Below are 288,358 nucleotides of genomic sequence, written 5' to 3' on the forward strand. Positions count from 1 at the left end.
CATTTTGTAGTATTTTATAAAATGAATAAGTATTATTTGTATTTTCATAGTCTCTCATAATTCTTTTAAGAATGGCACATACATGTATTTAATTGTTTTAACTATGTTTACTGTATAATTAATTTTATAATTGTATCTTGTTTTAATCATGTTGTATGTGGTGAGACTTTAATAAACAATTGAATCTGAATCGAACCAAAATTGGTTTTTGTTTGTTTTGCAATAAAGAATATTTATTTTAATGAAAGCCCTATTTTAAGTTTTTACAAATTTATGTCACGTGATTATATTTATATACGACTTTTTTACACTCCTAAGTAAAATAACTTCACTGGCCAGTTCCTGCTGCGAAACCATGGGATAACGGATGTAAAAAGTAAAAAGTAAGTATGAACTTAAGATTAGATAGCATTTTGTTATCAGTGTGTATAGTCCCTCAGTCTATAGATCAATACACGCATGTATACAATTGATTATAATATAAAGTTGGTTTTTTGTAATTATTTTGAAATAGCCATTACCAGAGTTATTTCTAGGCCTTATCCTGGCATCACAAACGACAATGTGTGAAAATATTGGAATACATATCGACGAAGTTTGAGTGAAAATATCGGAGTACATATCGACCGCGAGCTACTCTTGATTTTTGTTTCATAAAAGATTGTTTCAGAGACCGTTAAAATTTAGAGGATTTTAACAGGGACCAAATCCAAGGGTACACTGGCCTGGGAATAGTATACTAATAATATATTAAGTCCTAGCACTGGCAGAGATTGATTGTTGTCTGCCTTAATGTCCAGTGGCAACTATTTTATACGTATTATTGCATTGAAGTAAGATAAAAATCTTATTGAAATTATATTTAGAATAAAAATATAGGATCATATAGGAATTCTTCATTTTCTTTTTAAGACATAAATGAACATGTGCGTGGTGATGTTATTTGTGTAAAAAATACCCGATACACCCGTTAACTTATGATTAGCCATATTTTTTCTATTGCTCTAAGTGTTGACATAGGGTGTGTTTGGATATACGCCTGAGGCGGCCTATGGTTACCTATGGATAACCATAGGCTGCCTCAGGCGTATATCCAAACACACCCTTAGTCATCGATCCAAAAACAGGCGTGTCAGTAAAGAGTTACCTTTATCCCATAGAATGATAGATATAGATTCCTTGTGCATTAGATTATTACAACGAGACGATACCCGAGTGAGCTTGATTACATTTGAGTTTAAATGGTTATGATCCTGTTCAGATGGCCTCAATGTATAACTTATTTAATTTTCATTAAACTGAAATAAAGCTTCACCTCTTTGGTAGCTGTAATACTTTGGAGTCTTGTGGTAACGCATATAGGTATGACCCAACAGATCAACGATTAAAATATCGCAATTGTTTAATTTTGTCTATCTTTATATGCTCTCTACAATTATTTTTGTAGTCCTACTCAAGGATTTATATAGTGATCATACTATACAAATCCTTGAATTACGTTACATTTTATTGGTTAAATTTTGCATGTCAGGGAAGCTTTGACATTGTATATTATATTGTTAATTCAGTTATGTTGTTAATCGTTCAAATATACGGATGTACTTTTATATGTAGCTCCGTCAGACTTAGATCATTAAGTTGTTGTGTAGGACGTTAAAGGCCAAAAACTACCCCCATAACGTAGGTTTCCTCCGATATATATTACATGAAATTGTGTGACCAGAGCCACTAATGAGTCATATAAGTATCACAGGCAGGAAAGTGGATGGACATTATTGATAAGTCTGGTTTACGTGGGAAGTACAAGAAATGGTGCTATCAGCATTGAATATTACCAAGAATCACATGACCTTTGTTGATGTACGACGTACTTCTGACCAAAGTTGAAAGTCTAGAGAGGATGGTTTTCAACAGACACTTACACAAATGGCTTGCGGTTCCAAAGAGTTTTAGCAACATTGGTTTGTATAGTACCAGTTCAAAACTTCAACTACCACCGTCTTCTATTACAGAGGAGTTTAAAGTCTCCAAAACCAGACAAGTTATGTTGTTAAAGAGACAGTAAAGATGACAAGGTGAGTGAAGCAAATGTTGATGTCAGGACAGGACGGAAATAGATGGCCAAGAGTGCTGTTGAAGATGCGGAGAGTCGATTAAGACATAGAGACATAGTGGGAGTGGTAACATTAGGAGGACTTGGTTTTGGCAACATTCAGCAACCATTATGGCAGTCAGCAGATACAAGACATAGAAGGCAACTTGTTCAGCAAGACGTTCGTCATGGGGAAGAAGAAGATCACAAAGTAAGAGCCGTCAGTATGAAACAACTAGGGCAATATATGAAATGGGAGATGGCAGGGCCAAGAAAGATCAGTTGGCATGAGATGTGGAGAATGGACGGTCAGAAGATAATCTTCCTATTTAGATCAGTAAACGACGTACTACCAACACCACAAACCTTACAATGTGGAAACCGATTGAAGACCCTAGCTGTAAGTTGAGCGGTAAGCCAGCAATGTTTTGTCGTCTTACATGACAGCTCTGAAGGATGGAAGATAAACATGGCGCCATGACCAGGTCCTTCGAGAGATAGCAGCAGTATTGGACACACAGAGGAGAAGAAGACTAAAATAGAGAAGTGGCCATGGTTCATCAACTTCATTAAAGGAGGTGGAGAGTCATCCGTAAACACAAATATCAAAGCCAGTGCTATCCTAGCAACAGCAAATGACTGGGAGATGCAAGCCGACGTTGGGGAGAAAACCACCTTCCTAAGAGAGGTTTTAACGACAACATTGCGACCAGACATCGTGCTGTAGTAAAAAATCAGCAGACAGGTTATTCTTGTAGAGCTAACAGTGCCATGGGAAACAAGACTGGAAGAAGCTCATGTGAGAAAGCTTGTGAAGTACCAGAAATTGGTAACAAACATCCGAGACAAGAATTGGAGGACATGGTATTTTTCAGTGGAGGTAGGCTGTAGAGACTTTGTTTCACAAAATTCTGGAGAGCCTTGGGGTCCCGAGGACTAACTGGACCAGTAAGAAGAAGCCTGGTTAGAAAAGTTGGGTGACAAGCAGAGGAAGCTTCTGGTTGGGTATGGAGGAAGAGAGAAGAGCAGAGAAATCATATTTAGAATAAAAATGTAGGATCATATAGGAATCTTCATTTTCTTTCAGAGACACACATGCACATTTACGAGGTGATGTTATTTGTGTATAAAATACCCGATACACCGGTTAACTGTTAACTGCGACTAACTTATGAAAATCAATAATTTTGCTATTGCTCTAAGTGTTGACCTAGTCATCGATCCAAAACAGTCGCGTCAGTAAATAGTTACCTTTATCCCATAGAATGATTATAGATTCCTTGTGCATTAGATTATTACAACGAGACGATACCCGAGTGAGCTTGGTTACATTGGGTTTAAATGGTTATGATCCTGTTCAGATGGGCTCAATGTATAACTTGTTTTTTTCTCTCATTAAACTGAAAAGTAGGTTCACCTCTTTGGTAGCTGTAATACTTTGGAGTCTTGTGGTAAAGCATATATGACCCAACAGATAAAGGATTAAAATATCGCAATTGTTTAATTTTGTCTATGTTCATATGATCTTTTCAATTATTTTTGTAGTCCTACTCAAGGATTTATATAGTGATCATACTATACAAATCCTTGAATCACGTTACATTTTATTGGTTAAATGTTGCATGTCAGTGAAGCTTTGACATTGTATATTTTATGGTTAATTAAGTTATGTTGTCAATCGTTCAAATATACGGATGAACTTTTATATGTAGCTCCGTCAGACTAAGATCATTAAGTTGTTGTGTAGGACGTTAAAGGCCAAATACTACCCCCATAACGTAGGTTTCCTCCGATATATATTACATGTAATTGTGTGACCAAAGCTATGGAACGCCATAGCTGTCTTATGTGTCTTTTTTATTGCTTTTCTATTATAAGATGGTGCTTTTCTATTATGAGATGGTGGTTTTCTGTTATAAGATGGTGCATTTCTATTATAAGATGGTGCTTTTCTATTATACGAAGGTGCTTTTCTATTATAAGATGGTGGTTTTCTATTATAAGATGGTGGTTTTCTATTATACGAAGGTGGTTTTCTATTATAAGGTGCTTTTTTTTTTATTATAAGGTGCTTTTTATTATAAGGTGCTTTTTTATTATAAGGTGCTTTTCTATTATAAGGTGCTTTTCTATTATAAGGTGCTTTTTTATTATAAGATGCTTTTTTTATTATAAGGTGCTTTTTTATAATGTGATGGTGGTTCCCGTGATTAACCGGAAGTGTGGGGAAACACAAATGACAGGACGATTGCCCGGATAGTGACAGGACGGTTGACCGGACGAGATATAAATAGTCATAACTTTTTTGTTATTCGGTAGATTGGTTTAATATTTGTAGACCATAAAGATATTAAAATGTATTTTATGAAAATCAAACAAATTAAGTGAAAAAAATATTTTTGAGCAAATATATAAAGTTGACCGGACGGGTATTCACACTCGCCGATATACGCTATAAAGATATTCAACCCCTCGACAACAAGTGTTGATATCTCTGTTCTTTTACAATATTTGTCCATGAAATTCAGGAATCTGTGAGAATAATGAATATTGGATACGACAATATAAACTTTATAGTAAAAAAAAAAGTTTGTCTCCCAAAAAAGTTGACCGGACGGTGTTCACATTCGCCGATGTACGCGTTAATCATATTGAACTGATAAAAGTGTGTCAATATCTTATTTGTTTTACAATATTTTTACACGAAACTAAGAAATCTACGAGATCAATAAATACTTGATATGAAAATATCAACTTAATAGTAAATAAAAATGTTTTTCTTAAAAAAAAGTTGACCGGACGGAATTCACATTCGCCGATATATATGCTTTAAATATATCAATGATCGACACAAATGTCAATATCTCTTTTATTTTACCATATTTGTCCATGATATTAAGGAATATTTTAAATTTATAAATATTCTACAAGATTTTTGTTATCTAAAATATCTAAATAAAATTCAGAACTAAAACTATCTTTAAATACTTTGTAATTTACAGCTTTTGGTGATACTTCTAACAGTAAGTGCCAATTCTGTTCAAATTGATCTTTAAGGTTTCTACTAACTGTGAGACGTAACCAATTCAAATTAATAAAAGTTTGTGAATTCCAAATATATGTTAAGACACATTCATTCAAAATATTTTCTATGTTATCTAACCATAAAAATTTATCTCCATTTACAAATGACAATTGAAAACATAAGTTATAGACAACTTTTGACAATTATGACTCCTTTCCAGAAAGAATTTTACCCCAGAATGATATCATTCTATTTTTTATGTCAATTTCTAGAGGATATCCCCACACTTCCGGTTAATCACGGGAACCACCATCATATAATAAAAAAGCACCTTATAATAAAAAAGCACCTTATAATAGAAAAGCACCTTATAATAAAAAAGCACCTTATAATAGAAAACCACCTTATAATAAAAAAGCACCTTATAATAGAAAACCACCATCTTATAATAGAAAACCACCATCTTATAATAGAAAAGCACCATCTTATAATAGAAAACCACCATCTTATAATAGAAAACCATCATCTTATAATAGAAAACCACCATCTTATAATAGAAAAGCACCATCTTATAATAGAAAACCACCATCTTATAATAGAAAACCACCATCTTATAATAGAAAAGCAATAAAAAAGACACATAAGACAGCTATGGCGTTCCATACAAAGCCACTAATGGGTCACATAAGTATCACAGGTAGGAAAGTGGATGGCAAGTCTGGTTTACGTGGGAAGTACAAGGAATGGTGCTATCATCATGGAATATTACCAAGAATCACATGGCTTCTGTTGATGTACGAAGTACTTCTGACCAAAGTTGAAAGTCTAGAGAAGATGTTCAACAGAAACTTACGCAAATGGCTTGCGGTTCCAAAGAGTTTTAGCAGCATTGGTTTGTATCATATTATTAACGTTTAATGTTAGCATCAATATTTCTTTGTTTTCTAGCAATATGCAGTTTACTATCCATATCCGAATACTGAAAAATCCTAGAAAACAAAGAAATATTGATGCCAACGTTAAAAACGTTAATAATGTAATACAAATAGACAGGAAATACGAAAACAGATTTCAAAAACATTGATAAACACAATTTTAACTTTCTAACCGAGTACCTGTGGTTTGATCGTTTGAGACGATCCGCCCCGCCCTTTCTCGACTGATGCCCTGTGCCCTTTTTATGATTTCCTGTATAAATAAGAAAAAGTAAAGAAACAAAGAGGAGTTTGAATGACTTCTTTTGTACTAAATGAGTGTTTTAAAAATATTTGATTCACAATCCTATGCAGAAAATCTTCAAGCGTATTGACGATGTCTTCATGAAACTTGTAAGTGAAAATTAATTTCTTTATGTTAAAATCTGACCAAAATCTGTTGCATTATTTGTTTACGCGATTATGTCATTAATAATAAAAGGGGTTAAGCGGCGTTAGTCAGTTCCCATGTTACGAGACAGTTAACGTGCATTTCATAAATAAATTCCGGAGCTGATCCCATCTTCAATTCTTTAATCGGTATGTATGAGTGAATGATTCTTATAAAAAAAAAACTATATTACGTAGAACACTCGCGTCAGGGGAGTTGAAATCATCAACTGTATAGTTGAATTTAAACCAATTATTATTTACTTAAAATTGAAATAGAAGCAATAAAGATAATGAAGCTAGGTCCATGGATTGTCATGTTAATTATTGCCAGTTATTAACACTCTACAAGGGGATATTAATCTGTTATGATTTTTATTGGAGTTATACCTTTGCACAAATGTATTTGTCTCCACCTTAAGCCGTTGAAAGTGTCGTCCCCCTTGGAAATGTAAAACATGTAAAAATGACTTTCTGCTGGATAAGTCTTTTATCGATATAAAGTTAAAACATCATTACTTCTCACTAGATAAGACTCCTCTCAGGTTTAATTTTTTACATGTGGATGAAAAATAAAAATCACAAAAACAAAATGGATTTGGCATTCCAGCCAAAAAGTGACAGAACAAAGGAAAGCATGCATAACAAAGAAACTCGAACTGGGGTGATCTGGTAGGGGTGATCCGGCTCAGAACAAAGGAGCTGGGATGTAATCATGTGGCATGTGAAAAAATAGTGAATTAAGGATGACTTATTGTACTTAGGTGAGGTTTTGGAATTTGTGTCAAATGTTCGGACTTCTTGGTGTTTTTCCATACAATACAATGTAAAATATTTTGCCTCAAAATACCCATTTATTTTTTCATATACCTGTAAGACTTAATAGCTCATGAACGGTCATTTACCAAAATTTTAGAAGATTCTTAATTTCCTTCTTTTGTTTTGATAACTAATAATACCAATGCAAATATAGAGGTAAAAGTCCGAGTCAGCCTTTCCCGCCATATTTTAAATCTCAAACATCTCGAAAAGGAGGTCCATGACCTCCTGTCAATATTTTTAGCTTATTTTTATCCTTAATTGATGCTCTACCAGTTTATAGTATTAATTTTAACTTAATTTATTGATTTTCACCTAACCTCACCTAAGTACATCCTTAATAGAGTCATGTCAGATATATCTTTTTTATATTTCCCCTGGGTTCCCATTTGTTAATTGATCTATACCTTAACAGTTGTTAAATGATTTGTTGTATGAAATGTGTTCTATAAAAATCAGTTACTGCTAGACATGTTAGATAAATATATATTCTTACATTGGTACCAGTAGATTATCGGATTTATCCAATCGAGATAGTTAAAATTTACTATCCAGATTGGATAAATCCGATAATCCACGAGTAATTATGTAAGAATCTGTTTCTCTAATAAGTGCCAGTCTTTTTAAGAATCAGGCAAATAAGTTAAAAATTAAAACATGATTAGAAAAAACCCACCGGGCTAATCATGCTATTTAATACTTACCATCATCCTGAGTTTAAAATTATTAGTCTTTCGTTTGTGTGTGTCTGGTAATATCAAATAATTTGGTTAGAAAATTGGTTAGAATGATAGCAAATTACAAAGTTATCTCCCCTTATTTGTTAATTTCTAGTACATTTCAACCAAATTGTATCTTTTATTACCAGAACAGAAAATGGAAATGAATGTTATTTTTGTGCATAACTACATATTATGAACTGAAATCAATGTCCAATTGGGTGGGTTTTTTTTGGTCATGTTTTCAACACTGCCTGCCAGGCAGACTGGCACATAATTATCAATTAAATTTTCATTTTTGATAAACAAAAATCCCATCGAGTGCCTTCAACATTCCACAAAGTTGTCAATTTCATTAACACCTTTTAGAACATTTTGATTCATTCAGTGAGCTGATAAAGGTTATGAACCGTAAACTCAGCCAATCATCTTCTGAGATCATCGGCAACCACACGTTGATTAATTTTTTATACAATGGGTCCGGAAAGCGTTAAATTGCCACAGAATGAGAGAAATGTTTACAATTGACAAGTGAGAGTTGAGCGTCTACTAATGAGTATGAATTTCATTAATCGCAGTACATTACCAGCTTTTATAATATTGCATCCAAAAAATATATATGATAATTGTTTTGGCAAATAGCTGTTTAAGCAAACAATTGGTAATTAATGTCATACATATAATCTAAGTTGAACCTGATTGTTGGTTGATTGCTTTTTTGGCGGGTTGATAAAATGTTTGCATTGCATCAAGTGAGTAGTTCTACAATTCATGGGTTGGTTGGTCGCTGGGTGTATTGGTTAATTGATTGGTTGATTGGTCGATGGAATGATTGATCGATTGATTTATTAACAGTTTGCATAACGTTAAGAGACGCATATTTCATATTGACTAATTCATTGATTGGTTGTTTGTGTGACATCCAGTCACCAATATCTAACAAAAGTTCTTAACTCAGATAAGCATGTTAAATGCCTCCTGCCACATTATTTATGTATGTGCCTGTCCCAAGTCAGGAGCCTGTAATTCAGTGGTTGTCGTTTGTTTATGTGTAACATATTAAAATTTTGTTTATCGTTCATTTTTTTTTTTTTTTTTTTTTTTTTACATAAATAAGGCCGTTAGTTTTCTCGTTTGAATTGTTTAACATTGTCTTATCGGGGCCTTTTATAGCTGACTATGCGGTATGGGCTTTGCTCATTGTTGAAGGCCGTACGGTGACCTATAATTGGTAATGTCTGTGTCATTTTGGTCTTTTGTGGATAGTTGTCTCATTGACAATCATACCACATCTTCTTTTTTATAACTTCCCTCCTACAACAGAGAGGAATGCGTTCCCTCCTACAACAGAAAGACAGGACGGGGAGCACTCCTCGATATTCCGAAGCACCTGAATACACCCCTTTTTTTGTGGTGTTTTTGTTACTCAGTCTTTAGTTTTCTATACTGTGTTTTGTATACTGTTGTTTGTTTTATTGTCGTATTTCGTTTTACCATGGCGTAGTCAACTTTTCGTCGACTAAAGAGTTTGAATATCACTTTGGTATCTTCCGCCTCTCTTTTTGAAAACACGCGAATCTCTTGAAACATGCGGAAAAAAAATAAGACGGAATCATAAAATTTACATAGACACGTTAAGGTTTATGTACCCTTCTGTAGCCATTTTTGTACGAACTTTTTATACTTCAATTGTATTAAAACTACAGATAAAATGAATAATAGAGATAGGCCATTTTGTACATATTCCAAGGGGAAATTTGATGCAAAGCATTATTTTTTACTGTACTATTGCATTTAAAAGAAAAAGAGGACTTTGTGGCAAATAAATCAAGATTTTTATAGAAAATCCACAGCCTTTATCCTTGTACTCTCATATTTGGCGATTTGATGACTGATAGATATAGGATTATTGCATGCAGTGCTAGCATTGATTTCCTTAAAACAAGTTTATAAATGTAGTTATTGGTTAAAACAAATATAAATATGGCAAAAATCAAGTACACCTATAAGGGTGCGCTTGACTTTAGTGACTCAGCACGAGGTGTTTTGGAATTTACAGGTTGCTTAGAACTTTTTGTAAAAAATAAACACTAGCACATCATAGAAAATCAAGTGAGTAATTTATGTTTCAAATTTTATAACAATAAACTCTATATTAAAGGTTGTGGATTTTCTATAAAAATCTTGATTTATTTGCCACAAAGTCCTCTTTTTCTATCAAATGCAATGAAACAGTGAAAAATAATGCTTTGTAACATGTTTCCCCTTGGAATATGTACTAAATGTCCTATCTCTATTATTCATTATATCTGTAGTTTTGATAAAATTGAAGTTTGAAAAATTCGTACAAAAATGGCTACAGAAGGGAACATAAACCTTAAAAAACTAAAGCAAATGTTACGGCCAAGATCGGATTCTAATGACAATACACACACAACAAACAAACAAAACATACATTCTGAAGATACCTAGAAAAAAGAAAAAATTATAAAGGAAGATTGACGTATATTTTTGGTAGGGGAAAAGTACAGGTAAAAACATGTAATTTAAGGGGATCTAGGAGGTCCTACTTCTTTTTTTTAGCTTGTTCCTATGAGTCTAACCCCGGGTATTTGTGTTTAAATCGAGAAATTCGTTCCCGACCAGTCTAATTTGGAGGAAGCGGTATTTATCATTCTTCGAGTACATAATGTGCGTTAAATATTTGTCACTTGACGTCACAGTAGCAATCAATGAACGAAACAATCCTTATCGATTACTAGTTTGCGTCTCTTAACATCATGAGACTATCAATCAATCAATAAATCATTCCATCTAACAAACGAACTAATCGAACAATGATCGCGAAATTCGTCTAGTATGACATTATGCAAAATTTCAATCAACCAGTCAATCAATTAACCTACCTAAATTGTACCAATCATTCAAACCAAACAATTCGTGTTGAAGGCCATACCTTGACCTATATATAATGGTTTACTTTTATAAATTGTTATTTGGATGGAGAGTTGTCTCATTGGCACTCATACCACATCTTCCTATATCTATATATGAAGAATATAGCATTGATGTTATTCCAATATTTTATCAACCAACCAATCGTTAAATTATCATGGTTGAAAAGGTGGAAATACTTCACTAATATGTAGTTTTATATTTATTGGAAGTAACATTTAAAAAGCTTTTGGTGTGTCGAGTAAATCAATTATAATTAAATTAATACCTTTGAGACGATCCCTTATTTAAATGTCTCAACTGTAGACTTGCGACTGTCAATTGTACTCATGTTTACAATTTTTTGCCAGATTTTGATGAAACTTATATCATAGGTTTATATAAGCAATGTCTTTGACGAGTTTGAAAATCAGTGCCGATCAATTATTATTAAAAGAGTTCTGCCCATTGGAAACATTAATTATATGGAGAATTGCATCGTTAGCGCTCTCATGTGTACAATTCTTGCCAGATTTTGATGAAACTTATATCATAGGTTTATATTAGCAATGTCTTGGAAAAGTTCGAAAATCAGTACCGATCAATTATTTTTAAAAGAGTTATGCCCCTTGGAAACATTAATTCAATGGAGAATAGACTTTATAAGCATCGTTAGAGCTCTCATGTGTACAATTCTTGCCAGATTTTGATGACAGTTATATCATAGGTTTATATCAGTATATCAGCAATGTCCTTGACACTTTCGAAAATAAGGGATAAAATATTTTACGAGTTATGCCCTTGAAAGAATTAATTATAACAGTAAATTACATTGCATTTGCTCTGAAGCCTTTATTTCACTAAGATATTTATAAATTGTTTTACAGAACAAACAAAAAAGAGTGTGTACCTTGGACAAGAAAAACAGAGGGGACATTGGAACTCTGTTCTTTTATTTACATTATTTCGTCACGGTTTTCTCCACGCACTTGCGCTGTGCGGTGGCCGAAGTTCTAACGAGAGGTCATGTAGTTAAGGTCACTGCATACTGGAAAATATCGGCGAATTAGTGTACGGGAATATTTCAGTTCATTTTTGAAGATTTGTGATCATATAAAGGATTTTCTTTTACAAGAAAGTTCACGTTCACTTGTTTTAAAGTAAAACTTAGCCATTCAAGTATATAAAACATATTCAACTTAAAAAAAAAAGAAGTTTCATATGACTTTAATGTCTTAAAGATATCTCTAACTTTATGATTGTTAGTCAGTTCACGACACAGTACCAAAATTGTGTTATGCCACCGCCGTAGTCAATGGAGGTATCAAGAGTTAACATTGACTGTCCGTCCGTCTTTCCGTCCGTCCCATTTTGTTTCCGCAATCTAACTTAAGTTTACCCAATCCAAATTTTATGAAACTCATACACAATGCTTAGAACCTTAACACGCAGACAGAACTCGAATTTTAGCATTAAGTCACTTACTGTTTGTTCTAGATTTATGCCCCTTTTTAACTTGGAACATTGCAAATTTTTCAGTTTCCGCACTCTATCTTAAGTTTACCTCATGAAATTTTTATGAAACTCATACACAATGCTTAGAACAACAGCACGCAGACAGATTTCGAATTTGAGAATTAAGTCACTTACCGATCTAGAGTTATGCCCCTTTTTTAGCTTGAGCGGTTCATTCGTGTCCTCATACATATTCTTCTTTTATGATTGTATAATTTGTTATCGTCCTTCTGTTTCATTTTTCGAACGAACCGCATTGTATTATAATATAGAAAAATATCACGCAAATAACTTTAGTTTCACGTAAAGACAAGTACGATCTCAATAGAAGTTTCATGGTGTATATATTTAGTCTAAGACGACAATGTTTTAATTTTTTTTTGGTGAATTAGTGCATCATCTTGCATAGATTTAGCATTTCATCGCTTATAATTTTATTTTCTTGTTTACAGAATGGGTGTTACTACAAGCAAAAAAATACAAAAACCTGTCCAGCCGACGCAACCTCCCTACAATGGTATTCCATGTGATTACCAATTCCTTAGAATAGACATTCCTTTTACTATTCAAATGAACTTATCATTCCTTAGTAACCCTAATATGCAAATGGCTACATCAGATCCAAATGCATATATACCGCATCTTATACAGATGTATGACCTTGGATATCGGCTTTTGTCCTTCAAGCTAACGCAGGGATCTATTAGATCATCCGGAGTTATGTCCATGACATCTACAACAACACGTCGTGCACAGGCAATATTCCGAAAGAATGAACCAAAATTCCAACCAGATGAAAGATTTTCGCTGCAAGTAATAAAATCGTCGATTGAATCTGGAACATTTCTTACTGGAGTTCATTCTATGTCCCAATCATCGTCACAAACACAGACGCAAACTCAGCATTTGTTTAAAATGATAAACGACTACGCATATAAAGGGTGTCGTCTGCGCTGTATAGAGATCACTGGATGTTACAGACCTCCAAAGGATCTGAATATGTACGGTCCTCAGACTATGGGAGTAGGAAGTGGTATGGCATACGGACAGGGTCACTTGAATTCGAAGAGCAGGAGTGAGTACAATTAACTTATTGAATATCCTGTAATCATACGGGCCAATTACACGAGTTGTCCTTTGCACTTGAATGCCTATTCGAAGTAAAGGTCAGACGAGTTTATCCAATGTAATACGAATATACCAATATAAAATTGAGAAAGGAAATGGGGAATGTGTCAAAGCGACAACAACCCGACCATAGTGCAGACAACAGCCGAAGGCCACCAATGGGTCTTCAATGTAGCGAGAATTCCCGCACTCGTAGGTGTCCGTCAGCTGGCCCCTAAAATATGTATACTAGTACAGTGATAATGGACGTCATACTAAACTTCGAATTATACACAAGAAACTTAAATTAAAAATCATACAAGACGAACAAAGGCCAGAGGCTCCTGACTTGGGACAGGCGCAAAATTGCGGCGGGGTTAAACATGTTTATGAGATCTCAACCCTCCCCCTATACCTCTAGCAAATGTAGAAAAGTAAACGCATAACAATCCGCACACTAAAATTCAGTTCAAGAGAAGTCCGAGTCCGATGTCAAAAGATGTAACAAAAGAAAATAAATAAAATGACAATAATACATTAATAACAACAGACTACTAGCAGTTAACTGACATGCCAGCTCCAGACCTCAATTAAACTGATTGAAAGATTATGTCTTCATCATATGAATATCAGGCACAATCCTTCCCGTTAGGGGTTTAGTATCATACTATCATAAGATATATGAGAAGAACATAACCCGTGTCATGCCAATAACTGTTTTTTTAAATAAATGTGTTTAGTTCCGATGCAAAGACCCTATAAGTGAATCAATATTAAAGCTAAAATATGCAATCTTTAATGACCTGACAACAGCATCGTAACTATATCCCTTCTTAATAAGTCTGTTTAAAGGTTTTGTAAGCTTTTGAGGTGAATACGGACATTTTTGCATACTTACAAACAGATATATTATATTATGAATGGATAAACTCTTCTGATCCTTGTGTTTCAAACGTATATCTACAGGAAACACCGAAAAGAAACATGATTTCATATAATAATTCGACTCACAAAAAATATTTCTTACAAAGGTAAAACGATTATTTACATATTTTTTTCAAATCTATTACATGAAATCAAACAGATATCCAACTAACGCGGTCATCACGTGACTTTAACGCTCAGTTGTTTATGATTAATGGCCGATCGTTTTATCAATGAAAATGAACTGGCTACATAGATGAAGGCAACAGTAGTATACCACTGTTCAAAAGTCATAAATCGATTGAGAGAAAACAAATCCGGGTTACAAACTAAAACCGAAGGAAACGCATCAACTATAAGAGGAAAACAACGAAACAACAGAAACACTGAAGTGCAACAAAAACATACGACAATGCAACATACATAGAAACGAACTATAAGATAATAACTGCCATATTACCGACTTGGTACAGGACATTTTAAGAAAAAAATGGTGGGTTGAACCTGGTTTTGTGGCTAACAAAACCTCGCGCTTTATGGCAGTGTTAAATATGCCGCTAAAATGACATTACATGACAGAAATACAATACAAATAAATGCAAGAATACTCAGGACAGAAAAATACATAAGTAAATAATATAATAATACATTTAGACCTGTTAACCACAGAATAAAAACGAATACCTAAAATAAATTTAGGACAGTACACAAAAACAGCATAATAGAATTATGAACTCTGTGTCACACGAAGTGTCAACGCCACAAATAGTTATCAAAAGTACCAGGATTATAATTTTATACGCCAGACGCGCGTTTCGTCTACATAAGACTCATCAGTGACGCTCAGATCAAAATAGTTAAAAAGCCAAACAAATACAAAGTTGAAGAGCATTGAGGACCCAAAATTCCAAAAAAGTTTTGCCAAATACGGCTAAGGTAATCTACTCCTGGGGTAAGAAAATCCTTAGTTTTTCGAAAAATTCAAAGTTTTATAAACAGAAAATTTATAACATGACCATATAATTGATATTCATTTCAACACCGAAGTGCTGACTACTGGGCTGGTGATACCCTCGGGGACGAAACGTCCACCAGCAGTGGCATCGACCCAGTGGTGTAAATAGTTATCAAAAGTACCAGGATTATTATTTTATACGCCAGACGCGCGTTTCGTCTACATAAGACTCATCAGTGACGCTCAGATCAAAATAGTTAAAAAGCCAAACAAATACAAAGTTGAAGAGCATTGAGGACCCAAAATTCCAAAAAAGTTTTGCCAAATACGGCTAAGGTAAAAGTGACGTCACGGGTAAATTTCAAAAAATTGAATATAAGTCGAGATAAGGTGTGTAATTATGTTATTTGATGTATTTTATAACAATTACACGAATATCGATATAGAATTGTGTTAGTAAAACTATGTCGGCCTTTCTTGCAAATCAAACTGATTAAACGATCATAACTTTTTTATATTGTGATTATGTATTTTTACTTGCAACTCCGCGTTATAAAGATTTTGTTATTTACAACTAAATATGTTTTAAATTTCAGTTTTGAAATATAATTTCTTGCTTCAAATTAAGTTTGAAAATCGAGGTGCCATTACCACACAGCTTTCGTTATCTTCTTCGTTAACACTCGATAGAATTGCAAAAGGACCTTATAGAATCAATTTTCTCAACTTTTTTAATGTTTAAAGAATAACTTAACCCCTAAAAAAGTCGACAATACATTTAATTCAAAGAAATCGAAAACCAAATCAGTTTAAGTTACATACTTTTTTGCTTCAAAATATGATTGAAAAGTTCAGGTGTAATAACACCAAATCATAGTGCGTCACATCCGTCATCCGGTTTCATACGAAAAAAGGTCATAAAATAGTATTCCCTTGATTTTGACAGTTGAAGGAAATTAACCCTGCATTTAATTGCAGAAAAAAATCTGAGTCATACACATATATCTTGGGTCTATAAAAGGACCATTTTTTTTGTTATTTGCTGTCGGAATCTTCAGATGACATGGTTACTTCATATGTCTGTTCTATGTTCCTTTGGAATTTCGACGAAAGATGAAGAACTGGATCTTCCATCACTGTATTGGATACCTAAACTACATAAGTGTTTTTACAAACAACGGTATATTGCTTACCTAGTTCTCCACGAAACCTCTTTCTAAATTATTAACACCAATTTTATCAACAATCAAAGCCGGGCTTCAAAGTTATAATAAAACTACACATTCTAGAGGTGGCGTAAATCATATGTGGATACTAAAATATTCAAAAGATCTTTTAGAGTACATACAATCTAAGTCTCTTTCATCTTGCAATAGTATTAAAACATTTGAATTTTCTACACTTTACCATGTTTACACAAGTATTCGACAATCCAAACTAAAAGACAAACTGAAAGATTTGGTCCTGCTTTGTTTCATAAAAAAGAATGGCCAAAAGTATCTTGTCTTCAGGAGGGAAAAATCTTACAGGCATAGATTACCTTAGCCGTATTTGGCACAACTTTTTGGAATTTTGGATCCTCGATGCTCTTCAACTTTGTACTTGTTTGGCTTTACAAATATTTTGATATGAGCGTCACTGATGAGTCTTATGTAGACGAAACGCGCGTCTGGCGTACTAAATTATAATCCTGGTACCTTTGATAACTAATTACTTTGTAAAAAATCACTCTGATTCTAACAACAAATTTTCTGAAACTGACATTATCAAGATGCTTGATTTCTTGATTGACAATATTTTTGTTACGTTTGGAGGACGTATTTTTCAACAAACAATCGGCATTCCCATGGGAACAAACTGTACCCCCCTTCTTGCTGACTTGTTCCTTTATTCATATGAGGCTGACTTCATACAGGAACTTCTTAGGAAGAAAGAAAAGAAGTTAACAGTATCCGTTTACTTTACTTTCCGCTTTATAGATGATGTTCTCACACTTAATAATTCAAAATTTGGTGACTATGTTGAACGAATCTATCCCATCGAACTTGAGATAAAGGATACAATACAGTTAAGTCTGCCTCATATCTTGACTTACATCTAGAAATTGACAATAAGGGTCAATTGAAAACAAAACTTTACGACAAAAGAGATGATTTCAGCTTCCCAATTGTGAACTTTCTATTTCTATGTAGCAACATTCCAGCAGCGGAGTATATATCTCCTAGTTGATACGATATTCCAGGGCTTTTATTTCCTATCATGATTACATTGATAGAAGATTGCTGCCCACAAGGAAGCTTAGGTGCTTAGCAACTACCCTTATTTGATAAACAAAAGTACCTAGAAACCATACATGATTTGATTGAGGACTATATAAACTATTACATAGACCTTACCTAAAAGGTCAAGGGGGGATGTCATCACATACACCAAGAGTTCCATGTGGTGAATCTGAAATCATCCCTTCGCAAGTTTTACGGACGCCATCATGAGTTGGTCGACCGTTATGGAAAATCCGTTTCACAGATGATAACGGATATGTTCCTAATGTCATAACTACAATCCCTTACCCTTTTCCCGAATGTGTCCTACCGAATAAGACTATTACCGGGTTTGTGATAAGATGAGCAACACGACGGGTGCCACTTATGGAGCAGGATATGCTTACCCTTCCGGATTATCTGAGATCACCCCGTGATTGGGGTTCGTTTTGCTCAGTCTTTAGTTTTTTATGTTGTGTTTTTGTACTACTGTTTGTCTATTGGTCTTTTTCTTGTTTAACCATGGTATTGTCTGTTTATTTTCGACATACGAGTTTGAATGTCTCTCTGGTATCTTTCGCTCCTCTTTTACTAAAGCTTGTATCGAGAAAAAAGGGGAGAAACATTCAAATTGATTGGTTCACATCTGGTGATGGTTATTATCTTATATGCAATTAAATGTTATGTTAAATTTTCAATGTAGTACTGTACAGGATAAAACTTTACTCAGGTCAAGTATTTCTTTATTTGAAACCAAGATAAATTCTGGACATTTTTTTAAAAGTGCCAATTTAACAAATACTAATAGGGGAAAATCAATGGTAGTATTACTCCTTTACATTTTGGCATTCGATTGCAATATTTTGAAAATGGTGGCCGCTGTCGGGAGGGAGTAAACAACGACAGGACGGGACTATGTATTCATTTAGTTATCAATTTTTAAATTATATTAAAAACATTTTAAGTGTGTCTTATTTTTTTTGAGAATTTACTTATTCCACCTTCATTTTTGTATATAATTTATTAGAAACAGTTTTTCTCACACAAAATAAAGATTTATATGCATCGATCGTGCATTGATTACACTGACATCGTAACTCGACTTGTGAAAAGACATTTTTTACGATGGAAATCAAATAACTTTAGGATGTACACGTTTTCAGCCATTGTCTTACCTTAAAGCAGCATAAATCAAACATTGTTTTACTTTTGGAGAAAGTGGATACATTTTGTTTGTTTTGATTAAATTTAGAAGATACGAAAAAAATGGCGACCAATTCATTTTCAAACATATGCGATCTTCGATATTTGTCCCACCAAATAATTTGATTTAATTTCATTTAAGTGTATTGCAATTAAATTTGACAAGTAGTTGTCATTCTAAAATTACCCTAATCACGGTGAATGTTAACTGGGGTGAAATGTATATATTTTTCAAATTTCAAAAATGAAAATCTATCATCACACGGGTAACCAGTTAAGTATACATAATTATAATTAAACCAGTAACATGCAGAGTTACCTTGACATAATTATGACTGGAATAGTTGCATATGCTAGAAAAATCGTCATAATAGGTTGCATTTATGTAAATATCGACAATGCAATTTCCCACAGGAACTCCTTTTACGGCTTAAACTGTACCACTTTTACTATGAAGTTTTGAAAAAATTATATCCTAGAATGAAAAGTTCATATGCACTACTATTTTTTTCAAAGGTCAAAATATAGGGCAGTGCGGCATATTTCAACGTTAATATGCCCCGAACTTCTAGGAATTTAAACTTACACTAAAATTCTGTACTACCCCTACCTTGACTTTAGGTTTTCCACAGATTTCAATATGACCGCTATGCATATGTATATTTACTGGTAACATTCCCAAGTTATGTCTCTACGAGATGAAACATAGAGATTATATCTGGGAACCAGTACGTAAACAAAATTAATTATCTATGAATATTATATATCTCCCCAAAAGAGGCGTGGTTTGTGAAACAGCTGTGTTTACAAAGTGCAACCTATAGGATTGTACGCGCTTGTCTGAGTATTTATGTTTATATCGGGTCGTATAATCATCGGAATTCTTCGGAGATCATCTCGACGGTTAAGTTGATGGAATATAATCTTAAATATACACGAAATACTGATACATTATAGCGAGTCCATGCATTGTTAATTGCTTCTTTTCGACTTTTTGTCTCGCCTGTGACGAAAGTCGCGGGAGGCGAGACATAGGTATTGCTTTTCCGTTGACGACGTCGTCGTAGTCTTTGGTGTCAACAATTGTTAAGATTTCTGCTTAAGTTAGTTTAATAAGAGCTACTTGTGATAGATCAATGCTATTTTGTATGGAGTTTCAATAATATCAGTACATATCACTATTGTGAGGCACTGCCCCCCTAGATAATGGTCCTGTGACTCTCAGTTGATTAGCAATTTTCAATGTTAAGTTTTCTGCTTAAGTTAGTTTAATAGGAACTACCTGTGATAGATCAATGGTCTGTAAAGTTGCATTACTATAAGTACATATCAGTTTGACGACTATATCGACTCCCTGTATCCGTAGGTCATGGTTCAGTTAATTTGAATTAATAAGAAAATAATACTGCACACCATAGGAGACTACGTTTTTGTCGCTTTTATAGATTAACTATATTTGGAATCTATACTATTAAACGAGAAGACCTCATATTGTGTGTCGCTTCTCTTCCTTCCACGATAAATTAATCATCATGCCTTTGTGTTCTATAGGTAACATGCATAGTCGCATTTGTCATCCATTCTTATGATTTTTCAGATCGAGTTATTTTTGGAGAAAAACGACAAAAAGGAGTCCGGATATTGATTCCGTCATCAGACTGACTTTTAGTCATAGATAGACTTCCGGTTTAAAACATGCACAAGTACAACCAATCGTATGACAGATAACAAAAATGAAAAATAAATAAGCCAATCAGAGTATGCTACTTTAAAATATAGAAACTCTCTGTATTCTGTCGACTGTTTTCTTTGAAATGTTTACTATTTAAGGGGTCATTCCAGTTGCTTATATATTCAAATAAGTAAAACATGTGACACAAGTACAACCAATCGTATGATAGATAACAAAAATGAAAAATAAATAAGCCAATCAGAGCGTTCTCCACATCATGGTGTTTAGATCGCAAGAAACTAAAGAACTATTATACCTCCTTAGAGGGGACAGTTATTTTATTTTTCGCGTTTATCTACATGTACACTACGACGATACTACTTTAATATATAGAAACTCTCTGTATTCTGTTTACTTTTTAAAAAAAATGTTTACTATTTAAGGGGTCATACCAGTTGCATATATATCAAAGTTATTAAAACATGTGGAAACAAGAATGTGTCCATATTACACAGATACCACAACGGCACTACTTTAGTTTCGAGTTGATTGAACTTCAACTTCATCATTGAAAAACTACCTCGACCAAAAACGTCAACCAACCTAAAGCGGGACAGACGGACGGACGAACGCATGGATGCACAGACTAGAAAACACAATGCTCATAAATGGGGCATACAAATTTATTGTTGAAAGTGAAAGTAGTGATTTGGCAAAAATGAAAGTAGGGTAGAGATTAGAGGGAGGCAAGACCTTTTTCGGGACGTCGTGACGGACGTTTTTAAGCTCGGGATTTGGGGATTGATCCTTACGGGATCCGGGAATAAATTTTTCGATTTCGAGATTTCGGGATATGAATTTCATTAAATTCTGCATTTCGGGATTTCATGGTTTTAAGCCCTGGATTTCGGGATCAGGACCCCTCCGACCACACCTTAAATTAGCCTTAGTCGTTCTTAGATTCATATCATACCATTGGCATGTGAATAAGGCTCTCAAAAGAAAAAGCACTGATGGATTGTCCTAGAAGCATATTCTTTTAGACTAATAATGTTCTATATATAAGCAGTTACATTTATTTCATGTTTGAAGCGGTGCAAACTTTTAATTTAATTTGACTTTTACCAAAAGATGCATTGCAGCAAAGGAGAAGAATAATTTTGGTCTGAGGCCAGAAACACGAAAATAATTGAATTTAACAGAAAGGAAACAAATATCGGACTTTGCAAAAAGAGAGAGGGATTTTGATACCTTTTATGAAATTCTCCATACATATTATCTTTTACAAAAATCATCCTACAACAGTTTACACACTGTAGATTCCGGCGATTTCGCGGGTGTGTTCTAGTGATTGTAAAGGGTACATGTCAGTTTGCCAGGTTTCATCTAACCTTGACTTCATTTTCATGGTCCATTGGTCAATGTCAACTTTTTGTGTGTTGGTCTGTTATTCAAGTACTACTAGCAATAGGTCAACTATATTTGGTTTAAGGAATGATTGTAAGGTGTACATGTCTGTCTGGCAGGTATAATATGACCTTGACTCCATTTTCATGGTTCATTGGTCATGTTAAATTTTAATTTTTTATTCTGTTTTTCAATTACCAAAAGCAATGAATAGATAGGCCCTTTTTATTTGTTGTATGAGATAATTGTAAGATGTACATCACGGTTTGACAGGATTTATCTGACCTTGACCTCATTGGGATGGATTAATGTTAAGTTTATGTCATACTCGTAGTAAAACTTTTATCGTAAAGACTTTCAACATAATATCAATGGTCAGTAAAGCAGGCGAGACCTTTTAGCGTGTGCACTCTTGTTTTTATTTTGGGGTACTAACAATGAGTTTATCCACAATCCTTTATATTATAAAACGGCGATTTTGATTTAAATAGAGGTTCAATTGAACCATTGGAAATAGATTTCGACAGAACAACTCTCAATCAATTAATATTGATCAATTTCATCGTAGGAACAGAGGCGAAAAGTACAATCACACGGTTGATCTGCAATCATACAATACACTTAAGAGGGGGGGGGGGCAAGGGGGTGCCAATAACAGCAAAACAGCAAATTGATTTGGCTTATAACAGATAACAAGGAATTAAAATGGACAAAAACAGATAATAGTAAATTAAATTTTGAAATAAGTCCAGTCCTTGAAAAATCCAGTATTTCTTATTACTGGTATACTTTTTTGTAATGTATTCCATTTTCTTTGAACATGGTTTTTATATTTTTGTATCTAGATAATGTATTTTGTATATTCTTGTTCGTCCGTCGTCAACATGTCGGACATTAACTCAAACACTCTTTAACCAATTTAATATCTATTGATATGAGCTCCCTTTCAATTTTTATAAATTTTAGATCTTACGTTTTCGAGTTAAGGGTTTTTTTTAAATCAAAAAGGGGGATTTTCTAGTTTTCGGACATTAACACAAACACGTTTTTAGCAGTTCTCATGAAATTTTGTTGAATTGTGTATATCTATTGTTATAAGCTCTTTTGATTTTTATAAATTTTCGATTTTATGTTATTCAGTTAAGGGGTTTATTCATTAAAAAATTGTATTTTCCAGTTTTCGGACAATAACTCAAATTTTTTTTAAGCAGTACTCATGAAACTTTGATGAATTGTTTATATACATGATATATATTGACTGATTTTGAAGTTATCGAATATTTCTAAAAGGTGACAGGCATATCATGTGCTCATGGCGTAACTGTTTATTTGTTATAGAACACTTTTTAACATTTATTTTTCTACAGTTAAATAGAAACTCACACATGCTTGTAATTTAAATAGTGTGTAATAAAATTAAGAATGGAAACGAGGAATATGTCTAAGAGACAAAAATGATATCTAGTAAAAATCAAGGGAAGTTTTGGTATCAAAGTAGGTCCAATTGACATAGTTCTTGTGTTTGTTGCTACTAAAAAAACTACCTAAAAGAGTTTATATATTAGATTCTGAGGCCAAAGTTGTATATAGGGTACAAAAATCAAAAGCACCGATTATAAGCATGCAATTTATCAAGTGCCTCGAACCAATTTTGACACTCCAAAAGTAATTTATTCCACTATTTTCAAAGGCCTTATTTAAACAATTTTTATCAGGTTTTTGATTGTATTAAGTCTACTAGTAAGTACAATACATAGTTTAATAGGGTAACAATGACATGGAGACTTACTAAATCTTTGTTTGTAATGAGTTATGTGCAGCTTCGGAACCCAGTATATGGTGGGAACTTTCATTGTACAATGTAATTGGTTCTGCTTTGAAAAGAGCTTAGTCTACACATGTACAATATAATATAAAAGGTTAACTGGTTGTAAGGTTGTAAATCCTAGTCCTTCATTGAGATCCTTGTCAGATATTCCTGACCATATGTTTTTCTTTTTGTCTTATTAAAAATTGTTCTAATTTAATATATTCGTACAGGAAACAAGGATCATTATCCTTATACAAAAAAATAAGATAATTCTAAATAAATGTTCCAAAAAAAATGGAATGTATTACAAAGGAAAATCATAAGATATACTGGAATTGTCCTGGACCTCACTTCTGTGATGGGTATATGTTAATGGAATCCTCGGAATACAGGACCAATATATTAGTAGTGGTAGACCCCAATATCCAATGATCTTCATTTTCGACCGAATTTTGGCTGTCAAAAAATGCTAACATTCCAATCTTCAATAACAGTTAACAGCAAATACATTATCACAATAACAGATAACAAAAAAAAATCAAAGCCCAATAACAGCTAACAAAGAATAAGACAATAACAGCTAACATCAAATAGATTTTCAGAATAACAGATAACAAAGAATTAAAATGCCCAATAACAGCATAACAGCTAAACCCCTTGCCCCTCTCACTTAAGTATACATATAATACAATGGTACCGGTATTTTTGAATTCGTTATGTAGAACTACAAGCAAACTTAAAATCTTGCAACAGTATTATCAAGAGACAAATAACAGTTTGCTGAAATCACTGTGGCATAACTTATTTTGAAAATAAAAAAGAGGCTGTCATTAAGATATCAAGTTAACAATCTGAGAAAAAACTGCAATGAAACTGAACAGGATATTGTGTTAAGTTTACGAAATATATATCTTTATTTAATACTTTGGTAATTCAGATAACAGTTAGTGGAGTGTGGAGTAAACTGCTGTAGGAGTTTCGATAACGTTATTTCAATTTAGCATATTTTCTAATGAAATTATTCTTGTTGCTGTTTTCAGTTTATGGCGTCGATTTATTCTTTGAAATACCACAACACCCTTCACCAGAATTGTACCAGTACCAAGCTGTCCCACTGAAATTGACCGCGCAGTTAAATCTTAAGATGGGATTTGGTACCATAAAAGAGAATTGGGGGTTACAATTAGACTGGCAAGAAGTAATGAATCAATATCTAGGAACAGGATGGCGTCTAATAGAAGTGTTTAACGATATGTCAGCTGATACCTCCATAGGTATGACTGGATTTGGTTCAAGCTCAACCACATCGATTTTAAACATAATCTTTATATTTGAGAAATCCCAATCTCATTTGAATGACAACACACCAATGTATGAAGGAACCATGGTTGAATACCAAGCTTCATGGTCAGTATCAGCTGGGATTGGCACATCTACCATGGTGATAGATACTAACTGGGACAATGTTATTGGAAATATGGGAAATCAAGGATGGGAACTTATAACCATACTCCAAACACCAGCAACAACAACTAAAACGCAGTTTATGGGAGCTTTTACAAGGACAAATTTGATGTGGATGTTTTTCCAACGACAAATAGTATCAGCTTCTCTACCACCAATTGGATTTGATCCACCTGCTCCAGTTCTTCCTTACAAGCAATAATGATGCCAAAGGCTTTGAAATGGCATTTTTAATAAATAGTGATTTTAAGGATATGTTTATATGTTGTGACCATGAAACTTAATTTTGATGAAATTGTTTTTACCCTTTTTATGCAGACACAAATAATTGTATTTTATATTTTGTTAATGCTTTCAAAATTCGTTCATTGAATTACTCCCTATTACCACCATTAGTGATTGTCATTTGTCTTATCCAAATGTTTTTTTTTATGTGTGACTGGGGAAGGCAGAATTGATGACATGGCTTAAATATTCCAAAACCATTTTTTTTTTTAACTATTTCTTAAAACGACTTAGAATTTGACATAGTGTAATTGAAATGGCACTTGTTTATTATTGAACATATAGTGTTGACTTCCTTTGTTGTTTTTGGGTTGATGTCTCTTTTGAAGATACCAAATATCTCATTTTGTTAAGATCGACTTATATTTTCTTAATTTTTACAAAAAGGAGAATCTGCAATGTGGTAAAACTTGGGAGCTTGTAGACAAAAGGAGGAAAAAAAAAAAAGAAATGGATAGAATCCAAAGAAATTTTAAGAGGAGAGAATGATGAAAAAACGAAAAAAGGGACTTGGTATGCGAGGGACAGAAATATATACCGTTGTAAACGGATGAGAACATAATGGAAGAACGAAAAAATTGAAAGAAAAAAATTCAATCTATCTCGGTTCATTATAAATACTCCCATTTGTGTTTTCTTGTATTTTGATTTAACAAACATTTTTGATCTTTTTTGTACGTATTTACCTCTAATTATATAATGTTTATTATTTTATTTCTTGTGCTTCACAATTGTTTTTAACTAATTGAATATAAGTTGCTCTCTAAGAAATATTTCACTTTATGACTAGTATCTATTTATTTTACTACAAGCTTCAAAAGTTAAGGGAAAACTCTAATGAAATGTTGAGAGTAAACACAAATCAAATGCTGAAATAACTCATGTATCGGAAAACCCCCCACAAAAACCCACTTCGAAACTGTTACTAGTCGAGTCCTCAAAAAGTTTTGTTGTTCTCTTTTAAAATAGTTATCAAATGTACCAGAACTACAATTTAGTACGTCAGACGCGCGTTTCGTCTACATAAGACTCATCAGTGATGCTCATGTCAAAATATTTATAAAGCCAAACAAGTAAAAAGTTGAAGAGCATTGCGGATCCAAAATTTACTTTGTAATACCAAACAGCACACCATCTACCACAGCATATATATGATGAGGTGAAAACACTAATCAAATGTTGAAAGGAAACACTACTAATCAAAATTTATGTTGCGGGGAAACAGTAATCAAATGTTGAGGGGAATAACCACATTTTCTTATATCTCTTTACATCCCCGTCTTTGGAGCCTGATGAATAACTGTTTACCATACAACATCTCCCTGTTTTTATATTAACTACCGTCATAGGAAAGTATACAAGTAAACACAACAAATCTATTTTTCTGTATATTTTTTTTTACAAATTGTGACTTGGATGGAAAGTTGTCTCATTGGCACTCATACCACATCATCGTATATCAATTCATATCACCGTCATAAGAGTCTGATGGATAAATTTCTTTCATTCAACATCTCCTTGTTTTTATAATGATTACCGCCATAGAGAGCATACAAGAAACCACAACAAATCTATTTTTCTGTATTTTTGTTCTTTAAGAAGGTTTCAAAATGAGAATTAAAAAGTACTGTATTTGACAGGTCATTTGCATAAATATTTGTTAAAAAAGGAAAACACTAGCCGCATTGAATGCACTACATGAAATAAGAATTTAAAGATTACTATCCAGTTCCCTTGAGATGAACCCCATGTTTTGGTGTGGTCCGTGTTGCGTAGTCTCTTTTTTATATGTTGTATTTTGTGTACTTTTGTTTGTCTGTCATTTTCTAGTTAAGCCATGGCGTTGTCAGTTTATTTCCGATTTATGAGTTTGACTACCCCTCGAGTATCTTTCGCTCCTCTTTTATAAAATTATATTTTCATCAATATAATCATTCCACACGTATGTACTAAACTTATGTAGAGAAAATAAACCAAACTAAAATACACTATTTTGCTTGCATTTATTGATAGTTAGAGTTGTAACTACACTTTCCGAATCTTCATGGTAGATTTTTTCAGAGAGGTTTTTTTAAACGATTTATAAATAATACCCTGAGAAGTATTATTTCTATGGGTGTAATGTCCATTTAGAATGGCTTCGTTATGTGACCAACAGCCAGTATACCACCATCCACCTTTGAATAGGGCATGATCAGCACAGTTTAAATCATATTTGTCGTTATCTTGATCATATGTTGTGAACTTCATCCCATTAAAGTAGCTCATTCCGTCACCTGAAAAAGAAAGCATGAAAATTCACGGCCTTTTTAAGTATCATCCTTAACAACGAAATCCAACGAACGAACAACTTTCTTCCAAATAAGTTCTACATAATCTGAACAAATCTACGAAGAAGTAAGTATGATAAAAGCTTGGTGGGGTTCGTGTTGTCTAGTCTGTAGTTTTTATACGACCGCAAAATTTGAAAAATCGTCGTATATTGCTATCACGTTGGCGTCGTCGTCGTCATTGTCCGAATACTTTTAGTTTTCGCACTCTAACTTTAGTAAAAGGAAATAGAAATCTATGAAATTTTAACACAAGGTTTATGACCACAAAAGGAAGGTTGGGATTGATTTTGGGAGTTTTGGTTCAAACAGTTTAGAAATAAGGGGCCAAAAAGAAGTCCAAATAAGCATTTTTCTTGGTTTTTAAGTAAATAGAAATCAATTGGAGTTATCTTTCTTTGTATAGAATAGTAGTTGAATCAACTTTTTTGCATCATAACTTTAGTATTAGTGAGTGGAAATCTATGAAATTTAATAAGAAGGTGTATGACCACAAAAGATAGATTGGTATTGATTTTGGGAGTTTTGGTCCTTACAGTTTAGGAATTAGGGGCCAAAAGGGGGTCCAAATAAGCATTTTTTTTTTGGTTTCCGTACCATAACTTTAGTATAAGTAAATAGAAATCTATGACATTTAAACACAGGGTTTATGACCATAAAAGGAAGGTTGGTATTGATTTTTGGAGTTTTGGTCCTAACAGTTTAGGAATAAGGGGCCCAAAGGGTCCAAACTTAAACTTGGGGTTCTTTGATATGCCGAATCTAACTGTGTATGTAGATTCTTAATTTTTGGTCTCGTTTTCAAATTGGTCTACATTGAGGTCCAAAGGGTCCAAAATTAAACTTAGTTTGATTTTGACAAAAATTAGATCCTTGGGGTTCTTTGATATGCTGAATCTAGAAAAGAACTTAGATTCTTGATTATTGGCCCAGTTTTCAAGTCGGTCCAAATAAGGGTCCAAAATCAAACTTTGTTTGATTTTATCAAAAATTGAATAAATGGGGTTCTTTGATATGCCAAATCTAACTGTATATGTAGATTCTTGATTTTTGGTCCTGTTTTCAAATTGGTCTACATTAAAGTCCAAAGGGTCCAAAATTAAACTTAGTTTGATTTTAACAAAAATTGAATTCTTGGGGTTCTTTGATATGCTGAATCCAAACATGTACTTATATTTTTGATTATGGGCCCAGTTTTCAAGTTGGTTCAAATCAGGATCTAAAATTATTATATTAAGTATTGTGCAATAGCAAGAAATTTTCAATTGCACAGTACTCAGCAATAACAAGAAATTTCCAATTGCACAGTATTGTGCAATAGCAAGAAATCTTCAATTGCACAGTATTGTGCAATAGCAAGTATTTTCAATTGCACAGTATTGCGCAATAGCAAGAAATATCTAATTGCACAATATTGTGCAATAGCAAGAATTTCAATTGGAGTTATCTTTCTTTGACAAGAATAGGTAGTTGAATCAACTAAAATCATTGTTTTTTTTTATACAATATACAATGTATATTCACTTTTACTACCAACTGATACATTAAGACAATCTTTATCATTCAGTGATAACAGGCACATTTTTACATTTTAATATTTTATGATGTATTTAAATGAGTAATTATTGTTGCAAACTCCATTAGAAATTTGAATTGTGATTAGTTTTGGAATAAATGATAGGGGGATGTGAAGAAAAAAAATGGGGGGAGGGAATTCAATTTTTCTCATTTGAAATTTTATCAATAAAAAGAAATTTCTTCAACCATTTTTTTGAGAGGATTAATATTCAACAGCAAAGTGAATTGCTCAAAGGCAAAACAAAAATTTTAAGTTCATTAGACCACATTCATTCTGTGTCAGAAACCTATGCTGTGTCAACTATTTAATCACAATCCAAATTTAGAGCTGTATCCAACTTGAATGTTGTGTCCATACCGTTCAGGGTTCAACCTCTGCGGTCGTATAAAGCTGCACCCTGCGGAGCATCTGGTTTTATGTTGTGTCTGTACTATTATTTGTCTGTTTATAGATATAGGAAGATGTGTTGTGAGTGCCAATGAGACAACTCTCCATCCAAATAACAATTTAAAAATTAAACCATTATAGGTTAAAGTACGGCCTTCAACACGGAGCCTTGGCTCACACCGAACAACAAGCTATAAAGGGCCCCAAAATTACTAGTGTAAAACCATTCAAACGGGAAAACTAACGGTCTAATCTATATAAACAAAACGAGAAACGAGAAACACGTATATATTACATAAACAAACGACAACTACTGTACATCAGATTCCTGACTTAGGACAGGTGCAAACATTTGCAGCGGGATTAAACGTTTTAATGGGCCCAAACCTTCTCCCTTTTTCTGAAACAATAACATAACATCACAACATATAAAAACATACGATAAAATATCAATTAGCAGACTTAACTCAATCAAAAAAACGTATGATTACACAAAGAACGAATAAATTTGATCTGCGATATCTGAATACAAATGCACAGTTAATTAAATATTAGAGACAAACAGTCATGACCAAAAGGCTATCAAATAAATTCAAACACACTGAGAAATATTTAACCAATCAATGTTAACTTTAGAAAAAAACCGGTTTTTTATAATCTTGAAGTTTATACAAATGTTGTAAGAATAAGTGAAAAATTGAAGATATTACAAATAATCAAAGCTGGTATACAGCCAAGATCCATATAAATAAAAAATGACAAAAAAAGCATTATAAACAGTATCAACAGGTCGAATTAACAAGAAAATACGATTTGAGAGTACTCGCAGTTACTGACAGCTAGTTAAAAGCCAAAACCAATTAATAGTAAAAAATCATGCATCAGAGACTAAAATCGACTAAAACACATCACATCACAGGAATTTAGTATTTTAACGTCATTAATAGTCAAAGAAGACATGACTTGTGCAATGCCAAAAATAAACGTATCGACAGGTAGTAGTATAGTGAAGAGCGACTTCTATAGAAATAAAAGTTAACGTGGCTGTGTCCCCTATACATCTCGCCTCAAAAGATAATGAAATTTAGTTAGGTTTTAATTTGCTATGACATCAGAACACACACGGGCAAACCGAACGAGTTGCGATATATAAACACCGTATGATGGAGCCAAAGGCACATCGCCGTCTAAAAAAGGAAAATTAACAATAGGAAATGAAAAATCGTCTCTTTTGTCGTAAATTTTAGTGTGAAGTTTCCCGTTTGAAATTGAAATGTCTAAATCTAGAAAAGGACAACTGCTGCTGTTTATGTTAGATTTAGTTAAAGTAAGTTCGTTTGGGTAAATGTTTGTCTGTTTAAGTTTAGTCAGGGTGTTGTCAGTTTAAATCTTAAATCTATAAGTTTGACTTCTTTCTGGTATCTGTCGTCATTCTCTTATTAAATGTTATCATAAGAATACTCTTTATCTATATATATAGTTATCAAAGGTACCAGGATTATAATTTAGTACGTCAGATGCACGTTTCGTCTACATAAGACTCATCAGTGACGCTCATATCAAAATATGTATAAAGCCAAACAAGTACAAAGTTGAAGAGCATTGAGAATATATATAAGACGGTATTATGTCAACGAATGTTGGATCCTCACGAGTAAAGAAATAAACAATTGAACACTGATGTAATTGTGTGAGACGAGATTTCAATGGATGCATTCATTAACCACGACATGTTATTATCCTGCTAGATATACTTTGTCGTGTTGCTGAGTCTTTAATTATCTATGCCCTGGGTTCTGTTATTTGTCTTTTGGTCGTTTTGTTGTTATTTTTGCTAGTCAGTATGTTTTAGACTAATGGCTTGGTATATCCCTTTGGTATATTTCTCCTCTCAGTATTGTATCGATAGACACGGCTTGAAATGGATAATTCTTAATTTCGTTATTAGTAGTAAAATCAGATAGAAGAAGTCTGTTGAATTTTATCAGCCATTGGAGCGTCAAAAGACCGATTTCAGCTCTTTTAAAAAAATAATTAATTCTTCGGCATAAAAGAAGAACATAAACCAATATTAAATTATATTATAGTACAGTATACTAAAGTGCCCTTTTAAATAAATAAATATTTTTCTCTAGGTATTTTAAAAACGCTTTTATTTTTTCTCTCAATCTTATTAGATTATTCTTACGAGAAAAAGAGATACGGACACTTTTTGTACTTTTGCACTAGAAATCACAATATTCTATAAATATCCAAACCATTTCAGATGTAAAAAAGCAAAGTGTATGATCTGCCAGAATACATGCGTTTTCATTGGTCTAAATTTAAACGAAAACGTTAAAAAATCTGCCAAAATACTTCATTAGCCTAATTAAGTATCTATGATGAGTTTATTTAGATATCGTACCCAACAATTTTGATAGCAAGATTGACCAAATTTGGTCGTCATGTATGACGCGGATTAAATTATTAAATTAAATTATTTTAGCGTATGCTATATTTTAATTCAGCATATGCTAAAAGGCATACGCTAAAATGATTCAAGCATAGTATGCTAAATTTGATGGTCATGACTCTAATTCCGCGTAATAGTCATGTTTATTTATTATCAATTTTATCACAATGTTGATGGGGACTGAACAAATAGGCAATGTTTTATTTTGAAAATAACACGGAAACAATTATTTTTATAAAATAAAACAACCCTTTACCACTCTGTACCTAAAGCAAATTTTAGGACTCATCTCTACCATTTTAAATTAAAGCAATGAGAAAAAAACTGAACGCACACGTACAGCTTTAAAAATTTTTAAATTCGACTGGTTTATGAACATGACAATCTCTATGAAAAAATCTTTAAAACTCTTTAAAAATATGTTGATAGGGCATGTCCATTAAGTAAGTATCGCAAAAAGGCAGATTATGCGTGTGAAAAATCATTCAATTAACATTAACGCAAAAGTCTAAAATGTCAAAAGTTATCAAGGATACAAGGCTGATAATTTAATACGCCAGACGCGCCTTTTATCTACATACACTCATCAGTGACGTTCAGTAATTTTTTTTTTCAAATAATTCATACTTTTACAAACAGTGAATATATAAAAATGACCATATAATTGATATTTATGTCAACACTGAAGTGCTGATTAATGGGCGGTTGTCCCGGAGATGAAACGTCCAACAGAAGTGGCATCGATCTGGTGGTGTAAATAGTTATCAAAGGTCCCAAGCTTATAATTTAATACGTCAGACGCGCCTTTCGTCTACATAAAACTCATCAGTTACGCTCAGATAAAAATTGTTAAAAAGCCATACAAGTATAAAGTTCAAGAGCATTGAGAATCGCAAATCCCAAATCGTTGTGCCAAATATGGCTAAGGTAATCTATTTCTGCAATAAGACCAACCTTAGCATTTCGAATAACTCATACGATTGCAAACAGTTAGTTAATAAAAATTACCAAAATAATTGATGTTCATTTCAGCACCGAAGTGCAGACTATTGGGCTGGTAATAGCCCGCGGACGAAACGTTCACCAGCATTATCATTGACTCAGTGGTGTAAATAGTTATCAAATGTACCAGGCTTATAACTTAATACGCCAGACGCACGTTTCGTCTACATAAGACGCTTAGATCTAAATAGTTAAAAAGCCAAACAAGTGTAAAGTGTGAGAGTATTGAAGATCCAAAATTCCAAAAGGTTGTGTTAAATAGGGCTAAGGTAATCTATTCAATCTTGTCTTGGAAAGAAGACAGATCTTTACCTTTTTAGCATCACAAACTATTTCATTTTATTTACCTGCGTTTCCTGAGTAATTGCTAATGGTCAATTGGTATTTTGTAGATGCGTCGCTTATTGAGAAGTTTCTATAAACTGCAAAACGCTTGTTTCCATTCCAGTCCTCCACGTCTATCTTAAGTTCATGATTTCCCTCGTATGTTAGTTGCGCTATATTCGTGTTGCCTGAAATATGTCTGTATATCAATGGCTATAACAAAACAGAACACAAATATTTTAATTAAAGCTTTGTTATCCACAAGTTGATGAAATGCAAGAGCAAAAATATTTGATACACAGAATATTTTCAAAATATGATGAGGTGTGGCCATTTTTAAAGCATAAATTAACATCTTATGATTTGCTAGGAAGGATTTTAAAACAGATGTACACCTACTGGTAAAAAGTTATATTACAAAAAAATAACCTTATTACACTGGGAGAAAATAAATCTTTGAAATTTCTATAAGTTCTTATTTGATTTACCTAACCAGAACTCCCCATGTATGTCTCCAAATCCATTTTCATAATCCTTCCAATTTCTGTTGAATTCAACACTACCATCATACCGCTTTTGTATAAGCTAACACATTAAAATAGAAAAAAAGTGAATTAAAAACCAATTGTTCAGAGAACAATTGAAGGTCTTTCCACATCAAAGAAATTGTGAAAAGAAGCTAGTTTCTCAAACTGGTGCTATAAATATATGGTTTTGATCTGCTTTAAAATGAACAAAAGGAGATAATATGCTACTCCCGGTTAAGGAAATGTTTCTTCCAATCTCATATGATAGCTTATTTCACTCTGATTCCAAAAATATATAGTTTCTATCTACTTTTATGTAAACAACGACATATAAGTGGCCACTTCCGGTTGATCGAAAGTTATTTTAAGTCTCGAGTGATAAGCTCATGTATCTATATTACAAAATATATGGATTCCGAGTACTTTTACATGAAAAAAGTGCAAAAATATGTACTTCCGGTTTTCTCAAGGTCACTTCCGGTTGTCATTTTTCAAGGTCATATGTCACCTAACTTTTTGTTAAAGGTCAGATGGCTTTTTAATGACTCAAGTTGAAGTTGTATTCAAATAACCTTATAATTGATCATTTCAGGGGCATTAACTCCTATAAGATGTCATTAGATGGTATCAGACCAAATGTAAAATATCTTCATTACTATGACTTTTGACCTTGACCTCATTTTCTAAGTCAGGACCTAGGGATCTCAAAACATTTCAGGGTTATACGGTAAATGGTTTATAAGTTAATAAATTTATTTCGTAAAGGTAGATAACTCCTATAAAATTTCATCGAATCGCTTCAAACCAAATTAGCCAAAAATTCCAGACGATCTAACGAACAATTCCTAAAAAGAATTTTGTCGTTATCTTTTTTTGTTACGAAGGCGATGCACACAGATGATAAACAGTGAAGAGGGAGATAACTCTTACAAAGAAAATGGTTCCGCTTATCAGGGTGAAATGTAAAAGCGTATAAACTATACAATACAATATGAGAAATATATAAGCGACATCTTTCGAAACAAACATTTATCGTAAGAACAAAATTTGGCGGGAAAAAAAAAATAATAATCAGAACAAATACAAAAGGTCTTTCCACAGAAAAGTTTTTTATGGAAAGACCTAATTACCCATATGATTACTTCTTATAACTGTTGTTGTTGTCAAAAGTAAAATCACAAAAATAATAGACTCCGAGGAAAATTCAAATTGGAAAGTCCTTAAACAAATAGCAAAATATAAAACACATCAAACGAATGGAAAACAACTGTCAAATATACAAATTGTATTTCTAAAATCTAGCTTATGAATTGGAATGAACTTTCTTAAAAAAAAACTAGTGAAATAGTTTATGTGGTTATGATATTTAGGAGGAAGCCTTGAGGTCAGGACCCCATACTTACGTTAAATCTCAAATGAATAAATTATAGTTAATCTAATGACTACTTTTTAAGGATTCATAGGAAACATGATAAAAAAAAAGTATGTGTTGCTTAGAATTTAGAATATATACGTTATTGTATGGTTTTACTATTGAATTAGTAATTTTACAGAGTTGTGCTCCGTTTGCCTTCCAACTGAAAAAAGTAAAATGACAAAAAACTTCAATGGAAATTCAAATTATTAAGTCCCACATCGAAAGGCAAAATCAAAACTAAAACACATCAAATGACACTTATATATCATCCTGATGTCATTACAAATAAGAAGATGTAGGATTAGGGTCAATAAGATGCAACTATCCGTTCAAGTCACAATATGCAAAAAGGAAACAGTTATTGGTCAAAGTACAACCTTCAACACGGAACTTTGACTCACATCGAACATCAAGCTAAGGAGGACCTAAAAATGACAAGTGTAAAACACTGAACTTCTAACATAAAAACCATTCTAATTATAAAACGATAAACACTTATGAGTCACCAGCGATCAGTGACCTGAAACAGTGGTGTAGCATTAACACATTACTAGGATGAAAAGTACTTACTAAATCTACTATAAATGACAATAATTAATAGAAAATTAAAAAGTTGAAACATCGATATCTAAGTAGATATAGGAAGATGTGGTGTGAGTGCCAATGAGACAACTCTCCATCCAAATAACAATGTAAAAATTAAACCATTATAGGTTAAAGTACGGCCTTATTGTTTCTTGTTTATTCTTTAACAACTGTTTTGTATCTAGAGCTTTGCGGACGTCCATCTTTAGTTTTACTGTCGTAAATTTAGTAAACCGGGCGACGCATTGCGGAGAGACTTTCGCAAAAAGCTGTTATTTTTGTTTAAACCTAATCTAGGTGACGTCACAGGTACGCCTTCGACGTTCAAACGTAAACACCAGGCGTTTTCTGGTTTCGGAATGTCATTAAATTTGATGATAATCAAACTTAAAGGTGCAGCATGTGAGTTGTTTTGCTTATTATTGCAGAAATAACATTTCAAAATTTACTGCAATTTAAAATGTCGGCTTCCTTAGTTATAGACAGGGATATAGAGTATGTTACGCTTACTGTCATCCAATCAGAATCATTGATATGAAATAATTGCATTAAAATTTCTAATATACTTACAGTCCATCCTCCTTCCTCACATTGCACAGATACATATCTGTGATCGTCAGGGTAAATTGTTTGTAATCCAGGAACTGTGATATCTTTACATTCTTTTGGCAGTGGCCCATGGCCATTGTCTTAATATAACAATACAATATACTATGCTTTATTTTAAAAACACTACGTCACATTCAAATGTAAAACAAGAGGTAAACACAAACATACAATGACATAAAATCATAAAATGAAGAAAAAAAGAAAAAACATTCTTGAAAAATTAAGATTATTTCTATAACTTTGTGTAATATTTTCATCAGAATTTTAATTACCCTTGACCTATTTATGCAAATGGATTTACTTTTTCAAAAAATGCACTTTTTTTCCAATCAGAACTTTAAAAATTTTGGTTATATTTTCTAAGCGATTGAATACTTTGAATTTTATAATTCTTCTATTCAACAAAGTATTATTTTACATATAGATCAAGCTTCAGTTTTGGAAGCACGCGTCCTCGTTATCATACAATATTCTCCGTTTTTACGCAAGTTTAATTTTCTACTTACGTTTTAAATCACTAACAATATTCAGTATTTTGTCAAGTTTTTCTTTGATCGAATCAATTTCTGAATAATAAGATACATGTATCAAACATAAATAAACTAACTGAATCGAAATATAATTACCATTTACCCGTATGTTCAATATTTGAAGATGCAGAATAGTCTGCAAGCATTTGCTATGCGACAATGATTACCTTAACAGTACTATAACAGAAACAAATTAATTTGGTGTGTTATTTTGAGTAAAAGATAATAAATCAAAAGAACTAAAAAAATTAAAAGAACAAATATGCTATATGGAATTCGAATTTCATTTAAGCATTTGAATTTAAATGTGTGCACAACTCTTAGTCTTAATAAGTTGATGTATTTAATACCTGCAGTGACCTTCTGTGTCTCTTTTTCCATCTTCTCGTAGCTCTTTTGACCTTCGCTATACAAACACATACCTAACATAAACAAAAAAACAAAGTTATAATAGTTAAAACTTATGTGATAAGACATGTGGTATGATTGATAATTAGACAATCATTCACCAAAGTTCAAGTGAAGTGGATTCAAGAAATTATAGACCCTCAACAATAAGAAAAAACGATTTCGTTTGATCGGCTACAACAGGTCACGGCATGAAAAATCTAAAAAAAATCAATATAAAAAATATAACAACACAGTTTACTAAAAACAAATACAACAAATATGGACTAACGACAACCACTGAACTATAGGCTCTTGACTTAGAATAGGCACATAAATAATATGGCGGGCTCAAAACATTTAAACATTTTGATAAAAAAAAGAAATAAACAAACCGTTCAGCATATTCTTTATACCAGTGGCAAGTCTTGCTGTATTTTTGGAGTCCTCAGATATGTTTTCAATTGTACCTGTCGAAAAAAAATTATGACATGAGCATCTGTGTTGAAATACCGATGTTTTTAAAAATATACTTTAAATTTCAACATATGAGGATCAAACAAAATCAGAAGAATTTTAACGAGCTTTAATAGTAAGTAATTATTTGAGAGTGTCAGGTTTTTTGTTCAAAATATAAAACTTATTGATTTGGTTCATAGCACAGAAAGGCTAAATGATGACAAGAGAGATCTTTCGTATACTGTGGTCTTGATTCATTTATTTTCGTAGGTACCAATTTTTGTGGATAAATACAAATTTGTATGTTCGCGGATACTTAATTTCACGGCTTTGGCGAGGTTCGCATACAAGTCTATAGAAAATTTGTCACTTGTTGAACGTTTATTTTCGTGGTTAAACTGTACCCACAAAATCTATGAAAATCGGTGTAAAACGATTAATAATGAATCCACAGTATTATATGGGAATCAAATAAGATGTAAATGTCAAATGTCTGAGGGAGTGTGAATTAGACAGTAACTCCAACGAAAAAATTCTAGATGGTTGAAAACAGGCTTCAATAATATGAAAACCAGTACGTAAACATAATTAATTATCTCCACAAAAGAGGCGTGGTTTGAGAAACAGCTGAACCTATAAGCAAATTGTATAAAAACGTATTAAAGATCTTTCTATAATATTTTTACAATCATGAAACTGACCCCACGTTTTTTATTTACGGAGGTAGTCAAAGATAATGTGAGATATCTTTTTAAATCAATAGTGAGGTGGATATGGATATGTTTTGATTTATTTAATCATTCATAAGACACAGAATTGAAGTACTTGTATTCGACGTTATTTAGAATCTATGACAAACGGAGTGCTGAACTTAAGATTAATACGTATCCTGCAGAAACTTGATGTTTTCCTCTAAATTGATCTAGATGGACAACGTCATTTAAAATATATAGCCAACGTTATGATCTCAACTTCCGAATTTTCAACTTTCTATTTCTCAGCATCGTGAAGAATTTACATATCTCATGTAACACGTTACATTTAAGCATGTTCAAACTATACACACTTCATGAGTGTGCTACCTACACAAAGTCGTTAAAGACATGTGTTCACAATCATACCAGTTGTCTGATCAGTCATTTTAAAACTTAGAATGGAAACGGGGAATGTGTCAAAGGGACAAAACCTCGACTAAAGCTAAAGGCCATAATTTGCAACAACGGGTATTCAACACAGTGAGATAGTCCCACCCGGAGTATAATAGTTCAGAAAAAAACCAGACGTTACAAATAACTCCTCAACATATGTATAAATCGACCAAATTAAAAGAAAGAGTGAGATAGTCCCACCCGGAGTATAATAGTTCAGAAAAAAAACCAGACGTTACAAATAACTCCTCAACATATGTATAAATCGACCAAATTAAAAGAAAGACTAGCAAAGGTCAAAGGCGCAACAATACGGCAGGATTAAACATGTTTTGTGTGAACTCAGCTGTTTCGCCTTACCTATTCAATGGAGAATAATTAAACACATGGCAATACGCTGAATTAACCCGTTTTTTTTCTACATTGGTTAGAGGTATAGGGGGAGGGTTGAGAATTCACAAACATGTTTAACCCCGCCGCATTTTTGCGCCTGTCCCAAGTCATGAGCCTCTGGCCTTTGTTAGTCTTGTATTATTTTTATATTAGTTTCTTGTGTACAATTTGGAAATTATTATCACTGAACTAGTATATATTTGTTTAGGGGCCAACTGAAGGACGCCTCCGGGTGCGGGAATTTCTCGCTTCATTGAAGACCTGTTGGTGACCTTCTGCTGTTGTTTTTTATTTGGTCGGGTTGTTGTCTCTTTGACATATTCCCCATTTCCATTCTCAATTTTACTGTTTGTGATACGTTTAATTTGTGTTGGCGTTAATGCATGTTAAAATGGGTTGATTTATCTTTTTCTGATATATTTATAAGGTTTGAACATTGGTAAACAATTTTTGCCTCAATTAGCGTTATGTTCTTCTACCTATGGTCAACGTCTATGCCATGTATTGTCCATGGTATGAATATGGTTTGCATTTGGTTTGAAATAGTGTACCCATGACGATCTCCATTCTTTGTAAATAAATGATAAGTTACTAAGGCTGTAGTATTCAGTTTTGATGAGGATTTGAGTAGGAATAAGACTTTAAAAATGAGGAAATGAATAATTACAACACAGAATTCACAAAGCATAAAAATGATAAGACTTTAATTCAATTTTACAGACGTTTTGCCCAAACTAAATAACATTAATTAGTAATTAATAATACGATGCAATAAAAAGAAGTGAACAAACCGTTAAGCATGTTCTTAATTTCAGTGGCAAGTTTGACTGCTTTGTTGGAGTCTTCAGTAAGGTTTTCCATTGTACCTGTGGGGAAAATAAATCGCGATTTTAACATTTGTAGCGCACAATGCTGGATTTTTTTCAAATCCTTGTTTAAAGATCCTTTAAAAAAACCACCATCCATACTTATTCCGTTCAGTTGCTTATCAAAACTTGAATAATAAAAAACACATACAAGAAAGTCAGTTTCAATATCTTTGTAATAACTAAGTTCTAGTTAACAAGAAAAAATTAAAACACAATGGTATCCTTTCTAGTAAACACACATTTTTATGCTAGCAATTTTGCGTTTTTCTTGTAACCTGATATTGCAGTATTTAGAGTTTTGTAAAAGGTTTACAATTTGATTTATTTCTTGATTTTTGATAGCAAACTTTTAAAACAACTTCTTCCTAGTACTGTGCTGCAACAATTGAAACTGAATTTTAAAATTGGAGATAATGCGGAAATATCTTATTAAATTTATAGTGCGTTAAGTAAAGCAAGCTTTATCATTGCTTTTTTAGCATTCATGTACACAGAACATTGCCACGAAAGCCTGAGATTAGTCCTTAAAATCAAACCTTGTAATACTACAAGAAAACATGAGTAGATCTTGCATTATTTTAAATTTTTAATACACAATTTAACCAATGAATGTATATGTACAAACCGTTCAGCATATTCTTAATTTCAGTGGCAAGCTTGACTGTTTTTCTGGAATTTTCAGTTATGTTTCCCATTGTACCTGTCAAAAGCGAATTCGATGATTTGAACATTTGCAATTAGATTCACTACTGTAACAGGCGAAGCAGCCTGTATAATATTTTTAAAATATAAAATAATTAATTAATTAAATAATTAGATAAGAAATACTAAAATTGCATTAATTTGAAATAGTAATATGTTAGTTATCCATAAATACCACTTTTATAAATTTTCAAGCATTATAAAGAAAGTTACAGCATTTTGAAATTCGGGAATTGGAGGTATAAATTATTTGTATTGGGCTACCTTAAATGACAATATCCTCTATATAGGATTTCATACAGAATATCTCACTTGGCTCCTTAGGGTAGGAGAACTAAAAACCTGCATACATTTCAATAGATATATTTTTAGTAAATCGGTCAAAGATTAATCCTCTAAGGTCTAATAAAAAACTAATAAAAAAAAATTAGACAAATATAAAACAATAGTAAATATTTTTTTGAATTTCTTCAAGAATCCAAAAAACTTAACATAACATCCTATCAAAATATGTTGAACAGTGTGATTCCAATTAAAGATGTTAATTCAGGTTCTTGATTATTTAAAGAAAATATTCATATCCCTTTATAGTGTGTCTCATTCAGCCCCAGACATTCAATTCCCGTTTTTATCTAAAAAAAAATTATTCGAAGGGTTCCAATTCCCCGGTTGCTTTGGAAAAAAGTCAAACGAATGGATAACAACTGTAATATTCTTGACTAAGTATGCATTTTCTTGATATCGCATTAGAAAGTACAAAATTAATAGTTCTTTGAAATTCGAACTTTTTAGAACATAAAAAAGGGCAATTAGAAATGATGAAATGCCTAAATAAAAGAAAGTTGTATATATCTAAAAATACACGTACCTGTGGCAGTTATGCTCCCTTGGATGCGCATTCTTACTTCATTTTCACATAGAATCATATTGATTGCGGAGGCATAAATTAATAATACAAATAAATGTACATTCATTATGAATACTTGGAACAAAATACATGAAGTTTAACGTTGATTCAATTTATACCCAGACTTATTTATGAACAAGGCGCCTAGGTTAGAAAGTTAATTTTTGTTTTTGAGATAATTGACTATTACGACTTTATAATCTGTAAACTTATATATTCCTATCAGTATGTTATAATGAAATTGAAACAAGCATTGATAAAAGGCTATTCATTTACCGTGTACTCATTCCAGAATGATCGCTCCTCAAAACGGTCGCTGAATGGAGTCATCTTATTCTTTAAATGGTTCAGTCTGTTAAGTTACATATGATTTAATTGCATTTTCATTAATCAGAAATGAAATTAGCTGAATGTTTTTTTGTTTTACTTTGCAATCTTTATCTGGCCTTAAAGGGAGCTTCACTTTCATCATTGACGTCTGATTCGTGTGTATTTTTATTTGACATGGCCCATTTCTTTCGTTCCATACACAGAAATGCAAGAAGTGAGATGCTCATAACGACTAGTTTTACAATCTCCGTGTCAGTATCTATCTTCTCGTACCTTTCTTTCCGTATAATGTAAACAATTTAACGAGAAATTAAACAATTTCGAGGCAAGGTTCACTTAATTCGTCATTTTGACATGCATTTTTGCTTATTTCTTCGATTGTAGAAAATATTGCATATCACAATAGAAAATAGTTGTATATGTATATATATTCTTCGATATCATTAAAAATTAAGAAAATAAGGAGAAACCTAGCTTTCTTCTGTCTATTAATGTTCCGTCATTGTGCCGGATGTTAGATACCATCGAGTCCGAACAAATTTTGCCAGTGTGGTTTAGACAAAGTGATTTATTTATCTCGGCATGGTGTTCCTTGTTAAGGGTCCAGGTTGATAAAACAGAAAACAATGGGTTTATATACAGTAAACCGAGTGGGATTAGATTTTAGATTGTTAGATAGTTTTTTTCAAATCGAAATTAGTTTATCGAACTACATTGAGTATTAAATGATGTATGGCTTAAATTGTGTTTCTATCTTGAAATTCATTTAACTTCTTAATATCAAACAGTACAGCATCTACGACAGCATATACACATGTCGACAACTTTTTCTTTTCATTGATGCTTGATTTCAATGAATTTTAACACGTAGAACTGATAAAATAGAACGGGATAAAAATTTAGGCACATCTAAAAAAAGAATCGGAGCTATGCATGAGTGAGAAGCATGCCTTATTTTCTAATGATTCAAAGATGTATTGTTATAGGATTTGGATTTTTTCGATACCTTAAACAATGGCACCATTATCCAATCACTGAACACTTGTACTGAAATAATGCTCGAGATCAACCATTTCGATACTCCGACATACTGAATGTTCACGATAACGAAAGAGTTTTTAGCCATTGCGTTGTCAGTTTGTTTTAGATTTATGAGTTTGACTGTCCCTTTGGTATCTTTCGTCACTCTTGCATAAACAAAGTTTTAAAACATTTGCCTCTGTGAGTAGAAGCCCTACTATTTGGTCATGTTATGTAGTATTCATACATTACCGTCCTTCTCAATAACGGACAGACAAGAATCTTAAAAAGTTCCTTAGGTTCATTCTCGGATATATATAGCACCACAGAGTTCAGTGGCGGCATGCATCGTATATATACCCAATGAACTTGGAGATAAGGGATACTGCCGAAACTAGAAGGATTGCTTGATATCTACTAAAATTTCCTCAATATTTTAATACTGACGACTTCACACCCGAATATATGACAGACGTATTGATGTCACCTTTCTAGTTGTCACATTCCCATTTCTAAGCAGCATTATGCTCTCTGTTCCATCGTATGGCTACTGTATATATAATTTAATAAGTTGTGCGCGTGCATGTTCATACTTGTCAGACTCTCATAAACAGAAAATGTGCTCCTTACTTAAAAACTGCTCTAATTGAGGTGTGAGCGATTACCATAATGAATTTGTTGGCTTTGTCTCAACTCACGAACAGAAGGTTTTCGCATTTTTATATCTTCAAAAAATAGGCGTAAAATATGGACATTCAATCTCATAAGTTGATAAAAAAAAGCCATGGCTAAAAAATTAAAAAGCCAACAGAAAAACAATAGTACACCAGCCAGAGCATAGAAAACAAAAAACTGAGCAACTGGGTCTGGCCTCAATTGGTCCATTAGGGTAAACAGATTCTGCTCCACATGTGATACGAAAACAGTTGTTACCGATTGTGACATTTTGATGGCGTGTGAATATGCATGGCGATTATGCCAGAATTGCTTCTCCTGTAGATGCACTGGTCTCACTCATTTTAGATTTCAGTAACTTAGATTTTGTCTGTTATATTGATGTTCATCTTCTAAATCAATTTTTAAAATAAATTCGCCCTGGAAAAGCCAGAACGCTGAATGGATCTAAAGCGTTATGCTAAGTATAACAGTCAGGTATCTTGTAGCTACCATAGATTTTTGACACTTGTAAAACATATCTATCGACAGTTAGGCAGATAATTTAGATATGACAAATCTGTTTTTACCGTTTTTAATTGTTCTAGATAGACAGGATAGGTGTTTAAGATTGTGATCAAACACTGATCAGAATTATGTTTGATTCTAATGCAATTTGGATGTAACATTTTTTTTTCATTGGCTAAAAGTTGCCGTCAAATCAACAGTTGACTAGGCGTAACTAAGGAGGGACTTGCCATTTTGAATTGATTGAATACAAAAATGTTCGATTACTACTATATACTCAAAAAATTAAAAAAACACCTCCCTCGAATTCGCCGTTTTAATGTAATTTTATCCGAATTTGAAGCGTACAGGTAACGTAATAACCTCCAGTTTAAATTTTTTCATTTGTATAACGTCACGTTTAGCCATGAAGTCTTTGTGCCAAAATCATTCATGAAGTTTTGCGGATTTTTTTCTAGTTGTCAAATTGAGACATTTTTTCAAGTTTTATCGTATTTTTTCTTTTTGTTATGCATTAGAATCGGAATAAAGGTACAGTAGTTGAAGAGTTGCCACCGTGTATTGCTACGCGTTGCCAGTAAAACTACATTTGCGTCCGTCACATCTACAGTTGCAACTCTCCAACTATAGTACTGTTATTCCTTAAATGTTTCGTTGAAATCCCTCTCGGTTTAAAACAAAGTGCATCCATATTAATATCACACTAACATTTTCTCGTTCGAATATACTTGTAATGATTTTTCCTGGCCGACCAATCTATCATCATTAAATATATGTTGGTAAAGCGCAGAACCTTGAACCGATTGACCCATGCAATGGAATGAAAGAAAAAGTTTTGAATTCTTATTTTTGACACTTTGATTTTGTCTGAGAAATATGATCGATTCATTAGATTTATTTATCTCGGACTACCTTTTACAACTGCGAGTACCCATAGATCGGTACTATGTGTTGGTTGACTCAATGTTAGATGCTTTCGTGTTTTTAACCTACTTCCTGAATCAAACTGAGTTAAGGAGGTAGACCTCGGTTGAGGAAATAACTTTTAAAATCATCAGTACGTTTGTGTCAACCATTTTCATTAATATATTCTAAGCTTCAAGGTTACATAGATTATTTCAAATCAGTTTCAGGTAAATGCTTAAAATACATTGATGAAACTTTACTTTTACAAACGTATAACTGACTTAAAGAGTTGTCTCCCTGAACCAAGGTCTACCCCCTTAAGTAGTTTATTTGATATTCAACCATTTGCTAGGCTGAACGCTCATATACAAGTTTTTCGTTTCTTATATTTTACATAGATTTTACCGTTGGTTTTCTTTTTTGAATGCTTTCACACTTGTTTTTTTAAGGCCTTTTATATCTTGATGTTCGATGTGAGCCAAGGCTCTATGTAGGGTCCTGTACTTTGATCTATAATGGTTATTTTTAAAATTGGGACTTGGATGGAGATTGATCTCATTGGCACTTATACCACATCTTCTTATACCTATTTATATCCCAGTCATTGGAGTCTGGTGGATAATTGTCTCTCATGCAACATCTCCCTGTTTTTATATTAACTACCGTACGTAGGAAAGTATACAAATACTTGTAACACAACAATCAATGTATCTTTATTTTTGTTCCTTCAGAATGTTTAGAAATGTACTTCCGAGTTATCATTTTTTTTTAAAGATATCAACCCATTTCAATACGATAGGTGCCGTTCAAACTAAAGTCGCTCATTTTTTTGTATGACGGAATATGAATCATATAACTGAAAGTTGAGTTTAAGAGTAATACTGGCTTCATTGTATTCTTCATACGAAGATACAGTAGAAAGCTTGTAAATAAGAAAAAGAAAAAGAAAACAACAACAAGTAAAGTACCAAAGTAAGTATCCAATGTGAATAGGAAACAACAAGACTGAAACAATAAGATTTTTTCCTTTCCCAACTTACTGACAGGGGAAGCGGTCATTTTGGAAAGGATATTGCAAGCAAACATAAGCTGAAAAAAATCGGTAACACAAAGTGTATGATTCAAAAAAGCTCTTCGGATGTACTATATAAAATTATGTTCCTTGCGTCGTAATTTCTATCCTGTTCCCTTGAGATCACCCCCAATTTTTGGTGGCGTTCGTGTTGCTTGGTCTTTGTTTTTTTTATGTTGTATGTTGTCTACAATATTTTTTGTCCGAATTTTTCTTTTTTTAGTCATGGCATTGTCAGTTTATTGTCGATTTATGAGTTTGACTGTATCTTTCGCTCCTCTTTTATAAAATTAAAGTTTCATCAATATAATCATTTCACACGTATTCAATTAAATTATATAAAGAAAAAATGAACACTAAGAATATATATCATTTGCTTGCATTTATTGATAGTAATACTCGCAATTACAACCTCCGAATCTTCATGGTGGATTTTTTCAGAGAGATTTTTTTAAGCAATTTATAAATAATACCCTGAGAAGTATTATTTCTATGGGTGTAATGTCCATTTAGAATGGCGGCATTATTTGAATTCCAACAGTTATTGAACCACCATCCACCTTTGAAGTAGACATGATCAGCACAGTTGTAACCATATTTGTCGTTATCTTGATCATATGTTGAGAACTTCATCCCATTAAATTGGCTCATTCCGTCACCTGTAAAAGAAAAGAAAGAATGAAACTTCACGGCCTTTTTAAGTATCATCCCCAACAACGATCGAGCACTTTCTTCCAAATAAGTTCTTCATAATCTATACAAATCTACGAAGAAGTAAGTATAATATCAACTTGTGTAATGTTATCATAAGAATACTCTTTGTCTATATATAAGACGGTGTTATGTCAACGAATGCAGGATCATCATGAGTAAGAAAATAAAGTGAACACAGACGGAATTGAATGATACGAGATTTCAATATATGCAATATTAACCACGACATGTTATTTTACAGCTAGATATATACAGTCCATATATTTCGTCGTTTTGCTCAGTCTTGAATTATATATGTTTTGTTCTGGGTTTTGGAAAACGTTGTTTGTTCTTTTGGTCATTATTTTTGATAGTCATTATGTTTTTGTTTTATGGATTAGAAAATTCCATTGCTATATTTCGCCTCTCAGTTGTTTATCAATGAACACGGCCTTAATGGCTTTCTTTCTTTATTCGAGGCAACTTCAGATTGAAGTATTCATGTAATCTTATAATTAAAAGGACCGACCTCAGTTCTCCGTTTGTTTAAAGGTTGACAGAACAAAGCTTTCTATTTTATTTTAATAACTTTTTTAAGCTATTCTGGATTTTCTACCAAACTTTGACAGAAGCTTGTTAATGATCACAAGATAGTATCCAGAAGTTAATTTTGTAAAAAAAAATCCATAAATGAACTTAGTTTTCTGCAAGGAAACATGACATTCACTCTGTTGTAAAAGTTTTTAAAATTTTAATAACTTTCTTAAACTATCCTGGATTTGTTCCAAACTAGGACAAAAGCTTGTTTATGACCAAAAGTTAGTATATAGAAGTAAATTTTGTTAAAATTTTGCACCTGTTTATCCGTATTTTACTTATAAATGATTAACATAACATACAGTCTGCAGTTTAAGTTTTTAAAACATAAAAGATTCATGAAGTATCCTTGATTTTTACCAAACTTGGACAGAAGCTTCTTACAATCAAAAGATAGTATTGAGAGGAATATTTTTATTAATTGTCTTTCTCATATACGTTTAACCTGCAGTTGACATCAAAAGTAGGCGAGACACTGGGTTCCGCGGAACTCTTTCGCATTTTTATTTGATGCAATGATCATAAACCTAACGAACAAATATAGCTTTTAAGCTTAAAACTCTAAGTGTGTATGCACATGACTATCTGTATGACAAAATCTTATAAAAATTAAAAAAAAATAGAGGCTCTAAAGAGCATGAGTCGTTCACCTTGGTCTATGTGCATATTAAATAATGTACAAAGACGGATTCATGACAAAATTGTGTTTTGGTGTTGGTGATGTGTTTGTACTTTACTGAAAAATCTTGCTAAAAAAAATTTTGTTAGAAATTGACTATAAGGGGCAATAACTCCTTTAGTGGTCAATTGACCACTTTGGTTATGTTAACTTATGTGTAGATCTGATTTTAATTTACCTCTGTCTATAATAATATTAAAGATAAAAACCAAAAGCTGCAAAATGTTCTTAAATTACCAATTCAGGGGCAGCAACCCAACAACAAGTTGTCCGATTGGTCTAAAAATATTCAGGGCAGATAGATCTTAACCTAATGTACAATTTATCCGCATCAGATATTCTCTAAATGCTTTGGTTTTAGAGATATGAGCCAAAACTTGCACATTACCTTGTATACTATTTTTAGCCATGTCGGCCATCTTAGTTCACGGGCGGGGTCATCGGACACATTTTTCAAATTAGATACCCTAATGATGATGGTGGACAAGTTTGGTTCGATTTTTTTAAATAGTTTTAGAGGAGAAGATTTTTGTAGAGGATAACAAACATTTACAAAAAATTATCAAGAATTGACTATGTTGACAATAACTCCTTACGGGGTTAACTGATCATTTTGGTTATGTTGACTTATTTGTAGATCTTACTTTGCTGAACATCATTTCTGATTACAATTTACCTCAATCTATATATAATGATATTCAAGATAATAACAAAAAATGGCAAAATTTCCTTAAAATTACCAATTTAAAGGCAGCAACCCTACAACGTGTTCTCCGATTCATCTGAAAATTTTAGGGCAGATAAATATTGACCTGATAAACTTATTTACCCTTATGTCAAATTTGCTCGAAATGATTTGGTTTCAGAGATATTAGCCAAAATCTCCATTTTTACCCCTATGTTCCATTTTTAGCCATTGTGGCCATCTTGGTTGGTTGGCCGGGTAACCACAAACTTTTTTGAAACTAGATACCCCGATGATGATTGTGGTCAAGTTTGGTTTAATTTATTTTGGCCCAGTAGTGTCAGAGGAGAAGATTTTTGCAAAAGTTAACGACGACGGACGACGGACACCAAGTGATGAGAAAAGCTCACTTGGCCCTTTGTGTCAGGTGAGCTAAAATATGTTGATGGTTCTTGTCCATTAAGTAGGAATTACAAAATAGCAGATTCTTCTGGTGAATTATCATCCATAAACAGTAATGTAAATGTGAATATTTTACTTGTTTGGCTTAATAAATATTTTGAAATGAGCGTCACTGATGAGTCTTATGTAGACGAAACGCACGTCAATCCTGGTACCCTCTGATAACTATTTCAAATGCCAATATATGCAATGTTTTCTTGCAAAAGAAGACAGAGCACTCCATCTTTAACACCACAAAATAAGTTCTAATATTTACCGGCGTTTCCTGAGTATTTGCCGATTGTGAGTTGATATTTTGTAGATGCGTCGCCTACTGAAAAGCTTCTATAAACTGCAAAATGCTTGTTTCCATCCCAGTCCTCCACATCTATCCTAAGTTCATGATTTTTTTCAGATGTTAGTTTTGCTATATTCTTATTGCCTGAAATTTATGTATGTATATTAATGACTACAACAAAACACTACATGTTAACTAAAGGTATGTTTTATCCACAAAGTAATGTAATGGAAAAAAGATGATTGGTATACAGAATGTATACATATAGTCTTTTAGCCATAGTTTACATTTACTGGGAAACCATTATATTACGAACAAATATTATAAACCTACTTTGGAATGTATATACAATTTTATCTGTCTTACCTAACCAGAACTTTCCACGTTTGTCTCCAAATCCATTTTCATAATCCTTCCAATTTCTGTTGAATTCAACACTACCATCATACCGCTTTTGAATAACCTAACATGTGCAACAAAAGAAAAGCGTCATTACCCATATGAACAAATCCGATCATTTTTTTCTGTTGTCAACATTTCTTAAATTGTAGATATTATAATTAATTTTTAATGTTACTTATACAGTTGAGTATAATTTCCAACTTAAAGCATTTTTTTTATATACATCTGCACTTAATTTACCACGTATAAAAACTCCTCATTTCTAGTATGTATTTAGACAACAACACAAAATACAGAACAAGTAATTGTAATATAAAAAATATATAGACTTGGACTGAGGAAACTACTCTCAAAGTATATCAGGAGCTCTGATACCAACACAGACAAGCATTCAATAATCGATAGAAATACTAGTTTATATTGATAGGGGTTAATAAAGGAACCAAAAGAGCAAACACATATATGTAGATCAATGTGCTTGCTGTCGAGATATTAGCCATACAAAGTTTGGTTTGAAAATATTCTATCATGACTTTTCATAGCTTTATCATTGTCAAGTTTAAGTTCTCAAGAACTATTTAAAACAAATTATAATCTTATAAGACTTCAACAGATGGCTGATTGTTATACATGTAAAAGACTTATAAAAAACCCAGAAGATTCCGCAAATCTGACAGAAATTCCAAAATATGACAAACAAACATCATTAATTAAGAGAAAAAAGCCTGATGATAGCTGTCAGTTTCTTTGAATAATTCTGAATTGGTGGTCAAATCATACATTCAAATTCTTCCCATGACTGGTTTGTTAATTTGAAAATCACTGCTTGACTTATTTTTTTTGTCATCACTAATACTATCAATTATTGAACAGAACTCCTTTCCGAATGAATGAATAATCCTTATAATAATAAACGTAACGTTTTTTTTTATTAAGGGTGTATAAAGTAATTTAACTTCATTGTTTAGTACACATACAATTCTGTATCACACAGTTAAACATTTCCGCTTTTCAAATCGATCGCTAATTTATGGTATAATTTCCTTTTTCATTACTCGTACAACGCAATTCTTATGATAATTAAAAAACATATTAATATAATAACATAAAACATTCTGATTCTCACAACAAGGAACGTAAGTAAACAATTACAAAATAATACAGCCACCACTACCACTACTGAGTACTACATTTTAGTTTATACTTACAGTCCAACCTCCTATCTCATCTGGATTGCCTATATAAAACATAGAAAATTTCTGAAATGGTCTTCTCTTTAACAGTTAACTTACCTATTATGTCTGTTGAGTTCACACATCGTTGTAAATATAATGGACTTTGATGCGACTGTCATAAGTGAGAGGTTTAGCGCTAAAAAACCACGTTCAATCCCTTTCAGTTTTGAATTTTCCTCGGAGTTCAGTTTTTTTTGTGATTTTAACAAATAGCTTGAAGGTATTATTAGGAGATTTCAAAATATTGTAGCTTTCTAGACGATATTATTGAAATTGGCGTTTTATTTTTATATAAATAATTCAAATAATTGTAATAAAAATCTCATAAATTTAGTTTTGTTTCTGTTGCCATTTCAATATACTTAGCTTCATTTGGTGTCTATGTAATTTTGTGAACTGTGAACAAATTCTATTTATAAAAAAATATTCTGTTTTTTAAACAAAGAGTAGCTAAAGTTACCGAATATATTGGCAAACTGTGTGAACGCTTTACTCACATTGAATGTTACTGACTAAGTTCTGTATTTTGTCAAGTTTTTCTTTGATCACCTCCATGTCTACAAATCAAATGAATACTTCCTGAGTAAAAAAAGAACAACATACAACCCCTTACAATGTTTGATATTTACAAAAAAATATAAACACTTGTAATTAAAAAAAATAAAAAGTTTTTTTTTAATTATTTTATTCGAAATTAGTTACGATGAATAATGTGTGTACACTTGTGTTTTTATATCATTATGTGAAGTGATGTATTTTTGCTGTGGTTAAGGTGTTAACATCATTTCTACAAAGTCAAATGAAGATTTAGATGTTTAATCTAAGATTTGACCTGCAAAATCCTAACAAGATTCCTTTGCACATCTAGTCATGTGATAGTAACCTACTTAGTATCTGGAAAACACACTTTGACACAAGACTAAACCAAGTTCAAGTACATAAAATGAAATACAGAGCAACCTTTTTGGTTGATATTGTCTGACTCTTTAAGATGTCAAACTCGCACAAAATGACTGTATGTAACATTGTACTGGTATTTGGTAAATAATAACTTGACACAGACTTAAAATTAAACCAAATGCATCAGCTATCAGTTGTTGGTATAATGACCTACATACTAAGTCTCAAATATGCATCTGTTCCTTCGAACTTACTTTAAACATTTTAAAACTTTAAATGTTTTAATAATCCTTAAACTATGAATCCAGAGGGTATTTCATATATGACATACATGTAGTTTTATATAATATATATGAAATAGAATTAACACAAAATAAACACTTATGAAATGTTTAAAATCTAGCACTTTCATCTGTCACGTGATTTATCAAAATAAACATATATTGCAGCATATGCACTACTGACATCGTTTTTTAAAATATATAAAGTACCTGTAGAGATATTCTGAACCTTTTTATGAATCTTCTCGTAACTGTTTTGATATTTGCTATACGTACACATTCCTGTAAAACAAAGCATCAATTTTTAAAAAGGTGCAAACATTATCCAATATCTTCTCAATTTTATGTAGTACATAGAACACAAATTTAGGGGGTGAACACATATTCATTTTTATGAAACAATTCTTAGTAATAATGCAAAATACAAACCGTTCAGCATATTCTTAATCTCGGTGGCAAGTTTAACTGTTTTGCTGGTGTCCTTTGCAAAGTTTTTCATTGTACCTGAATAAAAAAAAATAGTCATATCAACAAAATGTGCAGGGTAATATTTAAGTCTATAATTTAAACATTACGTTTCATTAGTTGTTTGATAGATATAAAAAGATGTGGAAGAGTGCCAATGAAACAACTCACCATTCAAATCACTATTTGTAAAAGTAAACTTTTATAGATCTAAGTACGCTCTTCACCACGGAGCAATGACTTACAACGAACAGAAGCTATAAAGGCCCCGAAATGACCAGTGTAATACAATTCCAACGGGAAAATCAACGGTCTAATCTATATAAAAAACGAGAAACGAGAAACACTTATGAACCACACCAACAAACGACAGCCACGGAACATCTGGTTCTTGATTTATGACAAGTGCAACCAATGCAGTGTGTTTACAGATTTTTATAGGAACCAATCTTCACCATAAACCGAAACGATAGTGTTATGTGTTTTTTTTACTGGAAAGTTTATTTTATAAATAAGATAAAAAAAAATGATATACAATCTATGGTCAAGTAATATGAAATTTTTGGCTTTTACATTTTTCTAAATCTTAAAACTTTAATGCTAGGGCCAATGATAAATTAACATTAATTTTCAAATGACTTCAAAAGAAAGACACTACCAAGCAAAATAATCTATACATACCAGTGGCAGTAAGACTTCCCAAGATTTTCATCTTTGCTTCTGTGTCACACCAAATAACTTTGGTTACAAACGTACAGATAAACAATAAATAAACATAAGTATTCATCGTGGAGTTTTTGCAGAAAATGCATGAAATGCCAAATGTGCCATACAGCGTATAGAATATAAAGAGAAAAAAAGCGTGATTTGATTTTGGTATTATTTTCATTTTAATGTGTTTTTACTATAATTAAGGCGTATATATATAATTGTTATTGCGATTGGTAAAACATTTAGAAATAAATAAACTGACGATATCGAACTTGCAATTGCAATATGAACATAGATATTAAAATGTTATTCAATAAAAGAAATCAAAATATGTAAGAACATTTAGCAGTAGACAACATAAAAAAGTGGAATCTAGATATAACCTTAGTATATATAGAAATAAAGATCATTTGATAACATTTAAAGAGACTTAGTAATCACAAAGCTGCATTTTATACTCGTCCGTAAACCAGATTGTGCATATGTCAATGTAGATTTGGTAATGTTTTTAAGTAAACAAATGTGCATGTAAAATTTAACAAGGAAGGGTGAATGCATACAAGGGATGTCAGAAACCTATAAAAAATTACCTGAAAAGTAAATAACAAAAAAAAAACGATCTTCAAGGAAAACAAAAACGGAAAATTCCTTACCAAATGACAAAAAACAAAGCTCAAATATTTCAAACAAATGGAAAAACGACTTTGTACAGGTATTTCCCTATATAGAAAAAGATGAATGAAACCTGATTTTTAAGTAAAAGTTAAACCGCTTACTTATATAACAGTCGTATCACTTCCCATTACTCTGGACGACTAATCTGCTAAGAGTCAAAAGGAAAACGGAGGATGTCTTATTGTTTATGATTTGAAACTGACAAAACTTTATTTGTAATTGTAGAAACAAAATGGTTTATCACCAAGCATAAACATTAGTCTATGTTTGTTAATTTGAATACCCGTAAATTAATTTGAAAAATCATGAAAAATAAAATTTTACTTGTAATTCGTAAGAAGTTACGTTTGAAAATATTTTTTTTTGGAAAACCTAAAAAAAACCTTCATTTGTAAACAATCAAATTATACCTTACGTTTTTTAAAATAGTCATTAGGATTAAGAGAGGCATTCTTTTGAGTTATATGTGACAAATTGCCTTATTTTGTTTAGCGATTTAACTTATATGACTGTTAGTACGATTGCTTTAAATAAAATTTAAATTTGAAAGGGACTTGATTAGATGTAATGTTGTAAAAAAAATGGTCCTAATTTCACAAAACAGAATTTTGTTATTAATACATAGTGAGCGAACGAACGAATTGACGAACAAATGAGAAAAAATACATTTGATTTCTACGGCCTTACAATCTTTAAGATACAAGTTTTATGTTTTATTATATAAAATTTAAAAAAAAAAATCTATAATTAAAACATGACAATTTCACATCCAATTCGAAGAATTTTGAACTTGAAATTTTCAGATGATTTCCTTGTAATGAAAAATAAAAAGAGACGATTATTTGATGAGGTATTTTGACAAAACAGAAATTACATGATATTGTTATCATATGAAATATAACAGCTGTCTATATCATGTTTCAGAAATATTGATCACACTTTTGTAAATTTCTATCAAATATTTAATCTTTATAAAATATATTTCAGGTAAGACTTTTTTTTTAGTTTTTATTCCTGTAAATCAGTGTTGATTTCTGTAAGTCAATGTGAAAAAATATGATATAAAAATTCTTTTATTCTTTGTATGCATTTTCAACCTTAGTTCATAGCTTCCATTTTTCTCTATGACATTCGTTTTGGTATATGTCGCCTTTCATTCTACGAAATACATATAATTATTTTGTTTTGGTGGCTATACCATCTCTTTTTCTATTTTATTATTCTGCATGTCAATATAATACAATATACGTAACAATTTGTATCAAGTCAAGAATATGACATTTGTCATCAAATAGTTCGTGTTTATGTATGTTGGCTTTTGGTTTTGATGCAATTCAGTCTTCTTGTTGTTCTTTTGTTTTCCTCTTATAGATGATGTGTTTTGATGACTTTTGAACACCGACATACTATGGTTGCCTTTATTTCTGTCAAAATACAGATAACTTAAAGGGCGATTTGAAATGGTAATGTTTACTTTTTCATTATATCGATAACGATCAATTAAAAAAGCCCAGAGAATTCAGTGCAAATTACTGCAACTGTCTGCAGAACTGAAAAGTTATTCCGTTACAACTTACGAAATACGTCACCATACATTATGGTGAAAGGAATAGTTCTGATTTAGTAACGAGGTTCCACTCAAATTATAAATGCCCTATTTCAAACGAGGATACATCTTTATAAATTCGTCCATAGAGCTCGAGAGGGGGGGGGGGTCTTCATCAAACACACTCAATATTTTAAATGAAAACCTCTCATAATTATTGGAGTTGTAGTTCAACTAACAAATCAAGTATCAGACTTATTTAAAAATTTCTCTGTATTAGTATCATAATCAAACTGATAGAGATTTAAGCAAATATAGGCCACTGTATAACCTTTAATCACAAGCAAACCCCAAACTGTGTAACCAGATCTCGACATGAAAAAATGAGAATCAATTCATAAGAAAATACACGAACGTTTCGATTTACTACAAAACAGTCAACGAAAACAAACATGAAAGACGGCAACCAACCGCCACTGAACTCCAGACATGGGAAAATGTGGTTTGGATTAAACATGTATGTGAGCCCCGACCCTCTACTATCCTAGCCTGGTACAGTGGTGTAACAGCATATCATAAGAACAAACTGAAAAATTCAGTAAGAAAAGGGGTTCATGATCAGATCAACATGATGCACGAAGTACAACTAACATAACGACAAATAGCAACAAGTACCGATCTAGGTATACATGCAGTTTAGTTTTTCCAAGTTGATTAAATTTATTGTTAGTATTGACCTATCGTGAATAAGTTTGATTTCATAACTTTTTCTAAAAACTCTAAATCTGAAGGGGAGTAAATCAACACATACAACATTGGTTAATGAAATTCATGTACGGTCATGCAAGTTAAATATATGGAACTATGCATATAAAAGATGACTTAAAATCTATTCCCCTCAGTATTTTTAATAAACACATACCAATTATTGTTTTACGTATTTTTTGCCATCGACTATTCCGATTGATAATCAAAATGTAATGTTTCGTGTTTGTTGAAAGATGACTTTTTCGCAAAGAAGTAAGATCTGCAATATTCTTTGATATACTAGGTAATTCAACATTCGGAGCGGATGACTATTGTGTCATAAAATAAGAATTCGCGATAATTTGCCTGAGATAACCCGGAGTTTTTGATGGGGTTCCTAGTGCTAAGTCTCTAGTTCTGTGTACCATTGTTTGTATGATAGTCTTTTATTCTTTTAGCCATGATGTCTACATTTTATTTTCGACTTATGAGTTTGAATCCCTATGATATCTCTCGCCTATCTTTGGCATCATGCTTATTACATAAAACCTTTAATACAAATTGTATATATTATTTTCGCTATTTTAGTGCAAATGTTGCCTTAAATCCTAGGGATTTTTATTTGTTTTTGTTTTTCTTAGTGTCTTACTTCTCCATAGCTTTTATTCAGTGTTTTTCTCTCGTTAACAACTTTCCTTTTTACGATTTTAAGAAGCTTCTCTAATTTTTATGATAAGCTTCATTTATGGTTATTGTGATTAAATAGTATAAATAATTTATTAAAGGACAATGTAGAATAGCAAAAAGTGCAACCTTGGACGTCTCCTTGCGACAATAGTTGGCCGAGTCTTTGATATGCAGATCTTGACAAATTACAACTAAAAAAAATCCAAATTCTAACTATGTATTATCAAAATAACTATAACAATAACAATTTTTGGCTTTAAGGTGATACATAACACTACAGGGAGATAACTCTGTTAAATCAACTAAATGTTTTAATCACGTTCTATAGTTAAGGAAATATTAAGCTTTTTAATGATCAAATTAGTGTTTGTCAAACATCTATATATCCACTGAAGTAATTATGTATATTTCATTTGTGTATGTTGCGTAAAATGAGGTTCGGGTTGATCCAATCTCCCTAATGTTCCTGTTGGTCGATGAAATCTTGAACTGCTTTCCTCTCATCGGTCGCCAAAAGTTGTGTTTATGTTTCGTTTTCCCGAATATGTTGTTAATTTCCGGAACATAACTTCACTGTGCTAATCCTCGTCATAAGGGGAAGTGCTTCAGATAATAAGTGACTATGTTCTGCTTTACTGATGGTATTTTTTCATGCAGGTTTCCCTTTTTTTGTTTTCCATCCAATCTCCATTTCCATATTTGTTGTATTTTTGTGGTACATGGTTTACTGGTCCTGCAATATTTTAACATAATTTTTCATGTTCTTGGGCTGCTGTTTTTTTATATTCCGTTATGAAGATCTTAAGTCAAGCACTATGAAGATAGCTTTCAGATCAATTAAAACCAGCAATTTGATATTGTCATTGTCACTACTGTTTTGTTCCAATCTGTTTTAAATTCTTATCCATTATAGCTTATTTCTAAGGCCTTGTTAAATGTCATTGGTGTTATATAAAAAATGAACGTTGAAGTTACATGAAAATAGCACCACGAACAGATCTGAATATCGATATTTAAGCAAATTTTTAGAGATGATGTCCATACGGACATGTGTTGCCAGTTCATATGCCTAACATAATAAATCTTGTATTCAGTAGTTCGAGCTTTCTTTTCTTACGTCTTTCCATGAGCTCTTAAAAACTTCTCATCACATATCAATCTACTTTTCCGTATCCTTGTTGTTATAACACAGGATATAAGTTGTTGCAACAAGAATCATATTTGGATAAAATTTCCAATTATATCTGTTGTAAGCAAGGACACTTTTCCCTTTGGAGTTAAACTGCCATAATTAATTTTCATTAACTAAGGTCAAGTCTCACTTGAGGACTTATATCTATTTGTAAACTAATTTTTTTCCAAGTATATTTGTTTTTTAGGCTAAAATAATGTTTTGAATACACATCTTTCCCCAAAATGATTCACATGTTGAAATTTTCAGAACGCTGTGTATACACTGACATTTACATGTACGACATATTCAATATAGTCAAAAGACCCTACATTTATAATACGTAATGTAAAGTACAGGGCGTATAGATTACACAATTTTTAAATACATGTACAGCTGTTTCACAAACCACGCCTCTTTTAGGGGAGATATTTGATAATCATATCAATTATGTTTTCTTTTGCTTACCTACAGGTTCCCAATTATGATCTCTATTTTTCAACTCATAGAGACAAAACTTGGGAATTTTAAAAGTATACATACAAATGGATAGCGGCCAAGTTGAATTCAGAGGAAGACCCAAAGTGAGTGAATGGAGAATTGAAGCATGTCTGATTGAGTTTAAACCTCTTAGAAACTAGAGGCATACAAATACTGAAGATATGCCTGCGAAGCCCTATGTTTTGTCCTTTGAAAAAAATAGTAGTGTACATGAACTTGATATTCTAGAACCTATTCTAATTTAGAAACATCATAGTTTAAGCGGCACAGTTTCATCCATAATGTAATTTCTTTGGGATATTGCATCTACAAAACAAAAAATAACTCGGAAGAATGAATAGTATTAGCCTATCCTGGTTCGAGGAATCACGTTCCAGTTACTAGCCAGTTAACACACTGAATATTGCAATCGGTAACAAGTCTCATATTAGCCCAGTTTGAGTTTTAATTCAAGCTTTTTAAAAGAAGAAAGACAACTCTTACCTTCTTATAACTCTTTTAGAAAATGTGAAGTCGTATGTTGACTCTTGTTAATAATACATATGTGTTTTCTATACTGCTGGGCGATTGAATGGCCAATTAATTTTGTTGAAAATAAAACAAAAGTCAGCATGTACAATTCAACCACAGGACCATGGCATTATGTACAATTTGTTAATGCATTTGTCCCCTTAGCATATTGAATTTTATGGATAGACTAAACATAACTTCTTGATTTCTTTTTTTTTTGTTTTGTTAGAAAAACCTCAACCATCAAAAGCTACAAAAAAACATGACGTAACTAGCTATCTATTTAGTTAATTATTTTGTAAGTTTGCTAATACTACATGTCTATAACGAGATCCTCTGATAATTGTTTTTTTTTCTAAATCTAATTACTTAAAATTTATGTTAAAAAGTAAAATCACAAAAATACTTAAATACTTAACACCGATGAAAATTCAAAACGAAAAGTCCCTAACTAAATTTATAGCAAAATCAAAAGCTCAAACATATCAAACGAATGGGTACCAACTGTCATATTCCTGACTTATTACATGTATTTTCTTATGTAGAAAATGGTGGATTAAAACTGGTTTTATATCTATATAAGCCTCTCACTTGTCTGACAGTCGCATCATTTGAGTAAGTGTTATTGCTATGATATAGAAGTGTTTCTCATGAACGTTACATACATGTAAGACATACTAAGTACTTTGCCAAAATTGACACAGGAGGCAAATTGAGATTGGATATTATATACTTGTACAAAGACATATTTTCAGGTCCTTGACTTTTACTACTCCGTGTTGGTCTCATACTTTCATTATACGTGACACTTATTGACTAAGATTTATTTCTCTTGGTGGGTATATTCCAATCCAAAGGCAAACTACTGTCGCTTCTTATTGCATTAGGTTTATAACTTTTAGTTTTTATATTCCAAGTGGAAGATACACTAATGTTGCCTCTTATTGGACCAGATTACACCTCTAAGTGTGTTTATTTAAAACCAAAAGTAAACTGCTGTTGCCTCTTATTGCCTTTTGATGGGTATCTTCTAAGCGGAAAGTAAAGTAATTTCGCCTGTTATTGCCTTTCTTTTGGTGGATATCTTCTTAGTGAGAGATTGACGAATGTAGCCTCTTATCGACTCAGGTTTATTCCTCTTGGTTGGTATATTCTAAGTGAAAGATAAAATACTGTCTCCTCAAATTGGCTCAGATTTATTCCTCTTGGTGGGCATATTCAAAGTGGAAAGTAAACTACTGTCGCTTCTTGTTGCCTCATGTTTCTTCCTCTTGGTTGGTATATTCCAAGTGGAAGATAAACTATTGTCGCCTCTAATTGGCTCAGATTTATTTCTCTGGGTGGGTATATTCAAAGTGAAAAGTGAACTACTGTCGCTTCTTATTGCCTCATGTTTATTCCTCTTGGTGGGTATATTCCAAGTGAAAGATAAACTATTGTCGCCTCTGATTGTCTCACGGTTTATTCCCCTTGGTTGGTATTTTTCAAGTAACTGACGAACTACTGTCGATTCATTATGCCTCAGATTTATTCCTCTTGGTTAGTATATTCCAAGTGGAGGATAAACTTTTGTTGCCTTATAATGCCTACGATTTATTCCATTTGTTGGGTATATTCAAAGTGGAAGGAAAACTACTGTTGCTTCATTTTGCCTCAGATTTATTCTCTTGGTGGGTATATTGCAAGTGGAAAGTAAATTACCATCGCCTCTCATTAAAAAAGGCCTACAATTGTGCAGTGAAGACAGAACATTCTTTCCAGACATATGCAACCATACTATGATATGATAAATCTTAAATATCTTGTCGACCTAGCTTCATTCAATATACAGCTTACAACACAACGGAATACAGGTCGATTCATGATTCCTCCTACGTTCAACAAAAGGCATATTTTCTATCTAGTCATTGTATTAGCTAAAATTCATTGCAATATTAGTACATACATCCTCATTTGAAATCGTAGTTTTAGGGCCTTATCGAAACTACTCCTTTTACACAGAAACTATGTAAAACTGTTCGATGTGGCTGCGTATTTACAATACATCCCACACAGCCAAATAAATGCAAACTCAGTATTTGTCTTCGCTAAAAGTTGAGTTATTACAATACCATTGCCTGGAATTCTGCCTAAACCTTCTCTGTCAAGCAGTGAGCCAGGATACCAGGTTATCGTTACCATAACTATCCTAGGGGCTAAGACTTTTTACACACTAATTAAAGTTGTTTTTTTTTAAAAGAAAAATGTGATTATATAAAAATATTTTAAAATTCAAAGTTATTTTTTTTTAAATAGCAACTGTATAGATATAGATCAAATATAGATATTGGTAGGACAAGTAAGTTTACATGAGTCAACGGAATCGACTGGTCACATGACACTATCCACGCTACCTTAAAATCTTAATGTTTTACACGAGTTAATCAGAACAATCAATATGGCGGTTTTTAAACAAAATGAAGTCACAATGTAATAATTTTGTTGACCTGATTACGTTTCTGATTGAAACATAATATTCTATAATATATAAGATTCGATATTGAAGTAAATTTTAAATATTTTTATGGTTTTGAAGATAATACAATGATTTCTAAGTTATAAATCAATATCTGATGAATTTTAACAATATGCACTATTTTCGTAAGCTATCGTACTACAGTTTGTGGTTGTTCCATTGGCTACAGGCGTTACGCCATATTTACTCGTAATACTGTATATCTCCCTATTACCATGTTGTACGAATTTCTCCTAATAATGTTTTTCGTAGCCTTCCGAGAAAGAATATAGTTCCACGGAGGTACAGGCTCACGAGTATCACCCGTCGGAACGTTCAATCTCACGGGTGATTTGTGTGTCGTTTCTGAACGTTTTGTGCATGATTTGTCCATTCGTTTTGATTTGTTATATAAAGGACTTTTGCTTAATGGAATTTCTATAGATATATTTGGCAATGACACCGGATGATTAATGTCACGAGTCTCTAGCTCGGTATAATTGTCATTTGCACTATCTTCTAGTTTCGTCCGTCTTTTTTCGGCGATTCGTTCTTTAATAAGTTTTCTATCCCTGAAAAGTTAACAAAATATTTTCTTAAATTTGAAATTCAATTGATACGCTGTATCAAAATTATAGTATGCCAACACTTTTATTTTATGTTATTTGTTCCCTTTTTGATATCTGAGTTTTTTAGGGTTGCATTTTGGGTAATATTTTAACGAGCATTACATTGTGCATTACCCTTGTACAGAAGATCATCAGTTGTGGTACAACTTGCCTGAAAAACTAAGGATTTTCTTATCCCAGACATACATGTAAATTACCTTAGCCGCATTCGGCACAACTTTGTCGAAATTTTGGTCCTCAATGCTCTTCGACTCTTTTATTGTTTGGCTTTATAACTGTTTTGATCTGAGCGTCACTGATGAGTCTTATGTAGACGAAACGCCCGTCTGGCGTATTAAATTATAATCCTGGTACCTTTGATAACTTATTAAAACTAGTAAATGCATCTCATTTAATTTTACTTCTTGTGAAATATTTGACTGTATCACATTTTGCGTGATGTTCATCTTTACCAGAACGTAACATATAACAGAATTAAAAAAGGTACTACTAAATGCTGTGCATTTAAAGTATTTTGTATCGTGTACGTGTAACAATGTTGCATGTTTACAGAAACGAGATGATCCTTATTTGCAATTACATTCATTTTTTTCACTTTACTCATTTCCGTCAATTAAGAATAAAATACATTACTTTTTTATGAAATGTTTATTTAAACATGTAGAAAAAAACCGTTTGTGTGTTACTGCACATAGAGTAACAGTGTTCTAATTTCCTTGGCGAGGGCCACGGTGGCCTAGATGTCAAAGTAGTCTAACTATTGTATCTTATTTGACAAGGATTAAGTTTTCATACTAAATGTAGGTGGTTATCACTGGTCGTGGCTTTAAGTTTTTATTGATTGAGAAAGGCGATGTGGCGTCCTCTATCAATAAAATTTGTCTGCCACCAAATAGCACAACAGTGTTGAAAGTGGTGTTAATCACTATTCATTGACTTGTTTCTCTCTCAACTGAATGCACGAACCTCTGTCGAAAGTCAAGAGTCTGTTATTCAGTGGTTGCCGTTTGTTGCTGTGCTACATAGAATCGAATTCATAACAGTGTGGCTGTGGACATTTATTGGCGCACTTTAATATTCCATTGATTGGGACAGATTAGGTGAACGTTCGTCTATAACGCCCATTGCTCACGACGTCCTTAATATAGACATTTAAACCGTGGGGACACCAAAGGTTCTCAACGCCTATATAAAATAATTCGAAATACTAATCAGGAATTTGTGTTTTGATTTATATTGATTAATTAAACGTCCTTTACTTGTGTTTTTGTTATGTTTCGACAATCAATTTTCATAATATGATATCGCAAAGCCATGTTCTTTCAAAAAAAAGAATGAATTACTGGCTTTAAAAGTTGCAATGCATGTATTGATTGATTATCTTTTTCGGATGTCAAAGCGATTTAACAATTGCGATTGTCGAGTTATGTAATCTTTTAACTTTTATCTGGTCTAATTTTATTTTAGAACGAATGCATAATCTACTTTCAAAAGTTGTGCAAATACGAACATAAAGACGAAATATACTTTTTCGTACTTGAAAGTTATTGGATAGTAAGAAAGCTATTTGGATTAAACCTTGTGAAATTTGCATGCATTTACGTTATTGTATTGGCAAAATGTATCATTTGGTGTATATAGGAAACTTGAACTGTTCTGCTATACTGCTACTATACTTGTGAAAAACACTTGGCAACAGAAACGCATTCATCTTATTTATATTAAAATCGACCCAATTTACATAGAAATGGACGTCTTCGTGCATTTTGTGATCGCAAATAAAATATGTTCCGGACCTAATGAGTATTTGGACCATACGCGCATGACCATACCCGTCATACGCGTACGATCGTACCGTACGTGTATGGTTGGACCATATGAGTATACCCGTATGGTCATGATATATGCGTATGGTCCAAACACATACATGATATTCTGTGAGTTGTCGGTCGTCTATTAATTTTTTTATTTTGTTGATGGATTTGACGTCTTTCTGTGAGTGATTATTTGTTCATGACTTAAAACTTACTTGCAAATGATTTAAAACCAAGACTTGATTTATGAAAATGTCCAAACAAACCATGATTTTTTTTTAAACATACATCACATCCATTGCAAAAGGCTAATATTCGCCAGGTCTTTAATTTCAACTAAGTGAGTTGACTAAAGTAATGTTGCGGACCATTTTCCAATTTTCATGCGGTATCCCTATTTTTTTTCTTTCTCGCTCATCTTTTGTGTTTGTTTTTTTCATGCCAAGACCTCTTGGAGCTTTCATTCTAAAAAGATCTGTATTTTGCTAATGGTCGAAGGCCATACGGGGACCTATAGCTTGCTAACGCCTGTTGGTCCCTGGAAAGAATTTGTCTGATTGTCTATCACACTACATATTCTTATTTTAACATGCAGTTATATCTATGATAAGAATGAGAATTAAATTGTCATTGAGACAAAAACCCAACCAAAGAGCAAAAAAAAAAAAAAAAAGCCCAAGGCAACATGTAGATCTTTCGTATCAAGGGAATTGCTATAAATATATTTATATCAGGTTAATAGTATTAGGCCATACTCAAGTTATAAAATAGATCTTGTCGTCAACTTTTGCAACCAGTTTCTATGTTTCTATAATGCACCGTTCATCTTTTTGGGGCTTCGACTTTTCCATTGGACAGACAATTTTGTTTTCGACTATTTTAAAAAGATGCATTTTTTAAGAAAATCATACAAGTAAGGAGTCTCTGGCCTTTGGTAGTGTTGTATGTTAATTAATTTTTGTTTATTTATTTGTTTAGGAGATAAGTATGACGTACATTTTCGCTGAACTAGTACATTTTTTATAATAGTTTTTCGATATCGCTCTGGCAAAAATAATCACGAATATAATGCCTACCCATGTTAAAACTACAATAAAGTATAGTTTGCATCAATTATTTCTTGAACCTACCATTATTTTTTGTCTGTGTTGGATTTGTGTGGCATTAAAAAAAAGAGTATAAACTACACAGTGCAGCTTCCAACAAGAATACAAGATTTATTGATTTTAAAAATGCGACCAAAATTAAAAATTTGCTCGCAGCGGAAAATTCAACAGTTTGATTTTCATTGAAATAAAATAATTGTTTATGATTTACACACCGTTACTTTTCCAATATAAATATTCGAACTATTTTGTTTGTTGTTTCCTTTATAAATTTACATCATTTTTAAAAAGACCACTTTGTGTCTTCGATATTTAGAAGACTATAAAAGCGATGTTCATTATCTTTCTTCTGCTGTAAGTTTAATTTAGTTATTTTGTGTCATAATTGCCATCTCGTATGTTTTTAAATCTGAATAAACAAGAGACAGGTTGTCTTATACGTCTATGATACACACAAAAAAAACGACAACAAATAAAATAAGGTGCAACATTCATTCTTCATGAAAAGAATACATCACATGGATGTAATTTTTGTAAGAAAAATACCAATTTCGTGAGAAGTTGTGTGTTGGACTTGAAGAGCCAAGGCAAACTGACAAATATTTGAATGAACGAATCGATTTATGGTATATAAAAAAAAACAAAGCCCACATGGTTAGCATTGAATAAATAGTAGGCCACTCTTAAATGATCGCAACGTAGAAGTTTTTGTTCGATTAATCAATAATATATTTTCTGAAATAACGCGGTTCCTCATTAACTTAAAAGTTTTTTTTTTTTTTTACCATGAATAATTTTTTTTTTTTTTTTTTTTTTTTTTATTATTTATTGATATCAGCTCTGGATATTAATATTCTGAAAAGTAAAACTGTTGTAAGTGATGGTATAACAATTATTTAAAACAAATTCCTTAAATGATTTGTGAAAAGAAAGTTTCATTTTATGTATCAAAATGTGTAACAAGTGATTATTTAAATCCCCACTTGAAGGCCTCCGATAGACCGAGTGAGCATACAATCATCGCCAACGACAAACAAGTTATAGGTAAATTTTTCAGTACAATTACTAATAAACGTTTTACCGTCGACCACACTGTTATGAATTTCATTCTATTTGTTTTTGCTCATAAATCAGGCTAAGACATTAATGTTTTCGTTTCAAATATTTAACATTAGTCATTTCGGTGCTTTTTACCTAAGATGTTAAAAAAGATCGTATGTATGAAAGTTAACTAAGATTTGCTAAGATAAGCCAGGAATCAGATGTTCATTAGTTTGTTTCTCGTTTCTCGTTTTTATTAATATATAATAAACAGTTAAACAGTGAAACCGGTAGGATACCATGGAGGATATTATAAAGGGTCGCCAGCAACCATATCCTTGAAGATCTCTTCAACAGTGAAACCGGTAGGATACCATGGAGGATATTATAAAGAACATTACAATCATTTTGATATAGTTATAGACAAAATGTAAATATTCATATTGAATATAAATATTTGGTGCATTTTCAGCTTTATTTTCTCTTATTTTGTGCACAGCGTGGACAAAATTTAAAAACTTTTCGATATGTATATATGTATAGATTAGACCGCTGGTTTTCTTGTTTGAATTTGATGCGACTGTCATACAAGTAAGAGGTTTAGCTTGCTATTAAACCAGGTTCAATTAACCATTTCCTACATAAAAAATGTCCGTACCAAGTTAGAAATGTGACAGTTGTTGTCCATTCGTATGATGTGTTTTATCTTTTGATAGGGACTTCCCGTTTTGAATTTTCCTCGGAGTTCAGTATTTTTGTGATTTTACTTTTTTTTTTAACTTACAGAATATCCTAAAATTATACAGGCCCAACACGCGTGCTTGTCCTTTTTGCTTTTATACCTATTCGAACTAAAGGTCAGACAAGTCTATCCAATATACTGCTTAAAAAAGAGAGGCGAAAGATACCAAAGGGACATTCAAAGTTAAAAGTAAGATGACAACGCCATGACTAAAAAAGAAAAAGACAAACAGACAAAAAAACATAGAAAACTAAATTTTGACGGCTACACAAACCAAACCAAAAACTGAGAGTAGTGCAATCTGTGCTTGTTAGCAAAGCTTCGGTAACAAATATCTGTATATTTTCAGATTGAGCATACCGATATATAAGATACTATGATAAATTGAATTTATCTACAATAAGAATGTATTCACAACAATAATGTATTCACAATTAGAATTTATCCACAATAATAATGTACCCACAACGAAAATTTGTCCATAATAAGAATGTATTCACAATAAGAATTTATCGACAATAAGAATGTATCTACAATCAGAATTTACCAACAGTAAGAATTTTTGCTGTATTTTTTTTTTAGTTTATGGCGTCGATTTATTCTTTGAAATACTACAACATCCTTCACCAGAATTGTACCAGTACCAAGCTGTACCACTGAAATTTACCGCGCAGTCAAATGTTAGCATTAGATTTGGTACACCAAATCAGAATTGAGGGTTACAATTAGACTGGCAAGGAGTAATGAATCAATATCTAGGAACAGGATGGCGTCTAATAGAAGTGTTTTACGATATGTCAGCTGATACATCCTCGGGTATGACTGGATTTGGTTCAAGTTCAACCACATCAGTTTTAAACATCGTCTTTATATTTGAGAAATCCCAATCTCATTTGAATGACAACACACCAAGGAACCATGGTTGAATACCAAGCTTCAGGGTCAGTCTCAGCTGGGATTGGCATATCTACAATGGTGATAGATACTAACTGGGACAATGTTATTGGAAATATGGGAAATCAAGGATGGAAACTAATTACCATACTCCAAACACCAGCAACAACAACTAAAATGCAGTTTATGGGAGCTTGTACAATGACAAGTTTGATGTGGATGTTTTTCCAACGACAAATAGTATCAGCTTCTCTACCACCAATTGGATTTGATCCACCTGCTCCAGTTCTTCCTTACAAGCAATAATGATACCGAAGGCTTTGAAATGGCTTTTTTAATAAATAGTGATTTTAAGGATATGTTTATATATGTTTTGATCATGAAACTTAATTTTGATGAAATTGTTTTTACCCTTTTTATGCAGACATAAATAATTGTATTTTATATTTTGTTTATGCTTTCAAAATTCGTTTATTGAATTACTCCCCATTACCACCATTAGTGATTATCATTTGTCTTATCCAAATGTTTTTTATGTGTGACTGGGGAAGGCAGAATTGATGACATGTCTTAAATATTCCAAAACCATGTTTTTTTTAACTATTTCTTAAAACGACTTAGAATTTGACATAGTGTAATTGAAATGGCACTTGTTTATTCTTGAACATATAGTGTTGACTTCCTTTGTTGTTTTTGGGTTGATGTCTCTTTTGAAGATACCAAATATCTCATTTTGTTGAGATCGACTTATATTTTCTTAATTTTTACAAAAAGGAGAATCTGCAATGTGGTAAAACTTTGGAGCTTGTAGACAAAAGGAGGAAAAAAAAAAAAATGGATAGAATCCAAAGAAATTTTAAGAGGAGAGAATGATGAAAAAACGAAAAAAGGGACTTGGTATGCGAGAGACAGAAATATATACCGTTGTAAACGGATGAGAACATAATGGAAGAACGAAAAAATTGAAAGAAAAAAATTCAATCTATCTCGGTTCATTATAAATACTCCCATTTGTGTTTTCTTGTATTTTGATTTAACAAACATTTTTGATCTTTTTTGTACGTATTTACCTCTAATTATATAATGTTTATTATTTTATTTCTTGTGCTTCACAATTGTTTTTAACTAATTGAATATAAGTTGCTCTCTAAGAAATATTTCACTTTATGACTAGTATCTATTTATTTTACTACAAGCATCAAAAGTTAAGGGAAAACTCTAATGAAATGTTGAGAGTAAACACAAATCAAATGCTGAAATAACTCAGGTATCGGAAAACCCCCCACAAAAACCCACTTCGAAACTGTTACTAGTCGAGTCCTCAAAAAGTTTTGTTGTTCTCTTTTAAAATAGTTATCAAATGTACCAGAACTACAATTTAGTACGTCAGACGCGCGTTTCGTCTACATAAGACTCATCAGTGATGCTCATGTCAAAATATTTATAAAGCCAAACAAGTAAAAAGTTGAAGAGCATTGCGGATCCAAAATTTACTTTGTAATACCAAACAGCACACCATCTACCACAGCATATATATGATGAGGTGAAAACACTAATCAAATGTTGAAAGGAAACACTACTAATCAAAATTTATGTTGCGGGGAAACAGTAATCAAATGTTGAGGGGAATAACCACATTTTCTTATATCTCTTTTGGAGCCTGATGAATAACTGTTTACCATACAACATCTCCCTGTTTTTATATTAACTACCGTCATAGGAAAGTATACAAGTAAACACAACAAATCTATTTTTCTGTATATTTTTTTTACAAATTGTGACTTGGATGGAAAGTTGTCTCATTGGCACTCATACCACATCATCGTATATCAATTCATATCACCGTCATAAGAGTCTGATGGATAAATTTCTTTCATTCAACATCTCCTTGTTTTTATAATGATTACCGCCATAGAGAGCATACAAGAAACCACAACAAATCTATTTTTCTGTATTTTTGTTCTTTAAGAAGGTTTCAAAATGAGAATTAAAAAGTACTGTATTTGACAGGTCATTTGCATAAATATTTGTTAAAAAAGGAAAACACTAGCCGCATTGAATGCACTACATGAAATAAGAATTTAAAGATTACTATCCAGTTCCCTTGAGATGAACCCCATGTTTTGGTGTGGTCCGTGTTGCGTAGTCTCTTTTTTATATGTTGTATTTTGTGTACTTTTGTTTGTCTGTCATTTTCTAGTTAAGCCATGGCGTTGTCAGTTTATTTCCGATTTATGAGTTTGACTACCCCTCGAGTATCTTTCGCTCCTCTTTTATAAAATTATATTTTCATCAATATAATCATTCCACACGTATGTACTAAACTTATGTAGAGAAAATAAACCAAACTAAAATACACTATTTTGCTTGCATTTATTGATAGTTAGAGTTGTAACTACACTTTCCGAATCTTCATGGTTGATTTTTTCAGAGAGGTTTTTTTAAACGATTTATAAATAATACCCTGAGAAGTATTATTTCTATGGGTGTAATGTCCATTTAGAATGGCTTCGTTATGTGACCAACAGCCAGTATACCACCATCCACCTTTGAATAGGGCATGATCAGCACAGTTTAAATCATATTTGTCGTTATCTTGATCATATGTTGTGAACTTCATCCCATTAAAGTAGCTCATTCCGTCACCTGAAAAAGAAAGCATGAAAATTCACGGCCTTTTTAAGTATCATCCTTAACAACGAAATCCAACGAACGAACAACTTTCTTCCAAATAAGTTCTACATAATCTGAACAAATCTACGAAGAAGTAAGTATGATAAAAGCTTGGTGGGGTTCGTGTTGTCTAGTCTGTAGTTTTTATACGACCGCAAAATTTGAAAAATCGTCGTATATTGCTATCACGTTGGCGTCGTCGTCGTCATCGTCCGAATACTTTTAGTTTTCGCACTCTAACTTTAGTAAAAGGAAATAGAAATCTATGAAATTTTAACACAAGGTTTATGACCACAAAAGGAAGGTTGGGATTGATTTTGGGAGTTTTGGTTCAAACAGTTTAGAAATAAGGGGCCAAAAAGAAGTCCAAATAAGCATTTTTCTTGGTTTTTAAGTAAATAGAACTCAATTGGAGTTATCTTTCTTTGTATAGAATAGTAGTTGAATCAACTTTTTTGCATCATAACTTTAGTATTAGTGAGTGGAAATCTATGAAATTTAATTAGAAGGTGTATGACCACAAAAGATAGATTGGTATTGATTTTGGGAGTTTTGGTCCTTATAGTTTAGGAATTAGGGGCCAAAAAGGGGTCCAAATAAGCATTTTTTTTTTTGGTTTTCGTACCATAACTTTAGTATAAGTAAATAGAAATCTATGACATTTAAACACAGGGTTTATGACCATAAAAGGAAGGTTGGTATTGATTTTTGGAGTTTTGGTCCTAACAGTTTAGGAATAAGGGGCCCAAAGGGTCCAAAATTAAACTTGGGGTTCTTTGATATGCCGAATCTAACTGTGTATGTAGATTCTTAATTTTTGGTCTCGTTTTCAAATTGGTCTACATTGAGGTCCAAAGGGTCCAAAATTAAACTTAGTTTGATTTTGACAAAAATTAGATCCTTGGGGTTCTTTGATATGCTGAATCTAGAAAAGAACTTAGATTCTTGATTATTGGCCCAGTTTTCAAGTCGGTCCAAATAAGGGTCCAAAATCAAACTTTGTTTGATTTTATCAAAAATTGAATAAATGGGGTTCTTTGATATGCCAAATCTAACTGTATATGTAGATTCTTGATTTTTGGTCCTGTTTTCAAATTGGTCTACATTAAAGTCCAAAGGGTCCAAAATTAAACTTAGTTTGATTTTAACAAAAATTGAATTCTTGGGGTTCTTTGATATGCTGAATCCAAACATGTACTTATATTTTTGATTATGGGCCCAGTTTTCAAGTTGGTTCAAATCAGGATCTAAAATTATTATATTAAGTATTGTGCAATAGCAAGAAATTTTCAATTGCACAGTACTCAGCAATAACAAGAAATTTCCAATTGCACAGTATTGTGCAATAGCAAGAAATCTTCAATTGCACAGTATTGTGCAATAGCAAGTATTTTCAATTGCACAGTATTGCGCAATAGCAAGAAATATCTAATTGCACAATATTGTGCAATAGCAAGAATTTCAATTGGAGTTATCTTTCTTTGTCAAGAATAGGTAGTTGAATCAACTAAAATCATTGTTTTTTTTTTATACAATATACAATGTATATTCATTTTTACTACCAACTGATAAATTAAGACAATCTTTATCATTCAGTGATAACAGGCACATTTTTACATTTTAATATTTTATGATGTATTTAAATGAGTAATTATTGTTGCAAACTCCATTAGAAATTGGAATTGTGATTAGTTTTGGAATAAATGATAGGGGGATGTGAAGAAAAAAAATGGGGGGAGGGAATTCAATTTTTCTCATTTGAAATTTTATCAATAAAAAGAAATTTCTTCAACCATTTTTTGAGAGGATTAATATTCAACAGCAAAGTGAATTGCTCAAAGGCAAAACAAAAATTTTAAGTTCATTAGACCACATTCATTCTGTGTCAGAAACCTATGCTGTGTCAACTATTTAATCACAATCCAAATTTAGAGCTGTATCCAACTTGAATGTTGTGTCCATACTTGCCTCAACCGTTCAGGGTTCAACCTCTGCGGTCGTATAAAGCTGCACCCTGCGGAGCATCTGGTTTTATGTTGTGTCTGTACTATTATTTGTCTGTTTATAGATATAGGAAGATGTGGTGTGAGTGCCAATGAGACAACTCTCCATCCAAATAACAATTTAAAAATTAAACCATTATAGGTTAAAGTACGGCCTTCAACACGGAGCCTTGGCTCACACCGAACAACAAGCTATAAAGGGCCCCAAAATTACTAGTGTAAAACCATTCAAACGGGAAAACTAACGGTCTAATCTATATAAACAAAACGAGAAACGAGAAACACGTATATATTACATAAACAAACGACAACTACTGTACATCAGATTCCTGACTTAGGACAGGTGCAAACATTTGCAGCGGGATTAAACGTTTTAATGGGCCCAAACCTTCTCCCTTTTTCTGAAACAATAACATAACATCACAACATATAAAAACATACGATAAAATATCAATTAGCAGACTTAACTCAATCAAAAAAACGTATGATTACACAAAGAACGAATAAATTTGATCTGCGATATCTGAATACAAATGCACAGTTAATTAAATATTAGAGACAAACAGTCATGACCAAAAGGCTATCAAATAAATTCAAACACACTGAGAAATATTTAACCAATCAATGTTAACTTTAGAAAAAAACCGGTTTTTTATAATCTTGAAGTTTATACAAATGTTGTAAGAATAAGTGAAAAATTGAAGATATTACAAATAATCAAAGCTGGTATACAGCCAAGATCCATATAAATAAAAAATGACAAAAAAGCATTATAAACAGTATCAACAGGTCGAATTAACAAGAAAATACGATTTGAGAGTACTCGCAGTTACTGACAGCTAGTTAAAAGCCAAAACCAATTAATAGTAAAAAATCATGCATCAGAGACTAAAATCGACTAAAACACATCACATCACAGGAATTTAGTATTTTAACGTCATTAATAGTCAAAGAAGACATGACTTGTGCAATGCCAAAAATAAATGTATCGACAGGTAGTAGTATAGTGAAGAGCGACTTCTATAGAAATAAAAGTTAACGTGGCTGTGTCCCCTATACATCTCGCCTCAAAAGATAATGAAATTTAGTTATGTTTTAATTTGCTATGACATCAGAACACACACGGGCAAACCGAACGAGTTGCGATATATAAACACCGTATGATGGAGCCAAAGGCACATCGCCGTCTAAAAAAAGGAAAATTAACAATAGGAAATGAAAAATCGTCTCTTTTGTCGTAAATTTTAGTGTGAAGTTTCCCGTTTGAAATTGAAATGTCTAAATCTAGAAAAGGACAACTGCTGCTGTTTATGTTAGATTTAGTTAAAGTAAGTTCGTTTGGGTAAATGTTTGTCTGTTTAAGTTTAGTCAGGGTGTTGTCAGTTTAAATCTTAAATCTATAAGTTTGACTTCTTTCTGGTATCTGTCGTCATTCTCTTATTAAATGTTATCATAAGAATACTCTTTATCTATATATATAGTTATCAAAGGTACCAGGATTATAATTTAGTACGTCAGATGCACGTTTCGTCTACATAAGACTCATCAGTGACGCTCATATCAAAATATGTATAAAGCCAAACAAGTACAAAGTTGAAGAGCATTGAGAATATATATAAGACGGTATTATGTCAACGAATGTTGGATCCTCACGAGTAAAGAAATAAACAATTGAACACTGATGTAATTGTGTGAGACGAGATTTCAATGGATGCATTCATTAACCACGACATGTTATTATCCTGCTAGATATACTTTGTCGTGTTGCTGAGTCTTTAATTATCTATGTCCTGGGTTCTGTTATTTGTCTTTTGGTCGTTTTGTTGTTATTTTTGCTAGTCAGTATGTTTTAGACTAATGGCTTGGTATATCCCTTTGGTATATTTCTCCTCTCAGTATTGTATCGATAGACACGGCTTGAAATGGATAATTCTTAATTTCGTTATTAGTAGTAAAATCAGATAGAAGAAGTCTGTTGAATTTTATCAGCCATTGGAGCGTCAAAAGACCGATTTCAGCTCTTTTAAAAAAATAATTAATTCTTCGGCATAAAAGAAGAACATAAACCAATATTAAATTATATTATAGTACAGTATACTAAAGTGCCCTTTTAAATAAATAAATATTTTTCTCTAGGTATTTTAAAAACGCTTTTATTTTTTCTCTCAATCTTATTAGATTATTCTTACGAGAAAAAGAGATACGGACACTTTTTGTACTTTTGCACTAGAAATCACAATATTCTATAAATATCCAAACCATTTCAGATGTAAAAAAGCAAAGTGTATGATCTGCCAGAATACATGCGTTTTCATTGGTCTAAATTTAAACGAAAACGTTAAAAAATCTGCCAAAATACTTCATTAGCCTAATTAAGTATCTATGATGAGTTTATTTAGATATCGTACCCAACAATTTTGATAGCAAGATTGACCAAATTTGGTCGTCATGTATGACGCGGATTAAATTATTAAATTAAATTATTTTAGCGTATGCTATATTTTAATTCAGCATATGCTAAAAGGCATACGCTAAAATGATTCAAGCATAGTATGCTAAATTTGATGGTCATGACTCTAATTCCGCGTAATAGTCATGTTTATTTATTATCAATTTTATCACAATGTTGATGGGGACTGAACAAATAGGCAATGTTTTATTTTGAAAATAACACGGAAACAATTATTTTTATAAAATAAAACAACCCTTTACCACTCTGTACCTAAAGCAAATTTTAGGACTCATCTCTACCATTTTAAATTAAAGCAATGAGAAAAAAACTGAACGCACACGTACAGCTTTAAAAATTTTTAAATTCGACTGGTTTATGAACATGACAATCTCTATGAAAAAATCTTTAAAACTCTTTAAAAATATGTTGATAGGGCATGTCCATTAAGTAAGTATCGCAAAAAGGCAGATTATGCGTGTGAAAAATCATTCAATTAACATTAACGCAAAAGTCTAAAATGTCAATAGTTATCAAGGATACAAGGCTGATAATTTAATACGCCAGACGCGCCTTTTATCTACATACACTCATCAGTGACGTTCAGTAATTTTTTTTTTCAAATAATTCATACTTTTACAAACAGTGAATATATAAAAATGACCATATAATTGATATTTATGTCAACACTGAAGTGCTGATTAATGGGCGGTTGTCCCGGAGATGAAACGTCCAACAGAAGTGGCATCGATCTGGTGGTGTAAATAGTTATCAAAGGTCCCAAGCTTATAATTTAATACGTCAGACGCGCCTTTCGTCTACATAAAACTCATCAGTTACGCTCAGATAAAAATTGTTAAAAAGCCATACAAGTATAAAGTTCAAGAGCATTGAGAATCGCAAATCCCAAATCGTTGTGCCAAATATGGCTAAGGTAATCTATTTCTGCAATAAGACCAACCTTAGCATTTCGAATAACTCATACGATTGCAAACAGTTAGTTAATAAAAATTACCAAAATAATTGATGTTCATTTCAGCACCGAAGTGCAGACTATTGGGCTGGTAATAGCCCGCGGACGAAACGTTCACCAGCATTATCATTGACTCAGTGGTGTAAATAGTTATCAAATGTACCAGGCTTATAACTTAATACGCCAGACGCACGTTTCGTCTACATAAGACGCTTAGATCTAAATAGTTAAAAAGCCAAACAAGTGTAAAGTGTGAGAGTATTGAAGATCCAAAATTCCAAAAGGTTGTGTTAAATAGGGCTAAGGTAATCTATTCAATCTTGTCTTGGAAAGAAGACAGATCTTTACCTTTTTAGCATCACAAACTATTTCATTTTATTTACCTGCGTTTCCTGAGTAATTGCTAATGGTCAATTGGTATTTTGTAGATGCGTCGCCTATTGAGAAGTTTCTATAAACTGCAAAACGCTTGTTTCCATTCCAGTCCTCCACGTCTATCTTAAGTTCATGATTTCCCTCGTATGTTAGTTGCGCTATATTCGTGTTGCCTGAAATATGTCTGTATATCAATGGCTATAACAAAACAGAACACAAATATTTTAATTAAAGCTTTGTTATCCACAAGTTGATGAAATGCAAGAGCAAAAATATTTGATACACAGAATATTTTCAAAATATGATGAGGTGTGGCCATTTTTAAAGCATAAATTAACATCTTATGATTTGCTAGGAAGGATTTTAAAACAGATGTACACCTACTGGTAAAAAGTTATATTACAAAAAAATAACCTTATTACACTGGGAGAAAATAAATCTTTGAAATTTCTATAAGTTCTTATTTGATTTACCTAACCAGAACTCCCCATGTATGTCTCCAAATCCATTTTCATAATCCTTCCAATTTCTGTTGAATTCAACACTACCATCATACCGCTTTTGTATAAGCTAACACATTAAAATAGAAATAAAGTGAATTAAAAACCAATTGTTCAGAGAACAATTGAAGGTCTTTCCACATCAAAGAAATTGTGAAAAGAAGCTAGTTTCTCAAACTGGTGCTATAAATATATGGTTTTGATCTGCTTTAAAATGAACAAAAGGAGATAATATGCTACTCCCGGTTAAGGAAATGTTTCTTCCAATCTCATATGATAGCTTATTTCACTCTGATTCCAAAAATATATAGTTTCTATCTACTTTTATGTAAACAACGACATATAAGTGGCCACTTCCGGTTGATCGAAAGTTATTTTAAGTCTCGAGTGATAAGCTCATGTATCTATATTACAAAATATATGGATTCCGAGTACTTTTACATGAAAAAAGTGCAAAAATATGTACTTCCGGTTTTCTCAAGGTCACTTCCGGTTGTCATTTTTCAAGGTCATATGTCACCTAACTTTTTGTTAAAGGTCAGATGGCTTTTTAATGAACCAAGTTGAAGTTGTATTCAAATAACCTTATAATTGATCATTTCAGGGGCATTAACTCCTATAAGATGTCATTAGATGGTATCAGACCAAATGTAAAATATCTTCATTACTATGACTTTTGACCTTGACCTCATTTTCTAAGTCAGGACCTAGGGATCTCAAAACATTTCAGGGTTATACGGTAAATGGTTTATAAGTTAATAAATTTATTTCGTAAAGGTAGATAACTCCTATAAAATTTCATCGAATCGCTTCAAACCAAATTAGCCAAAAATTCCAGACGATCTAACGAACAATTCCTAAAAAGAATTTTGTCGCTATCTTTTTTTGTTACGAAGGCGATGCACACAGATGATAAACAGTGAAGAGGGAGATAACTCTTACAAAGAAAATGGTTCCGCTTATCAGGGTGAAATGTAAAAGCGTATAAACTATACAATACAATATGAGAAATATATAAGCGACATCTTTCGAAACAAACATTTATCGTAAGAACAAAATTTGGCGGGAAAAAAAAAATAATAATCAGAACAAATACAAAAGGTCTTTCCACAGAAAAGTTTTTTATGGAAAGACCTAATTACCCATATGATTACTTCTTATAACTGTTGTTGTTGTCAAAAGTAAAATCACAAAAATAATAGACTCCGAGGAAAATTCAAATTGGAAAGTCCTTAAACAAATAGCAAAATATAAAACACATCAAACGAATGGAAAACAACTGTCAAATATACAAATTGTATTTCTAAAATCTAGCTTATGAATTGGAATGAACTTTCTTAAAAAAAACCTAGTGAAATAGATCATGTGGTTATGATATTTAGGAGGAAGCCTTGAGGTCAGGACCACATACTTACGTTAAATCTCAAATGAATAAATTATAGTTAATCTAATGACTACTTTTTAAGGATTCATAGGAAACATGATAAAAAAAAAGTATGTGTTGCTTAGAATTTAGAATATATACGTTATTGTATGGTTTTACTATTTAATTAGTAATTTTACAGAGTTGTGCTCCGTTTGCCTTCCAACTGAAAAAAGTAAAATGACAAAAAACTTCAATGGAAATTCAAATTATTAAGTCCCACATCGAAAGGCAAAATCAAAACTAAAACACATCAAATGACACTTATATATCATCCTGATGTCATTACAAATAAGAAGATGTAGGATTAGGGTCAATAAGATGCAACTATCCGTTCAAGTCACAATATGCAAAAAGGAAACAGTTATTGGTCAAAGTACAACCTTCAACACGGAACTTTGACTCACATCGAACATCAAGCTAAGGAGGACCTAAAAATGACAAGTGTAAAACACTGAACTTCTAACATAAAAAACCATTCTAATTATAAAACGATAAACACTTATGAGTCACCAGCGATCAGTGACCTGAAACAGTGGTGTAGCATTAACACATTACTAGGATGAAAAGTACTTACTAAATCTACTATAAATGACAATAATTAATAGAAAATTAAAAAGTTGAAACATCGATATCTAAGTAGATATAGGAAGATGTGGTGTGAGTGCCAATGAGACAACTCTCCATCCAAATAACAATGTAAAAATTAAACCATTATAGGTTAAAGTACGGCCTTATTGTTTCTTGTTTATTCTTTAACAACTGTTTTGTATCTAGAGCTTTGCGGACGTCCATCTTTAGTTTTACTGTCGTAAATTTAGTAAACCGGGCGACGCATTGCGGAGAGACTTTCGCAAAAAGCTGTTATTTTTGTTTAAACCTAATCTAGGTGACGTCACAGGTACGCCTTCGACGTTCAAACGTAAACACCGGGCGTTTTCTGGTTTCGGAATGTCATTAAATTTGATGATAATCAAACTTAAAGGTGCAGCATGTGAGTTGTTTTGCTTATTATTGCAGAAATAACATTTCAAAATTTACTGCAATTTAAAATGTCGGCTTCCTTAGTTATAGACAGGGATATAGAGTATGTTACGCTTACTGTCATCCAATCAGAATCATTGATATGAAATAATTGCATTAAAATTTCTAATATACTTACAGTCCATCCTCCTTCCTCACATTGCACAGATACATATCTGTGATCGTCAGGGTAAATTGTTTGTAATCCAGGAACTGTGATATCTTTACATTCTTTTGGCAGTGGCCCATGGCCATTGTCTTAATATAACAATACAATATACTATGCTTTATTTTAAAAACACTACGTCACATTCAAATGTAAAACAAGAGGTAAACACAAACATACAATGACATAAAATCATAAAATGAAGAAAAAAAGAAAAAACATTCTTGAAAAATTAAGATTATTTCTATAACTTTGTGTAATATTTTCATCAGAATTTTAATTACCCTTGACCTATTTATGCAAATGGATTTACTTTTTCAAAAAATGCACTTTTTTTCCAATCAGAACTTTAAAAATTTTTGTTATATTTTCTAAGCGATTGAATACTTTGAATTTTATAATTCTTCTATTCAACAAAGTATTATTTTACATATAGATCAAGCTTCAGTTTTGGAAGCACGCGTCCTCGTTATCATACAATATTCTCCGTTTTTACGCAAGTTTAATTTTCTACTTACGTTTTAAATCACTAACAATATTCAGTATTTTGTCAAGTTTTTCTTTGATCGAATCAATTTCTGAATAATAAGATACATGTATCAAACATAAATAAACTAACTGAATCGAAATATAATTACCATTTACCCGTATGTTCAATATTTGAAGATGCAGAATAGTCTGCAAGCATTTGCTATGCGACAATGATTACCTTAACAGTACTATAACAGAAACAAATTAATTTGGTGTGTTATTTTGAGTAAAAGATAATAAATCAAAAGAACTAAAAAAATTAAAAGAACAAATATGCTATATGGAATTCGAATTTCATTTAAGCATTTGAATTTAAATGTGTGCACAACTCTTAGTCTTAATAAGTTGATGTATTTAATACCTGCAGTGACCTTCTGTGTCTCTTTTTCCATCTTCTCGTAGCTCTTTTGACCTTCGCTATACAAACACATACCTAACATAAACAAAAAAACAAAGTTATAATAGTTAAAACTTATGTGATAAGACATGTGGTATGATTGATAATTAGACAATCATTCACCAAAGTTCAAGTGAAGTGGATTCAAGAAATTATAGACCCTCAACAATAAGAAAAAACGATTTCGTTTGATCGGCTACAACAGGTCACGGCATGAAAAATCTAAAAAAAATCAATATAAAAAATATAACAACACAGTTTACTAAAAACAAATACAACAAATATGGACTAACGACAACCACTGAACTATAGGCTCTTGACTTAGAATAGGCACATAAATAATATGGCGGGCTCAAAACATTTAAACATTTTGATAAAAAAAAGAAATAAACAAACCGTTCAGCATATTCTTTATACCAGTGGCAAGTCTTGCTGTATTTTTGGAGTCCTCAGATATGTTTTCAATTGTACCTGTCGAAAAAAAATTATGACATGAGCATCTGTGTTGAAATACCGATGTTTTTAAAAATATACTTTAAATTTCAACATATGAGGATCAAACAAAATCAGAAGAATTTTAACGAGCTTTAATAGTAAGTAATTATTTGAGAGTGTCAGGTTTTTTGTTCAAAATATAAAACTTATTGATTTGGTTCATAGCACAGAAAGGCTAAATGATGACAAGAGAGATCTTTCGTATACTGTGGTCTTGATTCATTTATTTTCGTAGGTACCAATTTTTGTGGATAAATACAAATTTGTATGTTCGTGGATACTTAATTTCACGGCTTTGGCGAGGTTCGCATACAAGTCTATAGAAAATTTGTCACTTGTTGAACGTTTATTTTCGTGGTTAAACTGTACCCACAAAATCTATGAAAATCGGTGTAAAACGATTAATAATGAATCCACAGTATTATATGGGAATCAAATAAGATGTAAATGTCAAATGTCTGAGGGAGTGTGAATTAGACAGTAACTCCAACGAAAAAATTCTAGATGGTTGAAAACAGGCTTCAATAATATGAAAACCAGTACGTAAACATAATTAATTATCTCCACAAAAGAGGCGTGGTTTGAGAAACAGCTGAACCTATAAGCAAATTGTATAAAAACGTATTAAAGATCTTTCTATAATATTTTTACAATCATGAAACTGACCCCACGTTTTTTTATTTACGGAGGTAGTCAAAGATAATGTGAGATATCTTTTTAAATCAATAGTGAGGTGGATATGGATATGTTTTGATTTATTTAATCATTCATAAGACACAGAATTGAAGTACTTGTATTCGACGTTATTTAGAATCTATGACAAACGGAGTGCTGAACTTAAGATTAATACGTATCCTGCAGAAACTTGATGTTTTCCTCTAAATTGATCTAGATGGACAACGTCATTTAAAATATATAGCCAACGTTATGATCTCAACTTCCGAATTTTCAACTTTCTATTTCTCAGCATCGTGAAGAATTTACATATCTCATGTAACACGTTACATTTAAGCATGTTCAAACTATACACACTTCATGAGTGTGCTACCTACACAAAGTCGTTAAAGACATGTGTTCACAATCATACCAGTTGTCTGATCAGTCATTTTAAAACTCAGAATGGAAACGGGGAATGTGTCAAAGGGACAAAACCTCGACTAAAGCTAAAGGCCATAATTTGCAACAACGGGTATTCAACACAGTGAGATAGTCCCACCCGGAGTATAATAGTTCAGAAAAAAACCAGACGTTACAAATAACTCATCAACATATGTATAAATCGACCAAATTAAAAGAAAGAGTGAGATAGTCCCACCCGGAGTATAATAGTTCAGAAAAAAACCAGACGTTACAAATAACTCCTCAACATATGTATAAATCGACCAAATTAAAAGAAAGACTAGCAAAGGTCAAAGGCGCAACAATACGGCAGGATTAAACATGTTTTGTGTGAACTCAGCTGTTTCGCCTTACCTATTCAATGGAGAATAATTAAACACATGGCAATACGCTGAATTAACCCGTTTTTTTTCTACATTGGTTAGAGGTATAGGGGGAGGGTTGAGAATTCACAAACATGTTTAACCCCGCCGCATTTTTGCGCCTGTCCCAAGTCATGAGCCTCTGGCCTTTGTTAGTCTTGTATTATTTTTATATTAGTTTCTTGTGTACAATTTGGAAATTATTATCACTGAACTAGTATATATTTGTTTAGGGGCCAACTGAAGGACGCCTCCGGGTGCGGGAATTTCTCGCTTCATTGAAGACCTGTTGGTGACCTTCTGCTGTTGTTTTTTATTTGGTCGGGTTGTTGTCTCTTTGACATATTCCCCATTTCCATTCTCAATTTTACTGTTTGTGATACGTTTAATTTGTGTTGGCGTTAATGCATGTTAAAATGGGTTGATTTATCTTTTCCTGATATATTTATAAGGTTTGAACATTGGTAAACAATTTTTGCCTCAATTAGCGTTATGTTCTTCTACCTATGGTCAACGTCTATGCCATGTATTGTCCATGGTATGAATATGGTTTGCATTTGGTTTGAAATAGTGTACCCATGACGATCTCCATTCTTTGTAAATAAATGATAAGTTACTAAGGCTGTAGTATTCAGTTTTGATGAGGATTTGAGTAGGAATAAGACTTTAAAAATGAGGAAATGAATAATTACAACACAGAATTCACAAAGCATAAAAATGATAAGACTTTAATTCAATTTTACAGACGTTTTGCCGAAACTAAATAACATTAATTAGTAATTAATAATACGATGCAATAAAAAGAAGTGAACAAACCGTTAAGCATGTTCTTAATTCCAGTGGCAAGTTTGACTGCTTTGTTGGAGTCTTCAGTAAGGTTTTCCATTGTACCTGTGGGGGAAATAAATCGCGATTTTAACATTTGTAGCGCACAATGCTGGATTTTTTTCAAATCCTTGTTTAAAGATCCTTCAAAAAAAACCACCATCCATACTTATTCCGTTCAGTTGCTTATCAAAACTTGAATAATAAAAAACACATACAAGAAAGTCAGTTTCAATATCTTTGTAATAACTAAGTTCTAGTTAACAAGAAAAAATTAAAACACAATGGTATCCTTTCTAGTAAACACACATTTTTATGCTAGCAATTTTGCGTTTTTCTTGTAACCTGATATTGCAGTATTTAGAGTTTTGTAAAAGGTTTACAATTTGATTTATTTCTTGATTTTTGATAGCAAACTTTTAAAACAACTTCTTCCTAGTACTGTGCTGCAACAATTGAAACTGAATTTTAAAATTGGAGATAATGCGGAAATATCTTATTAAATTTATAGTGCGTTAAGTAAAGCAAGCTTTATCATTGCTTTTTTAGCATTCATGTACACAGAACATTGCCACGAAAGCCTGAGATTAGTCCTTAAAATCAAACCTTGTAATACTACAAGAAAACATGAGTAGATCTTGCATTATTTTAAATTTTTAATACACAATTTAACCAATGAATGTATATGTACAAACCGTTCAGCATATTCTTAATTTCAGTGGCAAGCTTGACTGTTTTTCTGGAATTTTCAGTTATGTTTCCCATTGTACCTGTCAAAAGCGAATTCGATGATTTGAACATTTGCAATTAGATTCACTACTGTAACAGGCGAAGCAGCCTGTATAATATTTTTAAAATATAAAATAATTAATTAATTAAATAATTAGATAAGAAATACTAAAATTGCATTTATTTGAAATAGTAATATGTTAGTTATCCATAAATACCACTTTTATAAATTTTCAAGCATTATAAAGAAAGTTACAGCATTTTGAAATTCGGGAATTGGAGGTATAAATTATTTGTATTGGGCTACCTTAAATGACAATATCCTCTATATAGGATTTCATACAGAATATCTCACTTGGCTCCTTAGGGTAGGAGAACTAAAAACCTGCATACATTTCAATAGATATATTTTTAGTAAATCGGTCAAAGATTAATCCTCTAAGGTCTAATAAAAAACTAATAAAAAAAAATTAGACAAATATAAAACAATAGTAAATATTTTTTTGAATTTCTTCAAGAATCCAAAAAACTTAACATAACATCCTATCAAAATATGTTGAACAGTGTGATTCCAATTAAAGATGTTAATTCAGGTTCTTGATTATTTAAAGAAAATATTCATATCCCTTTATAGTGTGTCTCATTCAGCCCCAGACATTCAATTCCCGTTTTTATCTAAAAAAAAATTATTCGAAGGGTTCCAATTCCCCGGTTGCTTTGGAAAAAAGTCAAACGAATGGATAACAACTGTAATATTCTTGACTAAGTATGCATTTTCTTGATATCGCATTAGAAAATACAAAATTAATAGTTCTTTGAAATTCGAACTTTTTAGAACATAAAAAAGGGCAATTAGAAATGATGAAATGCCTAAATAAAAGAAAGTTGTATATATCTAAAAATACACGTACCTGTGGCAGTTATGCTCCCTTGGATGCGCATTCTTACTTCATTGTCACATAGAATCATATTGATTGCGGAGGCATAAATTAATAATACAAATAAATGTACATTCATTATGAATACTTGGAACAAAATACATGAAGTTTAACGTTGATTCAATTTATACCCAGACTTATTTATGAACAAGGCGCCTAGGTTAGAAAGTTAATTTTTGTTTTTGAGATAATTGACTATTACGACTTTATAATCTGTAAACTTATATATTCCTATCAGTATGTTATAATGAAATTGAAACAAGCATTGATAAAAGGCTATTCATTTACCGTGTACTCATTCCAGAATGATCGCTCCTCAAAACGGTCGCTGAATGGAGTCATCTTATTCTTTAAATGGTTCAGTCTGTTAAGTTACATATGATTTAATTGCATTTTCATTAATCAGAAATGAAATTAGCTGAATGTTTTTTTGTTTTACTTTGCAATCTTTATCTGGCCTAAAAGGGAGCTTCACTTTCATCATTGACGTCTGATTCGTGTGTATTTTTATTTGACATGGCCCATTTCTTTCGTTCCATACACAGAAATGCAAGAAGTGAGATGCTCATAACGACTAGTTTTACAATCTCCGTGTCAGTATCTATCTTCTCGTACCTTTCTTTCCGTACAATGTAAACAATTTAACGAGAAATTAAACAATTTCGAGGCAAGGTTCACTTAATTCGTCATTTTGACATGCATTTTTGCTTATTTCTTCGATTGTAGAAAATATTGCATATCACAATAGAAAATAGTTGTATATGTATATATATTCTTCGATATCATTAAAAATTAAGAAAATAAGGAGAAACCTAGCTTTCTTCTGTCTATTAATGTTCCGTCATTGTGCCGGATGTTAGATACCATCGAGTCCGAACAAATTTTGCCAGTGTGGTTTAGACAAAGTGATTTATTTATCTCGGCATGGTGTTCCTTGTTAAGGGTCCAGGTTGATAAAACAGAAAACAATGGGTTTATATACAGTAAACCGAGTGGGATTAGATTTTAGATTGTTAGATAGTTTTTTTCAAATCGAAATTAGTTTATCGAACTACATTGAGTATTAAATGAGGTATGGCTTAAATTGTGTTTCTATCTTGAAATTCATTTAACTTCTTAATATCAAACAGTACAGCATCTACGACAGCATATACACATGTCGACAACTTTTTCTTTTCATTGATGCTTGATTTCAATGAATTTAAACACGTAGAACTGATAAAATAGAACGGGATAAAAATTTAGGCACATCTAAAAAAAGAATCGGAGCTATGCATGAGTGAGAAGCATGCCTTATTTTCTAATGATTCAAAGATGTATTGTTATAGGATTTGGATTTTTTCGATACCTTAAACAATGGCACCATTATCCAATCACTGAACACTTGTACTGAAATAATGCTCGAGATCAACCATTTCGATACTTCGACATACTAAATGTTCACGATAACGAAAGAGTTTTTAGCCATTGCGTTGTCAGTTTGTTTTAGATTTATGAGTTTGACTGTCCCTTTGGTATCTTTCGTCACTCTTGCATAAACAAAGTTTTAAAACATTTGCCTCTGTGAGTAGAAGCCCTACTATTTGGTCATGTTATGTAGTATTCATACATTACCGTCCTTTTCAATAACGGACAGACAAGAATCTTAAAAAGTTCCTTAGGTTCATTCTCGGATATATATAGCACCACAGAGTTCAGTGGCGGCATGCATCGTATATATACCCAATGAACTTGGAGATAAGGGATACTGCCGAAACTAGAAGGATTGCTTGATATCTACTAAAATTTCCTCAATATTTTAATACTGACGACTTCACACCCGAATATATGACAGACGTATTGATGTCACCTTTCTAGTTGTCACATTCCCATTTCTAAGCAGCATTATGCTCTCTGTTCCATCGTATGGCTACTGTATATATAATTTAATAAGTTGTGCGCGTGCATGTTCATACTTGTCAGACTCTCATAAACAGAAAATGTGCTCCTTACTTAAAAACTGCTCTAATTGAGGTGTGAGCGATTACCATAATGAATTTGTTTGCTTTGTCTCAACTCACGAACAGAAGGTTTTCGCATTTTTATATCTTCAAAAAATAGGCGTAAAATATGGACATTCAATCTCATAAGTTGATAAAAAAAAGCCATGGCTAAAAAATTAAAAAGCCAACAGAAAAACAAAAGTACACCAGCCAGAGCATAGAAAACAAAAAACTGAGCAACTGGGTCTGGCCTCAATTGGTCCATTAGGGTAAACAGATTCTGCTCCACATGTGATACGAAAACAGTTGTTACCGATTGTGACATTTTGATGGCGTGTGAATATGCATGGCGATTATGCCAGAATTGCTTCTCCTGTAGATGCACTGGTCTCACTCATTTTAGATTTCAGTAACTTAGATTTTGTCTGTTATATTGATGTTCATCTTCTAAATCAATTTTTAAAATAAATTCGCCCTGGAAAAGCCAGAACGCTGAATGGATCTACAGCGTTATGCTAAGTATAACAGTCAGGTATCTTGTAGCTACCATAGATTTTTGACACTTGTAAAACATATCTATCGACAGTTAGGCAGATAATTTAGATATGACAAATCTGTTTTTACCGTTTTTAATTGTTCTAGATAGACAGGATAGGTGTTTAAGATTGTGATCAAACACTGATCAGAATTATGTTTGATTCTAATGCAATTTGGATGTAACATTTTTTTTTCATTGGCTAAAAGTTGCCGTCAAATCAACAGTTGACTAGGCGTAACTAAGGAGGGACTTGCCATTTTGAATTGATTGAATACAAAAATGTTCGATTACTACTATATACTCAAAAAATTAAAAAAACACCTCCCTCGAATTCGCCGTTTTAATGTAATTTTATCCGAATTTGAAGCGTACAGGTAACGTAATAACCTCCAGTTTTAAAAATTTTCATTTGTATAACGTCACGTTTAGCCATGAAGTCTTTGTGCCAAAATCATTCATGAAGTTTTGCGGATTTTTTTCTAGTTGTCAAATTGAGACATTTTTTCAAGTTTTATCGTATTTTTTCTTTTTGTTATGCATTAGAATCGGAATAAAGGTACAGTAGTTGAAGAGTTGCCACCGTGTATTGCTACGCGTTGCCAGTAAAACTACATTTGCGTCCGTCACATCTACAGTTGCAACTCTCCAACTATAGTACTGTTATTCCTTAAATGTTTCGTTGAAATCCCTCTCGGTTTAAAACAAAGTGCATCCATATTAATATCACACTAACATTTTCTCGTTCGAATATACTTGTAATGTTTTTTCCTGGCCGACCAATCTATCATCATTAAATATATGTTGGTAAAGCGCAGAACCTTGAACCGATTGACCCATGCAATGAAATGAAAGAAAAAGTTTTGAATTCTTATTTTTGACACTTTGATTTTGTCTGAGAAATATGATCGATTCATTAGATTTATTTATCTCGGACTACCTTTTACAACTGCGAGTACCCATAGATCGGTACTATGTGTTGTTTGACTCAATGTTAGATGCTTTCGTGTTTTTAACCTACTTCCTGAATCAAACTGAGTTAAGGAGGTAGACCTCGGTTGAGGAAATAACTTTTAAAATCATCAGTACGTTTGTGTCAACCATTTTCATTAATATATTCTAAGCTTCAAGGTTACATAGATTATTTCAAATCAGTTTCAGGTAAATGCTTAAAATACATTGATGAAACTTTACTTTTACAAACGTATAACTGACTTAAAGAGTTGTCTCCCTGAACCAAGGTCTACCCCCTTAAGTAGTTTATTTGATATTCAACCATTTGCTAGGCTGAACGCTCATATACAAGTTTTTCGTTTCTTATATTTTACATAGATTTTACCGTTGGTTTTCTTTTTTGAATGCTTTCACACTTGTTTTTTTAAGGCCTTTTATATCTTGATGTTCGATGTGAGCCAAGGCTCCATGTAGGGTCCTGTACTTTGATCTATAACGGTTATTTTTAAAATTGGGACTTGGATGGAGATTGATCTCATTGGCACTTATACCACATCTTCTTATACCTATTTATATCCCAGTCATTGGAGTCTGGTGGATAATTGTCTCTCATGCAACATCTCCCTGTTTTTATATTAACTACCGTACGTAGGAAAGTATACAAATACTTGTAACACAACAATCAATGTATCTTTATTTTTGTTCCTTCAGAATGTTTAGAAATGTACTTCCGAGTTATCATTTTTTTTAAAGATATCAACCCATTTCAATACGATAGGTGCCGTTCAAACTAAAGTCGCTCATTTTTTTGTATGACGGAATATGAATCATATAACTGAAAGTTGAGTTTAAGAGTAATACTGGCTTCATTGTATTCTTCATACGAAGATACAGTAGAAAGCTTGTAAATAAGAAAAAGAAAAAGAAAACAACAACAAGTAAAGTACCAAAGTAAGTATCCAATGTGAATAGGAAACAACAAGACTGAAACAATAAGATTTTTTCCTTTCCCAACTTACTGACAGGGGAAGCGGTCATTTTGGAAAGGATATTGCAAGCAAACATAAGCTGAAAAAAATCGGTAACACAAAGTGTATGATTCAAAAAAGCTCTTCGGATGTACTATATAAAATTATGTTCCTTGCGTCGTAATTTCTATCCTGTTCCCTTGAGATCACCCCCAATTTTTGGTGGCGTTCGTGTTGCTTGGTCTTTGTTTTTTTTATGTTGTATGTTGTCTACAATATTTTTTGTCCGACTTTTTCTTTTTTTAGTCATGGCATTGTCAGTTTATTGTCGATTTATGAGTTTGACTGTATCTTTCGCTCCTCTTTTATAAAATTAAAGTTTCATCAATATAATCATTTCACACGTATTCAATTAAATTATATAAAGAAAAAATGAACACTAAGAATATATATCATTTGCTTGCATTTATTGATAGTAATACTCGCAATTACAACCTCCGAATCTTCATGGTGGATTTTTTCAGAGAGGTTTTTTTAAGCAATTTATAAATAATACCCTGAGAAGTATTATTTCTATGGGTGTAATGTCCATTTAGAATGGCGGCATTATTTGAATTCCAACAGTTATTGAACCACCATCCACCTTTGAAGTAGACATGATCAGCACAGTTGTAACCATATTTGTCGTTATCTTGATCATATGTTGAGAACTTCATCCCATTAAATTGGCTCATTCCGTCACCTGTAAAAGAAAAGAAAGAATGAAACTTCACGGCCTTTTTAAGTATCATCCCCAACAACGATCGAGCACTTTCTTCCAAATAAGTTCTTCATAATCTATACAAATCTACGAAGAAGTAAGTATAATATCAACTTGTGTAATGTTATCATAAGAATACTCTTTGTCTATATATAAGACGGTGTTATGTCAACGAATGCAGGATCATCATGAGTAAGAAAATAAAGTGAACACAGACGGATTTGAATGATACGAGATTTCAATATATGCAATATTAACCACGACATGTTATTTTACAGCTAGATATATACAGTCCATATATTTCGTCGTTTTGCTCAGTCTTGAATTATATATGTTTTGTTCTGGGTTTTGGAAAACGTTGTTTGTTCTTTTGGTCATTATTTTTGATAGTCATTATGTTTTTGTTTTATGGATTAGAAAATTCCATTGCTATATTTCGCCTCTCAGTTGTTTATCAATGAACACGGCCTTAATGGCTTTCTTTCTTTATTCGAGGCAACTTCAGATTGAAGTATTCATGTAATCTTATAATTAAAAGGACCGACCTCAGTTCTCCGTTTGTTTAAAGGTTGACAGAACAAAGCTTTCTATTTTATTTTAATAACTTTTTTAAGCTATTCTGGATTTTCTACCAAACTTTGACAGAAGCTTGTTAATGATCACAAGATAGTATCCAGAAGTTAATTTTGTAAAAAAAAATCCATAAATGAACTTAGTTTTCTGCAAGGAAACATGACATTCACTCTGTTGTAAAAGTTTTTAAAATTTTAATAACTTTCTTAAACTATCCTGGATTTGTTCCAAACTAGGACAAAAGCTTGTTTATGACCAAAAGTTAGTATATAGAAGTAAATTTTGTTAAAATTTTGCACCTGTTTATCCGTATTTTACTTATAAATGATTAACATAACATACAGTCTGCAGTTTAAGTTTTTAAAACATAAAAGATTCATGAAGTATCCTTGATTTTTACCAAACTTGGACAGAAGCTTCTTACAATCAAAAGATAGTATTGAGAGGAATATTTTTATTAATTGTCTTTCTCATATACGTTTAACCTGCAGTTGACATCAAAAGTAGGCGAGACACTGGGTTCCGCGGAACTCTTTCGCATTTTTATTTGATGCAATGATCATAAACCTAACGAACAAATATAGCTTTTAAGCTTAAAACTCTAAGTGTGTATGCACATGACTATCTGTATGACAAAATCTTATAAAAATTAAAAAAAAATAGAGGCTCTAAAGAGCATGAGTCGTTCACCTTGGTCTATGTGCATATTAAATAATGTACAAAGACGGATTCATGACAAAATTGTGTTTTGGTGTTGGTGATGTGTTTGTACTTTACTGAAAAATCTTGCTAAAAAAAAATTTGTTAGAAATTGACTATAAGGGGCAATAACTCCTTTAGTGGTCAATTGACCACTTTGGTTATGTTAACTTATGTGTAGATCTGATTTTAATTTACCTCTGTCTATAATAATATTAAAGATAAAAACCAAAAGCTGCAAAATGTTCTTAAATTACCAATTCAGGGGCAGCAACCCAACAACAAGTTGTCCGATTGGTCTAAAAATATTCAGGGCAGATAGATCTTAACCTAATGTACAATTTATCCGCATCAGATATTCTCTAAATGCTTTGGTTTTAGAGATATGAGCCAAAACTTGCACATTACCTTGTATACTATTTTTAGCCATGTCGGCCATCTTAGTTCACGGGCGGGGTCATCGGACACATTTTTCAAATTAGATACCCTAATGATGATGGTGGACAAGTTTGGTTCGATTTTTTTAAATAGTTTTAGAGGAGAAGATTTTTGTAGAGGATAACAAACATTTACAAAAAATTATCAAGAATTGACTATGTTGACAATAACTCCTTACGGGGTTAACTGATCATTTTGGTTATGTTGACTTATTTGTAGATCTTACTTTGCTGAACATCATTTCTGATTACAATTTACCTCAATCTATATATAATGATATTCAAGATAATAACAAAAAATGGCAAAATTTCCTTAAAATTACCAATTTAAAGGCAGCAACCCTACAACGTGTTCTCCGATTCATCTGAAAATTTTAGGGCAGATAAATATTGACCTGATAAACTTATTTACCCTTATGTCAAATTTGCTCGAAATGATTTGGTTTCAGAGATATTAGCCAAAATCTCCATTTTTACCCCTATGTTCCATTTTTAGCCATTGTGGCCATCTTGGTTGGTTGGCCGGGTAACCACAAACTTTTTTGAAACTAGATACCCCGATGATGATTGTGGTCAAGTTTGGTTTAATTTATTTTGGCCCAGTAGTGTCAGAGGAGAAGATTTTTGCAAAAGTTAACGACGACGGACGACGGACACCAAGTGATGAGAAAAGCTCACTTGGCCCTTTGTGTCAGGTGAGCTAAAATATGTTGATGGTTCTTGTCCATTAAGTAGGAATTACAAAATAGCAGATTCTTCTGGTGAATTATCATCCATAAACAGTAATGTAAATGTGAATATTTTACTTGTTTGGCTTAATAAATATTTTGAAATGAGCGTCACTGATGAGTCTTATGTAGACGAAACGCACGTCAATCCTGGTACCCTCTGATAACTATTTCAAATGCCAATATATGCAATGTTTTCTTGCAAAAGAAGACAGAGCACTCCATCTTTAACACCACAAAATAAGTTCTAATATTTACCGGCGTTTCCTGAGTATTTGCCGATTGTGAGTTGATATTTTGTAGATGCGTCGCCTACTGAAAAGCTTCTATAAACTGCAAAATGCTTGTTTCCATCCCAGTCCTCCACATCTATCCTAAGTTCATGATTTTTTTCAGATGTTAGTTGTGCTATATTCTTATTGCCTGAAATTTATGTGTGTATATTAAGGACTACAACAATACACTACATGTTAACTAAAGGTATGTTTTATTCACAAAGTAATGTAATGGAAAAAAGATGTTTGCTATACAGAGGGTAAACATAGAGTCTTTTAGCCATAGTTTACATTTACTGTGAAAACGTTATATTACGAACAAATTATAAACCTACTTTGAAATGTATATACAATTTTATCTGTCTTACCTAACCAGAACTCTCCACGTTTGTCTCCAAATCCATTTTCATAATCCTTCCAATTTCTGTTGAATTCAACACTACCCTCATACCGCTTTTGAATAACCTAACATAAAACAACAAAAGAAAAGCGTTATTACCCATATGAACAAATCCGATCATTTTTTTCTGTTGTCAACACTTCTTAAATTGTAGATATTATAATGAATCTTTAATGTAACTTATACATTTGAATATAATTTCGTACTTAAAGCATTTTTTTATAGATACATCTGCACTTAATTTACCACGTATAAAAACTCCTCATTTCTAGTATATATTTAGACAACAAAATACAGAACAAGTAATTGTAATATAAAAAAATATAGACTTGGACTGAGGAAAGTACTCTCAAAGTATATCAGGAGCTCTGATACCAACACAGACAAACATTCAATAATCGATAAAAAAAAAACCCACTTGTTGGAATACTTTTGGTGTACAACTAATGGCGTCTTATCTCTTCATTTAAGGGAGATCGCGTCTCAGTTTCAAAATAATAAGCTTTTCAAAACACTAGTTTATATTGATAGGGGGTTAATAAAGGAATCAAAAGAGCAAACAAATATATGTAGGTCAATGTGCTTGCTTTCGAGATATAAGCCATACAAAGTTTGGCTTGGAAATATTCTGTCATGACTTTTCATAGCTTTATCATTGACAAGTTTAAGTTCTCAAGAACTATTTAAACAAATTATAATCCTATCAGACTTTAACAGATGGCTGATTGTTATACATGTAAAAGACGTATAAAAAAAACCCCAGAAGATTCCGCAAATCTGACAGAAATTCCAAAATATGACAAACAAACATCATTAATTAAGAGAAAAAAGCCTGATGATAGCTGTCAGTTTCTTTGAGTTATTCTGAATTGGTGGTCAAATCATACATTCAAATTCTTCCCATGACTGGTTTGTTAATTCGAACATCACTGCTTGACTTATTTTTTTGTCATCACTAATACTATCAAATATTGAACAGAACTCCTTTCTGAATAAATGCATAATCCGTATAATAATAAACTTAACGTTTTTTTTTATTATTAAGGGTGTATAAAGTAATTTGACTTCATTGTTTAGTACACATAAAATTCCGTATCACACAGTTAAAAATTTCCGCTTTTCAAATTTATGGTATAATTCCCTATTTCATTACTCGTACAACGCAATTCTTATGATAATTAAAAAACATATTAATATAATAGCATAAAACATTCTGATTCTCACAACAAGGAACGTAAGTAAACAATTACAAAATAATACAGCCACCACTACCACTACTTAGTACTACATTTTAGTTTATACTTACAGTCCATCCTCCTATCTCATCTGGATTGCCTATATAAAACATAGAAAATTTCTGAAATGGTCTTCTCTTTAACAGTTAACTTACCTATTATGTCTGTTGAGTTTACACATCGTTGTAAATATAATGGACTTTGATGCGACTGTCATAAGTGAGAGGTTTAGCGCTAAAAAACCACGTTCAATCCCTTTCAGTTTTGAATTTTCCTCGGAGTTCAGTTTTTTTTGTGATTTTAACAAATAGCTTGAAGGTATTATTAGGAGATTTCAAAATATTGTAGCTTTCTAGACGATATTATTGAAATTGGCGTTTTATTTTTATATAAATAATTCAAATAATTGTAATAAAAATCTCATAAATTTAGTTTTGTTTCTGTTGCCATTTCAATATAGTTAGCTTCATTTTGGTATCTATTTAATTTTGTGAACTGTGAAGAAATTCTATTTATAAAGAAATATTCTGTTTTTTAAACAAAGAGTAGCTAAAGTTACCAAATATATTGGCAAACTGTGTGAACGCTTTACTCACATTGAATGTTACTGACTAAGTTCTGTATTTTGTCAAGTTTTTCTTTGATCACCTCCATGTCTACAAATCAAATGAATACTTCCTGAGTAAAAAAAGAACAACATACAACCCCTTACAATGTTTGATATTTACAAAAAAATATAAACACTTGTAATTAAAAAAGTTAAAAAGTTTTTTTTTAATTATTTTATTCGAAATTAGTTGAATAATGTGTGTACACTTGTGTTTTTATATCATTATGTGAAGTGATGTATTTTTGCTGTGGTTTAATCTAAGATTTGACCTGCAAAATCCTAACAAGATTCCTTTGCACATCTAGTCATGTGATAGAATCTACTTAGTATCTGGAAAACACACTTTGACACAAGACTAAACCAAGTTCAAGTACATCAAATGAAATACAGAGCAACCTTTTTGGTTGATATTGTCTGACTCTTTAAGATGTCAAACTCGCACAAAATGACTGTATGTAACATTGTATTGGTATTTGGTAAATAATAACTTGACACAGACTTGAAATTAAACCAAATGCATCAGCTATCAGTTGTTGGTATAATGACCTACATACTAAGTCTCAAATATGCATCTGTTCCTTCGAACTTACTTTAAATATTTTAAAACTTAAAATGTTTTAATAATCCTTAAACTATGAATCCAGAGGGTATTTCATATATGACATACATGTAGTTGTATATAATATATATGAAATAGAATTAACACAAAATAAACACTTAGAAATGTTTAAAATCTAGCACTTTCATCTGTCACGTGATTTATCAAAATAAACATATATTGCAGCATATGCACTACTGACATCGTTTTTTTTAAATATATAAAGTACCTGTAGAGATATTCTGAACCTTTTTATGAATCTTCTCGTAACTGTTTTGATATTTGCTATACGTACACATTCCTGTAAAACAAAGCATCAATTTTTAAAAAGGTGCAAACATTATCCAATATCTTCTCAATTTTATGTAGTACATAGAACACAAATTTAGGGGGTGAACACATATTCATTTTTATGAAACAATTCTTAGTAATAATGCAAAATACAAACCGTTCAGCATATTCTTAATCTCGGTGGCAAGTTTAACTGTTTTGCTGGTGTCCTTTGCAAAGTTTTTCATTGTACCTGAATAAAAAAAAATAGTCATATCAACAAAATGTGCAGGGTAATATTTAAGTCTATAATTTAAACATTACTTTTCATTAGTTGTTTACTAGATATATAAAAAGATGTGGAAGAGTGCCAATGAGACAACTCACCATTCAAATCACTATTTGTAAAAGTAAACTTTTATAGATCTAAGTACGCTCTTCACCACGGAGCAATGACTTACAACGAACAGAAGCTATAAAGGCCCCGAAATGACCAGTGTAATACAATTCCAACGGGAAAATCAACGGTCTAATCTATATAAAAAACGAGAAACGAGAAACACTTATGAACCACATCAACAAACGACAGCCACGGAACATCTGGTTCTTGATTTATGACAAGTGCAACCAATGCAGTGTGTTTACAGATTTTTATAGGAACCAATCTTCACCATAAACCGAAACGATAGTGTTATGTGTTTTTTTTACTGGAAAGTTTATTTTATAAATAAGATAAAAAAAAAATAATATACAATCTATGGTCAAGTAATATGAAATTTTTGGCTTTTACATTTTTTTAAATCTTAAAACTTTAATGCTAGGGCCAATGATAAATTAACATTAATTTTCAAATGACTTCAAAAGAAAGACACTACCAAGCAAAATAATCTATACATACCAGTGGCAGTAAGACTTCCCAAGATTTTCATCTTTGCTTCTGTGTCACACCAAATAACTTTGGTTACAAACGTACAGATAAACAATAAATAAACATAAGTATTCATCGTGGATGTTTTGCAGAAAATGCATGAAATGCCAAATGTGCCATACAGCGTATAGAATATAAAGAGAAAAAAAGCGTGATTTGATTTTGGTATTATTTTCATTTTAATGTGTTTTTACTATAATTAAGGCGTATATATATGATTGTTATTGCGATTGGTAAAACATTTAGAAATAAATAAACTGACGATATCGAACTTGCAATTGCAATATGAACATAGATATTAAAATGTTATTCAATAAAAGAAATCAAAATATGTAAGAACATTTAGCAGTAGACAACATAAAAAAGTGGAATCTAGATATAACCTTAGTATATATAGAAATAAAGATCATTTGATAACATTTAAAGAGACTTAGTAATCACAAAGCTGCATTTTATACTCGTCCGTAAACCAGATTGTGCATATGTCAATGTAGATTTGGTAATGTTTTTAAGTAAACAAATGTGCATGTAAAATTTAACAAGGAAGGGTGAATGCATACAAGGGATGTCAGAAACCTATAAAAAATTACCTGAAAAGTAAATTACAAAAAAAACGATCTTCAAGGAAAACAAAAACGGAAAATTCCTTACCAAATGACAAAAAACAAAGCTCAAATATTTCAAACGAATGGAAAAACGACTTTGTACAGGTATTTCCCTATGTAGAAAAAGATGAATGAAACCTGATTTTTAAGTAAAAGTTAAACCGCTTACTTATATAACAGTCGTATCACTTCCCATTACTCTGGACGACTAATCTGCTAAGAGTCAAAAGGAAAACGGAGGATGTCTTATTGTTTATGATTTGAAACTGACAAAACTTTATTTGTAATTGTAGAAACAAAATGGTTTATCACCAAGCATAAACATTAGTCTATGTTTGTTAATTTGAATACCCGTAAATTAATTTGAAAAATCATGAAAAATAAAATTTTACTTGTAATTCGTAAGAAGTTACGTTTGAAAATATTTTTTTTCGGAAAACCTAAAAAAAACCTTCATTTGTAAACAATCAAATTATACCTTACGTTTTTTAAAATAGTCATTAGGATTAAGAGAGGCATTCTTTTGAGTTATATGTGACAAATTGCCTTATTTTGTTTAGCGATTTAACTTATATGACTGTTAGTACGATTGCTTTAAATAAAATTTAAATTTGAAAGGGACTTGATTAGATGTAATGTTGTAAAAAAAATGGTCCTAATTTCACAAAACAGAATTTTGTTATTAATACATAGTGAGCGAACGAACGAATTGACGAACAAATGAGAAAAAATACATTTGATTTCTACGGCCTTACAATCTTTAAGATACAAGTTTTATGTTTTATTACATAAAATTTAAAAAAAAAATCTATAATTAAAACATGACAATTTCACATCCAATTCGAAGAATTTTGAACTTGAAATTTTCAGATGATTTCCTTGTAATGAAAAAATAAAAAGAGACGATTATTTGATGAGGTATTTTGGCAAAACAGAAATTACATGATATTGTTATCATATGAAATATAACAGCTGTCTATATCATGTTTCAGAAATATTGATCACACTTTTGTAAATTTCTATCAAATATTTAATCTTTATAAAATATATTTCAGGTAAGACTTTTTTTTAGTTTTTATTCCTGTAAATCAGTGTTGATTTCTGTAAGTCAATGTGAAAAAATATGATATAAAAATTCTTTTATTCTTTGTATGCATTTTCAACCTTAGTTCATAGCTTCCATTTTTCTCTATGACATTCGTTTTGGTATATGTCGCCTTTCATTCTACGAAATACATATAATTATTTTGTTTTGGTGGCTATACCATCTCTTTTTCTATTTTATTATTCTGCATGTCAATATAATACAATATACGTAAAAATTTGTATCAAGTCAAGAATATGACATTTGTCATCAAATAGTTCGTGTTTATGTATGTTGGCTTTTGGTTTTGATGCAATTCAGTCTTCTTGTTGTTCTTTTGTTTTCCTCTTATAGATGATGTGTTTTGATGACTTTTGAACACCGACATACTATGGTTGCCTTTATTTCTGTCAAAATACAGATAACTTAAAGGGCGATTTGAAATGGTAATGTTTACTTTTTCATTATATCGATAACGATCAATTAAAAAAGCCCAGAGAATTCAGTGCAAATTACTGCAACTGTCTGCAGAACTGAAAAGTTATTCCGTTACAACTTACGAAATACGTCACCATACATTATGGTGAAAGGAATAGTTCTGATTTAGTAACGAGGTTCCACTCAAATTATAAATGCCCTATTTCAAACGAGGATACATCTTTATAAATTCGTCCATAGAGCTCGAGAGGGGGGGGGGGGGGGGGGTCTTCATCAAACACACTCAATATTTTAAATGAAAACCTCTCATAATTATTGGAGTTGTAGTTCAACTAACAAATCAAGTATCAGACTTATTTAAAAATTTCTCTGTATTAGTATCATAATCAAACTGATAGAGATTTAAGCAAATATAGGCCACTGTATAACCTTTAATCACGAGCAAACCCCAAACTGTGTAACCAGATCTCGACATGAAAAAATGAGAAACAATTCATAAGAAAATACACGAACGTTTCGATTTACTACAAAACAGTCAACGAAAACAAACATGAAAGACGGCAACCAACCGCCACTGAACTCCAGACATGGGAAAATGTGGTTTGGATTAAACATGTATGTGAGCCCCGACCCTTTACTATCCTAGCCTGGTAAAGTGGTGTAACAGCATATCATAAGAACAAACTGAAAAATTCAGTAAGAAAAGGGGTTCATGATCAGATCAACATGATGCACGAAGTACAACTAACATAACGACAAATAGCAACAAGTACCGATCTAGGTATACATGCAGTTTAGTTTTTCCAAGTTAATTAAATTTATTGTTAGTATTGACCTATCGTGAATAAGTTTGATTTCATAACTTTTTCTAAAAACTCTAAATCTGAAGGGGAGTAAATCAACACATACAACATTGGTTAATGAAATTCATGTACGGTCATGCAAGTTAAATATATGGAACTATGCATATAAAAGATGACTTAAAATCTATTCCCCTCAGTATTTTTAATAAACACATACCAATTATTGTTTTACGTACTTTTTGCCATCGACTATTCCGATTGATTATCAAAATGTAATGTTTCGTGTTTGTTGAAATGACTTTTTCGCAAAGAAGTAATATCTGCAATATTCTTTGATATACTAGGTAATTCAACATTCGGAGCGGATGACTATTGTGTCATAAAATAAGAATTCGCGATAATTTGCCTGAGATAACCCGGAGTTTTTGATGGGGTTCCTAGTGCTAAGTCTCTAGTTCTGTGTACCATTGTTTGTATGATAGTCTTTTATTCTTTTAGCCATGATGTCTACATTTTATTTTCGACTTATGAGTTTGAATCCCTATGATATCTCTCGCCTATCTTTGGCATCATGCTTATTACATAAAACCTTTAATACAAATTGTATATATTATTTTCGCTATTTTAGTGCAAATGTTGCCTTAAATCCTAGGGATTTTTATTTTTTTTTGTTTTTCTTAGTGTCTTACTTCTCCATAGCTTTTATTCAGTGTTTTTCTCTCGTTAACAACTTTCCTTTTTACGATTTTAAGAAGCTTCTCTAATTTTTATGATAAGCTTCATTTATGGTTATTGTGATTAAATAGTATAAATAATTTATTAAAGGACAATGTAGAATAGCAAAAAGTGCAACCTTGGACGTCTCATTGCGACAATAGTTGGCCGAGTCTTTGATATGCAGATCTTGACAAATTACAACTAAAAAAAATCCAAATTCTAACTATGTATTATCAAAATAACTATAACAATAACAATTTTTGGCTTTAAGGTGATACATAACACTACAGGGAGATAACTCTGTTAAATCAACTAAATGTTTTAATCACGTTCTATAGTTAAGGAAATATTAAGCTTTTTAATGATCAAATTAGTGTTTGTCAAACATCTATATATCTACTGAAGTAATTATGTATATTTAATTTGTGTATGTTGCGTAAAATGAGGTTCGGGTTGATCCAATCTCCCTAATGTTCCTGTTGGTCGATGAAATCTTGAACTGCTTTCTCTCATCGGTCGCCAAAAGTTGTGTTTATGTTTCGTTTTCCCGAATATGTTGTTAATTTCCGGAACATAACTTCACTGTGCTAATCCTCGTCATAAGGGGAAGTGCTTCAGATAATAAGTGACTATGTTCTGCTTTACTGATGGTATTTTTTCATGCAGGTTTCCCTTTTTTTGTTTTCCATCCAATCTCCATTTCCATATTTGTTGTATTTTTGTGGTACATGGTTTACTGGTCCTGCAATATTTTAACATAATTTTTCATGTTCTTGGGCTGCTGTCTTTTTATATTCCGTTATGAAGATCTTAAGTCAAGCACTATGAAGATAGCTTTCAGATCAATTAAAACCAGCAATTTGATATTGTCATTGTCACTACTGTTTTGTTCCAATCTGTTTTAAATTCTTATCCATTATAGCTTATTTCTAAGGCCTTGTTAAATGTCATTGGTGTTATATAAAAAATGAACGTTGAAGTTACATGAAAATAGCACCACGAACAGATCTGAATATCGATATTTAAGCAAATTTTTAGAGATGATGTCCATACGGACATGTGTTGCCAGTTCATATGCCTAACATAATAAATCTTGTATTCAGTAGTTCGAGCTTTCTTTTCTTACGTCTTTCCATGAGCTCTTAAAAACTTCTCATCACATATCAATCTACTTTTCCGTATCCTTGTTGTTATAACACAGGATATAAGTTGTTGCAACAAGAATCATATTTGGCTAAAATTTCCAATTATATCTGTTGTAAGCAAGGACACTTTTCCCTTTGGAGTTAAACTGCCATAATTAATTTTCATTAACTAAGGTCAAGTCTCACTTAAGGACTTATATCTATTTGTAAACTAATTTTTTTCCAAGTATATTTGTTTTTTAGGCTAAAATAATGTTTTGAATACACATCTTTCCCCAAAATGATTCACATGTTGAAATTTTCAGAACGCTGTGTATACACTGACATTTACATGTACGACATATTCAATATAGTCAAAAGACCCTACATTTATAATACGTAATGTAAAGTACAGGGCGTATAGATTACACAATTTTTAAATACATGTACAGCTGTTTCACAAACCACGCCTCTTTTAGGGGAGATATTTGATAATCATATACATTATGTTTTCTTTTGCTTACCTACAGGTTCCCAATTATGATCTCTATTTTTCAACTCATAGAGACAAAACTTGGGAATTTTAAAAGTATACATACAAATGGATAGCGGCCAAGTTGAATTCAGAGGAAGACCCAAAGTGAGTGAATGGAGAATTGAAGCATGTCTGATTGAGTTTAAACCTCTTAGAAACTAGAGGCATACAAATACTGAAGATATGCCTGCGAAGCCCTATGTTTTGTCCTTTGAAAAAAATAGTAGTGTACATGAACTTGATATTCTAGAACCTATTCTAATTTAATTTTGGGAATTTTAAAAGTATACATACAAATGGATAGCGGCCAAGTTGAATTCAGAGGAAGACCCAAAGTGAGTGAATGGAGAATTGAAGCATGTCTGATTGAGTTTAAACCTCTTAGAAACTTTGTATGTCCATTCGTTTTTGATGCGTTTTGTTTTTTGATTTTGCCATGTGATTATGGACTTTCCAAATTGATTTTCCTCTGAGTTCAGTATTTTTGTGATTTTACTTTTTAGAAACATCATAGTTTAAGCGGCACAGTTTCATCCATAATGTAATTTCTTTGGGATATTGCATCTACAAAACAAAAAATAACTCGGAAGAATGAATAGTATTAGCCTATCCTGGTCCGAGGAATCACGTTCCAGTTACTAGCTAGTTAACACACTGAATATTGCAATCGGTAACAAGTCTCATATTAGCCCAGTTTGAGTTTTAATTCAAGCTTTTTAAAAGAAGAAAGACTACTCTTACCTTCTTATAACTCTTTTAGAAAATGTGAAGTCGTATATTGACTCTTGTTAATAATACATATGTGTTTTCTATACTGCTGGGCGATTGAATGGCCAATTAATTTTGTTGAAAATAAAACAAAAGTCAGCATGTACAATTCAACCACAGGACCCATGGCATTATGTACAATTTGTTAATGCATTTGTCCCCTTAGCATATTGAATTTTATGGATAGACTAAACATAACTTCTTGATTTCTGTTTTTTTGTTTTGTTAGAAAAACCTCAACCATCAAAAGCTACAAAAAAAACATGACGTAACTAGCTATCTATTTAGTTAATTATTTTGTAAGTTTGCTTATACTACATGTCTATAACGAGATCCTCTGAAAATTGTTTTTTTTCTAAATCTAATTACTTAAAATTTATGTTAAAAAGTAAAATCACAAAAATACTTAAATACTTAACACCGATGAAAATTCAAAACGAAAAGTCCCTAACTAAATTTATAGCAAATTCAAAAGCTCAAACATATCAAACGAATGGATACCAACTGTCATATTCCTGACTTATTACATGTATTTTCTTATGTAGAAAATGGTGGATTAAAACTGGTTTTATATCTATATAAGCCTCTCACTTGTCTGACAGTCGCATCATTTGAGTAAGTGTTATTGCTATGATATAGAAGTGTTTCTCATGAACGTTACATACATGTAAGACATACTAAGTACTTTGCCAAAATTGACACAGGAGGCAAATTGAGATTGGATATTATATACTTGTACAAAGACATATTTTCAGGTCCTTGACTTTTACTACTCCGTGTTGGTCTCATACTTTCATTATACGTGACAATTATTGACTAAGATTTATTTCTCTTGGTGGGTATATTCCAATCCAAAGGCAAACTACTGTCGCCTCTTATTGCATTAGGTTTATAACTTTTAGTTTTTATATTCCAAGTGGAAGATACACTAATGTTGCCTCTTATTGGACCAGATTACACCTCTAAATGTGTTTATTTAAAGCCAAAAGTAAACTGCTGTTGCCTTTTATTGCCACTTGATGGGTATCTTCTAAGCGGAAAGTAAAGTAATTTCGCCTGATATTGCCTTTCTTTTGGTGGATATCTTCTTAGTGAGAGATTGACGAATGTAGCCTCTTATCGACTCAGGTTTATTCCTCTTGGTTGGTATATTCTAAGTGAAAGATAAAATACTGTCTCCTCAAATTGGCTCAGATTTATTCCTCTTGGTGGGCATATTCAAAGTGGAAAGTAAACTACTGTCGCTTCTTGTTGCCTCATGTTTCTTCCTCTTGGTTGGTATATTCCAAGTGGAAGATAAACTATTGTCGCCTCTAATTGGCTCAGATTTATTTCTCTGGGTGGGTATATTCAAAGTGAAAAGTGAACTACTGTCGCTTCTTATTGCCTCATGTTTATTCCTCTTGGTGGGTATATTCCAAGTGAAAGATAAACTATTGTCGCCGCTGATTGTCTCACGGTTTATTCCCCTTGATTGGTATTTTTCAAGTAACTGACGAACTACTGTCGATTCATTATGCCTCAGATTTATTCCTCTTGGTTAGTATATTCCAAGTGGAGGATAAACTTGTGTTGCCTTATAATGCCTACGATTTATTCCATTTGTTGGGTATATTCAAAGTGGAAGGAAAACTACTGTTGCTTCATTTTGCCTCAGATTTATTCTCTTGGTGGGTATATTGCAAGTGGAAAGTAAATTACCATCGCCTCTCATTAAAAAAGGCCTACAATTGTGCAGTGAAGACAGAACATTCTTTCCAGACATATGCAACCATACTATGATATGATAAATCTTAAATATCTTGTCGACCAAGCTTCATTCAATATACAGCTTACAACACAACGGAATACAGGTCGATTCATGATTCCTCTTACGTTCAACAAAAGGCATATTTTCTATCTAGTCATTGTATTAGCTAAAATTCATTGCAATATTAGTACATACATCCTCATTTGAAATCGTAGTTTTAGGGCCTTATCGAAACTACTCCTTTTACACAGAAACTATGTAAAACTGTTCGATGTGGCTGTGTATTTACAATACATCCCACACAGCCAAATAAATGCAAACTCAGTATTTGTCTTCGCTAAAAGTTGAGTTATTACAATACCATTGCCTGGAATTCTGCCTAAACCTTCTCTGTCGAGCAGTGAGCCAGGATACCAGGCTATCGTTACCATAACTATCCTAGGGGCTAAGACTTTTTACACACTAATTAAAGTTGTTTTTTTTAAAGAAAAATATGATTATATAAAAATATTTTAAAATTTCAAAGTTATTTTTTTTTAAATAGCAACTGTATAGATATAGATCAAATATAGATATTGGTAAGTAATCTGAAATTCAATTGATACGCTGTATCAAAATTATAGTATGCCAACACTTTTATGTTATGTTATTTGTTCCCTTTTTGATATCTGGGTTTTTTAGGGTTGCATTTTGGGTAATATTTTAACGAGCATTACATTGTGCATTACCCTTGCACAAAAGATCATCAGTTGTGGTACAACGTGCCTGAAAAACTAAGGATTTTCTTATCCCAGACATACATGTAAATTACCTTAGCCGCATTCGGCACAACTTTGTTGAAATTTTGGTTCCAATGCTCTTCGACTCTGTTATTGTTTGGCTTTATAACTGTTTTGATCTGAGCGTCACTGATGAGTCTTATATAGACGAAACGCCCGTCTGGCGTATTAAATTATAATCCTGGTACCTTTGATAACTTATTAAAACTAGTAAATGCATCTCATTTAATTTTACTTCTTGTGAAATCTTTGACTGTATCACATTTTGCGTGATGTTTACCAGAACGTAACATATAACAGAATTAAAAAAGTATTTTGTATCGTGTACGTGTAACAATGTTGCATGTTTACAGAAACGAGATGATCCTTATTTGCAATTACATTCATTTTTTTCACTTTACTCATTTCCGTCAAATAAGAATAAAATACATTACTTTTTTATGAAATGTTTATTTAAACATGTAGAAAAAAACCGTTTGTGTGTTACTGCACATAGAGTAACAGTGTTCTAATTTCCTTGGCGAGAGCCTCGGTGGCCTAGATGTCAAAGTAGTCCAACTATTGTATCTTATTTGACAAGGATTAAGTTTTCATACTAAATGTAGGTGGTTATCACTGGTCGTGGCGGTAAGTTTTTATTGATTGAGAAAGGCGATGTGGCGTCCTCTATCAATAAAATTTGTCTGCCACGAAATAGCACAACAGTGTTGAAAGTGGTGTTAAACACTATTCATTGACTTGTTTCTCTCTCAACTGAATGCACGAACCTCTGTCCAAAGTCAAGAGTCTGTTATTCAGTGGTTGCCGTTTGTTGCTGTGCTACATAGAATCGAATTCATAACAATGTGGCTGTGGACATTTATTGGCGCACTTTAATATTCCATTGATTGGGACAGATTAGGTGAACGTTCGTCTATAACGCCCATTGCTCACGACGTCCTTAATATAGACATTTAAACCGTGGGGACACCAAAGGTTCTCAACGCCTATATAAAATAATTCGAAATACTAATCAGGAATTTATGTTTTGATTTATATTGATTAATTAAACGTCCTTTAATTTACTTGTGTTTTTGTTATGTTTCGACAATCAATTTTCAAAATATGATATCGCAAAGCCATGTTCTTTCAAAAAAAAGAATGACTTACTGGCTTTAAAAGTTGCAATGCATGTATTGATTGATTATCTTTTTTCGGATGTCAAAGCGATTTAACAATTGCGATTGTCGAGTTATGTAATCTTTTAACTTTTATCTGGTCTAATTTTATTTTAGAACGAATGCATAATCTACTTTCAAAAGTTGTGCAAATACGAAACATAAAGACGAAATATACTTCTGCCCTGTCTTTTTCGTACTTGAAAGTTATTGGATAGTAAGAAAGCTATTTGGATTAAACCTTGTGAAATTTGCATGCATTTACGTTATTGTATTGGCAAAATGTATCATTTGGTGTATATAGGAAACTTGAACTGTTCTGCTATACTGCTACAATACTTGTGAAAAACACTTGGCAACAGAAACGCATTCATCTTATTTATATTAAAATCGACCCAATTTACATAGAAATGGACGTCTTCGTGCATTTTGTGATCGCAAATAAAATATGTTCCGGACCTTATGAGTATTTGGACCATACGCGCATGACCATACCCGTCATACGCGTACGGTCGGACCGTACGTGTATGTTGGACCATATGAGTATACCCGTATGGTCATGATATATGCGTATGGTCCTAACACATACATGATATTCTGTGAGTTGTCGGTCGTCTATTGATTTTTTTATTTTGTTGATGGATTTAACGTCTTTTTGTGAGTGATTATTCCATTGCAAAAGGCTAATATTCGCCAGGTCTTTAATTTCAACTAAGTGAGTTGACTAAAGTAATGTTGCGGACCATTTTGCAATTTTCATGCGGTATCCCTATTTTTTTTCTTTCTCGCTCATCTTTTGTGTTTGTTTTGTTCATGCCAAGACCTCTTGGAGCTTTCATTCTAAAAAGATCTGTATTTTGCTAATGGTCGAAGGCCATACGGGGACCTATAGCTTGCTAACGCATGTTGGTCCCTGGAAAGAATTTGTCTGATTGTCTATCACACTACATATTCTTATTTTAACATGCAGTTATATCTATGATAAGAATGAGAATTGAATTGTCATTGAGACAAAAACCCAACCAAAGAGCAAAAAAAAAAAAAAAGCCCAAGGCAACATGTAGATCTTTCGTATCAAGGGAATTGCTATAAATATATTTATATCAGGTTAATAGTATTAGGCCATACTCAAGTTATAATAGATCTTGTCGTCAACTTTTGCAACCAGCTTCTATGTTTCTATAATGCACCGTTCATCTTTTTGGGGCTTCGACTTTTCCATTGGACAGACAATTTTGTTTTCGACTATTTTAAAAAGATGCATTTTTTTACAAAATCATACAAGTAAGGAGTCTCTGGCCTTTGGTAGTGTTGTATGTTAATTAATTTTTGTTTATTTATTTGTTTAGGAGATAAGTATTACGTACATTTTCGCTGAACTAGTACATTTTTTATAATAGTTTTTCGATATCGCTCTGGCAAAAATAATCACGAATATAATGCCTACCCATGTTAAAACTACAACAAAGTATAGTTTGCATCAATTATTTCTTGAACCTACCATTATTTTTTGTCTGTCTTGGATTTGTGTGGCATTAAAAAAAGAGTATAAACTACACAGTGCAGCTTTCAACAAGAATACAAGATTTATTGATTTTAAAAATGCGTAAGTTTGATTCAGTTATTTTGTGTCATAATTGCCATCTCGTATGTTTTTAAATTTGAATAAAGAAGAGACAGGTTGTCTTATACGTCTATGATACACACAAAAAAAAACGACAACAAATAAAATAAGGTGCAACATTCATTCTCCATGAAAAGAATACATCACATGGATGCAATTTTTGTAAGAAAAATACCAATTTCGTGAGAAGTTGCGTGTTGGACTTGAAGAGCCAAGGCAAACTGACAAATATTTGAATGAACGAATCGATTTATGGTATATAAAAAAAACAAAGCCCACATGGTTAGCATTGAATAAATAGTAGGCCACTCTTAAATGATCGCAACGTAGAAGTTTTTGTTCTCTTAATCAATAATATATTTTCTGAAATAACGCGGGTCCCCATTAACTTAATTTTTTTTTGTTTTTTTACCATGAATAAACTTTTTTTTTTTTTTTTTTTTTTTTTTTTTTTTATTATTTATTGATATCAGCTCTTGATATTAATATTCTGTAAAGTAAAACTGTTGTAAGTGATGGTATAACAATTATTTAAAACAAATTCCTTAAATGATTTGTGAAAAGAAAGTTTCATTTTATGTATCAAAATGTGTAACAAGTGATTATTTAAATCCCCACTTGAAGGCCTCCGATAGACCGAGTGAGCATACAATCATCGCCAACGACAAACAAGTTATAGGTAAATTTTTCAGTACAATTACTAATAAACGTTTTACTGTTGACCACACTGTTATGAATTTCATTCTATTTGTTTTTGCTCATAAATCAGGCTAAGACATTAATGTTTTCGTTTCAAATATTTAACATTAGTCATTTCGGTGCTTTTTACCTAAGATGTTAAAAAAGATCGTATGTATGAAAGTTAACTAAGATTTGCTAAGATAAGCTAGGAATCAGATGTTCATTAGTTTGTTTCTCGTTTCTCGTTTTTATTGATATATAATATTAAACAGTTAAACAGTGAAACCGGTAGGATACCATGGAGGATATTATAAAGGGTCGCCAGCAACCATATCCTTGAAGATCTCTTCAACAGTGAAACCGGTAGGATACCATGGAGTATATTATAAAGAACATTACAATCATTTTGATATAGTTATAGACAAAATGTAAATATTCATATTGAATATAAATATTTGGTGCATTTTCAGCTTTATTTTCTCTTATTTTGTGCACAGCGTGGACAAAATTTAAAAACTTTTCAATATGTATATATGTATAGATTAGACCGCTGGTTTTCTTGTTTGAGTTTGATGCGACTGTCATACAAGTAAGAGGTTTAGCTTGCTATTAAACCAGGTTCAATTAACCATTTCCTACATAAAAAAATGTCCGAACCAAGTTAGAAATGTGACAGTTGTTGTCCATTCGTATGATGTGTTTTATCTTTTGATTTGGTATTTGATTAGGGACTTCCCGTTTTGAATTTTCCTCGGAGTTCAGTATTTTGTGATTTTACTTTTTTTTTTAACTTACAGAATATCCTAAAATTATACAGGCCCAACACGCGTGCTTGTCCCTTTTGCTTTTATACCTACTATATAGATATAGGAAGATGTGGTGTGAGTGCCAATGAGACAACTCTCCATCCAAATAACAATTTAAAAATTAAACCATTATAGGTTAAAGTACGGCCTTCAACACGGAGCCTTGGCTCACACCGAACAACAAGCTATAAAGGGCCCCAAAATTACTAGTGTAAAACCATTCAAACGGGAAAACCAACGGTCTAATCTATATAAACAAAACGAGAAACGAGAAACACGTATATATTACATAAACAAACGACAACTACTGTACATCAGATTCCTGACTTAGGACAGGTGCAAACATTTGCAGCGGGATTAAACGTTTTAATGGGCCCAAACCTTCTCCCTTTTTCTAAAACAATAGCATAACATCACAACATATAAAAACATACGATAAAATATCAATATACCTACTAGAACACACCCGCGAAATCGCGGGCATTCAGAGCGTATTTGAAAGGATGTAAAGGGTTGTAGGAAGCATTTTGTAAAAGATTCGATGACTTGAGAATGTCAGGAAAAGTATCAAAAGTCATAGGTACTTGTGGACAGGAAAACCCTCCTCCTTTATTTCCAAAATACCCATTTTTTTGTTTTCTATTAATTTCATTATGAACATACATTTTGTGTACATGTATTATGAACATTCCAGTCAGGAGCCTGTAATTCAGTGGTTCAGTGATATTTGTTTTTCTTTCTTTTTTTGTACATAAATAAGGCTGTTAGTTTTCTCATGTGAATTGTTTTATATTGTAATTTCGAGGCCTTTTATATCAGACTATGCAGTATCGGCTTTTGCTTATTGTTGAAGGCCGTAAGGTGACCTTTAAATGTTAATGTCGGTGTCATTTTGGTCTCCTGTGGAGAGCTGTCTCATTGGCATTCATACCACATCTTCTTTATTTTTTGTAAAACTTTTAGTGACTTGAGAATTTCAGAAAAGGTATCAAAAGTCATAGGTAATTTGGGACAGGATAATTGTTTTTCTATCCAGGCTCCTCCTTTTTCCACATAAAAATCCTTTTTTTGTTGGTTCTCTATTATTTTTAATGACACATGAATAATTTTAGCGCTTATCTGTATATTATGAACATTCATCATATATAAAAGGGGGATCGGGGCAGAGGCGGATTTAGGGGGCCCGCCCCCCTTTTCTTGAAAATAATTGGTTGCTTATATAGGGAATCACTGAAGCATGATCGGAGCGGGGCCCTCTTCGGCCGTCCTGTTCCAATATCCCGGGTTTAAAAACATGAAATCCCGAGGTTCTGAATTTATTATACAAATTGAATATCTCAGGCGACATCCCGAAATTCGAAAAAAGAAATCCCGGATCTCGAAATGGTCAATCCTGAAATTTCGATCTTAAAAACACCCGTTGCAGACGTCCCGAAAGTGTATTTTCTTTTTAAAGTCAGTTCTCAGTTTAATAATTGATCTACAGCGGTCATTGATATATTATTCAGACCGTCTCTATTAAAAAACCCTGTGACTGCCGTGGATAGTAAACTTGAAAATGATATCAGACAGAAAAAATATATTCGTAGTATATGTATTTGTTTCAAAGTAAAAAAAAAACGCAAACCGGAGGTCTAATCTGACTTAAATTTCGTCCAATGACGAATATGAGACAGAAAATACACTGTATTCGTAGTATTAATGTATGTTCAAAGTATACAGAAAAAAACGCAAACCGGAAGTCTGATCTGACTTAAAATTTCGCCCAATAACGGAAACATTTCCGGACGTCTTTTTTCTCGTTTTTCACCCAAAATAACTCAATCTGAATAATCATATGAATGCATGACAAATGCGATTATGCACTTTACCCATAGGACACAGATGCATAATGATTACTTTATTGTGGAAAGAAGAGAAGCGACACCAAAAATGAGGTCTTCTCGTTTAATAGTATAGATTCGAACTAAAGGTCAGACAAGTCTATCCAATATACTGCTTACAAAAGAGAGGCGAAAGATACCAAAGGGACATTCAAAGTTAAAAGTAAGATGACAACGCCATGACTAAAAAAGAAAAAGACAAACAGACAAAAAAACATAGAAAACTAAATTTTGACGGCAACACAAACCAAACCAAAAACTGAGAGTAGTGCAATCTGTGCTTGTTAGCAAAGCTTCGGTAACAAATATCTGTATATTTTCAGATTGACCATACCGATATATAAGATACTATGATAAATTGAATTTATCTACAATAAGAATGTATTCACAACAATAATGTATTCACAATTAGAATTTATCCACAATAATAATGTACCCACAATGAAAATTTATCCATAATAAGAATGTATTCACAATAAGAATTTATTGACAATAAGAATGTATCTACAATCAGAATTTACCAACAGTAAGAATTTTTGCTGTATTTTTTTGCGTCGATTTATTCTTTGAAATACTACAACATCCTTCACCAGAATTGTACCAGTACCAAGCTGTACCACTGAAATTTACCGCGCAGTCAAATGTTAGCATGGGATTTGGTACACCAAATCAGAATTGAGGGTTACAATTAGACTGGCAAGGAGTAATGAATTAATATCTAGGAACAGGATGGCGTCTAATAGAAGTGTTTTACGATATGTCAGCTGATACATCCTCGGGTATGACTGGTGGTTCAAGTTCAACCACATCAGTTTTAAACATAATCTTTATATTTGAGAAATCCCAGTCTCGTTTGAATGACAACACACCAATGTATGAAGGAACCATGGTTGAATACCAAGCTCCAGGGTCAGTATCAGCTGGGATTGGCACATCTACCATGGTGATAGATACTAACTGGGACAATGTTATTGGAAATATGGGAAATCAAGGATGGGAACTAATTACCATACTCCAAACACCAGCAACAACAACTAAAATGCAGTTTATGGGAGCTTCAATGACGAGTTTGATGTGGATGTTTTTCCAACGACAAATAGTATCAGCTTCTCTACCACCAATTGGATTTGATCCACCTGCTCCAGTTCTTCCTTACAAGCAATAATGATACCAAAGGCTTTGAAATGGCATTTTTAATAAATAGTGATTTTAAGGATATGTTTATATGTTGTGATCATGAAACTTAATTTTGATGAAATTGTTTTTACCCTTTTTATGCAGACACAAATAATTGTATTTCATATTTTGTTTATGCTTTCAAAATTCGTTTATTGAATTACTCCCCATTACCACCATTAGTGATTATCATTTGTCTTATCCAAATGTTTTTTTTATGTGTGACTGGGGAAGGCAGAATTGATGATATGGCTTAAATATTCCAAAATCATTTTTTTTAACTATTTCTTAAAACGACTTAGAATTTGACATAGTGTAATTGAAATGGCACTTGTTTATTATTGAACATATAGTGTTGACTTCCTTTGTTGTTTTTGGGTTGATGTCTTTTTTGAAGATACCAAATATCTCATTTTGTTGAGATCGACTTATATTTTCTTAATTTTTACAAAAAGGAGAATCTGCAATGTGGTAAAACTTGGGAGCTTGTAGAAAAGGGAAAGAAAAAAAAAGAAATGGATAGAATCAAAAGAAATTTTAAGAGGAGAGAATGATGAAAAAACGAAAAAAAGGGACTTGGTATGCGAGAGACAGAAAAATATACCGTTGTAAACGGATGAGAACATAAGGAAAGAACGAGAAAATTGAAAGAAAAAAAAATCAATCTATCTCGGTTCATTATAAATACTCCCATTTGTGTTTTCTTGTATTTAGATTTAACAAACATTTTTGATCTTTTTTGTACATATTTAGCTCTAATTATATAATGTTTATTATTTTATTTCTTGTGTTTCACAATTTTTTTAACTAATTGAATATAAGTTGCTCCCTAAGAAATATTTCACTTTATGACTAGTATCTATTTATTTTACTACAAGCATCAAAAGTTAAGGGAAAACTCTAATGAAATGTTGAGAGTAAACACAAATCAAATGCTGAAATAACTCATGTTTCGGAAAAAAACACACCCAAAAAAACCACTTCGAAACTTTTACTAGTCGAGTCCTCAAAAAGTTTTGTTGTTCTCTTTTAAAATAGTTATCAAATGTACCAGAATTACAATTTAGTACGTCAGACGCGCGTTTCGTCTACATGTCTACACAAGACTCATCAGTGATGCTCATGTCAAAATATTTATAAAGCCAAACAAGTAAAAAGTTGAAGAGCATTGCGGATCCAAAATTTACTTTGTAATACCAAACAGCACATCATCTACCACAGCATATATATGATGAGATGAAAACACTAATCAAATGTTGAAAGGAAACACTACTAATCAAAATTTATGTTGAGGGGAAACAGTAATCAAATGTTGAGGGGAAACAGTAATCAAATGTTGAGGGGAATTACCACATTTTCTTATATCTCTTTACATCCCCGTCTTTGGAGTCTGATGAATAACTGTCTATCATACAACACCCCCTGTTTTTATATTAACTACCGTCATATGAAAGTTTACAAGTAAACACAACAAATCTATTTCTCTGTATATTTTTTTTTTACAAATTGTGACTTGGATGGAAAGTTGTCTCATTGGCACTCATACCACATCATCGTATATCTATTCATATCACCGTCATTAGAGTTTGATGGATAAATTTCTTTCATTCAACATCTCCTTGTTTTTATAATGATTACCGCCATAGAAAGCATACAAGTAAACACACCAAATCTATTTTGCTGTATTTTTGTTCTTTCAGAAGGTTTCAAAATGAGAATTAAAAAGTACTGTATTTGAAAGGTATTCATTTGCATAAATATTTGTTAAAAAAAGAAAACACTAGCCACATTGAATGCACTACATAAAATAAGAATTTAAAGACTACTATCCAGTTCCCTTGAGATGAACCCCATTTTTTGGTGTGGTCCGTGTTGCGTAGTCTCTTTTTTATATGTTGTATTTTGTGTACTTTTGTTTGTCTGTCATTTTCTAGTTAAGCCATGGCGTTGTCAGTTTATTTCCGATTTATGAGTTTGACTACCCCTCGAGTATCTTTCGCTCCTCTTTTATAAAATTATATTTTCATCAATATAATCATTCCACACGTATGTACTAAACTTATGTAGAGAAAATAAACCAAACTAAAATACAATATTTTGCTTGCATTTATTGATTGTGAGACTTGTAATTACACTTTCCGAATCTTCATGGTAGATTTTTTCAGAGAGGTTTTTTTAAACGATTTATAAATAATACCCTGATAAGTATTATTTCTATGGGTGTAATGTCCATTTAGCATGGCTTCGTTATGTGACCAACAGCCAGTATACCACCATCCACCTTTGAATTGGGGATGATCAGCACAATTGATAACACTATATTTGTCGTTATCTTGATCATATGTTGAGAACTTCATCCCATTAAACTGGCTCAGTCCGTCCCCTGAAAAAGAAAAAAGAAATTACGAAACTTCGCGGCCGTTTAAAGTATTATCTTTAACAACGGAATACAACGAACGAACACTTTCTTTTAAATCAGTTCTACATAATAATACAAATCTACGAAGAAGTAAGTATAATATATTAACTTATTTAATGTAATCAAAAGAATACTCTTTGTCTATATATAAGACAGTGTTATGTCAACGGATGCTGAATCATGAGTGAAGAAAATATACAAGTGAACACTGATGGAATTGTATGAGACGAGATTTCCATGCATGCAAATATTAGCCAAGACATGCTATTTTCCTGCTAGATTTAAACAGTAAATATACCTGTTCGTGTTCCTCAGCCTTTAATTTTCTATGTTCTGTTCTGGGTTCTGTTGTGTTTTTTTTTGTCATTTTGGTGTTATTTTTGCTAGTCGGTATGTTTTGGGGTAATGTTTGCTAGTCGGTATGTTTTGGGGTAATGTTTGCTAGTCGGTATGTTTTGGGGTAATGTTTGCTAGTCGGTATGTTTTGGGGTAATGTTTGCTAGTCTGTATGTTTTGGGGTAATGTTTGCTAGTCTGTATGTTTTGGGGTAATGTTTGCTAGTCGGTATGTTTTGGGGTAATGTTTGCTAGTCTGTATGTTTTGGGGTAATGTTTGCTAGTCTGTATGTTTTGGGGTAATGTTTGCTAGTCGGTATGTTTTGGGGTAATGTTTGCTAGTCGGTATGTTTTGGGGTAATGTTTGCTAGTCTGTATGTTTTGGGGTAATGTTTGCTAGTCAGTATGTTTTGGGGTAATGTTTGCTAGTCGGTATGTTTTGGGGTAATTTTTGCTAGTCGGTATGTTTTGGGGTAATGTTTGCTAGTCGGTATGTTTTCGACTTATTGCTTTGAATATCCCTTTGGTATATTTCAACTCTCATTATTGTATCAATATATCAAAAGATTTATTCTTAATTTGTTTTTGTAGAAACGTCAGATTGAAGGATTCATTTGAATTTTGTTAGCCATGAGAAGCTTTAAAAGACTGATTTCCGCTCTTCGTGTCCAACACATCAAAGTGTATTCAATCCGCATTTTCTGTTTTTTTAATTTGATTCTTCGGCATAAAAGACAATCATTAAATTATATTAAAGTACAGTATACTCAAGTGCCCTTTTAATTGATTTTGAGTTTTTTTCTAGTTATTGTAAAAAACGCTTCAATTGTTTTCTCCATTTTATTAAATTATTCTTTAAAATAATTCTGGAGAACATGAAGTACGGACACTGTTTGTTCTTTTGCACTAGAAATATTTTATAAATATCTAAACCATTTAAGATGTTTAAAAGCAAAGTCTATTGTTTGCCAGAATATACGCGTTTTTCATTGGTCTTAATTTAAATGAAAACGTTAAAAATCTGCCAAAATACTACATACGCCTCATTAAGTATCAATGATGAGTTAATTTAGATATCGTACCCAAAGATGCTGATAGCAAGATTGACCAGAATTCGTCATCATATTACTTTAATAACAATTTTAACGCAATTATGATGGGACTGAACAAATAAGCAATGTTTTGTTTTGAAAATTACACTAAAACATAATTAAAATTAAACCTCTCTTTACCACTCTGTACCTAAAGTTATCAAAATTAATTTTAGGAGTCATCTTTACCATTTATTATTTAATGCAATGCTCATGAAACTAACGCACACATATAACTTTAAAACTTTAAATTTTAATTGTGAATGAACATGACTATCTCTATGACACAATCTTAAAAACACTGAAAAAAATATGTTGATGGGGCATGTCAATTAAGTAGACATGACAAAAAAGCCGATTCTGTATGTGAATTATCATTCCATCGACATTAACGTAAATGTTGGAAATGTCAACATATGCAATGTTTTCTGGGAAAGAAGACATAACACTCCATCCTTAGCACCACTAAATAATTTGTAATACATACCTGCGTTTCCTGAGTAATTACTGATACTTAACCGGTATTTTGTAGATGCGTCGCCTATTGAGAAGTTTATATAAACTGCATAACGCTTGTTTCCGTCCCAGTCCTCCACATCGATCCTAAGTTCATGATTTCCCTCTGAGGTTAGTTCCGCTATATTCTTGTTGCCTAAATTGAATGTGTGTATATTGATACCAAAAATTTAATATATAGCAGATAATTTGAACATTATATAAATAAACAAGTATTATCGTGTATATATAAACATATATTTTGTGGATAGCTGTCTCATTGGCAATCATACCACATCTTCTTTTTATATACAATGTTGATTTCCATTGCTTTATGGTTTTTACATAAATTTTATCTTATATATAGCTTGAGTAGATTAAGTATGAAGTTGCTATTTTTTTAAATAAATTAGTGCTAAACTTTGAGTAAGCTCATAATTATCAGGTAAAAATTTATTTAACACTTGAATGCTCCTGTTTGTAAATTTATTGGGGTGTAAAAGCGTTGACCGAAGTAAATTTGGATGAAGCGCGGAAGCAGTTCTTTCTACAATAGTGCGGACGGTCAACGCTTTTACAACCATATAAAATTACTAAAAGAAGCATTTATTACTTATAATTACATTTTTTCCTAGGATTATGAAAACACGATTTCCATCAATTTTTTCTGTAATTTACCTATGCACTTTATTGTGTTAGCTTGTATCATCACAAATGTTGCATTTCCTAATGAAAAACCTTCAGAATGACATGAGATTGCTGTTAGCCGATCAACATAACGTAATTATAATGAAACATACATTTAATGTCTTATTTATGTTGTTTTTTTATTTTCATTGATTTCATTTTTTTTCAAGATTTATGAAAGTCAACAATTTAAAGGTGATCTCCAATTCATATCATGTAAGCCTTCCATTTATAAATTGAAAAGTTTAATGGTCACATCAACCTGTATTTTACAGCTGTAATTAGGTAAAATATTTTCTGTGTGTATTGATGAGAAGTCCTGATTATTTCCTGTGTGTATTGATGAGAAGTCCTGATTATTTCCTGTGTGTATTGATGAGAAGTCCTGATTATTTCCTGTGTGTATTGATGAGAAGTCCTGATTATTTCCTGTGTGTATTGATGAGAAGTCATAATGTCAAATATTTAGTTCAAATAAACTCTCCTGATTGAGCAAATCCCAATTAAAGTCAAGACAGCAACCCACATATTTGAGCATTGTACACCAATGACCAACTCCAAACACAACTAAACTAAATTTTACATAAGGGATATCTGTGTGTAAACAAAAACATAATATTTGCAAGTCACACTGGCTTAAAGCAGGAGGATATGTTAGAATAATTATTTTATTACATGTTAAAGCAATCAAATCAGTTTTGTCCCTTGAGAAACACTCAGCATACAAAATAAAATTTTGAGTTCCTGCCTGAGCACGTCAGCTTGCAACCTTCAGTGTAAGGAAGAACCTGCCTGCCCGACAATGCGCCAGCCAGGAAGTGGAGTGTCCCCACAAAGAGGATGAGAATAGACATCTCACCTGCAGCCGGGTTGTGCAAGGTCTGCATCAGGGGATAGCCCATGTGGTGCTATTACAAGTAGTAAGTAGCAGGGTCTATCAAACTGGTGGTGGAATAATTTTGATCAAATTTATCCCCGAAATGCTTGGGGATGAATGAAATTTTAGAAATGACCAGTGATAAAATTCCACCAAGGTCCAAGTACTCAGATGGAACAGCTGAGTACCCCCAAGGATTTAGGAGTGTGAACTTATTCACCTTCAATTAAGTCATGAGAAAAAACCCATATAATAATAAAATACACCTGTTGACATATAAAATCATAATACTAAAAATACATGTTGTAATAATAGATCAAATATCATAATGCTATGTGTTAAGAATTACCTAACAAATCTTGTGCATACTTAATTGCACATGATGATATCGGATATGTTCCTTATGTCGTACCTACAATACCCTTCCCTTTTCACGAATGTGACCCACCGAATTAGACTATTTACCGGATTTGTAACAAAATAAGCAACACGACGGGTGCCACATGTGGAGCAGGATCTGCCTACCCTTCCGGAGAACCTGAGATCACCCCCAGTTTGTGGTTGGGTTCGTGTTGATTAGTCTTTATTTTTCTATGTTGTGTCTTCTGTACTATTATTTGTCTGTTTGTCTTTTTATTTTTAGCCATGGCGTTGTCAGTTTATTTTCATTCTATGAGTTTGACTATCCCTCTGGTATCTTTCGTCCCTTCTTTGAAGAACTTTTAGGAATTTTGGTCCTCACTGCTCTTCAACTTCGTACTATTTGGCCTTTTTAACTTTTTTGGATTCGAGCGCCACTGATGAGTCTTTTGTAGACGAAACGCGTGTCTGGCGTAAATACAAAAATTAATCCTGGTATCTATAATGAGTTTATTTAATTGAAGCATATGACACTCTTATATACCTGCAGTAACTATCAGAGGACCAGCATCCTAATACTTTGACCAAATGGTCTTCAATATGTGCTTTACCTGCAGTTGTGGCAGCTCCAATGCGTAGGCAGTACAGTGATCGGGATTGAAGCCTTATAAACTAAGTACATGTGTAATGCAATTAATGAAATAATTTCTTTTTAAGGCTAAAGAATTTTGTGAGATTAAAAATGGATCAGATGGGAGATTAGGGATTAGATTCAGAAAATACCAGAAGTTTGTCGATATTGTCTAGGATTACTAATTTTAATGATTTTTTTTAATTTAGATATAGCTGGTACAGTAGTTAATGTAGAACAGATTTTGTTTATTTCAACTTTAAATGTTTTTTTTATCCAGGTAAATTTAAGCAGCTGTTATTGGCTAGCCACGATAGTGTCATTAATTAAATATTTAATCGTAATGTTAAAGATTTGGAGAAGCTACAGTTTATTGTATATGTAGATTTCAACAAATGACTGCATTGTAAAAAAAGGACACTCATCAGGCACCATGCTTATAATGTTGTGCGTTATACGCGCTTTTTGTCTTCATATCACTCAAATAAAATATGGTAGGATACTAAATCCCTAACGGGAGGGATTGTGCTTGATTTTCATATGATGTAGACATAATCTTTCAATCAGTTTCATTGAGGCCTAGAGCTGACATGTCAGTAACTGCTAGTAGTCCCTTGTTAATTTATGTAGCATTATCATTTTGCTTAGTGTCTTTTGTTACCTTTTCTGATATCGGACTCGGGCTTCGTTTAATCTGAGTTTTACTGTGCGCATTGCTGTGTGTTTGTTTATTTGCCTGAATTGTATGCTTGTATATTGATGAAAACAATTTTACTGATAGCAAATATTTTAAACAAAGCCGGGTTAACAAATAAAATTTAGAGTATATAAACAAATAAAAAGAACTTATAACTACCTATGTAATAGAAATAGAAAGCCCCCTACATGTTTTCTTTAAAAGTGACATCACAGTGTTATGATTGCTTACATTTTCCTATACAATAGACCATTTTCATATTACTGACTTTGGACTCCGGGTTTTACAATTTTTTGACTTGTTACCTATTCTGTGTTAGGACATCCTGGTACTCGGTCAATTACGAGAAATCGAAAGAAGTAAAATCAAATATATAATCGGTGCAATTTGGAGGGAAAGTTAACTGATTTTGTCATGTATAGAAAGCATTAAACAGTTAACTTTCCCTCAAAACTGCACCGATTCAAAACTTGAATTCATTTATTCAAGTTTCTCTTGCTTGACCGAGTACCAGCATGTCCTACCATAGAGAATGTAACCTGTCGAAAAAATATAAATTGCGGGGTCAAAAGTCGGTAATATGAAAATGGACTCTTGATGTATGTTTAATGACAAACGTGTTATATTCCTTGTGTACGAATAATGAAATTAAAAACACAATTCTTGAGATTGTTCATGTTTTACTTAAAATGATAATGTTTTATACTTTAATTACAGCAGCAATGAAGATATATAAGTCAAATTTGTCTTACCCAACCAGAACTCCCCATATATATCTCCAAATCCATTTTCATAATCAGACCAATTTCTGTTGAATTCAACAGCACCATTAAACCGCTTTTGAATGACCTAGAACATATCATTTTATAAATACAAATAAATAAGGGAAGATTATGTGATATTTCTGATGAGATTATGAGGATTTTGGACGCGCAATTTAAAAAAAAAATTCTCTCTATTTTTGGGGAAGCATATCCAATTATATTCTGCCTTGTGCAAAAATTTTCGTTTTCCTTTTATATCAAGCCGGTTATTTATTTGCAAAATTTCCCGAAAAGTGAATAGTCCTACGAATGAGTTCTCAAATGAACCTCTATTATTTTTTTTTTATCTGTAAATCCTTATAATTTAAAATGAAATATACCAAATTGCCACGTATTAAACATCTAGTTTATTGTAATAAAAAAGTAAGAGACCACAAGAAAATAGTGCTTTTTATTTTTGGATTCACCTTAATCACGAGTACTGAAACTTAATCAATGCTGAAAATATCTCACTTTTCGTATAGCTGACATGAAAATTGCACTTAACTTCAGGGCGCCATTCAGTTATGTTACTAAAGAAATAAATAATGGGGGCTTGGATTTATACTCATTTTACCACGGGTGCCTTTTATGCTAAATATTTTACCACGAGCGACAGCAGAGGGTAAAATATCGGCATACATGGCTAACCCGTTGTAAAATCAGTATAAATTCAAGCCCCTATGAATTATTTCTATTCTAATAGGACAAATATGGCAATCCTTTGGATCGAAGCGGACTAGACGAAGGACTTTCCCGAAAATAAACGCACTTTTACATTGAAGTGAAAGAATAGAGCAAACTGAGCTAGTATCATGCTTAGGTAGCAATACACAGTTAGGAGTTTGGTTTCGCATTTTTGCCCCGGATGATTTTTTAAACATGAAAGTTATTGTGCAATACCATTTATTTTTAGATAGCGGAGTACTAATTTAGCCTTCAAAGATGGTTTATAAGATTATCTAGATTATTTTTTATATGTTTTGTGAGCTATTTTCTGTTTGAATCTCTGTAATTTCATAGCTAGATCGGCCATCGGTCCAGAAATAATGTAATGTTTACAAACACTTTTTTCTACACGATGTTTTTGACGCAATTTTACAAAAACATGAGACGAAAGACATGTGATTTTATTGAATTTCTTGATAGGTATATGTAAATAGTTTCAGAAAAGGTATTACATGTACTCTAAGTGAAATTCTACTTCTGGCCAATTTTTGGGGAAATATGTGACATCTTTTCCCCCCTTTTTGCATTGTTTTATAACAAATAAATGCAGATTTTTGCCATGGATACACCAAAAAGAAATGATATTTTACCACTTTAACTACTGGATATACAATCTATATATCTATGGAAGATTCAGATTCCATACATATGCACATATATGACACAAACAGTAAACTTAATTTGCAAGAAAGCAACGAAAAGGGAATAAATATGTTTTTCCTAACTGTTTATTGCTACCTTATGGCATACTTACAAAGCTCAGAATTGTATAATTTAAGACTTTTCATACCACAAATCTATTGATATTTAGATTCTTAATCAACTTATGAGTGGATTAAGTGTTTAAGAATGACAATACATGTAAATTTTATTGTTTACTGTCCCTAGCAAACAAAATTAGACATTTTGACACAAGGCTTATATTTGTACTCTATTGGTTTAACCCCTGCTTTTTAAGGATTGCACTGTATGTAGTAGCCTAAGTATTGAAAGCTTTGTATTTTTTCTTGCAAATATATCAAATTATTATTTTATCAAGATTTCATGTTACATTTTGACATACATTACATGTAAAGTTGATTCAGTTGTAAAAAAATGAATCCCTATTACCATGTTTTTTAATCAAGTCTTTTGGTATGCAATAAACATGAAGATTAGCATTCTCATGCCCGAAATTGCTAAATTTTGTACAATTTTGCATCATCAGAGGTCTCATTAAGATTTTCGACATTGAAAACTGACAAAAAAATAATTTATAAGATTTTACCAAAAATTGAGCTAGAAAGGAGATTTTACACTTTGACTGTGCACCTTTCTTCAAATCAGTTTTTGTGGCGTTTCAGTGTCAACTGATAACCTTCATAATATATTCATTACTCAACAAATTTTCAAAAATAAAAGGCCATTTTACTAGTTTAAGCTAGCAGAACACAGAAAATTAGTTGAATGGGAGAATTTGAAAAAATACACAGTAAGGAGTTTGGTTTCGCATTTTGGCCCCGGTGGATTTTTCCAATATGAAAGTTATTGTGCAATAACATTAATTTGTAGACAGCTGAATACTAATTAAGCTTTCACAGATGGTTAATAAGAGCATCAAGATTTTTTTTTACATATTTTATGGGCTATTTTCTTTTTGAATATCCGTATTTTCATAGCTAGACCGGCCATAGGTCCAGAAATAATGTAATGTTTACAAACACTTTTTTTCTAAACGAAGTTTTTGACGCAATTTTATAAAAAATGATATCAAAGACCTATGATTTTTACTATATTTCTTGATAGATGTATGTAAACAGTTTCAGAAAAGGTATTTCTTTAAGTGATGAAATTCTACTTCTGACCAAATTTTGGGGAATATCTGTTCGCCCCCTTTTTGCAATATTTAATAACAAATAAATGCAGATTGTTGCCATGGATACACCAAAATGAAATGATATTTTTTACGGTTTTAACTACTGGATATAAAATCGATGGAATATTCCGATTACATACATATGCACATATATAACACAAACAGTAAACTTAATTTGCAAGAAAGCAATGCAAAGGGGATGGTAAAATTTATGAGGGTAAATTTAAATTATTTTACCTTTCTGCTTATTGCTACCTTCAACCAATAACAGATATAATTGGTTTGGATAGATTTAAATAATAATTTTACTTATAAGTAACACAAAACGCTTAAAATCCTGGTATCTCTGAAGAAATTATTTAGCAATGTTTGTTTACGATTCCTTCTTGTGATGATCTACGGTTTCACAATCGTGCATTTTCCCGTAAAATACTTATATTCTTACGTCATCGTTCAATGACGACGGGTAGCTCACTTTAAAAAAAAAGCATATGACGTGAGAGTATGATCGGAATAGCCCAAACAATATATTCATATTTTACCACGGGTGTGTTCTCAAAGCGTGTGAAGAACTTCCTTTTGGAATTTGATTTTGAATTCTAGTCTCTTGATGGTGTTATGGAGAGTTGAACAGATATGGGACCATAGTATGAAGACAGCACAAAGTTACCCAAGTATATCCAGTGCGATATGACCCCTCTTATAGTAAGCAGTGGTGTAAGGGCGGTTCCAAAAATATCTAATGAAATCATATCCACTGGCACATCATATGTTTCAAACATTACTTCAACATCTGTTACCAAACTTCATTCTTCGTATGGGCTTAAACTAGAACAAAGGGTTGACCATTGGATCTTACAACCTACTACATAATTTCACGTCACAAATACCAAGGGTTCGAGGAAAAGAATGGATGTGATCACCAAATCAGAATATAACTCATACACATAACACCTCATGTCCTTCTCCTGTAGTACGAGAAGCTTATTTTTCTTTTAAATCTATCTAAGGCCTTACGCCCTACTACATAACGTCATGAACAAATACCAAGATAGCACCTCTCGAACCGAAAGTTGATATTATTATAAGGCATCTGCGCAATGCTAGGTGGGGTTTTAGTAGAATTGAGAAGTAATAATAACAGGTTCCAGTCCCTGTCGGAGAAGACGTAAATAATTGAATATACTCTAACATTTTAAGGCACTTTATATATATATATATATCATTTGATATTGAATGTATAATGATAGGATGATGGTGTGGCAACGCTAAACTAGTTAAAAGAATGGTTACTTTCCCTTAATGAATAATTAAATTCCAACTGACATCACTGAAGTGATTGGAACATAAGCTTATTATGCTACCAAATTGGAACAAGACGCTTGAATTTCACCACATCATGTTAATGGGATTCAGTTTTACGTCTCCCATAAAAGATGGCATGGGAAAATGGCTATAGGAAACCGACAAGGATCTTATGACATGAAAAGGAACAAAGACAATTGTAATTGAATAAAACCTAAATTACAGCACCATTTAAATTGGTGTAGAAACAGAAAACTTTTATAAAGAGATTCTTCAACACAATTTATATTCAGTACGGGTGCTACGAGTGTTCAAAGGAAAACCAAGCTGATAAGTATTTACATTGATAAATTAGTACAACTTGAGCTATGAAAATGTTGTGAACTACCCTCTGATAAAAAAACCCACAATAAGGACTTATACCGCAGTCCCACTAGGCCACGATCGCACTACGATCTGTGAAAAAAAATGCAAATTTTGATGATCGAAGTGCGATCGTGTAGATCGCAGTAAGGACGTATCACGGTCACGGTGAGGTCTTCAAGATCGTGATGAGCGTGGCAAACTTTGAATATGTTCAAAACAATCGTGGTACGGCCGTGGCGAAATCAGGTCTTAGTAGAAGCGTAGTGAGAGCGCACTAAAGTCGTGGTAAGATCGCAAAGGTCTTTGTAATATCATAGCGAGAGCGTAGCGAAAGTGTGATTCTATTCGGAGAGACTACGCTACGATCTCACACTACGACCATCACGTTCTCACCGCGACGCAACTGCGCTTCCACTACGACTATACCACGTTTACACCACGCTGTTCAAGACCATAGTACGATTCAAGCACGCCCATGCCGTCCTTATCACGCTCTTCTAACGACCTGACTTCGTTCATACTACGACCATCATTGTCATTGTCATTTTCACATAGAATATTAAATCTCTCCAAATTTTGTTTGTCTGTATGTAATTAGGACCTTTTGACCATTTTCTCTAACGGCTCAACCATGCTTGACACATCTGTGTTATCTCTCCTATCGTTCACTAAAATATCATCATTTGAGCTTGATGGACCAGCAATAGGTTGTAATTTAGGTTCGACATCTCTGGTGGATCAGGATTCGTTACTATCAGAGTCTCTGCCTTTACATCTACCCCTACCATCACGCCCACGTGTTCTAGTAGATTTTGGTGGCATGACTGTATTGTTTCCGAGAAATCTACGTATTAATTAATCAGTAATAGAAGGAATGGAATAGCATTGATATGGAACACTATATTGACGTTATTGCTGAGAACGTAGTAAGATCGCGGTATGAACATAATATTATCGCAGTAGAAGCGTGGTTAGATCATGTTGCAATCGGATAACTCGTGGTATAGTCGTAGTGAGAACGTGATGAGCGTAGTAAGATCATGATAATCGTAGAAAAGGCGTGGTGATAACGTGGTATAATCGTAGAGGGATCGTGGTAGAAGCGTAATGAGGACGTAGTTTCATCGTGAAAACAACGAAAATCTACATATCCATGCCGCTGATACCGCGACCTCACCACGATCTGAATTTATATTAGATCGCGATGAGCGTGGTGTGATCGTGGTCTAGTGGGACTGGACTTTACATTATTTGATAGAAGACAAATAAATAAATAAATTATTAAAAAAAATAATAACAACAATAACAATACCAACTCAAACAACAACAACAATAATAATAATCATTATTATTATTATTATAATTATTATTATTATTATTATTATTATTAATGATATTTCAAGATTAAAGGGAGATGCACATTGATTTGTACTAATTACTTGGCCCACACACAATTTCTTTTTACTCACAGTCCAATCCCCTTTCTCACACAGCACAGGCAGACTTCTGTTACTATCAAAGTTAACTGTAATAATCTTAGAGTTTCTTTTACTGATACACCAATCGCTGCAATCTTTCGGCATACGAACAAGAAGCTCAATGCCTATATGAAATATAAAAACAGTTTGAAAGCTTTGATTGAAAACTATTCAATCCTATATATTTGACTCATATTTACTCATTCTAATTAACATCAAGTTTTACTTTTGTTTAGCACTTTTTTTGTGTTCGTGAGTCCGTTATCATAACTTGTAGTGGATCCATAAAATTCAGTTTTATATTCGTGTTTACAAAACATAAATCTAAGATTTTTTTTGATGTTATCAAAATAATTGTTATTTTTAAAATCAAAGAGTTTTCTAATTTTGGCTGTCGCTTTAAGTACTTTTTGAATATTTATGTATATAGCTTCCTTTCAGTGTGTGCTTAGTTTTGTTAAACATACATTTATCCGTTTTATTAGAAAAAGTTTAATCTAGTCTTCCTCTTTTTTGCTGATTTCAAAAAGCTATATACATTGTACTTTCAACTTACATTTAATATCACTGTGCATTTTTTCAAGTTTTTCCTCAATTGCATCCATGTCTACAAATTAGATAAATACTTTTTGGAATGAGTAAAGCGAAAGTACACCGAATGAATCAAAATATGATAAATTTCAAATATCGGCATGTTTCAATAATTTATGTTTAAGATGCTTAAAACAGAATTCTGATAATTAAACCACCTTTTGAGTTAAATTTGATAAACTTATTCACGACCAGCAGGCCTCCGATTCACAGAAGACATTGTTGACCTTTAAAAAAGATAGCTGAAAGTGAACGACTAAAAAATAATGTAAATATTTCGTATGTATATATCATACATTTTGTGCACTGCTTCCGGTCCCAGTGTTATTACATATATGTAGTAAATACATGTACCTGTATTGATCTCCTGCACCTCTTTTCCCATTGTACCTGTTAGGACAAATCATGATATTAACATGTTAATATTGCCAGAGTGCTCGAAATATACATTAAAATCAATAGAGTACGTTCTTATCTTTGCGTATAACTGGAAAAACTGACTTATTGGTTACTGTTTAACGTCGCGTTATTACAAAAAAGCTACAACTCGAATTACTTTTATATCAATATTTAAAAAGAAAAAAATGGGGGCTTAACTCCAAGGGACAACGACCCAACGATATCTTGCGGGCAACATACAGTATTCATGGAAGGTGTCAATTATAAAATCATTCTCCAAAATTAAAAATAGTTGTGATTTGATTGATCAGAAAAATCAAATGTCTTCAATTAAAACTATTACCCAAATAACAGAAAGACAACTTCCCAAGATATGGCAAACAACTCACAACTGAAGAATTTGTGGGGTCGGAGGTAAATCAGTTCGTTGTGATCACAACCATCCCTGTTTAAATCTTAATCAGTAGATTAAGAAATCATTTAAAAAAAAGACCATACAGCAAAACCATGCAGTACAGGACAATCACTTCCCTCAAAAAAAAAAAAAAAATGATAACAAAAACCTAAAATAGCTACTAGTAAAACAAATTACTTGGTGTTAAAAAAGTGAAAGACGAAAATTTTTGTTTGTTTATTTTGTGTGCCATGGTATAAACAGTTTTAAGGTGGTATGGGAGTCTAAAATAAAAATGATAGAATTTGTTCATACTTTGTCAAAATGTAGTTTCTATTGATACATGTTCAAAAATGTTATAAAAATGATAGGTCACCGCGCATTTTCTCAAGCTACAGGTTGTGACAAAATGACATATTTTGTATGGATTATACAGGAAAAAGCACCATTTTGTGAATAGAAACTAAACAAAATGATAGAATCGTATAATAAATTAGAAAAAGATAGCTTTCAGACAATGCTTATAGAATATCAAAAGAAAAGATAGGGTCACCGTACGTTTTTTCTGGCTAAAAGACAAAATAGGAAAATTTCATGTAGAGTCCTTCAGAAAATGCACTGTTTTAGAGTTACCTCCCCTTAAAATGCCAATTTGAAAATATTCAAAAAACAACCAAAAATAATCTACACTTGTAAAAATTTAATATTTCTAAGTTATATTCTTATAAATTGGTTCTTTTAAATGAAAATTCACATTAGATATTGCATACCTGCATCAAATTTTGCTAACTTGATAGAAAATATGGACCTTAGATTCTCTGTTTTTCACAATCCAAGATGGCGAAAGACACCCATACCACCTTAAGGAAACGGCGCTAGGAATTGCAGTTTCATGAATGGTTTTCAAACATTCATTTGATGCAGATTCAAAATACCATGTATAACTAAGAAATTAAAAAAAAATGTAATGGTTGAAAATAGCTGACACAAACAAATCATAATTAGGTTAATAGTTTATGTGTACCACATTAAGTCACTTTTTCTATGGTGCAAATCGTACAAATTAGCACAGCTATTTATGTTTTATTAAATAATGTTGGATTGGTTAATATTTTGGAATTTTGGTCCTCAATGCTCTTCAACTCCGTACTTTATTTGGCCTTATTAACTCTGGATTCGAGCGTCACTGATGAGTCTTTTGCGTCTGGGATATGTTTGGATTTTAAACTATTGTAGTCGGGAAATGTTTGGATTTTAAACTATTGTAGTCGGGAAATGTTTGGATTTTAAACTTTTGTAGTCTGCAAGAAAACATACTTTTTTTTAATAAACTAATATTATTTAATTCATTGATTGATTGGTGCATGAGCGCAAAAAGGCTATATTGCAGCGAGAGCAAATTCGAATATTTTACTATTTGAATTTAAAAATATCATTTAATAAACAATGTTACTCAATATAAAAATATACACGAACCGTTCAGCATATTATTAGTTTCGGTGGCAAGTTTTATAGCTTTTTCGGAGTTTACATTTATGTTTTCCATTGTACCTGTCGAAAAAGGACTAGATAATTAAATTATTCGTATTAGGTCCATTATTTGAACAGGAGAAAGTTGACTATGCGGTATTTATTTTAGGTAAACATTTATAAACTTTTAAAAATCTGAAAAATAGAATGATTTTAAAACTGGGGTCTGTTATCATGTATTTTGTTCATGTAAAAGATAGTTAAATCGGAAGTATGTGTTTTGATATACATGTAAATAGAAACGCTTTGATTGAAAACTGTTTAACGTCGTGTCAGCGTATCACGGCTTTATTGCAACAAGAACCATTTAAAATATCAGATTTGAATAAAAGAAGACGTTCAGTAAGATAGCATCAAACGCGAAAAAAAAACAAGAGGCATACAGAGGACAATACCCAGCGATATATAGCTGTTAATAGAAGTTTTTTCATATAATAAGGAAGAAAATAAACCACTACCGGTTAAGTCAAAATAATGTTCGGTATCAAATAAAAGTTTACTAATCAATTCCAAACTATATGGATCTAACGTACTTATGCTTGAAATGAAGGAGAACATTTGCTATTGGCGGTTTACCAAAAATCATTTCCGGTTACAAATGATGGTTTACTGCACACCGATTCCAAAATAAAATGCTTAAAGGTTCTTTCTCACAATTGTTAAATTTCCTTTACATAAGGTCACTTTCGTTTGAACTTTTCAAGGTCATATGCCTTCCAATCCAATTTGAATTACCCAAAAGTTGTATCATATATCAATATGAAGAAAAACATAATTATCCTAGTTCATTCAATTTACCTTTGACCTTGACGTCATAATTAAGTCACATACCAATAACCTCAATTTCAAATAGGTTTTTAAAGTGTTTGTGAACACTATACATCTTATTCCTGACTTTCGGTGGCAAATCTCCTATTTATCCCTTATGCATATTAGGCAGACTTCATACGAGAACTTCTTTTAAAAGAAGAAAGAAAAGAAGTTAACAGTATCTTTTTACTTCACTGTCCGTCATGTAGATGATGTTCTCTCACTAAATGATTCAAAATTTGGTGACTATTTTGAAATCATTATTTTCATCAAACTTGAGATAAAGGATACAACAGATAGTGTTAGGTCTGCCTCATATGTTAACTTACACCTAAAAATTGACAACGAGGGTCGGTTGAAAACAAACTTAACGTCAAAAGAGATCATTTCAGTTTTCAAATTGTGAACTTTCAATTATATAACAGCATTGAAGCAGCGCCTATCCACGGAGTATTATAATATATCACCCAGTTATAACGATATTCCTATCATGAATTTCTTGATAGAGGGCTGCTGCTCACCAGGAAGCCAATAAAGCAAGAGTTCCAAGTTGTGTAGTTGAAATCATCTCTTTATAAATTTTACGGACGCCATCACGAGTTGATTAACTGTTATGAAATCAATCTGTATGTGTCCATATGCTTTAAACGCATAAAACCGAATGAAAGCATGAGATAATCGTAATTGATGCTCTGTCATTTCAAAAATAATTTATTTATATATGGAATCAAAAAATTTGGACAATACTGATTTTTAAAATCAAAAACGTGAGCAACGATTCATAAACAGAAAAAAACATTGAAAAACAAATTGTTAGATTGAAATGTACTTCCATCTATTACTACTGCCTTAGTCATCTAAAGTTATATTGTTTTGATCTGAGCGTCACTGATGAGTCTTATGTAGACGAAACGCGCGTCTGGCGTATTAAATTATAATCCTAGTACCTTTAACTGTTTACACCACTGGGTCGATGCCACTGCTGGTGGACGTTTCGTCCCCGAGGGTATCACCAGCCCAGTAGTCAGCACTTCGGTGTTGACATGAATATCAATTATATGGTCATTTTTATAAATTTTCTGTTTACAAAACTTTGAATTTTTCAAAAACTAAGGATTTTCTTACGCCCAGGAGTAGATTATCTTAGCCGTATTTGGCACAACTTTTCGGAATTTTTGGGTCCTCAATGCTCTTCAACTTTGTATTTGTTTGGCTTTTTAACTGTTTTGATCTGAGCGTCACTGATAAGTCTTATGAGAGGTTTCCAGATTTGCTACCGTACCAACCGTAGTACGAAGTGGGAGCCGTCATTTAACTTTTGAAAATTATTGATGCATACACGTTATATCAACACATAATTTATGAATCATATGCAGAACTGTTTTGAGAATTTTTAGCTGTAATTTGGGACTAGTTTCATGTGTTTTTCTTCTTGTATTCGTAGGAAACAATAGTGTGTGCACTCGATTATGCTTTCAAGCAACCGTTGCAAGTAACCGTTGGTACGAAAGGTTTATAGTTAAGAGTTATTTCCCCATGAAACTACATAGATACAAAGAAGCTAAATTACAAATCAAATTTAAAACTTTATAAATTTTGTTTGTAATAATTTTATGTATCATTGTAAAATGTTAAAGTTTTGTATTTATTTTGGTAAGTTTTTAGAAAACATGATCAAATAAAATGAATTTTAACAAAACAAATTGACCTTAATAACAAAAGAAAAATGACAAAACTAATATAAAACCAAATCGTTGTTCAGTCTGTACGCTTAAGGTCTAAAACCCTTGTCAATGGATATTGAATCAAGATAAAAAATAAAAAAATAAAAAATAAAAAAGTCCAGGGAGACATACTTAATAATAATTAATACTCTGTTACAAAAAACAGAAGGTGTCAAAACGTTTGATTTCTAATTATTGTACTGATTATGCTTATGTCATTATACTTTTAAATAACATTGCCTTGTGATAATTTTGTGTTAAATGTTATAGATCTGTTGTAAATATATGTTGAAGAATTAAATAAAGATTAAAAAAAATCAAACGTCCTGAAAGAAATTATAAAAAATACAAGGTCGTTTACATCTTCAATTTATGTATAGAGATATAGCTGATATCGTATTCACTTGACATCCTCCCTTTTTGGACAATTATCTTTACCGTCAGGCTTAAAGTTTTTCTTTATAAAAAAAACCCTCATAAAATCAATATGCTCTTTTTATTAACACAACTGTTCATATATCCTTTTCGCAGAAAGCCGAGGGAGAAAACTCAGAAAAACTGGAGTTAACTATTTTAAGTAGTATCGTATTCATGATACTAGTACATATAAACATGAACAAATTACATAGAAACATTTACCAACCGATGAAAATGATCCTTAATTTTGAGTCCATAAATCAGTTGTAAATGGTGCACAAGACATTACATAGCAACATCGTATTTTCTGTACAACATTACGAAGAGTTAGAAAGACATATTCATATTACATTAGACTAAGTGTAAATATAGCGTCAAATTATTGCCGTTATCAGTGAACAAAATACGCTGTGTTGTATGAAGTTTTTTTGGCAATGCTGTACGACAAAAGGATTAATGGATTGATATTGGTTTAACATTAACCCTCGTAGATTATATTATACTACTCCCAGGCACGTGTAATACACAATTTTACTCGCGACAATATTTACAAATAGTAATGTAATAACAATATCTAGTGACATAATAATAATAAGCGAACACGATGAAGTAACATCGTGATGATAAATATTTCGACTCAAAAGATGGTTTTCGTTAGTGTCATAAAATTTATATTTATCCTTTAAGTAATTAATATAAACAACAATTTTATTAAAAAGTTCAGTGACAAAATATAAGGAAAAAGATAGATCGATGGTTTTACAATGTGTGTTGCGTTTTATGAAAAAATGTTGCTCCAATGATCGAAAAGATAGCTTAAGGTTTATGTACCCTTCTGTAGCCATTTTTGTACAAATTTTTCAAACTTCAATTGTATCAAAACTACAAATATATTTATTACTAGAGATAGGCCATTTAGTACATATTCCAAGGGGAAACTTGATGCAAAGAATTATTTTTTACTATTTCATTGCATTTGATAGAAAAAGAGGACTTTGTGGCAAATAAATCAAGATTTTTATAGAAAATCCACAGCCTTTAATACAGAGATTTTTGTTCTAAAATTTGAAACATAAATTACTTAGTTGATTTTCTATGATGTGCTAGTTTTTATTTTTTACAAAAAGTTCTCAGCAACCTGTAAATTCCAAAACACCTCGTGCTGAGTCACTTAAGTCGAGCGCACCCTAAAAGGTGTACTTGATTTTGGCCATATTTATATTTGTTTTAACCAATAACTACATTTATAAACTTGTTTTAAGGAAATCAATGCTAGCACTGCATGCAATAATCCTATATCTATCAGTCATCAAATTGCCAAATATGAGAGTACAAGGCTAAAGGCTGTGGATTTTCTATAAAAATCTTGATTTATTTGCCACAAAGTCCTCTTTTTCTATTAAATGCAATGGAACAGTAAAAAATAATGCTTTGCATCAAGTTTCCCCTTGGAATATGTACAAAATGGCCTATCTATATTATTCATCATATCTGTAGTTTTGATACAATTGAAGTTTGAAAAGTTCGTACAAAAATGGCTACAGAAGGGTACATAAACCAAAAAAATATTTTAATGAGAAATCAACACAATTTTGAACTCATTTTTGCCATAAGCACGTGTACTAGTTTAGTGACGCATCCAGAACTTTTCATAAAGGGGGGGGGGGCGCTCCATCCATGCTTCAGTGATTCCCTATATAATCAACCAAATTTGAACCACGAAAAGGGGGAGGGGGCAAGCCCCCTCCCCCTGGATCCGTCTATGTAGTCATGAACGACACCAGTAAGGTACAAGTATTATTAATAAGTAATTTCTAATTATTCCAATTTATATTTGGGTATTAGAAAACATTCTTTATTCTAATCCTTTTCTTAATATATACAGAAAACAAAAACATAGCCATACAGAAACGCAAATCTATTTTTAGAATATAAAGGTCGAGGCAACTCAGTTCCAGTAAGGACTGTTTGATTCATTCTCTTGTGCACAAATTAAATTTTATCGTATAAAATCACGTGCAAGGTTTTCTAGAAGCAGAGAAATCGTAATAAAATAAAAGATTAAGGTTTTTATTACTGATATGCAATTTTGTTTCTTTATTTTCATCATGATACATACAATAATCTCATGCATTAAATGAAGCCTCCCAAACAACACCAACGGTTGTGTTACGTACCAACCGTACCTAATACGTAGCAAATCTGGAAACCTCTATGTAGACGAAACGCGCGTCTGGCGTATTAAATTATAATCCTGGTACCTTTGATAACTGTTTAATATTTCGTTTAAAATAGTGTCTTCGCCAAGATGGTGTTTTTTTTTATCTGTGCAAGATGTTTAGTTATTCTGTTTATTCGGCAAAAGTAAGACAATGTAAAACAAAGACAATTGAAATGTAGTCGGATTACAAACGAGACAGTACACATACCTAACAAAAAAATGTTTAGATTTGAAATATTGTAGTCTACAAGATAGCCTACATTCTGCATAAACTGATGGTATAAAATCAACAATGTAATTCAATGAAATTATATATACAAACCATTCAGCATATTCTTCCTTTCTGTTGCAAGCCTGAGTGCCTCTCCAGAGTCTTCAGCAATGTTTTCCATTTTACCTGTCGAAAAAGAAATCGAACATTTGAACATTCGCATAAAGTTATTTACTTGGACAGTTTGATTTTGCGGTATTATTGTTATGTAAACATTTAAACAAATCAGAAAAAAAAGATTTTGATACCGGGTATTGTAGTATGTATTTTTGTGCACGTATTAAATAGTAAATTTCAGGAGATAGCGTTCTGATCTTTACCTGAAAACAGACATTGTTTGATTACCAAAAGTACATACTTTATGGAAGTTGTTTTTCGTGAAATAAAGGAGAAATAAACTTCTTATTTTGTCAACATAATGTCCGATTTCAAATAATAGCTTTCACAATATTGATTCCCAAAATATATGGTTTGTGTGTACTGATGAATGAAATAAGGAAGATATCTTGCTACCGGCAGTTTACAAAATGTAATTTCTGGTTACAAATGATAGTCTACTGCATACCGCTTCCAAAATTATATGGTTCTAAGTTTTGTCATGCATACAATTGCTACATCCCGTTTACATAAGGCCACTTTTGTTTGACACTTTTTAAGGTCCAACTTAATGTGAAAGACCCTAAAAGGTTATCCTATACCAATATGAAGTTACAACAAAGGTAACATTTTTGTACAATAAATTTATTTTTGACCTTGACTTGATTTTTTAAGGTATCAAACAGAAGATCTCAAAGTGTCTAATGAGTAAGGTGGATGAGTTATAACAATATACGTCACATTTAAGACTTTCCAAGTTGATTAATCCTTTATTAATACTTTATTCATTTGAGGCTAACATCATTCAGAGACTTAAAAATTGTTTTTTACGTTGTGTTCTGTATACTGTTGTTTTTCTGTTGGTCGTTTTCTTTTTTGGCCATTGCGTTGTCAGATTATTTTCGATTTAAGTTTGAATATCTCTTTGGTATATTTCTCCTTTCTTTAAAAGGACTCATTATTTATACCATATTTAAATGTTATACGCCAGACGCGCGTTTCTTCTCAAACTTCATTGTAACCTAAATATTGTCCTTAAAGATATGTTTAAACAAACAATTTTGTTTAATTTTTTTGTTTATATCTTTGAATGTTTCGAAAACATAGCCATCAACAAAGTAAAAAATAGAACATGGCCTTGACTGTGACCTTGACCTCGGTTTTGTTTACCAAGGACCTCAAATGAATGAGACCTCAGGTTTCTACACTTATGGTTCGGGAAAAAATTGCATCTCACTTCTGTTGAATACGTAAAGGGATATAACCCTCATACTGAGTCTCCGAGTTTCTCTGTCAATCTCATTCATAACATCCAGACGATGCAACGAACAGTGATGGAGAAGATTATTTTCAATATCTATTACTATTGCGGAAGAATAGTGATTACAAGAAAAAACCTGGAGGTCACTCTTTAAAAGAATATTGTACATGAAACAGTGTTAGATTGAAAAACGTATAAACTGTTCGATTCGAAAAATCTGAGAGACATCTTGCAAAACAAAAAAGCATCGCAAGAAAAGAATTTTTCCTGAAGAAAATATCAAAAGCGATCAGATTTTTTTTTATTAAAATTTCTTTTAACAAAGAGTAGAATGACCTTATCAGATACCAAGTGTTCAAAGAACAATTCATGGTCTTTTGACTATAATCATATCCACTTTTGATAAGAAAATTTGCATGAAAAAAACAGAGATTTAGTGTCAGAAAAAAACTGATCTCATACTTATTCCATTCAGTAAAAAAGAATGCTACTTCCGGATTACATAAGGTCACTCCTAGTTAAAAATGACAAGGTCATATTTATTCCAACTTAATGTAAAAGACCCCATGGATTATCATGTATCAATATCAATTTATAGCAAAGATCAAAATCTAAAACGTCAAAATTACCTTCAGCCACGACCTCACTTTCAATATCATAATACAAGGACTTAAAATCATTTGATCCTACGCATATACTATGTAAAGTAAATTAGTTATATCACACACAATCATTTTTCATACTTTCTTTATTTATTTGTTTTGGGAGGAAGATGAAAGTTTTTGTTCATATGTAACCAATTACATGCGTTGTATGCACATTATTTTTTTAGCAAAAAATGAAAAATTGCTACTTTCTATTTTGACCCCAGTACAACTGTCTGAAATCAAACTTACATAAATGTAGTACTTTTGAATACATAAATTGTTGGATATTAATAAAACACTTTAATCCTGGTATCTATGGTGAGTTAATTTATGTCAAAGATATTTTTTTTACTATATTTTCAGTTAGAAGTTGTGTTTACTAAAGTTGTTTAGTAGTATAAAGCATATACCAGATATCTTGAGAAGAAAACATACAGTGCAAGAAATAAATTGGGCGAAGAATATAATAATATTCAGAAACAAAAATCAAGCGGTCTTTTCACTGTAAAAATAAAAAGGCATAATAAATTGTGTGTGTTTAAAAAAAAAGAAATTATGTTACACAAGATAAAAATTTGTTGACGCATGAATTAACCGATGCTCATATGTATCTGCATGAAAACAAATATTAACTACTTATATAAACATTGTTAAAATTTATAAGTTAATAAATAATATCCCGTATATACAACATAGGCCGGAATTAGTATGATATATGTTCCATTTCGAACAATTGCTAAATCCTGTTTGAGGTTTTGAAAATATAAAAAGATTGAAGAAACAAAAAGCTGTCGCAATATGACTGAATATGATTTCATGTCGCCGATTTTTAGTCATCGTCGCTAGCCAAGGGTTACGATCCAATCTCCTTCTATCCACCCTTGGCAGATTAAGCTAACATTTGTGATAAAAATTATGGGTTATCTATCGGTTGATAAAAGTCAAGCCCATTCAGAATACATTATTCTTGACCAATGGTAGCACTTAGATTCTCTTCAGTGTGGAGGTGTAAACACGGTAGCGTCTAGAGGTTACAAACTTCGTGAACAGGAACCGAAAAAAAACATTGAAATTCCAATATTTGCACCAGAAACATAACCGGGAACTTCAATTAGTGGGACTTTAAAATTGTCACTTAACATCGTTTTTTGGGTAAAGACGTGTTGCTCAATCAGCACGTGAAATTGTTTATTTACAATTTCTACATTTTCACGTGTCATCTTTTTTGATTGGATGCAGTCAGTTACGACTTCGACCAATGGAAATCATTACCTCGTGTCTCCGGAATTCGAGCTTAATCCGCCAAGGGTGGAGAGGAGGGGATTGGATCGTAACCCTTGGCTAGCGAATATGACGTTTAGTGTATTTGGATATTTGGCAAAAATGCCGTACACATACAGACAAAAATGTCTGAAGCAGGTTAATTTAACCAAGATGATGAATAATTTCGTATGCTATACATGTGTAAAGACCCTACAACATGTAGAATGTCTTTTGTCTGTTTAGCTCTAACTTTGTTCTAATAAACCAAATAACCAACATAACTCCAGAATCCAGGTACAAAAAGTATTTCCAGTGCACATTGATCCCTATATTTCTCAAGTTATTAATATAACAAACATACGAAATTAGGAGAGGTACCTCGAATACATAGGAAAAAATACGCTACAAATTATAATTAATCTATGTTTAATTGTTTATAGATATAAGAAGATATGGTATGAGTGCCAATGAGACAACTCTCCATCCAGGTCATAATATGTAAAAGTAAACCATTAAAGGTCAAAGTACGGTCTTCAACACGGAGCCTTGGATCACATCGAACAGCAGGCTATAAAGAGCCCCAAAAAATGACTAGTTTAAAACCATTCAAACGGGAAAACCAACGGTCTAATCTATATAAAAATGTACATTATATGGCTCGTTTAAACTATAAATGGTACTATTATTAAACATATACATGTAATATAATTTTTGGAAGATAGAAGTATTGAATATGAGAAAATTGAACAACTTCATGCGGCTAGATAACTTTATTGAATGGCCACTCCAATTGATTACTTGGATTTTCTTATCCCAGGCTTAAATTACCTTAGCCGTTTTTGGCACAACTTTTGAAATTTTGGATCCTCGATGCTCTTCAAGTTTATGCTTTGGCTTTCTAACTATTTTGATCTGAGCGTCACTGAGGAGTCTTATGTAGACGAAACGCGCGTCTGGCATATCAAACTATAAACCTGGTACCTTTGATACTTTTTACATCAATGGGTCGATGCCACTGTATAACCAGTCCAGTAGTCAGCACTTCGGTGTTGACATGAATATCATATATATGGTCATTTTTATAAATTAACTTTTGCAAAAAGTATGAATTATCCGAAATAGTGTAACCGAAATGTCCTAAAATTTTGTGATGACGTTATTTAAATCGTACCAAAAATTACTTTTGTTATTATATATTTCTTGTTTAACTATGCTTAAACATTGTTAAGTCTAAAACTATTTTGTTATCTTTGTCGTTATTTTTACATTTAGAACACCTCTAAATTGACGTACAATGACGTTTTACCTATTTCGGTATTAAGCAGTTCCGGTTTTGGCAATTCAAGTATTTTCCTTAATAGTAAATGGTAAACTAAAATGGTAAATGGTAAACCATATCGGTAAATTGGTTTACTAAGTATAAATACGGCGGAGAATAAAACTAATTTTTCAGCACGTTTATACCATGGGTAAGTTGTCAATGTATATTTGTTCCACCTAACAGAAGTTCCAGTGGAAACTTTATTATAAACAATGTCATAATACCTGTACCTGTTGGAACAAATATTCTATACTATTTATTCCGTTAGGAACATCTACTGTAATATTTATTCCTGTGGAAATAATATTCCAGAATAGTTTTACCATTTGGAACTTATATAATGAAGGAACTTCTATTCCGTGACAAAGTAACACTAATTCCAAGCGATTTTAATATAAGTATAACTACTATTTACCAGACCGAGCAGTACGAGGACACTACGTCCGTATAATCTGGGTGTGTTAATTCTTTTACAAGTTACACTTAGAAAACACTTGATAACAAATTTTTTGATATTGAGTTTAACCATTTGACGATTACTTAATTACAATTAGGAAATATTCTGAGTATATTTTTACGTTATCCATTTTCTTTATAATTCACAGAAGAAGGCTGAAAAAAGTCTATTTACGAGAATTGAACACTTACTTAATTCAATATATATATATATATGTATTTTTGATATTTATTGCAAATTAAAGTTAATATAAGTTGTTTTTATTTAACGAGTCTGTTATTCTTACAAACAATGACACAGAGAGTTACCATTCGAACCCACGCTTTCACGGACCAAAAACTATTTCCCAATTTACCCAATTTACCAAACTTACCACGGTTTATGCAGAAAACAAGAGTACCACGCTACCACAAAAAGGTCACCAGTTTATTTCCTATAACTTGTATATTATAACAGAACACATTCGTAAAGCAACGCACTAAGGGTTACACATTAATAGTTTAAAACTAAGGCCTGACCGCTCGTTTTTCGTTACAATACTAAGAATTTTCTTATCCCAGGTATAGATTACCTTAGCCATATTTTGCACAATTTTTTGAAGTTTTGGGTGCTCAATGCTCTTTAACTTTATGCTTGTTTGGATTTCCAACTATTTGATCTGAGCGACCCTGATGAGTCGTTTGTAGACGAGACGGGCGTCTTGTGTATTGAATTATAAGCCTGGTACCTTTGATAACTAATTATCTTGGATTCATTAATATTATAATTCATTTAGATGAAGATTTCTTTTCATGCAAAGTAAATATGTAGATATTTAACTCTGATGCAAAATAACTTTAAACATCTAGAAAACGCTATGAATAATGCAATAATTTAGAATGGAAAAGTCTTATTACGGATGTACTGTGTTCAATGTAAAGTCCAAAGTCCAATCATCTATTTCAAAAGGGAAGTTAGCTACGAACTCGACAAAAAATAAAATACGATTTTTTGTTGCCAAGATTAAGAGAAAACAAATCCGGGTTACAATTTAAAACCCAGGAAACATCAACTTTAAGAGGAAAACATAAGAAACAACAGGAACGTTGAAGTGCAACATAAACAAACACCAACATACATAGAAACGAACTATTCTATAACAACTTAAAGTGGTATTTTGCTATTGGCAGTCAGTTCGGTTAAATTTCGTCAAAATAACCTAAAATTACAACTTGTGTATCAAATACTATTTAAGTAACAATATAAATATATCACTCAATGTCCAAAATGAGAATAAAGGATCGTATCAATAATATTTCAGCACTTGAAAGTTTGATGGTAAGAATACGGTCCCTAGGGTATAAAAGGTAAAATCAAAAAATCAAAAATAAACTAAACAAAAATCAACAGAATGAAATTATCCATTCGTTTGATGTGTTTGTGCTTTTGATTTTGCCATTTGATTAGGGACTTTCCGTTTTGAATTTTTCTCGGAGTTTTTTTATTTTTGAGATTTTACTTTTTAGGTAAAACATGTCAACTTCTTTGTTAGAAAAAATAAGCAATATTAACTATGTTACGTTTTTACGAAATTTCATAAGCTATAAGTACTCGTTCATTTGCATCTAAATATCGAAAAATGTATAAATGTCATTTATACTTCAAGAGATAATTGAACATGAGTATAATAGGTATATAAATGGATAAAATTTAATTAAGAAGTGACGGAAATGCTATTCATTTTGACTTACCACAAACCGTAAAATATGTCACCGTCCAAACTACCACACCAGACAACACTAACAATGTCAGTATTAAAAGAAAAAAAAATAACCATTGCTTCAACGATGGTTTAAATTCATGTTTCGTTTCAATTTGTTTCTTAATAACGTCGTATGTATGATCTTCACGTTTAATGTCCTCATACATTTCAATGGATGCCATATTAACAATACAATATGATATCGAAATTGTAACATTTATATTGAAGGAAAATGTATTTCTATATTTTCATATTTTTATAGTTACAATAAGGAAGTATAACATATAAACAAATAAACACTTTGACCATCATGAGTCAGTAATAATGTTGTATTAGTACACTTGTCATGATACTAAACAAAATAATAACAGTCAATTGTTAATTTTTATCATTTTATGGTACAGCTGTTATATCAAATGAAACTATTAGGTTTTGTTTATGTAGAGAGAAGAGAGTGCAATTGCTCGATTACTTTTTCTTGGAATGTCTCGTTGTTATCAAATAGTTCGTTTTTATGTATGTTGCATTGACGTTTGTTTTTGTTCAATTCAGTGTTTCTCTTATTCCATTGTTTTCCTCTCTTAGTTGATGTGTTTCCCTCGGTTTTGAAGGCACGTATACAATCGTTTTGCAAGTATGTTCATGATGCTACTGTATATAGAGATTAGCAGAAGTGGGGAACTAATCTTAATTCCAGATCAAGTGCGTATGGATACATATTTCAAGAATTCTGTAGCCTTCATTCTCTCCAATCTTCAAAATAGAAAAATAATTCAGTTCTGTTCAGGAAATGCTTTGTCAGGATAACTTAACCAAGTCATCCATTTTTGTTGAAAGAGTGAAAGTATGCTGGAGTGTCTATCTTAAATGGTGGACATTATATATTTATTTGATACTAAAAAGTAAAATAACAAAAATATCGAACTGAAATGAAAATTCAAAACGAAAAGTCCCTGATCAAACGGCAAAATCAAAAGCTCACACACATCAAACGAATAGAAAATATCTGTCAAATTTCTGATTGGTACAGACAATCCATAGTGTAAAAAGGGTGTATAAAACCTGTTTGTATAGCTAGCTAAACCTCTTGCTTGTATGACTGTAAAACTCCATTATATTGACAAGAAAGTGTGTACAAAACAAACAGACATAACAGGTTAACATGTTCAATGGTAATATAGACAGATTAGTTATTTCTATCAGTTTGAAAATTTGTCAGCTGGCTGTAGATAACTTGTTTGTCAACATTTTGCACTCATTATTTAATACTCAAGAATACTAAAGGTAGTCCTGGTTTTACTAAATTCATATGTAAAACATATAAGGTATTACTAAGGAATTTTGGTATGATTGCCAATGCGACATTTATCTACCTCAGTCCAAATGACGTAAATCACAGTGTGGGAACGGAACTGTACGGTTTTCTAATAATTTGGTCATTCGGGAGACTGTCAAGCGGTGCTCCGACATTCGAAAAATAACAAGTTGCTTGATTGAAACTTTGACGAACTCTTATGTTCCTATATAACGTTTCTGCTTCAAGTTTTGATAGCTTAAACATTCTTTAAGTAAATATGAACCAATAAAATAATAAGAAAGATATATGCATCAAAACGTTTTCCTTAGAATGGCGGAGCTCCGTGTAAAACGATCAAAATTGTCACACAACACCGATTAAAAATGTCAAATAAACATCGAAAAATCAATGTTTGCTACCTGGATTTTCACATGTACCTTTCTGATACATAGTCTTACCTGTCTGAAAGTTTCAAAGCCATTGTCCCAGTAGAAATCCAAATATATTCATTTTATCCATGTCGGATATTTTTATTGACTGTACAATCGCTCGCAAGTTGACTGTAATATCACTCGGAGCCTTCCTGTACAATCACTCGGAGCTTTTCTTTTCATCGTTTGGCCAACTAGACTACTCCCAAAGGAGGGTAACCTTCTTAACCTTCTTATGACTTCGCGGTCCAGCTAGCAAGCGAGCTAGTCAATGCATTTTGCTGTAATAGTTTCTAGTGGCATATGACTAATTATAACTCTTAAGTAGATAATGTTAAACTTCTTCAGCCACATTCATGATCAGTTTATGTTTTCCATGATACTTTTGTCATCTAAATATTTATAAAAACTACTGCAATCCATTACAATATATGTCTGGTATGATTTTTCTCTCCCTTTTCTGTTACGATTTTTGGTATTGTTATCGATTTTTGTTTTAACCTAAATTACACACTCAAAAGTGTTAATGATTTTTGAACGTTTTATTTGAATGGCTGCAGCCTGCATTTACGGATCTGGTATGCGGGGAGAGGGAGTTTTTGGTGGTGGAAGCCTATTTTTTTTTTGATTTTTATGATGTTCCGTGGTTTGGATCCCCCTTTGTAGAAAGGTGGGATCCGTGCCAGGTCTGATATCGTCATTGATAGTATGATGATCCGATTATTCATCTGATTTTTATAGTTTGGTCTTGTGCTGTGATAGTTTTGGGGAGAAATGAGCGCACTCAAACAATTTTACCCTTGCCAAATTCTTTATGTACCAGTGCTAAGTCAAGAGCTCGTAGTTCAGTGGTTGTCCTTGGTTCGTGTCTATCATATATGTTTTTCGTAAATTGTTTTATTATGAATTAGGCCGTCAGTTAAATTCGAAAGGTATTGATTCTTACTTTTCTTTTCCGGACCTTTTATAGCCGACTATAATTGCTTAAATCCATTTATTTTTTTTAACTTTGACAATCATATCACATGTCCTTATTTTTATGTTGAAAATATAAATGTGGTTTGATAAAATGTTGTTTTCCCTAAATAAAAACAACTGTTTCGTTCGTTTGTCGGATGCTATAGTTGGGAATATTAAAAAGTTCATAAATCGTGACATTGATATAAAAAAAAGTGTTGAAGAATTTTGTGTTTTCTCTGTCTTTCAGATAACAAGTCCTCTCCCATCCTTGATAAAATTAAATTTTACTGGAGCTTTTTCTACCAGTAGCTACATGTATAGCTTGTAATAAACACACATCTCATTTGTAATTATACCACATCTTCTATTTTAATATCATGTTTATTGACATATACGTGTCTTTTCTTGGGTCAGTGGTTAGCTACCACAATTCCAAATTCGAATTCCTTGTTATACCAAATTAAAAAGTGTTGGGTATGTGTATATACTACACAAGAGAGGCTAAATTTCACGATAAAATTTTGCTTTGAAATTTAGTTCATCCTATGGTGTATCTACACATATAGCCAAAGTCACTTTTTTATTTGGTAAATGACATGTGTCAAAGTTCTCAACTGATATCACAGGAAAGAAAATGTGTTACAATGTAGTTTCTTGCTACAAGTGTGAGGTATCTAACATACACCACATGAACATTTTCAATCTTCGGGTAAACCAATCAGAGGGGCGATATGGAACTGTGGTGTATGTGTCGATTCCCTCACACTTTTTCAAACAAACTATGGTACATATCAAGATACAATATCCCGATCCTGTGCTGGAAAATTCTTTGTTGTATTGTTCAAATATGTATTAATTATTTTTCTAAAATTGCTGGTGAATAATATATTAAGTAAAATTCAAAATATGTCAATTAACTTTCCAGAGAATCTTTTCAGTATATATAAATATTTATTTTGTACGAGGATTATTTTCATTTTTATTTCAGATTATATTCTTAACATATTTTGTACTGTCCTTTTCTTTTTGTCTTGTATACGTATTCAGTGGTTGTTTGTTTATGTGTTACATATTTGTTTTTCGTTCATTTCTTGTACATAAATTAGCCTTTAGTTTTCCGAAGTCGTTTTCCATTGTTATTTCGGGACAATTTAAAGATGACTATGCGGTATGGGCTTTATTCATTGTTGACGACCGTACGGTGACCTATAGTGGGTAATTTCTGTGTCATTTTGGTCTCTTATGGAAAGTTATCTCTTTGGCAATCATACCACATCTTCTTTTTTACGTGTAGTGTACCCGTTTTGTTTTTGTCTCTGATATAGTCACCTTAAAAGGGTTCCTTGATAGAATCTTAATTGTCAAAATGACTGGTTTTGTGCTTATTTTCACTTCAAATACCATAGATGAACAAATATGACAGCAATAAACAACCAATGCAATGCATATGCAATGTATTTAATAAATTTGGCCAAGCAATTTTACAGGAAAGCTCCAAGTGATTTACAGGAAGGCTCCGAGTGATATTACAGTCAACTTGCGAGCGATTGTACAGTCAATAAAAATATCCGACATGGAGAAAATGAATATATTTGGATTTCTACTGGGACAATGGCTTTGAAACTTTCAGACAGGTAAGACTATATATCAGAAAAGGTACATGTGAAAATCCAGGTAGCAAACAATGATTTTTCAATGTTTATTTGACATTTTTGATGGCTGTTGTGTGACAATTTTGATCGTTTTACACGGAGCTCCGCCATTCTAAGGAAAACGTTTTGATGCATATATCTTTCTTATTATTTTATTGGTTCATATTTACATAAAGAATGTTTAAGCTATCAAAACTTGAAGCAGAAACGTTATATAGGAACATGAGAGTTCGTCAAAGTTTCCATCAAGCAACTTGTTATTTTTCGAATGTCGGAGCACCGCTTGACAGTCTCCCGAATTACCAAAATATTAGAAAACCGTACAGTTCCGTTCCCACACTGTGTAAATGCTATCAACAATGGGTCGTCGTACGACATTTAAAAGTAAGAGCACCCAATATATATTTTACAGGCATTTTCTAAATTTAGACATTTTATGAAGACTAATTTCTTAGGCAATTATAAAAAGCCTTTCCTTGCTAGTCACTACATAAAATGATATAAAATACCAAAATTCAACAAATTGCCTTTTCAGTTTCAGGTAATTTGTAGAAAAAAAGATTTTATTGAGATACATCTGACTGTTTTTCAAATACAAGCTCCAAAATAGTTATCAAAGGTACCAGGATTATAATCTAATACGCCAGACGCGCGTTTCGTCTACATAAGACTCATCAGTGACGCTTAGATCAAAATAATTATAAAGCCAAACAAGTACAGAGTTGGAGAGCATTGAATACTCAAAATTTTAAATTTTTGTTACTGGAAATTTATAAGTTTGTATATCTTTAACTAGAGTTTATATTTTAGACAGTAAATTTATGATCTTCTGGTTATGCTTGCAGAAAGACAAATTGTCCCCTAGATCTTTCCTAGACTGTGGTATTAGATTTAATGTACCCAATTAGAAAGACTCTGAATTCATAATACTACATAGTCAAACGGGATCCCATTTTTAGCATTCACGGCAAAAGGTCATTTTGGTTGTGAGTATCACCAACTTTGCTGCCTCAATGAAATTCTTAAATCTAAACAAAATCGTAAATCGAAAGTAGTTCACCGATGTTAAAATCTCAGAAAAAGATGAACAAGGGACAAAACCCAAAGACAAACTGAACAAACCCAGAGGGAATCACTGCCTGATTTCCATAAGAAACGGACCGAATGTTTTGACAGGGTAAGCTTCGACTGCTATGTATTCCTTGTATTTCGTGGGTACAGGTCAACTACGAAGTTAAATGTTCAACGAATAACACATATTTATATGCTTGTATGCAGACTTCGACAAAACCACAAAATTAAACGTCCACCGACATGTAAGTTTTTTTAATCCACGAAAATTGGTACCTACGAAAAAAAACCAGTAATTAACCTTACCATGTTAATGTTACTGTTAGTGTGAAATTGTTGGAAACACATGAAAAGAGAAGATATGCGTGTATGTGCTGATTTCAAAACCATGTTTATCAAAATTTCTTTCTTTTTATCAGAAAAAGTATTGACAAAAGTTAATGTGTTATGGTCAGGATTTCACCAAACTATGTATTTGCTATACAATCAGGACAAAGATGTTACATAAGTTGCCATCCAAAATTATTATAAACAACCAATATTGTCGAGTTCAGTGCTTGTGGAAATTTAAAATATTCAGTAGAACTTATTTTATTTATTAAAACCCTTAAAATTCAAGCGTCTAAATTCAGTAATAATTATGAACAAAACTGCTTTGTTGTTCATTACTTTTATTTTGAAAAAATAATTTTATAACATAATTTCAGGCATGGTGACTGAAAGAAATAATTCATTCATTAAACAGGCATTTTAGAAATGCCTAAAGTTTTCAGGCATTTTACAAAACGCCTAAATTTAAAAAATACATGTAATATATATATCACAGTCTATAAACTCATCATAGATACAAGGATTGAAATTTTGTATTTGCTTCAGACGCGCGTTTTGTCTACAAAAGACTCATCAGTGACGCTCGAATGAAAAAAAAATAAAAAGGCCAAATAAAGCACGAAGTTGAAGAGCACTGGGGACAAAATAATCCTAAAAGTTTTGCCAAATACACCTAACTTAAGGTAATCAATTCATGAGGTAGAAAGGCTTTAGTATTTAAAAAAATCAAAGTTTTGTAAACAGTTAATTTATAGTTGATAGTGTTTATTTCTCCCTCCCTTTCTTGAACTAACTAAGTTATATCAATAAATTATTTTGCATTAGTTTTCCCACGATTCTTTAATTTGATATGACATAAAAATTAAGTGATACTACTTCGCATAAATGAATTCAAACATTTTCCAAAGATTGCCAGTATACTTGACATAGGCTGATTAATTGTCACGATCCAATATCTCTATTTAAAAAGAGATTTGAATGCATATAAATATAATAGAAGAAGTAAAGATTCATTGGTGATGGCCATAGCAAATTGATAAAGCCTGATTTTGAAAGCTACAGGTGTCAGACCACCAATTACTCCCGCCAATGTAGAACGTAATAGTAGCCCTACTCTGACACAAAATAGTGCTTTTGATGCCCTTGTCTACTTAAACTAACCAACAAATTTGCAGAAATGAAACTTTTGGTGAAAGAGAAATATATTTAGACCATTTTGAGCCAAAATTTACTTGTCTATGAGTTTGCATTAAAAATTGAGGATTATTGCGCTCTATAGTATACTAATTTAAGATTTCCAAAAAAAACAGGGGGTATTTTTGGAGTACCTCTGTTCGAAGGTCAGTTTTTTTCTTACATTGTAGGAGGCGTTAATGGTATGTTGAAAATTGACATGTCGAAAGCTGATACATGTACAATTCAGAATATACCTGGTTTCTATGAAGTTTAACTTCAGTTTAATGTCGAAAAGACTACGAAGGCTCTTTACGAAGTGTTAAGACTAGGTCGTCTACATAATCCTTCTATATGTAGTCAGCTAGATTTATTTGATAAAATGGTGAAACCAATATTACTGTACGGTTGTGAAGTATGAGGAATTGGAAATAATGACATAATTGAAAGGGTACATCTAAACATTTGTAAATTATTATTAAGTCTGAAAACATCAACACCCTCTTACATGATTTATGCGGAGCTTGGGCGATATCCTATAGACTTGGACATAAAACTAGATTGATTTCATTTTGGGGAAAATTAAACTCTGGTAAAGAGACAAAATTATCATATATTTTATATAAATTGTGCTATGACATGTCTATTAATGACAATGTAAATTTTTCATGGTTAAACAGCATAAAGACTATCCTAAATGAATGTGGTATCCCAAATGTGAGGGAAACGCAATCTTTTATGCAAGGGGTTAGTTTCATTCATCAAACTCAGACTTAAGGGTCAGTTTGTACAAGTCTTGCATTTTTTACTTGAAAACTCACCAAAAGCTTTTAATTACAAACTCTATAAAGACTTTTTTGGTAAAGAAGGTTATTTTGAAATTCTGGGGAACAAAATGTCTTTTGATTGGTGTAGATTAAGGACCACAAATCACAAGCTCTCCTTATTGAACAGGGTAAATGGAATAACACAGTTAGAAATACTAGACTGTCTTCTATGTAATAAAAATGATATTGGTGATGAAATGCATTACATATTAGAATGTAAATACTTTGAAGAAAACAGGAAACATTGTATATCACATTATTATTTAAAAAATGCAAATATTGTCAAATACAAGCAGATTATGTCTTCAAAAAACAAATCAGAATTGATTAAAATGTGTAAATTTATAAAGATTATTCACACAGGTATATGTGCTCCTGGCTAAAATGTACTTCATATATTGTCTTTGCAACTGTTTTGTTTGTTCTGTCTTATTGTAAATATTGTACATAATTGTCTTCTCTATACCTATGTATATGCTTTATTGAGAAAAAAAAGATATATATCTAAGGTAAAATATTTAGAAAGCTGTGAAAATTGTAAAATTTGGTTGAACAGATAGGGATTTTTAATTGGTGGTCCGACACTTACATAGACGCTGTTTTCCGTATCCGTACCCGATTTAGATTGTTACTTCGCTTTATTGGAACAAACACCATATACAAAAGAAAAGGGGGATGACAATCCATTGGGAATTTAAAAATCTAAAGGGACCCGATTTGTTGAAGATTTATATCAGATATTTTCAAATCCTCTGAGATCATGAACGAATACTTTTTTTGTCTGATAATTTCTACTGATAAATGAAATACGCTGGGTTTTAGTATCTTTCATCACTGATGGCAATGGATAAAAGTATCTTTAGTTTATATCAAAAATAGAGACAAAAAGTTCCTGTTTAAAGGAAAAAAGAACACTTGATAAAAACGTCCCACTTCTCTTTATATGAAAACGAGATGGAAAGTTTTTGATAAAAGTGCAAAACACTTGTCGTCAGTGGACACGGGGGATAACTTTTATTCCTGAAACCTAAATCAGAAGCTGACTTCTTTTATAAAACGTTAATCTAGCAATAATTGGAATACATTGAACATATTTTAATAAAATTAAAAAATAACATGGGGATACGTCAATGAGACATTGAACAGGTTTAATATAAAGAAACTAGAGGCTCCAAGAGCCTGTGTCGCTCACCTTGGTCTATGTGAATATTAAACAAAGGAAGCAGATGGATTCATGACAAAATTGTGTTTTGGTGAGGTGATGTGTTTGTAAATCTTACTTTACTAGTCTTGCTGCTTACATTTATCTCTATCTATAATGAACTTGGCCCAGTAGTTTCAGTGGAAAATGTTAATAAAAATTTACAAATTTTATGAAAATTGTTAAAAATTGACTATAAAGGACAATAACTCCTTAGGGGGTCAATTGACAATTTCGGTCATGTTGACTTATTTGTAAATCTTACTTTGCTGAACATAATTGCTGTTTACAGTTTATCTCTACCTATAATAAAATTTAAGATAATAACCAAAAACAGCAAAATTTCCTTACAATTACCGATTCAGGGGCAGCAACCCAACAATGGGTTGTCAGATTCATCTGAAAATTATAGGGCAGATAGATCTTGATCTGATTAATAATTTTACCCCGTGTTGGATTTGCTCTAAATGCTTTGGTTTTTGAGTTATAAGCCAAAAACTGCATTTTACCCCTATGTTCTATTTTTAGCTGTGGCGGCCATCTTGATTTGATAGTCGGGTCACCGGACACATTTTTAAAACAAGATACCCCAAAGATGATGATTGCCAAGTCTGGATTAATTTGGCATAGTAGTTTCAGAGGAGAAGATTTTTGTAAAAGATAACTAAGATTTACGAAAAATGGTTAAACATTGACTATAAAGGGCAATAACTCCTAAACGGGTCAACTGACCATTTCGGTCATGTTGACTTATTTGTAAATCCTACTTTACTAAACATTATTGCTGTTTACAGTTTATCTCTATCTATATTAATATTCAAGATAATAACCAAAAACTGCAAAATTTCCACAAAATTTCCAATTCAGGGGCAGCAACCCAACAACAGGTTGACCGATTCATCTGAAAATTTCAGGGCAGATAGATCTTGACCTGATAAACATTTTTACCCCATGTCAGATTTCCTCTAAATGCTTTGGTTTTTGAGTTATAAGCCAAAAACTGCATTTTACCCCTATGTTCTATTTTTTGCTGTGGCGGCCATCTTGGTTGGATGACCAGGTCACGCCACACATTTTATAAACTAGATACCCCAATGATGATTGTGGCCAAGTTTGGTTCAATTTGGCCCAGTAGTTTCAGAGGAGAAGATTTTTGTAAAAGATAACTAAGATTTACGAAAAATGGTTAAAAATTGAATATAAAGGGCAATAACTCCTAAACGGGTCAACTGACCATTTCGGTCATGTTGACTTATTTGTAAATCCTACTTTACTAAACATTATTGCTGTTTACAGTTTATCTCTATCTATAATAATATTCAAGATATTAACCAAAAACTGCAAAATTTCCACAAAATTACCAATTCAAGGGCAGCAACCCAACAACGGGTTGACCGATTCATCTGAAAATTTCAGGGCAGATAGATCTTGACCTGATAAACATTTAAACCCCATGTCAGATTTCCTCTAAATGCTTTTGTTTTTGAGTTATAAGCCAAAAACTGCAGTTTACCCCTATGTTCTATTTTTAGCCGTGGCGGCCATCTTGGTTGGTTGACCGGGTCACGTCACACATTTTTTAAACTAGATACCCCAATGATGATTGTGGCCAAGTTTGCTTCAATTTGGCCCGGTAATTTCAGAGAAGATTTTTGTAAAAGATAACTAAGATTTACGAAAAATGGTTAAAAATTGACTATAAAGGGCAATAACTCCTAAACGGGTCAACTGACCATTTCGGTCATGTTGACTTATTTGTAAATCCTACTTTACTAAACATTATTGCTGTTTACAGTTTATCTCTATCTATAATAATATTCAAGATAATAACCAAAAACTGCAAAATTTCCACAAAATTACCAATTCAGGGGCAGCAACCCAACAACGGGTTGACCAATTCATCTGAAAATTTCAGGGCAGATAGATCTTGACCTGATAAACATTTTTACCCCCATGTCAGATTTCCTCTAAATGCTTTGGTTTTTGAGTTATAAGGCAAAAACTGCATTTTACCCCTATGTTCTATTTTTAGCCGTGGCGGCCATCTTGGTTGGTTGAACGGGTCACGCCACACATTTTTTAAACTAGATACCCCAATGATGATTGTGGCCAAGTTTGGTTCAATTTGGCCCAGTAGTTTCAGAGGAGAAGATTTTTGCAAAAGTTAACAACGACGACGGACGGCGGACGACGGACGACGGACGCCGGACGCAAAGTGATGGGAAAAGCTCACTTGGCCCTTCGGGCCAGGTGAGCTAAAAAGGATATTTGGTTAATAATGTATAAAATAGGCTTGTAGTTACCCAAAACACTGGTTTCTTTTTTTTTACATAAGATTTTGTCGTGGCAACAAAGCCACATTAAGACATGTCTACTAAGAAATAAAATCATAATTGTAATCATGCTTTGGGCGATGTGGTGTCATATTAAAGATAAATATATGTTTTCACTTGTAAGTTAAAAAGAAAAAAATCCACACAGAGACATAAGGAAGGTCAATTTAAGGGAAATAAAAGAAGAAAACAAATCGTCATAGAGACATAAGAATTGTCAATTTAAGGGAAATACAGAAAGAAAAAATCCTCACAGAGACATAAGGAATGTCAATTGAAGGGAAATACAGAAAGAAAAAATTCTCACAGAGACATAAGGAATGTTAATTTAAGGAAAATACAGAAAGAAAAAAAAATCTTCACAAAGACATAAGGAATGTCAATTTCGGGGAAATAAAGAAAGAAAAAAATCTCACAGAAACCTTAGAAATGTCAATTTCGGGGAAATACAGAAAGAAAAAAATCATCCCAGAGATATGAGGAATGTCAATTTCGGGGAAATACAGAAAGAAAGAAAAAAATCCTCACCGAGATATAAGGGGAATATCAATGATAACTCAAGTCAACACAGACGTGCTGACTACTGGGCTGGTAGTTACCTCGGGGATATAAATCTCCCCCAGCAGTGGCATCGACCCAGTGGTTGAAAATAAACTCATCACAGATACCAGGATTGAAATTTTATATTAACGCATGGCCAGACGCGTTTCGTCTACAAAAGACTCATCAGTGACGCTCAAATCAAAAAATATTAAAAAGGCCAAATAAAGTACGAAGTTGAAGATCATGGAGGACCAAAAATTCCTAAAAAGTTTTGCCAAATACAGCTAAGGTAATCTATTCCTGAGGTAGAAAAGCCTTAGTATTTCCAAAATTCAAAGTTTTGTTAACAGTTAATTTATAATAATGAACATATCAATGATAACTCAAGTCAACACAGAAGTGCTGACTACTGGGCTGGTGATACCCTCGGGAAAATAAATCTCCATCAGCAGTGGCATCGACCAAGTGGTTGAAAATAAACTTATCATAGATATCAGGTTTGAAATTTTATATTTACACCAGACGCGCGTTTCGTCTACAAAAGACTCATTAGTGACGCTCAAATAAAATAATATTAAAAAGGCCAAATAAAGTACGAAGTTGAAGAGCATTGAGGACCAGAAATTCCTAAAAGTTTTGCCAAATACTGAATATACTGTAATCTATTCCTGAGGTAGAAAAGCCTTAGTATTTCCAAAATTCAAAGTTTTGTTAACAGTTAATTTATAATTATGAACATATCAATGATAACCCAAGTCATCACAGAAGTGCTGACTACTGATCTGGTGATACCCTCGGGGAAATAAATCTCCTCCAGCAGTGGCATCGACCCAGTGGTTGAAAAAAACTCATCATAACTACCAGCATTGAAATTTTTCATTTACTGCCAGACGCGCGTTTCGTCTACAAAAGACTCATCAGTGACGCTCAAATAAAAAAATATTAAAAAGTCCAAATAAAGTACGAAGTTGAAGAGCATTGAGGACCAAAAATTCCTAAAAGTTTGGCCAAATACAGCTAAGGTAATCTATTTCTGAGGTAGAAAAGCCTTAGTATTTCGAAAATTCAAAGTTTTGTTAACAGTTTATTTATAATTATGAACATATCAATGATATCTCAAGTCAACACAGAAGTGCTGACTACTGGGCTGGTGATAACCTCGGGGAAATAAATCTCCACCAGCAGTGGCATCGACCCAGTGGTTGATGCCACTGCTGGTGGAGATTTATTTCAGGTAATCTATTCCTATGGTAGAAAAGCCTTAGTATTTCCAAAATTCAAAGTTTTGTTAACAGTTAATTCATAATTATGAACATATCAATGGTAACTCAAGTCATCACAGATGTGCTGACGAAAGGGCTGGTAATACCCTCGGGGAAATAAATCTCCACCAGCAGTGGCATCGACCCAGTGGTTGAAAATAAACTCATCATAGATACCAGGATTGAAATTTTATATTCACGCCAGACGCGCGTTCCGTCTACAAAAGACTCATTAGTGACTCTAAAATAAAAAAAATATTAAAAAGGCCAAATAAAGTACGAAGTTGAAGAGTATTGAGGACCAAAAATTCCTGAAAGTTTGGCCAAATATTGCTAAGGTAATCTATTCCTGAGGTAGAGAAGCCTTAGTATTTTCAAAATTCAAAGTTTTGATAACAGTTAATTTATAATTATGAACATATCAATGATATCTCAAGCTAACACAGAAGTGCTGACTACTGGGCTGGTGATACACTCGGGGAAAAAAATCTCCACCAGCAGTGGCATCGACCCAGTGGTTAAAAATTAACTCATCATAGATACCAGGATTGAAATTTTATATTTACGCCAGAAGCGCGTTTCGTCTACAAAAGACTCATTAGTGACGCTCAAATAAAAAATATTAGATAGGACAAATAAAGTACGAAGTTGAAGAGCGTTGAGGACCAAAAATTCCTAAAAGTTTTGCCAAATACTGATAAGGTAATCTATTTTTGAGGTAGAAAAGCCTTAGTATTTCGAAAATTTAAACTTTTGTCAACAGTTAATTTATAATTATGAACATATCAATGATAACTCAAGTCAACACAGAAGTGCTGACTACTGGGCTGGTTAAACTTTCGGGGAAATAAATCTCCACCAGCAGTTGCATCGACCCAGTGGTTGAAAAAAAAACTCAGGATAGATACCAGACCTGAAATTTTATATTTACGCCAGACGCGCTTTTCGTCTACAAAAGACTCATTAGTGACGCTCGAATAAAAAAATATTAGAAAGGCCAAATAAAGTACGAAGTTGAAGAGCATTGAGGACCAAAAATTTCTAAAAGTTTTGCCAAATACAGCTAACTAAAGGTAATTTATTTCTGAGGTAGAAAAGCATTAGTATATTTAAAGATCAAAGTTTTGTTAACAGTTAATTTATAATTATGAACATATCAATGATATCTCAAGTCAACACAGAAGTGCTGACTACTAGGCTGGTGATACCCTCGGGGAAATAAATCTCCACCAGCAGTGGCATCGACCCAGTGGTTGAAAATAAACTCATCATAGATACCAAAATTGAAATTTTATATTTAAGCCAGACGCGCGTTTCGTCTACAAAAGACTCATCAGTGACGCTCAAATCAAAAAATATTAAAAAGGCCAAATAAAGTACGAAGTTGTAGAGCATTGAGGACCAAAAATTTCTAAAAGTTTGGCCAAATACAGCTAAGGTAAATTATTCCTGAGGTAGAAAAGCCTTAGTATTTGCAAAAATCAAAGTTTTGTTAACAGTTAATTTATAATTATGAACATATCAATGATATCCCAAGTCAACACAGAAGTGCTGACTACTAGGCTGGTGATACCCTCGGGGAAATAAATCTCCACCAGCAGTGGCATCGACCCAGTGGTTGAAAATAAACTCATCATAGATACCAGAATTGAAATTTTATATTTAAGCCAGACGCGCTTTTCGTCTACGAAGACTCATCAGTGACGCTCAAATCAAAAAATATTAAAAAGGCCAAATAAAGTACGAAGTTGTAGAGCATTGAGGACCAAAAATGACTAAAAGTTTTGCCAAATACAGCTAAGGTAATCTATTCCTGAGGTAGAAAAGCTTTAGTTTTTCCAAAATTCAAAGTTTTGTTAACAGTGAATTTAAAATTATGAACACATCAAGGGTAACTCAAATCAACACAGACATGCTGACTACTGGGCTGGTGATACCCTCGGGGAAATAAATCTCCACCAGCAGTGGCATCGACCCAGTGGTTGAAAATAAACTCATCATAGATACCAGGATTGAAATTTTATATTTACGCCATACGCGCGTTTCGTCTACAAAAGACTCATCAGTGAAGCTCAAATCAAAAAATATTAAAAAGGCCAAATAAAGTACGAAGTTATAGAGCATTGAAGACCAAAAATGCCTAAAAGTTTTGCCAAATACAGCTAAGGTAATCTATTCCTGAGGTAGAAAAGCTTTAGTTTTTCCAAAATTCAAAGTTTTGTTAACAGTGAATTTATAATTATGAACACATCAAGGGTAAATCAAATCAACACAGACGTGCTGACTACTGGGCTGGTGATATCCTCGGGGAAATAAATCTCCACCAGCATTGGCATCGACCCAGTGGTTAAAAATAAACTCATCATAGATACCAGAATTGAAATTTTATATTAAAGCCAGACGCGCGTTACGTCTACAAAAGACTCATCAGTGACGCTCAAATCAAAAAATATTAAAAAGGCAAAATTAAGTACGAAGTTGTAGAGCATTGATGACCAAAAATTTCTAAAAGTTTTGCCAAATACAGCTAACTAAAGGTAATTTATTTCTGAGGTAGAAAAGCATTAGTATATTTAAAGATCAAAGTTTTGTTAACAGTTAATTTATAATTATGAACATATCAATGATATCTCAAGTCAACACAGAAGTGCTGACTACTAGGCTGGTGATACCCTCGGGGAAATAAATCTCCACCAGCAGTGGCATCGACCCAGTGGTTGAAAATAAACTCATCATAGATACCAAAATTGAAATTTTATATTTAAGCCAGACGCGCGTTTCGTCTACAAAAGACTCATCAGTGACGCTCAAATCAAAAAATATTAAAAAGGCCAAATAAAGTACGAAGTTGTAGAGCATTGAGGACCAAAAATTTCTAAAAGTTTGGCCAAATACAGCTAAGGTAAATTATTCCTGAGGTAGAAAAGCCTTAGTATTTGCAAAAATCAAAGTTTTGTTAACAGTTAATTTATAATTATGAACATATCAATGATATCCCAAGTCAACACAGAAGTGCTGACTACTAGGCTGGTGATACCCTCGGGGAAATAAATCTCCACCAGCAGTGGCATCGACCCAGTGGTTGAAAATAAACTCATCATAGATACCAGAATTGAAATTTTATATTTAAGCCAGACGCGCTTTTCGTCTACGAAGACTCATCAGTGACGCTCAAATCAAAAAATATTAAAAAGGCCAAATAAAGTACGAAGTTGTAGAGCATTGAGGACCAAAAATGCCTAAAAGTTTTGCCAAATACAGCTAAGGTAATCTATTCCTGAGGTAGAAAAGCTTTAGTTTTTCCAAAATTCAAAGTTTTGTTAACAGTGAATTTAAAATTATGAACACATCAAGGGTAACTCAAATCAACACAGACATGCTGACTACTGGGCTGGTGATACCCTCGGGGAAATAAATCTCCACCAGCAGTGGCATCGACCCAGTGGTTGAAAATAAACTCATCATAGATACCAGGATTGAAATTTTATATTTACGCCATACGCGCGTTTCGTCTACAAAAGACTCATCAGTGAAGCTCAAATCAAAAAATATTAAAAAGGCCAAATAAAGTACGAAGTTATAGAGCATTGAAGACCAAAAATGCCTAAAAGTTTTGCCAAATACAGCTAAGGTAATCTATTCCTGAGGTAGAAAAGCTTTAGTTTTTCCAAAATTCAAAGTTTTGTTAACAGTGAATTTATAATTATGAACACATCAAGGGTAAATCAAATCAACACAGACGTGCTGACTACTGGGCTGGTGATATCCTCGGGGAAATAAATCTCCACCAGCATTGGCATCGACCCAGTGGTTAAAAATAAACTCATCATAGATACCAGAATTGAAATTTTATATTAAAGCCAGACGCGCGTTACGTCTACAAAAGACTCATCAGTGACGCTCAAATCAAAAAATATTAAAAAGGCAAAATTAAGTACGAAGTTGTAGAGCATTGATGACCAAAAATGCCTAAAAGTTTTGCCAAATACAGCTAAGGTAATCTATTCCTGAGGTAGAAAAGCTTTAGTTTTTTCAAAATTCAAAGTTTTGTTAACAGTGAATTTATAATTATGAACACATCAAGGGTAACTCAAATCAACACAGACGTGCTGAATACTGGACTGGTGATACCCTCGGGGAAATAAATCTCCACCAGCAGTGGCATCGACCCAGTGGTTGAAAATAAACTCATCATAGATACCATCATTGAATTTTTTTATTTACGCCAGACGCGCGTTTCGTCAACAAAAGACTCATCAGTGACGCTCAAATAAAAAAATATTAAAAAGGCCAAATAAAGTACGAAGTTGACGAGCATTGAGGACCAAAAATTTCTAAAAGTTTGGCCAAATACAGCTAAGGTAATCTATTCCTGAGGTAGAAAAGCCTTAGTATTTGCAAAAATCAAAGTTTTGTTAACAGCTAATTTATAAATATGAACATATCAATGATATCTCAAGTCAACACAGAAGTGCTGACTACTAGGCTGGTGATACCCTCGGGGAAATAAATCTCCACCAGCAGTGGCATCGACCCAGTGGTTGAAAATAAACTCATCATAGATACAAGAATTGAAATTTTATATTTAAGCCAGACGCGCGTTTCGTCTACAGAAGACTCATCAGTGACGCTCAAATAAAAAAATATTAAAAAGGCCAAATAAAGTACGAAGTTGTAGAGCATTGAAGACCAAAAATGCCTAAAAGTTTTGCCAAATACAGCTAAGGTAATATATTCCTGAGTTAGAAAAGCTTTAGTTTTTTCAAAATTCAAAGTTTTGTTAACAGTGAATTTATAATTATGAACACATCAAGGGTAACTCAAATCAACACACACGTGCTGACTACTGGGCTGGTGATACCCTCGGGGAAATAAATCTCCACCAGCAGTGGCATCGACCCAGTGGTTGAAAATAAACTCATCATAGATACTAGCATTGAATTTTTTTATTTACGCCCGACGCGCGTTTCGTCTACAAAAGACTCATCAGTGACGCTCAAATAAAAAAATATTAAAAAGGCAAAATAAAGTACGAAGTTGAAGAGTATTGAGGACCAAAAATTCCTGAAAGTTTGGCCAAATATAGCTAAGGTAATCTATTCCTGAGGTAGAAAAGCTTTATTTTTTCCAAAATTCAAAGTTTTGTTAACAGTAAATTTATAATTATGAACACATCAAGGGTAACTCAAATCAACACAGACGTGCTGACTACTGGGCTGGTGATACCCTCGGGTAAATAAATCTCCATCAGCAGTGGCATCGACCCAGTGGTTGAAAATAAACTCATCATAGATACCAGGATTGAAATTTTATATTTACGCCATACGCGCGTTTCGTCTACAAAAGACTCATCAGTGACGCTCAAGTTAAAAAATATTGAAAAGGCCAAATAAAGTATAAAGTTGAAGAGCATTTAGGACCAAAAATTTCTAAAAGTTTGGCCAAGTACAGCTAACTTAAAGGTAATTAATTCCTGAGGTAGAAAAGCCTTAGTATTTCCAAAATTCAAAGTTTTGTTAACAGTTAATTTACAATTATGAACATATCAATGATATCTCAAGTCAACACAGAAGTGCTAACTACTGGGCTGGTGATACCCTCGGGGAAATAAATCTCCACCAGCAGTGGCATCTACCCAGTGGTTGAAAATAAACTCATCATAGATACAAGGATTGAAATTTTATATGTACGCCAGACGCACGTTTCGTCTACAAAAACTCATCAGTGACGCTCAAATAAAAAAATATTAAATAGGCCAAATAAAGTACGAAGTTGTAGAGCATTGAGGACCAAAAACTCCTAAACGTTTTGCCAAATCCAGCTTAGGTAATATATTCCTGAGGTAGGAAAGCCTCAGTAATTCCCAAATTCAAAGTTTTGTTAACAATTCATTTATAATTATGAACATATCAATGATAACTTAAGTCATGACAGAAGGGCTGACTACTGGGCTGATGATACCCTCGGATAAATTAATCTCCACCAGCAGTGGCATCGACCCAATGGTTGACAATAAACTCATCATAGATACCAGCATTTAAATTTTATATTTACGCCAGACGCGCGTTCCGTATACAAAAGACTCATCAGGGATGCTCAAATCAAAAATTATTAAAAAGTCCAAATAAAGTACGAAGTTGAAGAGCATTGAGGACCGAAAATTCCTATAAGTTTTGCCAAAAACATCTAAGGTAATCTATTCCTGAGGTAGAAAAGCCTTAGTTTTTCCAAAATTTAAAGTTTTGTTAACAGTTAATTTATAATTATGAACAGATCAATGATAACTCAAATCAACACAGAAGTGCTTACTACTGGGCTGGTGATACCCTCGGGGAAATAAATCTCCTCAAGCAGTGGCATCGACCCAGTGGTTGAAAATAAACTCATCATAGATACCAGGATTGAAATTTTCTATTTACGCCATATGCGCGTTTCGTCTACAAAAGACTCATCAGTGACGCTCAAGTTAAAAAATATTAAAAAGGCCAAATAAAGTAAGAAGTTGAAGAGCATTTAGGACCAAACATTTCTAAAAGTTTTGCCAAATACAGCTAAGGTAATTTATTCCTGAGGTAGAAAGCCTTAGTATTTCCAAAATTCAAAGTTTTGTTAACAGTTAATTTATAATTATGAACATATCAATGATATCTCAAGTCAACACAGAAGTGCTGACTACTGGGCTGGTGATACCCTCGGGGAAATAAATCTCCACCAGCAGTGGCATCGACCCAGTGGTTGAAAAAAAATCATTATAGATACCAGGATTGAAATTTTATATTTACGCCAGACGCGCGTTTCCTCTACAAAAGACTCATAAGTGACGCTCAAATAAAAAAAAATATTAAAAAGGCCAAATAAAGTACGAAGTTGTAGAGCATTGAGGACCAAAAATGCCTAAAAGTTTTGCCAAAAACAGCTAAGGAATTCTATTCCTGAGGTTAAAAGGTTAAAGTATTTCAAAAATTCAAAGTTTTGTTAACAGTGAATTCATAATTACGAACATATCAATGATAACCCAAGTCATCACAGAAGTGCTGACTACTGGGTGGGTGATACCCTCAGGGAAATAAATCTCCACCAGCAGTGGCATCGACCCAGTGGTTGAAAATAAACTCATCATAGATACCAGGATTGAAATTTTATATGTACGCCAGACGCGCGTTTCGTCTAATAAAAACTCATCAGTAACGCTCAAATCAAAAATTATTAAAAAGGCCAAATAAAGTACGAAGTTGTAGAGCATTGAGGACCAAAAATTCCTATAAGTTTTGCCAAATACAGCTAAGGTAATCTATTCCTGAGGGAGAAAAGCCTTATTTTTTTCCAAAATTAAAAGTTTTGTTAACAGTTAATTTATAATTATGAACACATCAATGATAACTCAAATCAACACATAAGTGCTGACTACTGGGCTGGTTCTGCTTTACAGGATAATTTCCTGCTTTGGTAAATCCAATTACTCAAGGCTAATCACTTTTCAGCATTTAAGGGAGAAGTTATTTATACCCGGCAGCCAAACTCTGAGAGTGACTTGAGGGAGAAATAATGTTTAGCCAAATGCAGTCTATGTATTAAATTCCCCATTATTTATACATGTACCTTCTTGTTAGTTTAAGTAGCCAAGTATATGACAATAGTTGTTGTTTTATTTATTCTTTACCTTGTGTTCTGAATGAATTAATGAAAGAATTGAATAATGCGTTGATCGCAATTTTGCTGCATATCAAAGCTTTTTCAAATGAGTCTGCTCAGATTTTCCCCATCCTCACAAAAAAAAATATATTAGAAAAACAGCCATATATATCTGATGCGGATTTTCCTATAGAGATTCAATCTGTCCACACAAAGTCCTCTTAAAAAGTATTAAAGTAACTGGAATATGTGAAATTATTTTTCTTGCGGTGATCTTGCAGAATGTATTATCATAATTCAATGCTTTTTTACTGAAAAAGCATTTAACCTTTTAACAAGGTTTAACATACTCAAATTGTGCTTTTTTGTATTCACAATGCTTTTTTCGTAAAAACGTTGGCTCAATGCAGTCTCTAGTCGTACAATCTATTTTATGTGATGTTGATTATGTGCTTCCTTAGAGATTTATCTAGGACAATGTGACAAATTAACAAGTATAGAACGCACTTCAAATTCAAAATCATTGATATTTATGAGTTATAGAGAGAACAACCATAAAATTGAGAATGAAAATGGGGAATTTGTCAAAGAGACAACAACCCGCCAAAAAGTAGATATTAGCCGGAGGCCACCAATGGGTCCTCAATGCAGGGAGTAAATACCGCATCCGGAGGCGGGTCTCAGCTGACCCCTACATAAAATGTGTCATAAAAATACATTGTGTTTGGTTTTTTATTGGCCAAACCTTGCAATTCTTTCTGTTTCTAAGCCTTGTATCGAATTAGTTTTGAAGGATGAATTTACTTTGTTTTTTGGTATTCCTTGCTTGATTCTAGCGTAACTGATGAGTCATTTGTAGACAAAACACGTGTCTGGCGGACAAAATTTCAATCCAGGTATCAATAATGGGTTTATTCAATAGGATGTAGATGATGGCACTTTGTGTAAAAGTCATCGAATTATGCAATAAAAGGGGCATCAATTATAACACTTAATATTATATTCAAGAAACATGCTATCCTCCATTAAAAATTAGTTGTAAGAAGTCCGGATAGAATAAGAAAAAAAACAACAACAAGAGGAACATAGTTGGTCTGGTATCTATACTACTAAAATAAGTGACCGATTTCAAGTAGCCGTAACTCCTCTGAAACCATACAAAGTCTGAAATATGTGTGATATGACGTATAAATGAAGTGTTTTGTACTTCCTAAATTGGTCTTTGACAAAAAGAAATCCACAAAAAAACCCAATTTTAGAGAAATTATCCAATTTCGGAGACTATTATCAGTTCGTGTCTTATACGCTCTCAAGCATGCGCAGTCGACAAATACAGATTGTTTATTTTCAATGTATTTAAATGGATTTTTTTTATTGCCAATATGATTCTGCAACTTGAGACTGGCAACAGATTTGGAATATTGTCAACGGTTTCTGATTCCCGATAAAGTGTTAAAGATTTTATTTTTCATCCGATTTAGACGTAGCTCATAAAGTTATTCAATTAAAAGATTAAAAAACCACTGAGAATCATATTTTGCTACACTTTGCTTAGTTTTTAGGGTATTTAATATTCTTATTTTTCAACTGTGATGAATTGGGTCTTTTGCCTTATGTTCCTCATTTTCATCTCTTTAAAGAAATAAAATTTTATGCATTAACAGTGTCCAAAACCTTACTGTGTTCTGCTTATTACGATCTATTACGGTGTCCATACTGTTTGTTTCAACACTTGCCTCTTTAACCGCGATTTCACAGGCATATTCTTGTCTAATGTAAATTAGAAACAATTTGATCAAACCAACTAACGCTCAGGACGGTTGCTATTTCAATATTGTTTTGTCTGTTTCCTAGGTTTACGAATACGGATATTGGTCATTTAGGATAGACAATTGATATTGCAAAAGCGATAGAAACTGAATCAATCAATAATATGAACTATAAGATTAAATTCATTATGAATTTGATATTTTAAAATGACGCAATCTGATTTTAACAATTAAAAGAAAAAAACAATGTTCTTAAATATTTTTTTATGTAATTTATTGCATTCAGTCATGTTTTTCAGCTTAACAATTTCCCAACAGAATACCCCCTCATTAGTTGGGCTGTAATTTTAAGGTCTAATTTAGTTACTAGTGATCAGTAATTACGAGTAAGTCATGTATTTATACAACTTTTGCTTCAAATATTGGATTTTGAGCATTCTTGATAAATGTAAAAAGAAAAATGTTACTGACATACGAAACTTATGAATTGTAATATTTTCACCATATTCCTTATATCACACACATAACCGATACTGTAACTACATAATTAAAAGAAAACCAGCTTATAGCTTTCATTTATTGATAGTAAGACTTGTAACTACGCTTTCCGAATCTTCATAGTGGATTTTTTCAAAGAGTTTTTTTTTAAACGATTTATAAATATAGTATTATTTCTATGGGTATAATGCCCATTTAGCATAGCGTCATTAAAGGGATTCCAACAGCCATGGTACCACCATACAAAAGAAAAAGAAAGCATGAAACTTCTCGGTTGTTGTAAGTATTACCTCTCAACAACAGATAACAATGAATAGATATTTTCTTTGTAGTTAGTTCGACTTAAACTACACGAGTCTACAAAAAGGTAAGTATAAAATTAGTTTTTTTTAAAGTAATCATAAGAATACTCTTTGTCTATATATAAGACGGTATTATGTCAATGAATGCAGGATCCTCATAAGTGAAGACAAATATAATTGAAAACTGATGGAATTGTGCGAGACGAAATTTCAATGCATGCAATATTAACCACGACATGTTATTTTCCTGTTAGATTTAAACAGTACGTATACTTGTTCGTGTTGCTCAGTTTTCACTTCTCTATGTTCTGTTTTATTTGTGAACTGTTCTTTATCTTTTGGTAATTTTGTTTTTATAGTCGGTATATTTTCGAATAATGGGTTTGAAAATCCCATTAGTATATTTCACCTCTCAGTTTTGTATCCATGAACATGGTCTTAAATAGTTAATTCTTAATTTCGTTATTCGTAGTAATGTGAGATTGAAGTAGTCATTTGAATTCGGTAAGCCATGAGAAGCGTTTAAAGACCGATTTCCGCTCCTCGTGCCTAAAACATTAAAGTGTATTTAGCTCCACATTTTCGGTTGAATGATTTTTTTTTAAATTTGAATCATAGAGATCGGAACAACCCAAACCAAAATTAAATTATACAAAGGTATATCAAAATTATACTCAAGTGCCTTTTAAATTTATTTTCCCTAGTAATTAAAAAAAACCGCTTTAATTTTTTTCTCACTTTTATTAAATTATTCTTACGAGAAAATGAAAGCCCTTTTTGTACTTCTGCACTAAAAATCACCATATTTTATGAATATCTAAACCATTTAAGATGTTTAAAAACAAAGTCTACTGATAGCAAGAATATTTTTCATTTGTCTTCATTTAACGAAAACGTTAAATATCTACCAAACTACTTAGCCTCATTAAGTATCTATGATGAATTTGTTTAGATATCGTACCCAAATATTCTGATAGCAAGATTGACCAGAATTTGTCATCATATTCATATATTATCATCTATAACGCAATTCTGATGGGACTGAACAAATATTTTGTTTTGAAAATTACACTGTAACATAATTATTCTTATAGAATTAAACCATTTTTACCACTCTGTACCTAAAGTTATTCTTTACCATTTATTATTTAATGCAATGCTCATGAAACTAACGCACACATATAACTTTAAAACTTTAAATTCTAATTGTGAATGCACATGACTATCTATATGACACAATCTTAAAAACAGTAAAAAAAATATGTTGATGGGGCATGTAAATTAAGTAGACATGACAAAAAAGCAGATTCGTAAACCTTAACATAAATGTTTGAAATGTCAACATATGCAATGTTATCTGGAGAAAGAAGACAGAGCACCCACTCTTTAGCCCCACAAAATATTTTTTATATCTACCTGCGTTTCCTGAGTAATTGCTGATGTTTAATCGGTATTTTGTAGATGCGTTTCCTATTGAGAAGCTTCTATAAACTGCATAACGCTTGTTTCTATCCCAGTCCTCCACATTGATTCTAAGTTCATGATTTCCTTCTGATGTTAGCTGTGCTATATTCTTGTTGCCTAAATTGTATATGTGTATATTGATGACAACAATTTATCATATAGCAGTTATTTTGAACGAAATTTAATCCTGGTATCTATGTGGTATTTATCGTTGTCTATGATGAGTTTATCTATCCAATATACCAAAATCTATAAATATACAATGTTCATTTCCGATGCTTTGTGGATCTTATATAATTTTTATTTTATACATAGCTTTAGTAAATTAAGTATGAAGTTGCTGTTCCCTTTAATAAAGAGGTGCTAAACTTTGAGAAAGCTCATAATTATCAGGTTAACATTTATTTAATAATTGAAGGCTCCTTTTTGTAAATTTATTGGGGGTGTAATAGTTATCAAAGGTACCAGGATTATAATTAAGTACGCCAGACGCGCGTTTCGTCTACATAAGACTCATCAGTGACGCTCATATCAAAATATTTATTAAGCCAAACAAGTAAAAAGTCGAAGAGCATGGAGAATAAAAGCATTGACCTAAGTATATTTGGATGAAGCGAGGAAGCGACTCAAAGTTATCAGATTGTTTTCCTCAAATAATCAGGTTCAATCTGATTGTTTCATCAATGCGCCAAGAACTAATGGCCCGGAACTAATGACCTATCATTTTACTATGTTCATATTCCTATTTATGACTTAGAAAGGAAAAGACCAGAAGTTTGTCGATATTGTCTAGGATTACTGATTTTTTTAATTCAAAATGAGCTGTGGTTAATGTAGAACAGATGTTGTTTGTTTTAACTTCATAATGTTTATCCAGGGACATTTTTGCAGCTGCTATCAGCTAGCCACGATAGTGTCATTTATACAATATTAAATCGTAATGTTAAAGATTTGGAGGAGCTTCAGTTTATTGTAAATGCATGGATTTCCAAAATGACTGCATTGTAAATAAAACATAAAATTCGGAAAGGGTTTGTCAAGTACAGCCAATATGATCTAATATTCCACTCTAGTCACAATGTTTCGTTCCGGATACACACCAGAAATCATCAGAACATAAAATTACTAGAGGAATACCCTAGGCGGACAATTTTGATTTTATTGTGCGATATACGAAGAAAATGTTTGTTTATGTATATCTCATAGTTTATATTAAACTGTGGCTAGTGGTGTTGGCCATCTTGAATTTGGATTGTCTAGAAACTAAAAATTTGTATTAAGCAATCTTAAGGGCAGGGTGAACTTATACATTGTAGGAGCATAAACTATAATTGTATAGTGTTTCTAGAAAATGTTCACATGCGCATAGACTCAAATGGTTTTATTAAAATTATTTAAAAGATATTTTTTTTCAAATATAATCTTACTTTTAAATTGATAAATTCAATTGCTTGTTTCATGATAATAGATTTCTACGAGAGATAAAAGGAAATATGAAGCCTGAAAATATAACATCATGACTTTAGTATTTATTGCATAATCAATTATGCTTAAACATATGTTTTTGTGAAGATATATCTGATGAATCCTGAAGGAAAGTGTAAATGAAAATAGGAGTATATATTTCATGATGGTATGATACTAAATCCCTAACGGGAGGTATTGTGCTTGATTTTCATATGATCTTTCAATCAGTTTCATTGAGGTCGGAAGCTGACATGTCACTGCTAGTAGTCCTTTTTTTTTTTATATGTATCATTATCATTTTGCTTAGTTTCTTTTGTTTCCTATTCTTAAATCGGACTCGGGCTTCTTTTAAACTGAGTTTCACTGTGCGTATTGTTGAACCTTTGTTCTTTTGTCTGAATTATATGCGCGTATATTGATGCCAACAATTTAACATATAAAAAATATTGTAAACAAGCTGATTTATCCACTAAAAATGTAAAACATTTAAATGAATAAAAACAACGTATAACTACACAATAGAATGCACCCTGCTATCTTTAACATTGACATCAAAATGTTGAGATTGGCTTACATTGTCCTTTCCAATAGATGTATGTTTGATGACAAAGCGTGTTATATTCTTTGTGTACAAAAATTGAAATTAAAAAAAAAATCTTGAGATTGTACAGGTTTAACATTAAATGACAATATTTTATACTTTAATTCCAGCAGCAGTCTAGGTATGTCAGTCAAATTTGTCTTACCTAACCAAAACTCCCCATGTAAGTCTCCAAATCCATTTTCATAATCTTTCCAATTTCTGTGGAATTCAACAGCACCATTAAACCGCTTTTGTATGACCTAGAACATATTCATTTACAAATGCAAATATATAAGGGAATATTATTTGATATTCTGGATGAGATTATGAGGATTTTGGACGCGTGATTTAAAATATGAATTCTCTCTTTTTTTTGTGAAGCATATCCTATTATATTCTGCCTTGTGGAAAATGCTTCGTTTTCCTTTGATATCAAAGCCGGTTATTCATTTGCAACAATCCCCAAAAGTTGAATAGTCCTACGAATGAGTTTTCAAATGAACCTATCTTATTTGTTTTTATCTGTTAAAAATGAAATTTACCAAATTTCCACGTATTAAACGCATCCAATTATAGATTATCGTTGATCATCCCGGGGCTGCATAAGCGAGAACAGCAATCGAGTTGATATGACCAATGATAATTTGTTTATCGCTTTTTTAACTATGACGACGTTGTCAATTTCATGTCAATTTCGTTTGCAACGCCACGTGCCTGCTTAGTTACTAGCGATAATTTCCCATCTCAAGCTAGTAGCATGATATGAAAAATTATCACAAAAACAGATCAAAGGAAAAATGCACAAAATAGAGATAATCTAGTTTATTGTAAAAATAAAATTAAATCGAGACTAAGAGAAAATATTGCTTTATATATAAAGTGAACTCGAGCCCATTTTAAGATTCACCTTAATCTTGAGCGCTAAAACTCGAGAAAAAAATAATATTTGAAAGCCAATTATGTATGAATATTGAATAACGGTGCTATATAGCCATTACTCTTGACATTTATTCTCCCTCCAGAAGAATGGCATGATCTCATTTTCCATCCTGGCAAATTTGGGATCATTCTTTCTCCTCGGATAGTTGGCTATATGTACACCTACAGCTACTTTCCCCTATCACCATATCCCTCACAACATTGCATTGCCATTTGAAGAATATATTTTCTGTATTTTCTTTAGAAATAATTGATCTCTGGTATGATAAATTATTTTTTTCCCGGCTTGCAATGAAGAGAAGAAATGTTTGGTACAGAAGGTCTTCGTTTTGCCGACACTCATCTTACTTAAAAATATACGGTCAAGGAGTGGATTTGAGGCACCTATATGCATTTTGTTACAGGGTTGAAAATATCCCAATATTTGTATAGCTGACATAAAATTGCACTTATCTTTCATGCTGCAATTCAGTTATGTTACTTAAGAAATAATTTAAGGTGGCTTGAAGTTATACTAATTTTACCACCGGTTGGCCCTTCATGCTTAATTTTTTACCACGAGCGACAGCAAGGGGTAAAATATCGGCATAAAATTTTTGAAACAAGTGTACAAGCGACTTTTTTTAAAGAATTATGACACTTTCAGCGCCATTAAGTTAGTGAAATTGAAGTGGTCCAAATAGGCACACCTGTGTGGTTTATTAGATATTGATAAATACTGATTATTGCATGCAGTATTGTATTGTACTCGCCAAAAGTTTCGATTTTCTCTGCGGCGAGATGTTAAGAAAGACAGTTACATGCGTTCTGAATTCGGAGTGGGGTGGGTTGAGGAATGAGGGTCTGGAATAAAATTAATAATTTACAAAAAAGGAGATGTTTGTGGTATGAATCCTTAGGAGACAACGATTAACTAATTACCAAAGGACGACAAGGGTATACACAAACATACCTGGTTAATCCCACAACTGTCTTCGAAAAAATGCCTTTTCTTTGTCGGAAATTCGCCAGTTTAATCATATTTTTTTCAAGGATACAATAAAACCAGTTCTCTAAATAGTCCTACATATGACTGGCTGAACTAATTTTTGTAATTAATTGAAACCTTTCAGTAATATTTAAATTGGTGTAGAAACAGAAACATTTTTTTAAAGAGATTCTACTTGAACTGGTGGTCATTACACTCGATAAGTTCTTAATCAGGTATTGAATGAGGAGTTAACAAAATTTTATAGAACAATTTCTGAAAAAAATGTATATTCAGTACGGGTGCTACGCGTGTTCAAAGTAAGCTGTCAAAATGTTTGCCCTGAAAATCGACCCAAAGTTGTGATTTACCCTCTGATAAAAGACAACAAGAAACGAAACAAAGCACAACACAATGAAAAACTTCTCATCACAAACAAATAAACAATAAGTACATACATTATTTTTAAGAAGACAAATAAGAAGATAAAAAGACAAAAAGAAAACAACAACAACAACAACAACAACAACACCACCAACAACAACAACAACAATAGTAATAATAATTATTGATTATTTAATATAAATGATATTTCAAGATTAAAAGGAGATACACATTAGTTTGTATAAATTGTTCGGCACAAAAACAATTTCGTTTTACTCACAGTCCAACCCCCTTTCTCACAAAGCACAGCCACATTTCTGTAACTATCAAAGTAAACTGTAATAAACTCAGAGGTTTTTTTACTGATACACCAATCACTGCAATCTTTCGGCATAAGCCCAAGAAGCCCAATGCCTGTACGAAATATAAAAATAGTTTGAAAGCTTTAATTGAAGACTTTTCAATCATATAATAATAGACTCATATTTACTCATTCTAACATCAAGTTTAAGTTTGTTAAGTGCTTTTTTGTGTTTATGAGTTCGTTATCATAACTTTTAGTGGATCCATAAAATAAAGTTAATTCGTGTTTACAAAACATTTTTGAAAGAATTTTTTTTGAGGATATCAAAATAATAATTATTGTTGTTTTGAAAATCAAACAGTTTTCTAATTTTGACCATCGCTTTGAGTTCTTTTTGAATGTTCATATCTATAGCTTATTTTCAGAGTTTGCTCAGTTTTGTTAAACATACAGATATCCGTTTTATTAGAAAAACAAATTATGTTTTTCCCTCTTGTTTTGCTGATTTCAAAAAGTTATATACACTGTACTTTCCACTTACATTTAATATCATTGTGCATTTTTTCAAGTTTTTCCTCAATTGCATCCATGTCTAAAAATAAAAAAAATATCTTTTGGAATTAGTAAAGTACTCCGACTGAATCAATTTATGATTCAAAATCTAATATCCACATGTTTCAAAAATTCATGTTTTAAATGCGTAAAACAGAATTACAAAATCAACTTTTGAGTTATATTTGATTAACTTATTAACGACCAGTGAGCCTTTGAAATCCAGAAGACAATGATCTTTAAAAATATTAAAGCTTAAGTGAACGATACAAACACATATGGATCATGCATGGTTATACTGCTTCCGGTCCAAGATCTAGAGTAATACATACAATAGTAATTACCTGTATTGATCTCCTGCACCTGTATTTCCATTGTACCTGTTGTGACAAATCATGATATTAACATGTTAATATTGCCAAACAATTAATTAAACATTAACATTGGTAGAGTACGTTCTAATCTTTACATATTAACTGGAACGGTCGCTTTATCACATTAAGGTTATGATGCGTATTACTTTTATATTATTATTTAAAAATGAAAATAAAAAAAGTGGTCTTTACGTCAAGAGAAAACGATCAAGTTATATTTTGTGGGCAACATAGTTTTCAAAGAAGATGTCAATTATATAGTTCGTTTTCATTCTCCAAGTTTATAAAAGCTGTGATTTGATTGATCAGAAAAATCAAATGTCGTCCATCAAAATTATTTCTATTAACGAAAAGACACCTTCTCAAGATATGGGAAACAACTGACAACTAAAGAATTTGTGGGGTCGGAGGTAAATTAGTTCTTTATGATCACAACTATCCCTGTTTAAAACTTGTTCAGTCGAAGATTAACAAATCAATAAATGGCCAAATAAAAAAACCATGCAGTGGAGGACAATCACTTCCATAAAAAATATATAAAAAAAACCTAAAATAGCTACCATTAAAACAAATTACTTGGTATTAAAAAGGTGAAAGACGAAAATGTGGGTTTGTTTGTTTTGTGTGTCATGGTATAAGCAGTTTTTAAGAAACTGCAGTATGAAATGCAGTTTTTAATGGTTTATAAACATCCATTTGATGCAGATTCAAAATACCATGTGTAACTACGAAATAAACAAGATGTAATGGTTGAAAATAGATGAATCAAACAAATCATTAAAAGGCTAATTTTAGTTCTATTGTGCAAATGGGGCACAGCTATTTATGTTTTATTTAATAATGTTGATTATTTTTAAACATTTTGTATACAATGAAGTATTCGGCAAGAAAAGTTGTAGATGTTGTACAAGATGTTCAGTTATACTGTTAATTAGATGAGAGGTAAGACAGTGTCAGAAAAAGAAATGCTGTAATGCATTCTGATTCTCAAGAAGACAATACATCTACCTAACAACTCAGAAGTGTTTGGATTTTGAACTTTGTAGTCTGCAAGAAAACATAGTTTCTGAATAAAGTAATAATACTTAATAATCTATTATCAATATATATACAAACCGTTCAGCATATTCTTAATGTCGGTGGCAATCTTTAGCGCATCATTTTACATTTATATTTTCCAAAGGAAACGAAAATTCAATAATTCGCATAAGGTTCAGACAGGACAACGTTGATTATGCAGTATTTATTATAGTTAAACATTTATGATTATTTCAGTTAAAAATTTATGATTATTTAGAGATGATTTCAGCTTTCCAATTGTGAACTTTCCTTTTCTAAGTAGCAACATTCCAGCAGCACCTGCATACGGTGTATATATCTCCCAATTGATAGGATATTCCCGTGCTTGTATTTCCTATCATTATTTTCTTGATAGAGGAGTGTTGCTCACAGGGAAGCTATTAAATCAAGAGTTCCTAATTGTGAAGTTGAAATCATCTCTTCGTAAATTTTACGGACGCCATCACGAGTTGGTTGACCTTTATGGAATAACCGTTTCACAAATGATATCGGATATGTTCCTTTCGTCGTAACTACAATCCCCTTCCCTTTCATAAATGTGACATACCGAATTAGACAATTTACCGGATTTGTTATCTCATAAGCAACACGATGGGTGCCACATTAGGAGCAGGATCTGCTTACCCATCCGGAGCACCTGAGATCACCCCTGGTTTTTGGTGGGGTTCGTTTTGATTATTCTTTAGTTTTCTGTGTTGTGTCGTGTGTGCTATTGTTTGACTGTTTGTCCTTTTCTTTTTTTGTCATGGCGTTGTCAGTTTGTTTTCGATTTATGAGTTTTACTGTCCCTCTCGTGTCTTTCCTTCTTTCTTTTTTTTTAATAAACTTTAAAAAATCTGAAAAATAGAATTATTTTAAGACTGGGGGGATATTATCATGTTTTTTTATGCATGTCAAAGATTAAGAAATCGGAAGTAGGCGTTCTGATAAAAAGAAATTCTTTGATTAAAAACTATTCAACGTCGTGTTAGACTATCACGGCTTAATTAACTTTTAGGAATTTTGGTACTGAATGCTCTTCTATTCGTACTTTATTTGGCATTTTTAACTTTTTTTGGATTCGAGCATCACTGATGAGTCTTATGTATACGATACACGCGTCTGGCGTAAATACAAAATTTAGTACTGATATCTATGATGAGTTTATTTATTGCAACAAGAACCTCGAACAATATCATATTTGAATAAAAGTAGATGTAGGTCATGTTTCAATAAGATAGCAACAATCGACTAAACAAACAAGAGACATATAGAGGACAATACACAGCAATATATAGCTGTTGATTGATTTTTTTGTATGAAATTAGGAAGATAATAAAACACTGCAGATAAGGCCAAAATAATTTCAAAAATAATTTCCGTTATCAAATAAAATTTTACTCAAGAATTCCAAATTATATGGTCCGAATGTACTTATGCTAGATATACAGGAGTACATTTGCTACTGACGGTTTATCAAATATCCCTTATAACTATAATCCTGGTACCTTTGATAACTTTTAACACCACTTGGCCGATGTCACTGCTGGTGGACGTTTCGTCACCAAGGGTATCACCAGCCGAGTAGTCATCACTTCGGTGTTGACATGAATATCAATAATGTGGTCATTTTAATAAATTTCCTGTTCATAAAACTTTGAATTGTTCGATTTTTTTTTATCCCAGGCATAGATTACTTTAGCCGTATTTGGCACAATTTTTTGGAATTTTGGATCATTAATGCTCTTCCACTTTGTACTTGTTTGATTTTATAGATATTGTGGTTTGAGCGTCACTGATGAGTCCTATGTAGACGAAACGCGCGTCTTGCGTACTAGATTATAATCCTGGTACATTTGATAATTATTTGTGAAGACCACACATCTTATTGTAGACTTTCAGTGGAACATCGCCTATTTATCACTGGTTCATATTAGGCAGACTTTATACAGGAACTTCTTTTAAAAAAAGAAAGGAAAGTAGTAAGTAGTATCTGTTTACTTCACTGTCCGTCTTGTATATGATATTCTCTCACTAAATGGAATTGGAGCAATTAGGCCCTTATTTGGCCCAAAAATTACTGCAAATTTAAAAGTTATCATACATATTCTTTAATTTCTTAAAAATTGACTATGGTACAAGGTATTCAGAAAAACGAAAAAAAAAATGACATTGAACAAGTTACCATGGCACCAAATCATGATTTAATTTGAATATTTTCTTTAAAAAAAATGAATTTCCTCGTTTTTCATCTATGTTTTTGAACATTTTAGATTGAAAAAGTATGTTCACAGCCAAGAAACAACTTTTATTATGTTAATAGTTATAATAAAGCTTCTGTTAAACTATGAGGTTGTTTCTCGGCTGCAACAATATTTCCACAATGAAAATACAGATAGAAAGCTGCATAAATTCTGTATTTTTCATCGATTTTGTGAAAACAATACATTATATGACGTAATTGTGACGTCATCAGAAAAAAAATCTTGATGTGTTTCATTTATATTTCTAAACCATATGCATTTCTTCACATTGTGTGCCAATTGAAATAGTTATCAAACATGTTATTTTCTTGAGCCAAAACCAGGCCTTAATGCCCCTGTGACTATGTTAAAATTATTATTTCCATCAAACTTGAGATAAAGGATACAACATATACAGTAAGGTCTGCCTCATAAGTTGACTTACATCTAAAAATTGACAATGAGGGTCGGTTGAAATCAAATTTGGCGTAAAAAGAAATCATTCCAGTTTCTAAAATTTGAACTTTCAATTATGTAACATCAATGAAGCAGCGCCGCCTATTCCCAGAGTATATCTGCAAGTTAATACCACATACAAGGGCTTGCATTTTCTATCAGGACTTCCTTGATAAAGGGTTGCTGCTCTCGAGGAAAAAAAAAGCAAGAGTTCGAAATTTTGTAGTTAAAATCATCTCTATGTTAATTTTACGGACGCCATCACGAGTTGATTAATCATTATGAAATCAATCCGTATTTTTTCATATGTTTAAAACACACGAAACAGAATGAAAGCCTGAGTTAACTGTAGATGCTTTATAAATTCAAAACTAATTTATTTCTATATGGACAAAACCCATTATGACAATACTGATTATTATTTAAATAACAAATGTGAGCAACGCTGCATAAACAGAAAAAAACCCATCGAAAAACATATTTTTAAATTAAAATGTGCTTTCATCTATGCCTAAGTCCTTTAAAATTTTATTGTGAAATACATTACAGTTATTCATGTGTTTTATAAGATATGGCTAAATACTGGTTTGTATTTCGTTTAAGATAGTGTCTTCGCCAAATTGTTTTTTTCCTGTGTTTAGTTGTTCTGTTAATTCGGTAAATGTAAGGCAATTCAAAACGAAGAAAATAAAAATTTAGTCAGATTACAAATGAGACAGTACACATACCTAACAAAACAAATATTTTAGATTTGAAATATTGTAGTCTATAAGATAACAGACATCTTGTTACCGGTAGTTTACAAAATGTAATTTCCGGTTACAAACGAAAGTTAATTCTGCATACCGCTTCCTAAATTATATGGTTCTAAGTTTTGTTATACAATTGCTACATCATTAACAAAGTAAATAATAGAACATGGCCTTGATTGTGACCTTGACCTAATTTCTCTGTCAAAATAATTCATGATATCACGACGCAGCAACGAACAATAACATAACAGTTATCAAAAGTATGTGGATTATGATTTAATACGCCAGACACACGTTCGTCTTCATAAGATTCATCAGTGAAGCTCATATTAAAATATTTTTAAAGCCAAACGAGTACAAAGATGAAGAGCATTGAGATCCAAAATTCCCAAAAGTTGTGCCAAATACGTTTAATGTATTCTATGCCTGGGATAAGAAAATCCTTAGTTTTTCCAAAAAATCAAAGTTTTGTAAACAGAAAATTTAACTCATTTGATCCTACGCATATACTATGTAAAGTGAATGAGTTGTATATCACACAACATCATTTTTTTATACTTTCTTTCTTTAGTTTTGTTTTGGGAGGGAGATACAAAACCATATGCAAAAACATGTAAAAATTGATACTTTCAATTTTGACCCCAGTATTACTGTGTGAAATTAAACTAGCAATTAAAAGTTACATTGTTAGTTGAATATTAATAAAACACTAAATTAAAAGATAAATCTGTATGTTTTTACTTGATTTTCAGTTAGAAATTGTTTTACTAAAGTTGTTTATTAGTACAAATCATATATCAGATATCTTGAGAAGACAAAATACAGGGCGAATGATATCATAATATTCAGAAAAAAAGGTTATGTAACCAAAGATAAAAATTTGATGAAGCAAGAATAAACCATTAATATGCATCTGAGTAAGAAAAAAAATTACTTACTTATATAAACATTGTTCAATTTTAAGTTAATAAAAAATATCCCGTATATGCTCTATTATGCAACATAGATCGGAATTAGTATGATATATGTTCCATTTCGAGCAATTACTAAATCTTATTTGAGGTTTTGCTTATATTAAAAAGATCAAAAAGCAAGAGACACTGTTCCAGTATGGCTGATTATTGATTTCATGTCACTCAACGTCATAACTGAGACTAAGGGATCGTATTCAATAATATTGGAGCACTTGAAAGTTTGATGGAAGGAATACGGTCCCTGTGCAAAAAAGGAAAAACAAGAAATATAAAAAAAAACCAAATCAACAGAATGAAATCATCTATTCCTTTGATGTGTTTGTGCTTTTAGTTTTTCGATTTGATTGGTGACCCGTTTTGAATTTTGAATTTTCCACGGAGTTTGTGATTTTACTTTTAAGGTAAAACCTGTGAACTTCTTTGTAAGAAAAAAAAAGAACATTAACTATGTCACGTTTTTACGAAATTTCATAAGCTATAAGTACTTGTTCATCTGCAAAAAATATAAATGGCTAAATATCATTTATAAATCAAGAGTTATTGAAAATACGTGAAATAGCAAACAAATGGATATAAAAGACATGACGGAAATGTAATGCTATTTATTTTGACTTACCACGAACCGTAAAATATGTCACCGTCCAAACTACAACACCAGACAACACTAGCAAAGTTAATATTAAAATAAATAAAAATAACCATTGCTTCAACGATGGTTTAAATTCATGTTTTGTTTCAATTTGTTTCTTTATAACGTCGTATGTGTGATCTTCACGTTTAATATCCTCATACGCAGACATTTCAATGGATGCCATATTAACAATACAATATGTTATCGAAATTATAACATGTAAAGTGAAGGAAACTGTATTTCCAGCTTCCTATATATTTATAGTTACAATAAGGAAGAATAACATATAAACTAATAAAAACATTTCACGTTTGAAGTAATAATGTGAAGTTCGTCTCGTCATGATACTAAAATTTTTAATTATACCTCAGTATGTTTTTTCTATATAAAATATAATGAAATAGTTGTGCTATTTCATTCCACAGAGTATTTGTCAGTCAATAGTTCCAAGGACTATTACCCTGGTTAATAGTTTTATAATCATCTTTCCTGTACTTTTTCATGCTTATTTTTCAATGGACAATAATGATGTCATTGACTGTTCTGCTTGGACTTGTGTGCTTGACCACGTCAAACTCTTATATCGAAAACGGTACAATCTGTTTGTGTCGATTGTAATTAACACACAAAAAGCAATCATAACAGAGAAAGAAAATCTTCGCGCGCATTTTTTTAAAGAATATAGAACTATTACCTTTTTATAATACGGGTTGATCGTCATATTCTAAAACTGTATTTGCGTTTAGTGTACTTAAGCTAGAATTTATTACAGGCACAGAAAGTTTATTTCTAGTCTTGATTGCAGTTAATGAAATATTTACAAATACAACACGAACTATAAAAAAAAAACCAGTATAGCTCATCTTGTGCATGTCAAATTATGTGACATTTTTATTTTCTTTTAGATGATATATGTACACTTTTAGAAAATTAGTTAATTTGGTATATAAAAACATTTAATGACTGTTATTCAGTATAATAAAACACCTAATGACTGGTAGTACGGGTAAAAGTACTCCCTTCGCTTACCAACAATTGCTCTCGGTTTTGCCTCGAGCAATAGTTGGTATCTCAGGGAAAACACACTTGCTATTACCCTCACACCCAGTCAATATGTGAATAATATTTACCGTAAAAAATGTTAATAGATGGTACAGCTTTTAAAAGAAACGCATTGCCAGGATAACTAAACAAAGTCATCCATTATTTTTGAAATAGTTAAATCATGGTGAAATGTCTATCTTAAATGGTGGGCATTACATATTAATTTGATGCTAAAGATTAAAATACAAAAATATCTAACTGAAGGAATAATTGAAAACGAAAAGTCCCTTATCCAACGGCAAAATCAAAAGCTCATACACATCAAACGAATGGAAAACATCTGTCAAGTTTCTGATTGGTAAATCATTTATTTAAAAAAGAGTGTATAAAACCTGATTGTATAGCTAGCTAAACCTCTTACTTATATGACCGTAAAACACCATTATATTGACAAAAATGTGTTAATAAAATAAACAGACCTAACAGGTAAACATGTTCAGTGGTAATAAAGGCGTATTAATTACTTCTATCAGTTTGAACATTTGTCAGCTGGCTGTAGATTATTTGTTTGTCAAAATTTTGCTCTGATATTCAAGAATATTACAGGCAGTCCTGGTTTTACTTAATTCATATTTAAAGAAGATTTGGTATGATTGCCAATGCGACAATTATCTTCCACAGTCTAAATGACGTAGATTCTAGCAACGATGGGTCGTAGTACGGCCTTTATAAGTAAGAGCACCTAGTCTACATGTTACAAGCATTTTCTTAAAAGCCTTATTTTGCTAGTCACTACATAAAATGACTAAAAATTCCAAAATTCAACAAATTGCCTTTTCAGCTCAAGGTAATTTGTAGAAAAAAGATATCATTGAGATACATCTGTCTGAAATTTTCAAGCAGAATTCAACGAATTGCCTGTTCAGTTAACGTGATTTGTATAAAAGGAATATCATTGAGATACATATTACCAAAACACAACATGTTGGAAAAAATAACTAATGGTTCAGTAAAGTTAAGTTTGTTTTTAAATACCAGCTCCAAAAGTGTGAATGTCTACAACTAGAGTTGATGTGCTTCGCTATGAACTCACTCTGTATTTCAGACAGTGAATTTTTGATCTTCTGGTTATGCTTGCAGAAAGAAAAATTGACCCCTCAATCTTCCTCATATGTGGTATCATATTTAATGTACCCAATTAGAAAAACGGGATCCTTTCTTTAGCATTCACGGCAAAAGGTCATTTTGGTTGTGAGTATTACAAACTCTGCTGCCACAATGAAATTCTGCACAAACTAAATCGTAAATCGAAAGTAGTTCACCGGTGTTAATATCTGAGAAACCGATTAACAAGGGACAAAAGCAAAAGACAAACTGAACAAACCCTAAGGCAATCGCTGCCTGATTTCCATACGAAACGAGACCGAATGTTTTGGCAGGGTCGGTTCGACTGCTATGTATCCCTTATTATGCATAATGTAGAATGCTCTGATAAGTCAAAAGATAATATACTGTGGATTCATAATCGTTAAATACCAATTGTTCGTGGATTTCATGGGTACAGTCAAGTACAAAATTTTCAACGATTAACACCATTTTGTAGGCATGCATGCAGACTTCGACAACACCACAAAATTAAAGGTCCACCAATATGTACGTTTTTTTAATCTACGAAAATTGGTACCCACGAAATCATTCCCCAGTAATCAACCTAACCATATTAATGATAATGTTACTATAATTTTTATGAGAACACATGAAAAAGAAGATATGCATGTATGTGCTGATTGCAAAACACCATGTTTTAGAAGTTCCATTTTTTTATCAGAAAAAGTATTAACAAAAATTCATGTGTAATGGTCCGGATTTCACCAAACTATGTATTTGCAATACAATCAGGACAAAGATGTAAAAAACAGTTGTTGGCATGACACGGGTTATGTTCTTCTCATATATTTTATGATAGTATGATACTAAGCCCCTAACGGGAGGGATTGTACCTGATATTCATATGATGAAGACATGATCTTTCAATCAGTTTAATTGAGGTCTGGAGCTGGCATGTCAGTTAACTGCTAGTAGTCTGTTGTTATTTATGTATTATTGTCATTTTATTTATTTTCTTTTTTTGATGTTACATCTTTTGACATCGGACTCGGACTTCTCTTGAACTGAATTTTAATGTGCGTATTGTTATTCCTTTACTTTTCTACATTGGCTAGAGGTATAGGGGGAGGGTTGAGATCTCATAAACATGTTTAACCCCGCCGCAATTTTGCGCCTGTCCCAAGTCAGGAGCCTCTGGCCTTTGTTAGTCTTGCATGATTTTAAATTTTAGTTTCTTGTGTTTAGTATGACGTCCATTATCACTGTACTATTATGCATATTTTAGGGGCCAGCTGAAGGACACCTACGGGTGCGGGAATTCTCGCTACATTGAAGACCCATTGGTTGCCTTTGGCTGTTGTTTGCTCTATGGTCGGGTGGTTGTCGCTTTGACATATTCACCATTTCCTTTCTCAATTTTAACATAAGTTACCATCCAACTTTGTTTTTTTATAAACAACCAATATTGTCGAGTGCTTGTGGAAGTTTAACATATTCAGAAGCCTTTATATCAATGACTTATTTTGCATTAGTTCTCCCACGGTTCTTGAATGTGGTATGACATAAGAATTAAATGATACTAATTCCACATAAATGAATACATATATTTTCTTGAGATAACACATATTATATAGTTGACATTGGCTGCGTAATTACCACGACACAATATTATCTATTACAAAAGAGATTTGAATGCATATAAATAAAATAGGAGTATCATAGAATCATGTGGGATGACCATGGCAAATTGGAAAACCTTATTTTGAAAGCTACATAGACGTTGTTTTACGTATCCTTACCCGGATTAGATCGTTACTTGGCTTTATTAGATCAAACATTATACACAAAAGAAAAGGGATAACAACCAATAGTAAATTTAAAAAAAGGAGGACCCGATTTGTTTTTGATGATTTATTTCCGCTGAGATCATGAACGAATATTTTTTTTCTGATAAATTTTACTGATAAATGAAGTACGCTGGATTTTACTATCTGTCATCACTGATGGCAATGGATATCAGTATCTTTAATTTCTATCAAAAATAGAGAGAAAAACTTCCTGTTTAAAGGAAAAAAAACACTTAGTGAAAACTTCCCCTCTTTCTGTTTATATTAACACGAGATGGATAAAAATACAAAACACTTGTCGTCAGAGGACACGGAAGCCAACCTTAAGTCCTGAAACCTTAGTCATGAAACCTAACCCAGAAGCTGACTTTTTTTTTCTTAAACGTTAATCTAGAAATTGAAATGCATTAAACATAAAATGCTAATTATAAAAAATAGCACGGGGATTGAACAGGTTTAATATCAAGAACAAAAGGACGCAGTTTTTGTAACTTAATTCGTCATTGGCGAACAAAGACACATAAAGACATGTCTTCCACGAATTAAAAACTTATTTGTATCATGTTTTGGGAGATGTGGTATTATATTTGAAGATAAATATATGTTTTCACTTGTAATTCATTAAACTTTCATTTGTTGTATTGGTATGGAAATCAGTCAGCTTAATATATCTTATGAATTGAGTATCATTTAGATACGACGCTAACCTATTTCCGAATAAACCGAATACATTTATATTATCCGGAGTAATCCATGTCTTTCCCTTCAATGTATAGGTTTGTTCAAGATCTGTATCCTGGATAGTGCAAGCAAGGAAGTATCTCCTAAGCAATTGTGTATGACTTTCGTTTGAATTGGTATCCCAAATGGGTAATTTGATAAACTATTTGATACTAACAAAAAGATTAAGTAATTGTGCAACAGTTTTTCTAAATATCAATATTTATTTACTTTCAGGTAAAAAGAACATATAACTGGAAATAAATGATGCAATCAGTGATGGGGATCAGGATAGAGAAAAGATGTTCCTTTAAGCTTATAAAGGACATATAAAACAATATATTTGAGAATTAAATCATGAAACGAGGCATGAAGGCAAATAAAATTTTATCCCATGACTAACTGGCATGGAGAAATGTAGAAACATAAAATTTCTCTAAACAGTAATTTTGAAAAATGTGAAATGGTCATTTAAATGTATTTACCATCATATCTCATACAATGTAGAAAGAAGTATGTAATTTCGTAGATATTTCTCCTATTAAATGTATATAAAAAATGAAATTTCTCCTACAAACATCAATCATATTTTCAAAAACATTGATATTTTGAAACACGAATATTTAGTTTTTCTAAAAAATTGTTAGAGAACTTCTAATACATTCTTTTAAAATCATAAACAGAGAAATCAGAAAGCCAATGTTGTAGAAATACAGAAAGAATCTGCACAGAAATATAAGGAGTGTCAATTTCGGGGAAATATCGAAAATAAAATCCTTACAAAGACCTAAGGAATATAAATTTTGGGGAAATACATACAGAAAATTAAAAAAATTTTGAAGAGACAGAAGGATAGTCAATTTCGGGGAAAGGAAATACATAAAGAAACAATACATAACAGAGACCTAAGGAATGTCAAAGTTTTTACAGAAGCCCCTTTAACCAAGTGACCTGTAAAAATATCGAATTTATCCACGACACAAGTAGGAATATAATATATTTATTAGAGAATGTAGGCATATATATATTATTTTCTCTAAACATGTTAAAGAAATATAAACTAGAGGCTCTAAAGAGCCTGTGTCGCTCATCTTGGTCTATGTGAATATTAAACAAAGGAAGCAGATGGATTCATGACAAAATTGTGTTTTGGTGATGGTGATGTGGTTGTACATCTTACTTTACTAAACAGTCTTGCTGCTTACAATTATCTCTATCTAAATGAACTTGGCCCAGTAGTTTCAGTGGAAAATGTTAATAAAAATTTACAAATTTTATGAAAATTGTTAAAAATTGACTATAAAGGACAATAACTCCTAAGGGGGTCAATTGACCATTTCGGTCATTTGACTTATTTGTCAATCTTACTTTGCTGAACATTATTGCTGTTAACAGTTTATCTCTATCTATAATAATATTCAAGATAATAACCAAAAACAGCAAAATTTCCTTTAAATTACCGATTGAGGGGCAGCAACACAACAACGGGTTGTCCGATTCATCTGAAAATTTCAGGGCCAGGTGAGCTAAAAATGTATTCCACATTCTCTATTCTTGTCAGAGGCACATGTAAACAAAACGTTTTTGGATTTTGATGGTTTATTAAATTATGATGTATACAATTTTCTGTTTGAAGGATAAATCCTCTAACCTATAACTCAGGGGTCAGCAGTGCAGACTTCAGCATTTAAGAAAGAAGTAATGTATACCTGGTAGCCAAACTGAGGAAAGTGAAGACCCCCAGCAAAGCTTTTTTAAATGAGTGTACTAAGATTTGCCCTCACCCCACTGAAAAAGTATTTTCGAAAAGTAGTTTAGAGGAATGTCATCCCCATATATATCTGATATATATCTGAAATTCAATTCGTCCACACATATTCCTTTAGAAAAGTAATAAAGTAACTGAAACATTTGATATTATTTTACTTGCAGTTATCATGCATAAATTTATTTTTATAATTTAATATCTTTGGTGCTTAAATTTCACCATTTATTTCGTTTGTTGTTTATTTAGTTTATGTAGTGATAATGATATTTATTTCTGTTCAGGGACAACAAAGAACTCCTCTGAAACCATACAAAGTCAGAAATATGTGTGGTGTGAAGTATAAATGAAAATTTATGAGAAAATATCCAATTTCGGAGACTGTTATCGGTGAGTGTCATATACTCTCTCGACCATACTCAGTCGACGACTGGGAGTAGTGTCAACGGTTTCTGATTCCTAATGAAGTGTTTAAACACTTATTTTTGATCTAATTAAGATCGAATAGTTTCCATTGTTATATTCATTTTGATCTCTTTCGTTAATGTCAACGGTGTTTACGTAGTGCATACAGTTATTGAGTTAAAACAATTAAATACCATTGAAAATTACATTTCGCTACATTTTACTTCGTTCTTCCCAACTGTGGTGGTAGGGGTCTTTTGCATTATGCTCTTCATGTTCATCTCTTTAAAGAAATATAATTTTATGCATTAACTGTGTTCAAATCCTCGTTGTTTCCAAAAACCAAAACACTTGCCTTCTTGTACGGCGATTTCCTAGTTTTTTCTTGTCTTATGAAAATTAGAAATAATTTGAGCAAACCAAATGACACTCTGAATGGTTGCTATTTAAAAAAAAAATTCTTTCTGTTTCCTAGAATTGCGGACAAGGAAAGTGGTAATTCAGGATATACAAATAATATTTCATAAGCGACAGAAACTGAACCAATCAATAATATGAGCAATAAGATTAAATTCATTACAAATTTGGTGTTTCAAAATGACGTAATTTAATTTTTTTTTAAATTTAAAAGAAATGTATGATTTTATGCATTTTAATGTTGTATTCAGTCAAATGTGATGTCAACTTTTCCAACTTTACAGTTTCCCAACCGAATACCACCTCATTATTTGGGTTGATATTTATATGTCCAATTAAGTTAATTAGCTCCTTACGAATACTTGTATTTACACAATTTTTGATTTCAAATGGTTTTTTTTCTAGCATTCTTGATGAAGCCAGAAAAGTGTTACTGAAACACAAAACTTATGAATTGTAATATTTTCACTATCTGCCTTATATCACACACATTACAGATATTATTTAATTAAATAATAAATAGAAAAACAGCTTATAGCTTTCATTTATTGAGAGTAAGACTTGTAACTACACTTTCCGAATCTTCATAGTGGATTTTTTCAGAGAGGTTTTTTTAAACGATTTATAAATTATACCCTGCAGAGTATTATTTCTATGGGTGTAATGCCCATTTAGCATGGCCTCTCTACCTGTCCAACATTGATTGTACCACCATCCACCTTTAAAACTAATATTGAAAGCACAATTCGTATAACTAAATTCGTCGTTATCTTGATCATATGTTGAGAACTTCTTCCCATTAAAATAGTTCATTCCGTCACCTGAAAAAGGACACGAAAGCATGAAAATTCTCGGTCGTTTAAAGAATTATCTCTCAACAACGGATGAATAGTTTCTTCGTAGTAAGTTTGACATAACACATACAAATTTTCCAAAAAGTAAGTATTAACTTAAATGTACTAGTAATCCTAAGAATACTCTTTGTTTATATATAAGACGATGTTATGTCAACGAATGCTAGATCATCATGAAAATATATAAATAAACACAAATGGAATTGTGTGAGACGAGATTTCAATGTTATTTTCCTACTAGATTTAAACAGTACATACCTTGTTCGTGATGTTCAGTCTTTATGTTTCTATGTTTTGTTTTGGTTACTTTTATTTGTCTTTTGGTCCTTCTTTGTTTTGCTTTGGCTAAAGCAGTATGTTTTCGACTTATGAGTTTGAATATCCCTCTTGTATATTTTGTCTCTCAGTTTTGTATCAATGGACGCTGCCTTAAATGACTCATTCTTAATTTCGTTATTGGAAGTAACGTCAGATTGAAGTATTCATTTGAATTTGGGTAGACATGAGAAGCGTTAAAAACCAAAACTAAAACCTCAAAGTGTATTCAACTCCGCATTTTCTGTTAAATGATTTTTTTTAAATTTGATTCTTCGGCATAAAAGAACAACCCAAACCAAGATTAAATTATATTAAAGTACAGTATGTCAAGTGCCCTTTTAATAATTTTTGAGTTTTCTCTAGTTATTATAAAAAACGCTTCAATTTTTTTTCTCAATTTTGTTAAATTATTCTTACGAGTATGAAGTACGGACACATTTTGTACACTTCTGCACTAGAAATCACAATATTTTATAAATATCTAAACCATTTAAGATAATTAAAAACAAAGTCTATTATTTGCCAGAATATATGCGTTTTTCATTTGTCGTCATTTAACGAAAACGTTAAAAATCTGCCAAAATACTACATTAGCCTCATTTAGTATCTATGATGGATTTATTTAGATATTGTACCCAAAGATTCTGATAGCAAGATTGAACAGAATTGGTCATCATATTCATGTATTATCAATATTGATGGGACTGAACAAATAATTATTCTTATAAAATTAGACCACACTTTACCACTCTTTGACTGAAGTAATCACAATCAATTTCAGGAGTCATCTTTACCATTTATTATTTGATGCAACGACAAAGAACCTTCAGCACACATAAAGCTTTAAAACTTTAAATTCCAATGGTGTATGCACGTCACTATCTCTTTGACAAAATCTTTAAAACTGTAAAACTATGTTGATGGGGCATGTCCATTAAGTAGGCATCACAAAAAAGCAGATTCCTAAACCTTCATGTAAATGTTTGAAATGTCAACATATGCAATGTTTTCTGGGGAAAGAATACAAAGCACCCACTCTTTAGCACCACAAAATAATTTGGTATATCTACCTGCGTTTCCTGAGTAATTACTGATACTTAACCGGTATTTTGTAGATGCGTCGCCTATTGAGAAGCTTCTATAAACTGCATAACGCTTGTTGCGATCCCAGTCCTCCACATCGATCCTAAGTTCATGAATTTCCCTCTGATGTTAGCTGTGCTATATTCTTGTTGCCTAAATTGTATATGTGTATATTGATGACAACAATTTATCATATAGCAGTTATTTTGAACAAAGCTGGTTTAAATTTAATCCTGGTAACTATATTTTATCTATGATGAGTTTATTTATCCACTTAAAATGTAAACATATAAACAAACAAGTGTTATCGTGTATATATATATTAGCCGTATTTGGCACAACTTTTTGGAATTTTGGATCCTCAATGCTCTTCAACTTTGTATAAATTGTTTGGCTTTATAAATATTTTGATATGAGCGTCACTGATGAGTCTTATGTAGACGAAACGCGTGTCTGGCGTACTAAATTATAATCCTGGTAGCTTTGATAACTATTTACACCACTGGGTCGATGCCACTGCTGGTGGACGTTTCGTCCCCGAGGGTATCACCAGTCCAGTAGTCAACACTTCGTTGTTGACATGAATATCAATAATGTGGTCATTTTAATAAATTTCCTGTTACAAATCTTTGATTTTTTCTAAAAACTAAGGATTTTCTTATCCCAGGCATAGATAACCTTAGCCGTATTTGTCACAACTTTTTGGAATTTTGGATCCTCAGTGCTCTTCAACTTTGTATAAATTGTTTGGCTATATAAATATTTTGATATGAGCGTCACTGACGAGTCTTATGTAGACGAAACGCGCGTCTGGCGTACTAAATTATAATCCTGGTAGCTTTGATAACTATATATAATTATACAATGTTGATTTCCGATGCTTTGTGGATCTTATATAATTTTTATTTTAAACATAGCTTTAGTAAATAAAGTATGAAGTTGCTGTTTCGTTAAAACAGTAGTGCTAAACTTTGAGAAAGCTCATAATTATCAGGTTAACATTTATTTAATAATTGAATGCTCCTTTTTGTAAATTTATTGGGGTGTAAAAGCGTTGACCGAAGTTCATTTGGATGAAGCGGGAACTAATGGCCCATCATTTTACTATGTTCATATTCATATTTATGATTTAGAAAGGAAAAGACCAGAAATGTGCAAGTTTGTCGATATTGTCTAGGATTACTGATTTTTTTTAATTTAAAATGAGCTGTAGTTAATGTAGAACAGATTTTGTCTGTTTCAACTTCATATGTTTTTTTTTATCCAGGGAAATTTTAGCAGCTGCTATTGGCTAGCCACGATAGTGTCATTTATACAATATTTAATCGTAATGTGAAAGATTTGGAGAAGCTACAGTTTATTGTATATGCATGTATTTCCAAAATGACTGCATTGTAAAACAAAACAAAACTCATTAGGCACAATGCTTATAATTTTGTGCATCTACACATTACTTAAATAAAAAAGTAATGTGTCAAATAAATTACCGAGCTGAAGAGCACTGAGGGCTTTTACTTCGGAAAGGTTTTGTCAAGTACAGCCAAGGTGAACTACTATTCCACTCTAGTGACAATGTTTCGTTTCAGATACACACCAGAAATCACCAGAAATCACCAGAACATAAAATTAGTAGAGGAACACCCTAGGCGGTCAATTTTGATGTTATTGTGCGATATACAAGGAAAAGCTTTGTTTAGGTATTTCTCATAGTTTATGTTAAACTGTGTCTAGTGGTGTTGGTCATCTTGAATTTGGATTGTCTAGAAACTAAAAATTTGTATTAAGCTATCTTTAGGGCAAGGTGAACTGATAAATTGTAGAAGCATAAACTATAATTTTATTGGGTTTCTAGAAAATGTTCACATGCGCATAGACTCCCATGGTTTTGTTGAAATTATTTAAAAGATTTTTTTTCAAATATAATTTTACTTTTAAATTGATAAATTCAATTGATTGTTTCATGATTATAGATGTCTACGAGAGAGAAAAGGAAATATGAAGCATGGTATAATACTAAATCCCTAACGGGAGGGATTGTGCTTGATTTTCATTTGATCCTTCAATCAGTTTCATTGAGGTCTGGAGCTGACATGTCAGTAACTGCTAGTAGTCCTTTGTTAATATATATGTATCATTATCATTTTGCTTAGTTTCTTTTGTTACCTATTCTGACATCGGACTCGGGCTTCTTTTAAACTGAGTTTTACTGTGCGTATTGCTGTACCTTTGTTTATATGTCTGAATTGTATGCGTGTATATTGATGCCAACAATTGATATTTTAAACAAAGCTTATTTATCCACTAAAAATGTAAAACATATAAATAAATAAAAACAACTTATAACTTAACAATTGAATGCACCAGGTATCTTTAAAAGTGACATCAAAATGTTGCGATTGGCTAACATTGTCCTCTACAATAGATGTATGTTTAATGACAAAGCGTGTTATATTCCTTGTGTACGAATAGTGAAATTTAAAAAAAAATCTTGAGATTGTACATGTTTAACTTTAAATATCAATATTTGTTACTTTAATTCCAGCAGCAGTCTGGGTATGTCAGTCAAATTTGTCTTACCCAACCAGAACTCCCCATGTAACTCTCCAAATCCATTTTCATAATCAGTCCAATTTCTATTGAATTCAACAGCACCATTAAACCGCTTTTGAATGACCTAGAACATACCATTTTATAAATACAAATATATAAGGGAAGATTATTTCATATTCCGGATGAGATTATGAGGATTTTGGACGCGTGATTTAAAAAATAAATTCTCTCTTCTTTTGGGGAAGCATATCCAATTACATTCTGCCTTGTGGATAATTTTTGGTTTTACTTTTATATCTAGCCGGTTATTCATTTGCAACATTTCCCAAAAGTTGAATAGTCCTACGAATGAGTTGTCAAATGAACCTATCTTATTTGTTTTTATCTGTAAATCCTTTTTAAAATGAAATATCCCAAATTGCCACGTATTAAACGCATCCCATCTAGTTTATTGTAATAAAAAAAAATAAACCGAGACCAAGAGAAAATAGTGCTTTATATATTTAGTGAATTCGAAGCACATTTTTGGATTCATCTTAATCATGAGCGCTAAAACTTGAGAAAAAAAATGGAAGCCAAGTATGTATTAATACTGAATAACGGTGCTATATAGCCTCCCCCCTTGACATTTTTTCTCCCTGCAATGAAGAGAAGGTCTTTGTTTTGTCAACACTCATCTTACTTAAAAATCTACGGTCAAGGAGTGGATTTGAGGCACCTATATGCATTTTGTTACAGGGGTGAAAGTATCCCAATTTTTGTAAAGCTGACATACAATTGCACTTATCTTTCATGTTGCAATTCAGTTATGTTACTTAAGAAATAATTCATGGGGGCTTGAATTAATACTAATTTTACCACGGGTTGGCCCTTTATGCTAAATATTTTACCACGAGCGACAGCAAGGGGTAAAATATCGGCATAAAAGTTTTGACAAAAATGTACAAGTGATTTTTTTTAAAGAATTATGACCCTTTCAACGCCATTAAGTTAGTGAAATTGAAGTGGTCCAAATATGCACACTTGTGTGATTTTTTAGATATTGATAAATACTGATGAGTACTGCATGCAGTAGTGTATTGTACTCGCCAAAAGTTTCGATTTTCTGCGGCGAGATGTTTAGATAGACAGTTACGTACGGTCTGAATTCGGAGTGGGGTGGGTTGGGTAATGAGGGGCTGGGATAAAATTAATAATTTTTAAAAAAAGGAGATGTATGTGGTATAAATCCCAAGTAGACAACGATCAACTAATTACCAAAGGACGACAAGGTTATAAACAAACATACATGTACACGTGTTAGAGTATATAAATATACTCTTTTGGCGTACAACTCTTCTCATTTCGAGTGAAAAACCTGGTTAAACCCACAACTGTCTTCGAAAAAATGCCTTTTCTATGTCGGAAATTCGCCAGTTTAATATCGTCCAGGACAGAGAGGTTAAAATTTTTTTGATAAAAAGACCAAAATATCGTTCTCCTTCTAAAATAGATTGGAAAGAGTGTCGGTAAGTCACCAAAGATGCTCTTTCCTCGTTTTGTAAAAAGTGGTTTAAACGGGGAAAATCTGATAAAAAATCTCTTGATTCTTATTTAAATAAATGTATGAGTACATAATACACCTATTTCCAGAATAAGAAATAAACTTCAAGAACTTTCAAAGCGGTTTGTGTTTGTACCGGCCGACAAAGCAGCCAACAATGTGGTGGTGGTATGTCGTAAATACTACACGGACGTTCTTAAGAATGAAATTTTAAATTCATCTACATTCAAGTCCATTCGCTCCACAGAGAGTCATATAGTCAACAAACATATCACTACCACATCAAAGCTTAAGGCTTCTTCTGAATATTTGAAGGTCCCTACTATGTATTGGCTACCTAAACTACACGAAAAAACATTTAAATATCGTTTCATCTCGGCCTCTAGATAGTGTTCTACAACTAATATTCCAGTGATCTTAACAAGTTCATTAACTACTATTAAAGAACTTATCATAAATTATTGTAATAAAATATATGAACATAGTGGTATAAACCATTTTTGGAGTGTAAAAAAATCTTTGGATGTTTTAGATAAATTACGTGCTTTTGATGGTCCTTTTGATTCTGTTGACAGTTTTGATTTTTCTACTCTCTACACTACACTTCCACACTATCTTATTAAACAAAAAATTTCCTATTTATTTAATGGTCGTTTGGTAAAGCTGAATGCAAATATATTTGCTGCAACTTATTTAAAGCCTTCTTCTCTAATGAGAAAGGTAAATATGCTAGATATACTTACTGGAGGTGTGCTGAGATGATTGAAGTTGTTAATTTTCATTGATAATATTTATGTACGTTTCGGCAACAAAGTTTATCGACAGGTTGTAGGTATCCCCATGGGCACTAATTGTGCCCCTTTAATAGCAGACTTGTTTTTTTACTGTTACGAATCACAGTTTATGACTAAACTCAGTAAAGACCCGTCGAAATTGCATTTAATTGATAAATTCAACAACACTTACCGTCATCTTGATGATATTTTTTCATTAAATAATCAAAAAATTTCTCTAATATACTGCTGAAATTTACTCCAAGGAACTTACTTTAAATAAATCAAATTTATTCGGTAATAACTGTTCTTTCCTGGATTTAGATATTTCGGTTTGAAACGTGAAACTCCACACTAAAATTTACGACAAAAGGGACGATTGTTCGACCCCTTTTGCTAGTTTTCCATTTTTAGATGGTGATGTTCCTTTGGCACCATCTTACGGTGTTTATATTTCACAGCTCGTTCGCTATGCCCGTGTCTGTTGTGACGTTTTTGATTTTAACGAACGTAATCTATGTTTTACTGGTAAATTATTAAACCAGGGATATCGTTACCATATATTACTTAAAACCTTTCCTAAATTTTTCCATAGATATAAAGATTTGGTTTTGAAGTTTGGTTGTACTTGTAGAAAACTTATTTCAAACGGGATAGCACATCCTCATTTTTACGGAACTGTTGTTAACCGTGCTCGGAAATTTCGAAATGATCCATGTAAACTTATCGCTCCTTTAAAAAAACTTATTCTAAAAGGTTACCAATTAAACACTGTAATAAGATCATTGAATTTTGTTTTTTATTGGTATAAATATTGATTTTGTTATCAGTAAATTAAAAGCAAACTAAATAGTACTGGTATGTTTTATACATATACACATTCATGGATCTACAATCTGTCGATACCTGTAACTTGGCATTGCACAAGGTCACATATTTTTCTTTAGCTGTTTATGACGTCTTTACACTAAAATCCATTGGATGTTGGATCGATGTGTACGGATTGATAGTTTAGTCTTAGATGCATGATTTGTTTTTTTAGTTGTAAGTTGCTTTGAACTAGCAGTCAGATAACTGCGAGTACTCTCAGATCTGTTCCTAGTGTCTTTTTTTGTCGGGATGTACAAGTACCCGACCACGTTCACTTGTATTTTTGTCCATCAGATGAGTTAAGCCTTTTTCAACTGATTTTTATAGTTCGTTCTTATGTTGTACTGTTATACCACTGTCCCCGGTTATTGGGAGGGTTGGGATCCCGCTAACATGTTTAACCCCGCCCCATTGTTTAAGTATGTGCCTGTCCTAAGTCAGGAGACTGTAATTCAGTGGTTGTCGTTTGTTTATGTTTTACATATTTGTTTTTCGTTCATTTTTTATATAAATAAGGCCGTAAGTTTTCTCGTTTGAATTGTTTTACATTGTCTTATCGGGGGCCCTTATAGCTGACTATGCGGTATGGGCTTTGCTCATTTTTGAAGGCCGTACGGTGACCTATAGTTGTTAATGTCTGTGTCATTTTGGTCTCTTGTGGACAGTTGTTTATTGCCAATCATACCACATCTTCTTTTTTTTTTTATATAATCATATTTTTTTCAAGGATACAATAAAACCAGTTCTCTAAATAGTCCATTATATGACTGGCTGAACTCATTTTTGTAATTAATTGAAACTTTAATTACAGTAACATTTAAATTCGTGTAGAAACAGAAACATTTTTTAAAGACATTCTACTTGAACTAGTGGTCATTACACTCGATAAGTTCGTAATCAGAGGTATTGAATGAGGAGTTAACAAAATTTTATAGAACAATTTATGAAAAAAATGTATATTCAGATCGGGTGCTACGCGAGTTCAAAGTAACCAAGCTGATTTTGACACTGATAGATCAGTACCACTTAAGCTGTCAAAATGTTTGCCCTGAAAATCGACTCAAAGTTGTGATTTACCCTCTGATAAAAGACAACAAGAAACGAAACAAACCACAACACAACGAAAAACTTCTCATCACAAACAAATAAACAATAAGTACATACATTATTTGATAGAAGATAAAATAGAAGAAAAAAAAAAGAAAAAAAAAAGAAAACAACAACAACAACACCACCACCAACAAAAACAATAGTAATAATAATTATCATTATAAATGATATTTCAAGATTAAAGGGAGATACACATTAGTTTGGATAAATTTCTTGGCACAAAAACAATTTCATTTTACTCACAGTCCAACCCCCTTTCTCACAAAGCACAGGCACATTTCTGTAACTATCAAAGTAAACTGTAATCAACCCAGAGTTTGTTTTACTGATACACCAATCACTGCAATCTTTCGGCAGAAACTCAATACCTATATGAAATATAAAAAATAGTTTGAAAGCTTTGATTGAAGACTTTTCAATCATATAATGATATACTCATATTTACTCATTCTAACATCAAGTTTAAATGTGTTTAGTGCTTTTTTTGTGTTTGTCAGTCCGTTATCATAACTTTTAGTGAATCCATAAAATAAAGTTTATTCATGTTTACAAAACATATTAACGTTTCGTCCCCGAGGGTATCAGCAGCCCAGTAGTCAGCACTTCGGTGTTGACATGAATATCAATCATATGGTAATTTTTATAATTTTTACTGTTTAAAAAACTTAGAATTTTTCGAAAAACTAAGGACTTTCTTACCCCAGGAGTAGATTACCTTAGCGGTATTTGGCACAACTTTTTGGAATTTTAGGTCCTCAATGCTCTTCAACTTTGTATTTGTTTGGCTTTTTAACTATTTTGATATGAGCGTCACTAATGAGTCTTATGTAGACGAAACGCGCGTCTGGTACTAGTGATAACCATTAAAGATTTTTTATGAAGATATCAAAATAGTAATTATTGTTGTTTTGAAAAACAAACAGTTTTGTAATTTTGGCTTGAAAATCAAACACTTTTCTAATTTTAGCTATCGCTTTGATGTTTTTTTTTAATATTCATGACTATAGCTTATTTTCAGAGTGTGCTCAGTTTTGTTAAACATACAGCTATCCGTTTAATTAGAAAAAAATGATTCTGTTTTTCCCTCTTTTTTTGCTGATTTCAAAAAAGTTATATACCCGGTACTTTCTACTTACATTTAATATCATTGTGTATTTTTTCAAGTTTTTCCTCAATTGCATCCATGTCTAAAAATAAAAAAAAACTTTTGGAAAGGGTAAAATACACCGACTGAATCAATTTATGATTCAAAATCAAATATCCACATGTTTCAAAAATTTATATTTTAAATGGTTGATAAAGGCAACAGTAGTATACCGCTGTTCAAAACTCATAAATCCATGGACAAAAAACAAAATCGGGGTAACAAACTAAAACCGAGGGCAACGCATTAAATATAAGAGGACAACAATGACACAACACTGAAATGTAACACACACAGAAACAGACCAAGCATCAGACAAAATCCCACGAGAATTACAAATATAACACCAAAACCAAATACATGAATTTGGGATAGACAAGTACCGTGACACGTGTTATCGCAATGTGAATTTACACACAAAAATAAGCGAAAACAAACGACGCAACAATAAAATGTAACACACACAGAAACGAACAATAATATAACAATGGCCATCTTCCTGACTTGGTACAGGACATTTTTAAAGGAAAAAATGGTGGGTTGAACCTGGTTTTGTGACATGCCAAACCTCGCACCTTAATGGCAATGTTAAATATAACATTGAAATGACAACATAATATAACAGGAATACAATACAAATAAATAGGAGAACATATTTGACAAAGAAACACATGATCAAAAGATAACAAAAAGCATCAGGTTTAAAATTGAATACGCCAAAAACGCGCCTCGTCCACACAAGACTCACCAGTGACGCCCAGATATAAAAGATCGAAAGTGAAAAAAGTACAAAGTTGTACAGCACTGAAGATCAAAAGTTGAAAAAGGTTGTGTCAAATACGGCTATGTTTTTATGCTTGGGGTAAGAACATCCTTATTATTTAGAACAATTTAAGCTATTGCAAACAGTAAATTTTATCGAATGAATAATAAACAGATATACATAATGAAACTGAAGTATAAACTAATTACAGAAAACTAAACCCGAATACATAATGCTAAGACCAACACAGAATAGACGCACCCGATTATGTCCAGGCCTCAACGCAATAAATCATAAAAATGACGTCACATACGATAGCGAAAAGGCACAAAAAATACGTCACATTTGAATTTATGAAATATTTGAAAAAGCACAAATATGACGTCACATATGAAAATCTATAATTCAAAAGTAAGATGGAATTAGGATAGATTGAAGATTATATTAGAATTAAATACTGATATACAACACAATGCGTATGGCAATACTTATTAATAGCAATTAACTATAGTATATATATGTCCAGTTTGTTATGAATCCAACTTCAAACGTAAATTATCGTACAGATTACGTTGAACAAAATTAAATATTATAAATGAAGCGGTGATTAATTTTTCTTTCCATAACACATCAATATAATAAAAACGACGTCAACACATTTGACAATATCCGATGAGAATTACAAATATAACATTAAACATTTAAACTTAATACATGAATTTGGGATAGACAAGTACCGTAACACGTCTTATAGTAATGCGAATTCACATTCAGCAAAACAGTCATGATTGGGAATAAGTCACGTTTGGTAATGAAAAGATTAGACGACAAAATGACAAACCACAATCTACCATGTGGTAAAAATGTCCTTGGCTAGTTTGACAAAAGACACATCGTATGGATCCACCAATTCGTGATGGTGTCCATAAAATTTACGGAGTGTCAATTTTAATCTGTCCTCCTCATAACTTTGTTGGAGCAGTTTCTGCGTAAGGAGCACACTCCTGTATATGAAGTCCGTATAGTGTGAACAAGCACGTAAAACAGAATTGAATAAACACCTTTTAAGTTATATTAGATTAACTTATTCAGGACCAGTGAGCCTTCGAAATCCAGAAGACAATGATCTTTAAAAATATTTAAGCTTAAGTGAACGATACAAACAAATATGGATATTACGTATGTATGTATCATAATTTGTGGACATTGTTTCTGTTACAAGATCTAGAGTAATACATATAATAGTAATTACCTGTATTGATCTCCTGCACCTCTATTCCCGTTGTACCTGTTGTGACAAACTATGATATTAACATGTTAATATTGCCAAACCACTTTAACACTGTGTCTAAACCACACCGGCAAAATTTGCTCGGACTCGATGCTATCTAACATCCGGCACAATGACGGAACACCAATAGACAAAAGAAAGGTAGGTTTCTCCTTATTGTTTTATTCTTTTTATGATATCGAAGAATATATATACATATACAACTATTTTCTATTGTGAGATGCAATATTTTCTACAACCGTTCTCTATTAACGGAGAAATAAGTCAAAATGCATGTCAAAATGACGAATTGAGTGAACCTTGCCTCGAAATTGTTTAATTTCTCGTTAAATTGTTCACATTGTACGGAAAGAAAGGTACGGGAAGATAGATATTGACACGGAGATTGCAAATTAAGTTATTATGAGCATCTCAATAATTGAAACTCTGTGTATGGAACGAAAGAAATGGGTCATGTCAAAATCGAACTTGCCGGTTTCGTCAATGTATACAACCCGGTTTCGTCATAGATTTCAAAATGCATAACCCGGTTTGGTCAAATAAAAAAAATCATAATCCCATTACATTAGAATTTATTATTTAACTTCAGCGTTCAAAAGGAGTTTTGTGGGTCGTTCGAAAACAAGTTCGTTCACCGGACAGCGGCTTATTATTTATATGAGTCTCAGATTCAAATATATAATAAGCAAATTCTTATTCTTATAGCCGACACATATATTTTGATTTTACTTTGCATTCCGAAATTTTTTAACAGCATATTTAGATTAAAGCTCTCTAAATTTGTTTTTTCTATATGAGTTATGGGAAAATATGTTGAACATTTTTAAACTTGAAATTAAAGTTTACGGTCTTAGAAATCGAAACACACAATTGATATGTGATTTTCTCGCACAAAAGAATTGACACCTTTATAAGTACTCTAATCATTCCATGTATGTAATCTTTTCTACCATCGTTAAAAATAAATAAAATTTATTTATCACTATACTGCTATGTACAAATTAGTATAATAGTCTCAGGTCATCGATACAATTCAATAATAATTATTTTGTTAACATTATTAAAAAAACGAGTCTGCACTGTCGCCATTGTGTTATGATGATCGTACACTGATGTTGGTCAATATATTTTGACACTATATACGGACAGACGAATTCAGTTTATTTCAAAGTGGGCGTATTTCGAACAACTTTTACATACCGCCGAGCGTAGCGAGTCGAACAATATTTTGATTATTTTTTGCTTTAAAAAATCTTCAAATACAGGAATCAATAAAGTTTTGGCAACCAAAGGTGGGGTCGGGGCGTGCAACATTTACGTCATCTAGATTCGCCACTTACCTTATAAAGTGTATACCGAATTTAAATATTGCAAGAAATAAGAAAACAGGGACACCCGGGTAATCGGATTATGTCAGTTGGATTATGTTTCTCGTAATAAATGCCGAATATCAAGTTCTTTTTATCGATTTCTATACATTTTTTTCAAATAAATATAAAAGTTATATATGAAAATGATAAGGCAGACAAATATACAAATAAATCGACTTGGCCGATATCCTAATAAAAATTATTGACCTTTAATTACGATTTTTTTCTCCATTTCTTCGCGTTTTTACACGCCCGTCCCAGTTTTGACAGGCCGTATTATTGTATACACCCGTCTAACCGTCCGTCCTTCCATCCGTCCGTTCCTCCATCTATCAGTCATTCTGTCCGTCCGTCCGTCTATCTATCTTTCTGTCCACCATAAACATGTCGCACCGTAACTTCAGGACAGCTTATCTTATTTTCTTAAAATTTAACATGATCTGTAAACCTTTTAGTGAAAATCAAATTAAATCTTTTTGAGTTACAGAACATGTAAGTGAAACAGGAATGCGTGTTTTTTTAACATGTCGCGCCATATCTCAAAAAACGAAGTATTATAACTGCATCAAACTTTATACACTTCTTAGTTATATAAATACTATAAACTTTTGTTTACTTTTTGGTGATGTTTACAATTTTGGTTTAGAGGGATTGAATTTTTTTTGGTAAACAAAAACAAAAAGGGGGGGGGGGGCATTTAAACATGAAAAATTCATACAAATTTCAAGCGACAACAATCCGACCATAGAGCAGAAAACAGCCGAAGGCCACAATGGGTCTTCAATGAAGCGAGAAACATCCGGTGGTGTCCTTTAGCTGGCCCCTTAATAAATATGTATACTAATTCAGTGATAGTGGATTTCATAGTAAACTGCGAATACATGTATATTTATCATATTTAATGGATAATTTTAACTATGATACAAGTTTTGGCACAAATCGCGAATTTACTATAAGGCTCTGCCATAGGACGAGTTAAGGTTTATTCATCATTTTTTATTATTTGTACTTTTGTTGTACTGTTTGTGTCAGCGACAACACTTTGACTCAGTCCATTTCCCGAGTCACAGGCTTGTAATTCCATGGTTGTCTTTGGTTGCTTTGTACCATATGTGTTTTGAACATAACATAGGCAGGTAGTTTTTTTGTTTGAATTGTTTTACATTTATAATTTAGGGCCCTGTTATAGCTTGCTTTCATACGGTTTGTGTGTTTTTCTCATTGTTTAAGGCATACGGTGACCTAAACTTGATTAATTCAACATCATTTTTGTGTCTTAAAGAAAAATGTCTCATTGTCAATGTGTATGGGATAAGTGGTTACCGTCACTTCTTCTAAATAAGACCTAGATATAAATGACGGTCATGTTTTGCAAACCAACTTTTATTCACATTGAAAATACAATACTGTCAGATATTGTTTTCGAAAGTTATCTTGAAGTTTCAATTGAATTCGAACTGTAAAAAAGATGAATTTGAAATGTAAAAAAAAAAATGAATTTGAACTGTAAAAATAATGTGAAAAACATGCCTATAGGAAAATAAATGTGCCTACCAGAAACGGGGAGAAAGTTACAAATATCATTGATATGTTATGAATGCTTAAGTGCGCAAGGAACACAGTATATATAGTACCAGAAAATCTGGCAGGACTGCATGCATGATCAACTTGTGCAGAGCAGTAAAAACTATAGTCGGTTTGGGACTGTTCGTCAATGATTGAATGCATAGTGTATATAATTTAGTATAGTAAATCAAAATTATGGCACAATCAAAACACATACTTTTATTTTTCATCTTTACATACTACTATTATAAACGAAGAAAATATAATAATGTTACAAATAGTTAGATACCAGTGTTTGCTATTGAGTATTTATATTCCATTTAAAATAAGTTTGAAGTTAAGTGAAATAAGGGATACGCCTTTCATTAGAAAATGTGTATTATCATAATTAACTATGTCCAAAAGTGCCTGTTTTAAATAGATTTTAACACGCCAAGTTTACCTTACAATAAATATATATTTAAATTCTCGAAATACAATGTTCAGATCCGTGCCAAAGTTGCTTTTCATAAATTGTTTGTTAAAAAAACCAACCAAACCGGGTGATATATATAGACGAAACCGGGTGATTGTGTAGTAACAACATTGACGAAACCGGTTTAATTTAATTTGACATGACCCATTTCTTTCGTTCCATACACAGAGATACAAATAATGAGATGCTCATAATAACTTAATTTGCAATCTCCGTGTCAATATCTATCTTCCCGTACCTTTCTTTCCGTACAATGTGAACAATTTAACGAGAAATTAAACAATTTCGAGGCAAGGTTCACTCAATTCGTCATTTTGACATGCATTTTGACTTATTTCTCCGTTAATAGAGAACGGTTGTAGAAAATATTGCATCTCACAATAGAAAATAGTTGTATATGTATATATATTCTTCGATATCATAAAAAGAATAAAACAATAAGGAGAAACCTACCTTTCTTTTGTCTATTGGTGTTCCGTCATTGTGCCGGATGTTAGATAGCATCGAGTCCGAGCAAATTTTGCCGGTGTGGTTTAGACACAGTGTTTAATAAAACATCAACATTGGTAGAGTACGTTCTAATCTTTACATATTAACTGAAACGGTCGCTTTCACATAAAGGTTATGACGCGTATTACTTTTATATTATTATTTAAAATGAAAATAAAAATGTGGGCTTTACGTCAAGAGAAAACGATCAAACAATATTTTGTGGGCAAAATAGTGTTCAGAGAAGATGTCAATTATATAGTTCATTTTCATTCTCCAAGTTTATAAAAGTTGTGATTTGATTGATCGGAATAATCAAAGGTCGTCCGTCAAAATTATTCCCTATTCTAATATGACGTCCTTATTACGATTTAAAAAAAAAAGCCGTGTTCTAATGAGCATGAAAAATATATTTGACACATGCGCACAAACTAAACGTTATTTCCATCGTTATTCTTAACAATGTATACATTTAAGTAGCTAGCATAAACTTTTATTATATATTTCTATAAAACAACATATATTTACCCTGCTCGTAGTTTTTAAACTTATCAGATATGAAATGTATTGCACAGACTCCTCGGTGAGGAAACGGGGAAAGCCAAACAATTTTACGGTATTTTCGTACGCTTCGACCTATAAAAATACTATATTTGTCCTATTAGAATCGAAATAATTCCTCCATGTAATGCTCTATGCTCATTTTAACATGGGTAGGTATTATATTTGACCATATTTTACACCTCGCTAACGCTCAGTGTAAAATATCGACAAATATAATGCCTACCCATGTTAAAATGAGCATACAGCATGACATGAAGGAATTATTTCTTAATTAACGAAAAGACACCTTCCCAAGATATGGGAGACAACTGACAACTAAAGAATTGGTGGGGTCGGAGGTAAATTAGTTCGTTATGATCACAATCATCCCTGTTTAAATCTTGTTCAGTCGAAGATTAACAAATCAATAAAAGACCAAATACAAAACCATGCAGTGGAGGACAATTACTTCCATAAAAAATATATAACAAAAACCTAAAATAGCTACCAGTAAAACAAATTACTTGGTATTAAAAAAGTGAACGACGAAAAAGTGGGTTTGTTTGTTTTGATTGCACTATGAAATGCAGTTTTTAATGGTTTATAAACATCCGTTTGATGCAGATTCAAAATACCATGTGTAACTACGAAATAAAAAAAGATGTAATGCTTGAAAGTAGATAAATCTAACAAATCATTAAAAGTCTAATTTTAGTTCTACTGTGCAAATGGGGCACACATATTTATGTTTTATTTAATAATGTTGACTATTGTTTAACGTTTTGTATACACTAAAGTATTCGGCAAGAAAAGCTGTAGATGTTGTACAAGATGTTCAGTTATATTGTTAAGAAGATGAGAGGTAAGACAGTGTAAGAAAAAGAAATGTTGTAATGCATTCTGATTCTCAAGAGGACATTACATCTACCTAACAACTAAGAAATGTTTGGATTTTAAACTTTGTAGTCTGCAAGAACACATAGTTTTTGAATAAAGTAATAATACTTAATAAACTGTGTAATCAATATATATACAAACCGTTCAGCATATTCTTAATTTCGGTGACAAGCTTTAGCACTTGTTCGGAGTCTACATTTATGTTTTCCATTGTACCTGTCGAAAAAGGGATCGAAAATTCAATAATTCGCATAAGGTTCATTACTTGGACAGGACAACGTTGATTATGCAGTATTTATTATAGTTAAACATTAATGATTATTTCAGTTAAACATTTATGATTATTTAGAGATGATTTCAACTTTCCAGTTGTGAATTTTCCTTTTCTAAGTGGCAACATTCCAGCAGCACCTGCATACGGTGTATATATCTCCCAATTGATACGATATTCCCGTGCTTGCATTTCCTATCATTATTTTCTTGATAGAGCATTGTTGCTCACAGGGAAGCTATTAAATCAAGAGTTTCAAATGGTGAAGTTGAAATCAACGCGTCGTAAATTTTACGGACGCCATCACGAGTTGGTTGACCTTTATGGAATAACCGTTTCACAAATGATATCTGATATGTTCCTTTCGTCGTAACTACAATCCCCTTCCCTTTCATAAATGTGACCTACCGAATTAGACAATTTACCGGATTTGTTATTTCATAAACAACACGACGGGTCCCACATGAGGAGCAGGATCTGCTTACCCTTCCGGAGCACCTGAGATCACCCCTGGTTTTTGGTGGGGTCAGTGTTGATTATTCTTTAGTTTACTGTGTTGTGTCGTGTGTCCTATTGTTTGTTTGTTTGTCCTTTTCTTTTTTGTCATGGCGTTGTCAGTTTGTTTTCGATTTATGAGTTTTACTGTCCCTCTGGTGTCTTTCGTCTTTTTTTTTAATAAACTTTTAAAAAATCTGAAAAATAAAATTATTTTTATACGGGGGGATATTATCATGTTTTTTTTTTTATGCATGTCAAAGATTCAGAAATTGGAAGTTTGCGTTCTGATAAATGGAAATTATTTGATTAAAAACTATTCTACGTCGTGTTAGACTATCACGGCCTTATTAACTTTTAGGAATTTTGGTCCTGAATACTTTTCAGATTCGTACTTTATTTGGCATTTTTACTTTTTTTGGATTCGAGCGTCAGTGATGAGTCTTTTGTAGACGAAACGCGCGTCTGGCGTATATACAAAATTTAGTCCTGATATCTATGATGAGTTTATTTATTGCAACAAGAACCTCGAACAATATCATATTTGAATAAAAGTAGATGTAGGTCATGTTTCAATAAGATAGCAACAATCGACTAAACAAACAAGAGACATATAGAGGACAATACACAGCAATATATAGCTGTTGATTGATTTTTTGCATGACTTTTAAATGTCATATGTCTTTCAACACAATGAGATATACCAAAAAAATATATGATATATCAATCAAAAAACATAAAAAAATATCATAGTTTAGCAAATTTAATTTCAACCTTGACGTCATTTTAATAGTCACAAACCAGTGACCTCAATTTCAAATATTATAAGTCTTTATTATGTTTCGTCCCCGAGGGTATCACCAGCCCAGTAGTCAACACTTCGGTGTTGGCATGAATATCCATAATGTGGTCATTTTAATAAATTTCCTGTTCACAAAACTTTGAATTTTTCGAAATACTAAGGATTTCTTATCCCAGGCATAGATTACCTTAGCCGTATTAGGCACAATTTTTTGGGGAATTTTGGATCCTCAATGCTCTTTTGATTTTATAAATATTTTGATTTGAGGGTCACTGATGAATTTTATGTAGACGAAACGCGCGTCTGGCGCACTAAATTATAATCCTGGTACCTTTGATAACTGTTAACTTGGTCGATGCCACTGCTGGTGGACGTTTCGTTCCCGAGGGTATCACCAGCCCAGTAGTCAACACTTCGGTGTTGACATGAATATCAATAATGTGCTCATTTTTATCAATTTCCTGTTCACAAAACTTCTTAGGATTTTTTTTTATCCAAGGCATACATTACCTTAAACGTATTTGACACAATTTTGTGGAATTTTGGATCCTCAATGCTCTTCATCTTTGTACTTGTTTGGCTTTATAAAAATTTTGATCTGAGCGTCACTGATGAGTCTTATTAAGACGAAACGCAAGTCTGGCGTACTAAATTATAATCCTGGTACATTTGATAACTATTTGTGAACACCATAACTTATTATAGACGTTCAGTGGAAAATCGTCTATTTTTCCCTTTTTCATATTAGGCAGACTTTATACAGGAACTTCTTTTCAAAGAAGAAAGAAAAGAAGCAAGCAGTATCTTTTTACTTCACTGTCCGTCTTGAATATGATATTCTCTCACTTTATGGAGTAGGGGCAATAATGCCCTTATTGGCCCAATAATTACTGCAAATTTAAAAGTTATCATACATATTCTTTAATTGCTGAAAACTTGACTATGATACAAGGTATTCAGAAAAAAAATTGACATTGAACAAGCTACCATGGCAACAAAGAATGACTTAATTTTCATATTTTCTAAAAAAAAATAATGAATTTCCTCATTTTTTCTCATTTTTTTTGAATATTTTAGATTGAAAAAGTATGTGCACACCCAAGAAACAACTTTATACTTGGTGAGATTATGTTAATAGTTATAATACAGCTTCTGTAAAATTATTTGGTTGTTTCTCGGCTGCGAACAATATTTCCACAATGGAAATAAATATAGAAAGCTGCATAAACTCTGTATTTTTCGTCGATTTTGTGAAAACAATACATATTAAGACGTTATTGTGACGTCATCAGAAAAAAAATCTTGATGTGTTTCATTAATATTTCTAAACACTATGCATTTCTAAAAATAATGTGCCAATTTGAAATAGTTATCAAACGTTTTATTTTCTTGGGCCAAACCAGGCCTTAATGCTCGCTATGACTATGTTAAAATCTTTATTTCCATCAAATTTGAGATAAAGGATACAACATATACAGTTCTGCCTCATATGTTGACTTACATCTAAAAATTGACAAGGGTCGGTTGAAAACTAACTTGGCGTAAAAAGAAATCATTCCAGTTTCTAAATTTTGAACTTTCAATTATGTTACATCAATGAAGCAGCGCCGCCTATTCCCGGAGTATATCTGCAAGTTGATCCGATATTCCAGGGCTTGCATTTCGTATCCTGACTTCCTTGATAAAGGGTTGCTGGTCACGAGGAAACAAAAGCAAGAGTTCGAAATTTTGTAGTTGAAATCATCTCTTCGTTAATTTTACGGACGCCATCACGAGTTGATTATTAATCATTACCGTTTTTTTTTAAATGCGTGTTTGTTTACATTATCAACAAATGTGATTAACATTCTAGGTCGAGTTGTCGTTCATAGCGATCCAAAGTGTATATAGTTTGTTCCAAACCATTAGTTATTTCTAGTACAGGATGGCAGTTCTTTATCCACAATAAAGTTATTACAACTAAAACGCATGTTATCTTCAGTGTGTGAATGTGTTTTCGTTCTTTTTTTCTTATAAGTAATTGTTTATAAAAACAAAATGTTTAAAATACATTTGGAAGACTTTGGATTGTCATGTAATTATTGTTTCTCTTGTTTAAAAATAGGAATTGAGTGTTTCTATATTTAACGATTTACATACCACTTTTCAGTACATATTTGATAAATTGAATAGATAATTCTGTATTAAATTTGTTATTAAAGATTATTATTTATGTTTTAAAGATCAATATTTGCAGCGTTGCTTTTCATTTATAACCTTTGTTGAAAGAATTAATCATTTTATATAACTCGTTTGGAAGAATATAGTTGATTCAAAGTACTCTATTGTGCTATACAGGGCTGCCTACGCGAAAGCTGTTTATGGTTGTTGACATCTTTATCTAATTAAGATGTTTGAGGACTGACGTTTAATCCCACCATGGGTAGCAGTGTACTGCTGGATGCGTCCTTAATTGTTACAGTCATTCAAAGCAACATTTCTTTACTTTTGGTCTACATAATAAAAAATGTACTATTGATTGAATTATATTTTGTTTTTAATTTTTTTTTAAATTTAGAAAGCGCTATTACATATGTCTCCATATTTATCAGTTGTCAAATTAGACCAATCTGGGGTCTGCATTCCCTCCATAATTGATCCGTTTACGTATACATACATGTCAGACCCGCTCCCTTTTTTCTTTAAGGGCTTTTAGTTATTTGGTGGACAGGTGGAATTGATTCCCAGTTCCCTCCCAAAACTCCTGCTTCACTACATTTTCTTTTCCTCTGTACGCCTATTTTTTCATCAACATGCATTATCCTTGTTTCAACAACACTTTTCTCACGATTAAAAACATCGTGTCTCAAAGCTTTCATCCATCAAATTCTCATTTCTAGTCTCATTCTATAGTTCCCACGATTCTGTCTACTCCCTTATCAGTGTCACAATGACTCTCACCCATTAACAACCCATCAAATTATATTATACTACCCGATTTTTTCCTATATACAAAAATTACGAGTCAGTTTGTTTGCTTTGAAATAATTGCCATTTTTTCACACATCTGGTTTTAACTTCCATGCGTATTTTTTTTACTATCAATTATATGGCCTCAACGCACACTATCTGATCACAAAACCCCAAATATTACATAGCAAATACATATTCAGGGTTTCTACTTAAGTTTACTTTGCGAGCCCAAAGTGAGGAATTAAATATAAAACAGGGTTAAGCAAAATAAATATCCAGAAGATGTTTTAAAAATAGACTATAGTTGATGAGCTATCCCTTCGTGTAACAAATTTATCTCTCCGGGGATTTAAATACATTGATATTAAGATTGAATTGTCTCCCTTTCATAACAGTCAGTACCAAAGCACGATTATTTGTTTGATGATTTTTTTTTATTGATTAACAATAGTTTAATAAAGGAAAAGGATAATACCTACAATTTTGTGGTCTCACAAAGGCTTTTTCACCTATAAATATAATTTTACATTAAAAACCCAAATGCTTGTGTATATGCTAAAACAAGTACAAATTTGAAGAGCATTGAGGATCCAAAATTCCAAAAAGTTATAACAGTGTTCGATTGAAAAACGTATAAACTGTTGGGTTCGAAATACCTGAGCGACATCTTGCAAAATAAAAAAAATAGCAACACAAAGACTTAATATAAAAAAGATGTGGTGTGATTGCCAATGAGACAACTATCCACAAAAGACCAAAATGACACAAACATTTAAAAGAACTATAATTCATTTGATCCTACGCATATACTATGTAAAGTAAATGAGTTCACTGTTGTATATCACACAACATCATTTTTTTATACTTTCTTTCTTTATTTTGTTTTGGGAGGTAGATGCAAAACAATATGCCAAAAAATGATACTTTCAATTTTGACCCCAGTATAACTGTGTGAAATTATACTAACAATTAAAAGTTACATTGTTGGTTGAATATTATAAAACACTTATTTAAAAGATAAATCGATATTTTTTTACTATATTTTCAGTTAAAAATTGTTTTACTAAAGTGGTTTATTAGTACAAATGATATATCAGATATCTTGAGACGACAAAATACAGGGCGAATGATATAATAATATTCAGAAAAAAAAGTTATTTTTACCAAAGATGAAAATTTGATGAAGCAAGAATAAACCAATGCTCATATGCATCTGAGTGAGAATTTTTTTTTAACTACTTATATAAACATTGTTAGATTTTAAGTTAATAAAAAATATCCCGTATATACTCTATAATGCAACATAGATAGGAATTAGTTTAAATTATGTTCCATTTCGAGCAATTGCTAAATCCTATTTGAGGTTTTGCTCATATGAAAAAGATCAAAGAGACTGTCGCAATAAGGATGATTATTGATTTTATGTCACTCAATGTCATAACTGAGAATAAGGGATCATATTCAAAAATATTGGAGCACTTGAAAGTTTGATGGAAGGAATATGGTCCCTGTGTATAAAAGGTAAAAGAAAAAACCAAAACAAAAGAAATCAACAGAATGATATTATCTATTAGTATTAGTTTGATGTGTTTGTGCTTTTAGTTTTTCCATTTGATTGGTGATACGTTTTGAATTTAGAATTTTCCTCGGAGTTTGTGATATTACTTTTCAGATAAAACCTTTGAACACTTCATTGTAACAAAAAATAAAGCAACATTAACTATGTTACGTTTTTACGAAGTTTCATAATCCATGATTTCTCGTTCATCTGCATCTAAATATAAAAAAAATATAAATGGCTAAATATCATTTATACATCAAGAGTCATCGAAAATGAGTGAAATAGCAAACAAATGGATAAAATTCATGTAACACATGACGGAAATATAATGCTATTTATTTTGACTTACCACGAATCGTAAAATATGTCATCGTCCAAACTACAGCACCAGACAACACTAACAATGTCAGTATTGAAAGAATTAAAAATAACCATTGCTTTAATGATGGTTTAAATTCATGTTTTGTTGCAATTTGATTCTTTATAACGTCGTATGTATGGTCTTCACGTTTAATGTCCTCATACATTTCAATGGATGCCATATTCACAATACAAATATTGAAATTATAACAAGTATAGTGAAGGGAAATGTATTTACAGCTTCCTATATATTTATAGTTACAATAAGGAAGTATAACATATAAAACAATTAACACTTTGACCATCATAAGTCACTTATGAATTAATACAGTACAGTCGTTGTGATATTAAGTACTTAACAAATTAGTTTTCGTCTACTGTTGAGTTTTATCCGTTGGAGGTTCAGCTCTTTTATCAAACAAAACTTTATATCAAACTAAACTTAAACTATATAAGTTTTGTTTATATTCATAAGATGTCTGACAACATACATGACAGTAACAAAATTAAATCTACCACCATTGTTTACATGACAACGTTTGCAGTAATATCAAAGAGAGTACAATTACTCGTTAAATATTTTGACCCGTTTTGTATGCACGAATACAATCGTTCTACAAATATTTTCATTTCGACTTGAAAACATCTTTCAAATTTCAGATTTGTACAGACACTTCCCTGTGTTAAATATGGTCTTTAAAACCTGGTTGTATAGCTGGCTAAACCTCTTGCTTGTATGACAGTAAAACTCCATTATCTGTTATTATAGTCGAGAAAGAGTGTACAAAACAAACATACATAACAGGTAAAATTGTTCAAAGATCATATACTTGAAAATACTTTTATCAGTTTGAAAATGTGTCGGGTGGATGCACATAATTTGTTTGTCAACATTTTGCACCTATTATTTAATATTCAAGAATACTACAGGCAGTCCTGGTTTTACTAAATTCATTTGTAAAGAATATAATTATTTCTTAGGATTTTTTGGTATGATTGCCAATGCGACAAATATCTCCCACAGTCCAAATGGCGTAAATTCTAGCAACGATTGGTTGTAGTAAGGCAGGCCTTAAATAGTAAGCCCCATCTAAATTCTGCAGGCATTTTCTTAACTTAGGAATTTCCTAAAAAAAAAAGCCTGATCTTGCTAGTCACTACATAAAATGACTGAAAATTCCAAAATTCAACAAATTGCCTTTTCAGCTTCAGACAATTTGTAGAGAAAATATATCATTGAGATACATCTGACTAAAATTTTAACGTAAAGTTCAACAAATTCCCTGTTCAGTTAACATGGATTGTATAAAAGGGATATCATTGAGAAACATATTACCAAAACACAACATGTTGGAAAATGATAACTAATGGTTCAGTAAAGTTAAGTCTGTTTTTAAATACCAGCTCTAAAAGTGTGCATTTCTATAACTAAAGTTTATGTGGTTCGCTATGCACTCACTCTGTATTTCAGACATTGAATTGATGATCTTCTGGTTATGCTTACAGAAAAAAGAATTGTCCCCTCAATCTTTCCTAGTATGTGGTATTATTTGTAATATACCCAATTAGAAAAAACGGAATCCTTCTTTTAGCATTCATGGAAAAAGGTCATTTTGGTTGTGATTATCACAATCTTTCCTGTCGCAATGAAATTCTTAAATCTGCACAACCTTAATCGTGAATTTAAAGTAGTTCTCCGATTTGAAAATCTCATAAACAGATCAAAAAGGGACAAATCCCAAAGACAAACTGAAGAAACACTTAGGGAATGGCTGCCTGAAATCCATAAGAAACGAGACCGATTGTTTCAACAGGATAAGTTCTCCTGCTATGTATCCCTTATTATGTATTATGTAGAATGCTTTTTTAGTCAAAAGATAACATACTGTGGATTCATATTCGTTAAATACCAATTGTTCGTGGATTTCGTGGGTACAGTCAACTACAAAATTTTCAAGGAATAACACCATTTAATAGTCTTGTATGCAGACTTCAATAATACCACAAAACTAAAGGTCCACCGACATGTACATTTCTTTAATCTACGAAAATTGGTACCCACGAAATCATTCCACAGTAATCAACCTTACCATGTTAAATTCGGATATTACTGTAATTTTAATTGGAACACATGACATAGGAGTTATGTATGTATGTGTTGTTTACAAAACACCATTTTCAGAAGTTTAATTTTTTTATCAGAAAAAGTATTGACAAAAGTAAATATGTAATGGTCCGGATTTCACCAAACTATGTATTTGCAATACAATCAGGACAAAGATGTTACATAAGTTGCCATTCATTTTTTTTTTATAAACAACCATTATTGTCGAGTGCTTGTGGAAGTTTACAATATTCAGAAGCCTTTATTTCAATTATATATTTTTTTTAAAGTTCAATCGGAAAATTCAGTAGTTATAATAAATAGAACTGCTTTGGTGTTCGTTACTTTTGTTTTGAAAAAATAATGCTATAACAAAATTTCAAGCTTTTTTGAAAAATGTTTTCAATTTTTCTGAAAGAAACAATCCATTCAATTACAAGGCATTTTAGAAAGGCCTAAAATTTCAGGCATTTTACAAAACGCCTAAATTCAGAAAAAAACCCGTGTATCATTTATACTTGAATAACAGTCTATTAACTCATCATAAATACAAGGGTTGAAATTTTATATTTGCGCTAGATGCCCGTTTTATCTACAAAAGACTAAAAAAAAAAGTTAAACGGCCAAAAAGTACGAATTTGGAGAGCATTGAGGATAAACAAATTCTTAAAGTTTTTCCCAATACAGATAAGGTAATCTATTCATTCCTAAGTAGAAAGGCGTTAGTATTTTAAAATTCAAAGTTTTGTATATAGTGAATTTATTATTTATAGTGTGTATTTCCCCTCTCTTTCTTGAACATAGAGTTATATCAATAATTAGGTCTTTCCACTTATCCGTGGAAAGACCTATTGGATTTCTTCTGATTATTATTTTTTTTTTTTCTTCTTCCGCCTAATTTTTTTCCTTCGCTGTTTTTTTGTTTCACAAGATGTCGCTTAGATTTTTGGAATATGATATCAAACAGTTTATACGCTTTTGAAACCAACTCTGCTTAACCGAATACTTTCCCAAATAAGAGTTATCTCCCCGAACACTGTTTTTCTTGTTATCTCTAATGCTTTGCAACCGTATAAGAAACCGACAAATTTATTTTTCCAAATTGCTCGTTATATCCTCAGGATGTTCTGTTTTATTTTGACCGAAGCCGTATGTAGATTCCATATGAGAGTTATCCCCCCTTTTATGTTTGATACAAGAATATGCATTTCTAACTGGTAAACCATAAGTGATAGAGACCTAGGGTCTTTTGATTTGAGATCCTTGGTCCAAAAAAATGAAAATAAGGTCAAGGTCAAAGGTCAAGGTCATATTATAAATTTTGATTTTGGTTTATTTTCACTTATTTTCGAAAGCCGTATAACTTATCGACAAATTATTTTTACTAAATTGTTAGTTGCAACATGTCGTAACACAGAAATTTTAGTCGAAAGAGTGCGTAGACATTTGATGCCAGTTTTGCCCCCTTTTATATCTAATATTAGTTGTAAGGTAATACAACTCATTAACAATATATAGTAGAGGCCTAGAGTCTTTTGATTTGATGCCCTTTGTTGATGACCTCGGAATTGAGCTCAAGGTCATAGGTAAATGTAACGTACTAGATTTTGACCTTTGCTTTTACCTCATATGTACACATGATCAAGACATGGGACTTTTTAAATTAGGTTGAAAGCAATGTGATCTAGAAAAAGACAACCGGAAGTGACCTTTTGTAAACCGGAAGTGACCTTTTGTAAACCGGAAGTAGCTATATTTTGTACTTAATTAATGAAAAAGTAAATAGAACCATATATTTTTGGAATCAGTGTCAAGTAAACAATAAAAAATTACCGGAAGTAAATAATGATTTCCCTTATTTATATCTTTTTGTATAGAAACCATATGTTTTTGGAATAAGCGTTCAATAAGCTGTCATTTGACGCTAAAATTGACATTTAAAACCAAATTTTAATATTTTCATATAAAAAAAATGTCTTAACTGGTGGAAAGACCATCAATGGTTCTCTGAACAATTGGTTTTTAATTTATTTTGCATTAGTTCTCCCGCCGTTCTTGCATTTGGTATGACATAAGAATTGAATGATACTACTTCACATAGATGAATACAAACATTTTCTAGAGAAATATAATATAATATAGGTGCCCTTCCACGAAATATTTAATTAGATTTTTTTAAAATGATGATGAATTTTCGAAAATTCCACCTGACAACTGATCAGAAAATAGTTTTAAGTTGAATCAATGCAGACAAGATTATTAACTGATGCTCATTAGATAGTTGATACCTTTGGTTTTTTTTCAAATACAACTGACATATAAGGATCGTAAGGGTGCAATGTGGGTAAATTTATCGGTTTCCAAGAGCAAAATTGGTAACGCGTCATCCCTACAATGGCTTCCATTTCTACGATTATGAAAATGAACTGGCGTAATGGGGAGATAATTCTGACGAAGTAGAATCCTGACTGAAAGTATCTTTAGTTTATATCAAACATAGAGAGAAAAACTTCCTGATTGAAAAAAAGAACACTTGTTAAAAACTTCCCCTTTCTTCTGATTTTATTAAACAGAGATGGATTGTTACTAATAAAAGTGCAAACACTTCTCGTCAGAGGACACGGAAGATTACCCTTAGTCCTGAAACTCAACTCAGAAGCTGACTTCATTTTTCAAAACGTTAATCTAAAAATAATTGGAATACATTTAACATATTATAATAAGAATAAAAGAAAACACGAGGATACGTCAATGAGACATTGAACAGGTTTAACATCAAGAATAAAAGAACCCGTTTTTGTTTGCATAAGATTCTCCAGTTGAGAACAAAGACATATAAAGACATTTGTATTAGTGTCATTTTGCTTATTTTCCTTTGTTACATATTCTGACATCGGACTCGGATTTCTTTTAAGCTGAGTTTTACTGTGCGTATGCTGTGCGTTTGTTTTTCTACATTAGCTAAAGGTATAGGGGAGGGTTGAGAAATCAAAAAACATGTTTAACCCTGCTGTATGTTTGCGCCTGTACTAAGTCAGGAGCTTTTGGCCTTTGTAAGTCTTGTACAATTTTCAATTTGAGTTTCTTGTGTATAATTCGGAGTTTAGTATGACGTCCAGTAGCACTGAACTAGTATACATATTTGTTTGGGGGCTAGCTGAAGAACGCCGCCGGCTGCGGGAGTTTCCCGTTCCCGCTGCATTGAAGACCCATTGTGGCCTTTGGCTGTTGTCTGGTCAATGGTCGTGTTGTTGTCTCTTTGACACATTACCCATTTTCATTTTCATATTTATGTCTACCACGAATCAGAAAAAATATTTTTTATCATGTTTTGGGTGATGTGGGGTTATATTTCAAGATAGATATATGTTTTCTCTTGTAATTTCTTAAACTTTCATGTGTTGAATTGAGTTGGAAATCAATCTACTTAACCTCTTTTGAATTAGGTAGTAAATAATGATTTCCCTTATTTATATCTTTTTGTATAGAAACCATATGTTTTTGGAATAAGCGTTCAATAAGCTATCATTTGACGCTAAAATTGACATTTAAAACCAAATTTTAATATTTTCATATAAAAAAATGTCTTAACTGGTGGAAAGACCATCAATGGTTCTCTGAACAATTGGTTTTTAATTTATTTTGCATTAGTTCTCCCGCCGTTCTTGCATTTGGTATGACATAAGAATTGAATGATACTACTTCACATAGATGAATACAAACATTTTCTAGAGAAATATAATATAATATAGGTGCCCTTCCACGAAATATTTAATTAGAATTTTTTAAAATGATGATGAATTTTCGAAAATTCCACCTGACAACTGATCAGACAATAGTTTTAAGTTGAATCAATGCAGACAAGATTATTAACTGATGCTCATTAGACAGTTGATACCTTTGGGTTTTTTCAAATACAACTGACATATAAGGATCGTAAGGGTGCAATGTGGGTAAATTTATCGGTTTCCAAGAGCAAAATTGGTAACGCGTCATCCCTACAATGGCTTCCATTTCTACGATTATGAAAATGAACTGGCGTAATGGGGAGATAATTCTGACGAAGTAGAATCCTGACTGAAAGTATCTTTAGTTTATATCAAACATAGAGAGAAAAACTTCCTGATTGAAAAAAAGAACACTTGATAAAAACTTCCCCTTTCTTCTGATTTTATTAAACAGAGATGGATTGTTACTAATAAAAGTGCAAACACTTCTCGTCAGAGGACACGGAAGATTACCCTTAGTCCTGAAACTCAACTCAGAAGCTGACTTCATTTTTCAAAACGTTAATCTAAAAATAATTGGAATACATTTAACATATTATAATAAGAATAAAACAAAACACGAGGATACGTCAATGAGACATTGAACAGGTTTAACATCAAGAATAAAAGAACCCGTTTTTGTTTGCATAAGATTCTCCAGTTGCGAACAAAGACATATAAAGACATATGTATTAGTGTCATTTTGCTTATTTTCCTTTGTTACATATTCTGACATCGGACTCGGATTTCTTTTAAGCTGAGTTTTACTGTGCGTATGCTGTGCGTTTGTTTTTCTACATTAGCTAAAGGTATAGGGGAGGGTTGAGAAATCAAAAAACATGTTTAACCCTGCTGTATGTTTGCGCCTGTACTAAGTCAGGAGCTTTTGGCCTTTGTAAGTCTTGTACAATTTTCAATTTGAGTTTCTTGTGTATAATTCGGAGTTTAGTATGACGTCCAGTAGCACTGAACTAGTATACATATTTGTTTGGGGGCTAGCTGAAGAACGCCGCCGTCTGCGGGAGTTTCCCGTTCCCGCTGCATTGAAGACCCATTGTGGCCTTTGGATGTTGTCTGGTCAATGGTCGTGTTGTTGTCTCTTTGACACATCACCCATTTTCATTTTCATATTTATGTCTACCACGAATCAGAAAAAATATTTTTTATCATGTTTTGGGTGATGTGGGGTTATATTTCAAGATAGATATATGTTTTCTCTTGTAATTTCTTAAACTTTCATGTGTTGTATTGAGTTGGAAATCAATCTCCTGAACCTCTTTTGAATTAGGTACTTATTTACAAACAATACTTACCTATTTCAGACCCCCCCCCCCCCCCCAATTATGTCCAATCACTCCAATGTATGATCAGAGTTATTTCCCTGTAGTGTTATATACTGCCACTAAATGAAGTCACCGCAATATCCCTATAATGTTATAAGAAGTATATTATTCCATAGAAGGTTTCTCCTATCAAAAGTATCTAACAATACAATTTATCTTACAGACAAACAGAGACATAAAGCATCATTCCTATTTCTACAAACATAAAACTGAGAATGGAAATGGGTAATGAGTCAAAGAGACAACAACCCGACAGTAGAGCAGACAACAACCGAAGGCCACCAATTGGTCTTCAATGCAGCGAAAATTTCCCGCACCCTGAGGCGTCCTTTAGGTGGCCCATTAACAATTAGGCAGACTAGTTCAGTGATATTGGACATCAAACAAAACTCCGAATCATACTCTGATGAGTCTTATTTAGATGAAACGCACGTATGGCGTATTGAATTATAATCCTGGTACCTTTGATAACTATTTTACACCACTGGGTCGATGCCACTGCTGGCGGACGTTTCGTCCCCTAGGGTATCACCAGCCCATTAGTCAGCACTCTGGTGTTGACATGAATATCAATTATGTGGTAATTTTTATAAATTTTCTTTTTACAAAACTTTGAATTTTTCGAAAAACTAAGAGTTTTAGATTACCCTAGCTGTATATGGCACAACTTCTTGGAATTTTGGGTTCTCAATGCTCTTCAACTTTGTACTTGTTTAGCTTTTTAACTGTTTTGATATGAGCGTCACTGATAAATCTTATGTAGACGAAACGCGCGTCTGGCGTATTAAATTATAATCCTGGTACCTATTATTACTATTATACACAAGAAACTAAAATTGAAAATCATAAAAGACCAACAAAGGCCACAGCCTTCTGACTTGGGACAGGCGAAAAAGTACAGCCGGGTTAAACATGTTGTTTTAGATCTCAAAAATCTCCCTATACCTCTAGCTAATGTAGAAAAAAGCAAACACACAACAATACTCACAGTAAAACTCAGCTTAAGAGAAGTCCAAGTCCGATCTCAGAAGGGGAAACAAAAGAATATTAACAAAATGATAATAATACATATAACAGACAACTAGCAGTTACTGACATGCAAGCTCCACACCTGAATTAAACTGATTGAAAGATTATGTCTTCATCATGAAAATATCAGGCACAATCCCTCTCGTTAGAGGTTTAGTATTATTCCACCATAAAATATGTGAGAAGAACATAACGCGTGTCATGTCAACAACTGGTTTTAAAATAAATGTGTTTAATTCCGATGCAAAGACCCTATAAGTGAATCAATATTAAAACAAAAAAATATGCAATCTTTAATGACCTGACAACAGTATCGTAACTATATCCCTTCTTAATAAGTCTGTTTGAAGGTTTTAATAGCTTTTGAGGTGAATACTGACATTTCGGTGCTTTGTTGAGAATCTAACCATATAACATCACCAATATATGCACGCAATTTTTCAAATACTTCTAACGATTTTTTGACACTCAAAAAGTAATTGACTCCACTATTTTCAAAGGCCTTATTTGAAAATTTATTATCAGATTTTTGATTGTACCAAGTGTAGAATAGACAATTTAAAAGTGGAACAATGGCTTGAAGACGTAATAAATCTATATATGTGTAAGGTGTTTAGTGTAGCATCGGAAGCCAGTGCATAGTTGGGACTTTCATTATATTTGGTTCTTTTTGTAAAGAGGTAGCTAAAAGTTTATGTTTGTTACATATGTCGTTTTCTGAAAATTGAGTCAGTTGGAATTTTGGTGAATTGGTGATTTCTTTTTGCAGAACCTCAATGTAAAATTTACGTAAAACAATAATGATATGATTAGCAGCTTTATCAGCCGGGACAAAACAAATACCTTGGCTTGTTCTTTTAATTTATGTTTGATACGAGAAATAGGGTTTTTATGGTTATTGTTAAGAGTAAAATGTTCTTTAAAATTTTGTATATGTTGTTGTATATGTATATCAACTATGTTCATTACTGAATTAAAAAAAAGAGTCCCAAGATTTTTGTCAGCTTTTTCCCGTTTAATCCATTTCAAACACGGAGTACGGAGTGAGTCGTAGATAATATTACGACAGTCATTTCAATAAATATCTGACAGGGGACGATATTTAGGTCCTTTCCTGAGGAATGATTTTAACTCTCGATCGCAAACGATGTTAAGGTCTCCTGTTCTAACATGGGAAATGGGTTCTTAAATATATTCGGAATTGATGCAATGACATGACGTAGGTGTATTTTCACTGATATTTACATTTTTACACACCTGGCTATAATTAAACACATATTTCCTGGTAGATTTCTTGACAAATGAGAGGGAGTTCTGTAGTATCAAAATATCCAGGAATTTGTTTTTTAACAGAATGGTCGTTAAAAATACCGGCAATATTTACAAATCAAAACCTTTATTGACATACTTTATTTTGATCAAATGTTTTTATGATCTTCAGGGCGATCAATTTTGGGAAATAGTTTAGAATAACAATATGATTTTAACGATTTATACTTAGGACTGCAATATGAAATTGTGTTGCAATGGTCTAAAATTTTATTTAATTTATATACAGGTAAAGAACAGAGCTTTGTTAAGACGCAACGTTAGATATTGCTACTACCACGAAAAATAGCGCTAAAGAAATATTTGATAAGGAAATTTTCTTAAAAATGCTGAAATAGATATTTCAAATTATATATGAAAATAAAGATTGCGTCTTAAATTTTCACATTATGATAGAGAAAGAATAGAAATATAATATTCATAGGCTTCGGAAGACACAGATTATCAGCAAAAACATTTACTTAGCGTTGTCATATGTAACAAACTCGAAACATAAAACTCGAACAATTCGCGAAATGTTCACGCAACTCTTCGAAATTTTGCTGTTTGTTCTATGACGTGATATATTTCAGTATTGGTTTACATGGCCGTCTCCATATACAATTTGAATAGATATTTTGAAAAAGAATGAGAATAAATGACTGTCCCAGGGGAAATTTAGTTTGGAAACTTGAAACTTTTCAGTTAAAAAAAATAAGTTTTGACATATTATTTATAAAATTGTAAGCACGATCGTTTTGTACTAAGTGTGAGCTCTAAAAATGCAAATTAATAAATAAATTGAGCTACATATTCAATTCAAAACAATAGGTTTGCAATGTCTTGCGGAAATGTCCGAGTTCAATTTACATGCCTTCACAAAACTTTTACCGCCAAAAAACAGAGATTTGATTTCGTGAAGATTATATTTTGGCTTTGATTACTATATCAATCAAAAGTACTTTAAAAGTTGAAGATGTTACATCGAATTGTATTAAAATTACAGGGATATCTATAAAAAATAAGGATTAATGAAAATGTCTTGCAAGGATGTCCGTTAACATTATTTGACGTCGCCACAAGCGTAATATGGGACGACATGAACTGCATTCGTGGGTTCCTTCCTCCACTTAATGTATTAAAATGTCCTATTTTCAACAAAACGAAATGATGTACATATTACAAACATACACATCTATAGGACGATAAAAAAATTTAAGAAAACTTCAGTGTCATAACTATAAGCCATTTAATTGTCTCTTGTCCCACTGCTCGAATAAAATCATAAGCGGGTTGTTTATATAATGCAGCAATATTCCCCCAAAAAACACATAGAGTAAAATTGAATATCCTATGTAAATTATAAAATCATATTGGATTGGAATCACTCGGCATTTCTACTTGTGTGTTATACTTTGCATTTACCCAAAAAGGAAAGCAGGAAAACTTGATAGTGCGCATTTGTAATTTAACGTTATTTTTCTGTTACACTAAATGGTAGCAATTATATCTGACGTTGCGTCTAACAGATTATGTCTGCCGTTGTTTTTTGTAATATAAATTAAGTCCGATATATTTGTATGATTGGTCCGAAATTTTCTTTGATTGCGATTTTTTCTACGTCCATGAGAACGTTTTTTTACGAACAGTTTTAGAAACTATATCCAAAATGTTAACAGAATCGGTTCTTGATATATTACCAATTTCCATGATATTGTCATTAAAACCGAGAGGGTAGACTGTCATTTTTTTATCCAATTTAATTAAATTATTTTCCATAATCGTACAAACTTTGAATGAGATGCATCATGCTGCTTATTTACTTTTTCTAAAGATTGAACTATTAAATATCTAATAGGATGATGGTGCTTGTTAAGATGTTTATAAATGATGCATTTGAATTTGTTGGGTCTTCTAAACAATACAGGTGTTCTTGCGTACGTTTCGATAAATATCGTCCAGTTTCACCTACGTACTGAATACCGCATCTCGGTTTTTTTCATGTGAGTAAATAAACAACACTGTTTGTTTTTTCAAGTAATATCAGTTTCAAAATTTAGAACATGTGCGACCAGTAAACGTGTACCTAACCGTATTGTTGGTGGAAAGACGAGGACACGAAAGTCATTTTTTTGGCATGACACTTATCGATAAAAGGGTAAGCACGATTTCTATTGCTAAATATTTTAGCGATGGTAGTATTTTTAGATAAGCGATTTTGAAGATTGAGACGGGAAGATACCCTTTATATGACACGACTTTTTACATTGTGACTTTCCCTTACACGAACACACGAGGTCATGAAGAAAATCTGCTGACATGTTTCCTTCAATGTAGACAGGGTGCAATGAATATTTGAATGATTTCCATCCCTATTCCAATAGTGAAGGCAGGGGTGGTTTTGCAAGACAAGAAGCATGCCAAATTTTGGTCTGAAATGAGGCACTAAGGATATGCTGTCGAAGCGCCGCTTCAGAGGATGGCAATCTGACCAGACTTGAATCCTTGCTTGTAGCAAGCTTAACCCGAATTTGTTAGGAGGTCACTGAAATCCAGTACTGCATCTTTCAACACTTTATACACTGACGACTTTTTACCAATTCCAAATAAGAAAGATGTAGTGTCACACCAAGAGAGAGCATGTACGGCATGAAGAACTCTACAAATGATTTCAGGGAGTGAAGAACACAGTTGGTGAATTGACAAAAACCTTCTATCATCTTTTAAAGTACCAACATTTCCCATTTTGGATCCAAAATTCACTCGTGTTGGTCATCTGCATGAAAAAATTAATACAGAGAACAATGACATCTGTATCTGATGTTTTGATAAAGACCCTCTCTTTCTTTCCAATCTCTTTCAATCTTTTGTCTGTATGTAAAGCCTGAAGGATCATGCGGGTGCCTGAGTACTGAACAATTCAGCACATTCACCGACTTCCTAGTCAGAAATAACTTTAGCAATTTCAGGATCTTCTAAGGAACCTGCCATATAATAAGTATGTCCAGGGAGCACTAATAGACGGGATTACTTTTAATGAACTTGACCAGGAAGTCACCAAAAAAATTAATGAGAGCCTGCTTAATTTCTTTAACAGAAAGAAATTCCTTCCAGTCGGGGACATTTCTACCTTCAATTACTTGAAACACATTTGCATGAGCAGTGACTTTGGTACGACGTTCTTTTTCAGCTGACTTAATGGATTGTTTTACATCATACTGATCAAAAACTTCAGCTACGTATATTTTTTGTGCTTTTGTAAAACAACTTGCTAAATAATTGCAATAGGCAAGAGCAAGATCTCCAAAGGTTTTATATTTCTTTCCATCCATGCACTGAACTATAGCCATACCGTCTCTAATGTAAATTGTCAACGAAGGATCAAAATCTGGCAAAGAAAGAACAGGCGAGACTTCATTTTCAAACTGGTTTACTAGATCTGATTTACACGATTTTCTCATTGTTCCATCTTCATGGAACAAAGAAACCGTGATAGGCCCAAGTGGAAGTGAGAGAATTATTTCAATAGTAACATCATCTCTGATGTTAGCTAAAACCTGAGCACGTCTAAAAACATTTTCTGGATTTATATGGCCGGTTATAATTTCGCCAGATTAACACTTAAGGGTTGTCTTACCGTTTATATGTTCAAATGTTTTCAATTTGAACTTGGTAATATGACTATAGAAGCTTCCGGATTGGTCTAAAGAAAGCGCACTCTTAACAAATGTTCTGCACATATTTTCTCCTTCATCTACTACAGAAAGCAAAGAATCCTTAACTTCTCTAGTAGCATGCATGCATGTAGTGAAATTAGTGAGACAAGGAGGGTCGGCATCTATATCAAAGGGTTCAGTCATGGTTTGGTTCAAATGAGTAATTATTGCTTGTACTTGCTCTTCGTCTCGCTTCATATCTGTTTGTTTGGTTTCCTCATGCGAATTGTCATTTTTGCATGTAATACCTGCTCTTTCATTCCTTTCATTACTAAAGGACGCTTATAAATGACGAGTCAGAGTCCATCTTATAAGAGCAGAATTCTGATTTGTAATTCCAACGATACCACCGGAACCCTTTGAATCTTTTTTGATGGCTTTTTCAGTGCCCATATCACTCCAAATGTGCCATTGAATGTGCCTTGCTTTTGTCTGATAGAAAACTCCCTTAGTTTAAAAGCTGATTCGATCTCTGCTGGTAGTTCGAGCATATCAAGAATATATATACAGGCATCCATCTAGAGTAATTTGTACGGTTGGTAATGTAAAAATAGGGCAGCATTTTGAACGAAGACATCAAATCTGCCGACCAATTACCTTGTCGTTCTACTCGTACATTTGACAACATAATTTGAACGGCAACGAGGAACATGTCCCAATATTTGAAAGTAGGTGATGCATCGTGACCCCATTCTTTGAACAGACCAATAAGAGGCTGTACATGATCTTTAAACAACTTTTCCAGTCTAGTTTTAATGTCTGAGTCTTGGTCCGTTTGATCAAATATACTTGTATGGAACTCTAACAACACATTCCAGAACGCAGATGGTATCTGATCGAAGTAATCAAAGGTCCTACACCAGTGTTTAAATGCTGAGATAAAAAGAACTTGTAGGGCTTCAAACACAAGCGTGAACCCTCTTGACAGCCTTGTTAAACTCTTTAGCATTCAACATTAGTTCGGCTGTATTTCCAGCATACACACCAGAATCTACCAACAAATCGCGAAGACCCAAAAGTTTCCCGATAGAGACTAAGAAACACGACAAACAGTGGAAACCACCAAGCCTGAGAATATAGCGATTAAAAATGTCAGGCTTCGGCCATTTGACTTGTTGTGCGATTGCCTAGAGTTTCTGGTCAAATGTTTGAATAGCCTTACCCTGTCCAGCATCATTAGACATGTCAAGACATTTCTTCATGGCAGTATACACTGTGGTCATATCATTCGGTTTAGTCTATAATTGGAGGATATGCTACAACTGTAACATCGGCGCCCTTTTTAGACAAAAGACTATTGTACCTTGGTCAAAAAGGAATCCTTTAAGTAAATATCATCTTTACGCTTACCAGCTGCAGCAAAAAACGCGATTTTCTGTTATGTGTAAATAAAACTACTGTTGCATTACTGCTTTTCTAAGTAATTACACATTTTCCAATATTAAACTTGGTTTCAGCCGCTTTGCAGTACTTGGGCCAAGTTTCAACGGACTTCCCAAGCCTGTTGTGCCATCTTTTTGGGGTTAGGCCAGACCTCAATTTCTAAAAATAACTAAATAATTTATATTCCTCTTAAATAAATCAAACCTAACAAACACAACCTCAAAATTGAACAAACCACAAACAAAAATGTCTAATACCAAAAACTTTGACCAAATACAAGTAATATCAAGTGATAATTGCTATATATAGTAATCGAACATATGGTGCGCTCGAAGTTCAAAATTAATAAGGTTTATAATATCAGATCACCCGTACCTGACACGACTTTCCGGAAATTAAGTAAGATTGTATTTTAATAGTGAATATTTAGAATGCTATTTTACATCTTTTTGTGAAACTTATTATGATAAAAAATTATGTCACTGAAAAGAGTATTTGCTGAATTTTCACGTTGTATAAATTAGTTCATAATTTAAAGATGCATGCGTTCTTGCTAAGTATTGAAATCCGGTGAAGCGACAAAATGTCCAAAGTTTTAGAACTTTGTATCTTCATATTTATTTAACAAAACTATTATCATGTTACTTTTATTGCTTAACGAATAACATATTATATGTGCTATCCAAATCCTATACGGAATACATATATTTGGTAACGATTTAAAAAAAAAATGCCGAAATTACATGCCTTGTAGAGTCCACATTTCATGTCATTTTTGCTAACAAAACGGCAAATTAAAAAAACCTGCACCGTACGACTTTTTGACGACCAGTCTAAAATTAAAGTAAAATCATTTCTCTAGATGTAAATCAAATTTTAGCCGTATACCCCGAAGTGAAATTAAACTCTGTTAATAATCGCCTTTTTACTATTCCGTCACCGTACTATTAAACGAGTTTGGTATTTAATATTTTTCCATTTCTAAGCTTCATATTTTTTTTTTTTTTGAGGATTTTATTAGAAAGCTGAAAGACTGGCGTCAACATATGGACCAGCACAATAAATTCAATTATGTAAAAATGACAAAACTGTTCGGTTTTAGACGTCAAATGCTATCTGTCATAAATTACCTGACAAAATAAAACAAAAGATAGGGTACATCAGGGTAGCGACCGACGTCTGACTAAATTGTAGAATGGGGCTGAATATTGAAATACTACTTTTTGATATAAATGTTTTAAAACAGGAATATCCAGTTTTGTTAGAGAACTTCTAACACATTTCCTTTAGACATACATAGAAAGACATGTGCCTTGATTTGGAAACATAATATTCCTCACAAGTACATATGTCGGCTTGTCATTAACCAACTGTAATTTCGTTTTGAGACATGAGGAAAAATATTCCTCACAGAAACATAAAGAATGTCAGTTTCGGGAAGATACAAAAAGATACACAAAGAAAAATCGTCTCAGAGACGTAAAGATTGTCAACCTCGTGGAAATACATACAGAAAGAAAAATATACTCACACAAATATAAGGAATTTCAATATCGGGGAAATAAATACAGGAAGAAAAAAATCCTCACCGAGATATAAAGGGAATATCAATTTCGGTTAAATACAGCAGTACTTTTTTTTGACAGAAGTTACTTAAACAAAGTGACCTGTAAGAATATGGAATTTCCCGTATGTCGAAATATAAAATATTGTCTAGAGAATGTAGGTATAAATACTTTTTTTCTTAAAATTATGTAGAAAATGTATTCCACGTTCTCTTTTCTTGTCAAAAGCACACGTGAACATAACTATTTTTCCGATTTTGTTGGTTTATTAAATTTTGCTGAGTATAAGGTTTTGTTTTGATGCTAATTTACTTCTTTGGTAAATCCAATTACTCAAGGGAACTCATATTTCAGCTTGAAAGGGATAGGTTATTTATACCCGGCAGCTAAACATGGAGAGGTGAAGACCCACAAGAGTGACGACCCACAAGAGTGACTTTAGAGAGAAATAATGTTAAGCCAAATGCATTATATGTATTGACGTTCCCATATTTATACATGTATCTTCATGTTATTTTAAGTAGCCAAATGTATGACAAAAATTTTGGTTTTACCAAATCTTTACCTTGTGGTCTGAATGAACTGAATAATGCAATATACATTTTGCTGCATATCTAAACTTTTTCGTGAGTGTGCTAAGATTTTCCAAAATCTCACCAAAAAATATTTCAGAGAAACAGTTTACGGGAATGTCATCACCATATATATCTGATGTGAAATTTTCTATAGAGATTCAATCTGTCCAAACCAAATCCTCTTAAAAAGTATTACATTTTTGTAAAGTAACTGGAATATGTGAAATTATTTTTCTTGCGGTGATCTTGTATAATGAATTATCATAATTCAATTCTTTTTTTACTGGAGCCGGTTCTCAGCTGACCCCTACATAAAAATGTGTCATAACAATACATTGTCTTTGGTTTGTAATTGGCCAAACCTTGAAATTACTCCTGTTTCTAACTGGTTTTGAAGGATGAACTTTCCTTGTTTTTTGGTATTCCTTACTTGATTCGAGCGTAACTGATGAGTCATTTATAGACAAAACAGGTGTCTGGCGTTCAAAATTCAATCCAGGTATCAACGATGAGTTTACTCAATACAATAAAGATGATGTGTAAACGTTATCGAATTATGCATTAAAGGGCATCAATTATAAACCTCAATATTATATTCAAGAAACATGCTATCCTCCATTTTTAAATTAGTTGTAAGAAGTCCGTCTAAACGAAAAAGAAAACAACAAGAAAAAAAACATAGTTGGTATGGTATCTATGCTACTAAAATAAGTGACCGATTTGATTGAGCCGTAACTCTGCTGAACCCTTCAAAGTCAGACATATTTGTGATATGACGTATCAATGTAGTGTTTTGTACTTCCTGTCTCTGAAATAATCTTTTTACCGCATAAAACGACAATTTATGAGAACATATTCAATTTCGGAGACATTTATCGGTGCGTGTTATATACGCTTTCGACCATACTCAGTCGACAAATACAGCTTTTTTTTTCAACGTATTTGAATGTAGATTTATTTGTATTGCCAATAAGATTCTGCAACTTGATTATGTCAACAGATTGGGAGAAGGGTCATTGGTCTCTGATTTCTAATGAAGCGTTTAATATTTAATTTTTCATCCGATTTATATCGAATATTTTCCATTGTAATACTCCTTTTGATCCCTTTCGGCAATGTGAACGGATTTTACGTATTTCATACATCTATTGAGTTAAATCAGTTAAAAAAACCACTAAAATAATCTTTCCAAAGAAATAGAATGTTATGTATTAACCGTGTCCAAAATCTTTCTTTCAACACTTGTCTACTTGTACCGCGATTTCCTAGTTTTTTTTCTAGTATAAAATGAATTCGAAATAACTTGATCAAACCAAATAACACTTTGGACGGTTGCTATTTCCTGATTGTTTTTTTCTGTTTCCTAGATTTGCGGACAAGGAAAGTGGTAATTCAGGATATAAAAGTAATATATCAAAAGCGACAGAAACTGAATCAATCAATAATATGAGCAATAAGATTTTTTTTTTTTAAAGTTTGTAAAATTTGTAAGAAATGTATGTTTTTATGTATTTCAATGTTGCATTCAGTCAAATGTGATGTCTTTTTCAACTTCACAGATTCCCAACTGAAGAACACTTCATTAGTTGGGTTGTTATTTTTATGTCTAATTTAGTTCCTTCCGAATGCATGTATATATATATATATATAGACCTTTTGCTTTCAAATGTTTCGGTTTTGAGCATATTTGATAAAGGTAAAGCTAGAGAAGTGTTACTGACACACGAAACTTAATTCACACACATAACACATATTATATAACTTAATAATAAATAGAAAAACAGCTTATAGCTTTCATTTATTGATAGTAAGACTTGTAGTTACACTTTCCGAATCTTCATAGTAGATTTTTTCAGAGAGGTTTTTTTAAACGATTTATAAATAATACCCTGGTAAGGATTATTTCTATGGGTATAATGCCCATTTAGGATGGCGCTATTGCTTGCATTCCAACAGTTATAGTACCACCATCCACCTTTAAAGGTGGAATGATCAGCACAGTTTAGGTTACCATGTTTGTCGTTATCTTGATCATAAGTTGAGAACTTCATACCGTTAAAATAGCTCATTCCATCACCTGAAAAAAAAAAGAAAGCATGAAACTTCGCCGCCGTTTAAAGTATTATCTCTCAATGCATGCAATATTAACCACGATGTATTTTTTCCTGCTAGATTTAAACGGTACACATTGTTCGTGCTGATTAGTCTTTATTTTGCCATGTTCTGTTTTGGATAATGTTGTTTGTTCTTTTGGTCATTATTTTTGATAGTCAGTATATTTTTGATTCATGGGTTAGAAAATCCCATTGCTATATTTCGTCTCTTAGTTGTTACTCAATGGACACGGCCTTAATCGCTTTCTTTCTTTATTCGGGGCAACATCAAATTGAAGTAGTCATTTAATTTTAAAATTAAAAAGACAGACCTCAGCTCTTCGTTTGTTCAAAGATTGATAAAACAAGGCAATGAACGTTTCTCAAGTTTTCTAAAAAAAAAAATGCTAGCGCGAAAATAAGTACGCGTCTGCATTAGATATCACAATATCAAACATGTTTAAAAACAAAGTCAGAATATATGAATAATTCATTTTGTCTTCATGTAACGATTACGTTGAAAACTGCCAAAACACCACATTATCCTTTTTTCTTTTTATCAATGATAAGTTTATTTAGATATCGTATCCAAAGAGTCTAATAACAAGATTGACCATGATTGTTTATTTATTACTAATTCAAACGCAATTTTAATGGGCAATTTTTTGTTTTGAGAATTACACGGAAACATAGTGGTTATTCTTATAAAATTTGACGTCTCTTTACCACTCTTTACCAAAAGTAATCAAACCTAATTTAAGGTGTCATTATTACAATTTACTGTCGAGTCTTCGACTTTTGTCGAAAAAGCGCGACATAGCGATTATTCATTCTGTCGTCGTCGTCGGAGGCGGAGGCGGCGTCTACAAATAGTCACTCTGGTTAAATTTTTTTTATATTTTGATAACTTTCTTAAACTATTCTGAATTTTCTACCGAACTTTCACAGAAGCTTGTTAATGATCACAAGATAGTATCCAGAATTTAATTTTGTAAAATAAATCCATTTTTCCGTATTTTACTTATAAATGGACTTAGTATTTCTGCCAGGAAACATTACATTCACTCTGTGGTAAAAGTTTTAAAAATTTTAAGAACTTTCTTTAACTATCCTGGATTTGTTCTATACTTGAACAAAAGCTTGTTTATGACCAAAAGCTAGTATATAGAAGTAAATTTTGTTAAAATTTTGTACCTGTTTATCCGTATTTTATTTATACATGGACTTAGTTTTTCTTCCAGTTAACATTACATACAGTCTGCAGTTAAAGTTTTTAAAACATTAGTAAGATTCATGAAGTATCCTTGATTTTTACCAAACTTGGACAGAAGCTTCCTACAATCAAAAGATAGTACCGAGAGGAATACTTGTATTTATTGTCTGTCTCATATTTGTTTAACCTGGAGTTGACATCAAAAGTATGCGAGACACTGGGTTCCGCGGCACTCTTACACATTTTTATTTGATACAATGATCATAAAACTAACACACATATATAGCTTTTAAACTTAAAACTCCTAAGTGTGTATGCACATGACAAAATCTTAAAAACATTAAAAACTAGAGGCTCTAAAGAGCATGTGTCGCTCACATTGGTCTATGTGCATATTAAATAAAGGACACAAGGATTCATGACACAATTGTGTTTTGGTGTTGGTGATGTGTTTGTAGATCTTACTTTACTGAACATTCTTGCTGCTTACAATTATCACTATCTATAATGAATTTGGCCCTGAAGTGACAACCGAAAATATTTTGTCAAAATTTACAAAATTTATGAAAATTGTTAGAAATTGACTATAAAGGGCAATAACTCCTAACGGGGTCAACTGACCATTTTGGTAATTTTGCCTTATTTGTAGATCTTACTTTGCTGAACATCATTTCTGATTACAATTTACCTATATCTTTAATAATATTCAAGATAATAACAAAAAATGGCAAAATTTCCTTAAAATTACCAATTTAAAGGCAGCAACCCCAGAACGTGATCTCCGATTCATATGAATATTTCAGGGCAGATAGATATTGACCTGATAAACTATTTTACCCCCATGTCAGATTTGCTCGAAATGCTTTGGTTTCAGGGATATAAGCCAAAATCTCCATTTTTACCTGTATGTTCTATTTTTAGTCTTGGTTGGTTGCCCGGGTCAAAAGAAAGTTTTCTTAAACCCCATGATGATTGTGGCCAAGTTTGGTTCAGTGTGACCCAGTAGTTTCAAAGGAGAAGATTTTAGTAAAAGTTAACGACGTCGGACGACGACGGACGCCAAGTGATGAGAAAAGCTCACTTGGCTCTTAAGACCAGGTGAGCTAAACATATGTTGATGGTTCTTGTCCATTAAGTAGGCATTACAAAATAGCACATTCTGCTTGTGAATTATCATTCCATAAACAGTAATGTAAATGTGACCACTTTACTGGTTTGGCTTAATAAATATTTTGATATGAGCGTCACTGATGAGTCTTATGTAGACGAGACAAACTTCAATCCTGGTATCTTTGATAACTATTTGAAATGCCAATATATGCAATGTTTTCTTGCAAAAGAAGACAGTGCACTCCATCTTTAACACCATAAAATAAGTTGTTATATTTACCGGCGTTTCCTGAGTATTTGCCGATTGTGAGTTGGTATTTTGTTGATGCGTCGCTTATTGAAAAGATTCTATAAAGTGCATAACGCTTGTTTCCATCCCAATCTTCCACATCTATCCTTAGTTCATGATTTCCCCCTGATGTAAGTTGCGCTATTTTCTTGTTGCCTGGAATGTAGGTGTGTATATTAATGAACACAACCAAACAAAACACAATATTTTAACTAAAAGTCTGTATTATTCACAAAGCAATGTAATAAAAGAAAAATGTTTGATACCCAGAATGTTTTCGGAATATGATGAACTCTGTGTGCTATCTTTTAAATCCTGCATTAACAAGATTTCATTGGCTCACAAAGTCTTTAAGGTAACACGATACTGAATGACGTTATCCCACGAGTTATCGTTCCTGACGTTATCAAATAACCAGTATATGTAGCAGGTTATGCAATCACAAAGTAATTAATTAATAAAAAACTTTTATTTTTTGTAACTATAAGACATTTTGATAAATTTGATCCAATACTTAAAGGTTATTTGACATTTATTGCTTTATCATTTCCGCCAATTCTTCTGCACACTCTTAACCTTTAAACATGTATTTCTGTATTTTTTTTTAAATATGCTGTTATTTGATTTTTCGGCATCAGCACGATTTATCTATATATGTTTCTATTCAATTCTGACGGAGTTTTATCAATTTATGTTTGCAATAAATTCGTATTCATAATGCACACCGTATCCCCATGAAATTTTGTTTTGAATGTAGAAATCTAATTATAGAAACTCAAGATGATGTTAAAACAGGGGATGGTACAACTGTGACTTTGTTTTAAAATAGACGTCAAAAACACTGCTCTGTCAAATGGAAAATGAAAAACTATTTGGATGAGAATACGGATAGAATTGGGCGAAAAATCTCAAAACATGCAAACGTTGAAACTCATTCAGAAAATAGTTTCTCAGTATGGAATGTGAAAAAATGGTTTAACTTGCTATATTTTTTAATTACTTTCCCTGTGTCCCAAGTGTAAACAGTTTCCGAAATTCATAGGTCTGTACAAAGTAATTCCGATATAGTTTCGCAAACTTTGTTTTTTAAACAATGCTAGCTTTATAATCGTATAAGCCAAGTCTACACAGGACAGATAGCAGCATCGGAAGGAGGTCTGAGAAAGTTAACGAAGGCTGAGAAATTCATGTACACTTGTAGGCAAAAATAAAGTTAAATACTTCAGATCATCTTACAGTATGATTAAAACAAGCACACAGTTTTCATTGATAGTTGGCGCAGGCTCTTGTCAGACAGGTTCCGTTGCAATTTTTTTCTCTCGAAATTTACAAGAAAACAACTGACTAATTATAATTCAAAATGATGTGCATTTACTGGTAAAACGTTATATTATGTACAAATGATATCACACCGGTTTTGAAATTTTTATGAGATCATTTATGTCTTACCTAACCAGAACTCCCCATCTTTATATCCAAATCCGAGTTCATAATCCTTCCAATTTCTGTGGAATTCAACACTACCGTCATACCGTTTTTGAATAACCTGACATATCAACAACAAAAAATCGTTATTGCCCATGTGAACCAATACTATATTTTTTTCTGTTCAGGAAACAACTTTGAAATATAATCCTGTTACTTTTGATAACTATATAAGGAGTGTTTGGCAACACTTTTCGGAATTTTGGATCTCAATACTCTTCAACTTCGTACTTTATTTGGATTTTTATTTACTTTTTTGGAATCAAGCGTCACTGATGAGTCTTTTGTAGATGAAACGCGCGTCTGGCGTATCGTCGTGTCATATGTTTTCGTATGTCATATGTTTTCGTATCAACCACATTTAGTCGGTTTCGACTGCATACGCGTATATTGTGGCGTGTTTTTCGGTTTCTATATTTAGAACAACAACACCACTACAACTTGACATATTTAAAACATATTCAACATCGCTTTTTAAAGACGTTAGAACAAATTAAATAAAACTGACTCATTAAGCCATTTTTATTTAATGTCAAAAATATGCATCACTAGAATAGTTGTGGAAAAACATTCGGAAGGGTTAAAATAAAGTTCAGATATGTTTTTTGCAAGTCAAACACTGGATCTTCAAGACATATGACTGTCATGTGTTTATTTTGGCCGTTTTAATTACAAACCAACGAGTTAAAATTAGCAGGGTTCTTATATAAAATGGTTGTTCAAAATCTAATTATTCAATTTTTCATTGACACTTTTTTTTATACATCCTTGATACATGAAGATGAAAACAGTCTTAACTTTTTATATTTAATCCTAAATTTTGAAAACTGCACTTTATTTTAGAAAAAATAATGTGTTTTGTACAAACCAGGTGCCAATCTGAAATTAATCAAAATCTAAAAATTTCAGCACACGAAACACCAACCTAAAACTATTTACTAGTAATTTTTAGTACTGATAAGTATTTAATAACTTTTTTTATGATTCAAGCCATCACCAGAACCACGGCTTTAGAAAATATTGGTTTCCGGATTTTGTAGTCATTTCCTGTCTGTGTACTGATCCAATTTTTATTTCATACGAAAACATATGACGCCGTTTTTTTGACATACAAAAATCGCAAAGTAATCGGAAACAGTAAAAAATCGTAGTTAGCATTGAGAAAAAAATAGATACCTAAAATCAATCTACAGGACATGCTTTTTAAATTTGAGTAAACTCCTGAATAAAAACTCAACAGTGAAAACCGTAAGCAGTGAAAATTGTTATTAATACGAAAACACATAACACGATCATATATAGAAATTTTAGTCCTGGTATCTATAATGAGTTTATTGATACCAAACAGACAAACATTCAGTAATAGGTCAAATCTATTGTTGGAATAATTGTTATACATTTGTCTAGCGATACTCATGAGAAAAGTTTGACAACATTCTTCTCAAGATTGGTTCATTTATATGTACACCCATGATTGGTTGAACATAATGTTTTGTCATCACCAAAATACTAATAAACGTATCTAATTGGTTAGTACAAGGTGATAACTCCGTATTACGCATTTTATATTTTCCCTTTCAAAACCGAACTAAATTCATGGTGTAATTCCCTCTAAATATAATAGCATAAAACATTCTTACCCTCACAAAAAAGAACGAAAGAAATAACAAAATAAATTACATAATGATACAGCCCAACACCACCAGCACTACAACTTTTTCTACATTTTAGTATACTACAACGTTGGAACACACACATTAGTCTATACTTACAGTCCATCCTATTTCCTCATGTGGATTGGCTATAAATAAAACATAGAAATTACCCGAAAGGCTCTTTTCTGTATCAGTCAATGTTTTAATTACTTGAACTTTAACTTGGAGGTGTAATTCAAAGATTTCAAAATATTGTAGTTATTTAGACGATTTCTGTAAAATTGGCTTTTTATTTTTATTTAAATATTCAAATGATTTTAATAAAAAAATCTCATCAATTTAGTTTTTTGCAAAAGAAGAGGGGCTCAAGATACTAAACTTATAGACAGACTGTGTGAATTCTTTACTCACCTTTAATGTTACTGACTACGTTCTGTATTTTGTCAAGTTTTTCTTTGATCATTTCCATGTCTATAAATTAAATGAATACTCCCTGTGTAAAATGGAACACCAAACAAGACCGTAAACATGTTTGATACTCATAAAATTATAAAATAGTTAAATGTTTTTTTAGTTATTTCTTTCGAATGATTTAAAATATTTCTTATCCACAACAACACTACAACTACTATTACATTTAAGTCTACTACTACGTTGACACATAGACATTTAGTCTATAGTTACAGTCCATCCTACGTGTATTGGCTATAAATAAAACATAGAAATTGCATGAAAGGTTCTACTCCTTAACAGTCAAATTACTTAAACTTGATGGTATTATTAGAAGATTTCAAAATATTGGAGTTTTCTTGGCAGTACTAATAAAATTGGCGTTTAAATTTTATTTAAATGATTCAAATAAATTTAATCAAAAACCTCATAAATCTAGTTTTATTTCTGTTGTCATTTCAATATGATAAGCTTCCTTTTGGTGTCTTTCTAATTTTGTGAAAGTGAACAAATTCGATTTATAAAAAACATTCTGTTTTGAAAAAGACTAGGGTGAAAAGATACTAAATATATATTGACAAAATGTGTGTGTGCTTTACTCACCTGTTATGTTACTAACTACGTTCTGTAATTTGTCAAGTTTTTCTTTGATCACCTTCATGTCTACAAAATACATGAAAACTCCCTGAGAAAAATAGAACAACATATAACCCCTTTAAAATGTTTCATATTCATAAAAATATAAACTATTTTAATTGAAATAGTTAAATGTTTTTTTTTTAATTTATTTATTTCGAACGATTTAAGATATTTCTTTTCCACTTAGTAACAATAACATTATACTCTATTTAGAAACACCCAGACACATATTTACATGTGCAACAAGAGGCAAAATATCGTGACACCAAATCGCCTGCACTGCAGTCGTCCCGCTAGACCACACGACCACCTGAGCTCTCAAAAAAAGAGCTTTCGGTGGCCATATGTTACCTTTCCACGTCAGTTTTAATCTAGCGGCGTACTACAGTACATGATATATAAGGCATGAAGATGTTATTGTTACAGATCAGCTAAATTATCTATAGTAAAGGATCCTACAAATTAATGTAAGATACAGTCACAGAAAATAATTATATTCATAAGTACGTCTGAGTCAGTGACAACCCTACAACAGATGTATCCATCGGATCGCCATCAATGATGGTGATACATGGCTGTGTACATAATGTATATATAACTCGTCTAAACATCAACCCAACAATGTTTGATCTGTAAATTTGCTTTTGCAAATATTTTGTTCTTCCGTCGCCGGGATTCGAACCCATGCTACTGAGATATGGTGACACCAAATCGCCTGCACTGTAGCCGTCCCGCTAGACAACACGACCACCTGGGCTTCATAAACACTCGTTTTGTTTTTAATGATTATGTAAAGTGATGTATTTTTGCTGTGGTTCAGGTGTTACCATAGTTTATATATATCATTTGAAATGAAGATATAAGTGTTCAATTTAAGATTGGATGCTGAAAAATTCACTTTCATATCAAGTCTCGTGATATTAGGCTACATAGTATCCAGTAAACACACTTGACATTAGCCGAAACCAAGTTCAAGTTCATAAAATGAAAGACAAAGCAACCTATGTGTTGGATGTTGTCTGACTCTATAAGATGTTACACTCACACAAAGAAACTGTATGCAACATTGTAATTGGAAAATTCAAAAAGAATTGCACAATTGCACATTCTTAAAACTGAACAAAATGCGCCAACCATTAGTTGTTGGTCCAATAACCAACATACTAAGTCCAATAGATTTATCTGTTCCTTCGAATTTCCATTGTTATACTTCAAACATTTCAAAACTTAAAAACCTTTATACTTTGAATTAAAAAGTTGTCATATAAAATATATATGATTTCAAATTAACACAAAATAAACACTTAAATTTGTTTAAAACCGAGCACTTTCATATCAAATATATATGAAGTAGAATTAACACAAGATAAACACTCAAATTTGTTAAAAAATTTAGCACTTTCATTCGTCACGTGATTTATTTTCATAACAAGAATTTGGCCATAGTACATGGATGCCCCACTTACACTATCATTTTCTAAGTTATGTAGACCGTGAAATTGGGGCGAAAACTCCAATTTGGCATTAAAATTAGAAAGATCATATCAAAGGAAACATGTGTATTAAGTTTCAAGTTGATTGGAATTCAACTTCAGCAAAAACTACCTTTACCAAAAACTTTAACCTGAAGCGGGACAGACAAACGAACAGACGGAAGGACGGACGAATGAACGTACCAACAGACCAGAAAACATAATGCACATCTACTATCGTAGCGTGGGTAAAAAAATATATATTGCATTATATGCTTTACTCACATCGTTTTTATAATTTTACAAAAAGTACCTGTAGAGATATTCTGGACCTTTTCATCAATCTTCTCGTAACTCTGTTGATGTTTACTATTTGTACACATTCCTAAAAAAATAAAGCAATAATTTTTAAAAGATGCAAACATTCTGTAATGCATAGAAAACAATTTTAGTGGTGATCAAAGATTCATTAATTAACAATTCTAAGTAATAATGCAAAATACTAACCGTTCAGCATATTCTTAATTTCGGTGGCAAGTTTAACTGTTTTGCTGGTGTCCTTTGCAAAGTTTTTCATTGTACCTGTATAAAATATATTGATATTAAAATTGCATGATAATTGTCTATAATTTGAACATTACTTTTCATTAGTTATTTGGTAGATATAAGAAGAAGTGGTATGAGTGTCAATGAGACAACTTGCCATCCAAGTCACAATTTGTAAAAGTGAACGATTATATGTCAAATTACAGTCTTCAACACGAAGCCTTACTCACACCAAACGGCAAGCTATAAAACCCTCAAAATGACTAATGTAAAACTATTCCAAGAAATCCAACAGTCTTATCTATATAAAATACAAGAAACGAGAATCACTTATGAACCACATCAACAAACGACAACCCCTGAACATCAGGTTCTTGACTCAGGACAGGTGCAAACAAACGCAGCGGCTTATATGTTTTACTAGCTATCAATCCTCACCCGTATCTGAACGGTTGTGTTACAATTTTTTACTGGAAAAGTTACTTTTATAGTTAAGATAAAAAAAATATATAATATATGGTCTAGAAAAATGTAACTTTTGGCTTTCACATTTAAAAAAAATCTTATAACTTAAATACCAGAGCCAACAAAATAAAATAAAATTTACAAGTGACTTCAAAAGAAAGATGCTACCAAGCCAAATATTCGATACATACCAGTGGCAGTAATACTTCCCAAAATTTTCATCTTTGATTCTGTGTCACACCAAATGACTTTGGTGACAAACGTAAAGAATAACAATAAACAAATCTTCATCGTTGATGCTTTGCAGAAAATGCATGAAATGTCAGATGTGTCATACGGCGTATAGAATATATAGAGAAAAAAGCGTGATGAATTTGATTTTAATATTATTTTCATTTTAATATGTTAAACTGTCATTAAGGTGTTTATATACAAATGTCAAGGCTTTTGATAAAATCTGGAAGCGCATAAACGGACCAGCTTGTAACATCAGCATACACCTCAAAATGCTTTTAAATAAAAGAAGTTTAAATATGTAAGAAAACATCAAGCAGTTGACGAAATGTAAAAGTGGAATTTAGACATAACCTTAGTATATATAGAAATAAAGATCATTCGGTACCATCCAAAGATATCTAGTAATCACAAAGCTGCATGTTATACTCGTCCGTAAAACAGATTGTGCGAACGTTAAGTGTAGATTTGTTAATGTTTTAATAAACAATTTTGCACGTCATACGGAGTAATGAATGCATACAAAGTATGTCAGAAAGATATGAAAAATTACCTGAAAAGTAAATTACAAACATATCGAACTCTAAGATAAACAGAATATACTTAAACAAATGACAAAATAAAAAGCTCAAACATATCAAACGAATGAAAAACGGCTTTGTACAGGCATTTAGAAAATGGTGGATAAAACATGATTTTGTAGTCCAGCTAAACCTCTAACCTGTTTGACAGTTATATCAATTCCGATAACTCTGGATGACTGATCTGCAAGCAGTCAAAATGAAAAAGGAGGTGTTTTATTGTTTGTGAACAAAATGGTTTATCACCAAGAATATACATTAGTCTATGTTTATTTTTTTGAATACCCGTAAATTCCTTTGAAAAATCATGAAAAATAAAATTTTACTTGTAATTTATAAAAAAAATCTACGTTAGAAAAATAATAAAACATTTTATTTTCGAAAATAAAATAAAACCCTACATTTGTAAACAAACAAATTAAACCTTACGTTTTGTAAAATAGTCATTAGGATTTGGAGGAACATAATTGCTTTGTATGTGAAAAATTGTCTTATTAGTTAAGGGATTAAACTCCTATAACTTAAATCAAAATATAAAAATACTTCATAAGACGTTATTTTGTTAATAAAAAGGTTCTGAATTGATAAATAGAATTTGGTTATTGATACACAGTGTGCGAAAGAACGACTGGACGAACAAACAGGAAAAATACACTTTTTTAATTAATATCTTTTAAATATTATAATTTTATTAGCAATTCGACGACTTTTTTTATAGAGAATTTGGAAACAATAAATTGTTTTTTTCTATAACTCTTTATAATTTCCGTCTTAAAAGTTCAAAGTTTTATCAAGTTAATTTTGCAGTTTGAAGTATTAATACATTTCCTTTGTAAAATATTTTTTTGATAAATAAGTGGTGTTTTATTTTGCAAAACAGAAATTACTTGATATTGTTTTCATATGAAAAATAACAGCTGTCTCTATCATGTTTCAGAAATATTGATTATACTGTTGAAAGTTTTTTTTATCAAGTGTGGATTTTATGTACAATATATATTTCAGGTAATCTATTTTGTGGTTTTTATAATCAAACATTCACTATGAATAAGTTTATTTGTTTCGGTCATTGTGATAAAATATATGATATGAAAAAATGTTATTCCTCCTTGCATGCCTATTCCGCTTTAAATTCTACCTTCCATTTGTTCTCACTGATATTCTTTTTGGTATCTCATCTCTCTCTAAACCATACGCATGATTCCTTGGTAGAAATACACAGTTAGGGTGTGGTTTTGTGTTTTGGCTCCTGAGGACTTTTCCAATATGATATTTATTGCGCTATAAAATTAATCTAAGACAGTTGAGGTACTTATTTAGTCTTTAAAGTTGGTTTACGAGTACATCAAGATATCTTTTTTTACATAATAGAAAATGATGAAATGTGTACAAGCATTCTTTTTTCTACACGCAATTTTTGACAGACAGAAAGACATGGGATTTTATTTGATTCCTGGATAGATACATGTAAACAGTTTAAAAAAAAGTATAAAGGGATTAAAAGTCTACTTTTTAGGGTGAATTATGTGACATCTTCACCAACTTTTTTGCAATATTTTATGGCAAATGAATGCAGATTGTTGCCATGGATACACAAAAAAAGTATATATTTTATCATTTCAACAACTTGATATCAAATCTATGGAAGCTACTGATTGCATACATATATTCAAAAATATAAGACACAAACAGAAAGCTTAATTTGCAAGAAACAAAGAAAAGGGAGATGGTCAAATTTATAAGAGTAATATAGAGAAGTAGGTTCACTAACTAGTGAAAATGACCCCGTCCTAAACAATGTTTCTGTTGTGAATAAATAGTTGTATGTGATGTATGAAGCAAGACATACATGAATTTAACTAATAAATTCATACAGTTGCATTTGGGAGAAATTATGAAAACATAAAATAAAAACAACTGATTCCGGGAAAATAATTTCATTTTTTTAAATATGCAATTTTGATAATTGGTTGTAAGTTGAAATTAACACAAACTAATATTGCTTAGTATTCAGACTTTATTTTTTTACTTATTTGGGAATTTAACTTCATTTTTTTTTGGAAAAATCATAAAAAAACTCGGTTTTCTAAAAAATACTTTTCTTTTGTTAAATATTGACTATCATGAATTTATTTCAAGTGAAGATTATCAAAAAAGGTAACTGCCAAAAAATGAGACGTAGTTTTCATACATGTTGTTGTATTCAACTTTATTTTTGGGGAAAAAAGTTGAAAAAATATTAAAAAATCACTGTTTCTGGAAAATATCTATATGTTTTTATATATTTATTTTGATGATTGGTTGTTATTTAAATTAATACAGACTAAAATGCCTTAGTATTCAGATTCATTTTTTTGTACTTATTTGGGATTCAACCTCATTTTATTGGAAATTGAAATATATCTGTAATTTTTTAATTTTTTTTTAAATGTTATGAATATTATGAATTCATTTCAAGTGAACTTTATCAAAGAACTACATGCCAAAATTGAAACAGAACTTTCATATATATTGTGGTATTTAACTTAATTTTTGGGGAATAGGCTGAAAAACTATTCAAAAATCACTGGTTTCTTGAAAATATCTGTATGTTTTAAAATATTTAATTTTGATAATTATTTTGTAAGGTAAAATTAGTACAAACTAACATGTCTTGTATTCAGATTCAATTTTTAGACTGATTTGGGAATTTAATCTGATTTTTTGGGGGAAAGTGGTAAAAATCATTAAACAAATCACAGAATTCCGGAAAATATTCTTAATTTCTAAAATATTGACTTCTATGAATCCATGTTAAGTGAACATTATCAAAAAGATACATTTTATGTACCTGCTAAAAAATTGAGGCACAATTTTTATTAATATTGTGGTATATAACTTCATTTTGATGAGGGAAAGTTCACATATCACTGATTTCTGGAAAATTACTTTTTTGAATTGATTTTTCTGATTACTGAAAATGTCTGAAAACTAAGGCTTAGTTCCAATTTATTTATTTTTAACCTCTTTTTTTTTGGGGGGGGGGGGGAGGGATCATAGAAAATCACAGATTTTTGGAAAATATTATTTATTTTCACTTTTTCAAATATTGAGTAATTGGATTTAATTTCCGGTTTACAATATCACAAAATAACCGTTTTAAAACTTCAACGTTATTCTCATACATATTCTAGTATTCAACCCGTTTTGGCGAAAAAGCAGAAAAAAATCATACAAACTAACAGATTTCTGGAAAATATTATTGATTAATTTTTTTTTGTCTGAAATGAACCTGAACCAAATCTTTTATCATTTCTAATTCTTTGACGAACCACAGTACTTCATAATTTTGATGTGTTGTAAAATTATTACTGAGCAGAAATATATCTTCCTGAGACAAAATCTAGTTCAGGTAGAACATAATCAAATGTGATGTCTTATGACATGAGCAAACTCAATATCTTGCATACACATCAAATTAATATATACACATGGAAAAAGTATTGCAACACCTTGATTTTTCAAAACTTGAAAAATCTTTTTTTTTTATGAAATATAATGAAATATTTGTTTAATATTATTTAAACATAGTTTATAATAACATTGGCATTGAAACGAACAAAAAATGTTTGAAAAAAAAATAATTTATATAACCACAATTTTAATAACAAAATAAAGTGTTTTTTGAACAAAACAAATGCATTTTACAACTTTGACTGTAGTCTAACTTTTCAATGTCAGACATTTCAAAATTAATCTTCAGATGACTGTTCACATCATGGTTGATCGTTATACGCCAAAGAATTAGTACTTTGTGCGCAGCTTCCATTAAAACGGATAACCGCATCTTATCGTCTTCTGATTCCAGCCAAAAATCGACTAATTTGTTGCTAAGGTAGCAGCAACAATTTCTGATGCAGGGCATTGTTTATTTCATGATGTGTTTGAACAGGGGTGTCCTTTCGCGCATTTTCCATATATGCTCGATATGGTTCAAGTCTGGGCTACAATCCGTCCATGGAAGATGACCCGAATTCCATTGGAACAATGAATCTCGAACAGTTAAAAGGCTCCTGTATGCCCACCACTCTCTTTTTGGGATTGTATTGTATGCAATGGGTTTCCTTCTGACCAACCTTTATTATGCTTGATTTTCCCTAGCAAATGGTATACGGGGTCTTCATCTCAGAAGGTGTTTAACATCGTTTAGTGCCACTTTTTATTCACAAAACGACTTATAGTGGAATGGTGATGACTAACAATTACAATTACAGCGACATCCCTGCTTCTCTCATGCTGATAATTTGTCATCTTGCTGCAGTTAAAAGTTGTCGAGGACCCATTACAAGGTATCAATCACATAACTTTAAAAACTTAGTTATTTAAAGTGTTGAAAACAATGAGGATGAAAACATCTGGTTTGCTGTTTACGGGTACAGTAGCTGCATGTGCAGATAAAAACTTACCGAGTCGATATTTATTGATTAAACTCAGGTGATACTTAAATAATGTTTAAGTAGTTCTATTTAACCAAATTATATCACAAAAAAATATATATTTTTTTTTTATTTCAATTTCAATTTGGTGTTGCAATACTTTTTTCCAAGTGTTTATATATATATTCAACACGGAGCCTTGGTATACATGTATATGACATTATATATTTTGGACACAGTACACGTTAATTCCTCAATCATAGACCCAATACTCTCTTTTCAACTCGAAACTGTCAATAACTCCTTGCGATTTTAAGCGGTACTCAGGTACGTGCTCCAATCTTTTACACCATCTGATGCCTTACCCGAATTCCTAGCACTGCTCAAGTACCATTTGATAGCAGTTACATGGGCACATACACCTACAATACGTGCACCTGCACGACATATGTAGTACTACGAATTAACTTCAGATTCAGAATATTTGTTCCGTACAAAGTACTTCTTTAATGACGCATGACGACTCTGTATTTGTATCCGTAGTAGGTCAGTAGCATCCATATGAAAATTTTGTTTGGAATCTCCATCCATATATTCCTGAATGTATGATGGAGACACTTTGAGTTGATAAACTCCACAAGTTAGTGACATCAGTTGATCATCAGTTAGTTGTAGAAATGCAATGTTACTGTCCTCTAATGGATTCAACTGTGCTGTCCGTCTTTGCAGGTTGTTTGCCTTAACACATGCTTTCAAGGAATTAAACTACAAAAAATGTAATTTCAGTAATGTATATGAATTAAGTTTAAATACTCATTTTGTAATTTGGGTACAAGTAAAACAAAAGGCATATAAGATGTAAGATAAAGGAATTCATGTATGGTTAATGTTTATAAATACTGTCACATGCAAATGCAGTAAAAGTCATTGCTACACCAACTTAATTGAATTAAACTTGCTGCAAGAAGTCATACCGTAAGGAAAATGTCTAGCGCCACTGTATCATATGTATTCAGCATGATGTAAGTCTCTATGCTTGGAACCTTTTTTTCTTGTTGTTTATGTAATTGTTAATTATCCTTTGTTCATATAATCTTTTTACATATATATTGATACTTACAATCATATCCTTGATCACAACGTAACATTGCTGTGATTAAGATACAAATAATTGAACTAATTTGCTTCTGCGGTCAACATCTAGCATAAGTTTCCATGACGAATATAAGCAAATAAACAAAAGACGACTCTGATCCGGTGATGATGAGTTCGAATTTCGTATTTTAAAACAAATAGGATGGTTATAATGAAACGCCTTAGACTTTTCATTCATATTTATAGTTGAGAATTTTCACCACTGACAGCAATTTGAAAGGACCTAAAATTAAATTCACGTATAAATTATATGCAAAGAAGAGTTAGGATTATCAAGACATCGCCATTTTACCATACAATACGGGAATCATTGAGAATCGCTTGCCAGATTAATAAATTTAAAAGATAAAGCACAGAAGTCGACAACCTCGATATTTAGCTGGATTAAATTAATATTATTGAGATTGTGTAGTTTAAAATTCAGAGTTGTAGATGGCTGCGCATAAATCGAGAATATTTGCCGTTTTTGATCATATGTTGATTTGAATTGGGGGTGATTTCTACAGTACATAGGCAAAAAAGCACAAAAAGCTTACAAAATGGTTGGATAGGTCCTAATAAAATACCAGACAGTTTGTGTTTTTAAGGCTGGTTTTTTTTCATGAAAATTTGAGACCGATTTTTATAGTAAGTGAACCTATTCTTTTATTTTTTTCTTCACTGTTCATTGCTACCTTTTGTGTTGGTGACACTACCTATAACGTCTCCTTATCTTCCTTATTATTCTTTATGTTTTGTTATATATATTACACGTAACCATTTAAATATTTCAAAAAATACTTAAAGGAGAGTTTGATATTGCAGTGTTTACTTCTCATTTAAACTATACCGACAAATAATTCCGTTACAAACTACGTCACACTTGATCATGCTCAAAGGAATAGTTCTGCTTTAGTGACGAGGTTTTGCTTAAATTATAAATGCCCACTTGCAAATGAGGATAAATAAAGGCAACAGCAGTATATTGCTGTTCAATAGTCACATTTCGAATAAGCCAACAAAAAAAATCCGGGTAATGAACAAACTAAAACTGAGTGAAACAAATCAATAATAAGAGGAAACAACGGAACAACAGATTTACTGAAATTCAACCAAACAAATTGCCAACATACATAGACATGGACCTTAGATAACAACTGTCATATATCTTGGTACAGGACATTTAAAATAAATCTAAAAAAGTTTGTTTATTCTGTACGTCAGAAGAGCTTTTTTCAGGATAAAGACACTTTTAAAACACTTCAAAATTATAAATGACAGCCTATCAAAGTTCAATTACCCAATCAACTATCTGACTATTACATTTCAGATCCTGTTCCTTTGTTATAATTGGTATGAGTGTCGAAAAACATCTCTCCATCCGACTCAAAATGATAGTAGTCTAGCATAAATTTTACCCTAACCTGAAAGTAATTGCAAGAGAATATTTTTTAGATTTAATTTTTAGCATAATACCCCAAACATACACAGAAAAAAGTCCCAACAAATATTACTTGAGGAAGACTTAAAAAAAATCACCATTTGAAATTTGTCAATGAAAACTGCACAAAAAAAAATTTACTCATAACACTTCGGTTTAGTACATTTCCTGAACAGGAGAAGATTATATAATCTAGTCAAATACTTTCCATAAATTTTAAGAAAATCAACCAAAAACTGATAAAAAAAGACTTATTTTTGCGAAGTTATCTCCCCTTTCAATGTAAATTTCCAAAGGAAATTAAAATACTGATTTTGAGTTATCCTTAAGTTAGATTTTATGGGAAATGCTTAGTATTTATTATCAAAATAACAATAACGATAATCAATGTTGTCTTTGAAGAGAAAAAGTTCGGATAAAATGGTGCATTACTTCATTTTACGCAAGATACACCAATGATAAGCTGGTTATCGACTGACTTCTACACTTTGTTTGAGTGTTGCGTAATACAAGCGATTCCAGTTGACACCCATGAAGCATCTGGATATTACAATGTGTACAGAAAAGCAAAACACTGCTATGGTGTTTTTCTCTCTTGAAGTGGTCCGGAATAAGTCGGAAGCTAAAACATACAGATGTGTATGCCTCAAGTCATCCTTACAATACATAATATATATTTGACATTTTTCGAGTATATTTACAATAAGTATTGGGAAGTATACATAAAATTAAGTTTCACCTTTATAAATGTACCATCAACTACAAAATAATATTTTGAGTCTGTCAGATTTATTTATTTGTTTTTAATCTTGTGCTATTTTTGTCGGAATCTGTGTTGGCTGCAGGATCCCGATTATTGTCAGGTTAACTAATGTTGTCTGTAAGGATTGTCAATATGACTAAACTATAAACATGTGTCAAACAAGTGGCAGGTCGATTAGTGAATTTCGAACCGCGGTATACTACTGATGCGTTTATGCATCTATTATAGCTATAAACACGATTTAACCGCCGTTTTCTTTCGAATACTCTTGTATTTTTTTTTTTTAAAAGTCAGGAATACGATTATTGTTTTCCATTCGTTCATTTGGCTGATAAAGTAGAGCGTTTGATTTTGTTAGTTTAAATGGACTCTCCTCTTTTTGAATTGACCTTGATGTAATTTTGTTAACACTTTTTACAAACACACAAACATTTTTTAACTTTCAAGTTTGTGTATGTTTAATATTTTGCTCTTCAGACTATAGATTGGCAAAGGAACCTTTTTTATAAGTTCCAGTGGTTCCTATCTCCCATATTCATGCTTAATATTTTGCAATTACGGAATCCTTTAGATTATAGATTGGCAAAGGAATCTTTTTTTAAAGGTTCCGGTAGTTCCTATCTCCATAATGTTTCTATTTTGTCGATTAACTTGGAACTGCCTTGATCTGTCGCCAAAAGCTGTGTCAATGATTCGTATAATCAAATCTGTTGTTTCTTCCTTGACCCTAATTTCTCTGTGGTATTCATATTGGAGTGGTGTCCTATTTCACATTCATCACATTCACACACTCTATACAGGTAAAGTGCTTCGTATAATCAGTGAATATGTTTTGATCTCTATTTTATACTTATGTTGTACTCTTATTTTATGGGTCATTTGACGTCCTACAAAATGTTGACATTATGTTTTATCTTCTTGGGCTGCTAGTATTGCCAGGACGCACACATCATCGTGCCTTTGAATGCATCCATGTCCTTTTGTTTATAACATTTGAATGAGAGGGTAAAAGTCTTGATACATCGAATCTCACTACTATAGTGTTGTTTTGTAACTGAGTTAATTATAAACACTCTGACTACTATGAACTATATTTACTTCTGTGATATCATTGTAGAGGTATTCCGATATGAAGATCTAAGGTCAAACACTTTGAAGACAGCTATCGGATTATTTGAATAAAAACAAGCAACCTTTACCCCGTCTTCTGATTTCCAATGAAGGATAAAACTATAATAGTCTCACGTTGTCCACATTGTAATAGAACCTTGTACGTCATTTCTTTTGTTTTGATCATTGCTTAAATTGACAAAATATATTTCATTACGTTGATATTGTAATTGTCACTACTATTTTGTTCAATCTGTTTTAAACCCTTATTCATTAGGACGTATTTTTAATGCCTGGTTTAATGGCATACAATGTAGCCATTGTTGTTATATATAAAAACACGTTGGTGCTTTATGTAAAATAGTACCACAAACAGATCAGAAGATCGATATTTAAGCCTATTTCAAAGTTGATGTCCATACGAACATGTGTTACCACTTACCGGCAAATATGCCGAACATAATAGCTCTTGTTTTCGGTAGTTCAAACTTTCTCGTCTTATGTCTTTCCAGGAGCTCTTAGTCTTCTTTTTTTTCATTAAGCTTCAATATATTTTTCAGTATTCTCCGTTTGAAATAATACTGGATTTAGGTTGTTGCAACAAGATTGCCTATATCTGTTGTAAGCAGGGATTTCTTCCATTTTGGAGTAGAACTGTCATAATTAATCTGTCAACAAAGTATTTGAGGACTAACACCTATTGATCAACATTTTATTTTTCTAATATTCTTGTTTCTTAGTGTAAAGAAATATTTCAAATACACATCATCACTGGGTCGATACCTCTGATGGTGGACTATTAGTCCCCGGGGGTATCACCTGCACAGTAGTCAGTACTTCGGTACTGACATGATTTAACAAACCTTTCTAAAATTGTCCGTTTATAAATTTTTAAATTTATTAAGAAACTAAGGTTTCAACTCCCTCAGGCAAAGTTGACTTTAAATGAAGTTGGCTATTTATTTTAGGAATTTTTGACATATAGCTCTTCAACGGTTTCGGTACTTATACATCCTCGGATTTCAAATGTTTGGCTTTGAGCGTTCCTGATGATGGTACTAGTAAATCCAGAAAAACGCTTCAGACGCATTAAATTATTAAACGTTTGGTTTTCAATTTTCAACCCGATTGATTCACAGGTAAAATATTTCAGAACGCTGTGTTTACACTGACATTTACATGTACAACATATTCAATACTAGTAGTCAAAAGACCATACATAAGTTATACGTAATGTAAAGTACAGGGCGTATAGATTACACAATTTGTAGATACAGCTGTTTCACAAACCACGCCTCTTCTAGGGGAGATAGTTGGTAATCACATATGTTTTGTTTTGCTTACCTACAATATCCCAATTATGATCTCTAAGTTTCAACTCATAGAAACAAAACTTGGGAATTTTACAAGTATAAATACAAATGAATAGCGGCCAAATTAATTTCTGAGGAAGACCCAAAGTGAAGTTAAGGGGAAATTTAAGCATGAGTTTTATCTTTTAGAAATTAGAGGCATACACATATTGAAAATATGCCTGCAAAGCACTATGTTTTGTCTTTTGAAAAAAATAGTAGTGTACATGAACTGTATATTCTAGAATCTATATTGTTTTAGAAACTTCATAGTTTAAGTGGCACAGTTTCAGTCGTAAAGTAATTTCTATGGGATATTGGATTGTCCATATTTACAGAAATGCAATCTACAAAACAAAAAAATAACTCGGAAGAATGAATAATATTAGCATATCCTGGTTCGAGGAATCACGTTCCAATTACTAGTTGATAACACTTTCTAACACGCGCGTCTGGCGTACTAAATTATAATCCTGGTACCTTTGATAACTATCTAACACACTGTATATTGCAATCGGTAACAATTCTCATATTACCCCAGATTGAGTTTTAGTTCAAGCTTTTTAGACGAAGAAAGACAACTCTTATCTCCTTATGCCTCTTTTTGAATAATGTGATGTCGTATGTTGACTCTTTTTAATAATGTATATCATCATATCACATGTGTCTTCTAAACTGCTGGGCGATTGTATGGCCCATAAATTTTGTTGAAAATAAAACATAAGTCAGCATGAACGATTCAATCTCAGGACCCATGGCATTATGTACAATCTGTTAATGCATTCGTCCCCCTAGTACATGACGTTGAATTTTATGGATAGACTCAATACACCTGCTTGATTTCTGTTTATTTTAAGTAACAAAACTACAATCACCAAGAGCTACAAAATAGCATGACGTAACAGGCTGTTGTATATAGCTAATGCGTATGTAAGTTTGTTAATACTACATGTCTATAAAGATATCCCCTAATAATTGCTTTTGGTATTTAATTACATAAAATTTATGTTTAAAAGTCATATCACAAAAATACTGAACTTCGAGGAAAATTCAAAACGGAAATCCCTTATCAAATGGCAAAATAAAAATCTCAAACAACTGTCATATTTTTGACTTGGTATTGGCATTTTCTTATGTCAAAAATGATGGATTAAACCTGGTTTTATTGCTAGCTAAACCTCTCACTTGCATGACAGTCGCATCATTTAAGTTAGTCCTATTGTTTTAATATAAAAGTGTTTCTCATGAACGTTATATAAGATCACAGCCAAAGACATACTTAGTACTTTGCCAAAATTGACACAGGAGGCAAGTTAAGATTGGCAATTATATACTTGTATAAAGACATATTTTCATGTACTTAATTTTAACTTCTCCATGTTAGTCTCATACTTTTATTATACGTGACACTTATTGACTAGATTTATTTCTCTTTATTTAAAGCCAAAGGCAAACTACTGTCGCCTCTTATTGCATCAGGTTTATTACTTTTGGTTGGTTTATTCCAAGTGGAAGATATACTAACGTTGCTTTTATTACACCTCTTAGTGTATATATTATAAACCAAAAGTAAACTCATGTTACCTCTTAATGCCTCTTGATGGGTATCTTCAAATGAAAAGTCAAGTAATTTCGCCTGTTATTGCCTTTCTTTATTGCTCTTGGTGGATATCTTCCAAGTGGGAGATTAACTAATGTAACCTCTTATTGGCTCAGGTGTATTCCTCTTGGTTAGGTATTCCAAGTGGAAGATACACTATTGTCGCCTTTGATTGTCAAAGGTTTATTCCCCTTGGTGGGTATATTCTAAGTGGAAGATAAACTATTGTCGCCTCTGATTGGCTCAGGTTTATTTCCCTTGGTGGGTATATTCCAAGTGGAAGATAAACTACTGTCGCCTTTGATTGTTTCAGGTTTATTCCCCTCGGTTGGTATTTTTCAAGTAACAGACGAACTACTGTCCCTTCGTTATGTCTCAGATTTATTCCTCTTGGTGGGTATATTCCAAGTGGAAGATAAACTATTGTCGCCTCTGATTGCCTCATGTTTATTCCCCTTGGTTGGTATTTTTCAAGTAACAGACGAACTACTGTCCCTTCATTATGCCTCAGATTTATTCCTCTTGGTGGGTATATTGCAAGTGGAAGTTAAACTATTGTCGCCTCTTATTGCCTAATGTTTATTCGTCATATTTGGTATATTCAAAGTGAAAGGAAAACTTCTGTTGCTTCATTTTGACTCAGATTTATTCGTGTTGGTGGTTATATTCCAAGTGGAAGGTAAACTACCGTCGCCTCTCATTAATCAAAGCCAACATTTGTGCAATGAATTCAGAAGATTCTTTTCAGACATGTGCAACCATACTATCAGACTACCAAATTTATGATATGGTATAATATCTTAAATATCTTGTCGGCCAAACTTTATTCAACATACAGCTTACAAAACCAATGAAAAGAGATCGATGCCTGATACTCCCCCTACGTTCACAAATAAACAAAATTTCTATCTAGTCATTGTATTTGCTAAAATTCATTGCAATATTAGTACATACATCCTCATTTGAAATCGTAGTTTTAGGGCCTTATCGAAACTATCCCTTTTACACAGAAACTATGTAAAACTGTCGGATGTGGCTGCGTATTTATAATACATCCCACACAGCCAAATAAACGCAAACTCAGTATTTGTCTTCGCTAAAAGTTGAGTTCTTACAATACCATTGCCTGGTATTCTACCCAAACCTTCTCTGTCGAGCAGTGAGCCAGAATACCAGGCTATCGTTACCATAATTATACTAGGGGCTAAGACTTTCTACACCATAATTAAAGTTGTTGTTTTTTTAAGAAAAATATGATTATATGAAAACATTTTAAAATTTCAAAGCTATTTTTTTTTTAAAAGCAACCATTTCAGTATACTGGTTAGAGGCTTCGTGAATATATATTGGTAAGTAAGTTTACATGAGTCAACGGAATCGACTGGTCTCATGACACTATCCACGCTACCTTAACTGAATATAAGGGTTGTATAAGAGTTCATCAGAACAATCAATATGGCGGTTTCTAGTGAATAAAATGAAGTCACAATGTTATAATTTTGTGGACCTGGTTACATTTCTGATTGCAAAATAATATTCTATAATATAAAATTCGATATTGAAGTAAATTTTAAATATTTTTATGGTTGTGAAGATAACACAATGATTTCTAAGTTATAAAATAATATCTGATGAATTTTCACAATATGCACTATTTTCGTAAGCTATCGTACAGTTTGTGTGTGTTCCATTGGCTACAGGCGTTCCGCCATATTTACTGCATAATACTGTATATCGCCCTATGGCCATGTCGTACGAATTTCTCCTAATAATGTTTTTCGTAGCCTTCCGAGAAGGAATATAGTTCCATGGAGGTACAGGCTCACGAGTATCACCCGTCGGAACGTTTAATCTAACGGGAGATTTTTGTGTCTTTTCTGAACGTTGTGTGCATGATTTGTCCATTCGTTTTGATTTGCTATATGAAGGACTTTGGCTTAATGGAACTTCAATGGATATATTTGGCAATGACACTGGATGGTCCATGTCACGAGTCTCTAGCTCGGTATAATTGTCATATGCACTTTCTTCTAATTTTGTCCGTCTTTTCTCGGCAATTCGTTCTTTAATAAGTTTTCTATCCCTGAAAAGTAAAAATAAGATACTTTGATCTGAAATTCAATTGATACGTCATAATCGTTTGATAATCTTTTTTGTTTTGTTTTCTTTTTTTTTCGAGTTGCATTCTGGGTAATATTTGAATGAGCGTTATATTATTCATTCTCCTTGTACGAATTCAAAGATCATCAACTGTGGTGTAACTTAAAACAAGAACGAATTAAATCATACCTGCCAACTGTCACTATTTGCGTGGGATTTCCCTCACGGAAGCTCTCTAATAGAAATTTTGGTAAGAGCATTTTTGTCTACAATTTTAAACAAAACGGTATTTTGATAATTGCTATAGACTTATAAAAGTGTGAAGAAACCCCCAAAAAACATTAAAATACATTTGAAGGCCCCCTTGAAGGTTTTATATAACTACAAGACCCGTCTTGCACGCAAAACCCACATGGGTCTTTTGAAAAGTTGGCAGCTATGTTGAATGCATCTCATTTAATTTCACAAGTTGTAAAATCTTTGACCGTACCACATTTTGTGTGAAGTTCATCTTTACCAGAACGTAACATATAACAGAATTAAAAAAGGAACTATTAAATGCTGTGTACTTGAAGTAAAAAAATGTATCTTGTATCTTGTGTGTGTAACAATGTTGCATGTATACGGAAACGAGATGTTCCTTTTTGGAAATTACATTCTTTTTTTTTCATTTTTCTCATTTCGGTCGAATAAAAATAACATATATTATTGTTTATGAAATTTTCACTAGAACTTGTTGAAAAGAATCAATCGCGTATTATTGTATAACACACAGAGTGGCGGTGTTCTAATTTATTGGAGACAGTTAATTGACAAAGAATCACATTTTTCTTGCAAATGTCGGTGGTTCTCACTGGTCATGGCTGTCAGTTTTCATTGGTTGAGAAAGCCGCGAAATAGCACAATAGTGTTGAAAGTGGTGCTAAAAACCAATCAAATAATCATTGGCTTGTTTGTCTCTCAACTGAAGACATAAACATTTATGTTGTTTGTGTAATGTTGCAATGAAATGTCATAAGACCGCAACAATAAGAGTGAACTAGTTGGTGTAAAAAATGTATGTAAAATAGCTATGAAATATAAATATATAAGGTAATAAAAAACTGATTATCGAAATATATCATGTACAGAATAAAAAAAAATAATGGCAATACAAACAAATGTAAAAGTAAAATGAGTTTCTTGAGAATTTTACAGAATAATTATTGAGTTCATTATAGATAGAGAAAAATGCATAAGAAATTTAAAGAATTCAGAAATGAAAGACCCGCCATCATGAGCCTCTTGAATTAACGAGGATCACAAACATCATGTTGTTTACCGGTAAGAAGCTGACATGTTTAAATACATTGTATGTATATGTATTTAAGAGAAGATCTATTTATTGATTTGTACTCATTTTGATGTAAATCTGACCTTAAGGAGATCAAAAAGTGAAACTAAGTTCAGAAAATTAGTGATTCTAAAAATAAACATACGCAGTCTTCTTGCACCGGGTATATGATATATTTTAAATTATATTCAACATAATAAATAGTTAGATCAAATTTATCTTGTTGAGGCATTTACGTGGATAATTTTGTCAGAAGGAATTACCATGTAATCGACAACAAGAACTATTAGATATACCCGAACCATTAAAGGCTTTATTTTTCTTTGAAAATAATTGATGTTTATGTTACGAACAGTGGCAAATATCTCATGCGATTATGAAATACAACCAAACGAATCAATTTACAATCTCATTAAAATCCGATGTTCTGATACGCTACCAGAACATCGGATTTTAATGAGATTTAGGAGATAACTGTATTGTATTTTAAGCTCCGACGGCATCAATTGGGGATTTGATGGTCGCAAATTAAGTTTACTGGCGACGCGTTAGCGGAGACAGTAAACGGGTATTTGCGACCATCAAATCCCAAATTGATGCCGTCGGAGCTTAAAATACAATATTGTTATCTCCATTCTAATGAAACTGACAGAAAACAACGTTAAAACATGTATTTTAAATCTGTCATATGGCGACTGCGCTTGCGCGTACGTCCCATAGCATCAATTGTCAATTGATGCCATGTAAGAAAGTGACATTATCCAATCAAATTGAATGTTACAAACGTTGTTGCATTAGAATGATCAATTTACGTTCTCAATCGAATATGCTGTTGCATACATAGATATAGGAAGATGTGGTGTGAGTGCCAATGAGACAACTCTCCATCCAAATAACAATTTAAAATTAAACCATTATAGGTTAAAGTACGGCCTTCAACACGGAGCCTTGGCTCACACCGAACAACAAGCTATAAAGGGCCCCAAAATTACTAGTGTAAAACCATTCAAACGGGAAAACCAACGGTCTAATCTATATAAACAAAACGAGAAACGAGAAACACGTATATATTACATAAACAAACGACAACTACTGTACATCAGATTCCTGACTTAGGACAGGTGCAAACATTTGCAGCGGGATTAAACGTTTTAATGGGCCCAAACCTTCTCCCTTTTTCTGAAACAATAGCATAACATCACAACATAGAAAACATACGATAAAATATCAATTGGCAGACTTAATTCAATCAAAAAACGTATGATTACACAATGAACGAATAACTTAGCAAAAAAAAAAATCTTTTTAAAATAGGAAAAACAAAATGATGATCAGGTACTTCAATTGCTAGTTTGAAATATTACTGTTTTTCATTGTATTTTCCAACCTTTCTTAATTTCCAAAAAATGCTCAACTTTGACATATACTGAGCAATCATTTATTTCGTGCATATTCAAATGTACATTGCACTTGTTTATAGTTAGTTACCTATATATTACGGTGGAACAAATCTAATACTACTTAGTTCGTTTCATTATTTATTAAACATCGTAGTTCAATATATACTATTTTGCGTGGGAGTATTATCCCTTAAGAATTTGGTGTGATTAACAGCAATAATACAGGCCTACTTTCGTAAAAAATAAACCGTACGTTCATTGATTTAGCACGTAAATATTTACCCTATTATTGCTAAAATATTTGCATATTTTTTGTTGTTGTATCTATAACACATCATAATATTTTTGATACTAATAATGAAAAAAACTTACCTGACGGCTTTAATGGCTGATATAATACATGTAAAAACAAAAAGAGCTCCAAAAATGGCACCAAATACGATTCCTGTTACATTCACATCGCTTGCCATGTCTGTTGCAATTCCCTGCCGCTTTACTTCAACATCTGAAAGCACAGAAACGAAAACGACTTTCTGATATGTAATTAAACTTAGGGCAAATGAAAGTCACTCTCCGACATGTTCAATTTCACATATTCTGCTCTAATTAATTAATTTCTGAAATGAACAATACTTCACGTGAATTAGATCAGAATAAAACCATTCATCCTTTATCATCGAAATTAAGAATAATGTGCTGTATGATGCATTAATTGTCTTGTATTTGACCATATAGTACTTTAATTCCCAATAGACGGCCATGTTATGTTTAAAATGTGACTTCAATGCGGTTTAAGTGAATTACTTCACGAAAAGCTGATAAATTAGCATGAACTCGACATTTTGAACTATTACTAAAATGGCAACATAAATGTTATTTTGGGAATAAAGAAGTATTCAAAATAATTTTAATAAAATGTTAAATTTCTTGTTTTCTAGTTAGGAAAACAGATGTTTTTCTTTTCCTTCCCTGTTGATGCCGATTTTCAAACATTTTAAAGTGGTAAATACATGTTCTATTTAGTTTGTTTTTATTTTCCTGCTAAATAAACATACAGCATTTGATCAGACCTCTAAACTTTAAATGTTTTATCCCACTGCAAGGGTAAAATATTTCAAGAAGTAAACTACTTATTTTGTGAGGTAGAATATAGAAGGGGTTATATATTACACCAAGTCTTTGTTCTCGGACTCCGATGAGCAAGCTGAAGCATTCGGCAAACCTCGGTAGAATCCGCTACTCTCCGTCTAAGATGAGGATACGGAATCGGTCGAGTTGTGACGAATACAAGCTGATCAGAAGTTTAACAATTGTCGTCACCAGAACGAATAGTGTTTCAGCCGCGAGGCGAGGTAATGCTGGTTTTGAACAATTTTTACAGTGTGCAAAAGTTGAAAAGTTCGTGTATAATTTAAAATTTAGAATTGAAATGGAGAATGTGTCAAAGAGACAACAATCCGACCATAGCGTAGACAACAGCCAAACGTTGCGAAACCATGGTAAAGCCTTTTGACTCGTATTTGCTGTTGTTGCATTCAACTATAGCAAGTATATAACATTTTTCTAGTAAAAATAATGCTTCAAATAAGTGACGTCATCAGTAATATTTTTTTTAAACCTTTCTATTATAAAAATTATAATTATGAATATTGGCAAATATTATACTATCCCTCTTAGAATATAAACCAAACCTGCAAGCTCGTGCAATATGACAATCTACTGGTCCGAGTACACAGTTATTTCGTTGTGCATTTCTTTTAGACAATAAAAAAAAAAAAAAAAAATCCCACCTTCGCTTTCTAAATAATATTTTAGTGTTGTACTACTTTTGAGACATATTCTATCAAACTTATAGAAAACTTCATCGGCTTTAACTCAAAATATGGACAATTTTATGTAAAGGGGACTTGAAATCTATTGACAGCTTCCGAAGTGCTATTTTTTAACCTTTTTCAGCTGGACCAAATCACTACTTAACTTTTAAATTCATGACCAAAATAGTTTTTAGTGTCATAACAACCCCCTACTTGCTATTTGAGGCATAACACACGGAGAAAAAATTTGGAATGGGTATAAAAAAAAAATGGCAAGTAGCACACTGTCCATAAACTAAGGAGGGGTCTTAGGACTACATTCGGACAACTAGGGCTACTTATATTTATATATTATTCAACATGAATTTCAAAAATGAGAATTAAACTACAAATCCACAATACATGCAATCCAAAGAAGAAAAAAACAACTGGCGTCCATGTTGAATTGTGTTAAAAATCAGAAGAAAATGACGAATGTCATTTCGATCCCCTTTGAATTTTGATCGGTCGATCTACGACATAGACAAGACAAAAAGGAAACCAAGGACAATGTCGTGTGTTAAGGAAGCTCGCGGGTATAAAATTTTCAGAAAAAAATTAAACATTTATTTTTCATTACAAATTTTATTTATTACCTTTAGTAGTTGTAACTTTATCATATGGTACAAACATCTTTCCAAAAAATCAATTCGTTTGGCAACAGGTGACTTTTAAAATGTAGATGTCATTGAAAAAGCTCCAAATTATCTGCCTTTGGTGTAAAAATGCCATTTTTTGGCATTAAAATTGAAATATCTTTTTTAACTCATCGGTGACCTATATTTTTTATTGTTGTATTCAAATAAGCTGTACATAAACTAAGTAATTGTTAAATTTAAGCGATTTCTGTAATTTAGTTCTTCGATATTTTTATTTCGATATTACCGTTATTTCTCCTATTTGTTCAACAGAAAAAAAGGACATCAACAAAAATGTATGCTTCTTTCGATGGCAGATTGTGAGCGTAAATGAACGGTGGCCCTATCTTTTTATTTAATTTTTCTATTAAGTATAAGATAAAGTTCAGTTATAGAAAAATATAGCGAAATCCTATATTAAATAAAAAAAATGATTTAGACCCGCGAGCCCCCTTAAGAAAATATTTTTTCACCCATTATGTTATCGTATTCATCGCAATTCCAAGAAAACAGATCCAAACAGAATTCAAGCAAAAATAAAACCAATATTAAATACATTAATTTGTTTGTATTTTACGGTGTTGTGATCAGATTTTTATACTTATAGCTTTGTAATAAAACATCAAAGAAGAGAAAGCTACAAACTGTAATTTTATCAATACTAATAGTTGTGATGGCATGACAAGTATTATTATAGAAAACTGATAAATCGTAAATCGGTAAATCTATTCATTTATTCATAATTGTTTATTTTTCAGGCCGATTTTTTCTTCTTTAAAATTTTTTTAATTTCCCCATTATACCCTATTCTTTATATATCAGTTTTCCTTTATTCTCTATTCTTAAAAAACAACAACATATTTTTATCTATTCGTTACTTTATTTACCTAAGTATTTATATTCTATGCAAACCGTCCAGACCCTAATCTATTTGAACAATTATGCCTGTTTTTTTATTTTGTTTTGTTTCAAATCGAATTTTCAACCAGCCAGCCAGACACAAATTTAATACACACCAAAATAAACTAAACATGCAAACAGTTGGACGCCAATTTTAAACATCCACATTTTCTTGCTAAAAAACAATCTTGCAAGCTGCACATACGTTTAATTTGAACCTGTTGGGGGTTTATGTTTTTTCAAATAATATAAAAATATAAGAAGATTGGTTGTCAATGAGACAACTCTGCACTAGAGACCAAATGAAGTTGATGTAAGCTATCGGTCAACGTACGACCTTCAGCAATGAGCAAACCCATATCGCAAATAGACAGCTATAGAAGGCACGAAACTGTCAAACGGAAAGAAATTAAGACGAAAAAAAACACTTGCAGCCTGATTTGTGTACAAAAAAATTCAAATGAAAAAAAAACCCCAAATATGGTTTAAACAGCAACAAACGACTACTGCATTACAGACTCCAGACTTTGTACAGGCACATACAGAATGTAGCGGAGTTCAACATTTTAGCGGGCGCCAAAACTTTTATCATACGAGTTAAATTCAAATGTCACCTTACAAATAGTTTGTATTCAGTGTGTACGGTTAATTTTACCACAGACCACATACAAATCTACTAGCAGGTATAAAGGAAATAAAAGAAAACTCAACTTTGGCTTAACGTTGGATCCTGACTATAGCCGAGTCCCAATTAGCAGCACAAACAACCACTGTATCACTACTTAGTGTAGAGGTTTCACGAATGCAGTAGTGCAGTAAGTGCTGTTATTATTGTATGTGGTTCAACTGAAGAATACGGGAAAACAATGCAGTTCAAATTTTGAATTGTTATCTATGACCAATGTTCCTTTGTCCTTATAAGCACTGTTAACTTTAAACATACTTTTTGAAGTTTTATATTTGATTCAAAATCAAAATAACTGCGTCAATATCCCTATAATAGCCCTAAAAATGAGGAGCGCATAATATATTCTTTCCATAAAATAACGATGAAATCAATGCAAGTGTTTAATGTTTGCTAAGAACTAAGTTTGAAGAGATTTGTGTATTTTATTTTTTTACTCCTTTTCACTCTGAGAACCCGTATAACAAAAGTTTTTTTGGAGTTTTTCTAAGTTGCGGAACATTAAACCTAAATAGGATGACCCAACAATCAAACCATATTGTAAACATTTCTCAGCGTCAACAAACTGATACTGCCATTCAGGAGCACCTGAGTCCCCCCTCCCAGTTTTTAGTTTGGTTCGTGTTGCTCGGTCTTTGGTTATTTAATTCAGACTTTTGAGAACTTATTTGGCTTTTTTGGCATGACTTTGTCAAATTTTCGTAGAAGTCGCCTTGGCTTCTTCCTGCATACTTTTTACTTCTTACGTTAACAAGTGCATGCACTACTCTTCAAGGTAAGACTAACCCAATTAGTTACGTATAATGTGTTTTAAATGTATATATTAAATTAAATGATTGTCAAAATGAAATTGATACCATTATACATGATACAATTAAGTAAATAAATATTATTGTTCGTAAAGTCAGACTATTTTTGATAATACACATAAACAGAGACATATAATTTATTAGCTCTGACATAAACAACCTATTTATAGTCTGAAATACGACGTTAGATTTTTTTGTATATTAAATTTATATAATTGAAAAGATACAGTCAAAGATCATTAAAATAAGTTAATGCTATCGATTAAAAATCTTTTGATCATTGTAAAATAAGATAATATTAGAGATAGCTATACCTCTGTTAAAGAAAATCTATTCTAAGAGTTGTTAATAAACTGTAAATTACTGTTTAGTACTAAATCATTGTAAACACGTTATATAACGTCCTTTGTTGTATTCGCGAAAATAACCGATGATTAAATGTGTTAATTTCTTCAAGAATTGTTGTTTCTTTGCTATATCATGAATGATTGTCTTGTTTTTGTTTGGGTATTTATTTCAAAAACTAATTATGTTTTAAATATATGATACATGATATATGACAATAATTAGAGAGAAAAGGATTCAGTGTGAATGTACTTGATGAAAACAAGAAGTAAGGAGATCACCAAACCAAAAGAAGAACGATATCGCAATATGCTGCAACAGATGAATCCATTTATGACCTCAGGCTCAGTTGAAAGGCACAATCACCAGGTTTTTTTTTAAATAGAAACATGTCCATTCTCACCATAACTAAAGGAATGAAAAGTGTAATTGTTACCATGAATAAGTCAATGAAACAGCAATCCAACGATACAAATAAAAAAGGTCATCTAGAGGTGAACATACTATAAAAGACGAGTGTTTTAAATGTGTATTGAAATAAAATACTTTTTATGACACTATTCTTATCTAGTCAAATAATAACAAAATTGATTCCTGAATTTCGTTAATTTAGTTTGTTTCGACATAGACCCTAGAATATCGCAAATCTAGGTAGGCTAGCCTCAAATGATTTTTTTAGATTATCTTTCAACTAGCTTGTCTCAAAATGGATTCTTAAATGCCTTCAAACTAGCTGGTCTCCAAATAAATTCTCGAATGCCTCCAAACTAGCTAGTCTCAAAATGGATTCTTGAATGCCTCAAAACTAGCTAGTTTCAAAACGGAATTTTGAATACCTACAATTGGCTTGTCTCAAAATAGTCGTGAAAAAATCTCGTTAACAGAAAGTTGGAATATGTGGTGATAGATAGTCCTAGTCAAGACATGTTACTGGCACTTGTCTTGTTATTGTGTAAATATAAACCGGCGAAATTATGTCCCCTTGTACAGGTGTAAATATTTTGGGAATCAATTATCTTGATTACCGCGATGCAGCAAGCAGAAGCAATACTACAACAAGATCCTTTCATATTTAAAAATTGTCATAAAAAATAAACATGCAAAATAAATGTACATTTAAATACAGATACACTTTTAAACATGCACATTTATATTTACCTTCTTTGTGTTCCGAATAGTATTCGAACGTAACTTAAATCTACCGAACCGAATATAATTGTGACACGAATCAAGATTTTAAAAGACTTAAGAACAATATATCCATGTTAAATGTAGAATAATTCAAAACATGCTTGCTCATGTAGGTTTGTTTAATGCAACGAAGTAGATTAATTGAATTTTAAAAAAAGTCGATTGAAGATTGCAGTGAAATACTTGAGATAATTTTCTTTGTAAAGAGTGTGTTGATTATATAGTTAAAAAAACATTTGCAGCATGATCTGGCAGTGAACGTTTTGGCAAATATTCTAATAGCTCCCTACCTGTCGGACGAAATAAACTTCAAACGTTCACAAAAAAACATGAGAAAAAAATCGATAGAAGTAAAACTTTGAACAAAGATTGGAAACTCCGATAAAATCACTAGTAAGCATCCTCTTTTTCCTATATCTAATATTTCATTAAATCGTATAGAGACAAGTATCATTGAAAAAGAAAAGTGAGCGATTTTGCGTTTGGTATATTATAATACAAGAACCGAAAAATCTCGGCACTTTCGCATTATAAATTAAACTCTGCTCTCTGAACTCGGATTCTTTGCATAATTACCAATTCAAAAAATAAGTATGTAAACAATAATGAAACTTGCTTACGTATCTTCTGAAAAAAAAGTTCTTTATCACAACGTTAAATTCGTGACGTAGAGAAATCAAACTATATAGATATGAGAAGATGTGGTATAAGTGCCAATGAGACAACTCTCCATCCAAGTCACAATTTGTAAAAAACGTAAACCATTATAGGTCAAAAGCACGGTCTTTAACACATAGCCTTGGCTCACAACGAACATCAAGCTATACAGGGCCACAAAATGGTTACTTTAAAACCACACAAACGTGAAAACCAACGGCGGTCTAGTCTATATAAATAAAGAGAAACGAAAAACACATATGAACACTATGAACCACATCAACAACGACAACCTCGGAACATCAGATTCCTGACTTAAGACAGGTGCAAACAAATACAGCGGGCTTCAACGTTTTAATACTAGTATGTACCAACCTTCACCCTTATCTGAAACAATAGGGTAACATCACAATAGAGAAAGATACACTTGTATGTATTTAATCACCTAGTGGGTGTTAGTTAATATTGGATGATATTATCAGCAAGGTCATTCTTGTTGTGGTATTCTATCTGTGAATGTATGTCTGTTTATCAAGATAAAGGTTAATGGTCAAAGCTAAAGCAGAAAAATTAAGTATCAGCAAAGAGCATCTGTCGAATAAGATAAATAATTGAATTATATTGACTTTAGAATTCAGTGATTAATAGAAAGTATGAGCTATTGTTTATAGAAGATAGTTTATTTGTTAAAGAAAGATGCCAAGAAGAGCACTGCATCTAAAACAAAACAACAACACATTTGGTTTAACGTTATCAGCAGCAAGTATTATACTGACTTATTAAAAGCGAAAACAAAACTCCTACACATTAATTTGCAGGGAATAAAATATAAATTCTGGAATGTAGAAAAAATACTGATTTCTTAACATGTGTTAGAGGTTGCGATTTTTTTGGCGAATAAATTTAAAAACATAGCTATAATTTGCGGAAGTCATTTATTTTTAAAACACATTGTTACTGCCATTTTTGATTGTATTCGTTAAGAATTTAACACAAAGTGATTTAAATCTAACGTGTTATCTGCCGTTTTAGTTTAATAGAAATACATTATCTTTGGACAAAACTCCCTATCGAAGAGGTGAAGACCTGATAAATCCAAGACAGTTTGGTAAATTTGATGGGAATTTAGGAAAGGGAAATTGGGAAGGGGGGGGGCGTTACTTTTCCTCACCTTCGAGATTTGTAGGTGAATAGTGTTTGTTCTGTCTTACATCTAGTTCAACATATACAGTGGAGATCACTTCTAACCTCTCATCAAATCTGTCAGAATCTGTCAGAACTGTTCTAGGACAGTATGTAGAACTGTCATCCTGACAACCTTTAGAAAGTGTTAGCTAAAACAGTTCTAACCAAGTTATTTAGACAGTTCTGTCTAAAACTGATCCTGATAGTTCTACCCTAATACAGTTTTAGACAGTTATACGACTAGAACAGTTCTACGATTAGAACTAATTTGGTCAGTTTTACGGCTAGAATAGATTAAGTCAGTTCTATCCTTAGAACAATTTTAAGAACTTTTTGTCTTAAATGTAAAGAAGAATGTGTCCAACCGGATGCCCCACTCGCACTATCATTTTCCATGCTCAATGGACCGTGAAAATGGGTAAATAATCTAATATGTCATTAAAATTAGAAAGATCGTGTCATAAGCAACATGTGTGCTAAGTTTCAAGTTGATTGGATTTCAGCTTCATCAGAAACTAGCTTGACCAAAAACTTTAACCTGAAGCAGAACAGACGGACGAACGAACGAACGAACGGTACGACAGACGGACGGACGCACAGACCAGAAAACATAATGCCCCTCTCCTATCGTAAATGGAGCATACAAAAATGAAAAGAATATAATATATATATTTAAAAGTTGTAACTCAATAACCGTCATTTTGAACTGTTCTACAATCCTGAAATGTTTGGTCAGTTCTACGGCTAGAACAGTTTTAGATTGTCCTGCTGACAATTCTACGGTTAGAACTGATTTTATCAGTTCTGTTGACAGTTCTACGACTAGAACTGATTTGGACAGTTCCATGTAGAACAATGTTAAACAGTTCTACCCTAGATCCGATCCTGGCAGTTCTATCTGGAACTTATTTTGACAGTTCTACTTAGAACAGTTCTAGGGTAAAACTGTTCTAGAACAGTGTAGAACAGTTCTATGACTGTCACAGATTATTCTGACAGTTCTAATGAGAGGTTAGAAGAAGTTGAATTTTTAAGTTTTAATTCAATTTGGCTTGTTTTGAAATGCACGAAAACTCGTATACTTGTCACTGGACGTTCAATAAACACCAATCAATCATTAGGACTTAATATAACTAATTTAAATTAATTGTTGTACGATTTACGTATATTGCTAATTTTTTATTGTCATGAATTCCTTAGAAAGTCACATTCTGACACTGTTACCTCCGGGTTCGAGATTTTCTCGCTATGTTGAAGACCCATTGTTGCCCTCCAGTTGCTATCTGCTGTTTGGTCGGGTTGTTTCCCATTTCTGTTCTCAAAACTATGTTAAACTTTATTCATGAACTGCCTATATATTTAAATTTCAAAACGAGTGCAGTGATATCAGATCCGTGTGAAAGACCACGCTGGCGTCATTGTAATATTGCTCGTTGACGGTCGTTGAATACAAAAGAACAAAATGATCGATCTATACAATTCACTACACAGTACACGCAGTATGAAATCAATAAAACTGTTATGTTAAACATCGATATGTTGATTAATATAAAAATAAATGAATCAGTGGACATATTCACATACACAAGTCAAGTATAATATCAGTATAATAGTAACGTTCAATACGTGTACTTTTTTACTTGTTTACTATCAACAAAGTCAATTTTCAAACAACTTTAAAATATCAGACAAAACTTTTTAAAACACTCCAACCCCTAATACATTTTAGTCACTGTAAACCCCTTTAACTCTAGTAGCTCGAGGAAAAGTTTGCTTACCTCTTACTTCAGAAGTATTTACTTAAATTTCAAACCAGATTTTTTTTTCATTTACCTCTTTTCAAAAGTATTCGCTAATTCTCCCACTTCAGAAAGTGTTATCTTTACCCCTCACTCCAGAAAGTGTTTTTATCTCGCACTCCAGAAAGTGTTTTTACCTCGCACTCCAGAAAGTGTTTTTATCTCGCACTCCAAAAAGTGTTTTTACCTCTCACTCAAGAAGTGTTCACTTTACTTCTTAATCCATAAGTATTCACTGGACCTCCCAATCTAGAAGCTTACGTCTCCCCCGGACGTGTTCACTTTATATTTACCTTCCACTCCAGAAAACATTTAACTCCAGAAAATGTTTTCTTTGCCTCTCAATCCAGAAGAGTTTAGTTAACCTACCATTTCAGAATTCAGAGGGTGGCTTTTTTTTTACCTCTCACTCCAGAAGTTTCTTCAGTTCTCTCTCAAAAATGGTTTACTCTACTTCTCACTCAAGAACGTGTTTACATAACTCAATTGACAGAGAGAATCATGAATTAAAAATCAATTCGGAAATATAATAAGTTTTTAACTCATCTCTCTAGAAAGTGTTTACAGAAATTATTTAACAGAGAGGAACATGCATAAGAATGCAATCGAAAAAACAAATAAGTTACAGCAGATTGGTTTCTTTACCTCTCACCTCAAAAAAAGTGTTTACATATACCATTCAATAGAAAGAATCTTGCATTTTATGGCCTTTGTCAGTCTTAGATATAAGAGTATGTGATATAAGTACAAATGAGACAACTCTCCATCCAATTCACAATTTCTTAAAGTAAACCATTATAGGTCAAAGTTGGATCTTCAACACAGAGCCTTTGTGTTATTATGGTTGTGTTTGCTTATATGTTTTTTTAATTTTGCTAAATGTTTTGGACTTTTATGTGACATTCATTTTCACTGAACAAGTACACATTTTGTTTAGGGGCCAACTGAAGCTCGTCTTCTGGTTTTCTCACTGTGTCGAAGATCAATGGGTGGCCTTCGTCTGTTTGGTGCCTTTGGTCGGGTTTTAGTCTCTGACACAAATTGAACCCCCATTTATGTAAAATCAAATCCGAAAAATGATCAATTACAACAGACAGTGTTCTCATAACTTCTCACTCAAGGATGAGTATAAGCATCATTTGTCCGAGAGTTCCATATACTCAAATCTTATCGGAAAATTTCTCAGTTACAAAACATTTTTCATGCCAAACCTACGATAGTAGAGGGGCATTATGTTTTATGGTCTGTACGTCCGTTCGTTTGTCCGTCTGTCCGGTCGTTCGCCTGTCCGTCCCGTCGTTTGTCCGACCGTTTTTCCCGCTTTTCGTCAAGGTAGTTTTTGATGAAATTTAAGTTCAATCAACTTGAAACTTAGTACACATGTTCCCTATGATATGATCGCTCTTTCTAATTTTATTGTCAAATTAGAGTTTATACCCCAATTTCACGGTCTATTGGACATAAAACATGTTAGTGCGAGTGGGGCATCTGTGTACTATGGACACATTCTTGTTTGTCTTTATCTTTAATCAAAGAAAGTGTTTAAAAACATTATTTGACACAATATAATGCAAATAGACTAAATCGGAAAGCTCTGTCACGACGACATTTTGAATCAATCACATTTAAATTATAACTGACTAACACACTTCAGTCGCCATTTTGATAACGTACATGAATGTAAATCATAAATGACGGGAAAAAAGATTAAAAAAAATCTTTACAGAAAAAAAAGCAGGTCACATCAAGAGACATTTTTTTTATATGTCTGTTCAATCTTTTTTGTATCTCCATATCTTGTAACTACTATCTCAAAGAATAAGTTTAGATTGTTCACTCTTTTGATATAAAAAAAAAACTCGAATAACGATAAAATTTAGGATTATAGTAGTTACCTGAATTTTATCGTTATTCGTTATTTTTTAAGGGGGTTGCAATGTAGATGTGATGTATACATAAATAGTATAAATGTATTTTGAATAAAATTAATTGGTAGCTAAGTGTACATTAAAACATTTCGAAGTAAAGCAATGAAGTTGATGCTGAGAAGATTTTGTTGTTGAAGCCATGAAAATAAAAGGACAGAACAAGTAACTTTGTAAAAAGGGGGTGCTATAAAACTGAATGTTTACCATATAAAACTGCGAATCAAAGTGCGGTCAGCCAAATATATAAAGGAATGATTTTATCCCCCCCCCCCCGTTTAATACTCCAAGTAAAAAGGGGGAAGGGGAGATGAAGAGCGACAATGCCAATCCTTAAATCCGCCACTGGTAACGTCAGTAATTTTTTGATCGTCAGGCATGTCTTTATATAAAGTATATACGTAATGTTGTTGGTGTTATGTGTTTTTGTAGTTAGGGACATAGTGTGTTTGTCGCAAATTGGTGCAATTAGTTTGTCGAGCCTTCTACTTTAGTCGAAAAAGCCAGACATAGCGATCCTACATTCCGTCGTCGGCATCGTCGAATTCTACCACATTAGGAAAGAAGCTTGTTGATCACAAGCTAGTATCCAAAAGTTATAAAAAAATAATTCCATTTTTTTACGTATTTTACTTATATATGGATTTAGTTTTTCAGCCAGGAAACAATACATACATGGATGTTATTTATTTTTTTACTATTTTAATAACTTACTTATACTGTCCTGGATTTTTACCAAACTTGGACAAAAGCTTGAAAAAAAAATGATCTAAAGCTAGTATCGAGAAGTTAATTTTGTTTTTTGTGCATGCTTATCTTTATTTTACTTATAAATGGACTTAATTTCGTCCAGTTAACACTACGTACAGTCTGCAGTTTTTAAGACATTTGTTAAATTCACAAACTGTCCAGGATTTTTAAAGTGGATGGTCATGAGGCCAACAATTGTGAAAAATCAAATACTTTAAAGGTACAAGTCAGTGTTGTATTTACTGTTTTCCCTCTATTCAAATTGATTGAACATATAAAAAAACCTCAGGTGACTTCTGGTACAAATTAATATTTTTTTAAACAATTTTATACTTAGAAAAGAGTACAGTCGAACCCAAACCCACAAGCTAATTCGTGACAACTAATAAATTTAAATTTTAGATTAAACACTAATGAATTACTACATGTATAGTAGGTTGAATGGTAGGACAAATATGTGAAAGTATTTATATTTGTTTATAATATAATATTTACGTATTCGATGAATTTGAAGTTAGGCGTAAGGAAATTGGTTGACTGTTAGTCATAGTGTTAGAGAGTGTTAGTTGATTTGATTTTGATTTTTGGTGTTTTAATACCACTTTGTGCTATTTTGTGGTGACCAGTATTTATTGGCCGAAGAAGCTGGCGTGCAAGCCGGAGAACCCGAGAAAACCACCGTCCGACCTTCGATAGGAAAACTGACAACTCTAATCAATTTAGATTTGAGTCAAGTGCATCCGCATGAGCGGGGTTCGAACTCCTTAACTCAGTGTTATCTGTATAGTGATCACAGTAATAACAACTTAAACCACTCGGCCACCGAGGCCCCGTGAAGAGTGGTAGTTGTAAGATCATATACATGTGTATATGTTAGTGTCACTGTTTGTGATGGAACTTAATCACGTCTAGTCCAGTGTAAGGTAATACAGAGTAATCGTACAGTACATTGTAGCTGCTCATCAGACAAAGCACGTGGTCGCAAGCTAGGTAAAGCAATTTGTCAACAAAGGTTTGTCATAAGGCCGTTAGCAAACGTAGGTAGATAAACAGTTACGTAACACAGTTGATATTAGTCGTGTCGTTTATACATTGTTTAATCAAATGTTTGACGAACTCGTGATAAAAGTACAATACAGAATGTCAAAAGTCATAATGTAACACGAGTTCAATAGCAATTCCAAGTCAACCGTTTCGCATTGTTTTAATAGTCATCAAAAAGAAGTTCGTTGCTCAATTTAAGAGTTAAGAAAAGCATAGTCATTTTCTAAGAATATTTAAGCATAAATAAATATGCAAAGTGACTAATCAGCTCACCTATATTTGTTTCCGTATAAATCCAGTTACGGCTACAATTGTAATTTGTTATAGCAAAAATGATTATCGATTTTACCATTCAAAAGCACTCACCTTTTAAACAACATTAAGCATTTTTCTATCGAACCAAAAATCATCAATTTTAACACTGAAATATGATACTCCCAACTAGCTATACACATCCAGAGTTATACATCACATAAGAAGATGCTGCATTTTGTTGTATGTATCAATAATATCACATTATTCACATTCTATACTTTTACTGTTAAAAATCATACACAAACAAACATAATTGTAATACTCCACGTGTACTATATATATTTTGTAAAGAAAGCAGAAATACTGAATGAATTATGGCTCGGTATAATAATAACATTTTTCGACATCTGTTCATTTATTGATCGTGAAGCATTGTAGTCTATATGTTTTACCTGCTTTTCTGATCATATGGTCGAATAGAAATCTATAACAACATTAATTAACAGTGTCAATTATCACGTAATTATTTTTAGTTGCATACTTCATAATTGTGAAATGTACCTAATAATAATCATATTGGTATAAGTAAAAATATCCAATTATCAACATTGAAGATAGATATATTTTGTAATTACTTTTACCTGTATTTTTTGTGTAGATTACTAACGTATTGCTAAAGAATATTTGTTTACTAGATGAAGAAAAAAATCACGGCTCGCCCATCTTCCATACACCATCAATTCATAATTCCTGTGGCATCGCTAAGGAAAAACAGGTGTAAACGGACATTTTATCGTACATTTAGCAATGTGAAGAATCAATTGAATGCAAGGAAACCTAAAAAAAAATCAAAATTCACAAGATTTCAACAGCAGACGTAGAAAAGAAGATACATAATCGGCTATAGTAAATATACTTGTTGCTTGGAACATCCTTTGGAAATTCTCGGGAGAAAAAATCAAGTTCGAAAATGACTTGCGTTGGAATACCTAAAAAACATTAAACTATTTACTGGTTATGGCGGAAAGAAATATCTTCTAGTTTTAAATATAATATAACATGTATAATTTAGAGTTAAGTATGGCGTTCATTATCACTGAACTAGTATATATTTATTTAGGGGCCAGCTGAAGGACGCCTCCAGGTGCGGGAATTTCTCGCTGTATTGAAGACCTATTGGTGACCTTCTGCTGTTGTCTGTTATATGGTCGGGTTGTTGTCTCTTTGACACATTCCCCATTTCCATTCTCAATATCATTATTTATAGTTGATTGGGAAACAAGTAATTGAAGCTTATATTAATCCCTTTCCACTTTTCGGGTGCGAGTGCTTTCTTGTAGCGGCATTAGCCCGCTCTTTTTCGAAATCTACAAGGGCTTCTACAGCGTAAATCTCTCAAATGCGAAAATAACAGGTGTGTGCACTGACTGATTCTTTAGTCTTGTGGAACATGATTTATCTCTAAATTGATAATGCCTTTGAAATAACTTTCAGTAAATGAGAGTTCTCATAGATACGCTTTGTGTCTTTTGACTTTATATTTGTTGTTGTTTGTGCTGCGTATCAATCTTATGAGTGAAGCTATTTTCTCTACTGATTGTTACTGTTTGTTCATATGTTGTGCTTATACACTACTGTCTCTCGAGTTATGAGGAGGATTGAGCGATTACCAAACTGTTTAACACAAGTACACTATTTGTGCGCCTGCTCCAAGTCAGGAATCTGAAATGCAGGGGTTGTCGTTGGTTTTGTCTATACTACTTTTGTTTTAGTTTTTTTTTTCTTTTTTTTCTAAAAAATAACCACACAAGCAATTGGTTTAAACTTTATCAGACACATACAGAATGTGCCGAAATTAATCATGTTTAAGGAACTTAGATCTCCTCTAACCCACGTTCATGGGCTCCCAACTCTCTCCTTATCTGGGACAGTGCAGTTGTTATTTATTAAAGTGTTATTTAAGAATTGAATGCTTCTTTTTGTAAATTTATTGGGGTGTAAAAGCGTTGACCGAAGTACATTTTGTATGAAGCTCCGCGCTTCATGCTAAAAATGTGCGCACGGTCAACGCTTTTACAACCCTATAAAGTTACAAAAAGAAGCATTCAATACTTATAATTACATTTTTTTTTAGCTATGATCATAAAAACACGAATTTTATAATTTGTGTATTTTATTCACCTGTGCACTTTATTGTGGGACCACGCGTGATCATTGATGAAAAGTTTTATTGAGTGACACAATTGCTTATGGAATAACATGTGATGTGCAGTTAACCAATCAAAATAAAGTATTATAATGAAACATACATCTAATGTAATTATTTATAAATAATCCGTCAGCAAAAGTTAAGGGCTTGCCTTATCGTATCGATTATGATGATCCATCTAAAAAACATAAAAATAAAAAAAAACAATGTGAGAATACTCGCAGATATAGAAAGCTTATTCGATGTTAAAAATAACTTACAAAAAATCAAAACACGTCCAATGGATTTAGTATATATACAGAGAGGTGAAAGCTGCCACCTTATTAACAGTCTGAGAAAAAACGTGACCTTATGCAATGCCTTAATTGAAGTAAAGACAGGATTTAAAACAATCGAAAGTGTTAATAAATGAAAAGCATAACATAGTTACCGATGAAACAGTATTCAAACATAAAATTACAGTGTTAAATTTGTTAACCTTTTAAAATAAGTTTATTCCAAGGATCGACACGATTGTTAGTATTCAATTTTGCAGAGTCTAGTTGTATAAAGTCTTTTACAGATACATCAAAAATTCCAAAACCAAATATTTGCATTTATCAAAGAAATAAGTTGCGTTTTAAAGAAATGTGCGGCAACAAAATCACGACTTAAATATTCACAAAGTCCATGCAGTGGTACATAGATAACTTTTTTCGAATCTTTCACTATAATATATAACGCCATATCCAACAACGTTCATTTCAAACAACTCTGTGTTTAAAAACAATGGAAGATTGTGCCAGAGGAATCATATTGCGCAAAGGAAAGGAAAATTAACAATAGAAAATCAACAATCGTAACGTTTTCTGTATAGCTTTTTCTTTTAAAGGACAGACTGTCCCTACTACAGCCATCGTATGTCTCATTTGAGCTCATCAATTATCAGAATATAATGATATGACGTCTTTAAGACATTATGTTCGTCATAGTTTTTTACTTAACAGTAGCGAAAGCGGAAATTTTCTGAACCTCGGAGTCAGTTCAAATAAGAAATTATTGTGACATTGTACAGTCTAGGTTTTACATAGTAAGTACACCGTGATGAGGGAGAGAGAAATTAATGTGAAAGGAGGTAAACATTGGTGGTCTTTCGCTTTTTCCTACTCTTTGGTCGGGTTGTTGTACACATTGATGAAACCGACTATATCAAATATTGGCTTCAAACTATTTGATTATTGATACATTTTTAACATATTATACTCAAACACACTTATTAAGGGAAGTAACTCAGGATGATTTTATTTTTCAACAAAGCGGCCACCCTGCTAACCGCGGCCGTTTTCTTTGGTTCGACGGGTGTCCGGTTTTGAGAAGTTTCACTGTAGAAGTAGAGACGGTCTGAATTATAGCAAACAATGAATAATCCATTTGCTATTTCAGAATCTTAAACATGTTAAATATACATTTGTATATATATATCTCTGATTTTCCCTATATGTACTGTAATATTTCGAAGTAAATCTATATAACGATTAAAATTAAATCAGTTAATAAAAAGAAATTTAGTACTCGATACACAGATATATTTCATAATTTACTAGAAATTTTATATGATCATATTGGTAATTTAATAATGTAACGTTCAAAAAATTCACAACACATGGCATAAAGTTAATAATTACTATAACAGGATAATTAAGGGTAAAACCACAACTTAGTCTACGTTTGGTTGTGCTTATCCTTCGGGAGCGCTCCTTGGAAAGGGAGAAAACAGTTACTGTAAATAGTGTGCAGAATGGGATAATACGCAATGACGTTCAGTCTGAATCGGGTTGGTACCCGAATATTTACGCATCAAGTTTATCCATGTCTTGGGAAAATGAAAGAAGAACTACTATTTCGAAACATGAAAACTATTAAGAACTTCTATAATTATATCACTAGATATAGGAAGATGTGGTGTGAGTGCCAATGAGATAACTCTCCATCCAAATAACAATTTAAAAAGTAAACCATTATAAGTTAAAGTACGGCCTTCAACACGGAGCCTTGGCTCACACCGAACAACAAGCTATAAAGGGCCCCAAAATTGCTAGTGTAAAACCATTCAAACGTGAAAACCAACCGGTCTAATCTATATAAACAAAACGAGAAACGAGAAACACGTATATATTACATAAACAAACGACAACTACTGTACATCAGATTCCTGACTTAGGACAGGTGCAAACATTCATTAAGAAATTTGTTACAATATTGTATTTATACTCTAAATTATATGATAATGTTTACATTGTTTCGTGTAGTAACCATTAATATGATTATGTAATTTGCTTCTTGTTACACAAGTGTTTCAAAATGAAAAATATTGTTTTTGTTATATATTGTCAACACAGTGAGAGGTTTAGCGCTATAAAACCAAGTTTAATCCGCCATTTTCTACATTTGAAAATGCCTGTACCAAGTCAGGAATATGAAAGTTCTTGTCCATTCGTTTTTAATGTGTTTTGTCATTTGATTTTGCCATGTGATTAGGGACTAACCAGTTCAGTATCCAGTGTCCCGCATGAAAGAGTATATATACGAGATTCTCTTATGAATCCGTAGGTTGATGGAAAATTGGCGTTAAACCAAATCGAGGATAAGTAAGTTTAGATAACCCTTTTGTGTTGTGCTACCGTAAATATAATTCTAAGATAAGCACGATAATTTCATGTAAATATAATGAATATTTCATTAACTCCCTGAACTCGACAATCAATTACTTTAATCCTAATGCTCTTTAATTTTCACACACCCTAAACAATATGTGGTTCTGATTAGCGTTATCCTAATTTGTGAAAAGCCTTCAAAGTTGAAGAGTGGTCAACAATAAATAATTGAATATATAATAGCATCGTTTAGGATTGACAGTAACCCAACCTTGTGATACAATACAGCTTATGCAACATATACTTTTGATCCTTTCAGGACTGTTATAACTTAAATTGAAATAATGTACATGTTTCAACAATTATAGCGTTATCTGTATTTTCTTTTCAACCTTATGGTACGTCAACTGGATGCTTAAGGTGGTACCCAACACTTTCACTAAAATTAATTTGGCTCGTTTAATTGTCATAAAATTTTGTATTTGCTTTCACCCTTTAACAAAAATATGAAAATTTCAAAAATTTTGAACAAACCGTTTTCCCAGAAAAATTACACTGGTTATATAGCAGTTTGCATTGACAAACACCAATTTTGATCATTGAGGAGCTTAATTTTCCACTTGCAACACAACGTAATTAAAACGTTTAGCTGACTTTACAGAGTTATCTCCCTGAAGTGTTAGGTACCACCTTAAGCTGCATAAGTTATTTAAAATTACAGCATAGGCTGCATTTACTATAGCATAGTATGTATTATTTATATATTAAAGCCTTAGCGACACGAGTTACAGCATAGAGTACATACATTATAGCTTAAGGTGGTATGGGTGTCTTTCGCCATCTTGGATTGTAAAAACCAGAGAATCTAAGGTCCATATTTTCTATCAAAATAGCAAAATTTGATGCAAGAATGCAGATATTTCATGTGTTTTTACATTTAAAAGATCCAATTTATAAGAATTTAACTTATAAATATAAATATATGTACAAGTGTAGATTATTTTTGGTTGTTTTTAAATATTTTGAAAATGTCATTTTAAGGGGAGGTAATTCTAAAACAGTGCATTTTCTGTTGGATTGTTCCTGGAATTTTCCTACTTTGTATTTTAGCCGTAAAAAACGTACGGTGACCCTATCTTTTCTTTTGAAATTTTCAAAGCATTGTTTTAAAGCTATATTTTCCTAATTTATTTTACAATTCTATCATTTTGTTTAGTTTCTAATCACAAAAGGGTGTTTTTTCCTGTATAATCCATACAAAATGTGTCATTTTTTCACGACCCGTAGCTTGAAAAAATGCACGGTGACCTATCATTTTTATAATATTTTTTAACATGTATCAATAGATACTACATTTTGGCAAAGTATGAACAAATTCTATCATTTTTATTTTAGACTCCCATACCACCTTAAGCTATAGTTTACATATGCATATACTGTATTAAATGGAGCATAAGCAAAATAATTTACTTTTGACCCTTTCCGTACGCAAAATATAATGTTTACACAAAGAACTGACTAGTGCGTTAAACTAGGGTAAACATAGACTTCTTCCTCCTGGCAGTAATAGCCTTACTTCAATTAAGGGGCCGGGCGTTTGTTTGGGTTTGCAGAAGGTAAAATGCGCAGTAACTTTTGGCCGAAATCCGGTTGTAATAAATTCAAAGTGTCTTGTTGAAAGTGAAAAACGTTAGATCTGCACGATTATAAACCCTTGCAACAGCTTTTTTTTATGGCCCCGTATATATGCAAGTACCAATTAAATTGGAACGGAAAATTATCTAATCAATTTATCCTTATTTTTCAGTGTGCGTCTAATTTACCGTTCTCTGTTTTTTCGTCTTTCAAACATATTGCCTCTCAAAATATGTTATGCTGCCAAGCCTGCCATATATAGATAAGAAAACTAGGTTGTTTAATATTATTTTGGTATATTGTCAATATTTACTTAATAGCAAATGTTTTTACTGTAGGTATAATGTTTTCAGTCAATGTATATTTTTAAAGCACAATAACATCGTCACACCGACTCGAAAAGCTTGTGTAATGTATATATATGTATTCAGAAATGCCTGTCCGGTTGATAAAGCACCAAGATAATAAATTTGAGTTGCCTCCCTTTGCACAGAAGATTAAATTTTCAAAGTCAATTTGAATTGTGTGATTGTTACTTTATATAAAATATCTTGTAACACAACAAAATCTAGACAACAAAATGAAGAAAAAAAACCCACCAAAGATATAGAGAATTCAGGATAAACTAAAATAAATAATAGCTGATTTTTTTTGTTTGTATTATTTAAGAATTGAATGCTTCTTTTTGTAAATTTATTGGGGTGTAAAACCGTTGACCGGAGTACATTTTGTATGAAGCGCGGAAGCGCTTCATACTAAAAATGTGCACACGGTCAACGCTTTTCAACCCTATAAAGTTGCAAAAAGAAGCATTCAATACTTATAATTAAAGTTTTTAGCTATGATCATGAAAACACGAATTTTATAAATTTTGTATTTTATTCACCTGTGCACTTTATTGTCAGTCCGTGAACTGGTGACAAAATATTATCGCCCCTGTAAACAGTGGGCTCTTCTGACTAGAGGTAATCGGTAAAGAATAGCGGAAAATGGTGTACATTGTTTACGAGCTTGAAATGAGCTAACACAGACGAACTGAGACATGTCAACGTAATGTGAATATGATAATGCACCAGGTAAATTATTAATTGTTAAGTTTATCACCTCATCGTATCTTCATATGATAGGTAAATAAGTGAATTTTCGATTTTAAGTGTCGTCAGGGTTCAAACCTTGAATCATGCCAACCTTTCATTATTTTTTTTTAATACTAAGCTATAGTCGGAACATCTTGATTTTCTACAAATTTGTAAAGTTAATTATGCTGCTTGACATATATTTTTTTTGGGAAAAAAAATTGATATGCAGTCAAATGTGGCAGTTTTTAATATTTGTTGCTATGTGAAATAAAGGGAAGTAAATTAAAGTAAAAGAAGGCGCGCTTTTTCAAATAGTAAACAATTTAATTCAGATGCATAGTATTTTGTCAAATGATAAAGAATATCGTAGAAACTTGCTAGAAATTCATCTAATTTATAAAAGATATACAACATGACATACTGAAATCTGAAAAGGGGTAAAACCACCATACCTTGAACAAATTCAGTTAAAAAGGGGGGGGGGGGGTAAAATGCTACGAAATTTAGATTCTATTTATTTTTTGTCGACAGCCAAAAGATGATTTGACATGTATCAAACTACTTTTTCAATTTCATTGTAAAGTAAAATTGGCTTTTTTTGGGGTCTCTGTTTATTGTGGGCTGATGTTTTCATGTTCTCTTTGGATTGCCAAATAATGTTATAATCATCTAATTGAATGTTCAAATTATTTTGCAGCGATGGTGTGTATGGAAGGAAGACTGTCATAAAACCCAACAGTTCCGGATGGCCCTTTAAATAATTGCTTAACATCAATAGCGATGTAAGATTCAAGTGTTTGATTTAGCACAAGTTTAGCCAGGTTTTCCTTGTAATTGTGGCAGAAAAACCACTAGACAGTGTCATGCATTGAAAGGATATCAAACGGATATTTTATGGAATGATTCTCATACATATAAAATCATATGCATAGGAATGTGGAGCTAGTGTCTTTCATGCAGCAATTTTTAATTTCTAATATAAACTCTGAAAAGACAAGAGCATAGAAATGTATACCAATGAGAAACATTCTTTGTGAATAAAATCATTCCAAAACTTAAATGTGTCATTAGTGTTGCATTATTTATCAGTAGAGATAATCAGATTCCAGTAAGATTGTCCAACTGATGGTTTTTGTTTGTAATCATTTTTGTAAATCTTAGTTGTTTTGACAATCCGGGCTGTGCATGTTGCCCGGCTGCCCCTTTCAGTGTGAGACAATATTTTGTTTATGATAAACAATATCACCGATTCAAGACTGGAGCGGACCCCTTTTAGGCAGTTAGTGCGAATCTTTTAGGTTTAAACCATTTCATGCAATACGGGGGAGGGGGAAGATTTTTTTTACAGAGTCAAACATTTTTCCTAATAATAATACATTGAGATTTAATATATACTTTGTTATATGTAGTGTGTATATTAAAGTATTGCCAACAAAATTCATCAAATTTGGGATCATAATATTGTTTAAAGTCATAAGAAACGAGTGACCGGTGAAAAATAATCTTATTCCAATTCTTAAACCAATGCATACAAACATCATAAACTTAGTCTTCTATGCTCGAATTTATAATTTTTTTCGTGTAAATTTCGTATAATCGTCAATTTTTTTTTCAATCGGTCAGTGTTGTTGTGAAAATATGGCAGGTAATTAAAGTTCGTGTTTTGAAGCCGAAGTTAAACGATTGTCACCTGTTTGTCAACAATTGACGAAAAATAAACAAAAAAGCATGGGAATTGAGCACGTGTTCAACATGTAAATTCAGATAATAGTTTATTTTAAGGACATCCATGCGTATTTTGGTCACCGGATTTTTACGAGATGGGTCACACTGAGGTCACCTTGCATACGGAAAATATATCGGGGGAATTGCTTGCTGGAAGGAAGCAATTCAAATAAAGTAAACTTCTTCTAAATATGAATAAATTAAAGAATTTTCTTCAGAAAAAAGTATATGTACATAAGTTTTACAATGAAAACTTACCATTGAGTTATAAAAAACATATGCATTATTTTTTTTTGATTTGAGGTTTCTTATGACTTTAAGAAAAACCCTTACCCCCTGTACATCATAAAAGTTCATAATCTTCTGTAACACAAGTGCATGGTTAATTCGGATCACATATTTTCTATTCCGATGTTATAAGAATTCGAAGGTTCATATCTTTTACAATATCATTCAAAAAATTTCTGGGATTTTTTTTTACTACCAACGTTGAACCTCGAGGTTACATTGTAGTAAAAAAAAATCCAATAAAAACGTTGAATGTAAATTATATAGATATAGGAAGATGTGGTGTGAGTGCCAATGAGACAACTCTCCATCCAAATAACAATTTAAAAATTAAACCATTACAGGTTAAAGTACGGCCTTCAACACGGAGCCTTGGCTCACACCGAACAAAAAGCTATAAAGGGCCCCAAAATTACTAGTGTAAAACCATTCAAACGGGAAAACCAACGGTCTAATCTATATAAACAAAACGAGAAACGAGAAACACGTATATATTACATAAACAAACGACAACTACTGTACATCAGATTCCTGACTTAGGACAGGTGCAAACATTTGCAGCGGGATTAAACGTTTTAATGGGCCCAAACCTTCTCCCTTTTTCTGAAACAATAGCATAGCATCACAACATATAAAAACATACGATAAAATATCAATTAGCAGACTTAACTCAATCAAAAAACGTATGATTAAAGAACGAATAAATTTGATCTGCGATATATGAATACAAATATGCACCTTTAAATCTTATATTGTAGGACTCATGTTGTTCAAACATAATGTGTTGATCAATTATGTTATGATGATTTTGATAAACTTCACATTAGGTAATCTTTGACGTATATTGATTACATTATATCGAGTTGTCCCAACGATATACTTGTCGGTGTGCTCGATCATACGAATTTACCGACATTCATATGGGACAACATCCCTAATGCGCCTTGAAATGAGGAACTCAAAAGTCACGTGTAAAGAAAAAATCTCTGTGTAGTGATATTGGACATGTTTCTATTTTTAACAAATGACTGAACTTAATTATTTGTGGTGATTAGGAAAGTAGAGGAACATAGAATAAATGTGTAAAAACTATGGAGCTATTGAATGTGTTCAAAGTATTAAATTTTCAAAGAACTTATTGTGTTAAAAAGGGGATATTTTACCACAAGGAGCCGCATCACAAAAGGATGTTCGGGGTTTGCTAATTTACGGAAAAAGTAATCACACTTCGTACCCCGAAAATTTAACCACATATGTGAAAATTTCACAGCTTCGAAACGAGCTATCATACATATCCAAGTTTACGATATGGACTGAGTTACAGGAAAAAACGTTACCATTATCGCCTATGGAAAAACAATTAAAGATATTGAGCCATATAGACAAAATGACACAACTTTGAAAAATTCTTGTGACGAAACTACATTTCGGAACACGTTAAAAATTGGATACCCAGAAAGCTACATTATTAAGGTTTGATATATATTTAAAAAAAAAAAAAAAAAAAATATGCAGTCAAATGTGGCAGTTTTTTACACACCCCTATGTTGAACAATAGGTTGTTTAATTAACATCATGTTTGGCTATTAAAAAATCATATATTAACACATTTAGCTTTAACATATACTTTATTTATAGTGGTTGTATAAAAGTTATAAAACGGTTTTGTGTTTTAAGAGATATTCATCCCTATGCATATCGGGTTTTATGCGTAAATTGTCTCTCCTGTTTTTAGACCTTTTCTATCTCTTTCATAAGAAGAGTGACTTTTCTATTGTTCTAGTGTCACTGGAAATCCCACTGTTGTGGGACCATGCACGTGCTATCATATGAATGAAAAGTGTTATTGAGTGATGCAATTGCTTACGGAATAACACGTGATTTGCAGTTAGCCAATCAAAATAAACTATTATAATGAAATATACATCTAATGTAATTATATATAGATATGATTATATTTATAAGTTTAGACGAGTTGTATTTATAGATTATTGTTGATCATCTCAACGAGATTGATTTTCTCGCTTGAGCTGGTACAGCGAAAGTGAGAAAATCAATCGAGTTGAGATGACCAATGATAATCTATTTATCGCTATTTTACCTATGACGACGTTGTCAATTTCATCATGTTCATGTCAATTTCGTTAGCAACGCCACGTGGCCTCCTTATTTTCTAGTGATAATTATTCCATCTCAAGCGAGTAGCATGATATGAAAATTATCACAAAAAAAGATCAAACGAAAAATACACAAAATAGCGATAAATATAATTATATATATACATAAACATATCTGGGCAGACATTGACACACAAAAGAAGATGTGCACTTCCACAACCATTGTAAAATTACATATACATTCACAAATGTGTTTTTCATAAAAAAAAAAATCATGTTCCTTATCTTCCTTTATAAATTGTTTTGTCAGGGTTTATTTTTCAATTGCCTTATAGTATCTCCTTTTAGAGATTAAAATGTTTTATCTTAATATATAAACTGTAACCTAAAAGATGAGAATTATAATTCGATTTTATAACGATGCCTCTCCAGCAATATGAATGATTGTATCATATTGTGTTATTGTTTGTTTGTATTGCTTGACCATTATGAGTGCTATTTTGCAATAAAGGTTATTGTATACTAGAGAATAGGAGATCAAGACAACAAAAAAAAAAAAAAACCAACACCAAAGATATAGAAAATTCAGGATAAACTAAATAAAATTGAGAATGGAAATGGGGAATCTGTCAAAGAGACAACAACCCGACCAAAGAAAAAAACAACAGCAGCAGTTCACCAACAGGTCTTCAATGTAGCGAGAAATTCCCGCACCCGGAGGCGTCCTTCAGCTGGCCCCTAAACAAATATATACTAGTTCAGTGATAATGAACGCCATACTAATTTCCAAATTGTACACAAGAAACCAAAATTAAAATAATACAATTAAGAAAAAAATGCGGCGGGGTTAAACATGTTTGTGAGATCTCAACCCTCCCCTATACCTCTAGCCAATGTAGAAAAGTAAACGCATAACAATACGCACATTAAAATTCAGTTCAAGAGAAGTCTGAGTCTGATGTCAGAAGATGTAACCAAAGAAAATAAATAAAATGACAATACAACATAAATAACAACAGACTACTAGCAGTTAACTGACATGCCAGCTCCAGACTTCAATAAAACTGACTGAACCGACTGAAAGATTATGAATTCATCATATGAACACCAGGCACAATCCTTCCCGTAATAATAGTTGGAGTTTTTTTGCTTGTGAGAGAGATGTCTACATATTCCATTATCATGATTATATTCTATTTCTTTTAATGTAAATTTCTGTGTCGTTTTTGGTCACTTGTGAAGAGTTGTCTAATTGGCAATCATACTACATCTTTTTTTTTATGTTGAATTTTTAAGAAAAATAGGGAGCTAAAATACGAAAAAAAGAAAATATTGCAGAGTGAAATATGAAATATTGAGTGCTTTCATTACATTGATTGATGTTGGTTTAACGCAATACCAGCTTAAAAAGCTCCTATCATGGCGATGCTAAAATACAAATAATAGAGAAAATTGAACAAAAAGAACAAAAAACTTACCCAAATGAATACAGAATTAAACAAGAAGCTGTCGCAACGACAGCAAACCGGATTTATTAGCATTTATTTGTGTCCTGGCAATATCACAAGAACCATTACTGATGAAGGAGGAAAGTGAAAATCGTCAATATCAAATTTTATCTCGATTTTGTCATCAGTATCAACATATTAAAATTTGTAAGCTTAGATTGAAAGGTTCATGAGTAAATGCATCAACGTAAATTGAAACGCCATTTTACGAGTTTTCAAGAACCATAACTCCTGAACAGTAAAAGTCAAAATCGTCATTATTGAACTTGACCTCTATTTAGTCATCAGTAACAACATATTAAAATTTGGGAAGCTTTGGTAGAACAGTTTATGCGTAAATGCACGGACACGACTTGAAACTTCATTTTTCAATCTTCCAAGAACCATAACTCCTGAACGGTAAAAGTCAAAATCGCCATTATTGAACTTGATCTTTATTTAGTTATCAGTAACAACATATTAAAATTTTAAAAGCTTTGATTGAACAGTTCATGAGTTAATGCAAGGACAACATTTGATTTCCGCCCTCCCGCCCGACTGTCCGACCGCCCGCCGTACATCCCCTAATCATTGACCGACATTTTTGTCAAAAAATCCGGTTAATAAAATGATATATAGGTTTTTTGTGTTTTATGCCAGTTAATAGTTCGTTTTAACAGATTAAATTCGTGATAACGAACCTTTTACAATGTTTATAATAACAGATTTTGTAATTCGAAATTACAAATTAAATTCGGTATCCAACAATTTTTGTAATTGATTTCGATTAAACGGATCTAAATCGTCACAACAGATTATACAATTTGTATAAACGATTTCACTATTGGATTGACCCCCTTTATCCTGAGTTTGAAACCTCCTTTTAAAAATGTCTGGATTCGTCCATGTATAAAATGCACGGACACAACTGGAAACACCATTTTTCATGTTGACTTATTTGTTGATCTTACTTTCCTGAACATTATTCCTGTTTACAGTTTATCTCTATCTATAATAATACTCAAGATTATAACCAAAAACTATAAAATTCCCTTGGAACTACCAATTTCAGGGCAGCAACTCAGCAACGGGTTGTATGAACCATCTGAAAAAAATCAGGGCAGAAAGATCTCAACCTGATGATCAGGTTAACCCTATATAATATTTGTTCTAAATGCATAAGTTTCAAAAATATAAGCCAAAAAACTCCTTAAGGGGTCAACTAACCATTTTTGTAATGTTGACTTACTTGTAGATCTTACTTTGCTGAACATAATTGCTGTTTACAGTTGATCTCAATCTATTATAATATTCAAAATAATAACCAAAAACGGCAAAATTTCCTTAAAATTACCAATTAAGGGGCAGCAACCTAACAACCGGTTGTCCGATTCATCTGAAAATTTCAGCGCAGATACATCTTGACCTGATAAACAATTTTACTCCATGTCAGATTTGCTCTAAATGCTTGGGTTTCAGAGATATAAGCCATAATCTACATTTTACCTTCTATCTTCTATTTTTAGTCATGTAGGCCATCTTGGCTGGCAACCGGACCAATTTTCAAACTTTATACTCTAGTGATGATTGTGGTCAAGTTGGTTTAATTTAACTAAGTAGTTTAAGAGGAAAATAATTTTGAAAAAGTTAACAGACGACGAACGACGGACGACTGACGCCAAGTGATGGAAAAGCTCACTAAGCCCTTTGAGTCAGGTGCGCTTAAAATGACAAGATGGCGTGAATATTAAACGTAACTAATAGCTTCGCACTTGGAATCAAAGCAAATACAATAGTAGCATGTATCTATCCTTGTCAATTCAGAGTTAACAATTAACATGTTAATTCAACCAAGTGAAATGAAAACAATTAAGATTATTTTCACAAGTTTCTATTTCAAATGAATCAATATCAACCAACTATTAAAAATTACATATTTAACGTAATATGATAAAGCTGTGCCATGTCAGAGCACGTGATATACCCTTCGATTTTTCAAAGAACAAAGTTCCATAACTCCTCAATGTCACTATTTTTAAATGAATTAAACCCAATAACTCGGAAATGTAAAATTGAAAATAAATAAAAATCAAATTGGAGCTCACGTCAACCGATATAAACAGTCAACCAAAGTTTCATGCAGATTGGTTAAAGCGTTTTTGAGTTATTGTTAGAATTGATGACGACGTACGGACAGACGGATGGAATACCATAAATCGTCCCGGAAACGGTCGTATAAAAACTCAAGTCCTATATACGGTTCGGTACGCCAGATATAAAACTAATGCATATTTTACTGGTCAAAAACATTTCAACTATTATTAAGAGAAAAAGGTGAACAAATGATATATTTTAAGCTCATTTTGGTTTTACATATTCATGGCCATCATATATATTATCAATATCATTCTAATAAATAATGTTATTATCACAGTATATAACATATTACTTGTCCGACTGTTATCACATCTTGTATCAGTGATAAAATATCAGTTGTGTCAATGATAAAATATAAGTTGTAATTGCATTCCAACGTTTACTCACATAGACTTAAAGTAAATAAATTTTAAATATTCATTATTAAATTTCAAGGTATTGTTATATTCGTATATATGTGTTCATATAAAATTCAAGCGATAGTAAAGTTCTTTAAAGTTTATCTTATTTAATTTTAACCATCGTGAATGTTGACCATTCCCCGCCTGCAGCATTAAATGCAATTGGATAATTTACCCACACACTGTCATTAAGACGTAACTGTAGTGCATGTACAGCAGTACCGGAATATATCATTATAGAAGGATTATTGCTGTTATAACCTATATATGTGTACGATATCACATTACCATTTAGGAACATGGAAAAACGAGCACTATTGGTATTGGAGTAGATTGATACAGAAAAAAGGTAAAGTCCTTCCTTCTCGCATACAAATTTCCCGCTACTTTTAAACGCTGACAGGTTAGCAATGCCAATGCTGAAAGCGACGTTGTCAAACTTTATAATACCAGCCTTGGTCGTTGTAGATGAAGGATGTGCAGTCATTGCCACTGAAATAAAAAAACCGAATATGTAAAAATTCAGAATCCTGTAAGAAATATGCGAAATGTTTATCATGACATGTCAGACGTTTTTAAAACTGTAGAGTTTAAAACAATTGTATATACTATATTTCAATAAACCTCATATGTGCATTAAATATTGAACGGAAGGCCTTTATATATGAGGAAGGAAGAGAAAGATATTTGAAAACTTCCACTTCATCGATTATAAATATAATGAACCTATATAAATCTTTAGGATGTATTCCTTAATTCACTGAACTTGAGAAAATTAAAATTTCCGGATTTTTTTTATCCAGTAACTTAAAAGTATTCTTTTCTCTTGTTGTAAAAAAAAATGCAACAGGAAAAATAGCGGTATTCATCAACAATATTGCCATCTTCTCTAGTCAGATCTTGTAGGCTAGGTCTGGGTTTTTTTCTGGTTGTTTGTCGCTTAGTTCATCAAACATTTTTTTTTACAAATTTTCTGTTTACAAAACTTTGAATTTTTAAAAAAACTAAGGATTTTCTTATCCCAGGCATTGATTACCTTAGCCGTATTTGGTACAACTTTTTGGAATTGTGGATCATCAATGCTCTTCAATTTTGTTCTTGTTTGGCTTTTTTTTTTTTTTTAAATATTTTGATATGAGCGTCACTGCTGAGTCTTATATAGACGAAACGCGCGTCTGACGTACTAAATTATAATCCTGGTACCTTTGATAATTATTAAACGGTCGGTATTTTATAGTTTATTTACATTTGAGACCTAAGTTTGTTAGAATTGGTCGTTCATTGTAATTATAAAAAAAAAATGGTTTAAGCTTATTTCCATAATAAGAGTTTCATATCGATCTCCATTTATAAAAAGGAATGAATGAATTTTATTTCTCATAAACTACAAGTTACATAGTTACAGAGAATATATAAACAATTACATTAAATATTGAAGCACATGTGAACAATACATACATAAACATTAAATTACAAACTAACCAGGAGGAGTGACCCTCACATTTATAATTTTTATAAATCTACAAAGTTTTTCAGGAACAATATGATTATTAGAGCTCATTAATTGTTGATATTTATAAATATTTGGACGAAGAGTACAATAGTATGGCAACAACCTCTTTCTTTCTTGAGTAAGAGCATTACATGACATAACATAATGATATGCATCACCTACGTCACTTGATTCGCAAAGATGGCACAACCTATCATTTCTTGATATGTTAATCCACCTTCCCTTCTCGATAGGTAATCGGTGACTTCCACATCTAAGTTTACACAATAAAAATTGATTATATATTGACAATTTGGAAAAATAGCTTTCTAATTTAATATCAGTTTTAAAAAATTTATAACATAATTAAGCATTTAGGAGTAGTGTTAATTTCGCTTAGGCAATTCTGCAAAAACTGAATACTTTTGATTACCCATTTATCTAACATTTGATTCGACCAGATATTTGACATTCCACAGGTATCAAAAACAGTTTTAACCAATGATATCCATTTACAGTTAAGACCATAGTTATGAAAATTAATAAACAATAGTTTATATAAAAGACATGAAATTTTACTTTCTTTACCACATAGTAATCTACATGAGAAACTAACCATACGAACTTTGGCATTAACAATTACGGGATATCTACCCAATTCCGTATAGACAATACTGCTAGGTGTACTCTGTTTTAAATGTAGAACAAGCTTACAAAATTTTAAATGTAAACGTTCTATCAAATCAAAATTTTCAAATCCCCAAATTTCCGAACCATAAAGAAGAATAGGTAAACTATCTTATCGAACATGTCTAACTGACATTCTATAGTCAAACTGTTTTGTCTACACTTTTTTAAAA

At 32.2% G+C, this 288,358-nt stretch overlaps 5 protein-coding genes across 10 annotated transcripts; 1 reads left to right on the forward strand and 4 right to left on the reverse strand.

The window, feature by feature from the left end:
• The first annotated feature begins 7,171 nt into the window (after positions 1–7,171).
• On the forward strand, positions 7,172–26,115 carry LOC134710879 (uncharacterized). Its single transcript, XM_063571289.1, has 3 exons — positions 7,172–7,245; positions 12,921–13,543; positions 24,848–26,115. The coding sequence occupies exons 2-3, from the start codon at positions 12,922–12,924 to the stop codon at positions 25,471–25,473; spliced, it is 1,248 nt and encodes a 415-aa protein (XP_063427359.1). The 5' UTR covers positions 7,172–7,245; position 12,921; the 3' UTR covers positions 25,474–26,115.
• A 20,926-nt stretch (positions 26,116–47,041) lies between these two features.
• Positions 47,042–179,389, reverse strand: LOC134710903 (fibrinogen-like protein 1). Of its 4 annotated transcripts, none has more exons than XM_063571316.1 (8): positions 97,524–97,652; positions 96,804–96,878; positions 96,585–96,656; positions 95,744–95,803; positions 95,219–95,247; positions 50,436–50,532; positions 50,049–50,213; positions 47,042–47,335 (listed from the first exon to the last, which is right to left on the reverse strand). In XM_063571316.1, the coding sequence occupies exons 1-8, from the start codon at positions 97,627–97,629 to the stop codon at positions 47,082–47,084; spliced, it is 858 nt and encodes a 285-aa protein (XP_063427386.1). In that variant the 5' UTR covers positions 97,630–97,652; the 3' UTR covers positions 47,042–47,081. The 4 variants fall into 4 exon arrangements, with proteins under 4 accessions (XP_063427386.1, XP_063427385.1, XP_063427384.1 ...); XM_063571315.1 differs by lacking the exons at positions 47,042–47,335; positions 50,049–50,213; positions 50,436–50,532 and adding exons at positions 90,489–90,782; positions 93,496–93,660; positions 93,881–93,977; XM_063571314.1 differs by lacking the exons at positions 47,042–47,335; positions 50,049–50,213; positions 50,436–50,532; ... (3 more) ...; positions 96,804–96,878; positions 97,524–97,652 and adding exons at positions 90,489–90,782; positions 167,452–167,616; positions 169,713–169,809; ... (2 more) ...; positions 173,040–173,075; positions 179,170–179,389.
• On the reverse strand, positions 51,665–54,139 carry LOC134709374 (uncharacterized). Its single transcript, XM_063569543.1, has 5 exons — positions 54,034–54,139; positions 53,317–53,391; positions 53,098–53,169; positions 52,204–52,263; positions 51,665–51,708 (listed from the first exon to the last, which is right to left on the reverse strand). Exons 1-5 carry the CDS (start codon positions 54,137–54,139, stop codon positions 51,665–51,667), a joined length of 357 nt encoding a protein of 118 aa, XP_063425613.1.
• A 7,657-nt stretch (positions 179,390–187,046) lies between the features above and the next one.
• LOC134710904 (angiopoietin-1-like) lies at positions 187,047–210,808 on the reverse strand. Of its 2 annotated transcripts, XM_063571320.1 has the most exons (8): positions 210,559–210,808; positions 204,270–204,344; positions 198,750–198,785; positions 196,727–196,777; positions 195,834–195,958; positions 191,322–191,418; positions 188,732–188,897; positions 187,047–187,310 (listed from the first exon to the last, which is right to left on the reverse strand). In XM_063571320.1, exons 1-7 carry the CDS (start codon positions 210,749–210,751, stop codon positions 188,854–188,856), a joined length of 621 nt encoding a protein of 206 aa, XP_063427390.1. In that variant the 5' UTR covers positions 210,752–210,808; the 3' UTR covers positions 187,047–187,310; positions 188,732–188,853. The 2 variants fall into 2 exon arrangements, with proteins under 2 accessions (XP_063427390.1, XP_063427389.1); XM_063571319.1 differs by lacking the exons at positions 187,047–187,310; positions 188,732–188,897 and having other exon boundaries at positions 191,128–191,418.
• Positions 210,809–252,970: 42,162 nt separating this feature from the next.
• Positions 252,971–270,718, reverse strand: LOC134709307 (uncharacterized). Of its 2 annotated transcripts, none has more exons than XM_063569469.1 (3): positions 270,387–270,718; positions 256,612–256,744; positions 252,971–253,489 (listed from the first exon to the last, which is right to left on the reverse strand). In XM_063569469.1, the coding sequence occupies exons 2-3, from the start codon at positions 256,707–256,709 to the stop codon at positions 253,021–253,023; spliced, it is 567 nt and encodes a 188-aa protein (XP_063425539.1). In that variant the 5' UTR covers positions 256,710–256,744; positions 270,387–270,718; the 3' UTR covers positions 252,971–253,020. The 2 variants fall into 2 exon arrangements, with proteins under 2 accessions (XP_063425539.1, XP_063425540.1); XM_063569470.1 differs by lacking the exon at positions 270,387–270,718 and adding an exon at positions 262,628–262,763.
• Between the last annotated feature and the right edge of the window lie 17,640 nt (positions 270,719–288,358).

This window comes from Mytilus trossulus, chromosome 3 (assembly GCF_036588685.1).
Source record: "Mytilus trossulus isolate FHL-02 chromosome 3, PNRI_Mtr1.1.1.hap1, whole genome shotgun sequence".
NCBI lineage: Eukaryota > Metazoa > Mollusca > Bivalvia > Mytilida > Mytilidae > Mytilus > Mytilus trossulus.

Coding starts and splice junctions, on each gene's coding strand:
- LOC134709374 (XM_063569543.1), bottom strand. CDS start 54,139: ATGAATACTTATGTTTATTTATTGTTTATCTGTACGTTTGTAACCAAA. Junction 53,170..53,316: donor GATTAAGAATATGCTGAACG/GTTTGTATTTTG, acceptor TTTGTTTTACAG/GAATGTGTACGTATAGCAAA. Junction 52,264..53,097: donor GGTTCAGAATATCTCTACAG/GTACTTTATATA, acceptor TTTGATTTGTAG/ACATGGAGGTGATCAAAGAA.
- LOC134710903 (XM_063571314.1), bottom strand. CDS start 179,368: ATGGCATCCATTGAAATGTCTGCGTATGAGGATATTAAACGTGAAGAT. Junction 172,254..172,684: donor AATGCACAATGATATTAAAT/GTAAGTGGAAAG, acceptor TATTTCGTACAG/GCATTGGGCTTCTTGGGCTT. Junction 90,783..167,451: donor CAATTACTCAGGAAACGCAG/GTAGATATAAAA, acceptor TTTCTTTTACAG/GTGACGGAATGAGCCAATTT.
- LOC134710904 (XM_063571319.1), bottom strand. CDS start 210,751: ATGGCATCCATTGAAATGTATGAGGACATTAAACGTGAAGACCATACA. Junction 198,786..204,269: donor AATTAAGAATATGCTGAACG/GTTTGTATATAT, acceptor TTGTCACAACAG/GTACAACGGGAATAGAGGTG. Junction 191,419..195,833: donor GTGAGAAAGGGGGTTGGACT/GTGAGTAAAATG, acceptor GGTATGTTCTAG/GTCATTCAAAAGCGGTTTAA.
- LOC134709307 (XM_063569469.1), bottom strand. CDS start 256,709: ATGGCAAGCGATGTGAATGTAACAGGAATCGTATTTGGTGCCATTTTT. Junction 253,490..256,611: donor TCAGCCATTAAAGCCGTCAG/GTAAGTTTTTTT, acceptor TTTACTTTTCAG/GGATAGAAAACTTATTAAAG.
- LOC134710879 (XM_063571289.1), top strand. CDS start 12,922: ATGGGTGTTACTACAAGCAAAAAAATACAAAAACCTGTCCAGCCGACG. Junction 13,544..24,847: donor CTTGAATTCGAAGAGCAGGA/GTGAGTACAATT, acceptor TGCTGTTTTCAG/TTTATGGCGTCGATTTATTC.